Here is a 288,358-nt window from a genome sequence, read left to right as displayed (position 1 = left end):
TATAAATGATGAATAATAAGGGACCCAGCACAGATCCTTGTGGTATGCCACTGGACACTGGCTTCCAGTCACTAAAGCAGCCTTCTGTCATCACCCTCTGTCTCCTACAACTAAGCCAATTTTGAATCCACCTTATCAAATTACCCTGTATGCCATGTGCATTTGCCTTCTTTATGAGTCTCCCTTATCAAAGGCTTTGCTGAAATCCATATTAACTACATCAACTACATTGCCCTCACCTACACAGCTGGTCACCTCCTCCAAAATTTCAATCAAATTTATTAGGCATGACCTCCCTCTGACAAAGCCATGCTGACTATCCCTGATCAAACCTTGCCTCTCCAAGTGGAGATAGATTCCCTCCTTCAGAATTTTCTCCAATAGTTTCCCTACTGACATGAAACTCACTGGCTTGTAGTTCCCTGGCTTATCTCTACAACACTCCTTAAATAGCAGAACCACATTAGTTGTTCTCCAGTCCTCTGGCACCTGCCCCTGCAATCTCCTCTCTTGCCTCCCTCAGCAGTCTGGGACACAAATCATCTGGACCTGGAGATTTGTCCACTTTTAAGCCTGCCAACACCTGCAATACCTTGTCACTCCCTATATCAATTTGCTCAAAAGCCTCGCAGTCTCTCTCCCCGAGTTCCACACCTTCATCCTCATTCTCTTGGGTGAAGATGGATGTGAAGTATTCGTTCAACACTCTATCGATGTCCTCTGGCTCCACCCATAGATTGCCCCCTTGGTCCCTAATGGGCCCTACTCCTTCCCTGGTTATCCTCTTCCCATTGATATACTTATAGAATATCTTGGGGTTTTCCCTACTTTTACCAGCCAGAGCTTTCTCATATCCCCTCTTTGCTCTCCTAATTGCTTTCTTAAGCTCCACCCTGCACTTTCTGTACTACACTAATGCCTCCACAGATTTGCTCCCCTTGTACCTTCTCAGCGGCAACTAGGGATGAATAATAACCGTTGGCCTAGCCAGCAATGCCCACACCCCATGAACAAATAAATAAAACAAATTAACAGGAATCCTGCAATAAACCATCAAAAAACAGGGAGATTTAAAAAATTGAGAACTGTATTGCAGAATTAAAATTGGAAATGAGAATAGGGCAGAAAATATAATCTGAAATGATAAGAGTTTAATTGTAGTAGATGAGTGTGATAGGTTTTGTTTCCTTCCTCCTTGTTATGACCCAACAGTTGGTAAAGCTGAGCTATTTAAAATCCTAGAGGGGAATTTTAGACACATGTCATAACCTATATTTTTAAGTGTTATGTTTGAGGTGCAACTCTAAATTCAGGAATCAGGCCAACAGTTCTTGACAGGTTTTATATTCAACTAAAGGAAACATTTTATTAATTTACACAAGTTAAGTATGTACACATGGCTACAAATTACAACTGTCATAACTTTTAACAAATTTCCAAACTAATCTCTGTTAAGACAACAGCATCTATAGACTTAACCAGGCACCTTACAAATTCAAAATGAGGTTCCTCTCACTTTGGTTCCTGTGGAGACAGTTGGAGGCTTACTGCTGCTTTGATCTTACATTGCCTGTGCTCTGCACAAACAAAACTGCTATCGGTTATATACAGCACATCTCACTGAATGTAATTTTCATTTTATCACCAGCCTCTTTGAACTCCACCTCTTCTAACAATAAAACCACTTTTATAGTACCAATTGTATTAGTTATATAAACATATTGCTCGGTCTCTGCTAGCTAGGTGCCAGATTTTACCCCACTTCTTGAATGCTCTATTCAAAAATGCAAATTCACCCTACCCCTCTTATATCTCAAAACTAGTACACATCAAAGTACCTGGACTAGCTGTCTTTAATCCGGTTAAGACACACCCACAGACTAAATCTTTATTTTAAAAGAAAAATATTTTCCAATAATATTATATACATTAATAGCTTCATGACAATCCTTACAGTTGTTCTTGGACCCTGGAATTACAAGAACAAAAGGCATGCAGCAAACAGGGTTCGGCTCAACCTTAGATTCGTTTATTTATTGTACAATCCCGTTTATACTTTGACTGAAAATTTATAATCACCCATGTGGCTGGTTGTTACCAGTGTTGATTGTAGGCCTGGATCTGGTGATGACCAGTCCCTGACCTTCTTATCCTGACTGCTGTAACCATGCTTTGACCTTGTCCCTTTTTTATAGTGTTCAAGTCACAATGTCATAGACCTGGGCCTCAGGTGTATATTCCATTAAAGTTCCACTGGATTGTCCAGCTCTTCAAACCCCTTTACCCTTTTCAGTGTCCTGAGCTATGCAGAATTGCAAGAGCATAGGCAATTTGCTGTTTACACAACAGAAGGATAATATGATTTCCCTCTCACAGTGAAGGGCACTTAGCTCATAGATTATTCAGGTGTAAATTTAAACGCTCCTGTCATTCTTAAACCAGCTCACAATTCATAATTACAGTTAGCCTGTGTTACTGCCCAGTTTTTAAATCAATCATGAGCCAGTTAGCTCATTCCCTCTATCTGTTGATGTTAACTGTTTCATGTCCTTTAGTTCAGGGGTTAACTGTTTCATGTCCTTCATGTGCAGGTACGCTCATCATTAAAGGTTGGTGGCATTAAGTAAATCTCGCTATAAAAATGGCGAGTGCAATCCTTGACTTTGTACCCAGAGATACAAAGCAAAATGATAATGATTAACTTCACAAGACTCTTTGGCAAAGCTGCAGTTTAAATATGTTGTTAGGTTTTGGACTTTCTAATGTAGGGAGGAAACAATGGAGAAAGGTCCAATAGCTTCTTACAAGGCATAGTGAAGAAGCAGGCGAATAGTATTGGATTGAAAGTTCATGTCATGAAAACGTTGGCATGGACTTGATGGGTTAAATGTCTGTGCTATGACATTCTATGATTTTATGGAATTGAAATGTACCAAATCATTCTAATCCAGATGTTGTCCTTGGGCTTTCTCATTCTCCTTTGGTGGAACCCACTTCTTTAGAACATTTCAGATTAAGGACAAATTTTCAGATAAAATTCTTCTTATGAATAAAACAATTTAAAAAAAACCAAGAAATTATTAGCAAAAATTGAAAGCACATGGTATTGAAATTATTTGGGAGTAAGAGAGCATTCTATGATTGCAAGGATGTTTCTCAGGGATCTAAAATGAGTCCACAGCTTTTCACCACAGCCAGTAGTGACTTGGATAAAGAAATCAAGAGATGTTTATCCAAGTTTTTCAGATGACACTAAGTTAGGAGCACAGTAAATTGTTCACTTGGGACTCAGATGTTACAAAAGGACAGAGGCCGACTAAGCGAGAGAGCAAAGCAATGGCAAATGGACTTCAATGTGGGGAAATGGCATCCAGTTTGGATCAAAAAAAGACAAATTGGAGTATTATTCAATAGTGGGAGACTCAGAGCTGTAGAGGAACCAAAGGGCTTAGGTGTTCATGTACACCAACAGTTAATTTGCAGGTACGAAAAGTATTCAAAATAAAAGGTAATCAATGGTATGTTGGCCTTTATCTCAAAGCATTGCAAAAATGAGGAAGTAATATATGGACAACTATATAGACCCCATCTATAGAAATATATTCTGATTTGGGCACTAAATCCCTGGAAGTGTTTGCCTTGGTGAGTACAGAGTATGAAGTATATTGGCCATGGAAGTGAGCATACCACAATGTCCCAAGAATAATACCATGGTTTAAAGGGTTAACTTAGAGGACAAGTTGAATAAGCTTGCTTTGTATTTCTTTGTGTCTAGATGTTTATAGAATGATCTAATCATGGACTTTAAGTGATTGAGTGGTTTGATAGGGTTGATATCAGAGGAAATACTTTCTCTGTAGTGTAATTCAGGACAAGGAGGAATAACCTTATTAGATCTAAGCCATTTAGAAATGAAATCAGGAAGTACTTTTTAACACATAGGATAATGGAAATTTGGCACTCTTCCCCACTTGAATGCTGAGACAATTGACATTTTCAAGACAATCCTGTTATGATCAGATTAGGGACCAGGAAAAGTAATTTTTTGTGTAAAGTAGATAAAGCTTGAAATCCCAGTTACCCATTAAGGAAATAAAGCCACAAGATTTCACAGATTTAAACAAACTAATCTTTACTAAACAGCGTCAGAAAAGTAAAACAATTTACAATATCTATCTTATACTCTAACATTCAAAATTAATAGGAGATAAATATGGATCAACAGGCAAACTGTGGTTGAACACACCACACTACATATTAAATAGCAGATGTGACTAAGCCAGATCCCACGGATTTCTCATCAACATCCCCAGATGTCAGTGACCACTATGAGTCACAAAATCTTGGTGCACTCTGTATATTCTGAGGTATTTCAATTCTTAACTTTAAAAGACCTAGCCTCTGAATTCCCTCAAAAGCCACTCTGACTTTGACTGCCTCAATGATTGCTCAATTGGTACGGTTTAATCTCTTCTCCTGAGATTGCATTCTAAGGGATTCACGAAGCTGCACTCCTGCCTCTAGTTACTCTTTCACAGGCCACTAGCTTCATAAAGCTGGCACAGCCCCTGGGTTGCTCCAGACTCCAGTATCTCAGCTGTACTGAGCTATAAATGGCCCCCTGGGCCTCCTCTGAGCTCTAACCCTCTCCAGCCATGGAACCAGTAACCTTCTGCCACCTGCTCAGCTCCCCAGGATTTCTCCTGAGCCCTAACTGTACCAAACAGCTCCCAGGGCTTTTTTTGAGCTGCAAACCACACAAAGTCCAAACTGCAACCCTGAGGTGCACCAAATGGCTCCCAAAGATTTTCTGAGCTCTAACTGTCTGTAGCCAGCTAACAGCAGCACCTTTTCAGTATCAAGCCTCTTTCCCTGCTGCAGAACATGCAGTTCAATTGAAATCAGAGAGCCTTCTTAAGCTCTGTAATTCTCCATGGCAACATAGCCTTTCAGGGTTCAATGAATGCTTTTAAAATAAGTTAGCTCCAACTCATAAAACAAAACAGCTCTCTGGACTGCACTTCTTTGCAAGCAGTGTAGATGTCACATCTCCAGTTCTCCAGCTAAGTTCACCCACCTGCTGTTTTGTGGCTTCATCGCTTCTCTTCTGGCCCTATTAAACAAATATGGGTAAAGTGCCATTTTCCTTTAGGTATTCTGGCAATCTCTGAAGCCCAAAATTTTCAGTTACCTTACCTTCACAACAATAATCTTCCTAGAACTAAGCATTTCCCTCTAAAATATTAACGTGAACCATGAACTAAATATTCATAACAATCTCCAGATTTTTGTTAGCAAAAGACATCAAGGAGATCTATCAAAGGTGAGTAAATTAAGATGACGCACAGATTACCTTTTATCTAACTGAATGCCAGATGAAGCTCAAGAAATGGGATAGCCTACTCATGTTCCCATGGATGCTGTACACTCTTTTCAAGGTCTGCCTCTGAAATATGCAAATCAGGGACCTATCACATAAAAGCAGGCAGACAACATCTGTGAAGAGAAATAGAGATAACATTTCAGGTCGAGGTGACCTTTCATCAGAACCCTTTCATCAATCACATTACTCGATTGCAATTTTCAGAGATGTGTGGGTGGAGTGTGCACTGTGTGTCCTGGCATCAAGCAACTTAATGGTCATTTCAAAAGCTGCTTCAAACAGTTTTCCAAGTTTTTTTTTGTTGAACCACAAGGAGCTGAAGTACTTTTTCAACTCTGCAACCAAACCCCAGCACCACCACCACCATCACTCCCTTTCCTAACCTACCTGTGGGTCAACATATTGTCTGAGTCTCCCAGTTGCAGCTGCAGGGTGAGACTGCATAAGGTGCTCAATTCACTGGCAGTCTAGAAATGAGGCCCTGGCTTTTGAAATGGCTCAGCCCTCCCACTATTAGGAATGAACATGTGAATAGTATGTTCCACCAATCATGGAGTCAAAGAATCATTACAACCCAGTAGGAGACCATTCATCCCATTGAGTCCATGCTGGTCCTCTGTAGAGCAATTCAGTCAGTCCTATACCCCTTTTCTATCCCCATAGCTCTGCAAGTTTATTTTCCTCAGGTGCTCATCTAAGTTTTGTTTGAAGTCATTCATTGGCCCAAATCTTTTGACCAAGGTCAAACCCTGATCAGGCAAAAAAAATGCCAACTTAATTTCCACTGATTATTCTGGGCAATCTTCCAATGGAGGATCTTTCCAAGCTGATTCAGTGCAGGATGCTTTGGAGACATCAGCGAAGAGAACCCATGCAAAAGACACGCCCCTTTTTACTGCGCTAGCTGCCAAGCTCTGGTGAGTAAAGAGTTTACATGTCTCAAAGCTTCTTTGAAAAGCTACAGGCAGAAGGCTAGTGTGTGAGTGGGTTGGCAGCATGTGGTAAGGGGATAGGGTGAGTAAGTTGGGTAAGGGAGTAGGGTGGGTAAGTGGGTAGGATGAGTAAAGTAAGTAGCTAAGCGCATAGGGTGGCAGCTGAGTAGGTTGCAAGGTTGGGTCAGGTCGGGAGGGAGTCGGAGGGTCGAGGGGAGAGGTTAGTGAATGATTGAGGGGTCATTTGTGCAGTTATCGAAGTGTTAGACTATGTTTTATCTAATTTTTCCTGGGTAACTATTCAGGTGAGTAATTTGGAACTGATCAAAGTATCCAATGCTTAACTTAGAGTTGAAGACTTTATCAGAGGGTGCCAGGGAGAAGGGGACTTGCCCATCGGAAGTTCAAACTTCCTGGGCAATTCCCATAGCGTCAGCATATTGGGACTTCCGAGGCTTCTGTAGCCTATCTTGGGGGAAACGTACGGTCTCCAATTATCAAGGGGCCAGAAGATCTGGGCCATTTTCTCCAGCCCCCTTGTAGGGAGCGAGTTCCAGGTCATTATCACATGCTGCATAAAAAAGTTTTTCTTCACATTCCCCTCCACCTTTTTACACAAAACCTTAAATCTGCGTTCCCGAGTCCTTTTACCATCAGCTAATGGGAACAGGTTTTCTTTCTCTACCTTGCTTGCCTAAACCTATCGTAACATTGTCCCCCTCTACCAGATCTCCCGGCAACCTCCCCTGCTCGAAGGCGAACAACCCCAACTTCTTCAGCTTAACTTTGTAGCTAAAATCCCTCATCCCTGGAATTCTGGTAAAATCTTTCTTGCATTCTCTCAGGGAACAGGCTCTCCAGGGGCACAATGGATGTGGTTAGTATTGATTTATTTAAATGCAAATTAAATAGATATCTTTTGTAAAATAACATTTTGGGATACAGCATCTGAGTAATTTGAGGCATGACCTGCGCTAAGCATAACTTGGGAGGAACAGGTGACTTTGGATCTATGGTTTCCAAAACTGTCCAACGCTGGGATTTTCCTCAAGTCATGTCTGGGTCATTTACAGATTGATTACAATGATTAGTCAACAATTCCGCCATTGCTATATCATGCAATCGTCAGGGTGGTAGGTGGTGGAGATGCACTTTGGGCAGAATCATCTCAGATTTGTACAAAGTGGACTAATGGGTGGGAAAAAGGACATTTTACCTGCTGGCCACAATGGCAGGTTTTCATGCCATATCATTCCATTCCTGCCACACCCCATCTCATTAGTAATGCATTCTCAGGAAACACACTGGGTCACTGGTGGGGCAGCCTCTGATTCGCCCAACCCGCCATCACCTCAGGCCTTCAGTAATCTAGGCGCCATATTTAAAAGGGGCCCCTGTACAAAGCTAGATCTCTCTAAGACATTGGAAGCTGCTGCAAAGTCAATGCTGCCAAAGGGAGGAAATGTGCAAAGCTGCCCCCAATTTAGCACTGCCTCACTTGGCATTTAACGGATGCGGTGGAGGCCTGCCGTGAAGTCCTCTAACCCTGCTCGGGATGAAGACCAGCAAAAAAGGTCAACAGTCCAGCATGGGAGGCAGTGGCAGCGGTGGTCAGCGCCAACGCCCTGCAAAGGAGCACATCCACCAATTACCAACAGGGGATGAATGATCTCCTACATTCTGCCAGGCTAAGTCACTCTTCTCATCACTCTCAACTCACACACTCACAAACCCATCACACATCCACAGGGCCCTCACTCACTGTCAGTACAAGGCACCATCACCATTCACTCTCTCACACTCAACTTCAACTGCCCTGCAGATCATGTGCTCTTCTCGTCCATGGCACCACTCACCTCCCACATATGCCAATTATATCAATGTTGATATAAAAGTATTAGTAGAGAATTGCCATTAATTATAGCTTGATGTCCAATAGAAATTGTTAAACAGCGAAACCATTTTAATCAAGTGTGGTGAGCTTTGCATCCACACAATATAAGTAAATACTTCACGTGTATATTTACTGAACAAATATTTGCCACCATTCAGTAATAAAAGAAGTAAAGCTTTCACAATGATGAAAATACACACTCTACTTTTCATCTTAGTATTTTATAAACCAAATTACACAAAAATTAAAGTACATATATATATGCTGCATGAATATTGAGGTAATATAGACAATGATGGTGTATATTATTATTGTTTTTATTAGTCAAAAATTAAATTACCCACAACTGGATTGCCAATTAGTCATGTGGTTAGTGGCTAAATAAATCTTCAGGTCATAATTCAGGCCGAAATCTCAGCTAGGCCTCACTTCCCCCCTTTCTTTGGCCTCAGTCTTCTAGATGTGGCAGCCAGTATTACCTTAGGTTGGGATCAAGTAAACTCTAAGCCATGAAGTTCCCTCCTTCACCTACGTCCCTTCCCATCAACCAGCCCCCACCACTTTAACCCCCCTTCCCCTCCTCCCCATTGCCATTAACATTTAGAAAGCACAAAGTTGGCATGGGTGTTTTTCAAATTTGCATTTCACTTAAACATATTTCACATTCCATTGGTTTCACTTTATTAATGTGTGCACGATTGTTATTTGTTGAGACTAGCTTAGTCAGAGAACTAAATGTACTGGTATGCCTCATGGTTGGCACACATTGATGGTTATGGGGGGAATTAGGGACATTTCCTTTATTGTGGAAGAAACAATGTGGTTGTTGTTTTGTTCACTCTTTATTGAATATTCACGTTAGTGACCGGTGTTGTATTCACCACTCTGTGAGACATAGGTACGACTTGCAGGCTTAGCAGGCCTCCCTTCCTTGCACCGTAGATCAACGCGGATAATTGAAATGTTGCAGATGAGCTCAAAACTCCATCAGGACTCTGCCAGCCAATGCCCTGAGATGGACACACAAAGTACTGACACTGCCCTTTAGGTCCCTCATTTTCTTACCTTGACTGACTGTTCCCACTACACTCTCTCTCTCATCACTCCCAGGACACCAGGCCCTTCCTTCTTCCACTCCTCCATGCCCCCGATCCCACTCCACAACCCCCTCACCATTGACACATTCCTTGCCAGTCCTGAGTTACCGTGCAAGCTGCCATTCTCCTGCTCATCTTCCTTGTGCTGTTGAGTTAAGGAAAATCGCTGACCTTACACACAACTGACAAAAGGTGCATTCCACCTTAAAAGATTTTGAACTGGGTGTCATGAGATTCTTGTGCACTGCTGACTTTATCCCCAGGTTAAGACTTTATTAAAAACTGTTTTCCGCTAATGAGTATTCACGGCGTGTAAATATATTACAAGTGGCAACCCACCGCAGGCCGGCGTAATGCTGGACATGCCACAAACAGCTGCTGACCCTATCTCTGTGTCTCAACCTGCTGTGGGAAATCAAAATTTCGCATCCCTCCTAATTAAGTCACCTTGAATGACACGTTTCCCGCTCTTTTGGGCTCCCCCTCCCCAGTTTGTGTTTTTCTCCCTCTCTTGCTCTCTCTTTCTCTCTTCCCTCTCTCTCTCAGGACTCCTGGAATTTCCAGATTTTTCTTCACCCTGTGCAATTATCCTTACCATCAGCAATGAAACAGTGTTTCGAAAATACAATGGGGAGACTAGTAGGGTTCAGAGAACAAGGTTTGGTTGCAATCCAACAAAAGCAGTAGTTGTGCACATACAAAGGACCATTTCTCCCAAGTCACCAGCATTAATGCTCAGGAGGTTGGTCACCAGGAGGGTTGGGAACATCATTGGCTGCTGGTGTTGTGGAGTGTGCCTGGAAGCAGGACAAAAATAATTGTATTTCTTGCTAGTAATTAACTGGCAGGGCAGATGCTATATCTTCACCTGTCTACAAGCCATACTGCATATCTGAGACAATATCAAATTTAAAGGGTTTATGGATTCACCACCTGCTTTTAGAGAAGGCAGTGGCAGACACCATTTTCAGTTGCTTAAGCCCTAAGCTCTGGAATTCCCTCCCTAAACCTTTTCACATCCCTATCTCCTTCTCTATGAAAATCCTTTTGCTTTTGATCACCTATCATCCAGCTTCATTTGCCAGTAACCACCCTTCACATCTAGGATAGTTAAGGTCTTTGCCATGGCAAGTTGCACCAAAATTCCTTCCATGTGGCATGGGGTAGTGAGATCTCTTCAGTGCTTTATTTAGATCATTTGGGTCTAAGCACGTTTGCAGCTTTCCAGGTTTTTTAACTGCTGCCATGCTGCTAATCCAGCCTGTGGGAGTTGTCACCTTCTTTATTACTCTCCTGTTTTCCTGCTCTTCTATCTTGTCTTTTAGACTTGACTTGGGGGCAGCTGGAACTCTTCTTGGCAGATGCTGAATGGTCTTACACGCTCATCTAGTTCTAGATGATATTCTCCTGGTAGACATCCCAACCCTGAAAACACATTTTTGTATTCCTCTAGGATCTGTTCAGCCATCACAAAACAAAGAATTACCTGGAAAAACTCAGCAGGTCTGGCAGCATCGGCGGAGAAGAAAAGAGTTGACGTTTCAAGTCCTCATGACTCTTCAACAGAACTAGGTGAATCCAAGGAGAGGGGTGAAATATAAGCTGGTTTAAGGTGGGCCCCCCAGTTCACCTAGTTCTGTTGAAGGGTCATGAGGACTCAAAACGTCAACTCTTTTCTTCTCCGCCAATGCTGCCAGACCTGCTGAGTTTTTCCAGGTAATTCTATTTTTGTTTTGGATTTCCAGCATCCGCAGTTTTTGGTTTTTATCTCTGTTCAGCCGTCAACAGTTTTGCATGCTTCAACAAGTTGTAAACCTCTATTGGCGTGTTTAGGGTTACCAGCCCAAGCTTTAGACTTGTTCCAGCTAAGCTGAGTGGCTGTTGCATACCATCTATGTTCTGGAACTCTAGATCTTCATTCTTGCCATTGCATTGGGCTCTCAGACTAATTTGTAAGTATTGTTCCATCATATAGCCTCAACCTTACTTTTGAGGGTTCCATTTTTGGATTGCCATGTTGAGCCACTTCACACAGGTCTGTGAAGGTCATGATGTTGCATGATGCACAAGTGTCTATCTGACACTTTTTCCCTTGATACTCTCCTTCTGCAGTCATCATTGTGATAGTCACATGTCATTTATCACCTATAGGCTTGATGGAACCAGCCTGTTGTATTGTGTATAGTGCTTCACCAGACTCTTCTGCTGTTATCTCTCCAGTGGCCATCGGTAGAGGCTTGTTTTGCTTCTTTCTAGCCAAACACTTGTGTGCAAAATGATTCAGCTTCTTGTAGTTAAAGCACTTCTTTTCCTTTGTATGATGTCGTCCACAGTATTTTCATCCTGCCCTTTGTTCGCGATTGCCCTGCTCTTTTGGCCTGGAATATCTCTCAGCTTAATGTATCTCCTCTGCCATACATGTGCTCTAACCAATGTTTTACAACCTCTCCATTTCAACACACATCTATTGCTTCCTTGAGCATAAGTTTCTCCTCTTACAGTAAGCTTGCTCTCACTGACGGGTCTCATGTGTCTAAAAGTATTCTATATTTAATCAGATCATCATTCAGTTATCCGAATTCACATGATTCTGCAAACTGTGTTACTGCACTCATATACTGATCAATGGGCTCATTTTCACCTTGAGCTCTTATATTGAATACATAGCCAAGTTCCTAAACAATGTTCAGTCAGCATTCAAAGCATGTGTTCAGGCCTTTCAAAGTCTTTGTCATTTGTTTCCTTTGTTTGTCAGATAGATTTGGAGTGGAAAACAATTTGTAGAAGTCCTTCCCCAGTAGTGTTAGAAGTATGGGTACACTTATTAGTTTTGCCTGTTAATTAAATCTGTCGTAAGCTCGCAGTTTTGCCATTGTAATTGGAAAAACTGCCAGTTCTTCCACATATCGCTTTTCATTTCTACCAGAGCAGAGTGGGGGAAGTTTACATGTTAACTCACATGTTAACTCACACAGTATTTTATTGCAGCCTTCAGTTTATGTTTGCTTTTCTTGTTCCTTTTCAGCAGCTTTTAGCAGATTTGAACATTTCTGTATGCCTTTCTAAGCTGTAGCTTCTCTGCAGAATTTCCAGGATTTGAAAACTCTATTTTATCTCCACTTAAATTACCATGTTTCATGTTCAAAGATTGCAGTACTTTCTCAGTGTAAATCTTTATTGAACTAATGTAAAATGGCAGCTTACAGAGAGAGTCCCTCACGGTGCTACAGCAAGCCAGATAGGACATGTAGTAATGTTACATTTCAAAACCCAAACACTCGTAAAATCGTAAAACCTCAACTCAAATCATCCCTTATCCTATATGTTCCAGGGAACACAAGCCTAGTTCATGTAATCCCTCATCATAATCCAAACCTTGGAGCTCAGGTTATATCCTAGTGAACCTGTGTTTCACCCTTCCAAGGCCAATACACAAAGTGCTGAGCCCAGATCTGTACACAGGACTTCCTAGGTGGCCTAATTGGGGTTTTGTATAGTTGTAGCAAAACTTCTCCCCCTTTATATTCTAGCCCTCTAGTTATAAAGACTAACGTCCCCTTACTTATTTCTTTTTATATCCAATGATGTATTCACAATCTGTGTAATGGATCCTGAAATCCCTTTGGATCTCCATTGTTCCTACATTTCAAATAATGTGCTTAAATGAAATCTCTCTCATTAACTAAGTAAAAAATAAAGCTGCTGGAATGTTAGAAAGATATCTAGATTGCCTGTGTGAATAAGGAATGGATATTGTTAAAGGTGATGCATTGGCAAACAGAAATTTGGGGATTTCTCTGGATTTGTGAGCATTACTGGAGGAAATAACCTCTTTCATCACTGCTACATGTGCAAGTAAGAGCTGCAGGAAGAATCACATATTATAAGAGGGATTTATGTAACAGCCCAACAAGGAAGTTGGAAGGTCTGATGATACTTTCCAAAATGGAAGCAGAGAGAGAAAAGCAAGCCAATTATTATCTGCTCCTTAATTAAACAAAATAGCAATAACCTGAGTCCATCACAGCTGGTGCCGCCAGCAAGTTATTTATTTATTTATTTGTTCACAGGATGTGGGCATCGCTGGCTAGGCCAACATTTATTGCCATTCCCTAAGTTCCCTTGAGAGGTAAGAGAAGGCTGTGCCTGGGGTCCAGGGAGAAGCCGCTCCTGGCAAGGAGAGAGCTGTCATCCCTCCAAATGAAGACAGTCAGTGTACGGTACTGGTCTGATGCAACTCCCCTGAGGAACTCACTAGTTCCAGTTCACCCTCCCGCTGTGCTTGTGGGATTCTTTCTGTGAAGAGACAGCACCAGCAATATTGCTAACTGCATTCACTGCAGTCTTCAGCTGCAGTTCAAAATACTGTGAGCATTAGGAAGGATATTTTTCAGCCCAGCTTCCCTTCCAGTCTCTGACCTGCCTACATCAACCTCTAGTATTGGCAGCTGCAAGATAACATAGTAAAGAGAGAAGGCAAACAGCAGAAAAAGATATTGCACTTTAAAGTTCAGGCGAATACAAATTTTGTCTATTGGTCTGATTTAATCAGTAAATGTAATTAGTAAAAGAGAGCTGAGACAGCATGATATTGTAATAGTTAATCTGTTAGGTCAGAGGCAATTACGCCTCACTGCCTCACGAGACCACTTTGAGCGTTTTGTGTCGAAGTGGCAGTCCAGAACAATGCCTTTGCCATGAATGAAGAATGTTGTGCTATGCTGAAAGACACAACCATTTCCAGGAATTCATATTTATATGACAGGAACCTTCTCAATTAGCTGCCACTGGTGCGATTTAGTTTTAGGATAATTTACAGAACCATTCCCACTTGTAATAATTTTGTGATATTTTCCATAGGTGTGTGTAACTTATGCCCCCTACAAATGGGGGAACATATTGGAAATGCAGAAACCCCAATCATACCTTTTAGTCCCCTCTACTTTATATCTCTCCAACGCACTCCAGAAAATAGTATCAAGTAAAGAAAGATTTGAATTTGTATTGTGCCTTTCATGACATCCCAGTGTTTTACAGCTGATAAAGTACCTACAATGTAGGAAATGTGGCAGCAAATTTTGCACACACCAAGCTTCCACAAACAGCAATATGATAATGACCAGGTAATCTATTTTTTAGTGATATTGATTGAGACACCTATCTTCAAGATAGTGCTACAGCATCTTCTACATCTACTTGAGAGGACAGAAAGGGCCACAGATTATTATCTCATCCAGTACTGCACCAGACTGTCGGCCTTAATTTTGGAGTGGGACTTGAACCCAGAACCTTCTTACTTAGAGAGAAGAGTGTTACCCGATGAGCCATGGTTGATGCTGAATTAACTAACTCAGTTTATTTATGAATGAAATGAGTAAAATAGATATAAACAAGCACAAGATGATGTACAATGAAACCATAAAATTACAAGATCTTTTAAAACTACCGTCTGCAAAACATACAGGGTCAAAATATAAGATAAGAGCTTCCAATTAAGAGCTGAAGACACTAACTTCCCAGTTGCTTTTGGCAATTAAGAGGCCAAAATAAACTGACCCGAAAAGGAAGACTGATCTGTACCAAGAATTTCTTCGTCCTGTAAAATAGAATAGGTAGGCAGTGCATCCTTGACTTCATGATAAGTACTGCCAATGATGCCACATCTAATAAAGTTGGTTCTGCACCGCAATCTGCTTGAAGACCTTTTGCAGTCATAAAGAGGTTTATTACAATGCTGGGGAAAAAAAGACCTTACGCTGATTATTTATTTTGAATAAGATTAGCTGCAAAGCAAGTGGATAACTGAAAATCTGAAACAATAACAACCAGAAGAAAAAAGCATGTACACCTTGGAAATTAAGGCCTGAAGTTTCCACTCGAGCACAGGTTTCTTAGGAGAAATTCAGGCAAAATCTGCATAACCTCGGAAACAATTGAAGGATTTTAAACATAATTGGCATTTGCAGCTCAAGTGTCTGCAATTCTTAGCGCTGGCTTTAAAAACATTGTGTTGGAAATAAGCCCCACCTACAAAATTGGCGAAGGCTCCCATGGGGTGAATTAATCGGTGAAGGAAATTTTCACCAGTTGTGTTCATTTTCACGCCGATTGGAAGGTTTTCAAAACTAATTTTAATTTACCAGGAAACTGATTAATGAACCCCAATAAAACTAGAAAATAGCTTTATATATTTTTATCATGAATTTTAATAACTTAAAGCTGGTTTACTCAGTGAAGATGGATTGGCATTGCAAGTAAAAATGCTTTTTTGAGATAAACCTATTTTCAGCTGTTTAGATCAAAGTTCACCATGTTTCCACTTTTAACAATATGAAGGAAGATTTTTAAAATGTTACCCATTTGCATTGGTTCTTGGCAAATTGTGCATTCAACAATAAGCAAATGAGTTTGAGCAGAAACTCAAGGAAGAGAAGCTCTTCTCAAAATGGGCTCAGTTTTGGGCACAATTTGCATGCGGCAATTGAACCTAAAGTGGAACCTTTATCCCTAAATATATAAGGGAAAGGATCAAAGGGTTTTGGTGGTAACGTACAGATCACTTGAAGTGGTGATCCAGGTTAATCAGGCCATAAAAATTGCAAACAAAGCCCTGTGATTCTTGTTAGTGAGATAGAATTGAAAAGCAGAAAAGCAATGTTAAACTTGCACAGAACATTGGTAAGTCAACACTTGAAACTGGATTTTTTGCGGGAGTGGGCTGAGCGATGGTGGTGGTGGTGATGGGAGTGGACTGCTCTCATCTCCAAAATGAAAGTCAGCCGGCAGCCAATGCATCAGAAAGAAGCCTGCCCTACAGCCATAAAGCACTGTCGGCTGGCTAAGCTAGGTGAGTGGGGCTTCCGCCACTCAGTGGGAGAAATTCCCACCCTAGAGAGCTGTTGGTCAATATGATTGGCGGGCAGCTCTTGCAGTCCTGGCAATACCAGAGCTAGTTAGGGGGTGCTGCCAGGACTGTGAGGACGAGCAAAGAGAAGAGGAATGGCTGCCGGAAACAGGCAAGTCCTGGGCTTTTAGGCCGGGGGGGGTGGGGAGAGTCTGTGAGCCCAGGGAGCCAGAGAGGAGAGTGGTTTTAGAGGACAGATTATACAGAATGAAGTGTGGGGTGGGGGGTAGGGGGGAGGGACGTAGTGGGGAGGGGTAGTGACATCTTGGGAGGTGCCCCCAATGCGCACAGGGCACCTCCCCCCCCACCCCAAATGATGTCTTGCCCCTACGCCCCCTTCCACCCTGCCCCTTTTCAACCTGGCTTCAAATAATGTACTACTCACTCCCACCCGCTTGCCCATGCAACCATATTATGGCATGGGCAGTGTAATATCCTGGTTAATTGGCTTGGTAACAAGCTCACTTGACCTTTAATTCTTTATTTATCAATGGCGGGCAGGCTGCTGATTTTGTTGCCTGCATAGCTAGCATATTATGGGGCACAACTCATGGTAGGCTAGAAAGTGGTGTGCTGGACACCCATCGCATTTTATGTACTTTCCCCCGAAATTAGACCCGGTGGTGGTGGGGGGGGGGTGCGGATTGTAATATCCAGGAGTACAGTGAACTGTTTTCAATATTATGAAAAGGGATTATAGAAGCATTGGGAAGATGCAAAAAAAATTACCAGAATGTTATCGTAAGTGAGAGGTTATACCTATCAGGAAAGATTGAATAAGCTGGGGCTCTTTATTCTAGAGAAGAGAAGACCAAGTGGTGACCAGGTGGAAGTCTTAGTATCATGAAAGGCTTTGATAGGAAATATATAGAGAAGATGTTTTCACTTGTGGTGAGATGAAAGTATAAATATAAGGCTCCCACTCATAACCTTAACAGGAATTCAGGAGAAAGTTACTTACCCAGAGAGTGATTAAAACGTGAAACTCTACCTCATGGAGCAGCTGAATTGAATGACATAGATGCACTTAAAGGGAAGCTAGATAAAAAATAAACTTGCTTTTATATTGCACTTTTCCGACCTCAAAGCATTTTACATTCAGTGAAGTGCTTTTGAAGCGTAATCACTTTTGTAATGTAGGAAACCCAGCAGCCAACTTGCCCACAGCAAAGTTCCACAGAGAGCAATGATTGATGATGACCAGAATATCTGTTTTGTGATGTTGGTTGAGGGGTAAACATTGGCCAGGAGACCGGGGATAACTCCCAGGGTCTTCTTCGAAATAGTGCCATGGAGTCTTTTACATTCATCCAGGATGGCAAATGTGGCCTTGGTTTAACATCTCATCTGGAAGACAGCTCCAGCGTCCATCTCGGTAATGTACTGGTAATGTACTGGAATGTTAAATTTGATTTTTGCGCTCAAGCCCTGGAATAGGACGTGCACCTGGGACCTTATAATTCAGAGGTGAGAGTGCTACCAGCTGAACCACAGCTGACTTAAGAGAGAAAAGAATAGATAGATATACTGATTAGGTGAGATGAAAGGGGATGGGAGGAAGCTCATCTGGAGTGTAAACACCAGCGTAGACCAGTTGAACAAAATAGACTGCTTTTGTGCTGTACTTGGTAAAATGCTATCATTGTACAGTCAGTCAGTATCCAGATGAGAAAGATAGGCTATAGATGAACCCCTACTTTCTTATGCTGATGGCCCTGTGAATTTCCAGCATTTTCTGTTTTCATTTAACATTTATTGCAAATTACACATGACAGATTCACAATTAGAATTGTCTTCAGTCAATTTAGTTACCAAAGCTGGTGGAGTCTGTCCAAAACAGATGTTTGTAGGTGCTGCACTCTTCTCTTGACCTGTTGTTTTCAAAAGAAAAACACAGTAATGTGCACATAGATTGTCAAAGGAAATGGAATCTCAAAGACAGCCTGTCCTTCTTACAGAGAAATTGCACTGAGTTACAAGAGGCTGCTGAATGCTATTACTGCACTTATTAACAAGTAAAATGGAGCACTGGGCAGAGAGAGGACACCAGGTTCATGGATGTGGTGTTGGAGGCCTTAATGGTGGAAGTGGACAAGTGAAGAGATGCCATTTTTCCATGTGGAGCCATGAGACCCTGAAGCACCAATCTCAGAAGCAATTGGGAGCGGATACCAAGGGAGGCCAATTTCTGGGTTCTGGACCCAAGGACCCAGCAGCTGTGCCACAATAAGTTTAATGTCCTCACATAGATAGTCAAGGTCAGTGATTACATCTTCAAAAAACATCTCATAACTACTTCACCACCAACCTCTCATGCTAATTAATATGCCACAATCTCATTACTCACCATCATCAGTCCCTGGCATTCAGAGCTCATGCCTAATACCCAAATACTCCAGCTCCCACTGCATCCATATGCCACAACTATTCAGCTGTGTCAGGCACATCCAAACATATTGCAATACAATCACTAACATTCTTCCCTCTTTCTTGCAAGACATGGTCACATAAAAGGAGAAGAGCAGGAGATAAGGATCCCTTGAAACGTTTGGAGGAGATAGTTCTCCGTAATGTGGGGCCAGCAGTAATGGCATTTGTGGCATTAGATGTCACTGACAGCATTGAGGATAATGAAATGTTCCTGCCTCATGCCCCTTCTCAACTCCCAACGCATCCTATTTCTGCAACCTGGCATGTTGGGCTAGTTGCAGATTCTGTGACCATGGAATCGTGCTTTTCACCCCACTTCCCTCACACCAACATTCTCCCTCTAAGTTCCTGCAATCAGACACCTGCCTAACCACAGCAACATAAGGGGGAAGAGAGAGAGTAACTGCACAGCTATGATGAAGAGGCCCTGTCACTTGATCTGACACTTACAGCCACCAGTTCAGATACTGGTATTGCATATATCTCAAAAGCTAGTGTAGAGTTGGTATCAACATGTGGTGAGTCACTGGGCACGATTGGGCTGCAGACATGCTGGGGGTAAGGATGATTTGTGTGACAGCTCATCGGAGGATGAGGTCACAAATAAGTTCTGCTTCAGTTGTCTCATGTGGAGACCCCGATGGGTAGAAAACAGACAGATGCTGATGAGCATCACACTGGATGCAATGACTGTACTGCCAGACCGCCTCCTGTCACTGTCAAGGAGTCCGGCTGCAACATGGCAGAGGGCATCATGCAGAGCTTCCTTTCTCTGCATCCTCTGCTTCATTTGTCTGTTGTCTTGCAGGCTGAGGCACGACAGTTGATGCCCCCATACCTGGTAGAGCCATAGAGTCATAGAGCTAAACAGGCTCTTCAGCCCATCGTGTCTGTGCCGGCCATCAAGCACCTATCTATTCTAATCCTATTTTCCAGCACTTGGCCAGCAGCCTTGTATGTTATCGCATTTTGAGTGTTCATCTAAATATTTCTTAAATGTTGTGAGGGTTCCTGCCTCTATCACCCCCTCAGGCAGTGTGTTCCAGATTCCAACCACCCACTGGCTGAAAAAATTTTTCTTCAAATCCCCTCTAAAACTCCTGCCCCTTACCTTAAATCTATGCCCCCTGGTTATTAACACCTTCACTAAGGGGAAAAGTTTCTTCCTATCTACCCTATCTATGCCCCTCATAATTTTGTATATTTCTATCAGGTCTCCCCTCAGCCTTCTCTGCTCTAAGAAAAACCACCCTATTCTATCCAGTCTCTCATTATAGCTGAAACGCTCCAGACCAGGCAGCATCCTGGTAAATCTTCTCTGCATTCTCTCCAGTGCAATCACATCCTTCCTACAGTGTGGCGACCAGAACTGCACACAGTGCTCCAGCTGTGGCCTAACTAGCATTTTATACAGCTCCAACATAACCTCCCTGTTCTTATTTTCTATGCCTCAGCTAATAAAGGCAAGTATCCCATATGCCTTCTTAATCACCTTATCTACCTGTGCTACTGCCTTCAAGGATTTATGGACATGTACACCAAGGTCCCGCTGATCTTCTGTACTTCCTAGGGTCCTACCATCCATTGTATATTCCCTTGCTGTGTTAGTCCTCCAAAAATACATCACCTCACACTTCTCAGGATTAAATTCCTGCTCTAGCCATCTTACCAGCCCATCTATATCATCCTGTAATCTAAGGCTTTCCTCCTCATTATTTATGACACCACCAATTTTCATGTCATCTGCAAATTTACTGATCATACCTCCTATATTCACGTCTAAATCATTAATGTACAGTACAAACAGCAAGGGTCCCAGCACCGATCCCTGTGGTACACCACTCATCACAGGCTTCTAATCGCAAAAACAGCCTTTGACCATCACCCCCTGCCTCCTGCCACTAAGCCAATTTTGGATCCAATTTGCCAAATTTCCCTGGATCCCATGGGCCCTTACCTTCTTGACCATTCTCCCATGCAGGACCTTGTCAAAAGCCTTACTGAAGTCCATGTAGGCTACATCAACTGCACTACCCTCATCTACACAACTAGTCACCTCCTTGAAAAATTCAATAAAATTTGTTAGACATGATCTGCCCCTGACAAAGCCATGCTGACAATCCCTGATTAATCCCTGCTTCTCCAAGTGGAGATTAACCCTGTCTCTCAGAACTTTTTCCAATAGTTTTCCAACCACTGATGTTAGACTCACTGGCCTGTAATTACCTGGTTTATCCCTACTACCTTTCTCGAACAATTGTATCACATTAACTGCCCTCCAGTCCTCTGGCACCTCGCCTGTGGCCAGAGAGGATTTGAAAATTTGTATCAGAGCAGAGCCCCTGCAATCTCCTCCTTTGCCTCACATGGCAGCCTGGGATACATCTCATCTGGGCCCACTAAAACCGCTAATATCTCCTCTCTTTCAATGTTAATTTGTTGAAGTATATCACAGTCCCACTCCTTGATTTCTACAACTACATCGTCCTTCTCCATAGTGAACACAGATGACAAGTGATCATTTAAAACCTCACCTATGTCCTCCGGCTCCATGCTCAGATTTCCACTTTGGTCCCTACTGTGCCTTACTCTTTCCCTGGTTATCTTCTTGCCCTTACTGTATTTATAAAATACCTTGTGATTTTCCTATATCTTGCTCGCCAGTGTTTCTTCATGCCCCCTCTTTGCTCTCCTAATTACTTTTTTAAGTACTCCCCTAAACATTCTATATTCCCCGAGGGCTTCCGCCATTTTCAGCTCTCTGTATCTGCCATAAGCCTCCTTTTCTTTCCTTATCCAATCCTCTATATCCCTTGACATCCAGGATTCCCTGGACTTGTTGGTCCTACCCTTCGCCTTTACGGGAACATGTTGGCCCTGAACTTCACTATTTCACTATTCGTTGTAGCTTTTGTTTGGATAGGTCACCAAGTCTTCTGCCCTTCTATGAGGAAGCAGCAAATCTCACTCCAAATCCAGGAAATTACACCCAAAACCACTCCAGAGACTTTGCAATTGCAAAGTTGGGTGCGTGGCCCTTTAAATAATGCTAAGGCTGTGTCCGTCTTGCAGGTGAACTTTTCATTTTTGATGAAGGACAGGCATACCTGAATGACCTAAAGTTGGAAGGCCTGAGTAGCAGCTTCTGGCCCATGCAGATGATGGATGCCTGAGCACCAGAAATGGCTGGACATGCAGTACACACCACGAGGAGGGCATTCAGCTTACAGACTTACTGTCTCCAGCAGAGCTACAGATCTAAGCATTGTGCCCAACTTGTCAAGAATCTAGTTAGACCTGGTCCATCTGCTCTGAATATACTGAGCTGAAACCAAAGCATATGTTCAGGGAAGCTCTCAAAAGCTTATTTACCATGACAAGAGCTTCACTGATGCACACAAAGCAACAACTTAAACCAGTAATCAGAATCTCATCGAATCACTGTGCTGCTGTACACTATAATGTACTTTAAGGGAATAGCTTGTTGCAGATTCAGAGTTCACTAAATATTGCATTATTTAAATGTGAGAAGTACATCCTCAGTGCATTTAAAATTTGTTCAATTGTAAAGCCATTTAACCAATGGAAAAAATTAAGTGTAACTTAAAACCTTACCTTCTTTTTTTCTTGGTCTAAGTTCATCCTCCTTCTGCTGCTTGTATTTGAAGATGAAGCATGTGTATTATAAAATGAGCTTCAATAACTCTTGCTGCAATCTCAGTGTGAACATCGACTTCGCACTGACTTTTAGTTATAAACATAGACAAGGGAAGATAGGATTCAAAATGCAGCATAAAAAACATCTGTGGTTGACATACATGTGGATAGTAAGGTGCTGAAATACTGAGTCTATGATCAGTCACTGTAAATATAGCGGCACAGTAGTTTTCCCAACACAACTAGTCAGACACTGAAACTATCAGAAATCCCAGGATTAACTTTTTATAACATTGCTGAGTAGGACACATACCCTGACAATTATAGGATCACAATCTGATGTTCGATTGACTTTAATGGGAAGGGAAGTTAAGCAGATTATATAATGGATCGCTGATCCAATGTTGCCAGTATTGCATTCCCACTGAAGTTGAGAGTTGCTCCCGTTTTTGTCATTCTGGCCTAAGCTCTAGCTTTATTTTTTTATTCAGTCCATTTCTGTCCATTAAGATTCTATGTATAACTTATCCTCCTGTGGAAGCAGTTCTGCAATATAAATGGAGCAAGTTTTGGAGGACTTGCTGGGTAATGATGATAGCCCTGGTTGGACGCCCAACCAGTTGAAGGGTTGTGGACGCCTGGCTGCAGGCTGCAGGCCAGGACTATATCAGGCAGGCTGAGACTGACCTGGCTGGCAGCAAATTACTTATAAAGGGGAGTACAGGCAATCACAGAAGGTGGGAGCCCAGGGTTGCCATAGCCAAGCTTATTCTTATGGAACTCCTCCGCCTCCTGATCCCACAAAAATAAATGTAACCTTGGACTTGCAGTTGTTTCATAAAATTAAAAATGGGCATTGGCAGCACACACTCCACCCAGTTGCTTCCTCAATTGGTAGTTAGTCTCTTTTGTCTGTTATAAGACTTCTATTTGCATATTAAACAAGCAGGCACTCTGGCTGCCCAGCAATAGGCCCTTTCAGAATGGCATCAGTCAGATTGAGAATACAAATTGGGCAATAATGTTTTCCTTGCAACTTTTGACAACTGTCATTTCCAGATGGCAGAGTCAATGACGAACTCCCTCACTGATCTGACAGCATGACTGAGAAGAAGCAAAATGCAAGATTCATCACTATAAGGTCAATTTAAAGTTGACACAATCAGCAGAGTCTGCTGTGGAGTTGGTGGTCCACCCTGACCAGACCTGCACTGTAGCTCATAGGAAGATCTCTGAAAGCCTTGTGATGTTCAGGGATACGATCACCTCTGTGCAGGACAGGAGGTGGATAACTTCCTCATCAGCTTGGACAAGGAGAAGGCCTTTGAAAGAATATCGCACAAACATGATGGATGTGCTCTCCAAAATGGGGTTTGGGGACGAAATCCACAATTGGATACAACATTAGTAGTGCAGTTTCAATCTATGGGTGGGAATTGAAAAGCAGGAGTTAGGCAGGCCTGTCCTCTCTCCCCTGTCTTGTTCATATGTTGTGTCAAATATTTTGCAGAGTCCATCAGGAAGGATGTGGGCATAAGATGTATGATAATCTCAGGTAGTGGAGACACTCAGGTCAAAGTCTCCCTGAACATGGACAATGTCACCATCTTATACTTGTACCTACTGTCAGTGCAGAACTGAAGGGCATCTGCGACCAAATTGCATTGGATCCAATGGGCTCTTACCTTCGTTATCAGTCTCCCATGCGGGACCTTATCAAAAGCCTTGACTGATCAGTGTGAAGTGCATTAATTAGGTCCAGTTACAGGTCGACAGTTTGCACCAAATAATTACCCTTTCAATATTTTTGATAGCAGTGTAGAATTTAGCTGGTTGTGTTTTTGTGTTATCTAATCACAATCGCCCTGTATAGCATTCAGTGTTCAACAAAGAAGCAGTTGTCACTGCTTTACCTCCCCTCCACATTCATCATCCACTTCCTTTTCTCTCCCTTCCTAAATTCTCTCCCCTCCTGTTTTCCCTCTATCCTTCAACCCTTCAGCCTCTCCCTGTATCTGCTCCTCTATCCCTTTCCCTTCCTTTTCTCTGCTTCACCTGCCCCTCCCTTCCTGATCAGATCTTTGACAATTAGCCTGTCCTTTCTCTTGTCTTCCCTCCTTTCCCATTTCCTATCCTTTTTTCTTTTTCTACTCCTTCCTTCCCTGTTTCCTTTCCTTTCTTATGTCCCTTCTGGTTATGGGTGGCAGGTAGCACAGCAGATTTACATTGGTAGGTTGCATTTCAAGTGTGGGTGTTGGAATTTGTATTAAAACCATAGAAAAATGAGAAAACATCTGACTTTAAGATGAGGGCTTAATTTTATCCTATGTTTCCTATTCCAATTAACACCTGCCCCTTAAACCTGCTTTACCGGATAACTACACTTCACTCCTTTTGTGTGTACTGACATGAGAGATTGATTTGTAGATATTAATAACATATAAGGACTTATTTTGATGTATCAGAATTCCCCATTCATCATAAATACCTTATGCTCAAATTCAAAAGAAAAGTTCCAACAAATCATAGTTCACTTCCTACACCAGCGATCTTTATGATCTTTCTAAATGATCTGATAAATTCAGTGCCTATCTGTGTAGATTTTTGATAAGCTGGAAGGAACCACCATGAACTGAAAATGCTTTAAATGTCTTTAATGTAAGGTTTTCTATCAAAAAGAGAAAATTCACATCTTCAGAACTAATTAATTGAAATCCAGGACCAATGATTAGCAGTGCCCAACTGTTGCCAAGTGCAACTAACAATCCTCAGTGAACTGTGATAAATAAACTTGGTAGTATAAATTATTTCTAATCAACAGTTTAATAAATGTTTTAATAACATCTGCCTTTAGAAACTACCATCAGAGTTGTGTGCTTCCAACAATTTTGTACTTACACTTTATGCAATAAATAGCTTACAAATTAAAATATGTTTACATTGTCTTCTCAACTCCATCTTCTGCATGATAAGTAAGCAGGATCTGAGATGCTTTCAACGCATAGAACATATCAGGCAGTAACATTTTCAAAGACTTTATAAATCATACTGGAACAAGGCAAGATGTAGTACACTGATCAATTCCATTGTTTCTTTGGACTGTCTCCTATACTCATGAAAGGGCAATGTGATGATTTGCACACCAGTGTTTTTGATGTAATTTAAATATTATAATTGCCATGTAAAGCTAAAATTAGCACAATCTGAGAAATCAATGATTCTGAATCTTATTTTAACATATTTGTGCAATAATAGTTTTGTTATCTTTTTCATGACAGTCATAACAATGATCATTTCCATGTTTACTAATAATGTACAGTTTTAACAATCTTTACAGTTTCTACAAATAATTTTGATGTTACAGATGACATTTTGCTAACACTAAATGGAAGAGTTCTAAATGTCCCTGTTAAATGGAGGACATTAGTCTATTTTATGTTTCTAAAGCAATTTAATTTAGTATTTTTCTCTTGAAAGTTAATGATTGTTGTCATCTACATATTGTTGGCACCATTTCTAAACCAGCTACAGAGATTTATTCGTTGGTTGCTGAAGAGTTTGTGAAATGGACAACGAACTCACATGTGCAGTATTTAGAGAGCATACAAGTGTTTGATAAATAACATCAAATATAAATACATACTCAGGGATTAGCCCAGTTTTCAGAAATATTTAATCTCTCTACTTCAGTTCAAATAACCATTTTTTAATTAATTATTTCAAAATCTGCTTTTATTGGTGAAACTGCTATGGGTTTTGTTCTCCTAATTCCATACAGAGTGTAATAATGACAAGAAGTGGAAAATAACAGCTTACTGTGATTTGTAGGCTCTTGTATCTCCTGACAAATACAATGCTCTCCAACCTTGATCGGTGCAGGGTGAGTGCATTTCATTTGCAGATATTGTATTACAATTGAGTTGTAAAGCCTCAATGACTTTTTAATAGTCAATAAAACATTTACATATAATAGAAAGTCTTAAAAACAGTCAAGGTGATATTTGTTCATTAACAAAGTAAAATGGTATTGGAAATGTTCTTACCTCGGACTGAGGAGTAATATTCCTCACTCAAAGATATATGAAGAGTGGTACACTGCACACAAAAGATAATACTTCTCTATATATGCAGTCCTGGCAGATTTTCTTTTCTCTAGCTTTAAGCTAGCTTTTTGAATTGCTTTTTTTCTAGCTCTATTTGCTAGATTGATTGCCAGATTATTGAAGTAAAGCTGATGGTACTGAAACGCTGCAGTATTCAGTGTGCAGTTCCCACAATGCAGTTTAATTCCAGTTCCATTGTATCAATATTTGGTACAATTGGATTTAATTTATTGTTAACTAATCTCAATTGAATGTTGGTTTCTTCCATTGGAGAAGAATGCATTGTTTTATGTTAGCCCTGTTTAACCAATTAGTTAAAAGCAGATGTCACCGGGGCAAAAACACATGGATTAAAGTCAATTACAATTAATAGCAGTTTCTGATGACTAAAGAAATGCATACTCTGATTTTATGATCCCACATTCTCAGTGGGGACTCACAATACAGAGAGCATCAGTTGGATAGGGTTACAACAATGTTCAATGACAGGGACTCCACCTATAAAACATCACTCAGTGAGGAGGAGGTCCAAGGTTGAATTCCCAGTTTTTGCTGATTATCCCATCACAACCAAAATGGCATTATGAACTAGCCAATTGGCTCTTCGATCCTTCACGTAGGGAAAGTCAGTTAGGCTTCCTGCTAATAATTATCCATTATCCCTGTTCTAAGATAACTTGTGTAGACATTCAATGACAACAGATTTGGATTCTCGTGTGATGATATCAATGATAAACAGCCTGTGAGCGCTAACTATTGAGCCTCATACCACCCAAAATTGGTACCCTACAGCACAGAGGAATGGTAGGATCCACGGGGTCCCCAATACCTTAGGTGAAAGGTGACATATGAGCTCTAGACTAGTAGAAGCTCTGTCTACTCAGGCTACCAGTGGAGCATATCCTGATAGACCACAAATGTTTGGGTCTGTGATCACAACTTGTCTCTCATTCCTGACCTCTCATGTTTACTTATTAACATCTCCTGCCTCCAATTGTCCTCCTGATCCTGATTTAGCTTTTGGCGTTAGCCTGATTTCAATGTAACTCTTAGCATTATCATATCCCTGTTTTCATGATCTTGCTGTTTGCAAATGGTTGCTGTATTTCCTGCATTACAACAATGACTACATTGTATTGACTGTAAAACACTTTGGGATGTTCTGAGGTCATAACAGATGGTACAGAAATTGAACTTCTTCCTTTATTTCTTTCTCTTTCTTTCCTCTTGTCTTCCTTTTCCCTTTTATTTTTCGTTTTCTTTTTCAATCCCTCCCAGGCACTGACTCAGTCACTCTGGGTGAGTTAGATAGTCAGGCAGATGTGTCAGCATGAGCAGAGATACCAACACAAATGTACAGTAGCATGTACAGGAGGAAGGGACCATCCAAGGAGAGAGCTCACTGAAGGGCAAAGTGCTCTTCCAGTTTACTGAATAGGACAGAGATGTAGCATTCAGGGGCCCAACCATGCAAAGAAAGCAATTAGAATAGCACAGCGTATTGGGTAGCCTACCAAAGAGTTTCAGTGCCACAGCTGAGAGTATGGAGGTATCTGCCTCCAGCCTAAGTGGTGTCAACGTGCATGGCACCAATATTCTTCAGTCTACCAACAAGCAAGGGGATGCTGCAGGCAGACCATCATGGCAGGACACTACATTCCAGTTTTGATGGATGTTAGTGTCACTTATCGTGCATGACTTGTGATCAAGTATTATATGGAAATTGAAATGTTCATGACTTTTTAATCTAAATACAGTTAAGCAGGTTCAATTTATTTAAATCGAAAATCGGTTTTTCAAGTTTTTCATACTGTCTGAACAAATGGCAGCACACAAACATCCACTTACTAAATCCTAAAGGAGCAAAACCCTGGAACTTCAAAAAATAGCAGAACTCACACTACGCATATAAGCTTCCTACTAATGACTAGAGATATTATTAAAGACTACACTTGGCAGCAGTGCATTACATTTTACTTGATTGATATTCAATGTTATTCAGGTTCAGGCATTCTGGCTGTAAAATTTGGATGCAAAGTGTTGTGTTATTATAATGATATAATACCTTGGGCTTATTTACTGTCCAAGACATAAGGTATCAATCACTTGTAAGGGATTGGGTAAACATGCTCATTTATTAAAACTAGGCACATGAGAACAGTTATACATAGGTATAAAGCTTGACGGCATCAGAGTTGTATGTGTATGCTCTGCTCAAAGCAAGAGTAAAACTGAGACTGGATTACATGCCACATTTTCCTCCTAGTGATATCATGCTGATATGTCTTAAAAGCATTTTAGAACATCTCCCTTTCTTTTTAAAGATACATTCCAAAAGAGTATAACTATTTACAAAAGGTGTTCATGTTTAGTTACCATTACACACGTACATAAAACTGATGAATCAATGAATTCCTAAAGTGTAAAGGTAACTTGCTGGTACGACAATATCTTGTAATGGTAACCCTGTCTGGAAGTTTCTTTAATTGCTTACAGTGATCTGTGAGATTGTTATTCTTGGATGTTGTTCTTGGCTCCATTTGGGATCTTATCCCAGATGCAATAGGACTGTACAGTGGTTGAGGAGTTGGAATGGATCTGATTTGTCCTAGGTTATACCTCACTGTTGCGCCTTAGTGTGTAATGACTTAATTGGACCTTGGTTCTGAACAAATCCTTGTCACCATGGCTGTGGGATCCTGGATGTGAACTTGTCCCAACTGTAAACTTAGCAATTCTGTACCTCCATTTTTATTGTACACGTTGGTCATCTTCTCTTGTAGTATTAAAAGTTGCTCTGTAGTTTCTGGGAGAGTAGAATGAATAAGAGTAGGTAAATTGGTATGCACTGCTTTGCCAAACATGAGCTCTGCTGGTGATGGAATAGTTGCACTTAAATGTGTTGCTTTCAGGTATAACATTGCAATGTGTGTTCTTGCTTAGTCTGACTACATTTGAGAATTAAGGATTTCACCATGTGAATCATTCATTCAGCTAGGCTGTTAGATCTAGGGTAATGAGGAGAATCAGTAGTGTGATCGATATTTCACTTCTCACACATATCCTGAAATGGCTTACCAATAAATTGCTGACCATTATCCGTAATGATCTCTCCAAGCACACTAAATAAACTAAAAGTAGCACTTAGAGTGTACGTGACATTTGTGCTTGACATATTGTGCAATTACCGAATAATGGGGTGCTTGGTAAAGTAGTCTATGATGACAAGAGGTCAGTGTCATGGACATGAGAAAGGTCGAATGTGATTTTGGAGCAAGGATGGGTAGGAACTTCATGTGGGATCAGTGGTGTTTGTGCTGACTTAGCATATTGGGATATGCTCTTGTCATGCCTCACACATTTTGACAACGACTTCAATGTCAGCCAATAGACTGTCGCTCTTGCAAGTCTTCTTGTCCAATCTATGCCCATGTGTGAGTGATGAAGTTGTTAATGAATATGAGGTCGCAAAGATTCCGATATGATGACCTGCCTGCCTCTGTGCCTGTGGGATGCCTAGCTCATCCTGATAAGTCAAAATGGTCTTACCTGTTTGTGGACATGCTGAACTGAATCAGGCCATCCTTTGATGATGGTCTTTCACGGTTTCTGCAGTCGGGAATCTTTTGCTGTTTTTTCTTGTACCTGCTGGCATTAGCATTGCACAAAATGTAGCAAATCAATTTGGAGAACATCCTAAAGTTTGATGTCAGTAAAGTCAACTTATAGATCTAAAGATATATCTTCCGTTTTCGCTAGGTTAGGCATTCTGCTAACTGTGTCTTTTTTTTTTTAATTTATTCATGGGATGTAGGCTTCGTTGGCTGGGCCAGCATTTATTGTCCGTCGCTAGTTGCCCTTGAGAAGGTGGTGGTGAGCTGTCTCTTTGAACCACTGCAGTCCATGCAGTGTAGGTACACCCACAATTCTGTTAGGAAGGGAGTTCCAGTATTTTGACCCAGCGACAGTGAAGGAACGGCGATATATTTCCAAGTCAAGATGGTGTATGACTTGGAGGGGAACTTCCAGGTGGTGGTGTTCCCATTTGTCTGCTGCCTTTGTCCTTCTAGATGTAGTGGTCATGGGTTTGGAAGGTGCTGTCTAAGGAGCCTTGGTGAATTCCTGCAGTGCATCTTATAGATGGTACACACTACTGCTACTATGCGTCAATGGTGGAGGGAATGATTGTTTGTGGATGTGATGCCAATCAAGTAGGCTGCTTTGTCCTGAATGGTGTCAAGCTTCTTGAGTATTGCAGGAGCTGCACTCATCCATTACATTAAGTTACCTGGTTTAAACCTAATCTCACAGTCATAACCTTGAATCTTTATGAAAAGATATTGTAATCTTGGTGTTCCCCTGGTCAATGGTTTTTGCCAAATCATTTCCAGTGGCTTGTGGTCATACTCTACCACATTTGCCAAATAGGTATGGAAATGCATGATTGCAAACACTAAAATAAATGTTTCCTGCATGATGTTGGAGTAGTTAGATTGTGTTACAGACAGACAATTTGAAGCAAATGCAATCAATTTGCCTCTTTGTAGTATGCATGCTCCCAGACCTTTCCATGATGCATCTGTCTCCAGGTTTGTTGGCCCCCTAGGATTGTAAAATTGCAATGTTTATGCTTCTGATAATGACTGTTTCAGGGCTTCGAAGAGGTATTGGCGGTCTTCATGCCACAGGAAAGGCACATCCTTTCTCAATAGTTCCCTTAGTGAAGAAGATTTTTAAGCAAAATTGGGAATGTATGAAGACAAGAATTTAAAGAGACTTTGACATCTTTGGAGATCGTTGTTATCTTAAGGAGTTGGCATGGCTTTAATATCGTCTAGTTTACTTGGACTGGGACATACGGCAGCATGGGAGTAAATGGAACTGAAGAAATTAATCTGCTGCACGTTGACGTCACATTTCAGACTGTTGAACACCAATTGTTCATAATGTGCTGTTGCATCAATAAGTGCAGATTATGGTCATGTTTTTGCTTTGTTCTTTCCACAACAGCTATATCACCTGCGTTCCAGATGCATCCTGGTACAATGCATGTAATGCGGTCCATGTAAACTTGGTAAAAGATCCTAGCTAACAGATAGCCTGAAAGGAAGCCATTGAAAAAGTGACACCCAAATTGGGTATGAAATGTAGTAAGCTCGTGGGACGTCGCCACGAGATGCATTGACCAGTAACCATGTTTGGCATCAAGCCTCAAGAAGTATTTTCACCTGCAAATCTTGGTCTAAACTCTTCTAATGTGGGTATTTTGAAGGACAATGTTTCAAAGCTGCATTTAAACACCATGGATCAAAGCTTACTCTTAATGATCCATCCGTCTTTATGGCACATGTGATTGAGCTGCACCATTCTGTGTGCGCTCTTGTACTCTTCTAATCATGTTGTCTTTCTTCGTTTTGTTTATTTCAACCTTCAATTTGTCGTGTATGTGGATGCTGCACTTATGTGGTAGATCAATTGATGGACTTGCACTCCCCTGCAAATGTAAAGAAGCAGCTCCCTTGAAACTGTCAATTTTGTCAAAACATTCTGGATGTTTTGATTTAGATCATGAACTGAGGTGATAGTAGTTTCTGAGGTTGATCTGCCATGTAATATCTGACTGATTCCACGGATTGTTAATAGTGTAAGCTCATAACATGAGGTAGACCTACAATCACTGGGCCTTTAGTCTTCATGATGTAGAACATCTGTGACACCCAGGAGGATAGATTGTACTTGCGCTTCAGGGCTATGGATCCTGCACATGGAATTAGTGAACCATTGTACCTGAATGTTTTACATTAGTTAGTTTCACCATGGCCTGGTTTGTGGATACATGTCTTTTCAAATTCACAGGGTAGTATGTTGGCACTTGCCCCTCGTCAATCTTAGGCAATAACAAATAGTTACCAACTTTCTTAGGACACAGGATTTGAATTTTGGCAAAAACTTCAGACGGTGTGATGGCATCTATATTTTACACAAGATTGATGGTACGAAACATGTGTTTGCTGCCCTTCATCATCATCACTTTCTGGTTTGTTAATCACCTCATGTCTATGTTTCTGGATACTGGATGGCCATTATTATTGTCTCAAGGTACCCATTATGTCCAATCTGTTTGCACAGCTCTTTGTAGCCACATTAGCCTTTGCTCTAGTGCAATGCCACTGCCAGTGACCCTTTCTGCCACATGCCTTGCAGAATTTGTGAAAGTCTGGGCATTCCCTTGGTGCATAAGGAGTCCACATCTTCCACATGTCTTGCTGAGTTTTGGTGTTTTCGTCAATATGTCAACAATTGGGTTGTACTTAGGACCTGTAAGCTTCATTGATTGGCAAGGGTCACTTCACACTTACATCCATCCTTGAGTAGCTCTTCAATGCTATACATTTTAGGCTTGTTTAGCAGATCTTTCCGGAATGCTTTCATGGGAGTATATGCGATCACCAACTCAACAATTCTGTCTACAAGCTCTGTGTTTGAAAATCGTATGTACCCTTTTCTCCACACCTGCTGACGAAGTGGCCTGTGGATTCTGTAATGAACTCTAGTCGATGAAAATGGAAGTTTAACCTGATTCTGAACTGGTCTTCCAATATAGTCCATATCTTTTGGGGATCCTTTAGCTCTTCTTCTGCTAATCCTGACATGTTCAGCCTCTGTAGACCTTCATTCCCAATTGCTAAGTGATTTTTCATGGCTTGCTTCTCTGGTTTGGATACACCTGAATCAAGAAGCCATATCTCTGTACGTTGTTTAAACATTTTGAATTTGAATAGCATAGCAGCTGCATTCCAATTCAAACTGGGAAGTTTTGTGCACATTCTGACAATATCCTTTTGATCAGCCTTTTCCTATAGCACCTAGGATGAGTGCCACTGTAGCCATTTTTGTGTGCTTTTCTGAAGCTCCACCCACAAAGGTAAGTTGTGACGGAAACGCAACATGGAGTAATGGCATCTTTCTTTACTAGTTATTCAATTTATTGTTCAGCAATTCCCAAAGCCGCCGGTTAAAACTGCAAACTTCCCTGGCACGATTTTTCTGATTTTTTTTTTTGTTTGATTCTCCCTTACTCATTATTGACCGGCCCCATACCCTTGCCACTCGCCTTTTCCAGCTGAACTAACCTGGTTGCTGGTCCACTTGACGTACTGTCCCACTTATCGAACTGACAGGCTATGCACTGCAATCTCACCATGAGGGATATATCTGCTAACCAGATCTTTATTTGAGCATTAGCTCGGTGCTGTGTCTCCAAAGGTTTTCTATGCAGTAAACACACTGTGTTTTCAGCACTCTCTGACACTGCGGCTTTGTTGCAGTCTGACCAAAATGTCAAGGGTCATCGGTCATATCTTGCCATGTAGCATGATCTAAGTCTGTTCACCATACCGTAACTGTACTTAACCTTGCTGCCTCCTGTCTTACCCCTGCTGATCACCATGTCATGTTATTATAATGATATAATACCTTGGACTTATTTATGGTACAAGGCACAGGGCACCAATCGCTCATAAGGGATTAAGTAAACACATTGTGGGATCATTTATTAAGGCTCGGCACATGAGAACAGTTATACATAGGTGTAAAGGTTGGAGACATCAGAACTATGGGCAGAATTTTCCCAGATTTGCACTAAGTGCGGTAGCGGGCGGGTAAAATGACATATTATTCGCCAAACATGATGACGGGTTTTCTCGCAGTATCATCCCAAACCTGCCTCATTATTTATGCATTGCCAGGAAACACACTGTTTCTATGGTGGGCAGGCTCTCATTCGCCCTTCCGTCATCACGCCCTGTCGTTACATCACGCTGGCTGCCATGTTTAAAAGGCAGCCGCCAGCACACCACTTACTGCTACCAGCTCACCACCACTGCCTGGGAGGCATGGCCAGCAAAGGTAAAAAGAATACAGCCCCCTGCTTCAATGACAGGTCCCTCGAGTGACTGCTAGATGCCATGGAGGACTGCCGGGATATCCTGTGCCCCCGCCCTGGCCGTAGGATGGGCAGCAACATGACGAATCTGGGTTGGGAGGCAGTGACAGCAATGATCAGCACCAGCGCCCTTTAGAAGAGGAAAGCCACCCAGTGCCGCAAGAGGATGAATGATCTCCTCCATTCTGCCAGGGTAAGTCACTCTTTTCATCACTGTCAACTCAGACACTCACAAACCCATCGCACATTCACAGGGCCCTCACTCACTGCCAGTACAAGGGACATTACCATTCACTCTCTCACACACACCTTCATTGTCCTCATCCTGCCCATGGGACCACTCACCACCCACACAGGCCAGGCACATTTATCACTTCGTCCTGCAGGCGTCCTGTTTACACTTTCTCCATCTCTATCCATGCAGGACAAGCTGGCACACAACAAGAGAGAGAGGCCACAGGCCGGTGGCGGAATGCCCGAAATCAAGTTCCTCACGGCCTTTGAAAACAGAGCCACCCAGCTGGCCGGCCACGATCTGGACCGGTCCTGTGCTGACGATGAGGTCAGCGCTGCTCTACCAAGTGAGGATCCAACAATGCAACATCCATCAAACAGCCATGAGTGATGTGTCTCTTTCACAGGCCAGGCACTAATTATCTCTCCTTGCTTTTTCAGGCACATCTGGGAAACAGACAACGGGGTCTATGGCCCAGGGTCTTCAATCAAGCCCCGAAGAAACCTCCGAAGGGTAATCTGAAGGCACCCTCCTCAAAGTTCCATCACAGCGCTCACCCACACCCTCCACTAGCGCAGAGACACACACCTCAGTGGGACCTAGCTCTATAATAGACAAGGGATCACATGGTGGTGAGCACAGTGCACAGTCTGATCCACAGCAGGCAGAGGCAGGGACTTCCCAGGTTCCTGGCACTCAGAGGCCTGCTGGAGGCCAGAACGTTGCTGAGTCCGAATCAGATAATGATCCTCTGGACTCAGTCATGTTACAGATGCTGGAGCTACAAAGGAGGAACTGCTTGGGGACATCAGGAAGGTGCTGCACTCCTCAGATTGCAAGGCACGATGGAGGAATCTGTCCGTCTTCAGGCTGAGGTGATTGCGCCAGCATTGCAACGCACTGAGATCAGCACTGGCAGGATGACGGCCGCCATGGAGACCTTGGTCCAGGACGTCACTCCTGGACTGCTGCGCGGGCTTAACCCCATCCCTGATGCCATAGTTGGCCTCCAACAGTGTGTATGCAAGAGGGGTGCTGGGCAGCTCGATCTCACTCCAGCTTCCCCTTCTGCTCACGGATTCAGCCAGGGGCCCTTGGGCACCCATAGGAAGGAGGATCAGCAGGTGCACCCTCCGGGGTCATCCGCCCAGGTGACTCTGGGAGTGACCAGCCCATCCGAATCCCATCTTCCTGTGACCTCCAGATCCAGCTTCACAGGCCGAGGAGGGCGCCACTGCCACACAGCATGACCCCAAAAGCAGGCCAGAGCCCTCCAGAAGACGCCCGCCAAAGTCATCACAGACAGGGCTTCACAGTCAGCAGGCTGCCTCTACCTCTGCTATGGATGTCCAGGGAGCACAAGATGTAGCGGTAGGGTTAGGAAAGTTAAGGAAAAGTAGTTGCACAGTTTGGCACGGGTGTTGGTCACTTGTACATATTGTTCACTATTGCCAATCAACTACTAAGAGTGTCTCCCTGCCTATGACTCCTTGGTTTGATGAGCAGTGTTCTTGTCATTTGGATGTGAAACCTTTCTGCACAAGATAAAGGCAAGCGTCTCAGTCCAGGGCCTCTTCCCTGTGCTCGGTGCAGCCTTCAGACCAAAGTGATGGTCCAGCCTCAAACTCCCTGGAAAAATTACTGATGCCTGCACCTCAGTGGTGCTGGTCATTACTGCCAGAATGTAGTAGGTAGGTGCCAGAGAGTCCTCGCATTCTCCCTGTATGCTCTCAGGGCATTTAAGGTGGGGCTGGCCCCCATCACACCAGCGTCTATGACCATTGATGCTGTGCACCAGCTCCTGAAAGGCTCAAGTGGTTAAGGAGGACACAGCATTGGATGCATCAAAGGTTTCATGGCTGTGTCTCTATGAAATGACCCTGATCTTGGAGCACAAACGAGCTGCCCTCGAACAGACAGGATTCAGATGTTCTCAGAGACTATGTGAAGATTCATGGAGTGTCCTCACTGCATGTTGTCATCATCCTCCTGCACTCGAGTGACTATTAGGGCCTCCACTGCATCTCCATGACAGGAGCATTCTCACAGAGGATATCGGCGCTGCCATAAGCCAGACTGGAGTCAAACGTTCACAACTGCGATGTGAGGATCTATGGGGACACTTCACTGCACATTATCATCATCCTCCACAAATCTGGCAGCTTTGAGGCCCTCCCGAGTGCGCCTGCCTCATCTAGCCAGTGCGGGTGCCTCATCCCCGTAATCGTCGCCACGGAGGTCCTCCTCACCCTCATCCCCGTTGCTGTCCTCCTCATCTGAGAAGGCCTCCAGCTCCCTCATCTCCTCCTCAGCCAGCCCATTGGAACGCCAGGTTGTAAAGGGCGCAGCAGACGATGATGATGCGAGACACCATCTGTGGACTATATTGCAGGGCACTGCCAGGCCAATCCAGGCACTGGAATCAGATCTTCAGCATCCTGATAGTCTGCTCCACCAAGTTGTGAGCTGCAGCATGAGCCTCATTGTAGTGTCGCTCTACTGCAGTCTGAGGCCGCCACATGGATGTCATCAGCCACGGCCTCTGCGGGTAGTCCTTGTCCCCGAGGAGCCAACTCTGCAGCTTCTGTGGGCCCTGGAAAACTGAAGGGATCTGTGAGTGACTCAGGATGTAGGCTTCGTGCATAGTCCCTGGAAATGGAAATGACAGGCGGCGTCGCTAGGTGCTGACCAGCCATGGCTCGCTGTCGCTCCTGGGCAGTGTGTGCAGAAGCCCCTGCTGCCCCTTCTTCCTGAGGCTGCTGCTCCTGCCTTTGCATGGCCAGGAGCCTCAGTCCCTCTCTTCTCCATCTTCTTCGCTCTCTGTAGGCCATCAGGTATACAGCTAGGTCACCAGGATCCATGATCCTGATGTGGTCCTCCTGAAGCATGAAAGACAGAGAGATGTGGTTAGCATGGCTGTACTTAACATCCTTTCCTGGCCCTGTGTGACCACCCCTTAATGCTTCCTGGACAGTGCTGGTCACCCCTCGGATGACCACAGTTGAGTGCGCTACAAGGCTGCCCTGTCAACCTGCGACATTGGGGAGACAGTTCATAACCAGGATGCTGAGATTGCAAGGGGCTATGAGCGCCTCCAGCAGTGACTGCTACATGGCCAGCGTTGGCGAGGAGATGTACAACTTGTGCAGTTCAACTGCTGCGCGGTCCAGTAAAGAGGTCGCAGACTCACAGTCTATGCCGGTATGGTGGGGAGTAAGGTCTGGAGGGCTTGGTGGCACATTGCTTGCATGGGCAGGCTAGGAGCCCGACCCCAATCATATCACTGTGACTGCGCCTGATCTATCTCAGTTGCAGAGGCATGGTCAGTTTATACAGGTGTCCCTATTGCGTGGCCACTTCCCTTACTTACCCTGCCCCCCACCTTGATTACTTGTGCGCGGGATCCAGCACCAGGGCAGCAGTTGCCCCCGGACACCCCCACCCCGAGTACAGTCACCTCTGGGGTCAGGCAGCAAACCTCGATGCACCAAACCACCCCCCACTCCCGAAAACAGTCACCTCCATGGCAGGGCAGCAGTTGCCTCCAGAGGCCGGTGGGATGGCTTTTTAATGAGATACTGATGTTGGCAGGAAACGCGGCCTGCGTGGTGGGCTGAGTGGACAATTGTGACCTGCCTTCCTGCCGTCGTGACCCAAATCACGCCATGTTTTCTGGGCCCACCACCTATCATGCCCACTACAACTGGACACAGAAAACTTTACCCTATGTGTGTGCTCTGCTCAAAGTAAAAATGAAACTATCGCATGACACACTTCCCTTTTAGTGATGTCATGCTGATACCCCTTAGAGGCATATTACAACACATAGCACCCATTTTCTGTGCACTAAATGTGGCCTTATAGGTCCTTGGTGGGCATACACACTCCTGGAGTGAGTTGCAGCTGGCATCATTTTGCTGAGGCTGTTAGAATGTACGCAGAGTGTCCGCTAAAAGTGGATGGATCATTGTCTTCAATCAGCATTTAGTGGTGCTTTAATGCCAGCATTGCCACTTTGGAACTCAACGCTTCAGCTAGTGCCTTCTCTTAGTCACTCATAGCTGAACGCACATTCAGAAGCAAAAAGGGTCCCCAAGGGATTGTCAGCCACTTTCAGGTTAATTGCTAACTGATTTTTATTGGGTATTGTTCTGATTGTTTAATTCTTTATAGAGCTCTTTTAAAGTTGCTGGAGTCTATAGGGATTGGTATGGCAGACGCTGAAGGACCTAGTCCTGGTTTGAACCATTTGCTCCCGAACATGCAATAGTCAGCGCTTTATTTGAAATGCATCGTAACTGGTAGAATGAACAGAGGTGATGCAGAGCAGGGAAAATCTCTGGAAGAGGGAAAAGGAAAAGGTGGAGAATTATCCTATCTGCAGCAAGATCTGGACAGGATTCTGGCTTGGTCTGAAAAGTGGCAAATAACATTAAGCATGCACAAGTCCCAAGCAATGATCACCTTCAACAAGACAGAACCTAACCATCTCCCCTTGTCATTCAATGGTGTTACCATCGAGAACTCCCCCAAAATCCTGGGGGTTACTTAATTGAACCAGCTAGAATGAATACTGTGGCGACAAGAGCCATTCAGAGGAGAGTAACTCACCCCCTGACTCTCCAAAGCTTGTCCATTATCTATAAGTCACAAGTCAGGAGTGTGATGGAATACTCTTCACTTGCCTGGATGACTGCAGCTTCAACAACACATAGGATGGAATTTTCTGTGCCCGATGGTGTCGGGAGTGCTCAGCACCGTGAGTGGACAATATGGCAAGAAGGCCAAAAATCAGTTTTGCAACATTGTGAAACCAGTTTGTGATCGTCCACTAAACCTGTCAATGGCAGGTCACATTTCCCACCATCGGACATCGGGAACCTCATTGTAATACATCTGCATATCATTATAAGGCCAGTCTGCCGGACTGATCCTCCCATGCTGGATCGTCATTTTAATCTGGTTTTCCCTTTATTGTTTCATGCAATCACGCCAACGTGTTTCACAACTGCACATAAGCGACGTGCACCTGGCAAGCTGCACTTCACTCGGGACTTTGAGGTTTGTTTGCTACCTTGCTTCAGGCAGCGCTCATAGTCATCTGCACCAGGCTTCGCAGATAGCACCACATCACTTTTAGTGGGGCTCACGGGCAGGTCTCTACCTACCAGACCAGCCATAAGGCGTGGGTAGTATTTTATTGCTGCAGGGCTGGGACTTGCTTGAGGGAGGGGAGAAGTGGCCTCAGGCAAGGGAAGAGGCTGCATGGCAAGGGCTGCACTGGGGAAGGAGTGTATCCCAGGGTTTGTGTGGTGGTCCAAGTTGATCTGTGAAAGTGGACTCAAGATGGTGAGGACTGAGGAGGTAGCCTCCAGTGCAGGTGAGGCCAGATGGACATGTTAGGGTATGTGTGTGAGAATGGGTGGTGATGTCCCTTGAGCTGACAGTGAGTGAGATGCCAGTGAATGTGTGATGGACTTGAGCATGTGAGTTTAGAGCAATGAGATGGTTGCACAGATGAGATCATTCATCCTCTATCTGCATTGGATGGCCAACCTCTTCTGTGCAGCATTGGCACTGATCACACTGCCATTGCCTACCAAGTCAGAGTGGTAATGCAAATCTGGAACAATTGCGCCTTTAAGCTCATCACCATCCAAGACAAGACACCCCATCCACCATCTTAAAAATTCACTCCCTCGACCACCGATGCACAGTTGCAGTAGTTTGTACCAGATACAGATACATTGCAGCAACTCGTCAAGCCTCCTTTAATGACTCCTTCCAAACCAGTAACCTCTACCTCCCAGAATAGCAAGGAGAACAGACGTATGGGAACACCACCATATTAAATGACCCCCTTCCAAGAAATACGCCCCCCTGACTTGGAAATATATCACCATACCTTCACTGTTGCTGCATCAAAATCCTGGAACTCCCTTCCTACCAGCACAGTAGGTGTACCTACACCAGATGGACTGAAGCAGTTCTAGAATACGGCTCACCACCACTATCTCAAGAGCAATTAGGGATGGGCAATCGATGGCCTAGCCAGCATTGCTTACATCCCATGAAGGAATAAAATAAAAAAATTGAACCTCAGCAAGGAACCATGTATTGAATGCCCGTGGTTCAGTAGAGATATTCTCACTGAAATCTGGCATCTGCTGTAGCCACAATTGCAACCTCAGAGCAGGGTGAGGATGACAATACCAATGGCAATGAAGATGAGAATTGCCACAAATCAGGTTTCTTCCATACTAGAGCTGAGATATTTGCAACATCCCGGTTTGTTGCCATTGTGTAAGGAAAGTCACCGTTCAAGGAGAGCTGACGACATTTCATTCTATCTTGCTGGAGAGCAGGTGCATCAAGCAAGTGGCTTCAGGAGGATGACAGGTTTGTCCATGCTGCAGGATGCCACTGACTGTACACACATAGATTTGCAAGCACTGCATGTCAAGTCTAAGATGTGCAATAACTGAAAAGGGCTGCTCCTTCCTCAATATCCAGCTGGTGAAAAACCAAACACAGTAAATCATGCAGGTCAATGTCTGGTGTTCTGGCAGCAGTCCTAATACTTTCATTCTGCAGCAATCAACTCTGTCATCATCATTTGAACCACCACAACAAACTAGAAGGTGGCTATCATCAAGAGCTTTGACCATATGATTTGGGTACACAAACAGCACCCACATGGGCAGCATGCATATATCAAAAGCCAAGCTGCCACATAAAACATGATAGAGTATACAGTGGCACGCTGAAACAGTGTTTCCAATGTCTGCATCTCTGGGGGAGCCCTGCAGGAATCAACAGAGTAGGTGACAAGTTTCACGTTGATCTGTGTGTTGCACAAACACAGCATCCAGAGGGCAAAGCCCTTGCTGCCAGTTACACAGCAAGGAGCTGAGGAGTAGGAGGAGGAGGTAGAAGAGGAGGTGATGCAGGAAGAGGAAGGCAGAAGGCAACCTGGACCACCCTTTTCTAGCCACACTGTCTCTGAACAAATCATCTGACCTCAATGCCCAATGCAACGCCAATTCCCCATTCATCAACTGTCTGACAGCTTACCTTTCCTCTGTCACTGACTATCACAGCATCATGCATGGTCACAATGCAAAAATTAAGCCAACAACACAAAATAAACATTCCAAACCACATTTATCGATGAAACATTACCATATTACATATAAACATCAACTGATCACCCTTGTGCTTTCCCTTGATGGTGGTCCTCCATGCGCCTTTGCCTATCCTTGTGCTATCCATGGCTGCAGCATGGCACATGGAAGGTTGCTGACTTTCAGTGAGGCAAACTGTAGATGACCATGAGGGATGACCTTAAGCAGCTCTGGGCCTGGAAGACCCAACTTTAAACTACACTATCTCGCCATGGATGGCAGCAGCCTGGGCAGACTGGCTGACAGGCAACAACATTGGTAGAGTGGCAGTTGGGGGAGACAGCAGGTTTGTGCTCCAAGGGGCCTGCCCCTTAGTAATCCTAGTAACCTGCTTGAGGACAGATTGCAATGCTGCTGTGACACCTGAAAGCCACTTTGAACACTGGCCACAGCCACAATGGCAGCAGTAAGCTGGGCTGGTATGAGTGTTGGGAGGTCATTGAATTTTTTGTTGTACTGCATCCAGGTCCTTGGGGCTCGCTTTGGGAATTGATCACCATGGCTCTCTGGTCCCACAGCTTTCTGAGACTTTATCTTGATTGTGTCCTGCAGCACCCAACACCATACCTCTCCCCACCCCACCAACCCCTCCCCCACTGCACCACCCAGAAGGTAAAAAAACAGTTCGGACCATTACTCTTGTTTCCCAGCTTTACAGCTATTTCACTTTAAGGTATACAAGACTAGTTAGGACCAGTATTCTTATTTCCCAATTTTTACTGTTTTTTCCTTCTGGCTGCCGCAACCCCCATCCCGCCAAGTCTTCCACCCCCATGGAGAGTCTACATCTCTCCTCTTCCACCAAGGCCTCCAATGCAGTGTCAACAATCTTGGAGCCCGCTCTCGCCCACGTTGGGTTTTATTGAGTGATTCCCAGTTCGGAATTCGTTGCAGAATGACCTCCAGCACCAGATCCTGCCACAATGGCACCTTCCCTTGGTGCGTGGCTTTACTGCAGGCTAGCTTCAACTGAAGCTAGTCTCCCATGATTTGTTGAGACATCCAGCCACTCAACTGTGCAGTTAATGCTGGCTGCAGGCTGCAATCATTTTAATTGGCACAAAGTTGGCATGCTGCCTGCATCTGAAGCAATGGGTGCAGGTTAATCCTGCATCGGATCCCAGTGCCCATTTCAGGGGCAATCCCATTTGTCCTCCTTGTTCCTGATTACAGCTGAGGCCTAATTTGAGACTATTCCTGTTTTAGTCAGTTTATGTTTTTCTTAACAATTATTATAGTGGAAATGCTGTGCTTTGCACACAGTAACGTTGAGTTTGTCAAGGTATTTACTGCATTTCCAATTAAATAGACAATTGGAAAGTGGAAATGTGTGTAATTGGAACGAAACAGTTGTCATTTTTCCTCATGTGCTTTCTGGAAGGCTGGTGTTTTACAACCTACTGTGAGCCAAAAGGTTGATCCTACAAGAAAGGTTTAGTATCTTTGCCAACAGATGGCTACTCGAAGATTGCTACAATGATGGAGTTATGCATCACTTTAATCTTGGTGTTCTCTGCATTGTTTCATGCATAGTAAAATAGGTAATCCGGAAACTACGATCAGACACACATAGTTACATAAATAAAAACAGAAAATGCTGGAAAAACTCAGCAGGTCTGACAACATCTGTGGAGAGAGAAACAGAGTTAATGTCTCGAGACAGTGTGACTCTTCTTCAGAGCTAAAGATAAGTAGAAATGTGATGAAATTTATACATTTTGTACACTATTAGCATCTTTTTTAGCCCTTACCATTACCATTAACACTCCCTTTGTCTTGTGTCCATGATTTCTTTGTCAATCTCTCCTTAGCCTCCAGCTATCGCTGACCTTCTATCCAGTTTCACTTGCTCTTTGCAAGTGGGTCAATATCCAGAGATTATAAACTGAATATCATAAATAAACTGAATATAAGTCTCCTTTTGTGCTATAAGTTTCAATGATTTTATGAATTGCTATGTGATATTCTAGAAACTTGAAAGGATTATTCTATTGTTTGATCATCACCTTCATGGAAAATGTTTTGCAAAACATTTTTCATTTATTTAGAAAGCCATCACTTAGGACCAGATTTTCATCCCTGATTTGGGAATGCAGAATGCAAACTTTAGTGATTTCCCAGCTCGGTAAACCCAACCTTTAAAAATAGCCCAATGCAGAAGGGATTTTTGATTATGGGGCAGAGTGGTGGAGTGGGGGGTGGGGGAAGGGGGGTGGTGGTTGTGGCAGGCTGAAACAGGAGTCGAAGCAAGTGATCTCAGAACAAATCCGCAGGCTGCTGGGCACAGAGAGGGGCTGGGTGCAAGGCCTGTATCTGTACCTTGGCACTATGTTTAAATAAATGAATAATAATAATCAAATAAAAAGCACCCCCCAGACCTCTCCCACCACACGCCCACTCTCCCAACACACCCTCTATGCCCAAGACATTCCAACCTATGCCAGTCTATTCCCCATCCATGACCCTGTGTCCCCACAGCCCTATGCCAAATTTGTTACCCTCTACCCGCCCTCTCATGACCTCTCACATCCCTATGCCAACTTAATACACCTCTGCCCAATCCCTTTGCCCTTAGCCCCTCCATGCCAACTGATCTAATATCCTTGGACAGTTCCTTGACAGGGCTGACACTTTCCGAATAGCACTAACAGATTTGACAGCTGGATGGCTCTTTAAAATGTTGTTCACAGCTGGACATTTCCTTGACAACGGGACAATTCCTGGACAACTGGACAGTTCCTGGACAGCTGAACATCACCTGGAAAGCTGGACACTGCTATTACAGATTGATGGTTCCACTGAATCTGTGCATAAAAAGTACATAATCATGTTTACTTTTAACAATCGCAAAGGTTGCCTTACCTTTCCCAAAGGGTTCCTTACCTCTCTCAAAGGTGTCCCAGAACCCTCAGCCAAAGGGGCACCTTCCATTTCCAAAGGACTATCCATAAGAATCCATTAAGTTCAGACCTCCTCTCACCTGTGCTGTTCTGCACAGTCTGCATTCCACACACCTGTTCTTCCAAAATCCCACTTCAGTACGGGTAGCTGGTGATTTAAATGGCCAGTTGCCTCCACGAGTCATGCACACGCGAATCCCGGCCTGACTCCAGTCCCAGCTCTGCGAAGATGGGGAATATCAGGTTCGGGGCCGGGACTTAGAAATTTCAGCCATTTCGGAGATTTTCGCCATGACAGAGGGGCTTTCCATTGTGGCGAAACTCCAGGGCTTTGTGTGTAAACCACATCGAAATGCATCAATATTTCACTTACTCATAACAAAGATGAAATTCAATGGAAGTAATGCTTCCCAATGTATGTGCCAAATGAGGCAATGGAGCCTCCAAGGCTGACCCATCAAAATTCATGGTCCCCTGCTCTGCCAAAGGACAGCAATTGGCCACTCTCTTTCCTGCCCTTCTGATGCTAGGTACTTTTGACTTTTGTGTTTTACTATTCACTGATTGGTAAGTGTTTACAGCCTCAAATGAAGCAGAAATGTATTGAGCCAAAGAGAAAGATTTTAAAATAGGTTGCATTCAGCAATTGAGAATAAAATGTATTCCTTTTTCTTCAAGGCTCCATTCCACAATATGGCTTTGACCCCTACATGGAGTCATCTATTGTTATTCAATGGGTTGCGCATTCCCTAGACTCACCAGCAATCCTATGCCAGGTCCTTCCAAGGGCAGGTGTATGTGTCTTTTGTTGTTGGAAGTTTCTGTACCCAGAGCACCTCCCTTACTCTGCTACCTTTTAACAGGACAGATGGCAGCTCTGCCCCTTACAACCCCGTTGGAAATTCTGGTATGTTCTGGCCCTCGCCTAATTTTCAGCCCTTCTGAAAGTTAACGTGAGAAAAGTTGGGCATTTTCAGCTCCGATGTTATTGTGACAAAATGAAGTGTACATTTCTTTTGTGTTTTCTGGCTCTAAACAAAGAAAAAAAAGTGTGTTTAACAGAGAAAAAAAAATCTGTGTAACACATAAGTACACATAAAATCCTTAGCTTGAAGCGTGTCCCAGTATAGCAGGTTTCAGAGCCAGAACCGGTGCTAATATTGGCCATACATTGAAGGGGCTTTTTGTACCATTTTGTCCCAAGGCTTTTAATACAACATGTCCTGATGACATTAGCAAAGAAATCCCCAAGATGCATAACTTCTTACCACCATCCAGTCCTATACCATACAGTCTGACCTATTGTAAAACTAGGTCTATGATTTGTCGAAGTATTTCTATGCTTGTAAAAATACATGTATAAGTTACAAAAACAGGTCTCTATGACTTGTAAAAGCAGGTCTGTTTATGATTTGTCTAATTGTTTTTTCTCAGTATTCCAAACTAAATTACATTTCAATGGGCAGCATCTTCTGGTTGGCGAAAGGGGGCAGGGCCTGCTCGCCGACTCGTAAAATGATGCGGGGGTACGTCAGGTGTGCATCCCGATGTCACCCTGAGTCATTTAGATTTGCAGTTTGGTGTGTGTGCAGCCGATTCGAATGCGTATCCGCCAAACTGTCAACGCCTATTAAGGCCTGTAAAAAGCTATTTAAGATAATTAATGGGCCTGCCCGTCCAACCTTAAGGTTGGCAGGCAGGCCGGGAGCCTGGACAAGCTTCGGAAATAACATGAAATCTCATCCATAGGCGGGATGAGGTTTCATGAGGGTATTAAAATTTTTATGAAATGTTTCAATAAAAGTTATGAACATGTCCTAACTCATGTGACAGTGTCACATGAGGGGACATGGCAGGGACTTTTTTAATCACCTTTCTTTGAAGTTTTCAATCGGTGTCGATCTCCCTGAGGCAGCACTTTGCCTCAGGGAGATCTGTGCACTTTTTCATGCGCATGCGTGAAAGAGCGCACTCCCGGCTGAAGGTAACCCCTCCGCCCGCACAGGGAGCGCGCAGCGCTTCCTGGTGGATGTCACGCTGGGTGGGCCTTAATTGGCTCGCCCACGTAAAATGGTGGTGCGCCCCCAATTGGGGGCGCCAATCTGAAGGCTGCCCGCCCATACCTGGAATGCACGGCCTGAGAGTGTGATGGAGGCAGATCCAGTCGAGGCATTCAAGAGGGAATTGGACTGTTATTTGAAAAAGAAGAATTCGTAGGGCTGCAGGAAGAAGGCGGGGGAATGACAATAGGTAAATTGTTCCTATGGACAGCCTGTGCAGATATGATGGACCAAATGGATCCCTTCTGTGCTGTAACAGTCCTGTAATTGTGTAATATGACCATTCCTAATTCTTGTTAGTGTTGTGTAAAGTGTACAGTACACTTCAGTCTTTTGCTGCTAGGATAATCAGTGGTTTGTTTTGCTTTGTCATGTTAGTCTGGGAATGGTTGAATTGAACCTGACCTTTGTGTTCGCTTTGGAGTTTTGGAGCCATGCCAATTTGAGGTAGAAATGTCACTTTTGGGTATTTTATTATTATTATTTTTGGTATTTGGTTTATTTTTGAAATGTTGGTAATATTTGCACAAACTTGCCAGTGACAGCAAATGTGTTATTAATGATAGTCCTGCCAGGTTTAGCGCCAAGATCCATTATTCATTAATGGTTTAGGTCATTGTGAGATGGCTATTAGTAGTAGACTAAAATGTGATCTGATCAGAGCTTTGTAAAATATCAGTATCTCTTCTTGGTAAGGAGAAACTATTTCCACTCATGAAAAGATCAAGAATGAGAGGGCACAGATTTAAAATAAATGGCAAAAGAAGCAAAAGCGATATGAGTAAAAACTTTTTCATGTGGCGAGTTATTAAGGTCTGGAAACATTGCCTGAGAATGTGGTGGAGGCAGGTTCAATCAAAGCATTCAAAAGAGAATTAGACTGTTATCGGAAAAGGAAGAATGTGCAGGGTTACGGGGAGAAGGTGGGACAATGACAGTAGGTAAATTGCTCATTCAGAGAGCCAGTGCAGACACAATGGGCTGAATGGCCTCCTTCTGCGCTGTAACAATTCCGTGATTCTGTGTTCTGTGGATATTTTTCTATAATTTGATATTGCAGCTGCATTTCAAACTTTCTATTAAATCTGTTTTTTGTAGCTTATTATATGTAATGGGATATTCTTTATGCTTTTGAGGTCTTATGAAAGTTTTCATCCATTAAGTTACCATCATCTACCAGCTTATTATGTCCTCAGGGAAGTCCAGTAGGTTTTCTATGCCTTTCATATGGCCATATTGACTTGTGATTATTGTTTTCATTCTTGCTAAGCATGCTATTGTTGCTTCCTTTTAAAAGACCACAAAGTGTTACCAACCACTTGTAACATTCTAGAAGGTGAAGATTTCTGTTTCTAATTTTTAAAACAAATGGAGCTTTGGATACTTTCCAGTCTTGAGGTTATAATTCTGTGAGCTGCTAAATAAATTTATCCACACTTGCCATTCCTTTTAACTTAATTTTCTTAAGTATTTTTAAGTACGCTTCATTTTGTTCCATTTCCTTTGAAGGAACCTTCAGGCTTTTTAGCTTTCAATGCCCATTATAATTCAAACCTCTCTTGAATTCAGATGAATCTCTTATCAGGTACAAAGACACTAAACAGCAGTATGAAAACATTTTTTTCAGTGAAAACTGTTGCCCTAAAGAAATAATTTGCGTTGTCTGTAATTTTACAACCCGCCTTATCTTTAATGATGCCACTTGTTTTTGTCTTAATGTTTCAGTCTAGGCCCCAACTTTGATTGTCCCTCTTATATACGTTACAAAGAAACATAGAAAAAATAGGAGCAGGAGTAGCCCTTCAAACCTGCTCCCCCATTCAATATGATTATGACTGATCCTCTATCTCAAAACCGTAATCCCGCTCTCTCCCCATACCCCTTGATGTCTTTAGAGTCCAGAAATCTATCAATTTCCTTCTTAAATATATTCAGTGACTTGGCCTCCACAGCCTTCTGTGGTAGAGAAATACATAGGCTCACCATCCTCGGAGTGAAGAAGTTTTTCCTCATCTCTGTCCTAAATGGTTTACCCAGTATTTGGATACTGTGACCCCTTGTTCTAGACCCCCCAGCCAGAGGAAATATCATCTCTGCATCCAGTCTGTCCATCCCTGTCAGAATCATATGTTTCAATGAGATCTCCTCTCATTCTTCTAAACTCCAGTGAATACAGGCCTAGCGGGCCCAATCTCTTTCCATATGACAATCCTGCCATCCCAAGAATCAGTCTGGTGAACTTTTGCTGTGCTTCCTCTATGGCAAGTATATCCTTTCTTAGGTAAGGAAACCAAAACTGCACACAATACTCCAGGTGTGGTCTCACCAGGCCCTGTACAGCTTCAGTAAGATATCCTTGCTCCTGTATGCAAGTCTTCTCACAAAGAAGGCCAACATAATATTTGCCTTCTTAACTGCTTGCTGCACCTGCATGCTTGCTTTCAGTGGTTGGTGTATAAGGACACCTATGTCCCTTTGCACATCAACATTTTTCACTCTAAAACTATTTAAATTTTGTTTTTCCTACCAAAGTGGATAACTTCACACTTATCCATGTTATACTGCATCCTTTTATAGTCAATCTTTTTATTCATGTAACTTTAAAAAAAAATTATCTTGTTTTATAATCTTCCTTCTTTCTTATAGTTTGAAATCTTTCAAAATATTTTGAGTTTTATTTTATGCTACATTTAGCTTCCCGATGTTATCATTCAGGTCTGCAATATCTGTAGGAACATGTAATAAATATGGACTGTGAAATTCAACCCGACTAGAGGTGGTATTTGATCTCCAAAATGAATATGTGACATGCTCATGCTCATTTCTGGTGGTGACCACTGTTGATGCCATTTCATGACACATGAGCAAGGATTGTCCATTGGAAGTATGCAGAGTAGGCAGACCGTGACATCAATCAACTTGTAACTCAGATTTGGGACTAGTGCTGCCATTTTTGAGTTTGATGCTCCAGCTTACACCATGGCTGAAATAAGCACATCTGAGTGCACATTCAGCAGCAGGAAGGAATCCTTACCTGCACTATTTAAAGACATAATCAACTATTTTCAAGTTAGTTGCTAATTGATGTTTTGCTGGCTTTTGTTGCCAATGTGGAAGTATTTGGTGTTTTCTGTAGCAGTTTAAATTGTTGAAGTCTGCAGGGAGTAGTGTGGCATACGCTGAAGGACTTTACCCTGATTAAAGGATTTTGCATAAATCACTTGCTCCCAAGAACGGGTGCAGAAGTTTGGGGGGAAGGGATCAAAATGGGCTAAAAGGTAGAGATAAAACAATGGATGGGGATACATTTAAAAATAGGTGGGAAAAGAAAAATATATTTGTAAAAAAATTATAAATTATTGGGAAAAGGGGATCAGAAAGGGGGTGGGGATGGAGGAGAGAGTTCATGATCTGAAATTGTTGAACTCAACATTAAGTCCGGAAGGCTGTAATGTGCCTAGTCGGAAGATGAGGTGATGTTCCTCCAGTTTGCGTTGAGCTTCACTGGAATACTGCAGCAGGCCAAGGACAGACTTGTGGGCATGAGAGCAGGGTGGTGTGTTGAAATGGCAAGCGACAGAGAGGTCTGGGTCATGCTCGCGGGCAGACTGAAGGTGTTCTGCAAAGCGATCACCCAGTCTGCGTTTGGTCTCTCCAATGTAGAGGAGACCGCATTGGGAGCAGCGAATGCTGGAGACTAAATTGAGGGAAGTACAACTGAAGTGCTGCTTTACTTGAAAGGAGTGTTTGGGCCCTTGGACGGAGAGGAGGGGGAAAGTAAAAGGGCAGGTGTTGCACCTTCTGCAGTTGCATGGGAAAGTGCCGTGGGAGGGGGTTGAGGTGTAGGGGGTGATGGAGAAGTGGACCAGGGTGTCCTGGAGGGAACAGTCCCTGTGGAAAGCCGCCAGGGGGGTGAAGTGAAGATGTGTTTTGTGGTGGCATCATGCTGCAGTTGGCGGAAATGGCGGAGGATGATCCTTTGAATGCGGAGGCTGATGGGGTGATAAGTGAGGATAAGGGGGACCCTATCATGTTTCTGGGAGGGAGAAAAGGCGTGAGGACGGATGCACAGGAGATGGGCCGGACACAGTTGAGAGCCCTGTCAGCCACCATGGGTGGAAAACCTTGGTTAAGGAAGAAGGAAGACATGTCAGAGGAACTGTTTTGGAAACTGGCATCATGCACGGAGGCGAAGGAACTGAGAGAATGGGATGGAGTCCTTACAGGAAGCGGGGTGTGAGGAGCTGTAGTCGAGGTAGCTGTGGGAGTCAGTAGGTTTGTAATGAATATTGGTGGACAGCCTGTCACCAAAAATTGAGACAGGGACGTCAAAGAAGGGAAGAGAAGTGTCAGTAATGGACCATGTGAAAATGATGGAGGGGTGGAAATTGGAAAGCAAAATTAATAAATTTTTCCAGATCTAGACGAGAGCATGAAGCGGCACTGAAGCAGTCATCGATGTACTGGAGAAAGAGTTGTGGGAGGGAGTCTGAGTAGGACTGGGACAAGGAATGTTCCACATACCGCATAAAGAGACAGGCATAACATGCGGGTACCCATAGCCACACCTTTTATTTGGAGGAAGTGAGACGAGTTTAAGGAGAAATTGTTCTGTGAGAGAACAAGTTTAGCCAGACGGAGGAGAATAGTGGTGGATGGGGAATGTTTGGGCATCTGTTCGAGGAAGAAGCTAAGGGCCCTCAGACCATCTCAGTGGGGGATGGATGTGTAGAGGGATTGGACATCCATGGTGAAGAGGAGGTGGTTGGGGCCGGGGAACTGGAAATTGTTGATATGATGTAGGGCGTAAGAGGAATCGTGGATGTAGGTGGGAAGAGACTGGACAAAGGGAGAGAGAATGGAGTCAAGATAGCAAGGAATGAGTTCCGTGGGGCAGGAACAGGCTTGAAACGATTAGTCTGTCGGGACAGTCCTGTTTGTGGATTTTGGGTAGGAGGTAGAAGCGGGCTGTCCGAGGTTGGGAGACTATGCGGTTGGAAGCTGTAGAGGGAAGATCTCCAGAGGAGATGAGGTCAATTACAGTCCTGGAAACAATGGCTTGATGTTCAGTGGTGGGGTCATGGTCCAGGGAGAGGTAGAAGGAAGTGTCTGTGAGTTGATGCTCAGCCTCTGCGAGGTAGAGGTCAGTGTGCCAGACAACAACAGTACCACCCTTGTCAGCAGGTTTGATGACAAAGTCAGGGTTGGATCCAAGAGAACGGAGTGCGGCAAGTTCAGAGAGAGACAGGTTAGAGTGGGTGAGAGGAGCAGAGCAGTTGAGATGACTGATGCCCCCTATCGAGCTCTATCTGTCCCATCCCCCTCTACCAGCTTATATTTCATCTCATTTCTATATTTTTTAGTTCTGATGAAGGGTCAAACGGACTCGAAACGTCAACTGTATCCCTCTCCCTAGATGCTGTCAGACCTGCTGAGTTTTTCCAGATATTTTTGTTTTTGTTCTAGATTTCCAGCATCCGTAGTATTTTGCTTTTATCTTAGGTGAGATATTAATGTTTACAAGGCTGCCCAGGAAAACTCCTTTGCTCTTCTTTGACTAGTACTGTGCGTTATTTTACATACAACTAAGAGAAGAAACTGGACACAGTTCAATATCTTATCCATATCACGTTCACATCGGCAAAATTTGCATTCTAAATGTAGACATATGAATTGATAATAGGAAGAAATGAGACAGGAAGTGCATGTAGACACAAGTTTTTCAATACATTATAGATTATTATCTATTATTCCTCTTTATACTTCAGGAAATTATGCTAACATTAATTTATTACATTAATCCCAGTAAAACAAAGAAAATACATCCTCTGCAACAAGGATGTTGCTCAGCTGTAGTTATTAGTGTATTATGTAAATGCATTATTAAAAATAATCTGGTGTACATTATTTATGGATATTAAATATGAATTTAATCCTTAAGGAAAACCAACCGGGTCATGAGAATTACTGTCATAGTTACCTTTTGTAAGCAGGAAAGCTCAATGCATATCCATAGACCTCTGAGCGTAGCAAGGCAGGTGAATAAGGTGGTTATGAAGGTATATGGGATACTTGCCTTTATTAGCTGGGGCATAGGATACAAGAACACGGCAGTTATGTTGGAACTGTATAAAATGCTAGTTAGGACACAACCGATGCACTGCCTTCAGTTCTGGTCACCACATTATGGGAAGGATGTGATTGCACTGGAGAGGGTGCAGAGGAGATTTACCAGGGTGCTGCCTGGGCTGGAGGATCTGAGCTATGAGGAAAGATTGGATAGGCTGGGGTTGTTTTCCTTGGAGCAGTGAAGGTTGAAAGGAGACCTGAAAGAGGTGTATCAGATTATGAGGGGCATGGATGGGGTGGATAGGAAGACACTTTTTACATTAGTAGAGGGTTCAATAACCAGGAGGCATAGATTTAAGGTAAGAGGTAGAAAGCTAAGAGGGGAGTTGAGAAACTTTTCACCCAGAGGGTGGTGGGAGCCTGGAACTCAGTGCCTGAAAGGGTGGTTGAGTCCAAACTTCTTATAACATTCAAGAAGTATTTAGATATTCACTTGCATTGCCATAGCCTCCAGGGCTATGGACCAAGCGCTGGAAAATGGGATTAGTGTAATCAGATCTTTGTTGACCGGCGCAACCACGATGGGCCGATTGACCTCCTTCTGTGCTGTAAACATCTATGAGCCTCTTAGTAGTTAAATATAACTAACATAAATTGTATTAATATTTTTTGAATACAGTATGGACATTTCCAGATGTAGGTAGAGGTTGATATGTTTAGAAGATTTTCTTCAGTAATGTTTAGCATTTGGTATACCATTACAGTGAAATCTGATTCTAGAAATACAGCAAAAAAATGTAAAGCTCATGAAATATAAAAAGCCTGCAAATTTTCACAGAACAAATATACATTCCTGTCATTTTGTGCTAATATTATTGTACATATTTTTAAAATACTGCATTTTATTAGCTTGACATTACTGGCTTTACTGCACCTCACTCCAGTTCTTACCAATGAATTGACCCATTCATAATTACATATACTGTAAGCATACAGTATATATTTATAATCAGAACAATGTGGAGATGAAAACATCGAGTTTTAACCATTAAAGCCTTAAATATGTTTTACAGCTTTCATTCTGATCTTGACCAATGGCAAACTATTAAATTGTGTTGATTTTAAAACAGTGTGTGTTGTAATTGCAGTGTTTCAATAGCAGGAAAGTGATTGCAATCCTAACAATTCAATAAAGCATGAAAATGTAAACTAATGAGTAAAAAATATATTCAATCATAGACTAACATTTTAGATCCAATTATTTTATATTTTGAAGTATTCTTTTGTCGAAGAAGTGAATATTTGAATAAGTTAATAGCAACAAATTCAATGATGTCAACAAGCCTAATCACACATCACTTACAAAACCAATAATATATTTATTTTATTCATTGGATGTGGGCTTTTCTGCTAGGCCAGCATTTATTGCACATCCCTAATTGCCTTTGTTCAGAGGGCATTTATAAGAGTCAACCACATTGCTCTGGGTCTGGAGTCACATATAGGCCAGATCAGGTAAGGACAGCAGATTTCCTTCCCTAAAGGACATTTGTGAACCAATTGGGTTTCTACAACAGTCAACAATGGTTTCATGGTCATCATTAGACTTTAATTCTAGATTTTGTTTATTGAATTCAAATTCCACCATCTGCCATAGTGGGATTCAAACCTGGGCATTACCCTGGGTCCCTGGATTACTAGTCCAGTGACAATACCACTACTTCACCACCTGCTCATATATGGTGCTATTTAAGTTAAAACTTCATCCACATCAACCAGTACTTAATTTAGGTCTCTATTAGAAGTTTAACTGGTTAGCCAAATCTAAAATCTGTGGTGCAAGATACTGTTGCTATTTTCTCTGATTGTCTTACCAGTGTTTTACATATAAATACGTAACACGTCACCAGATTTTAATTTACCTTGAATTATCATCCAATCTATTGTCTTGAATGTGTTACTGCTGCACATCATTGAACAGTTAATGTTGCCTTCTGTTTCTAAAATGAAAATGAAAGGTTTGCTTACAAGAATTTATTATGATAATTAGAATAAATTACAAACATATCTCTTTGGAACAGATGCGGTTAACATTAATGTCAAGGTTGCCATTGCATTTGAGAACACTGAATGCTACAAAGTCAAAGGAAGACATCTTCTAACATGCTAAGCATCAGGAACAAACAGCTGCTTAATGTCGTAAACAAATCCTCACAAAAATCTCTACAAAATTAGACACTGATTGGATTGAGAACATTTGCTCCACACAGACCATTTTAGTTCAGTGCATTGTCCCCTAGCATCACTACTGGCATTAAATCTCATTGCAGTAACCAATAGCTTTTCAATTAATTTAGTTGGTGCTAAACACAATGTCTGGAAAATATACCTTACAATGCTGGAGCTTTAATATACTACAATCCAGGTGTTGTGCAGTTTAGTGACAGTGAAGGAGTGTCCCTATGTAATTGTAACATTTCAAAACCAGCCTGAAAACCTTGCTGGTGCAGTTTCAATTTAATTATTGATAACCAGAGTTACATTTCTAAAAGCTAAGACAATGAAGAATGTGCCAAAAGAATGGCAGCATCTTGTTGTGCATTGGAATGTGTAAGTAATGATGATTAGTGAATAGTGAATCCCAGAATGGAATTGTGATACATGTCTCTTAGCTGAACAATGTCAATTGAGGCAGATCCTCAAAATATGATCACTAAAGGCTATTAGCACTATGACAATGAACTCCTTCAAATAATAACTACATTAATATCCAATTATAAATGTGTTTTTATATTACATCAATAGATAACGACATAGATGATTAAATAATGCATTTCTTTCCTATGCTTCTGGGAATAGTGGAATACCATCTGTAAAAAGCTCCTGTTGGACTGGAATAGTCCATCTATTTGGGTGGAAATGCTCTTGAATTTTGTTTGATTACTTGTTATGAATTAGGAAATATTTGAACAACACTTCCTCCTGGAACACTAAATAAACGTGTTGAATTCCATGACAATCCAAATTTTCACAGGACTGGGATTAAGGTGTTAATAACTTTCTCATTCTATGACTTTTAAATTTGATCTTCTCAATAGTAAAATTACTCAGTGCCTGATATTCTCCAATTATACACTTGTCCACATGAGGCATGATTTAAACTTTCATTACCTGTAATGCCAGTGACATGTATAAATAGTAATTTCTTGAAGGATTTAGAGATTTGAATAAGACATAGTTAATCTTTTAAGAACATAAGAAAGTAAGTTGGTTTGTTTTGTTCATAGTCCAGTTTACTTCAGGGCACTGACCCCCCAGCATCTCCATCAAATCCATTGCTGAAATGAATGGCTTTTCAATGAGTTACCTTTGTGCTACCCACAGTTCCACAAAATATAAGCCCAGGTTTTGCATTTGTAATAACTGTAGAACTGTCAGATTTCAGCATCATTACAACTGTGAAGCTGACAATTCTTCTGGTACCCCATATAAAGGAATTGAATGTAGAAATAAAGAAGTTGTAGTCAGCGATCCCCTGCTTCTCTAGAGAGTGGGCTGTTGAAGTCCACATAGATCAAAATCTTCTCGAAATCACTAAACTATTGAGAGTTTTCACTTTTATTCTGTAATATAGCTGTATAGTGCTGCATCATTGTGATGTTAGCCATGGATCAGTTAGTAACACACTACCTCTGAGTCAGAACATTGTGGATTCAAGCCGCTCTTTGAGAATTGAGCACTGAGCTCTAAGCTTATTCTCTGGTGCTGCACTGAGGGAGTGCTGCTCTGTCAGAGGTGCCATCTTTTGGATGAGATGTTAACCCAAGGACCCGTCTTCCCTTTCAGGTGGACATAAAATATTTCATGACACTATTTTAAAGAAGAGCAGAAGAGTGACCTGGCCAATGCACATCCCTCAATCAACATCACAAAAATAGAGTATCTGGCCATTGCTGTTTATGTGAGTTTGTCGTGCACAAATTGTCTGCCAAGTTTCCCACGTTGCAACAGTAACATCACTTCAAAAACAGAGTATTTTAATGCCTGTAAAGTGCTTTGGATGTCTGGTGGTCATGAAAGGCACTATATAATGCAAGTCTTTCTTTCCTTTTTGTTAAAACCTCCTGAAATAGTTACTTTTTGAATGGGGTGTAACTGGGCTTTTTAACAGTGTACTACGTCATAACCACTGCTGAAGAACCTCCCTTGTGTTGGTGAACTAATTTTATATTTGTGTAATGCCAAGTTTTTCCATAGTTATTAATATAACAAAATGATTATCTTTTAAAGTCTGATTATTATCTTTCAGCATCTAATGAGTATGTCCCAATCTTTATTCCACTCTCTGTAAAATGGCTAAAAGGTGAAGGATAATTAGTGCATTTTACTACATGTTTACTGCCTATGAAAATTCTTCAATATGACTGGCTGTTTAGTTGTTGGATGCCTAGAGATCCCATTGACTTGGTACTAGATTCAAATTAATAAAGGGAAAGGTGAAAACTACCCTCCAGAAATCATTAGATCTTTTGGACAATTTTCTTTGAGTTTAGCTGTGATCGCGTTGCTTTGCTGCTGATTGCAAAATCTGAGCCATTGTATATTCCAGTGTTGGATCATGTACACATTTTGTCCATCAAGTTACGATTGTTAGATGTACTGATCAGCCATGCTGCAATAGAAAAAGGAAGTTCTAATACTTAAGACACTTGCTCATGCTCTTCTAGATCAATGCATGACCTAATTTAAAGTCAGTTCTTTTTCTGCTAATTGGAAATAAATTTCAATCTTCATTTTTATTTTGTAAAGCTGAATGTCAATGCATTGAGGGATAGAATATGCAAACAACTTTACATAATTTGCAGCATTCATCCATAATGCAAGCCTTCTCGTTCACTATCGTTTAGTTAAATGTGCTCTGATTAGGCTGATGCCTTTCTGTCCCTGTGTTTTACAGGCAGCATTTTTCTTTGTGCTGTAGCACATGGATTTCAGGACTGGGACTGAGGAGGTAGGTGCAGTTCTGGCTATCACCTTGCATGTTGGAATAAGACGAATCATGAAAACTGCTTTGCATGCTCTTTGAGAATAGATGTTTGCATGGCAAAATTTATCTTGCAATATATTCCAAATGCTGCTTCCAGTGAATGCATTGGGAATGCAACAATGCTGCAAATTGGTTCAATGTCTTAAGCTTTTGGATGCTTAATAAAAGTTCCATTAATTCAACAGGTGAAAAAATGTGAACTATTTCTCTGTAATGACTTCACATCAAGGGCAATGCAAATGATGAAGAAAACTATTGGAACTGTTGTAAATAAGACAGTTTTTCTAGACTTTGAGTGGATTCCAGGAAAAACTGCTTAAATGGCCCAAAAATCACAAAGAAGGTCATGGAAGGTTTGCAATTTGTATTATAATTACAGTACTCTTTTAGGGATGCTTTATTGAGAGTAGTGCACACAAATGCTCTTTTTCAAAAGAATGTAATGGCATCTTCAAGTCACTTGAAGGGGCAAATAGGGCCTTAGTTTAATGTCTCATCCAAAAAAAAAACACTTCCCATAGTATAGCTTTACCTCAGTACTGTACTGGAGTGTCAGCATAGATTTTGTGCTCAAGTCCCTGGAGTGGGCTTGAACCCACAACTCTCTGACACGGGTAAGAATTCTATCAAATTAAGTCATCTTACAGGGTCGAAGGTGTAAGCAGTGAAAGCAAATAAGGGCACGTTGAACATTAGCAATGGTAGAGCTTCATTCTTGAAGGCAAGGAATATGAAATGTAGCTGCAGTTTGTTGTCTTGGAGACTTGTGACAATGTGGTATTAGTCTGCAAGAGAAAGATTGCCAGTCTGAAATAGGTTTAGAACACTAAATTAGTATTGTTCTTCTAATATCCTGACGAACATTCCTTCCTTAATCGACACCACTATAAACAGATTGACAGATTATTCATCCCATGTATAGTTTCTTGAACCTTGCTGTGCACAAATGCTATTGCATTTTCCTACATAATAGTGTGCATCAAAAATAATGAATTTGTTGTAACATTTGTAGTGACATTCTGAGAATATGAGAAAGTGATAGACAATGCAAGTTTGTTTTTCCCTTGTAAAGCAGCAATGTAGGTTAATGTTAAGATGACAGGAGGAAACTACTTAATCAGAATCCATTTTAGATGAAATGGGACAGTGTGAATCAACTCTCAAAATTAAGATACTGATGGGTTGAATTTAAGTTTTGACATGAAATCAGAACAAACCCTATGGAAATTCCAGACACCAAATTGCTTAAAGGGAGTAACTGATGCCAGTGAACTAGAAGAAGTATCTACAGCAGGCTCAAATTTTGACACTTTTGTTGTATCTGGATTTGAATATTCAAATGCCCTCCTTGCTAACCTCCCATGCTGCATCTAATCTAAAACTCCTTCATCCGCATCATATCCAGCACTATCTCACTCATCTATCCTGTTCTTGTAGGCTTTGGTCCTGTAGGGATTTGGACTCTGTAATAAATCCCAAAGTAAGAAAATTCTTGTTGAGGAATGACCATATTGGGAAAAGGGACAATCACTGATTTAGAATGCAAACAAACAGGGTTTATTGAACAATAAAAAGTGATACTTAACATTTCACTAGTCGAGGCATGGTACAATACACAAGTTCAATGCATGTCAGTTTGTTCTCCCGTGGATCCCGAGTTCTTGGTTCATTGAACCTAGTCTCTTAACTCAAGATGTCCTTTGAGATTTTAGCTTACAAATTCCTTTGCAGCTTTAAGACTTCAACTCTAGTGGATCTTTTCCAACTCTCAGCTTCCAGCGCACCTTACCTGCTGAAGCTACACACTTCACAGCTGCCTGTTAAGTGTTCTCTCTCTCTCATTCTCCCTCTCCCTCTGGTGGAAATAGCTTTCTAACAAAGACTATGGCTTTCCCAAAATGATTAAGACTGTACTTTACTACTAATTCTCTCAAGCTAGACTTTAACTGACTGAATGATTCTTTAGCAGTTAAGTGGTTATACATTTTCTATTCGTGCTCTTAAGGCAATTACTTGAATGTTGACAATCCTGCCAATATTGGATCCACTGATCTCTAATACTTGATTCTTTACAACAATCCTCAGCCCTGTGACAGTTACTTTTGCCACTAATTAAGCCTAATACTGGAGCCAGCACCTCGAAGTGATGGGCCTAGAAAAGTTAAGAAATTCTGATCACAAGTGGTTACAAGGGTGAACAAATTTTGTCACTTTATAATCTGAAAATATATTCACTTTCACTGAATAATGTGTAAGGTTGTCTTTCAGTTTCATTGACAGGCTTCGTAAGTCCTCCCACTGCATTGCCCACCCCACCAGCACTTCAGCGCATGTGGCCAGACCACGAGTGATTCTGGAAGGAGAAGTGCATGGGTGGCAAGGCCTTTCGGAGTCTCATGCAAGCACTCTCCCACACATGGGGGGAGGTGGTGGTATAGTGGCATTGCCACTGGACTGGTAATACCAAGACCCAACATAATGCTCTGGAACCTGCATTCAAACCCCACAAAGGCAGTTGGTCAAGTTTGAATTCAATAAAATCTGGAATTAAAAGTCCAATGATGACTGTGAAACCATTGTTAATTGTCGTAAAGGAAACCCATCTGGTTCACTAATGTCCTTTAGGGAAGAAAATCTGCTGTCCTTACCTGGTCTGGCCTGTGGTTGACTCTTAAAATATTCTCTGAACTAGGGATGGGTAATAAATGCTGGCCCAGTCAGTGATGTCCACATCCCATGAATTAATAAATAAAATTCTAAAGTATGTAGAGCCTTCATCTATCACCCTTATCTTAATGTCCCAAGCATTTTTAATGCTGCCTGGTGGGGTTCTTTTTCAGTTGTCCATCTGAGCTGACCTGCATCTCTTCTCACTCATTCATTGCCCTCCAATGTAGCACTTGTACCCGTCCAACACGAGGCTCTGCTCACTTTTGAATTTGACAACCATGAAGTATATTGTTAACTCCCCTGACCTTTCCCCTCCCCCAGTCGCCCATGTCCTTTCCCCATCAATGTCGGCCCCCCAACATCCCCTTTCATTGCCCCACTGTCACCTCCCAACCCGAACCCTTGACATTCCAGGATGTCCAGATGCATGTTTCCTATCTTCCTGAGAATCCCACCTCCAAGCACATTGACCTACCTGACGCCCTCCTTCCCAACTTGAGGGTCTGTGTCTGCCTCCAAGCCATCACCAACCACCGCTGCTGTCCCTTCTAACGTTACTGATGTACCCTTACCCTCCCACCTTCCCAGCTCTCTTTGCCTTCTCTCATACTCACCATTCCCTCCTACCATGCCCACCCTCAATTCCCTCCCCAGGAGGCAGTCACTGACTCGACAGGCCCCTCCCTTGCATGTTCACTGGGACAACAGCCCCTTACTCCCTGCTCCACCCTTACTCCCTCCTCTGCCCATACTCCCTGCTTCCCCCGGACACCTTCCGCTCCCTGGACACCTTCCATCTCCGAACTCCCTCGTTACCCAGACACGTTCCCTCTCTGAATTCCCTCCTCCCCTAGACACCTTCCCCGCTCCAAACTCCCTCCCTTAAACCTTCCCCCCACTTAAACTTACATCCCCACTTGCTGCATATTGCCCCTTTACATCCTCTTCCTCCAAACTCCCTCCTCCCTCTTCCCAACCTCACATCCCCCCAACACCTTTGTCCCCCACTCCGGATTTTCATCTTCGAGGCGGGAATCGTGAATCGATTCCATGATCCCGTATCTGTCCTGGTAGTTCCTGCCCGTTGTATTTTCATTCTGTGGAGGTGGGGGCACACTAGAGGTGGGCCCATGACTGCACAAAGCACACACAAGCTGACAGTGGAGGTGAGCAAATGCTGAGGAGTGCAGGTTAGAAGGCTGCCTCTGCCCACTAGGAGTTCTGTCCAGTTTCCAACATGGTTGTTAGGCTGCCTAATCCTCAACGTCATTTCTCCTCCCCTCCCATGCCCCATCCTTGCTCCCATACATCTTCCATACACCCCATGTACCTTCCAAGCCCCCATGCATTCTCCATACCCGCTCTTCCAGTGTTCACTAGGTACAGAACCAATGAAACCTATAACAAAATGATAAGTCTTTGTGAAATATTTATGAAATCATCAAAATAATCAAACACATATCCAAAGTCCCTTGAAAAAAATTGCTCCTCTCACAAGTTCATAAAACTGTTAATCAAACAGCCATTCATACACCCTTTGAAAAAAGAATTAGTCCTCTTAACACCACTTAAACCTGGTCAAATAAACAAACAGGTATCGGAAAATTAATTCAAGGAAAGATAAAGTAATTACAGACTCATAAAACTGTCAATCAAACCAAGATTAAAGTTCCCTTCATAGCCTTTTTCTTTTTATTCATTCATGGGAAGTGGGCATGCTGGCTAGGCCAGGTTTTATTGTCCATCCCTAATTGCCCTTATTCAGAGGGCATTTAAGAGTCAACCACATTGCTGTGGGTTTGGGGCCACATGTAGGCCAGATTAGGTAAGGCAGCAGATTTCTTTCCCTAAAGGACATTAGTGTATGTACCAACCACTACAGAATTGAATCCATTAGTGGGTTTGGAATTCAGTCAAGCATTTGTAATGGGATTTCATTGCACAGCTGCTGAGTGTCTTGGGCTACTGGAAGATATAGACGGGATGGTGAAATGGTCAGATAAGTGGCAAATGGAATTTAACCGTGAAAAGTGTGAGGTGATACACTTTGAAAGGAGTAATTTGACAAGGAAATATTCAATGAACGGCATGACACTAGGAAGTTCTGAGGAACAAAGGGACTTTGGAGTGTATGTCCTTAGATCTCTGAAGGCGGAGGGGCATGTTAGTGCGGTGGTGAAAAAGGCATATGGGACACTTGTCTTTATCAATCAAGGCATAGATTACAAAAGTAGGGAGGTCATGTTGGAGTTGTATAGAACCTTGGTGAGGCCACACTGAAGTACTGTGTGCATTTCTGGTTGCCACATTATAGGAAGGATGTGATAGATTGATGTTAGATTGTTAGATTGATGAATTTTTATTAACCAAAAGCACTAACAGACATGTTTTCGGTCACAGATCAATCATGATCTTTTTGAAATGTGGCAAAACAGGCTCAAGAAGCTAATTTGCCTACTCCTGTTCCAATACTCCTATCATTAACATTTCTAGCTTGTCAAATCATACACTTATTTCTGTTCAGCTTGGGGACGATTTTTCGCTTGTTGGGTGGGCTCAGCGGGGCCAGGCAGGGGTCAGACTGCGATGTCATGCTGGTGGGCCAATTAAGACTCTGTCACATGAGCAAGGACCTGTTATTAATTAAATTTAAAAATTTTGATTTCATTTTTATTTGCTGTCTATAGATGAGGCTTTCTAAAAAATGCAAAGACCGTAAGATTGGATGGGCAACGAAAAATTTCTCTCAGTTAACTTTTTCATGGCCTTAATAGGCCTTTTAATTGTCGGCAGGCATGCTGCTGATTCCGGCGCGCGCCCGCTGACAGGAATATCGCGCGAGTGTGCGATGACGTCGGGATGCTCACCCGACATCATCACGTGTTATTTTACGCTTGGTCAGGTCGGGTGCGCGCCTGCCCACCAAGCTAAAAATGCTCCCCCATTTGTGCAGTTGTGTGTGTGCAATAGCTTTGGTGGACAATTGCAGAGATGTGCTTGGCTCTGGTGCTACAGTTATGATGAAGTGGCTGAGCTATAATTGGCTTGGCATGTCATGGCAAGGCATTGTTAATGCAGGCAAAATTGTGGACAGACTCCCAACAGATATTCTACAATCAGTGCTTGACAAGGAGGAATGCAGATCAGTCTCCACGGACCAGATTTCTATCTTTGTTGTGGGAATCAGGAGTTGGGAGATTTCCTGATGTTCCAATGCTACCTCCTACCCGGTAGTGCCCAAGGCAGAGATGAAGGCAGGGTGATGCTGAAGTGGCCAGGCTAAAAAGCCCACTTCTGTTTGCCAAGATATTGGCCTAGTTCTGAGATTAATGTGAGGCCCCCTTAATCCTCACCCCCTACCCCCTTACCCTCTCACCCACCTTTAACCTCCATATCCCTTCATCCTTCCACCCTACCATCAGCCCCGCGCCCCCATATTCCCCTCAATCCATAGCCTCCTCACCAACCCGCCATATCCTACATGCCTTTCCTCAACCCCCTTAGCCCCCAAAATCCTTTCATCCATTATCCACTCTGAACAGACAAAACAAGCCTTATAATAACATTTGGGTGTCTTGGAAAAGCTCTGTCAAGATAAAGATGCACACATTCCCCTTGACAGCGATGTCAACAAACCATGCTGAGCAGAATCCGTCCATGAACTGGGTTGTTCCCAAGCATTCATAATGACATGCCACTGAACAACTTTATAAATAACTATATGAACAACCGTATAAACAAACCTACAACACAGAATTCATTATAACCTTTAAACAGAAGCGCAGCTATCTGTCAAAGCGTTTAAACAGCCAAAAAGATGGCTGAGCTGAACTTCAAGGGAAAAAATATGCAATGGGGAAATTTCACACAACCAGGTCTGGATTTCAATAGTATACAATGCAGAATGGAACTTTATCCAGAGGATAACGTACTCTGATGCATCTGAAGACTTTTCCACTTTCGCAGTGCTGTCCCTTTTCTTTAAAGCTTGCCAGTTGTCAGAACTAACAACCTTGCAACCACATTATTAATGGTTTCTCTTTCTAAAACAAAGCACTATGATCAATCACTATAGTAAGAACAGACATGACTAATGCAACAACATTTGATTATGAGTGATGTAGGCAACACCTATTGTACTTATCTTTCATACAGTTCCAACCACCAAACTATGGATTATCCAGGGTTCACAGTACCTCAGTGCTGGTGTGATTCATGTTGCCTCCAAAGTGCACAATTCCCCATCAAAATTGCAGAAGTTCAGAAATGCCCACTTCTCCAATGATACGACAACATGGGGAAAGTTTTGTACAGGCTCCTGATCTTCCCCCTTATCCTGCACTGATGAAAATCACCAATGCTGGGAATAGGGGTGGGAATCACGGATTTCAGTCCCACCCGCCATTTTTAAAGCCTATCCAACACACTTCTGCCCTGCATCAGGACGAGAACATTTAAGCCCAAGATCTACCAGATAACCTGTTTTATCCAAGATTTTAAAATCCCTGCTCTATTCACAATGCTATGTATTGTAGACAGACCTGTGCCATATATTTGGATTCACCCCTGTCAGTGAATTCAAAATTTATATTCTGTTCAGCATCTGTGATATAAGATTGCAAAATGTTATTGATGTTATACTGAACCTGCATTTAATACATTCTGATGATATTTTTCTATCTGTTATTAATTCCTTTATTTTAAACTTTTCATTTTTGTTGCTATTACCTGTCTGTCCCTGCAGTGCAATCTCTCAATGATACCCTTTCTTAATGCTTTGCTTCACCTTTTTGGAGTAGGGGGCCAAATCATCATATATTTTCTACGATTTAGATAAAATTGTTGCCAGTGCTGAAAATCTGAAATAAAAATGAAAAAACAGGAAATGGGGTTTTGACAAAGACTCTCTCTCCATTTTGCTTATGAATTTGCCTTATATTAATGTACTCCTAATTGTTTCCTTTTTGATATTCTATCATTTACCCTGATGACTATTATTTTGAGAATTCTTTGTTTTAGGGTTGGGGGTGAGGTGGTGTCTCTTTTCAATTCTGCGCATACAAATAATCACTTATTTCTGAGATCTTTCCATTTTCACCCCGCAGTTCAGAGTGGTGTGCGATGATTTTAGGGGAAGCTTACTGGCATGACTAGGCTCAGGCAAAGACTAGACAAGTGAATGGGAATGGTAATTTTTTTCATTAATATTGGAGGTATTACCAAAAAATGTCAGCTGGAGCTCATAAGAATGAGGTGAACTTAATGTGTTGCCAGTTTAACAATTACAAAGATTAATATTGCAAAATAATGAACATTGCTTTTGGAAAAAAAAAGCTTTAAAGTAAGATTTTGGTGTATGTATTTAGTTGAGAAATACATTTAAGCCCTTGTGTTGGAGAGTTGTTTGTTATGTATCATAACCTGCTTAAAGCTGTACATTTAGCTCAGAAGTTGTTCATAAAAGAAAAGGTCTGCCCTATGCGTCACAGTCCAATGTTTAGAAACTTCCTGACTACACAGTATGTTGAAGTAACTGAACTCAGGGAAGCCTGGTCTGATCAGTGAATGCCAGATCATTATTAAGCACAGCCAAAATCTTACATTCTGAGTGGTAAAAAAAATTGTTGGCGCAAAATACTTTGGATTACATGCAGTCTGTGAAACACATTTATTCACAATAGCTTATTTTTGTTAAAATTACTTCCACATTTTAAACTCCAATGGGCGTGGTGGATGCACATATTCATGTTACTCACCTTCCATATTAGTTTGGCTCAGTTAGCAGCACTCTTACCTTGGTAGTTAGGGGTTCCAGACCCACTATGAGCTTTAATTGCTGCAATTGTACAGGGCCTTGGTGAGACCACACCTGGAATATTGTGTGCAGTTTTGGTCTCCTTATCTGAGGAAGCATGTACTTGCTATGGAGGAACTGCAGCGAAGGTTTACCCGACTGATTTCTGGGATGGCGGGACTAACATATGAGGAGAGATTGAGTCGATTAGGAATATATTCACTAGAGTTCAGAAGAATGAGGGTGATCTCATAGAAACCTATAACATTCTAACAGGACTAGACAGGGTAGATGCAGGAAGGATGTTCCCGATGGTGGGGGAGTCCAGAACCAGGGGTCCCAGTCTGAGGATATGGGGTAGACCATTTAGGAGAAATTTCTTTACCCAGAGACTGGTAAGCCTGTGGAATTCGTTACCACAGAAAAGTAGTTGAGACCAAAACATTGTATTTTTTCAAGAAGGAGTTAGATATAGCTCTTGGGGTGAAAGGGATCAAAGGGTATGGGGAAAAAGCGAGAGCAGGCTATTGAGTTGGAGGATTAGCCATGATCATAATGAATGGTGGAGCAGGCTCGAAGGGCCTACTGCTGCTCCTAGTTTCTATGTTTCTATGTTTAACATGTAATCAAGGCTGAAACTTCAGTGTAGCACCAAAGAGAGTATTATTGGTGAGGCCATGTTTTGATTAAGATGGGGGAGGTGATGCTGTAGTGGTATTGTTACTGGGCTAGTAATCCAGAAATCCAGGGTAATGGGTTCAAATCCCGCCACAGCAGGTGGTGGAATTTGAATTCAATAAAAATCTGGAATTAAAAGTCTAATGATGACAATGAAACCATTGTCAATTATTGTAAAAACCCATCTGGTTCACTAACGTCTTTTAGGGAAGGAAATCTGCTGACCTTACATGGTCTGGCCGACATGTGACTCCAGTCCCACAGCAATATGGCTGCCTCTTAGATACCCTCTGAACAAGAGCAATTAGGGATGGGAAACAAATGCTGGCCTAGCCAGCGATGCCCACATCCCATGAATGAATAAAGAAAAAATGGCTCTGATTTGGTAGTCAGTGGTGAAGTGATACATTCACTGCTAAATTTGAAGAAAGCTGCCCATAAGGATCTAACAATATTCGTGGAGTAGGTTTCATCTTTCTTGAAATTAATTTGAATCAAAGGAATCTCTGGGCAGCTAGCAGCTATGATAACCATCAAGCAGGGTAAGAAGCCAATAAGATTTAAGAATTCACACAGACAACAAACACAAAAGTTAAAAGCACTAATTACCCTTCACTTTTGAATATAATTTTATGGAGATAAAAATAAATATTGGGACATACACCTGGGATTAATGTAGAATCGTCAATGCCATAAATTAAAAAATAATTTTAAAAATTTAGCACCATGGAGAAAATTGACAATCCGGAATATTAGATTAGTTTTATTCAGGGCTAGAGATTTTGCTCTGGAGTAATTATCTGTTAAAACCACTTATCCCTCTCAACAAATTGCAACTTTTTCAATTTTTTTTAGTGAGACTATTGGAAAAAAGTGGGGGTTCTCATCAGTTCATTGATTTCTACGAAGAATAGAATCACTGGCGTCAGCTTCTAGATTTCCAAGCTCAACTGCTCATATGTGGATTCCAGAAGTTGCTGTAAGTTTCGGAGGTGTAATGATAGCACATGCCAACAGTTTCGCTATCATTGCTACTGCAAAATCCGGGTCATTAAGCTACGGTTTGCCAGCCTGCTCAAATGGAGGGAAGAGAATGTATGGTAGTAGGCTGATGACCAGCATTCCTCCCTCCACCAACACCAACAAAAGCAGATTCTATCGTGATTAATTCTTTAGCTGTTTATGGGATATCTTTGTGCACAGAATTGCTGCTATTTTCACTCACATGCAACAGTGACTGCACATCAGAAGTGATCCATTGATTTTAAGGTACTTTTCGATGCCCTGAGGATCTTAAGATAACATGTAAATAAAAATTATTTATTTCTTTGTCTATTGCTCTAGATATTTCCATCTATCTGCTTTCATTTTATAGCTCAATGATTGAACTTTAATTTCCCTCTCACCACTTTCCCATATTGCCTGTTTTATCCAACTGCTTGTGGCTTGCATCTAAGTTCCTTGATATAAGCTGCTTACATATGAGTTCCTTGGTGTTTCATTTCCATCTTGCCAACTGCATCTGCACTTGATCAAGCTATGTTTTTTAATTCTTTCACAGGATGTGAGCGTTGCTGACTAGGCCAGCTTATATTGCCCATTCCTAATTGTCCTTGAGAAGGTGGTGGTGAGCCACCTTCTTGAACCGCTGCAGTCCATGTAGTGTAGGTACATCCATAGTGCTGTTAGGGAGTGAGTTCCAGAATTTTGTCCCAGTGACAGTGAAGGAACGGAGATATATTTCCAAGTCAGGATGGTGAGTGGCTTGGAGGGGAACTTGCAGGTGGTGGTGTTCCCATGCCTTTCCATTTCACCAGCTTCCTTTGTAGTTTATTTCTCTAGCTTGTTGATTTAACTTCTTGCTCATGCTTCTACAGCTCATCACTTCCTTTGCTAAACCCCTTCAATATCTTGCTCTCTTGAACACATCCTTTTCATTCTATTGGTTTCTGTTTCATTTCATTTTCTATTTTTCCTTAATATTCCCGTCCTCTCCTTTTCCAACTTTTATCATTGTTTGTCAAACTCATCAATGGTTATCACAAGAAAAATATCTGAAGTTTAATTTTGTGGAACTTACCTTTATTGCCCAACAGTCAGAGTGAATTAGACCTGCACATGACTCCTCCAGCACAATGATTTTTTTTCATGAAACATGGATAAAAATTCCCTGGAAGGAATGGAATTTTGAATCTAGAAGTGAAAAATCATCATAGGTCCCAAGTAAAATAAAGAAATTAATGTGTTATAGGAATGTAGGGTGGAATTTTCTATGCCCACTGGCGTCAGGTGTGATTGATGGCGTGAGCAATATGGCGCAATCGGTTTTACAACGCCGGAAAACCAGTTTGCGATTGTCCACTCAGCCTGCCAATGGTGGGCTGCATTTCCCATCATTGGACATCGGGAGCCTTATTGTAATACATCAGCATATCGTTATCAGGCCAGCCCACTGGAATCATCCCCCCCAGCTGGATCGTCCTTCCACATCAGCGGGAAATCACATGAAGTGTCTCACAACAGCACATAAACGGCATGCACTTGGTGGCCTGCATTTTGAGGGGAACTCGGAGGTGAGTGCACAGCAACGTTGTGCAGCGCTCACCAGGGTCACCTGTTGGACCTCAAGTTTCAGGGGTGTTGGAGGGTTGGGGCTAAGGTTAGCCCTGGCGTTTAGGTGAAGGGGACGAGTGGGGGCAAGGGCAGCCCTGCCGTTGAGGCGACTGGTTGCGATTGCGGGGAGCGGGATGGGGGGGAAGGTCAGCCCTGCCACTGAATATGGCGCATAAGCATTCGGAGTTGGGGGGTTGGGTGGGCAAGGGAAGTGGCTAAGCATTAGGGAAACTTGTGTAAATTGACTATTCCTCTGCAGCTGAGACAGTTCAGGCGCAGCAACATTGATATGATTGGAGTCGGGCTCCGAGCTTATCTGCCCACTCAAGCAATGCAGAGACACCAACGTGCCACCAAGTGCTCCAGAGCATTCCCCCCACCCCCTCACCATCAACCCCCTAGGCACAGATGGCAAATTCATGAGCATTTTAGTGGACTGCAGAGCAGTTGGATGACTGCACATGTCGTACAATCTCCTTGCTAAAGCTGGTCATGTAGCAGTCACTGCTGGAGGCGCTCACAGCTCCTTGCAACATCAGCATCCCAGCTTGGACCAGCCTCCCTCATGGTTCAAGCTAACAGGGCAGCCACGCAATGCGCTAATCCAATTAGTGGCCAGCATTCTCTGAGATGTGTTAAGGGGCCGCCACACTTAACCAGGAGAGGTTCTTAGTACCCATGCTAACCACATCTCTCTCTCTCTCTCTTTCATCAGCAGGAGTACAACATCAGGACCATGGAGCCTGGTGAACTAGCTGTATGCCTGATGGCCTACAGAGTGCAAAGATGACGGAGGAGAGAGCGACTGAGGCTCCTGGCTGTGCAGAGGCAGGAGCAGCAACCTCACGAAGAAGGGGTGTCTGGAGATCCCGCACATGCCACCCAAGAGCCACGACGAGCCGTCACAGGCCGACGCCTAGTGACACTCATCTATAGATGCCACCTTTCATTCCTGCAAAAGACCAAGAACCTGTGTCACTGAACATTGTGCATGTCTAGGGATCTGGGCAGTCACATCTGCCAGCTACTGCAGGGTTTGGTGCCACAGGGATATGGAGGGCATCCACTACCAGAGGCCGTGAAAGTGACCGTGGCACTCAATTTCTACACCAATGGCTCCTTTCAGGCACAGGTGACCTCTGTGGGATATCACAAGCCTCCATCCACAAATGCATCCATGAGGTCATGGATGCCATCTTTGCGAGGGCACACAACTTTGTGCATTTCACCAGGATGCAAGAGCAATTAGATTCTCTCAGATCTTGGGTTTCTCACATGTTCAGGGTGTGATTGACTGCACTCATGTAGTGCTCAGATCTCCATCACAACACATGATGAACTACATCAACTATAAGGGGTTCCACTTGCTGAATGTGCAGCTGGCGTGCGACAACCAGAAATGCGTCTTGCAGATGTGCGCAGGATTTCCAGGGAGTGTGCACGACGCCTACGTCCTGAATCGGTCACAGATCCTTGGGGTCTTCCAGATTTAGGGATGGCTCCTCAGGGATAAGAGCTACCCACAGAGGCCATGGCTGATGACACCCGTGCGGCGGCCTCAGACTGCAGCAGAGCGAAGGTATAACACGCTGCAGCTCGCAACTTGGTGGAGCAAACCATCGGGATGCTGAAGATGAGGTTATGGTGCCTGGATCAGTCTGGTGGAGCCTTGCAATACAGTCCACAGAGGGTGTCACGCATCGTTGTCATCTGCTGCGTCCTTTACAAGCTGGCGCTCCAACGGGAGACAAGCCGGCTGAGGAGGAGATGGAAGAGCTGCATATCTCCTCCGATGAGGAGGACATTGATAGGGATGAGGGTGAGGAGGTCCTCAGAGGTAATGATGATGGGGATGAGTCCCTCGCATGGCCAGATGAGGCAGGCCAGCTCAGGAGGCCTTCATAGCTGCTAGATTTGTGGAGGATTATGACGACCTGCAGTGAGGTGATCCCATAGATCCTCACATTGCATCTATGATGGTTTGACTCCAGTCTGGCTTATGGTAACACGAATACGCTCTGTGAGAATGGTCCTGTCATGGAGACGCAGCCTTTGCCCGAATAGTTGCTCGATTGCAGAGGATGATGATGATATTCAGTGAAGACACTCCATAGACCTTCACAAACCCTCTGAGAATGTCTGGCCAAGGGCAGCTCACCAGCGCTCTGTGATCCGGGTCATATCATGGAGATGCAGCCATGAAACTTTAGAAGCATCTGATCCTTTGTCTGCCTTCATCACCTGAGCCCTTCAGGAGCTCAGCATCACTGGTCACTGGTGATGCTGAAGAGATAGGGGCCAGCCCCACCTTAAAGGTGCTGAGAGCACACAGGGAGAATGAGAGAACTCTGTGATGCCTGCCCACTACATTCTGGCAGCAATGACAAGCACCATCGAGGTGCAGGCATCAGTAATGTGTCCAGGGAGTGTGAAGCTGGACCATCACTGTGGTCTGAAGGCTGCACAAAGCACAGGAAAGAGGCCCTGGGCTGAGACACCTGTTTTATCTTGTGCAGAAAGGTTTCACATCTGAGTGACAAGTAAACTACTCAGCAGAACAAGGAGCCATAGGCAGGGAGACATTCTTGTGAGTTTATTGACAATAGTGGACAGTATTTACAAGTGATCAACACCCATTCCCATGTTGTGCAACTAATTCTCCTTAACGTTCCTAACCCTGCCACTATGTCTTGATGCTCTCTGGCCATCCACAGCAGAGATGGAGGCAGCCTGCTGACTGTGATGCCCTGTCTGTGATGACCTTGGTGGTCATCCTCTGGAGGGTTAAGACTTGGAGGGCCCCGGCCTGCTTTTGGGGTCCTGCTGTGTGACTGTGGCGCCCTCCTTGGCCTGTGGAGCTGGAGCTGCTGAGGTCACAGGAAGAACAGAGTTGGATGGGCCGGACACTTGCAGAGTCACCTGGATGTATGGGCCCGGAATATGCAAATGCTGATCCTCCTCCCTGTGATGCCCAGAGGCCCCAGGCTGACTCCTTGAGGAGAAGGGTTAGCTGGAGCGAGATCGAGCTGCCCGGCACCCCTGTCATGTAGACACTGTTGGAGGCCAGTATGGTATCAGTGATAGAATTGAGCCTGCACAGCAGTGCAGGAGCAAAATCCTGGACCAAGATCTCCATGGCTGCTGCCATCCTACTAGTGTTGACCTTGGTGCATTGGCATGCCGCTGCTATCACTTCAGAGTGAAGCCGTCAGACTCCTCCATCGTGCCTTGCAACCTGAGGAGTGCAGCAGACATCCCTTCCTGATGTTCCCAAGTTTGCCTTTGCAGCTCCAGCAACTGAGACTTGACCGAGTCCAGAGGCTTGTCATCTGACTCAGACTCAGCAAATTTCCAGCCTCCAGCAGTCCTCCGAGTGCCAGAAACCTGGGAAGTCCCTGTCACCACCTGCTGTGAATCAGACAGTGCGATGTGCTCACAAGATTGTGATCACAGGTCTGTTCTAAAGCTAGGTCCCACCAAGGTCTCTGCGCTGGTGGTGGGTGAGCACTGTGATGGGACTTCAAAGAGGGTGCCTCCAGATTCCTCTCCAAAGGTTTCTTTGGGCTTGATTGGAAGCTCTGGGTTGTGGACATTGTCGGCTGTTTGGCATATGTGCCTGTGAAAGCAAGGGGAGATAATTAGTGCATAGCAGTGGCCTGTGAAACAGGACACATCACTCACAGCATTGTTGTTTGATGGATGTTGCACTGCTGGGTCCTCACTTAGTGGAGCACCGCCAACCTCACCATCAGCACAGGAATGGTCCAGATCATAGCCGGCCAGCTGGATTGCTCTGTTTTCAAAGCCTTTGAGGACATTGATTTTGGGCATTTTGCCTCCAGTCAGTGACACCTCTCTTTGTTGTGTGCCAGCTTGTTCCGCATGGATAGAGGTGGAGAGAGTGTAAGCAGGATGTTTGCCGAGCTAGATGATAAATGTGCCTGGTCTGTGTGGGTGGTGAGTGGTCCCTTGGATGGGATGAGTACAATGACAATGAGTGTGAGAGGGTGAATGGTGATGTCCCTTTAATCGGCAGTGAGTGAGGGCCCTGTGGATATGTGATGGGTTTGTGATTATGTGAATTGAGAGTGATGAGAAGAGTGACTTACCCTGGCGGAACGGATGAGGTAATTCATCCTCTTGCGGCACTGGTTGGCTGTCCTCTTTTGAAGTACGTTGGCACTGACTGCCATCACTTCCCAAGCTGGGTTAGTGATATTGCTGCCCATCTTGTGGCCAGATCGGGGGTACAGGACATCCCGGCAGGCCTCCACGGTATCCAAAAGGTGCTTGAGGGACAGGTCACTGAACCTGGGGGCTGTTTCAGGGCAATATCTTCCATGCAGCAGTGGTGGGCTGGAAGCACTGAGATGTGTGCTTGCGGCTGGATTTTAAATGTGGCACCCGTCGTGATGTAGTGGCAGAGTAATGGCGGATGGGCAAATGAGAGCCTGCGCGCCATCAAAATGGCTTGTTTCCTGGGAGTGCATAAATAATATGGTGGCTTTGGGATGATATGGCATCGCGGCTGGCAGGTAAAATGTCATTTTACCCGCCCGCTACCACACTTCGTGCAAATCTGGGATGATTCTGCCCATAAACGTAGGAAAATAGTGGGCCATTCAGCCAATTAAGTATGTTCCACTATTCAATTAGATTATGGTTGATCTGTATCTTAACTCCATTTATCCATTTTGGTTTTGAACTCCCTAATACCCTTGCCTAAGAAAGATATATCAATTTCAGTTTTAAATTTATCAGTTGTTTTAGGGTCAGAACTTCACTACTGAGGCAGTAGCTTGAGTCGATAAGCTAAACTTGTTTTAACAGGACAAAAACAAAAATTGATGGAAAAACTCAGCAGGTCTGACAGCATCTGTGGAGAAGAGTGCCTTCCTCTTCACAGATGCTGTCAGACCTGCTGAGTTTTTCCATCAATTTTTGTAATTGTTTCAGATTTCCAGCATCTGTAGTATTTTGCTTTTATCTTGGTTTAACGGGCCCTGTTAAATCCAATTTCCCCCCCTGGGATGGTGTTCATCTTCTTGAGTGTTGATGGAGCTACACTCACCCAGGCAAGTGGGGAGTATTCCATCACATTCCTGGCTCATATCTTGTAGATGGTGGACAGGCTTTGGGGAGTCAGGAGGTGAGTTATTCGCTGCAGAATTCCCAGCCTCTGACCTGCTCTTGTAGCCACAGTATTTATATGGCTAGTCCAGTTCGGTTTCTGGTCAATGGTAACCCCCTAAGATGTTGATGATGATGGATTCAATGATAATATTGCCATTGAATGTCAAGGAGAGATGGTTAGATTCTCTCTTGTTGGTCATTGCCTGGACCTTGTGTGGTGCGAACCACATACCACATATCAACCCAAGCCTGAATGGTATCCAGGTCTTGCTGCTTATCGACATGGACTGCTTCAGGATCTGAGAAGTTTCAAAGATACTGAGCATTGTGTAATCATCAGCGAGCAATCCCATCTCTGACCTTCTGAAGGAGGAAAGGTCATTGTTGAAGCAGCTATAGATGGTGGGGTCCAGGAAACTACCCTTAAGGATTCCTACAGTGATGTTGTGAGGCTGAGATGATTGACCTCCAGCAACTACAACCATCTTCCTTTGTACTAATTATGACTCCAATCAGTGGAGCATTTACCCCCCAACTCCCCTCCACCCTTTCGATTCCCCTTGACTTCAATTTTATTAGGAGTTCTTGATCCTTGGTCAAATGAGGCCTTAATTTCAAGGGCTGTCACTTTCACCTTGTATCTTGGGTTCAGATCTTTTGTCCATGTTTGGACCAAGGCTATAATGAGTTCAGGGGCCAAGTGGCACTGGCAAAACCTAAACTGAAGATTGATGAGCAGGTTATTTTTCTGTAAATGCTGCTGAATAGGCCTGTCAATGACACCCTCTATCATTTTGCTGATGTTTTTTTGAGAAGGCCTTGTTTGTTACGGCCTGGTTAGTGAGCTTCTAAAGAAAAATTGAGCAGGTTTCTAATGGATAAATTTAAAGAATCAGATAGAAGTTATCCCACCCATTGAAGTGGAACTAATTCAAAAATTGAACAGCTTTGGGAGAGTATCATTTCAATACAATTATTTTGATGGGGCGGTAATTGGCCAGGTTGGATTTGTCATACACTTTGTGGGCAGGACATAACTGGGCAATTTTCCACCTTGTTGGGTAGATGCCAGTGTTGTAGCTGCACTGGAACAGCTTGGCTGGGGACGCACTAAGTTCTGGAGCATAGGTCTTCAATTATTTGGTTCGCTGACGTGTGGATTATGAAATCCATTTTCATGCAGAAGTTCATTTTTATCAAAACATATTTAATAATTGTTTCCAAATTCAATGATATCTTGGTGGTCATAGAAGTGTCACCAGGGCTCGTGGAAATGATCAATCCAAAAATGTAAGTTGTCATGCGTCTAGTCAAGCAATGCCACGTTTTAACAGAATGTATCATATTCAGTAACATTCCTTCAAAATAATAATTCTTCAACAGGAAGAAATTTAAACAGGAAGAAAGCCAAACTGCAATAGAATATTAAAATGCATCATCTCTGATTGTGCTTGATACAGAATGTTAGCACATTTATTGTTCTATAAAAAGCAAATAAAAAATAGAATCACTTTTTCCAGAAATGATTACATTTTAGTAAGCTGCCTGGGGATTGTCTCAGTTTTTAGCATTATTGGAAGATTTTTTCTTCCTCTGTTTTCCTTTGCAAAAAATCCTTAATACTCCTTAGAAGGAATATTGCCTTTGCCTGCATTTTCTATTATTAACGCAAAGCTAAACATCAGCATAAAGCATTTAATGCCACTTTATGCATGGGGCATGTTTTCCAATTCTTTTTAATGCGAATAATGTCAATTCCAATGACGAACTGCTGGAAAAAGGGAAATAAACTTTTTTTTTCTTTTCTCAGCTACTCCCTGATATCTGCACCAAGACAGAAGTGAAATTGGTAACAACTTTATTTCAGAAGTCTGCTTATTTTTTGTTAAAGCTTTATTAGTGAGTTTTTAAGGAATAATTGAGCAGGTGGACAATTTATTCTAATGGACAAATTTATATGATCAGATAGAAATTATTCCACCCATTGAAATGGAGTTAATTTAAAAACTGTGAACAGCTTTGGCAGAGTATCAATTCAATGTGATATTTTCCCCATACAATTATTACTTTAACTAGTTCTGTGTTGCCAATGGATTGAGAAGACTGGAGGCTAATAACCACCCCACCAACCACCATTTGAACTTTAAACACTCTATTTCAGTGGGCTCATTGGTACTTAATCAATGGAGTAGTGCTGATTAAAGGATGCTTTAAACAGAATTAACTTTTTAAAAGCTCCAGTGTGCCACTCAGATATTTCATTTTCCTTCATGCAAAATGAAAATAATGTCCCAAGCTTTGGACCTTAAATGAATCATTGGAAGAGCAGAAGAGGCCAGACATAATCAAATACTTAATTAAATATAGCCTGAATTACATAAGGCTGTACTCCCAGTGCTGTTCCCATTGCAGAGTCTTGTCGGCTGTGAATGCAGGTCACAGAATGAGCCTTATAGTTTTAAGTAACCTTTTTTCGATGCCTATGCTGACCAGCGATACGGTGCAGGGGTAGATTTTCACAAGATGTATGCTTTAAAATTCAATATGAATTACAGAAATGTATGCTATATTCTTTAAAAGATTAATTGTAATTTTCCCTTTGGTTCTGATTTCAATATTCAAAAGATTGATTTCACATATTAAAGTAAATACTTTTATTCTTATATCATGGATCTAAAAAATAGCCCTTCAAAATCCAGAAATGTCCTTACACTGAATCGAGATTTACAATTCATTGCCCTACTTAATTTCCTACAGCCCATGGCTGCCATTTGACTGGTTAGTGGCAGCTATACATCTTCAGGGTTGCAAATGAACATTATTGTCCTGATTGGTCAGGTTTCTTTCGCTTTGGCTAATGGAGTCTTACTGGATGAACTCACATGATAAATGTAATATTTGACATTTACTTTATATGCCCCTAAAGTTGAGGGATGTTAGTCCTTGAGAATGGAACATATTTCAGTTCAAGCTCTAAAGTCAGTGTCAAGCCCTACCAGGTGACATATATGGCACAGTTAAATGCCAATTAAAGTTCCTTTGAGTCTGTCCCGACAATGTCCTTGAGCCCCAACTACAGAAGAATATTCTTACAACACGCGTTTCTCACTTTTTCACACCGACCATCCTTAATCCTGACTGAGTGAATTTACCAATCAATACCTATATTAGAAACAGTATTGTGATGTAACTCTTTTGAGTACAAACCCGTTTCCATCTGTTTCAGATGAAGTTACATTGTTTCATAGTTTACCAGTGTGAGATTTGAACTCTTGATCTTGGGGTTACAAACCCAGTACTATAACCACTTGGCTATTTAGGCCAAGCCCAGTATTGTGATGTAGTCCCTTGTTGTCCACTAGGAGCTAGATTAAGACTTCCCAACATCATTTTACACAGGACCCATACACCAGACAAAGAAAACTTGCATTTTTGAATCTGAATTGAACTTAAGCCCAGGTTGCAGAGGTAAAAGGCCAATGTCTTACCCACTACACAGCTGTTCAATATTACCAAAATCAAAGGTAAGATTAACACTCTAGTTTCTAAAAATAGAAAACAACATCCATAGATTTTGTGCAAAAGACATCGACATGAAAAGGTAAGTCTGGGCTGGAATTTCCAGCCCCAGCCACTGTCAGGATCATCCAGTTGCACCAAAAATCAATGGACTTTTGGCTGGCATGGGCAACTGAACTCATATCACTCCCTTTACACAACATTTGCCCAACATCAAAATTACCCCTTGCAAATCGAAACTAAGTGCAATCTTCAAACGAATCATAGTTAGAGGGAAGTGGATAATGAGGCCGAGACATGCAGATGTAATTCAATCCCCATTTTAAACTCTGTCCTTTTCCCCATATAATAATTTGATTTTATATTATTATTTAACACGAAATAGAAATACTTGCATGTTGAGAAATAGAAAAGAAGAGTTGTTGGAGAATAGGTGTTTCTTTATAATATAGGCTAGGGAGCTGGAAAATGAAAGCCATCATTTGCAAGAGGATTTAATTACAGGGTTACAGGGTTGCATAGGTAATTTCCATTATAAATGCAGTATAAGAATTTATAATGGCAAAATCTTGAAAGATGGTTTATGCATTAGAGGTTAGAGGAAAATATTGCATTATAAAACATGAATTTAATACTATAAAGGATTATGTCATCAATGGCCACTGCAATATGTGATGGGAAATTTAATTTGGTTGCAGGAACATAATTAATTAGTCATTGCTTTATTCCTTTTTTAAACAATCGATTGAAAGTTAATGTTCATTGTCACAACACAAACCATTAAAAGAGGTTATTCATTAGGGAAGGCAGATTCTCCCAGATTATGCTGTTTAACAATGTTTAGTCAGCAAGCATTGTTTATTTCTAATTGCCTCAGCTATTGTGTCTCAGGAGTAATTCTCATGTCTATTTTAAATCGATTGGATCTATTAATCCATTAAAACAAAACAAGAAGAAGACTGGAAGACTTGGGTATTTCCTGTTCATTTAACTTTTCTAAAGCAAAATATCAATCCATATTCTGAAACTTATACTTCACTGCCTTAGTTGAATAAGAAACTGAACTGCTAATTTTCCACATTTGTGGAACTTGACAATGGAGAGTTTTTTTTTATTATTGTGTTTCTTTTTGGTATGGAAATGATTGGTTAGTGGTGTTTTTGTTTTGTTCTAATCAACATCTTCCTTCAGGTTGTCATAGCTTTCTTGTGTCTCCTCCCCACCATCTTGCAGTGGGAGATATTTTTTTCTGCTCGGAATCACAAATATTGAGTCAAATCATTGGTTGTCCAAATCCCATTAATTATTTTGGCCAGCAAATTGCGACTGATGACAAGATAGAATGTATAACAAGTACAGGCAGATTAGGCTGTGGCCATGCAGATAACAGACTTAGAAAGCACACAATTCAACAAGCAGCAATTTTAACATTGCTTGTTGTGCACATAGAATATGAATGAACTGAAAAGTGATCATTACCTTTACAAGAACCAAGAGGATTTTCAACCTCCTCCCAAAATAAGCCTGCTAACTGTATGGGGAGGAGCAAACCATTTTTGGGTTTGGGCCTGAATTGAATGTAGCTAATGAGCTGCGGGCATCAAGCAGGCACTGTGCTGCAGCTCACTGGTGGGAGGGCACAAAATCTTTCATCTCCTATACCTAGCTGTGTGTCAGGTAAGGCCAAGGGGTGAGCGGGAACCAAATTCAAGGGGAATGTTGGCAGTGGGCAGCATTACTGTTGTGGAACCAGTGTTGCCCCAAAATATTCCAGGGCTTTTTGTGGAGTAGTTATCAGTGGTCCCTTTAAGAACATGCTGTTCATTTATTTACAATTGCACCTCAAAGTTGTATCAGGCGGGCTTTGGGTGGCAATGGAGCAACAGAGGTGATAACACTACTTCCCCACCCCTGATTTCCAATGACCAGTTGCTCATTTTACAGGTGAGAAGCAGGCAGCTGGCATTTGAAAATCAGCCCTCCTTTCTTGGTCTTTATTCTTTGTTCTGTCAGATCTGATCCAAATGTTCAGCCATATAAGTTACAATATTGCTTCCATGATTAATACTCTATGCTACCTACATATACAATTATAGAATACAAGGGTTTGATTTTACAAGGGACATGCTGCTCACGCCCATCCCTTCCTCCCACCCCCGGAAGGAAAGTTGGTTCCAAACTGACTGGCTTTAAAAAAGGCTACCCTGCAGCAATAACACAACCTGATTGGCTGGCAGCTCCAGCAGTTCCAGCAGTGCCAGAACTCAATAGTAGGTGCTGCTGGGCCTGCAGAGAGGACCACAGCGGTTGAAGCTGGAGCCTAGATCTGCAAGGTGCCGGGCTTTAAGGGTGGAGAGGGATTGGGCATCCTAGGGAAGGGAGCAAGGTGGCGGTAGGGCAGGTTTTGGAGGGCAGGCTGGGAGGCACAAAATGGGTAATATTTTGGGGGTGCCCCTGTTGTACACCGGGCACCACCTAAATGATGTCGCCCTTTCCTGCCTGCTTTTTCACCAACTTGGTAAAAAAATAACATTTCCACTCTTTCCCAGGGCCACTGCCAAGCGTAATTTGGCAGTGGAGGCAGATTTACAGCCTTCAGTGGGCAACAGTTGGCCACTTAAAGCCCTCAATAGGTCTAAGGATGGGAGCAGGCAAGTGGGTTTACCCACCCCCCCGCTTTATGGGGACCAGGTTGGGAGTGGGCGGGAATGTGGTGGTCTGTCAACCCGACATTTTGTGCAACTGAACCATTTCTTCTTATCCCACTCTTCTGCTAACTCTCTGGGGTGAATTTATCAGGTGGCAAATGTACCTTCGCCATTTCTGGAAGCCCAGAATGAATTGCCTGTCAGGCAGTTAACTGTTTGCCATCAGAGTTCCCGGCCTTTGGGGGTAAAGATCCCACCTCCAATGACTGCCGGCCAATCAGAGGGCCAGTAGCTTTTCAGTCCCAGCAACACAAAGGGAGCAGTGGCCACCACTGGTACTGTAGTAGGCCGGAGACCAGGAGAAGCATTGGAAGTCCAAAGAAAAGGTAAATGTGGTGGGCTCCCCAAGGCCAGTTAGGCATGGCCCAGCAAGGGGGAAGGGATGGTTAGTGGGGAGGAAGGGCAAGTGGTCAGTGGGGGAGGGAGGAGGGGTGGCTTTCAGTGGGGTTGACCCTTGCCAATGGCAGGTTCCTCCATGGAGCACAGGAAGCCCCCCACCCCCACCCCACCCTCGGCCTGTATGCCACCTCCCCCTTCCTTTGCTGGGAGAATACCAGCACTGGCGGGCTGAGGCCCTCAAGTGGCCCTTAACTAGCCATTTAAGGGCCTCAGCTGGCCTAAGGACAGGAAGGCTGACCTCAAAGTTCCCCACAGCGACTTACATGGGGGAGTTGGGAAGGCGATGGGATCTCTATTACGCGCTTTCCAATTAAATGCCCTCTACAGTCCTCCACCCCCAGCCTCCCAACCCACTCCTGGGAGATATTAAATTATGCCTTCTCTGTCATTTCCCCCATAACTAGCTGAATATCTTTTAAAATAATTGATTTCTTTACAAAAGATTTTGCTTTAATGGCATGGAAAATGATTGTCAGAGCCTCCAGCATTTCTTCCTGAGCTTCTTCACTCGGAGTCCTTAGATACAACCTGGTAGTTCCCAATGATTTATCTACCTTAGGTTTTATTTAATAAGTTACTTAATATGCTTTTTGTCTCCACTAATTGTTCTACTTCTGGTATTGTACAATCTCAATATCTGTGAAAGCAAAGCAAGAAATGTATTTACTATCTCTGTTATTCCCTTACTCTCCAATACAAGCTTGCTTTTTCATCTCTAATAGGGCCTATCCTTACTTTGACTACCCTTTTATTAATGATTTGGCAAAAAATACATCATTCTTATTTACTTCTTTGATTTTACTAATTTTCCATTATATTCTCTCACATTCCTTCTAATTTCCCTTTATTACTTTCCTCAATATTCTTCACAATTGCGTTGGCCTTCTTTATTTTCTGGTATGCCAATGTAAAACATCTCATTTTTTTACTTTGAAATTTGAGTTAGTGTTGTGGAACTCAGTACCGGCACAATCTGTTTTTTTCTCACTGGACAAATCTCGATTTGTACTCTTTCCATATCCCGTTTACATATATCTATGGTTCTATTTGTCAGTTTCCTCTTACATTTAATCTGGACAAAATTCCTTTTGCATTTCATTATAATTTCCTTTTTTCAAGTCACAGAATCACACAGTGCAGAAGAGGCCCTTTGGCCCGTCGAGTCTGCACCGACGCATGAGAAACACCTGACCTACCTGCCTAATCCCATTTACCAGCACTTGGCCCATAGCCTTGAATGCTATGATGTGCCAAGTGCTCATCCAGGTACTTTTTAAAGGATGTGAGGCAAGCCGCCTCTACCACCCTCCCAGGCAGCGCATTCCAGACCATCACCACCCTCTGGGTAAAAAAGTTTTCCTCAGATCCCCCCTAAACCTCTTGTCCTTCACCTTGACTTGTGTCCCCTCATGACTGACCCTTCAACTGAGGGGAATAGCTGCTCCCTTTCTACCCTGTCCATGCCCCTCATAATCTTGTACACCTCAGTCAGGTCACCCCTCAGTCTTCTCTGCTCCAACAAAAACAACCCGAGTCTATCAACCTCTCTTCATAACTTAAATGTTTCATCCCAGGCAACATCCTGGTGAATCTCCTCTGCAACCCCTCCAGTGCAATCACATCCTTCCTATAAGGTGCACACAGTACTCCAGCTGTGGCCTCGCCAAGGTTCTACACAACTCCAACATGACCTCCCTAATTTTTTATTCTATGCTTCAATTGATAAAGACAAGTGTCCCATAAGCCTTTTTCACCACCCGACTAACATGCCCCTCCGCCTTCAGAGATCAATGGACACACACGCAAGCTCCCTTTGTTCCTCAGAACTTCCTAGTGTCATGCCGTTCATTGAATACTTCCTTGTCAAATTACTCCTTCCAAAGTGTATCATCTCACACTTTTCAGGGTTAAATTCCATCTGCCACTTATCTGCCCTTTTGACCATCCCATCTATATCTTCACGTAGCCCAAGACACAACCTTACTGTTAACCACCCGGCCAATCTTTGTGTCATCCGCAACTTACTAATTCTACCCCTCACATCGTCATCTATGTCATTTATATAAATGACGAATAATAGGGGACCCAGCACAGATCTCTGTGGTATGCCCCTGGACACTGGCTTCCAGTCACTAAAGCAGCCTTGTGTCATTACCCACTGTCTCCTACAATTAAGCCAATTTTGAATCCACCTTATCAAATTACCCTGTATCCCATGTGCCTTCATTATAAGTCTCCCATGTGGGACCTTGTCAAAGGCTTTGCTGAAATCCATATAAACTACATCAACTACACTACCCTTATCTACACACCTGGTCACCTCCTCAAAAAATTCAATCAAATTTGTTAGGCATGACCTCCCTCTGACAAAACCATGCTGACTATCCCTGATCAAATCTTGCCTCTACAAGTGGAGATAGATTCTCTCCTTCTCAAGTGCCTTTGACCTGCTGCTATGCCACCCAACACATATACAACCCAGGTACAATGACCTGGCAATGAGTGGAGAACATCCTCTCTAGAGCAAGCGTACTTCTCGAGCTTAACAAACTAAAATGTCATCATCAATCAGCAGAGATCATTAGCTTTCAGTTGTTTATCCAGATAGGACGATCCTACCCTTTGGAGCACTGACTGATAGAGCTATCTGAACCTGAATTCCAGTTTACCCAACAGGATTACCCCTCCAACTTCTATTAGCAAGGTGCTGTGGATGTGCCTGACTAAAATTTTACACTGACGAGTCTGCCGCAGGGGTTGACGTAGTTCCAAACCTCCATTATCAGGCATGTTAGCTCAAAGCTGTGTGATCCTAAACAAACCTTGCTTATTTCCCCTCCCCAGGAGGAGCATCATTGGTTGGTAATTATAGGCAATGAACAAGCATTGGTCTGAGCTAGCACTGGGCAAACAGCAAGTATCAGGAGCTACCAATAAATGGTAATGAGTAATGCAACTCATCACAAAATGTGAAAGACTATTGTCATCATCCCTCTGACATTATAGAATGATGGTTTCACCAATTGGTAGTATAGATCTTAAGCAGCAGCTGCTTGACTTTCTTCAATCCAATCGTGGTAGGCACTGAGCCCTGGAGATATGAGCACATGTTTTCATAACTAGCCTCCAGGAAATGCCTGCCAGCAGCTGTCATCCCAAGTTTCAAAGTTTACTAATCAGATGTACAACAAACATCTGCCTTCAGTATGATGGAAGGGCCCTGTACTAATTTGCAAGTGGCAGTCATCTCTGAAAAGATGGGTATTTGAGCCATTTTCTTTATATCAGAAGCTCCATTTTCTACTTGAACCCAGCTCCAACAGAAAAAACCCTGCCTCTCTGTTGCCAATACATTTGACCGTATTAAAACCTGTGCTTAATGTTTTATTGGGAGAGGTATAATATTTTTCATTCATAGCACACATAACATGTTTTTGAAGCTGTTATAATCTATATTATTTTATATACCCTATGCATTAAACAATCATGTCAGGATGAAAAATTCTATCTGTAGTATTTTGAAACATGAAGTCAGATAGAAAGGTGGTTGATATCTCTTACAACTAAAACAATGTCAACTTTGCTTAAATCTTCTTTTTCAAGACAAAGACAGGAATTTGTTTGCTCCAAGATGGAACTCAAGAGCCTTTTGAAGTGCGATTGCACTTAGCAAAGGACATTTTAACAATTCAGGAGCAAGATGTTATCTGTGTGTCTAGTGAAGCCTTCTATTCTAGCGTAAGTAACCTCCTTTCCTTTCAAAAATGTTAATACTTGAAGCCCGTTACCTTTGTTGTTTAAGATGAATGCTATTCATTTTCAAGGCCTACCAATGCATTGTGTTTTTGTGTTAGTATATTCACATTACCAGATTTATTGTGAAATGCTTGTCATTTTTTTATGATCCAGTGCCCAGTATATCATATGGTAAACAATCTGCTACATTGTGTGCTGTCTCAATCTGCAGGAGAGAAAATGTAAGATATGCTTTTAGGATGCATACAATGCTTTGTGCCTCTGAAAATTTGAAGAATAAAACACAGCATATGTGAAAATGACAGCAAGCCTCCATGAGCACAAGGCAACAGACACACAGCTTATTCAAATGACATTGATAAATGTCAATGTAAGCTTTACATTTGTAAAACGTATTTGCTTGTTGAAAGAGGTTTTTGGTTCATTAAAGATTAACCATAAATTGGCTTTCTGCCGTCTGCCAGTCTTCAGCTCTGTATGGAATTCTTCCCCAATGCTTCACTATGTCTTAAATAGGTTTATTTAAAGCTCCTATTGAAGTGTATTAAAATCTGAACATGATTTGAAAGACAGAATCTAGACATAGCACTAAGGAAAGAATTAGGCACCAATCCATTCCATCATTTATATTAGGGGAGATTTTAAAATTGGGCTGTGTTGCGCCTGTTTTTATGCGTGACATAAACACGTGGAACTCAAATTGGGGTCTGTGATGCAGGCGCACGCTTTCAATAGGAAGTGAGAAGGATGCTGTTTTGATACAGTTTTTGCACACATACTGATCAGCAGCAGCATGCAAGCAGGCAGATCATGACACCAATCAGAATTAAATACCGATTTGACACCCGTGCTTCCATTTCCTAACTGCATAATCCAGCCAATATGTTGAATGCCATACTTAACAGCATAAAAACCCTCCTGCCAAAGCAATTTAAAAGAATCAGGAACTACTTGTAGGTTCGTTGTTGGATTCTTTCCTTTGACTGTTGGTGCACTTGTACACAGTTTTAAAGCTTTCCTATACTTGGCTGAAATTTGAATAGTCTACAGGAAGTGAGCTGGCTAGTATCAAAGTAGTTCTTTTTCATTTAAAAGCCTGTGCTGAAACAAATTACTTCCAGAAATGGGTTGCTTTGTAGGCATTCCACCTATACAAACATAACTGGGAGAATGACGAGGCTGCATGCAGAGCAGGACAATCTGCTAAAAGGGGGAGCAGGAGGAAGAAGAGAAAGCCTCTCAGCAACAAACCATATCCACCAAGGATGTTAGGGAACAATTTGCTTAACTCAGCTTCAGCAAGGACAAATGTTTGAGACGTCTTTATTTCATAAACAAGGTCATGACTGAAATCTGCCAACTGCTGCAGCTACAACTGCAATCTCAAAGCAGGGCAAGGAAAGTATTGTCAGTAATAAAAACTGAAAGTTCTGGAAAACTCAGCAGGTCTGGTGGGATCTGTGGAGAGAGAGACAGAGTTAACATTTTGAATCCAATATGAATTATTTGGACTGAAGAGAGGCAGAAATGTGATGAGTTTTATGCTGTTGAAAAAGTGGGGAGGGTCAGGTGGAGCAAAAGGAAAGGTCAGGGATGGGTTAGAGGGCAGGGGACATTGAATTATAAAGATGTCATGGAATGAAAGGCAAGAGAGTAGGAATGGTAGTAATAAAGGAACAAAGTATTGGTCCAGGGTAGGTGGTAATAGCAGGATAAAGGTCAGTGCTGTCTGAAAGCAAAATAGCAGAATGTGTCAATAGCAGAATAATGGTCAGTGCTGCCTGGAAGCAAAACATGGAAACAAGATACAGGCTGGCACTAGGGGAAAAAAATAAGGAATGACGGACAGAGTCTAAAGTCGTTGAACTCAAAGTTGAGCCCAGAAGGCTGTGAAGTGCCTAATTGGAAGACTAGGTTGTCACGGCAACCACAGTTCATAGCTTTTATGCATATGAATCCATCGAAGCTGCCATTGGACATATATGCAACATATTGCAGTTTGCAATGCACTGTTGCATAAGGGAAGCCATTGAGGCACTGTATGCCAAGAGAAACAGTACACCTCAATCCTTCACACCAGAAAAAAACAGGTGGAGTGAGCTCAAGGCTTTGCATGGATTGCAAGACTCCCCACGGTGCAGGATGCCATTGATTGCATGCACAGTGCCTTGTGTGCATTTTATCTAAGTTTGTCTATTTTCATTAACCAAATGGGTTTCCATTCCCTCAATGTGCAGCTCAATTGTGATTACAGGCAGTTCATCACAAATGCACATTAACCTGGCAACAATTTCTTCACCTGTGACAGTTCTGTCATCCATTTGTATTTGACCTACCACGGTAAGTAAAATCTTGGCTTCTGGGCAGCAGCGGTTAGCTACCATGACATGGTTCATGACTCAAATCAAAAACTCATGTACAAATGCACAATTTTACAATGAGAAGCATGTTACCACAAGGAACATTATAGAGCACACCATCAGTCTTTTCAAGCAATGCTTCTGCTGCCTAGACCATCCTGGAGTATCCTGCAGTATACAGGTGATGGATATCGAGATTTGTGGTAGTATATTGCATGCTGTACAACTTGCCCTTTATGACTGGGCAGCTCTTGCCAACATCTATCAGGCGAGAAACTGAGAAGGAAGAAGAGAAAATGGTGGAAGAGGAAGCAGAATGGAGGCTACAATGTAAGCAGCCTCCTCTGGCCCGGGTTCCAATGTGCTTTAATAATCCATGAGTGATACCGTAACCTCAGCAACTCCTCCACATAGCACCACAATCATTACCTTTCCTTACCACTCATCCTCTTTCTGACAAAACAGAAATTAAAACCACCAGAAAATATACATTCCAGACCAATTATATAAATTAAATCATGACATAATGCATACAAAATTAAACTAATTTCACAATTGTGCACTTCCTTAGTGCCTGTTTTCTGTGTGTCTATCCTAGTGCCCCCAGGACTTGCTTCCACAATGGCTGCAGCATGGGTGGAGGAAGGCTGCTGACCTCCGATTGAGGAGACTGCAAATGGACTTGAAGGGGTCCCCCGCAGCTCTGGGGCAAGAAGGCCTGATATCAGACTGCACCATCTCGGCCTGGGCTGGTTGGTTGACGGGCAACTGCAATGGCACTGGTGGTATGGGAAAAATAAGGACAAGGATACTGGGAGTGGGCAGCCATTTCATATTCCATGAAGCTACTGCCACTTTCCCAGGGTGTGCATCAGCAGTCCTACTGATCTGTTGGAGAATAGATTAATAGACTGCTGCGTTGCCCCTTAAGGCCCTTTGAACAATGTTATGCAGAGCCATGATGGCAGCTATCTAAGCTTATATAGGATGTGATAGAATATACAGCGCAGGCAGGCCATTTGATCCAACCAGTCCATGCCAGCATTTTGCTCCACTCCAGCCTCCTCCTCCTGACATTCTCACTGTTCTCTGACTGAAGATGTTTCTTCTGACTTATCTATTTGATTTCTTGGTAACTATCTTACCTTGGCGTGTCTAGCTTGCTCTTTCGCACAAGTGGAAATGATTCCTCCAGGCCCGGTAGCTGTCCCATTTTTTTCTACTGCCATTATGTCATTTGTAATAGTGCAGCTATATCACCTCCCTCTTTTTCCTTCTATCTCATCGAAATATGTTATACCCTACAATGTTTAATTCCCAGTTCAGATTTTTCCCTAACCGTGTCTCATCAAACCCTGTTGTATCTGCTTCCTTGCAATATATTATTGCCAGCAGTTCCACTGTATTATGGACATTAGCCCAGATCATCTGGTCAGGGTCAGAGCAGGTGTGTCCAACACTGAGCGTAATTTTATCTGCCCAGTTGCCATTAAGAGTCTTTGCACCTTCCGATGTCTGGTCCAGCAGGGATGCAGGTGTGAATAGTGTCAGCAGGTCAATTGTCCAGTGTAATTCCAGCACAGCCACACCACCTTTCCTGTCATGAACTGAAGACACACCCTTTAAGGTCTGTCTTCAGTGCATTGACTAACATTGTTTTAAATGGAGCTGTCAACCAAAACACTGCTCAACCTACCCTCACTGACAATTTTCATCCCTCTCCCTCATCCTTGACAGCATTCTCCCACCTCATACCCCAGCAGTGTTCACCTCCCTCCCTCACCCCTTAACGGTGTTCAATCCTCTCTCACCACCACCAATGTTCACTGTCATGTTTTTATATGATGTAAAGGCACCAATCACTTGTAAGGTATTGGGTAAACAGGTTGTGGGTTCATTTGTTGAGACTAAGCACTTGAGAACAGTTACACGTGGATAGAAAGCTTGATGAAATCAGAGTTGTGCTGTATCTGCTGTTTTCTGCTCACAGGCCAAAGTAAAACTGAAACTGGGTCACATGACACACACATCTCTTCTAGTAATGGTAGGCTGCTATCCCTTAAAGGCATATTACAACACCACCCTATCTTTTTAAAAATACTTTCCAACATTCTAAAGAAGTATAACTACTTACAATACGTGTGCATGTTTAGTTACCATTACATGAGAGCACCTTTACATTGATGCTACTGTCCGTTGTGTTGTGTGGCACCACCACTGTGCTAAATGGGATAGATTTTGAACAGATCTAACAATTCAAGACTGGGCAATCATGAAGGCACTGTGGGCCTTCAGCAATAGCAGAATTGTACTCAAGCACAATCTGTAACCTCTTGGCCCACATATCCCCCACTCTACCATTACTACCAGCCAGGGGATCAACCCTTGTTCAAAGAAGAGTGCAGGAGGATATGCCAGGAGCAGCACCAGGCATATCTAAAAATGAGGTCTCAACCTGCTGAATCTACAACAGAGGACTACCTGCGTGTCAAACAGTGTAAGCAGCAAGTGATGGACAGAGATTTGTGATTCCACAACCAATGGATGAGATCTAAGCTCGTCAGTCCTGCCACATCTAGTCATGAATGGTGGTGGACAATTAACAGCCCACTGGAGAAGGAGGCTCCACAAATATACCCATCCTCAATGATGCAAGAGCCCAGACACATCAGTGCAAAAGATAAGGCCGCAACAATCTTCATCCGGAAGTGCCAAATGGAGAACCCATCTTTACCTCCTCTGGAGATCCCCAGCATCACAGATACCAGTTTTCAGCCAATTTGTTTCACTTCACATGATATGAAGAAATAGCTGAAGGCACGGGATACTGCAAAGGCTATTGAACAACATTCCAGCAATAGTACTGAAGCCTTGTGCTCCAGAACTTACCGCAGTCCTAGCTAAGCTGTTCCAGTACAGCTACAACACTGGCATCTACCCGGCTAGGTGGAACATTGCCCAGGTATGTCCTGTACACAAAAAGCAGGACAAATCCAACCCCGCCAATTACCGCCTCATCAGTCTACTCTCAATCGTCAATGAAGTGATTGAAGGGGTCATCAACAGTGCTATGAAGCAGCAGTTGCTTAGCAATAACCTGCTCACTGACACTCAATTTGGATTCTGCCAGGGCCATTCAGCTCGTGACTTCATTACAGCTTTGTTTTAAACATGGACAATACCTAGCACAAAGGAAGATGGTTTTTGTTGTTGTTGGAGGTCAATCATCTCAGCTCCAGGACATCACTGCAGGAGTTCCTCAGGCTAGTGTCCTAGACCCAGCCATCTTCAGCTGCTTCATCAATGACCTTCCTTCCATCATAAGGTCAGAAGTGAGATGTTTGCTGATGATTGCACAATGTTCAGCATCATTCGCAACTCCTCAAATATTAAAGCAGTGCATATCCAAATGCAGCAAGACCTGGACCATATCCTGGCTTGGACTGACAAGTGGCAAATAACATTTGCGCCACACAAGTGCATGGCAATGACCATCTCTGAAGCAGTCCGTGTCCAAAAGCTGCAAGACCTGGGCAATGTTCAGGTTTGGGTTGATATGTGATTCCTGCCACATAAGTGTCAGGCAATGGCCATCTTCAACAAGAGAGAATCTAATCATCGCCCCTTGACATTCAATGACATTACCATCAACATCCTGGAGGTTACCATTGACCAGAAACTGAACTGGGCTAGCCATATAAATACTGGTTACAAGAGCAGGTCAGAGGCGAGGAATCCTATGGCAAGTAACTCATTTCCTGACTCCCCAAAGCTTGACCACCATCTACAACACACAAGTCAGGAATGTGATTGAATACTCCCCACTTGCCTGAATGAGTTGATCTCCAGCAACACTCAAGAAGCTTGACACCATCCAAGACAAAGCAGCCTGCTTAATTGACACCCCATCCACAAACATCCATTCACCTTACCACTGACGCACAGTGGCAGCAGTGCGTACCATCTATAAGATGCACTGCAGGAACTCACCAAGCCCCCTTAGACAACACCTTCCAAACCCATGACCACTACCATCTAGAAGGACAAGGGCAGCAGACATATGGGAATGCCACTACTTGGGATTTCCCCTCCAACAACTCAACGTTCTTACTTGGAAATATATCGCCATTCCTTTACTGTCACTGAGTCAAAATCCTGGAGCTCCCTCCCTAACAGCACTGTGTGGTCCAAGAAAGTAGCTCACCATCAACTTCTCAAGGGCAGTTAGTGATGGGTAATAAATGCTGGCTTAGTCAGCGATGCCCACATCCCATGAATGAATAAAAAAATAAAATGCTGAATCTATGAATCTCTAACATGTAAAGGTAATCTTCTGGTATATCCAGATCTTGTAGTGTTAACCTTGACTGGAGGTTTATTTAATTGCTCACAGAGACCTGTGGGATTGTCAGACTTGGATGTTGTTCCTGGTTGCATTTGGGATCTTGCCCTTTCTATAATTGGACTGCACGATGGTTGAGGAGCTGGAATGAACCTGATTTGTCCTCAGTTACACCCCACTGTTGTGCCTCCGTGTGAAATAACTTCCTCAGATCTTGGTTCTGAACAAATCGTTGTTACCTCAGCTGGTTCCCATGTACCTTCTGTGGGATCCTGGATGCAAACTTGTTGTCCCAACTTTAATGTTGACAATTTTGTAGCTGAATTTTTATCATGCATGTTGTTCATTTTCCTTGCAGTTTTAAAAGTTGCTCTCTAGTTTCTGAGAGTGTAGGATGAGTACAAGTAGGTAAATTGATACGCACTGGTCCGCCAAGCATAAGCTCTGCCAGTGACTGAATAGTTGCCATTAAAGGTGTTACTTTCAGATGTAACATTGCTATATGTAGTCCTTGCTTAGTCTGACTTCATTCAAGAATTCGGGATTTCACCATGTGAATCATTCATTCAGCTAGGCCATTAAATCTGGGGTAATGAGGAGAAGAAGTAGTATAATCAATATTCCACTTCTGACACATATCCTGAAATGGCTTACCAATAAGTTGCAGACCGGTATCTATAATGATCTCTTTAGGCATCCTGAATAAATTGAAAATAGCACTTAGAGTGTGTGCAACAGATACATTTGACATATTGTTCAATTGCCGAATAATGAGATACTTGGTAAAGTTGTCGACAATGATGATGAAGTCAATGCAATGGACATGGCAGAGGCTAGATGCAATTTTGGACCAAGGTTGGGTAGGAACTTCATGTGGGATCAGTGGCTCTTTGTCCTGGCTTGGCATATGCTGTTGACACGTCTCGCACTTATTGACGATAATTTCAAATTCATTGTTCATACCTTGGCAATAGACTGTCTCTCTTGTGAGTCCTCTCATCTGATCTATGCCCATGTATAAGTGATTAAGTTGTTGAAGAATATCAGATTACAAATATTCCAGTATGATGACGTGTCTACCTTTAAAAATGACTCCCTGGGAGATGTGTAGCTCATTGTGGTAAGATCACATGGTAAGCTGCCTGGGCTGAAGGATCTGAGTATGAGGAAAGATTGGATAGGCTGGGTTGTTTTCCTTGGAGCAGCAAAAATTGAGACGGGTCCTGATAGAGGCATAAAAGGTTATGAGGGACATAGATAGAATGGGTAGGAATGCACTTTTTCCCTTAGTAAAGGGGTCAATAAACAGGGGGCATAGATTTAAGGTAAGAGGGCTAAGAGGGGAGTTGAGGAGAATTTTTTTCACCTAGAGGATGGTGGGAGTCTGGAACTCACTGCCTGAAAGGGTGGTGGAAACTCTCATAATATTTAAGAAGTATTTAGATATTCACTTGCATTGCCATCGCCCCCAGGGCTTCTTCAGGATTAGTGTAGTTGATCTTTGTTGACCGGCATGGACATGATGGGCTGAATGGCCTCCTCTGCTATGAATGTCTATGAAAATGGTTTCATGTGTTCGTGGATATGCTGAATTGAATCAGGCCATTCTTCAATGATGTTTTTCCACAGATTTTGTAGTGTGGAATCTTTCACTGTTTCTTTTTGTAGCTGCTGGCATTTGCGTTACACAAAATGCACCAGATCAATTGACCGACTTGCATTCTCCTGCAAGTGTAATGTTGCAGCTCCCTTGAAACTGCCAATTTTTTCATAACATTCTGGATATTTTAATATTGGGTTGTGAACTGAGGTGACAGGCGTCATTTCTGATGCTGATCTACCTTGTGATCTTTGACCAATTTCATGGATTATCAGTAGTGCAAGGTCACAACATTCCAGTAAACCTACAGTCACTGAATCTTTACTTTCCACGATGTAGAACATCTGTGATACGCAGGAGGATTGATTGTATTTTCTCTCCGTGGATCCTGAACATGGAATAAGTGAACCAGTGTACACTGAAAGTTGTGCACTAGTAAGTTTCGCCATGGCCCTCTATGTATGTGGATGCATGACTTTTAGAATTCACAGAGGTAGGATGTTGGCACTTGCCCATGTGTCAATCTTTGCCAATAACAAAGAGTTGCCAAATGTCTTACAACAGATCATTTGAATCTTGGCTAACACTTCAGATCATGAGATGGCATTTGTTTCCCACGAGATTAATAGTGTGAAGCATGTGTTCACTGCTCTTCTTCTCGTTGTGCACAGCATATCATTTTCTGTTTTTTAAAATTCATTGACGGGGTGTGGGCTTCGCTGGCTGGGCCAGCATTTATTGCCCATCGTAGTTGCCCTTGAGAAGGTGGTGGTGAGGTGCCTTCTTGAAGCCCTGCAGTCCATGTGGTGTGGATACACCCACAGTACTGTTAGGAAGGGAGATCCAGGATTTTGACCCAGTGACAATGAAGGAACGGCGATATATTTCCAAATCAGGATGGTGAGTGACTTGGAAGGCACTTCCAGGTGGTGGTGTTCCCGTCTGTCTACTGCCCTTGCCCTTCTAGATGGTTGTGGTCATAAGTTTGGAAGATGCTGTCTCAGGAGGTTTGGTGCATCTTGTAAATGGCACACACTGCTGCCAATGTGCATCGATGGTGAAGAGAGTGAATGTTTGTGGATGTTGTGCCAATCAAGCGGGCTGCTTTGTCCTGGACGGTGTCAAGCGATTGTTGTGGGAGCTGCACTCATCCAGGCAAGTGGGGAGTGTTCCATCACACTCCTGACCTGTGCCTTGTATATAGTGGATAGGCTTTGGGGAGTTAGGAGGTGAGTTGCTCGTCACATGATTCCTAGCCTCTGACCTGCTCTTATAGCCACAGTATTTATATGCCTAGTCCAGTTCAGTTTCTGGTCAATGGTAACCCCCAGGATGTTGATAGTGAGGGATTCAGTGATGATAATGCCATTGAGAGTCAAGGGATGATGGCTAGATTTTCTCTTGTTGGAGATGGCCATTGCCTAGCACTTGTGTGATGTGAATGTTACTTGCCGCTTGTCAGCTCAAGCCTGGATATTGTCCAGGTCTTGCTGTATTTACACATGGGCTGCTTCAGCATCTGAAGAGTTGTGAATGGTGCTGAATATTGTGCAATCATCAGCGAACATTCCCACTTCTGACCTTATGATGGAAGGAAGGTCATTGATGAAGCAGCTGAAGACGGTTGGGCCGAAGACACTACCCTGAGGAACTCCTGCAATGATGTCCTGGAGCTGAGATGACTGACCTCCAGCAACCACAACCATCTTCCTTGTGCTAGGTATCTGTCAATCGCCTCATGTTTGAAGGTACCCATTGTGCATGGTCTGTTTGGATTACTGTACGGCTCTTTGTAGCTGCATCAGTCTTTGCTTGAGTGCACTGCTGCTGTATTTGGCCCTTTCTGCCACATCGCTTGCAGAATTGATGAAAAGCTGGGCATTTCCTTGGTGCATGCAAAAGGCTATACCTTCCACTTGGCTTGCTAGGTTCGGGTCTGCTAACGAGTGAGTCAATAATTGAGCTTGTGCTTAAGACCTGTAAGCTTCTTCAGCCTGCAAGGATCATTTTGTACTTACGTCCATCTTTGCATGGCTCTTCAATGCTATATGTTTTGGCTTCTCATGCAGATCTTTCTGGAAAGCTTCTGTGGGAGAGGATATGATCATCAACTCCACAATTATGTTTGATAGTTCTGTGTTTGAAAAACCATAGTATATACCCTTTTCCCTGCATCTGCTGATAAAGTGGTCTATGGATTCTGTGGGCAGTTGTGGAAAAGACAAGAACTCTAGTCGATGAAAACGGAAGTTTAACCTGATTCTGAACCAGTCTTCCAATGTAGTCCATAACTTTTGGGGAACCTTTAGCTCTTCTTCTGCTAATCCTGACATGTTCAGCCTCGTAGACCTTCATTCCCAGTTGCTCGGCGAATTTAATGGCTTTCTTGTCTGGTTCAGACACACCTGAATCAAGGAACCATAGCTCTGTACACTGTTTAAACATTTTGCATTCAGATAGTAGGTCAGCGGCATCCCAATTCAAACTGGGGAATTTTGACAATATCCTTTTTGACCTTATATAATTTTGACTTTGCTCCTTGTTTTATTCAATTTATCATTCAGCAACTTCCAAAGCCATCCATTATAACCACGACCTTCCCTGGCCCAATTTTTATGATGGCTTTGCTTTTTTTGTTTGACTCTCCCTCATTTGTTCTCGATCTGGCCTACACCCCAATCACTTACCTTTCCCGTCTAAGTTAACCCAGTGCTGGTTCTCTTGACACACCATTCCACTCAGCACAAGGGATCCGTCTGCTTACCAGCCCTTTATTTGAGCACTAACTCACTGCGTCTTGCAGGCTTTTCTAAATAGTCACCATGCTGCAACTTCAATACTGACCAATGCTGCAAACTCGTTGTGGTCTGACCAGAACTCTGAGTGTCGTCTCATGCCATAAAGCATGATCTAAGGCATGTTCACTATCTCATGCCTATACTTAATCTTGCTGCCATGCTGTTTTACCACCACTAAACACCAAGTCATGTTTTAACAATAATATAAAGGCACCAATCACTCATAAAGGATTTGGTAAACTGGTTGTGGGTTCATTTATTGAGACTAGGCACATGAGAACAGATATACATGGATAAAAAGCTTGAAGACATCAGAGATATGGTGTGAGTGCTGTGTTCTGCTCACAGGCCAAAGTGAAACTGAGACTGAATCACATTACATACTTCCCTTTTTATGATGACATGCTGCTATCCCTTAAAGGTATATTACAACATTCACACCCTTTCCTTCACACCTGGCAGTGTTCACCCCACCCCCCTCACTCCCAACAGTATTCACTCCTCCCTCACCCTTGTCAATGTTCACCACCACCTCCCACCACACCTGATAATGTTCATCCCCCTCCCTCACCCCACAAAAACGTTCAACTCCAACTTCCCCACCTCCCAACAATGCTGACAGGAGCTTGGGATTCCAGAAGGTGAGCTGGGGGAGGGCATGAAAGGGGGTGAGTGCTGTCCTGGAGTGAGGGAGGGACATTGCCTGGAGGGATGGCTGAACATTGCTTGGAATTGGGGTGAACATTGCTGAAGGTGGGGGATTGAACATTGCTCGGGGTGGGGTAAACTTTTTGTGGAGGGAGGTTAACATTGCTGGGATGGGGAGTGAACTTTGCTGTGGTGTCATTGTGCTTTGACACCCCAACTCATTTACGTGGAGTTTTGTTCGCTTCATATCTGCAATGAAAAGCTCCAAGTAAATCCTTATAAAAAACAGGGTAAGTATAGGGCAAACAGCTCAAGTCTCCATGATGCTGGCCATCTGATGCCACTGTTGTTGGAATCATGGGTCAGTCCAGGCAGGGTAAAACTGGCAATTAGAATTTTAAACTGCCTGCTTACGTACCATGGATATGTGTACATTGGGATCAGCGACGTCAGTTGAATCCATGGTCTCTCCCCATGTCAGAATATTTTGGCCATTGTGTGCTTTTTTATACAGACAGTTTAATGTTTCTTCATGGCCCCCTGACACTATAAGATAGGGAAGTCTAAGGCAATGAGACACTGACCTATAAAGCACTAAGAAACTCATCTCTGAAAGGCATTTACTCATCAATCCACTCAACCTATGGCACTGATGTGCTTGTGCCCTGACCCTGACTTATTGCTTTCGATGACTTTCCGCCTCCAGTTTCCCTGCTTTTAACTATTGTCCCCTCGCACTGTTTCCCCTCAGCTTCACTCTCTCTGCTCTCACTACAACACTCGGGCTTTTGAATGGAAACTGCCTGTTCTGCAACAGAAGCTGTGCCATCAGTCACTAGGCATGGCATCATGGTGGGCTCCATTGGTGTGATGATGGAGGTGACATCCATTTCATGTTGCAAATGATGGCCTGTGAGGTTGGTACAAAATCCTCTGCCAAATTGATGCCGCATCCCTCCATGCTCCTTATCATTGGTGGAGGCTTCCTGGTGGGCTTTTCAAGTGCACCAAGCATTTGCTTGTGTATATCCATCAGGCTTCTTCTGTAGCCTAGCCTATCAAAGTTCTCGTCTGAGTACTCTTTACCAGAGCTAGCATGGAACCTCGATCAGCGAGTTGGGACCCACATAGCCTTTCCTCAGCCTTGGTTGCTGCGCACTTGTGTCTCATGTCTCCGCACATGTGGATCCTCCCTCCATCCTAGCTTCTAAAATGCACTCCGTGTCAGTGCCTGAGCTGGCAACTTTGAATAAGATTGAGTAACAATGTCTCTTCATCATCACTGTCTTATTCCTCTTCACCCACTGATTGGAAAGGCTCCAGCTCTTGGGTATCTGAAATGAAAAAGGGGCAAGGGCTGAGTTGTGATGACGGGAGAAGAGCAATTATAAGGTGTATGCTTATGAAATCTATTGCTTGTGAGTCAGAAGAGATTGTGGGATCAGGGAGAAGTACATGAGAGAAGGAGGATTAGGTAAGTAAATGTCCTCATCATCAATCCCTCCAACCCAGCCGGTGGCCATAGCTTCAGAGATGCCCCTTTCCCTTGAAGACTAACACAGTGTCCTCCATGGTAGTTAAAATCTACAGGTGTACCGTGCTCCAGGCTGCCTTTTCTATGTGGCATCTTTTCCCGCAAGAAAGAGTAAATGTGTCAGCAAGTGTCCTGCAATATATTTAGGTGATCTGGGTGTCATGATGAAAAGCTGCCCGTGTGCGTGAACAACTATGTGTGTTAGAGTGAGGGAAAGAATATGAATTTTAGGGTTGATTACTAATTGATAGATATTGTTGGTCGATGAGTGTTTAGAGACGTAGAGAACCATGCAGTGGATGGGGGAGCAGTTTATATGCCTGACACCAGACTCCCAAAGCAATTGCTCTTGTTAGCAGGAGACTCCCAGGAGGACAGCATAAATACTTTAGGGATGTCCTCAAAACATCGCTGAAGAGATCAAACATCCCCACTGACTCATGGGAGTCTCTGGCTTGTGACCGACTAAAATGAAGAAGGTTTATTCGGGACTGCACCGAACACATCAAGAGACTTCTTGGGAACACACAGACGGGAACACACAGACGTGAAGTCAAGTTATCGGAGAGTGTACACAAACTTCCAAACGCCTCATGTGCCTGACCCTTCAAGCACCACCTGCCCTGTATGTTGCAGTGTCTGCAGCCATCTCAGAACTTACCAGTCATCTCAGAACCTATCGAACTGGAGTGGAAGCAAGTCACTCTTCATCCTGAGGAACTGCCTAAGAAGGAAGGAGTGGATGAGGTGCAGCGGATAGGTTATGCGATTTGAAGATGAGCTCACTCAGCTTGACAACTCATGTCGGATCATTAAACTCCTCCCTGCACTCCATCCATGTTCTTGGAGCTACATTCTTGGCAATGACTGCCACCTCTATTTGTCCTTTCAATATATATATATATATATATATATATAGAGTGCCTCCTGCTCCCTGCAGAAGTAAGATGTCTCTCCTTCTTTCCACCTCTTCCACCATTCCACCAAGACCTCCAAGGCATTACTTAAAACTTTTGGTGCTCACAGTCTCACACATTCAACTATTGCTCAAAGTATCAAAACTTGGATTCAATTTTCAAAAAGCCTCAGATATTTCTTGCAACCATGATGCACCTTCTCTTTATAAATGCAGGCTGCCCCCGCCCCACTGATACAGGCAGTGCTGGTAGCATGATTGCATACAGCGACCGTTCAAAATAAGGGACAGCATGAATTTAACATGCTGCTGGCAGCAGAGTGAATGGGACAGCAATGCCCACATCTGTTTTCAGAGGTTAACCAATTTAACTCCTCCCGTTATGTTGTGTGCTGTGTGCTCAATAGGTGGTGATCACAAAATTACAGATGGTCTGCCCAAGACATTCCTTTCCAGAAAGCCTGTAAATTTGCAATCTCTATCTTTAGCATGCAAAGCCCTGACAGAGCTGCATCCTCTGCATATTCACCGTCAGTGAGTTTGCTACCCATGTAATGGTATTTGAGTAGCTAAGAGACTCTTGTAGTTTTTCTTCTGCACACTTTCTAAAAATCTTTCTCCTTTGTACCAATGAACTTGTTCACATGGCTATGCCAGTTAGGTATCTGATTGGATCTCCAATTCACGGCACTGAGTAATCTACACCTAATTTCAAGGTTTAAGGATCACTGGTTAGACTGCTGGGGAACCTGAGAAGTGATCATAGGTTGTGCACTGCAAAATCCAAATTCTTTTAGACAATTTCACAAATGGGTCTGGAAATAGATGCAGGTGCTCACTTCAACATTTCAGGTGTCTAACATGGCCATCTGATGTTTGCAGCGGCCTGCATGCCAGTGAAATTCAGGTGTGGATTTATGCACCCATTTTATACTCAGTGAATGGGCACAATGATATTCAATTTAGAACTCAATGGACAAGATTTTCCCAGCCCGTTGGAGGCCAGTTCATGGGTGAGCAGGGTGGAAAAGCCCTAGAAATTGATGCTGGATCAAATCTTAAAGTGTTTGTATCCTCCTCAAGTTTTCCCTGTGGTGGCATTGAAGGTGAGTGAGGAACCCCTTGGATTTGTTGGGTAAATGATTAAGAAGTTGTGGCTGTTAGGAAGCCGACACAGAGTTGCATTAGCTGTTAATCCTGGATTTCCCAGCTGTGGAAGTTGTTTCCTGACCTGTCAGCAACCTCGCAGGGTCACCAAGGCGAGTGCACAACAGCAACAGCTTCTTGAGTAAAACTGACAGGCTGGGAAGGGTTTGATCAGTTACCCTGAAGGGCTGCAGCCATGGCCAACGTGGGACTGCTGTTCACAGCATTTCTTCTCTCAGAAAGTGCTTTCACTGCTTGACAGGGGATTACCAATTTATTGGAAGACATCTCACCTTCACCTGCCAGCCTTTAATATGGCATGGGAGTAGCTTATGCAGCTCCACCTTCCACCTCTACTGAGGGTCAATAGCAGAGACCACACCACTGCCAACTGAGATGAAACCCCCAAAATAGGGTCAGCTCCCCTAGAGCCATATCTGAACACCAGTGTCTCAAGAGGATCAGGCTGTCACAGCAGCTTGTTGCTGATATCTGAAACTTCCTGCAACAAGGCCTCCTTCCCAGCAGAGCAGGCGGGCAGGTATTGGAAGTGACTGATAAGGTGCACATCTCCCCAGGCCTCTGCCTCTTGCCAAGTTGTGTGCTCTCTTCTGCTGCAAGGAGAGGGAGCAGAGAATTGTGAGTGCTGGTTTTTGTGGAGAGGGGGAAAGACACTTTTTGTGGATGGTAACTGTGAGACGTGGGTGCGACAGGGCAACAGCCTGAGGCTGAGGGGAAGTGTTGGTGTTGGCAGTGCTGTGAGGTGCTTAGAGAAAAGGGCATTGAGTGGAGTTGCCGTGGTGTGTTGACTTGAGGAGTGCTATGCAGGAGAATATTGGAAAAGCCAGTGTTGCATCTAGCATCTGAAAGTGTTATGCTATTCACCTTTTCCACCCCACTGAGGGCCTAAAGCCTCTTGGTGCATTGTCTCCAGTTGGAGGGATCAGACTCCAACTGCTGACTTGCTCAGCCACTTGCATCCATGCCTGCTTGGTTGGAGAGATTGCCTTCTTCCTTCCATCCTTGGGAGAGCTCACCAATGCACTCCTTCAGATTCCTCAGCTAGACATCCAGTGGGAGATCCGGTGCCTTGGGGGGTGCGGGGGAAAGGGAGTGATGTGGGGGAAGGAGAGTGATGGGTGGGCAGCTTTCCCAGGTCTCCTCTCTTTCCTGTGGTTGCTGCAGCCTGAAAAAAACAGGTATTGGTGAGCTTTTCTGACTAATGCCATGGTCTCTTTAATTAGAAATCCCTCTTTTAACAGAATAGACACATCATCTGCCTGACCTCTCAAACTGATTGAAGTCTCAGAGCAAAAACGACAATTCATTTTCTCTGGTAATGAGCAAATGCTGGATGTGCCATTCAGTGAGCTAGGTTCCAAACCTGCAAATGGTGCTGCCATTCTGACAGGGACTAAGGTGAGAAGATCCCGCCCAATGTTTCTGTCGCCATCATGAAGAATATTAGTACCACTTGCCAGTCCAAACAGAAATCCATTCAATAATCTTATAAATGTCCCTTGGTTGAGATGAATATTGTTGCAGGTTGGTTGTGACTGGCTAAGGAATGGCTGCAGAGACACAGATCTGTCTGAACAATAACTGTTTATTGTATGAACATTTACAGATATACAAGACTACAGGTATTACTCAGTGTAAGTCATGAGCTTTCTCCTTCTAGGCTCTTAGTCATGTGACTCTCTCTCTCATCATGTGGGTGGTACTGTTTCTCCAGTCCCACACATCAATCCTTTCAGCCCTGAAACCCTAATACTTCATACTCCCCCGATCCTTTGTCAAAATATATTATACATTTATTTTTACATACTACCCCTTCTCCCCCCAAGTCTCTGACTTCATAGGTTTAACAGTTCTGGAGGTTTCATGACTCTCCCTGATCATGTTCTTGTCAGACATGGCAATTGGTAGTCTCCCTTTGGACTTCTTTGGTTTGGCTTGATTGGTCTTCGGTAAGAGTTGCAGTGTCTGGTGCATTGTCAATTTAACTCTCAACATTTAAACTTCCCAAATGTATAATGGAAAGTTCTCTGACCTGGATCTAGACTTGATCCACTCTTTCCTCTCCTTGCTGTCATACCTGTCTCGCTCCATTGTTTCTCTCTCTGGTTTGGAATTTGTTGGTTTATCTCTTTCTTTACATTTGACATGTTCCCTATCCTTGTCTGTTTAATCCACCCTGGTTCCTTTTGATGGTTTAGTTTGCCTTTCTTTACTTCTGGAATGATGACTCCTTGCAGCCTCTGGTTCATAAGTCTTGGATAATTCCAGGAGCCCTGCTGTTGCAATAAGGTCAGTGCCTTCTAATGTAGAAGGGAGGGGCATTGTCTGGTTCAGTTCTGCCTCTAGAGTCACAGAGGTTTGCAGCACAGAAAAAGGCCCATCGGCCTATCGACTCTGTGCCAGTCAAACAAATATCTAACTATTCTAATCCAATTTTCCAGCACTAGGCCCATGGCATTGTAAGTGCATATCCAAATACTTCTTAAATGTTATGAGGGTTTCTGCCTCTACCACCATTGCAGGCAGTGAGTTCCAGATTCCACCACCCTCTGGGTGAAAAAACTCTTCCTCACAGCCCCTCTAAGTCTCGTGCCCCTTACCTTAAATCTATGCCCCCTAGTTATTGATCCCTCCACCAAGGGGAAAAGTTCCTTCCTGTTTACCCTATCTATGCCCCTCATAATTATTTACATCTCAATCATGTCACCCTTCAATCTCCTCTGCTCCAGGGAAAATAACCCCAGTCTATCCAATCTCTCCCCATAACTAAAACTCTGCAGCCCAGGCAACATCCTGGCAAATCTCCTCTGCACTCTCTCTAGTGCAATCACATCCTTCCGAAAATGCGGATTCCAGAACTGCATGCAATACTCTAGCTGTGGCCTAACCAGTGTTTTATACAGTTCCAGTATAACCTCCCTGCTCTTATATTCTATGCCTTGGCTATTAAAAACAAGTATCCCATATGCCTTCTTAAATACCTTATCTACCTGTCCCGCTACCTTAGGGGACCGGTGGACATGCACACGAATGTCCCTCTGACCCTCGGTACTTCCCAGGGTCCTACCATTCATCGTGTATTCCCGTGCCTTGTTTGTCCTGCCCAAGTGCATCACCTCACACTTATCTGGATTAAATTCCATTTGCCCATCTGACCAGCCTGTCTATATCCTCCTGTAATCTAAGGCCATTCTCCTCACTATTTACCACCTCACCAATTTTCATGTCATTAGCCAACTTACTGATCAACCCTCCTTCATTCAGTCTAAATCATTTATATATATGCCACAATCAGCAAGGGACCCAACACCAATCTCTGTGGAACCCCACTGGGCACAGGCATCCAGTCACAAAAACACCTCTCAACCATCACCTTCTGCTTCCTGCCACTCAGGCAATTCTGGGTCCAATTTGCCAAATTGCCTTGGATCCCAAGGGCTCTTACCTTCATTAACAGTCTCCCATGTGGGACCTTATCAAAAGCCTTGCTGAAGTCCAAGTAGACTATGTGAAATGCATTGACGTATTCTACATACCTAGTCACCTCTTCAAAAAATTCAGTCAAATTGGTCAGACATGACCTCCCCTTAACAAAACCATGCTGACTGTCCTTGATTAATCCCCGCCTCTCCAAGTGTAGATTAATGCTGTCCTTCAGAATTGCTCCCAATAGTTTCCCCACCACTGAGGTTGGACTGACTGGCCTGTAGTTCACCAATTTATCCCTTCCTCCCTTCTTGAAAAACAGTATCACATTGGCTGTCTTCCAGTCCTCTGGCACCTCTCCTGTGGCCAGAGAGGTATTGAAAATTATTGCCAGCACCCCTGCTCTATCCTCCCTTGCCTCGCTCAACAGCCTGGGATGCATGTCATCCGGGCCTGGAGATTTATCTACTTTAAGCCTGCCAGGTCTCTTAAAACCTCCTCCCTTTCTGTGCTAATTTCTTTAATTATATCACAGTCCTTCTGCCTGATTTTCATACCCACGTCATCCCTCTCACTTGTGAACACCGACACAAAGTATTTATTTAGAACCCTGGGAAGAGTCTGGGAAGAGTGTCCTCAGCAGTCACTATTGCTGAGTGAAAAAAAACAAGGAGTGACATCACAGGAAAACTGTAAGTTCATTGGTTGGTAAGTAACTGCTAGTTTGAACTACCCATTCAAAATTGATTTCAGATTAAAGGTAGGGCCCAGGATCGGAGGCCTAACTGTTCAGCTTCAACTCAACAGAGAGAGTGAGTTCCAGTTGATTTTAGAAAGTATATTTTGGATCTCTATTCTAACTTGCTTTCAGATTAAAGATAAATAGGATAAATATTTTACAGATTGGTAAATTAAAGACCCCAGTAGGAAATTTAAAAACAAATTGAAAAACTAATTAAATAAAATAGAGATGCAGGGCCAGCGATGTGCTGTAGCTGCATGATGTGGGAGCTGGTGGACCCCTTGTGGTTCCTAGTTACCACATCTGTAGCAAATGTCGGTTGCTCAACGAACTCCGGCTCATTTGATGAGCTGGAGTCTGAGTTTTGGACACTGCGACACATCAGGGAGGGGGAGAGCTACCTGGACCCTGTATTTCAGGAGACAGTCACACCCCTTAGATTAACTACCTTAAATTCGGCCAGTGGTCAGGGACAGGAGGGTGTGACTATGAGTGAGACAAGTAGCGGGATCCAGGAAGTAGCACTCCAGGAGCCTCAGCCCTTACCCTTATCCAACAGGTTCAAGATTCTTGCTCCTGTGTGGACGAGAGTGGGGACTGTAGGGAGATTGAGCAAACTGACCATAGCACCTTGGTACAGGGAGCCATTCAAGTGGGGGGAGAAAAGAGAAATATAGTAGTAATCAGGGATAGTATGGTTAGGGGAATAGATACTGTTCTCTGTGGCCAGGATACAGAGTCCTGAAGGCTGTGTTGTCTACCTGGTGCCAGGGTTAAGGATATTTCATCTGGGCTGCAAAGGAACTTGGAGTTGGAGGGGAAAGATCCAGTTGTTGTGGTCCATGTAGGTACCAACAATATAGGTAGAATGAGGAAAAAGGTTCTGCTGAGGGTATATGAGCAGCTAGGGGCTAAATTAAAAAGCAGAACCTAAAAGGTAATAATCTTTGGATTACTATCTGAGCCACGAGCTAATTGGCACAGCGTCAATAATATTAAGGAGGTAAATGCGTGTCTCATAGATTGGTGTGGAGAAATGGGTTCGAGTTCTTGGGACATTGGCAGCAGTACTGGGGATAGAGGGAGCTATTCCGTTCGGATGGCTCCACTTGAATCATGCTGGGACCAGTGTCCTGGCAAATCGTATAACTAGGGTTGTAGATAGGGCTTTAAACTAAATAGTGGGGTGGGGGGGAGGGTTCAGTTGCATGGAAATATAAAAAATCAAAGTTTAAGGAGAGGGTAAGAATGCAGGTTAATGGCGGGACTGATTGTTACCAAAAAGTGAAAGGAAGGGACAGAGTCTGTGAATGCCTTATTGCACCAAAGAATCATATAAGAGTAGGGAAAATTGACAATAGGGCAAACTTAAAGGTTTTGTACCTGAATGCACGTAGCATTTGGAATCAAACTAATGAATTAACAGCACAAATAGAGATAAATAGGTATGATTTGGTGGTGATTACTGAGACGTGATTAGAGAGAGAACAGATTTGGGAGTTGAATATCCAAGGGTACTCAGTATTTCGGAAGGATAGGCAGGGAGGGATAAGGAGGCAATGTGGCTTTGTTAGGAAAGGAAGAGATCAGTGCTATAGTGAGGAATGATAGGCACTGGAGAGCATGATGTAGCATCAGTCTGGGTATAAATAAGAAATAGCAAGGGAAAGAAGTCACTGATGGGAGTAATCTATAGGTCCCCAAACAGGAGTTCAGCAGTAGGGCACAGTATAAACCAGGAAATACTGGAACATGTAAGAAAGGCACGGCAATAATCATGGATGATTTTAATATACATATAAACTGGACTAATGAAATTGGCAAGGGTAGCCTCGAGGGAGAGTTCATAGAGTGTATTAGAGATTGTTTCTTGGAGCAATATGTTGTGGAACCAACCAGGGAGCAGGTATTCTGGATTTGGTTTTGTGTAATGAGATGGGATTAATTGATCCCATAGTAAAGATCTAGGAAAGAATGACCATAGCATGCTAGAATTTCAAGTTCAGTTTGAGGGCGAGAAACTTGAGTCCCACACGATTGGCATGAGGGCAGATTTGGCCCTGGTGGACTGGGCAGGAAGGCTACAAGGTAGGAAAGTTGATGAATTGTGGCAGATATTTAAGGAGATATTCAATTCCTCCCAAGTTAAATATATTCCAAAGAGGAAGAAAGATGGTAAGAGGGGATTAAAGCATCCGTGGCTAAGCGAGGAAGTTAAATATAACATAAAGGCAAAAACTAAGGCATACGAAATTGCAAAAGTCATTGGCAGGCTGGAAGATTGGGAAACTTTTAAAGATCAACAAAGGATTACTAAAAAAAAAACAGAAAGATCAAAGGTAAATTATGAAAGAAAACTAACGCAAAATGTAAAAACTGATAGCAAAAGCTTCTACAAGTATATAAAAGGATAGAGAGTAGCTAAAGTGAATGTTGGTCTCTTGGAGGATGAGACTGAGGAGTTAATATTGGGGAATACAGAAATGGCAGAGGCATTTAATCAATATTTTGCCTCAGTTTTCACGGTGGAGGACATCCCAATAGTAACAGGTAATGCAGAGGGTATAGAGAAGGAGAAACTTAGAATAATCGCCATCACTGGAGAAAAAGTACTGAGCAAACTATTGGGATTAAAGGGTGACATGTCCCCAGGACTTGATGGCCTACATCCCAGGGTCATAAAGGAAGTGGCAGCAGAGATAGTGGTTGCATTGGCTATAATATTCCAAAATTCCATGGATTCAAAAGGGTTGGGGGGGGGGGGGGGGGGGGTGGGGGGGGGGTGGGGGGGGGTGGGGGGACAGAAAGTAGGAAACTATAGACCAGTTAGTTTAACATCTGTTGTTGAGAAATTGTTGGAATTCATTATTAAGGAAGTAGTAATGGGGCATTTGGAAAATCAAAATGCAATCCATCATGGTTTTATTAAGAGTATATCATGTCTGACTAATTTGCTGGAGTACTTTGAAGATGTGACAAGCAAGGTGGATAATGGGGATCCTGTAGATGTAGTATACCTGGACTTCCAGAAGGCCATTGATAAGGTGCCGCACAAAAGATTAATACACAAGATAAGATCACATGGAGTTAGGGGTAATATGTTAGCATGGATAGAAGATTGGCTAACCAACAGAATGCAGAGTCAGGATAAATGGGTCTTTTTCTGGATGACAAGCTGTAACTAGTGGGGTGCCACAGGGTTACAATCTATATTATTGACTTGGATTCAGGGATAGAAGGTACTATAGCTAAATTTGCAGATGACACTAAAATAGGTGGGAAAGTAAGTTGCAATGAAGAAATAAGAAATTTACAAATGGATATGGACAGGTTACATGAATAGGCCAAAACTTGGCAGAGTTTAACATGGATAAGTGTGAGGTTATCCATTTTGGTTGGAAGAATAAAAAGATGACATATTATTTAAATGGAGAGAAACTTCAGAATGCTTCATTGCAGACAAATCTGGGTGACCTTGTGCATGAATCGCTGAAAGCTAGTATGCAGGTACAGCAGGTATTAAGGAAGGCAAATGGAATTTTGGCATTTATTGCTAAAGGAATAGAGTATAAAAATAGGGAAGTGTTGTTGCAAACGTACAAGGCATTGGTGAGACCGCACCTGGAGTACTGTGCACAGTTTTGGTCCACTTACTTGAGGAAGGATGTAGTTCCACTGGAGGTGGTTCAGAGGAGGTTTACTAGAATTATTCCAGGGATGCAGGGCTTGTCTTTTGAGGAGAGATTGAGCCGTTTTGGCCTATACTCGCTAGAGTTTAGAAGGATGAGAGGAGATCTAATTGAGGTATATGAGATGCTAAAGGGGATAGACAAAGTAGATGTGGAGCGGATGTTTCCCCTTGTAGGGCATTCTAGAATGAGAGGCCAGAGTTTTAGTCTAAGGGGTGGGAGATTTAAAAACGAGATGAGGAGGAATTACTTTTTTCAAAGGGTTGTGAATCTGTGGAATTCACTACCTCAGAGTGCAGTGAATGCTGGGACGCTGAATGAATTTTAAGGAGGAGATAGACATATTTGTAATTAGTAACAGGTTGAAAGGTTATGGAGAGAGGGCGGGAAATTTGAGTTGAGGCCAAAATAAGATCAGCCATGATCGTATAAAATGGCGGGGCAGGCTCGAGGGGGCTGAATTACCTACTCCTGCTCCTAGTTCTTATGTTTTTATGTTCTTATGTATGTCTTCTGGCTCCCCACACAAATTACCACTCTGGTCCTTAATGGGCCCACTCTTTCCCTCGTTATCATCATACTCTTAAAGCACTTGTAAAATAACTTTGGATTTTCCTTTATTTTACCTGCTATTGTTTTTGCATGCCCCCTTTTTACTCTCTTAATTTCTTTTTTAAGTTCCCCCCTACACATTCTATACTCCTCTAGGGCTTCTGCTGTTTTGAGCCCTCCATATCTGCCATAAGCCTCCCTTTTTCTCTTTATCCAACCCTGTATATCCCTCAACATCCAGGGTTCCTTGGATTTGTTGGTTCCACCCTTTATCTTTACTGGGATAGGTTGGCTCTGTACTCTCCCTATTTCCTTCTTGAATGAGTCCCATTGCTCTGACGCAGATTTACCTAAAATTCATTGCTCCTAGTCCACTCTGGCCAAATCATATCTGATCTTATTAAAATCGGCCTTCCCCCAATTTAGGACTCTGGCCCATCCTTGTCCTTCTCCATAACAACCTTGAGTCTAATGGAGTTATGATCACTATCTGCAAAATGTTCCCCCACTGATACCTCTACCACTTGCCTGGTTTCATTCCCTAAAATTAAGTCCAGGACCGCCCCCTCTCTTGTAGGACCTTCTACGTACTGGCTTAAAAAGCCCTCCTAGATGCATTTTAAGAATTTTGCTCCCTCTAAACCTATCACACTATGATTAACCCAGTTAATGTTGGGGAAGTTGAAACCCCCCTCAACTACTACTTTATTATTTTTACACTTCTCTGAAATTTGCCTACATATCTGCTCTTCTATTTCTCTCTGACTGTTTAGGAGTCTATAGTACACTCCCAGCAATGTGATTGCTCCTTTTATGTTTTTAAGTTCTACCCAAATGGCTTCATTTGAGGAGCCTTCTAAGATGTCATCCCTCCTTACTGCTGTAATTGATTTCTTGATCAATATTGCGCTAGCCCCTTCTCTTTTACCTCCTTCCCTGCCTAGCCGGAAGACCCTATAACTTGGTATATTGAGCTGCCAATCCTGCCCCTTTCTCAACCATGTCTCTGTGACAGCGATGACATCATACTTGCGCATGTTAATTTGTGCCCTCAACTCATCTGCCTTATTCGTCAAACTCCTTGCATTAAAATAAATACCATTCAACCTTGCCAAACTCCTTTGTGCCTTAACTGGCCTATAACTTCTTTGCCTTCCAGACTCACTTGCTCTCTCTTCTAATTTTGGCTGTGCATCTCCCCCTGCTGAGCCTCCTCTCAGGATCCCACCCCCCCTGCCAAATTAGTTTAAACTCTTTCCCCCCTCACCACCCCAACAGCACTAGCAAACCTTCCCGCTAGGATGTTGGTCCCATTCCAGTTCAGGTGCAAACCTTGTACAGGTCCCACTGCCCCCAGAAATCTAAAGCCCTCCCTCTTGCACCATCTGTCCAGCCACACATTCATTGGACTAACCTCCTAATTTCTATACTCACTAGCGTGTGGCACCGGAAATAATCCAGAGATTACCACCTTTGAGGTTCCGTTTTTTAATCTGCTTCCTAGCTCCCTAAATTCTGCTTGCAGGACCTCATCTCTCTTTCTACCTATGTCGAAAGTACCAATATGTAGCAGGATCTCTGTCTGCTTGCCCTCCTCCTTTAGAATGCACTGCAGCCGTTCAGTGTTATCCTTGACCCTGGTACCAGGAAGGAAACATACCATCCTGGAGTCACGTCTCCGGCTGCAGAAACGACTGTCTGTTCCCCTTACTATTGAGTCTCCTACCACTATTACTCTTCCCTCTTTTTCCTCTCCACCCTGTGCAGCTGAGCCACTCACAGGGTCATGAGCGTGGCTGCAATCCCCAGAGGAACCACCACTCTCAAAGTTTTCCAACACAGAAAAATGGTTCTTGAGCGAGATGCACCCTGGGGATTTCCTGACTACCTGCCTGACACCTTTCTTCTGACTGATGGTCACCCATAGAACCATCGAACCAGAGAAAGGTTACAGCACAGAAGGAGGCCATTCAGCCCATCTTGTCCATGCCAGCCCGAGGACATCCAGGTGTCCTTTCTAGTCCCTTGTTCCTGCACCCGGCCCATAGCCCTGCAGCTTACAGCACTTTAGGTGCAGGTCCAGGTACTTTTTAAAAGAGTTTAATGTTTCTGCGTCTACCACCAACTTGGGCAGTGAATTCCAGACATCCACTACCCTCGGCATAAAAAAGTTCTTCCTCATGTCCCCCCTACACCTTCTGCCACTTATCTTGAATCTATGACCCTGGTTCTAGAATCCTCCATCAAGTGAAACAATTTTATCCTGTCCACTCTATCTATTCCCCTCATAATTTTACACCTCATTCAAGTCACCTCTCAGCCTTCTTTGTTCTAAGGAAATTAACTCCAACCTATCCAATCTCTCCTCGTAGCTACATTCCCTCATTCCCTCTCTGTCTGCACATCCGTAAGCTGTGGGGTGACCACGTCTAAAAACGTGCTATTCGCGAAACTCTCAGCCTCGCGGATGCACCTCTGTGCTTCCAGCTGCAGCTCAAGCTCCAAAGCCCGGAGCTCAAGTAGCTGTGCCTGGTGGCACGTCCTGCTCACCTGGTCAGTCACAGCGCAAGGAGCATCTAGGACTTCCCACATGTTGCAGGCTGTACATAACATGGGACTGAACTTCCCTGCCATGCCTCAGGTTGAAAAAACACCTTACTTTAAGTTAAATACAGTAAAAAATCATTAAATTATTTATGTGCTTTAAATAAAGACTAGAACCTTTACCTTTCCTTAGCTTAATCTATTTTAAACTGCAGAAAAATCAGAGAAAAAATTGGAGAAAAACACTTACCCAAGTCTCACCAATCAGGTCTCACCTTTGTGCTGACGTCACTTTTTGTAGCTTCCCCGCACTCATGCTGGTTCTGATTTCTCCGCTGCTCCCTCGCACTGTCTTATGATGTCATTCTAGTTCTGGACTTGATTGACTGCTTGAATCCTTGACCGCCACTTGAATGGATAGATATGGATGTGCTTATAAAGGGGCCACTGCAATTGGATGAATGTGGTATTGGACTTGAGTTTCATCTTTCCCCTTCTCTGTCCACTCACGAAGTGCTGAAGGATCATTGTCGCACTCTGGTACTCGTTGATCCAACTGGTTCATCACCTATTTGGTGAGAACAAGTTTATTTGCTGTCTCCTGAACAGCTTCCTGGGTAAGGGTCATACTATCATTCTCTCTGAAGACTGTCAAAAAAATCATCACTGAAGTCCCAGTCTAGATTGTCAGTGCATTTTGGGCGATTTAATATCATAGGTGACTGTCTGTTGATTGACATCCTCTGCTGTTTCGATGAGGTTGATGTCGACACAGGGTTTTTGGCTCGGAGGAGAAAATTCTTGATTGCGAGAAACATTAAATGTTTCCAGTATCTGTTTGTTCTTGTATTAGAGCGTTGCTCGCATCATGCCTATGGCTGGTAGTTTTATCCCTCCAGGACCATATAACTGGGTTTTAACTGTCCTCAGTGATTGGTTTACCAGCCACTTTTCTTTTGTCGGACAAGACGGTTAAGCTTGCCCCTGTATCCAATTTGAAATTAGTGATGTGTCTATTGACACAAAAGTCTGCATTCCAGAATAGGTATCTTGGATCTTTGATCTCACCTAGGAAACATTGTTGTTCCTCTTCTTGTTGAGATTCCTCACTTTTGTTAATGGCTTTGCGTGCAAAGATCCTCTCATTATCCTGTGTGTATATAGAAGTTTTATTTCTGCACATCTTTCCAAAGTGTCCAAACCTTTTACAATGAAGGCATTCTGCAGTGCTTGCGGGGCACTGTTCCTGCCTGTGCGGTTTTTTGGTGCCACAGCACTGGCATGGTTTAGTGGTGTATTGAACTTTTGTTCCATAAGGGGTCTTTTACCCTGGAGTTTTGTACCATCATTGGGGGGGTTTCTGAATCATGGTTTGTCTTCTCCTCTTAGTATGGCTCTATTTTGTTTATGGAGCTCTGATTGGCTTTTCCGAAATTAAGTCTTTTTTGGATTGCAGCAGGTCAGATTGGGTGCTGTCGGTAATCCCGATTGAAACGCAGTCTTGTATCAGCTCAGTTTTAAGATCGCCATTTTTGCAACCTTCAGCCAATTGACACAGGTAATTGATAAATGTATCTACTGGTTCACCTGGTTTCTGGACCCTTTTGTTAAACTTGGCTCTTCCTAATATCTTGTTACTCCATAAATTAAAATAATTATTAAGGGCTTTTAAGACTTCTTCAACTTTGTCTGATGTTTTATTAATGCCTTGTATTGATTTCACATCTTCAGCAATTGTTCCAATAGAGTAAAATAGTGTATTGACTTGTTCAGCCTCTGACGTATTGTTCAATCCGGATGTAATTCTGAATCTTAAGAATCTCTCCCTCCATAGTGTTCAATTCTGTGTCTTATCTGTCCCTTCCAGAGGCCTGCATCAGTCTGGCAAGGTGAATTTGGAATCTATAGCTGTTCTCAACTCTTAGGGGACATGCATTGATTTTTAAAACTTGTTGCAGTAATGGAGCTTTCCTACACTGATCAGGCTTTTACTGATACCTTCTGTGGTCAGTGACCTTTTTGAATAGTCATTCCTAAGCTTTACAGAATTTTGAAATGACTCGCTGGAAGTTATCATTAAGCCCTGTTCACTGCTTTCCTCCCATTGGGAAATCATGTCCATGCAGCCAAATTTTTTTTTTAACTGCTAATACTTGATACCCTCATGCTCACAATGTGTAATGGTGCCTCAGACCCAGGCTGTGGGGTATGGAAACCCACTCTCGCTAAAATGGAATTTTCCCCAGTGCTGCTTGCTTACTGCACCATTAATTTTAAAATTTTGAGCATTTTTTCAAGGTTTGCTTATCCTTCCTTGATCGTCACTAGGTTCTTTGACTCTGCTGCTGGATCGGGATTTTACGCAGACCATCACATGTTGTGGTGTAGCTCTTGGAAAGATGGACAGTTTTTTTCCTCTGCCTTTCAGCCTCCAAGTATTCCATGGAGCTCTTTTGGAAATTTTCAACTGTCTTACTGAAGTTTTCAGTTTTGAGGCCTTTTTTTCAGATCAGACTTTTTAAAGTTGATTTTTGGGGATTTTGCGGTCCTTCACTGCTGCCACCATGTTGTATGTTGGCTGTGACTGGCTAAGGAACAATTGCAGAGACATAGATCTGTCTGTATGAACATAACTATTTACAGATATACAACAATCCAGGTATTACTCAGGCTAAGCCATGAGCTTTCTTCTTCTCGGCTCCTAGTCATGTGACTCTCTCATCCATTATCATGTGGGCAGCCTTGTTTATCCAGTGCCACATATTAACCTCATTCAGCCCTGAACACTCTAATACTACAAATATAATTAACAAAACTAATAGACTCACTGATTAAGCACACAAGAAAAAAGAAAACGACAATAGAGATGGATCACCAATTGACCCATGGAGGTATTGTCCACTCAACCAGGCATTAAATATAATTGAACAGCTGGTACATAGACAAAAATGAGATAGTTATTGAAAATGAGCTATGAATTGGAACTGATACCCTTCTTGTAACACAAAGCCATTTCAAGATTAAGTGATTCTGTAATACTCTAGATTCCATTCAACCAGAACAATAGACCAAGAACCCTTTTGGCAAAATTGTTTGAGATTTCTGGTTTGAGTTTATTTATTGCCACTGGCCCTTCCAAAGGATGGTCCTCCCTTTGCCAGCAGAATTCATATTAACCAAGCTGGAGAGGTGTCGTGAAACCTATACCAAGTTCACTTAAATTATAGCACACTTACCAATGGCATACTGCTTTCAGATGCAACATTGCATCCCTGGAATGATGACATTATACCTGGTTGCTTATGCTTGCTAAATATTTGTTGATTGAGCAATAACATCTTTAAAATTATTGGAAACATACTGGAAGTGATTTTCTGATTTGTGCAAACAAATCTGTTTTCTAATTTGTGTCTCTATACTTGATAGCTTCATCATTTCTGAATGTTTGGAACAGATACTATTTTGAATGTAGTGGATAGATTTTGGTTAGTTTTCTTCTGATGTTAACTATTTGCGGCCTTGTAGTTTCTCCATTGTGATATTTTCTATTTCCCACACCACACCAGTCATTAGGTATGTGCAAAAGCTGCTCTACCCAAATGGTTAAAAACAAAAAAACTGCAAATGGTGTCTGACAACTTGGACCTCATTTTCCACCATTCGGAAGCTGTGTAGTGCTAACAATGCATGCTATTCAGATTGTTTTCTCCCCCTGTATCTTTTGCACATGCCTTCACATGAAGTTCTTCAATCTTTCCAAAGGTGAACTGGAACACTTTACTGAGAAATTGTTAAGTTGCATTAGTGTTAAGTAAACATACATACATAGCGAAAGTCAAATCTTACCTCAATTCAATTAAGTGCACACACTGCTCAAGAAGAATTAAAAAACAAAATCTTCCTCTTCGTGGTCCCACTTAACTTGTCAGTTACATATTTCCTGACTGACTCTGGCTTGAGATGAGTTTCTTTTCACTGGGCCAGGATTTCTCTTTGGGTCTAACTGATCGGCTGACAATGTGCCTCTTTGTCCAAGTTTTCTGCGCACCCAGCCAGTGGGAGGGCTGTTAGTTTGACTCCCTCCATGATTAGTGAGGCTCCCCGTGCCAACAGCTGAGACTGTCCCTGTAGGCAGGTGAGACACCCTACAATCAACAAGAGAGGCTGGTAGTTGAGACTCCTATTGCTGATGGGAGAGATTTTCACTGCTAGAGTGTGAGATCCCCTATTACCAGCATGGACTCGTAAAATACCTCTACAAATTCTTGTGAACCCTCCATTTAAGGAAGACACTGGTTATGCCTGTTAAAATTTGACATTTTAAATGATGTGAGAATTGTTTAATATTTGAATGTTTGTATTTACAGTGAATTACATAATCTAAAATTCAAACTATTCTGTTCCTTCTGTAGGAAAGAACAGTTACAATTAGAAGACAAACAATTGGTGGATTTGGGCTAAGTATAAAGGTATCTTTTTTCAATTGTTGTTAATTATTTGAAAAAGATTTTTATTTAATGTCTTGTCGATTCACTGAAATCCGGGCGAGCTGGGCAGGAGCAGGTGGGCACGGGTGTGGAGCCAATCGCCACCTGCAATCGGCTACATGCCACCATTTAAGGCCCGCCCAGTGAGACACATGGCTGGTAGCACTCAGTGATCCTGTGCGGGCAGTGGGGTGGGGGGTGGAGAGAGAGTCGGGGCCTGTGCTCTTTCACACATGCATGTGAAAGAGTGCAACAATCTCCTTGAGGTACAGAGCTGCCTCAGGGAGATTAAGTTGAGAGTGAAACTTTTCAATAAAGGAAGAAAAAAAATTAAACATGTCCCATCATGTGACATGAGCTGGGACATGTTTGTGAATTGTGCAAAAATTAATTAATAATTTTATAAAACCTTCAGGCAACTTCATCTCACCATTGACAGCTCGGCGAGCACGCAGCTGCCTCCAGCACGCGCCCACCAAATGTGCATTGGCTTTTCAGGCCCGCCCCCACACGCCAATGGCAATATTCTGGCCTTAGTGTTGTCAAGAAACTTGGAAACTATTGATCCAGTTGGAATTTATTTCCTTTGCATAATCTCTCAGCTAAGGCCCCATCTTTTCCTTTCTGCTTCTCAATCAAGTAACAATCACGGGTGTAGCAACAAATACTCCACACAGCCTCCTCATACAGCTTGCTCAACCTGAAAGCCAGAAGCTAAAAGTGATCTGGGAAGCGTCTCCTGCCCAATAAGTTTCACAACCCTTCCCCCAGAAGAAATAAAAACAGAAAATGCTGGAAAAACCCAGCCGGTCTGGCAGTATTTGTGGAGAGAGAAACAGAGTTAATGTTTCAAGTCCGTATGACTTCTTCAGAAGACCCAGCTGAAACTTTCAACAATTCTTTTCAAGAGCAAGGTTGACTGTGAATATCAGTTGTGAATGTGTTTGTGGCAGTAAATGTTTATCTAAGGTGCATATCCAAAAACCTGGCAGAGTGCATTACCCACCCGCTTTAGAACCCATCTGATTTTCATCCCATTGACTTCAGTGGACTGATGGATTCCATAACTGGTGGGCAATCAGATTTCCACCCATTTGGTGGAGATGAGAATTTATCTAAAGATCTTCCAGTTGGGATTTCCCTGCATTATGCCTGTAATTGACAGGCAAAACAATTTGAGTCTTTTGCCTGAAGCATTTGTGAGGAGAAAATTGAGCCAATGTTAACTGGCTGAAATTGGCATAAACAGGTGGTAATGCCCACAGAATGGGTCAGTAGACTTAATACCTTTTAACACTGATGGTCTGGCTATTGTCAATTTAAAAGGGTTCCCCTTGAATGGCTGGAACTCGTGCCAGCTTCATGTGATAGGCCTCCAAGTGATGGCCACAGTTAGTACCCTGATTGTAATTTTAAGAGACATGTATGTGCTGCCATTGAGAAATCAAAGCAGTGGTCCTTCACGGGACCGTTGCTGGCTATTCCATGAATGGCCCCAAGAAGTTTTCTACTTACATTTTTGTGGAGCTGGCATGTTCCTCTTGGTTCTACAAGGATACTGCGAGTTGCTGCTGATCTGGAATTGTTTCCTATTCTTTGACTGCTCCCTCCCCACGTCCTGATTAAGTGTACGTGTTAACCAAAATTGTTCAGGCCAAGTGAGCTCCTTCTGGACATCCATTTAGCGCTCACAGCTCACTGAATCCACTTCAAGTAGACCCAAACATCAACATGATTCCAGCTTCTTTGCTCCCTGGAATGGACTGATGGCTGGGGTGCTCCATTTGTCAGCTACCCATCAGTTAAAATCTACCTGAAATGTCTTTGGTACACAATTTTTAAAATCCATAACACTTGTACCTGTTGCTCTACATTTAAAAAAAATGCAATCTTTGTTTTCACCTTATACCTATGGTAATTCCAAGCAAAATAGATATATTGGCGCAAGTTCAGGACTTCAGAGAGTTTTAAGACCTTAAGGGAGCTGTAGCTACTTCTGATGTTTAATGTAGCTTGAAACAGATATAGGGAACAGCATATGACTCAGTCAACCTTCATCTTCTGTTAAAATCAGACAGAACTATCTGTCATTCATCATCTTTATTTCACTGTATCCAGTGGCTATTCCTGGGTCACAAAAATGACTTTAAAAATAATGATCTTGTGCGCCATTTGCAGTCTGTAGCTTTCACAGTTTGGCATTCTATCAGTAAAAGACCCGGGGGAACATTGAGCAACGATGAGGCACGTGCACCTATGGCAAGCAACACAAGGGCATTGAAGATACATTTCTATAGGAAAAGTGTGGGAGACGCGTAAATACAGTATAACCAATCAATAAATATCATTCTGGACATGGGAAATTTGTCTTGAATGATAGCACAAAACAGGCAGTGGCGAAATTGATAGCGATTTTAGAAATTATTGGAAAAGAAAATTGCGGAGCGGAAGAGAATATCACTTGTGTTGCACAATTATCCAAGCTGAATTTAAGCCCACTGATTTCAAGATAATTGAGCACTTATATATTTTTCCAGTTGTCAGTGTTGATTTTAAAAAGTCAGAGCCTGTATAATATGGGAAAATACATACAAACATACAAATTAGGAGCAGGAGTGGGCCACTTGGGCCTGCTCTGCCATTCATAAAGATCATGGCTGATCTGAATGTAACCTCAACTCACATTCCTGCCAACCCCCAATAACCTTACGCCCCCTTGTTAATCAAGAATCTATCTAGCTCTGTCTTAAAAATATTCAAAGACTCTGCTTCCACCATTATTTGAGGAAGAGAGTTCCAAAGACTCTCAACCCTCTGAGAGAAAAACATTCTGCTCATCCCTATCTTAAATGAGCAACCCCTTATTTTTAAACAATGATCCCTAGTTCTAGATTCTCCCACAAGAGGAAACATCCTCTCCATATCCACTCTGTCAAGACCCCTCAGGATCTTAAAGGTTTCAATTAAGTTGCCTCTTACTCTTCTAAATTCCAGTGGATACAAGCCTAACCTGTCCAGCCTTTCCTCATAAGACAACGCGCCTGTTCCTGGTATTAGCCTAGTAAACCTTCTCTGAACTGCTTCTAACACATTCACATCTTTCTTTAAATAAGGAGAACAGTATTGTATGCACTACTCCAGCTGCGGCATTACTGATTCCCTGTACACCTGAAGCATAACCTCCCTATGTTTGTAATCAAGACCCCTCACAATAAATGATAACATTCTACTAGCTTTCCTAATTACTTGCCGTACCTTTACCATACTAACCTTTTGCGATTCATGCATTCTGTAAACACCCAGATCCCTCTGAATCTCAGAGCTCTCCAACCTCTTACCATTAAGATAGTAAATTTATTTTTTATTCTTCCTGCCAAAATGAACAATTTCATATTTGCACACATTATACTCCATTTGCCAGATTTTTGCCCACTCACTTAACCATCTGTGTTAAACTGTAGCCTCGTTACATCCTCTTCACAATTTACTTTCCTTCCTATCTTTGTGTCATTAGCAAATTTAGCAACCATTGCCTTGGTCCCTTCATCCAAGTCATTTACATATACTGTAAGAAGTCGAGTCCCCAGCACTGGTCCCTATGGCACACCATTCGTCACATCCTGACAACCAGAAAACTACCCATTTATGCCAACTCTCTGCTTCCTGTTAGCCAGCCAATCTTGTATCCATGCCAATATGTTACCCCCTACACCATGAGCTTTTATTTTCTGCAATAACCTTTGGTGTGGCACTTTATCAACTGTCTTCCAGAAACCTAAGTACAGTACATCCACTGGTTCCCCTTTATCCATAGCACATGTGACTCCTTTAAAGAACTCCAATAAATTGGTTAAACATGATTTCCCTTTTACAAAGCCATGTTGAATTTGCCTGGTTGCCTTGAATTTTTCTAAGTGCCCTGCTATACATCTTCAATAATAGCTTCGAACATCTTCCCTATGACAGAAGTTAGGCTAACTGGTCTGCAGTTTCCTGCTTTCTGTCTCCCACTCTTTTTGAATAAAGGAGTTATATTTTCTATTTTCCAAGCTAATGGAACCTTCCCCGAATCTAGGGAATTTTGGAAAATTAAAACCAGCACATAAACTATCTCACTAGCCACTTCTTTCAAGACCTTAGGGTGAAATCCATCCGGACCTGGGGATTTGTCAGCCCGCAGCCCCAGCAATTTGCTCAATACCGCTTCCCTGGTGATTGTACTTTTCCTGAGTTCCTCCCTCCCTTCCATTTCCTGAATTATTTCTGGGATGTTACTTGTGTCCACTAGTAAAGACCGAAGCAAAATATCTATTAAATTCAAGCGTCATCTCCCTACTTTCCATTATCAATTCCCCAGATGCACTTTCTATAGGACCATCATTCACTTTGTTAACTCCTTTCTTATTTAAATATCTATAGAAACTCTTACAATCCGTCTTTATATTACTAGCTAGCTTTCTGTCATACTGTAATTTTCCCCTCATTAATCTTTTTGTCAGTCTTTGCTGTTCTTTATATTCTTTCCAGTGTTCTGATCTGCCAACTTTCTTTGCACAATTATATGCTTTTTCTTTAAGTTTGATACTGTCTTTAATCTTTTTTAGTTAACCACGGATGGTGGGCCCACGCCCTGGAATTTTTCTTTCTCATTGGAATGTATATATCCTGTGTTTTCTGAAATGTCCCTTTAAATGTCTGCTACTGAACTTCTATTGACCTATTCCTTAACCGCATTTGCCAGTTCACTTTACCAAGCTCTGCTTCCATGCCCTCATAATTACCCTCATTTAAGTTTAAAATACTAATCTCGGACGCACTTGTTTCTCCCTCAAAACAAATGTAAAATTCAACCATATTATGATCACTGCTACCTAGGGGTGCCTTTGCTAGGGGGGATGTTGTTTCTTTAAGAGTTCAGAAAATACATAAAATCTTAAACATGAACCATCAATTATTAAATTTTAATAGGATAGCTTTACTTACTGTCAAATGAGCAGTACACTGTAACTGGTGTTTGCAAACAATTGAATCAGTAATTGTCTGTTTGAACAGAGAGCAAATTTGAAAAATTCGAACCCACCCTAAAGAAATAAGAAGAAAACTGAAAACAACCCCCAAAATGGTGGAAATGGCAGATCACGCTGCCAGGACCAATCACAAACTATAGGGGCAGAATTTTCTGCCTGGCAGGTGGTGCGGGAGCGCGGGTGGGTGGGAACCAATTAAGGCTCACCCAGCGTTAATCGTAGCTCCCGAGGAGGTGGCAACACGGCAGGAGGTGTTGGTACCCCAGGACAGGAGGAGGAGGCCCCCCCGACATGACCAAACATGCCTGGGAGGAGGTGGCGGAGATGGTGAGCTCCCACGACGTGGTGCAGTGCTCCTGGGTCCAATGTCGCAAACGCTTCAACGACCTGTTGCGCTCGGGAAGGGTGAGTACCATATTGGCATTGGTCAATTAACCCAGCAAGTAGGCATTCCCCCCCGGCGTCTCCCACCCCAAGTCTGAGCGTAGTGCCTGCATTGAATCATTGACGACATGTGTCCTTCGCTGGGTGAACCAGCAGATATTGCCCATGCCGTCACCCTGAGAGGGTGGTGAAGAGATGGGTTCTGCACCCGCAGCATGTGGTACACCGAGACCCACATTACTGTTTTGGGGCAAAAACAGAATTACCTGGAAAAACTCAGCAGGTCTGGCAGCATCGGCGGAGAAGAAAAGAGTTGACGTTTCGAGTCCTCATGACCCTTCGACAGAACTTGAGTTCGAGTCCAAGAAAGAGTTGAAATATAAGCTGGTTTAAGGTGTGTGTGTGGGGGGCGGAGAGATAGAGAGACAGAGAGGTGGAGGGGGGGTGGTGTGGTTGTAGGGACAAACAAGCAGTGATAGAAGCAGATCATCAAAAGATGTCAACGACAATAGTACAATAGAAGTTCTATTGTACTATTGTCGTTGACATCTTTTGATGATCTGCTTCTATCACTGCTTGTTTGTCCCTACAACCACACCCCCCCCCCCCAACCTCTCTGTCTCTCTATCTCTCCGCCCCCCACACACACACCTTAAACCAGCTTATATTTCAACTCTTTCTTGGACTCGAACTCAAGTTCTGTCGAAGGGTCATGAGGACTCGAAACGTCAACTCTTTTCTTCTCCGCCGATGCTGCCAGACCTGCTGAGTTTTTCCAGGTAATTCTGTTTTTGTTTTGGATTTCCAGCATCCGCAGTTTTTTTGTTTTTATTACTGTTTTGGGGGCAACCTGGAGGAGCTGCACCGAGGCGCAGTGCTGGAATTCTAGGACACATCAAAGTCAGGGTAATGACATGCTGGGAGGGGAGCTTCAAGGTGGTATTGGCACCGATCAGTCTGCTGTCCCCTGCACTCCACGTGCTTGCGCCTCCTTGCTGTGGAAAGTTAGACCGTGTGGTGCCAAATGTAGTGTAGTCAGCATTTGGCAAGGGAGGTGGTGACAGGCCTAACATCTTTGCGTGAGTGTTCGGCAGCACTGGGGTGAGGCAATTGAGCCCTGCAATGCCCCACTCTGGTTGGGATGGGCTGTCCGTGAAGAGAATCCAAGTACAAGTAGCACTAATCAATGCTCTTCTCTCCTTTTCAGGAGAAGAATGCACACAATGCCACCGAGTGGGTGAGGACTGGCAGAGGGCCAGCCCAGTTGACCAGCCTCCACTGCTTCAAACAGGAGGCCCCAGATCAGAAGAGGCGCCATGTGCCCAGGTCTACCAGTGTCGATGAGGCTGGGGTGCCACGGGCAGGTATGTGTGCCCAGCAGTGAGGTCACCATTGGTCTCCCAACAGAAATGGCAGTGCTGAATGTTCAGTGATTGAAGTTTGTAACATGGCTTAACCATTGCTAATGGAAGGATGAACGCATAATGATCCAGGGTACAGGGGCGCAGATTTACATTGTCTCCACGTTAACTGATCCAATATCCTCGTTCTTTTTTTTCAGCATCAGTGGAGCAGGGCTGGAAGAAGGAGCAGCAGGAGCCCCCTCTCACACCTGAGGGCCCTGACGTCACCAGCGTCACAACATCTCTGCCAGGGAGGCACCAGCGTAGATACTAGCACCTCGATGGGAATTAGAACATTGGCTAGTGCCCCGGGGCACAGCGGTGAGGGCACTTCACAGACACTAGAGGAGCTGGCAGAGACAGAGAGTGCCCGTGGCACCAGCAGCCGCAGGACTGCAGGGGACCAGGAACATGCTCAGTCGGTGCCTGATGATGTGTCTCTGGAGTTGTCCACGATGCAGCAAACGCAGGAAATGTGGCTGGGTGTGCAGGAGCATCTGGTGGAGATACATGAGGCTACGCTTGGCTTGGTGTCCATGGTAGAGGAGTCTATGTAGCCTATCGCCGACGCAGTGAGTCTCATGGTCAAGTGCCATGTGTCCTCCATGGAGAGAGTGGCAACTCTCGTTGAGAGGCTCCCACTGGAGACCAATTAGCACTTCCTGGGGATGCACTCAGACCAGAAAGCCCTCACATCGGCATTGACCCAGCTGTTCTGTGCCAGTGTGGGAGGTGATCTGGGCACCAAGTTTCCCAGCTCGGTGCCCATCCATCCAAGGTGAGCAGGGAGGTCTGAAGATACCTCATGTTGGTGCAGCAGCTGCCTGTTTTCCCTATGGGCTCCTCTCAGGGCGCTCCCGATGAAGGCGGCAGCTCCTCCACCCCTTTGCCAGTGACCGTTGCATCCGATGAGGCTGCAACGACTGGAGAGATGCCGCTGTGGAACTGGCTTCTCCCTCCCAGGCGGGGCCAGCACAGGCTCCACGGGCGAGAGGACAGCCGCAAGGGTCATCGAGGGCAGCAGAGTCAGCAGGCTGTCTCAGTGAGGGAGCAGCACCAAGACGTGGCACCTGAAAATGGAAACATAAGGCACCTTGGGCACACTACGGGTTTATCAGTGGTGCTTTTGTGTTGGCCAGCAATGGAGTCTTTGAATTGGTGGGATTTTTAACACCTTTGTCATTTTATTTTCTTAAGTTCCTTTGGTTGTACTATTAAATTCAAACATGTCACTGTGGCTGAGGGTGCCTCTTTTTTCCGCAGATGGATGGTTACCAATAATGTTATGAGTGATTTGTGGGACATTCAACTTTATTAACAAGGCCCATGGTTAATGTTCCTATCCAGGCAGATTTTGCACTTGGGTCTCGAGTATGGAGCCTGCAGCACAGGCTTGTCCTAGAGGTCCACATGTGGTGTGCTAGCTGAGGTTCATTAGATAAAAGCCTCCCAGGTGTCCCTGCCACCCTGGGGTATGCCCGGGTCAGCGTCTACATCCTCAGCATTTTCCTGTGCGTGCTCATCCTTGCTGCTGGACTCATCATGTGCAGCTGCAGACACCGCGTCTCCATCTTCGTCATCCACTGCGTCCCCCCTTTCCATCGCAAGATTGTGGAGAGTGCAGCATGCAGCCACTATCAGCGACACACGACCTGGGGGGTACGGGAGTGCACCCCCTGAGCGATCCAGGCATCGGAAGCACATCTTGGGAAGACCAATGGCTCTCTCCACCACAGCCCTTGTGGAGGCGTGGCTCCTATTGTACCGCTACTCAGTTTCTGCTCTTGGATGGCGGAGAGGCATCATGAGCCACCTTCTGAGGGGATAGTCCTTGTCACCCAGCAGCCAACTATCCAGCCAGGCTGGAGCACTGAAGAGCCCCGGCACCTGGGAGTGTCTGAGGATGTAGGCATCATGGGAGCTGCCTGGGTACCTTGCACAGACTTGTAGAATCAGCATCCAGTGATCACACAGTATCTGCATGTTCATGGAGTTGAAGCCCCTCCTGTTGACGAAGGCACCGGGCTCACCTGCTGGTGCCTTGATGACCACATGTGTGCAGTCTATAGCACCCTGGACACGGGGGAAGCCAGCAATGGCTGCAAAGCCTCTGACTCGCCCTGTCTGGCTTGCTTGGTCCCAACGGTAGTGGATGAAGGTCAATGCACGGTTGAACAGAGCGTCTGTAACAAGTGTGGGCAGCTGATTGGGAGACAATGCAAAGATCTCCCACTGACCCCTGGAAGGAGCCAGAGGCATAGAAGTTGAGGGCGGCTGTGACCTTTAGAGCCACTGGCATGAGGTATCCACCCACACAGCTAGCGGACATCTCAGGCCCAATCATCTGACAGATATAGTTGACTGTCCCCCTTGAGAGATGGACCCTCCTTTGGCACTGCACCCCAGACATATTGAGGTTGTTGCTTTGCTGCCTGTATACCCTGGCAGCAGAATAGTGGCATCTTCTGCGGCCCTTTCCGCCTTGGACTACCTCTTGGCCCTTCATCCCTTGTACCTGCGCCTGTGGTCCCAAAGATGGCTCCCCTGGAGGCTGAATGTGCACTCTTGGCCTCCTTCCCCTTCTCGCTCTCCCTTCCTCCTCAGAGGAGGTGCCTTCAGTGGAGAATTCAACTCCCATTCCCAGGCTAAGGGAAGGCTTCTTGAAACATGCAGGCCCAAATAAGATTTCTCACTCCAGCTTACCTCTGTTTTGAATACCTTATACAGAGATAAGGCATAACATGCTCCCTATTGCTCCTGAATGTATACCTTATAATGGAATAGTATGGAGAATAGTGGCACTGCCAGGACTGATGGTGGAAAATCCTAACAGTTAGCATGTTTTATTCAGGAAATACAGTTAAAAAAACCTGCTTCATGTCTGACAGTATTGAAAGTATATATGTTACCAAACAAACATTAGAGGCAAATTGCTTTTTGAACTACTTACATTACATCCTGTTGCCTTAATATTCGCAGAACATTTTGAGAGCCAACATTATCTCTCTTGTGTTTCAATCTGTTATTTAGTTAATTAGATTATCTGCATGTATAACTTATATTGTCACTGTAATTGAGCCAATAATAGCACTAGATGCTCTCTTTGCAAGAATCAAAGAGGATATAGTTACTTGATTTGCTCCATATGGAAATGCAGTAGGAATTCAGAAGCAGCTACTCTCCCCTGGTCCATTTGGTCCATTAACCCTGTCTGGGGATTATTTTTTTTCCTTCTCTGATGCTTGTTATTATTTGAAAAACATTTTAATCTAAGAACTGAATGTAGTTTATATGTAAACATCAGCTATCAATGTACATGCCAAATACCAGTGTACTACAACATTCATGCAACATTGAATCAGGGACAGGCATTCACCAAAACTAATGTAAGCAAAATTACAGTACTGAAGAAAATAATGTCACTAGAGTGACAAATCCTCAGGACCAAAGTGCTTTCCATCATCAGGTTTAAAGAAAATAGATGAGAACATTATAGATGCCCTAACTATAATCTTCCGAAGTTCTTTCAATTCAGGAATTGCTCCTTTAGATTGGAAAATTGTACATGTCACTCTGCTATTTAAGAAAAGTGACATGAGTTAGTTGGCCTAACATCGATTGCCAGGAAATTTCTAGAGACTATAATTAAGGATAATTTGACCAAGCACTTGGAAATTTTCAACTGATCAGAGAGAATCTGACAAATCTGATTCAATTTTTTGAAGAGATGACTAAATTAGTGAACTGGGAAATGTCTATGTTTATTATTTATATGGACTTCCAGAAGGCATTTGATAAAGTGACTCTGAAGAGACTGTTAACTAAAGTTGAAGTTCTTGGAATTATAGGCAAATTATTTACCTGTTTAGGAAATTGATTGAGTAGCAGCAGATGCAGAGTAGCGTAATGGACAGGTACTCTAAGTGACAGATGTGCTGTCTCACAAGGATCCGTGTCAGGGCCTAACTATTCACTATTTATTAACAACTTACATGATGGAATAAAAACATTAGATGCTCAAGTTTGCTGATGACACAAAGATAGATGGCATTGCAAGCAGTGTAAAAGGAAGCGTAATGTTTTATAAAATAATAGATTTAATGAATGGGAAAACTGTGGCAAATGAAATGCAAAGCAAGCAAATGTATGATCTTGTACTTGGACCCAAAATAGAGAGAAGAGGATACTTTCTAAATGGTGGAAAGCTAGAAACAGTAGAAGTTCAAATATACCGGAGGGTCCAGGTACCTAGATCATTAAAATGTCATGAACATGAAGAGAAAATAACCAAAAAGACATTGGAATGTTGACGTTTATATCGAGAAAGGAGAATACAAGAGAATAAAAATCATGTTTCAGCTATACAAAACCCTGGCTGGATCACACCTGGAGTACTGTGAATAGTTCTGGACATCACACCTTAGAAAGGATATATTGGCTGGGAGGGGATGCATGGTAACTAGAATGAAACCTGGATTCCAAGGGTTAAATTACATAGATAAATTACAGAAACTTGAATTTAGAAGGTTAAAGGGTGGTTACAGCACAAAAGGACACTGTTCAGCCCATTGTGTCCATGCTGGCTCTTTGCAACAGCAACTCAACTAGTCCCGCTCCAACCCTGTCCCCTGTAACCCAACAATCTTTTTTTCTCTACTGATAATTATCCAATTCCCTTTTGAAAGCCAGAATTGAATCTGCCTCCACTACACTCTCAAGTAGTGCATTCCTGATCTTAACCACCTCATGTCAGCTTTGGTTCTTCTGCCAAGCATCTTAAATTAATGCCCTTTGATTCTCAATTCATCCAACTTCTTACTATTTACTCTGTACAGACCTCTCTTGATTTTAAATACCTCTATGAAATCTCATTCTCATTTGTAAGGAGAGCAGCCCCAGCTTCCCCAATCTATCCTTGTAACTGAAGTCCTACATCCGTGAACAATTCTTGCAAATAATTTCTTCACCATCTCTAATACCTTCATACTCTTCCTAAAGTGCAGTGCCCAGAGTTGGCCACAATATTCCCACTAAGGCTGAACCACTGTTTTATTAAGTTTCATTATAACCTCCTTGCTTTTGTAATTTATGCTTTTATTTATTAGGCCCAGGATCCTATGGCCAGAATCTTCTGCTCAGCGTCATTCTGATCTTCCGTTTGGCGGGCGTGCACCGGAGTCGGCTGCGCACCCGCCGAACTGTCAAAGGCCTGTTAAGGCCATTAATAATCTAATTAAAGTAGTTGTCAGGGCTGCCTGTCCAACAAGGCGGCCTTTGCATTTCTCATGGAACCTCATCCGTGGGTGGGATGACGTTTCATGAAGGGTTTATGACTTAAATAAAAATTTTTATTAAAATTTATAAACATGTCCCAGCTCATGTGACAGTGTCACATGAGGGGACATGCCTGAATAATTTTTTAAATTCTTTTATTCAATTTTTCGGGATGAAATTAATCTCCCTGAAGCAGCTCCATGCTTCAGGACGATTTCTGTGCCCTTTTGTGTGCATGTGTGAAAGAGCGCAGGCCCTGACTCTCCTTTCTCCCCAGCTTGCACAGGTTGCGCTGAGCTCTTCTGGGTGTCATGCTGGGCAGGCCTTAATTGGCCCACCCATGTAAAATGGCGGCGCGCAGCCGATCGCGGCTGGCGATCGGCTCCGCACCCACTCGCTCCCAACTCGCCCACCCGATGGGGAGAAAATTCTCCCCTCACTATCTTATTAAGCACATTCTCAACCTGCCCTGCCACCATTTTGCACATATATTCCAAGGCCCTCTGCTCTTGCACCCACTTTAGAATGGTATCCTTTATTTTATATTGCCTCTCTCTATCCTTCTCCCAAAAACGGGTTCCTCACTGTTCCTAAAAATATGAACGATTGTAGCAGCATTACTGAAGATTTACTAAGGAATCATTTGCTATTGATTATATGAAATCATGGAGTCAGTACGCATTAGAAAGAATTAATGGGTTCTAAATGTTAATTTAAATAATCTACCTTAACATGACAATGTGAAGCAGAGACAAAACATATCTCTTCCCTGCACGCAGAATGATTCTAGCTTTACTTGAATAATTTCATTTGTACTTAAATACCAGAATGTCTACATATGGATTTTTTTTTCCCTCAATCTTTCAACCATTTCCCTCCTTCCTCTCTGATCCTTTTGTGAAGACTTTGATTTCTTGCTGAGGCAGGGATGTCCAGGTGGCCAGGACTGTTGGATAGTGAGAAGTAGAAAACCTCTCCGGTTTTCTTCTCCCCAACTGAGAGGTGCTGAGATCAATTGTAGAACTGATACTGTCATCTCAGATGAGATCAGAAAATATAGCATGAACAAGACATATAGCCTGGAACCTTCCTAGCTTTTATGGCTTAGTTGGATAAATCTGCTAAGCAAGTTACCATTTTTGTTCATCTGATAATACGTCAATTGAAGTAGACATTCAGGATAACCCCTTTGTAATAATTGCCTGAATTTTACAGTTAGTTGCAAAGTGACTTTATTTGACATGGACCTCGGAGAAAGCTGCCCACAGAGATCACTGTGGGATCACAAGTGATCTCTGTGGCATGGATTTCCCCTTTCCCAATGTTATTTTGAATCTGGTGCCAAGACTCAGGGATCTCAGACAACCAGCAACCAAATTTTTCACAGACAGCAAGCAGGAAGTTAAAAAGCACTTCACTTTTCATTCTATGCAGAGCTGAGAAAAGATTGAGACATATACATGTGATTGAGGTAGAAGCTGAAATATTATAAATAAGTTCTTTAAAATAGTTTTTACTATTTTTAAAAAATCTATGGAACTTTTTTTTTCTCACCATATAGAGATTTGGCATTCAACAATTATAACATTATCTTTTTCAGGGGCAGAGAGGGTGTTCAGCATAAATAACTTAGTATACTATTAAAAACCCAGGCCTGAATTTTGACATTGGCGTGCGGAGGCAGGCCCGACATGCCAACTCGTAAAATGACGCTTGGTGATGTTGGGTGTGCGTCCCGACGTCATTCAGGTATTACATCCAGCAGGCGCGTGCCAGAGGCAGCTACGTACCCACCGAATTGTCAAAGGCCTATTCAGGTCATTAGAAAACCAATTAAAGTACTTATCAATGCTGCCCGTCCAACCTTAAGGTTGGTGGGCAGGTGAAGAGCCCAAGCGGCTTTTGCATTTTTCAGGAAACCTCATCTATGTCAGGATGAGGTTTCCTGAAGGTTTTATTAAATAAATAAATATTTTTTGCACAATTCATAAACTTGTCCCAGCTCATGTGACACTGTCACATGAGGAGATATGCAAATCATTTTTATCTTTCTTTAAAAAAATCTCAATATGCACTTAATCTCCCTGAGGCAGCTCTGTACCTCGGAGATTTCTGTGCTCTTTCGCACACATGTGCGAAAGAGCACTGGCTCCGACTTTCCCTCTTTCCTCCTCCACTCCCCCCGCCAGCACAGGTAGCACTGAGGGCTACCGGCTGTGTGTCACACTGGGCGGGCCTTAATTAGCGCGCCCACCTAAAATGGTGGCGCAGAGCCAATCGCGGGCGGTGATCGGCCCTGCGCCCACTCCTGACCTGCCCACCCAACATTCAGAAAATTCTCCTCCCAGTTACAGCTCTTCTATCAAGTCTAACTTGTCCAGGGGCTTTTTATAGTGACCATAATAAAGTAAAAAGTGGAAGTTCATATCAAATCAAGTGATTTCTAAGATTTCAATCTGCAGGGACTTCAACAGCACAACCTGTGGAGGAGCAGGGAATCACTGACAGCGGTTCTGGATTTCCATGTTTAACTGCACTTGTGTGAACACCAGAAGTTGCTATTGGTTTTACAGTTATAATGACCAGTGAACGCTAAAAAGTCTCATTATCATTACAGCCATGGAATCCTGGCTAATAAGTGGCTTGAGTTCCATGCTAACTGCACTTTTCTGAACTGGATTTTTTGTCATTAAAAAGGAAAATATTATGATGACAGCTTTGGCCTTGTTAAGTCATTGTGGCAATAAGCCTCATAAACAAACCAAGAATGTGAAATGAATAATATGTACATCAGCAGCTAATTCCTTGAAATTCAGAGAATATTAGTGTTAACCTTTAAGCCTTTCCCAAAATAAATCTCTAATTTGAACTCAAAACACTTGATACAAATGTTATACTTAGATAGCTTGCTCCAGTTTGCTTTAACTAAGCTTTTCCATGCCTTTTGACAATCAAGGCCTGTGAAGTTAATAATATTAGGTAGATGTTGTTAATTATTGAGAAAAATGTCTGGCAAGGTGTTGGAGAACACTGTACAAACAGTGCTGCTCTGTAATTATTAAATGTGATAATTTTATTGACTGCATTTCAAAGGCCCAGAAATTCCTCAGAGTTTCTCCTGATAGGCCCCATAATTTCACTGAAAGTGGGGTAAAACCCTGTTTAAATGCATAAGCAAGGGGTGAGACTTTAATGCCAGTGAATTTATGACAAGAGACCATTCATTTCAGTTAGTAGATGCAGATGTACGAAGTCATGGGGCAGCATTTCCCCCCCACCATTGGGGGTGAAGTGCAGCAGCAGGTGCAGGTGGGCGGCATTCTGATCAGTGCCCCCGGTCGGAGGGGGGAGTCGCCATTTTACGTGTGCGGGCCAATTAAGGCCCGGCCAGTGTGATGCCCGCCAAGAAGTGCTATACGCTCCTTGTGCATGCAGGGGGGCGGGGGGGGGGGGTGGCGGGGTGGGGAATTCCCTCAGCTGGGAGTGCGCTCTGTTGCACATGCACACAAAAGACTGCACAGATCTCCCTGAGGCAAAGTGCAGCCTCAGGGAGATCGGGTCCGATTGAAAACTTCAAATAAAGGCAATAAAAAAAAATTCCCTGCCATGTCCCCTCATGTGACACTGTCACATGCGTTAGGACATGTCCATAACTTTTATTGAAACATTTCATAAAAATTTAAATACCCTCATGAAACCTCATCCCGCCCGTGGATGAGGTTTCATGTTTTTTCCGAAGCCCATCCGGGCTGCCGGCCTGCCTGCCACCTTAAGGTTGGACGGGCAGGTCCATTAGTCATCTTAGTTCATTTTTAATAGCGCTAATAGGCCGCTCGCCAAACTGCAAATCTAAATGTAGCAGCGTGACATTGGGACGCATGCCCGACGTACCCCCGCATCATTTTATGCATTGGTGAGTGGGCCCTGCTCCCACTCGCTGACCAGAAGACGCTACCCATGGTGCACTTAAATGCTGGGCCACATTAGCTCCGAACAAATGACAAGTGACATCCAGCCTCTGAAAAATTGGGCAGTTCCACAGAAACGCAGTTGTAAGTAGAAGGGTTCTGAAAGTATCTCATGGTAGGATAGGAGTGGTCGAAGGTAAGGAATGCCTAAATTTGATTTGTTGTGTCATTAATCATGCCACTCCATATTTTCCTGGGACTTCTGATTTGCTCTGTTGTTATTTTTACCAAAAACAATTAGAAGATAATTAACAGAACTCTGTTCTCATTAAAATCAATGGGAATTGTGCTTTTCCAGCATCTGAGTCAGTTTTCACTCTGTTGTCACTTGCACTTGACTAAGTGGATCAGCAATTATGTGATTATTTGATCCAAGATAGAATTTAAGCATTCAACTGTTAAAAATTATTAATGATGCAAATATTAAATAACTAGGATCTTTGAGTATCCACTTCTTGCACCTGGGATTTAAAATTTTAATATTACTATACTATAACCCAAATTTTGCAATAGCAATGGTGGTGAAACTATCAACATTTACAATCATTGTTCCTCTGAAGCTGACAGCCACACACGAGCTATTAAATGCAGAAATCTACAAGTTGCTGTTAATGATGCTGTGCTTCTCCATTTGGTGTGCTGTCGAATTACCATGACATTTCAACTCATTCACTTCCCACTTTCATTTAATGCCATTGGTTTTATTTAAACTGTCAATAGTAATTCTAAACAATCACCCATATAAATGCACCTGCACTACCACTCATTATTGAAAAAGGCCACTGATATTTCATATTTGTAATGTTTTCCTCCACTTCTGTTTCTTCAGGGTGGAGCTGAACACAATATTCCAGTCATTATATCAAAAATCTCAAAGGAACAGAGAGGTATGGCATTATTTTTTGCATTAAATCTCCAATGTTTTATTTAGATTTCTAACTGAAGTAATTTGACACTAGATGTTTTTTCTCCTGTCTTATTTACAAAGCTGACCTATCGGGCTTGCTGTTTATTGGAGATGCTATCCTTCAGGTATGTACACTGTAATGTTTTCTTATTTAAGTAATTACTGCTGACCACAGATAATTGCAATGAATTTAGGTTTGTCAGCAATATCTTTTCTTCCTTTCCTGCTTTCCTTGCACCATTAGATAAATGGAATAAATGTTAGGAACTGCAAACATGAAGAAGTGGTGAGTACACAATGAATTTTTGATTTTTGTCCCTTTTATCTACCATTAAAAAAACCCCTTAGAATCTAGCTCGTTCGAAATGTACGTACATTTTGATAGCTGTGTTAAACTGTCATTCTTTCATAAACTAAGCAGTCAGATTTAAAACCTCTACATGCCAGGAGCATTGTTTATACCATGAGGCAAAAATATCAATGTGATCGTAACATGCAACCAACTTCCATTTACCACAGTAAAAATAGTACCAAGTATAAGGGGAAATGTTTCATTTCATTTTAATGAATGAAACAGGACAGGAAAATTTCTGAAATGTATTTTCAGTATGCACCACAAGTGTTGAAATGGAAAATCACCCTCACATTTTCTTTAGAATAACTATTGTGTTTGTCTCAGACACGCGCCTCAGGTATTATGTCGAGTAAACCATAGAAAATGTCATGCATCCCAACTCTTATTGGAAGATGTGCATTTTAGTTTTTAGGGCCACATGACCCACATAACAGATGAAGAAGAGGATCTCAGTGACACTGAAATTTGGTGAATATTAGTTAGAAATTCCAATCAAAGCAAAAATGTACAGAACAGTCTTGGGCATAGTGAAGGGAAGGTGAGTTTGTTGAGGATCTATTTTGCTAGGTCCCAACTCAAAATATAGATCAGAATCATCAGTGTTTGCTGCGCCGGGTGTGTTTGGTGTCGTGAGCAGACAATATGGTGAAAAGGCCAAAAATCGGGTAAATGACGCTGTGAAACTAGTTTTCAATCGTCCGCTCAGCCCATCGATGGCAGGCTGTGTTTTCCACCGGCGGACATCAGGAACCTCATTGTAATACATCAGCATCTCATTATAAGGCCAGCCCGCCGGATTCATCCGCACCCCCCCCCACCCCCTCCTCTATCTATTGGATTGTCCGCCCACATCGGCAGGAAAACGTGCAGAATACATCTTGACAACTGTGACATGCAAAAGCTGGAACATACTTACAGAGTCTTGCTCACATCTTGGACATCCGAGGAGCAGAAGATGCTGGAGCCCGACACCAATGGGATCCTGGAGGAACAACCATGGCAGGCTGTGTGGATTCTCATGGACATGGCTCTGCTGTGAAGCAGCTCTTGAAAGTTGGAAACTCACCATTGATTCTCACAACGGCTGATGGTCGAGACGGTGGGAAAGAAAGGTCTAGGATTAACTGGGAGAGGAAGAGGTTGGGAGAGGGATTGAAGGTGTCGGGCAGGTGAGGTTGGGAGAGGGAGAATGAAGGTGTCAGGAGGAGATTAGGTCCGGAGGGGGGAATGAAGGTGTTGGGGTGAGGTTGAAAAGGGGGGAATGGAGATGTCGGAGGGGCGCAGTTGGGAGGGGGGAATGAATGTCTCAGGAAGGTGAGACTGGGAGGGGGTAAGGAGCACAGAGGAGGAGGGGATAACAGGGGAAAAGATGGCAACTGGGGAGGTAGGTGTAAAGGGGGCAGAAGATGCAAGGGAAGAAGTTTGGAGCAGGGAAGGAGTGCAGAGAGGGTAAGGAGTCCAGGGGCTGGAAGGAGTGCAGAGAGGGGAGGGAGTCCAAGGGGAAGAAGGAGTGCACAGAGGGGAGAGAGTACAGAGAGAGGAAGGAGTGCGGAGAGGGGAGGGAGTAATGGTAGAGGAAGAAGAAAGGGTGGAGGAAGGAGTCAGGAAGGGGGAAGAAATTAGGCTGGAGGAAGAAATGAGGCTGGAGGAAGGTGTCGGGAGGGGGGAAGGACTAAGTGTGGCGGAAGAAGTAAAGGTGTTTGAGAGAGTCAGGGAGGGGAGGGACTAAGAGGGGGGAGGTCTGGGGGTGGGAGGACTAAGTGGAGGAGGCAAATTGGGAAGGATTTCCAGGAAGGGAAGGGGTCTGGAGGAGGGAAGGGGTCCAAGACGGAGAAGCGGTCCAGAGGAGTTAAGGAGTTCCTGGGGTCAAGGGGTCTGGAGGGGGAAAGGGATTCTGGGGGGTAGAGGGGTCCAGAGGGGGGAAGGGGTTCCAATGGAGGAAAGGGTCTGGAGGGAGGGGATGACCAGGTGAATGTGCAAGGTAGGGGTCTGATGGGTCCATGATTGTTTCCTGCGGAGCGAAGTGAAGGTGGACATGATATGGGGGAATGGCCGAGGGCAGAGTGAGGTGGGAGGGTGAAAGTTCGACAGTAACTGTAGAACGGATAGCGAGGGTGGTTGGTGGGGACTTGGAGGCAGACCCGGACCCTGGGAGTAGGAAGGAGGAGGTCGGGGAAGTGAACATGGATGGGAGTGGGGTTTTTGGGAAGGAAGGGAACGTGCATGTTCAGCTGGACATCCCCAAAGGTAAAGGGTTGTGGCAGGTAGATCACGGAGCGGAGGCAGAAAGTAATGCTGGGGGTCAACCTTGATAGGGGAAAGGAAGCAGGTGACTGGGGAGGAGAAAGATGACTCCAAAGCGAATTCAGACCAGGCTGTCCAAATCAAAAGTGAAACGACAGTTGTGGTGGGTGAGATCAGGTGCTGCATGGCAGTGTGATCAATGGGTGGACATAGATGCAGGTCAGCTCAGATGGACAACTGAAAGCGAACGCCAGCAGGCGGCATTCAAAATACTCAGGACATTGAGGCGAGTGTGATACGAGAAGGATCTGCATGCGTGAGAGAGTGCTTGCACAAGGCTCCGAAAGACCCTGCATACTTCTCTCACCAGAATCACTCATTGGCCAGCTGCTCCCTCTGCGGTGACAGAGGACGGGGTTGAGGGGTCATAGGAAAGGGGGCTTGGGGGGAGTGGACAGTCTCTGAGATTCCTGTGTGGGTGACCCAGGGGTGTACAGCAGAAGCTCCTCCCTTTGGGTGCTCGGGGGCCTCGGCTTAACTCCTTGAGGGGAAGGAACACCTGGAGGGACATCGAGGTGCCCCATTTCCCTCTCGCATTGCCACTGCAGGAACTCACTCATGTCTCCCGCAATAGAGTGCAGGACTACATATATCTCTTCATTCTGCTCGACTAGGGTCTCCATGACATCTGCCATTTTCCCCGGATACCTCCATACACATACATGTGGGCACCACTTTATCAGAGAGCAGGTGGACGTACTCCTCTGAATCTCGTGTCACTCTGCAGGATGAGTTGGAAGGCCAAATCTGGAGGATCGTCATCTGACTCGGACCTCACAGATGCCTGATCCCCAGCGATCCTCTGAGTGCCAGGGAGCTTGCATGAACTTGCCTCCCACTTCTGCAGACATATGTCCATGCGGTGACCACCAGATTGTGAACCTGAGGCTGCTCGAGATCTGGCTCCCACCGAGGTGTGCGTTTCTGTGCTGGTGAGGGTGTAAGTAAACACTGTGATGGGTCTTCCAGGCTGCTTATTTCCAGCCGTTCAATGGAGGAGGTGTCCTCTTGACTGGTGGTGAGGACATGGGTGGAGCTGAGGAACTGGCTCGCTGAGGATGTTGGTCGTTTGGCAGAGTTCCCTGTGAACCAAAATAGAGATAAGTAGCGCATGACAGCACAGTCAAAAGCAGGAGAGAGAGCACTCACATTTGCATTGAGTGAGGGATGATGTGGTGCAGGATCCTCACAAGGGTGTTCGCCGCTGATCTCACCGTCAGTGACGGCATGGTCCACGCCCTCACCAGCCAGCGTGATGGTACATTCCTCAAAGTGAGTCGGGGCCTAATGTGGGACACTCCACCCCCGGCCTGGGACCTCTCCCTGCTGATGTGAGCAAGCTTTTCCTGCATGAAAACAGATGGAGAGATTGTGATCAGGACACATGGCACAGCGCAGAATGTTTGTGTGGTGAGCGGAACCATGGACAGGATGCGGATGCGAGCACCAGAAGGTATGAGCCTGATGGAGATGTGAGGGTTTCTGTGAGAGTTAGTGGTGTTGTCTTTGGCGTGAGATTCCTGTGGATGTGTGATGGGTTTGCGAGTGTGTGAGTTGAAAGTGATGAGAAGAGTGAATTACCTTGGCGGAACAGATGAGACAATTCATCCTGTAGTGGCACTGGGTGGCTGTCCTCTTTTGCAGGGCATTGGCAATGAACACCGCTGCCATCGCCACCCATGCTGGATTGGTGATGCTGTTGCCCCTCCTACGGCCAGAGCAGGGGTAGGGGACATCATGACGAGCCTCCACAGCATCCAAAAGGTGCTTGAGGGAATCGTCACAAAACCTGGGAGCTGCAGTCTTTTTGCCTTTTAGGGCCATGTCTTCTTTGCAGCAGTCATGGGCTGGAAGCAGTGAGTGGTGTGCCTGCAGCTGGACTTTAAATATGGTGCCTGGTAATGAAGCACCGTGGTGAGGGCGTGTCAGGCGAATGTGAGCCCGCCTGCCATTGAAATGGTGTGTTTCCCAGGAATGCATAATTAATACAGTGGGTTTGGGATGAAAGGCGTGAAAAGCTGCTATTGCAGCCGGCTGGTAAAATGTCCTTTAACCCGCCCGCTACCGCATTTAGTATAAACAATGGTGTAACAATTTCTTGTTGGTGCTACTGGTCAGGTTCTCTTGCATGTTGCGATTTGGCAGATTGTATGCAGGTCAGATGTAAAAAACACATTTTTTTAATGGAATCTCACAGTGCAAATAACCAGCCCATTAAATAGTAGCTGTTAAGTTCATACACATTCAAGTCCAATCCAGAAAGTGAGCATTTTGGTTGTATGAACTAAAATTGCTTAATTTCATATCCCCTCTCCATTCCTTTTCTGGAGGTGGAAGAAGAGTGTGAGTGAATGATGTGAAGCAAGTGCTTCCACATCAGAAGCAGACTCACTATTACCAAAACAGCCATGTTCATAGACTTAGGAATACCTACCTGGAAATTTCTGAATAGAATTGCCATTACACGTTGAGATTCACAAATGAACTAGTAATATGCTATCTTCTGCAATTTGATATGCAGACAAGCACAAGCCCCACAACAGGTTCCATCACATCCACTGCTGTAGTGACTCGCTGGTTTGCCTGTTTTCTCACACATAAATGGGGAAAGGATTGTTTGAATGTGGCATCATCTCTGCTTCATCTATACCCACTCCAGCCACACTTGCTCTGGGGACTCTCCCAACATAACCACTGACTTACATGGAAGCAGAGACTTGAGAAATCCTATGCAATGGCTCTCTCTGTCTAGTAGCCCCTCCAACCCCGCACTCCACCCACCACATGTTGATACAAGACATGGTAACATGCTCTATATTTGTGAATTTCATCTCTATCAACGTGCAGTGGTGCTACAAGTGCCTGCCACATTCTTTTTTGGGCATTCTCAGTGTGGAGCAACAGTAATGTCATCAGGCTGTTCAAGCAGCCAATCACATTAAAAGATTAGCACAGACATTCAAGGCAGGATCATTGCCATTTCCTGACTTTGCAATCCCAACCCTGCCACATTCTCCAACTCTCACATTATTTTTGTCTTCCTGAAATGTGGGCAGGCAAGGTTTAGGTCTGTCTCGATAGACAGGCCTGAGGCAGCATTGGAGGCTGGCAGGTTAGAAGGCCTGCCTTGGTTTATTCGGACATCATCACAGTCTTGTACATGGTTGTTATGTCCCCTCGCTCTCACCTTTCTTCCTTCTATGCCCCTTCTATTACCCCCATTCTATTAATCCCATGCATCCTCCATACCCACTCTTCCAGTATCCACTATGTACAGAACCAATAAGCCATTGACATGTCTGGCAAACCTTTGAAATGTTCCTGAAACTGACACAATGAGCAAAGAGGCTTTGAAAGAACTACTCATCTTAGAACATAATCAAAGTGTCAATCATCTATAGACATTCATAGTATCAATGAAGAAAGCTTTCACCCTCTTAACACCTCTTAATCTTGTCCAACTAAACAAAGAGGTATTGAAAACCCACATAAAAGGAAGAATAACCTAGCCAATATCATAAAACTGTCAATCAAATGAAGCTAACTCTCCACTTCATGCTCTGCAATCATATCCCTGCTGAGCTGATACCATTAGCCATTCATGAAGCTCAGCCAAGCATTCACAATGAGGATACATGGAAAAATAGATGAATAGCAATTTGTTCAAAGTGCTTCTCTTGATACAGTTACCTTTGATCCCTTCATATAAATCATTTATATAAATTGTAATTACTTGAGATCCAGCACTGATCCCTGTGGCACACCACTCGTCATATCCTGCCAACCAAACAATGACCCATTAATGCCTACTCTCTATTTCCTGTAGTTAGCCAATCGTATATCCATGGCAATATGTTAGCCTGTACACCATACGTTTATATTTTCTGCATTAACCTGTGATGAGGCACCTTATCAAATGCCTTCTGAAAATCTAAGTACAATACATTCACAACCGTGAGTCATCCACAGATGATTGACACCTTGATGATGTTCTAAGATGAATAGTTTTTTCCAAGCCTCTTTGCTCATTGCTCAGCTTCAGGAGCATTTCAAAGATTTGCCAGACTTGCCAATGCTTTATCCACAGCACCTGTTACTTCTTTGAAGAACTCCAATAAAATGATTAAACATGATATTGCTTTTACAAAATCACATTGACTCTGCCTGATTACCTTGAAATGATCTAAGTGCCTTGTTATAACGTCTTCAATGATAGCTTCTAACCATTTCCCAATGACAGATGTTAAGTTAGCTGGCTGCTTTTTGTCTCTTTCCATTTATGTACAAAAGCGTTATAGCTATATTCCAAACAAATGAAACCTTTCCCAAATTTAGTGAATTTTAGAAAATTAAAATCCATTCATCAACTATCTCGCTAGCCACTGCTTTTAAGGCCCTAGGATGAAATCCATCAGGACCCAAGGACTTGACAATCCAGAGTTTCAACAATTTGCTCAGTACCCCTTCCCTGGTGATAGTAATTTTGTTGAGTTCCTCCCTCCATTCCAATTCCTGATTTACAGCCATTTCTGGGATGTTACTTGTATCCTTGATAGTGAAGACCGATGCAAAGTATCTGTTCAATTCATCTGCCATCTCCTTATTTTCTATTATTAACTCCCCAGATTCACTTTCTGTCGGACCAATGCTCACTTGGTTAACTTTTCTTTTTTAAGTATCTATAGAAACTCTTACTATCTGACTTTATATTCCTAGCTAGCTTTCTCTCGTACTTTAATTTTCCCTCTTTATTAATCTTTTACTCCTTCTTTGCTGTTTTTTATATCATGTCCAATCTTCTGACCTGCCACCCATCTTTGCACAATTATATGCTTTTTCTTTAAGTCTGATAATATCTTTAACTTTTTTAGTTAACCTTGGGGGCGTTGCAGCGGTTAGCCCTGCTGCTTCACAGCTCCAGGAACCTGGGTTCAATTTTGACCTCAGGTGTCTGTCTGTGTGGAGTATGTATGTTTGCTTGGATTTCAGCCTGGTGCTCTGCTTCCGCCCACTGTCCAAAGATATGCTGGTTAGGTGGATTGACTATGGTTAAATTGCCCCTTTGTCTGTGTGTGTGCCCTGCAATGGACTAGCATCCTGTCCTGGGTGTAACCACCCCCCCAGTACCCATTGCCTGCCAGGATAGGCTCTGACTCCCCACGACCCTGAATTGGATAAAGTGGTCTGGAAAAGTGAGTAAGTTAATCACAGATGGTTGGTCTTCCCCTTGGAATTGTGTTTTCTTGTTGGAACGCATCTATTCTGTGTATTCTGAAATATCCCCTTAAATGTATGCCATTGCATCTCTCTTGACCCATCCCTCAACCCAACTTGCCAGTTCACTTTGGTGAAAGCTTTGCTTTCATGCCCTCATAATTGTCCTTATTAAGTTCAAAATACTAGTCTTATATCCAGTCTTCTCTCCCTCAAACTGAATGTAAATTTCAATTGTATTATGATCACAATTACCTAGGGGTGCCTTCACAATCAGGTCATTAATTAACCCTATCTCATTGCACAATGCCAGGTCTAGTACAGCCTGCTCCCTGGTTGGCTGCAGAAAGTGCTGATTTAAGAAATTATCCTGAAAACTTTCTATGAATTCACCATCTACACTTTCTTTGCTCACCTGATTATTCCAGTGTAAAAGTAGATTAAAATCCCCCATGATAATCACCATACCTTTCTGACAAGCTCCTGCTATTTCTTCTTTGACACCCTGTCCTACTAAATGGGTACTGTTAGGGGGCCTGTACACCACTCCCACAAGTGATTCTTGCCTTTATTATTCCTCATCTCTACCCAAGCCACTTCTATTTCTTGGTTTCCTGAACTTAGGTCATCCCTCACTATTGTGCTAATGTTGTCTTTATTTAACAAAACCACCCTCCACCTTTTTCTATAATCGTATCCTTCCTAAAACTCACATACACTTCAATATTCTGGTCCCAATCTATGCTGTCCTACAGCTATGCCCCTGTAATAGCTATTAGATCGTACTTATTAATCTGTTGAATGGCTTCCTGTACCAAGGTGTCATGGTCAGTTTGCTCAGCCACCTTGCAATCCTCACTCTCATCCAAACAAGCTGAGAGAACCTCAAACCTTTTGGACAATTGCGGAGGCTGACAGTCCTGCACTCCTGCCCTCTGGGTCCCCTTACCTGCCTCGCTTGTAGTCGTACCCCCCTGCCCCTAACCGCTGACCAAATCAGAAGATCCTATGTAAACTGGTGTGACTGCCTCCTGGTACAAAGCATCCAGGTAACTTTCCTCCCCCTTGATGTGCCAGTGTTTGCAGCTCAGCCTCCAACTCAATGGTGCTGAGCTGGAGCTTCTCGAGCTGCAAACATCTACTGCAGACTTACAGTAGAGATTTATCTGAGAATTAAATGTTTTTGGAATTGGCCATCTCCCAGCTTGTTTCCGATGGGAAATTGTTCAAAGCCCACTCAAAAATCAAAAATGGTGGAAGTTCAGCAACAACTGTACACATGTTTATGGTCCCCTATCATTCAATTTTCAGGTAAAATTGGCATGGTAGAAACACAAAAATCACCCTGTAAGTGATATTGGCTAATCACTGACGTTAAAGTTTGTGATAAATGTAGCCAACCGGTTAGGATTAATATCACGCATAGGCTTGTAATAAGTGAGGTAGAGTGGGTTATTTGTTTTGTACAATTTAATTTTTTGGTTTTGATCATTAGTAATTGTTACTGCCATAGTAATCTGTGAAACAGTTTTGACTCTAACCTTCCTGATCCTCAAGCTCCCCAATTATTTGTTAAAAATTTTGTGTCCAGGTACAGTATTGACTTGTGTGAGGTCTTCCCAGGCCTGAAGCCCATTAAGAAATAGTGTGCAGCCATTTGTTACTAAAATTCCTCCAACAGCACACTTCAAAAATATAAGGAGAAATTTAGAAATGTGATTTTTTTTCAAGAGGAACTTCTATGACAAGGACACATGAAATTAATTGTTCTTGAGTAATATGTGTTCACACAGTGTTCTTTAGTAATATGTGTTGACATAAACATAAACAAACATTACAGTGCACAGATAATTGAGGTTGATACCAAGTGAGCACTCAAAAAATTCAGGTACACTAATTCTGTATAAATAACCTTGAGGTATAATTAACATATTTTTTCCAGTTAGGAGACAAGGGCATAGCGTTATGGTATGCATGCCCAGCAAATTACAGATGGTAACATCAAATAAGCAGTGTATGGGATTCAAATGGAAACTGATCCTCTAATAAAATAGATATACTGTATTTGGAGTCAGTTGGGAAAAATAAGACATACAGTAATGTATCATTGTACACCTGCCTATCTTTATATTAATAGTAATGCATCTCATTGTAACACTACTGGGTTGAAGTCATGCTGTGTGATATCACTAACAAATGTGCTAATGTGTTCTGATGAAATTCCTATAATTGCTTTATTATAAATTGGCTAACAATTTCAGTAAAATACTGGAGAGAGGTCTTTGGTATGAACATGTTATCACATACATTAATGACAGCCCAGGGCAGACTTTTCCATGCCCGATGGCGTCGGGCATGTTTGGTGGCATGAGCAGACAATATGGTAAGAAGGCCAAAAATTGGTTTGCGATTGTCTGCTCAGCCTGTTGATGGCAGGCTGCCTTTCCCACTGTAAGATGTCAGGAACCTCATTATAATACACCTGCATATCATTATAATGCCAGCCCGCCAGAATCATCCCCGCACCACTGGATCGTCTGCTCATGTCGGTGAGAAAACAGGTGGTGCAGAACACGTCTTGACAAGTGTGACATGCAGAAGTCAGAACTTACCGCCAAGGCCTTGTTCACATCGCGGATATCCGAGGAGCAGAAGATGCTGGAGCCGACACCAACGGGAACCTGGTGGAATGTCCATGGCATGCCAGGTGGATTCTCACAGACATGGCTCCACCATGAAGCAGCTCATGGAAGTTGGAAGGTCACCATTGAGGGTCTGCTCACAATGGGTGATGGTCGAGGGGGTGGAGAGAAAGTTCCAGCTGTGTTTGGGTGAGGAAGTTGTACCGGTGGTGTGGGAAAGGAAGGTTTAGGATGGACAGGGAGAGAAAGAGGTGTCAGGTGGTTGAGGTTGGGAGAGAGGAACGAAGCTGTCGGGGGCAGGTTGTGGGGGAGGGACTACAGGGAGAGGAGGGGCTAATGGGGTAGAAGACACCAACTGGGGAGGTAGGTGTAAGGGGGGTGTAAGATGTAAGGGTAGAAGTTGGGAGGGCGTAAGGAGTGCGGAGAAGGGAGGGAGTCCAGGGGCAGGGAGGAATCCAGGAGGAGGAAGGAGTACAAAGAGTTGGGGGGGGGTGTGGATACAGGGGGAGGAAGGAATGCAGAGATGGGAGGAAGTAAGGGTGGAGGAAGGAATAAGTCCGGGGGCAAGGAGTTCTGGGGGGGCGGGGAAGGGGGTCCCAAGGGGGGACTAGGGTCCCAAGGGGGGAATGAATTCCAAGGGGGGAAGGGGTTCTGTGGGGGAAGGAGTCAAAAGCTGGAGGGAAAGAATGTCCAGATGAACGTGAAAGGGAGGGCTCTGATGAGTCCATGAGTCTCAGTTTAATGAGGGTGGGTGTGGTGAGGGGAGAGAATGGTGAGAATGACCAAGACCAGAGAGAGTCGGTAGGGTGGAAGGGTGATGGTTCGATGGTATCAGTGGAAGCAATGGCAAGGGTGGTTTCTGGGATCTTGGAGGCAGACACAAACCCTGGGGGTGGGAAAGAGGAGGTTGTGGAGGTTATTGTGGATGGGGGTGGAATTTTTGGGAAGGGAATGTGCACAATTGCCTGGATATCCCCGAAAGAAAAGGATTGTGGCTGGTAGGTCAGAGAGGGGAGGTGGAAGGCGATGCCAGGGGTATCAACAGTGATGAAGGAAAGTAAATGGGTGACTGGGGGGAAGGGAAAGGGTGGGGAAGCAAAAGAAAACCTGTATTATCAACACACTGGCTAAATCGAAAGTGAAATGACAGTCGTGGTGGGTGGGATCAGGTGCTGCACGGGAGTGTGATCAGTGGGTGGGCGGAAATGCAGGACAGCTCAGATGGTCAACTGAAAGTGAACCCCAGCAGGCAGCATTGAAAGTGCTCAGGATACTGAGATGAGTGTGATGGGGAAAGATCCATGTGCGTGGGAGAGTGCTTACACGAGGCTCCAAAAGGCTCTGCCACACACGCACGCACGTATGGACACACACACACACACACACACACACACACACACACACACACTTCTCCCTCCAGAATCACTCGTGGTCCATGCAACCAACTGCGATCTGAATTTCTTAACTATTGAATGCTTTGGACTTCTAGTTGCTGCCCTGACATCTGCAACAGGGGCTGAGTCAGCCCATGCAGTGGTTGGCCTTGTTGCCTTTGGTGACTTCAGCGTGTGTCCTCTGGACAGCTGAGGCCTTGGGTGCTCTGGCTTGCTTTGGCTTTCCACCTGTGGGCCAGCCACTCCCTCTGCGGTGACAGAGGGTGAGGGTGAGAGGCTCATAGGCAAAGGGGATTTGGAAAGAGAGAGCAGCCTCTAAGATTCCTGAGTGGATGACCCAGGGGTGTCCAGTTACTGCTCCTCCTCCCTGGAGCCCCAGCCTGACTCCTTGAGGGGAAGGAACACCTAGATGGATGTTGCGGTGCCCCGTTTCCCTCTCCTGTTGCCACTGCAGGAACCCATCCATGTCTCCCGCGATAGGGTGCAGATCTGCATATATCTCTGCGTTCTGCTGAACCAGGGTCTCCATGGCATCCGCCATGCTCCCCAAGGAGACCACTATATACTCACATGTGGGCACCGATTTATCAGAAAGCAGGCGGATGCACTCCTCCGACTCATGTGCCACTCTGCTCAGGGCTTCCAACAGCTCTGTTTGATGTTCCCCTGCCTTCTGTTGATTCCCCAGAATGAATTGAAAGGCCTAATCCAGAGGTTCATCATCTGATTCAGACCTCACAGACTCCTCTTCCTGAGCAGCCCTCCAAGTGCCAGGGAGCTCGGCCGAACCTGCCTCTTCCTACTGTGGACACGTGTTCATGTGGTGACCACCAGATTGTGAAACTCAGCCTGCTCTAGATCTAGGTCCCATCGAGGTGCCTGTCTCTGCACTAGTGGAGGGTGTGGGTAAGTGCTGTGATGGGTCTTCCAGGCTGCTTATTTCCAGCCCTTCAATGGAGAAGTCCTCTTGGCTGAAAGTGAGGATGTGGATGGAGTTGCAGGAGTGGCTGGCTGAAGGTTTTGGTAGCTTCACAGAGCTCCCTGTTGAACAAATGTAGAGATAATTAGTGCATGGCAGCAGAGTCAAAAATAGGAGAGAAAGCACTCATTTGTGTTGAGAGAGGGATGATGTGGTGCAGGATCCTTTTGAGGATGTTCGCCACCAACCTCATCGACACAGCTGGCATGGTTCACACCCTCACCAGTCAGCATGATGGCACACTCCTCAAAGTGAGTGAGGGGCCTAATGTGGGCCACTCACCCCCTGGTCTGAGACCTCTCCCTGCTTATGTGAGCAGGCTTCTCCTGTATGAAAACAGATGGAAACAGTGTGAGCAGGACACGTGGCACTGCGTGGAATGGTTTATGTGGTGCATGGAGACATGGACCAGATATGGACATGAGTTTCAGACATTTTGTCATGTACCTTCAATATTTGGGTCCCAACCTAGGTCATCCTGCAGCTATGTCTCTGTAATGGCTATGTAATTTTTGGGGTTCGGGGTCACAAATAACCAAATAGGCAGTTGACTAGTCATAAGTAATTTTAAGATGGTTGGAGTAATTATGGTTTTATTTCATGTGTAATGTACCTTTAAGAATAATACATGACCTGTAGTAACCAACAGGAGAGTAGCTGGGGGTACCTCAGCAGTCAGTGTAGGGATAGAGTTGGAGTTGAAAGCACATATATAGTTGCTGCTGAGTATACTGTAAATAAACTTAAAGTTTCCACCCAAGAAGTGTCTGCAGATCAACTCTATCATTAATTGTACAACTCAGCCATCCTACAATGGTTTATTAAGCTTATGAGAAGGCAATTTAGATATGATACATTAACTAATTAGCCAGAAACAGAAAAAACCTGTTACAGTTGGGAGCAGTTTACTGTTCCCAGAGGGTGGGCAAATGGTTGGGACAGAGTGTGTTGATGTTGTCACCCTCCTCCTCATCATCCATTCTGAGGAAGGCAGCTACCAACGATGCAACCTCACCAGCACCTCTGCAGTACTTGACAAGGACGTCCCCTATACACCCTTTTTGGGGGCTGGTAGCCTACTTAGTGTCAATCAACTATTCAAGCTATTCTGACCAATGGACACAGGACAGGCACTCAAATGTCAGGGTGGTTACCACCCGCCTTGTGTGTCACCTGGCTCAAGGTCAGCTTTTAAGTTTACATCATATTGAGAGCCATATTCTGATCCTTTCTAAATACTTGAATAGATAAGGGGCACACAAGACTCCATCTTCACAGCTTGGGAATGTCAACATGGCAGCCTGAACTAAGACTATTAATAGTTCCCCCCTTTGAGGAGGAAATATCCTTATTGACTTCTCACAACTAATTTTTAGCTAACATAGTTATTTTTAAAATATAAGCCGATTACATATCTTAATTACATATTGTAGATAACTAAAGCTACTAGAATTTTGATTACTTGGCTTAGCCCTCCCCACCTGCAGATCTTTCATTTCCTCCCTTTGAGAGGGAAATATCCTTAGGGCAGGATTTTCCAGGCCTACCTGCTGAATGGATCTCCGGTCCCACTGAGAGTCAATGGACTTTTGGCTGGCCCACCAGATCCTCCACAGCAGGTTCCTCCAATGGCAAGGCTGGAAAGTCCCGGCCTTATTCTTTTGCAGGAGTGTGACTAATTTCTGGGCTTTTAACATGTAAATATATATAATTAAAACAATAGACTATGCTTGGATTTAAAAGCTTCTCCAGCTCTCCCTTCACCTGTATCTATCTTGTGGCAAATTCTTACTAAGTATTTTTTCTCCCAGGCCTTCATCTATCCCAGTCCAAAATTCCTTTTGCATTTACTTTAATTTGATTCTATGAGGTTCGTGGTCGGAGGGAGTAAAATTAATTGTCTTAAAGGCCGTTTCTCTATGAAGTATGTGTCAGTGCCTTGATCATTTAAAAATGTTTTCTTCCTCTTCAGGCCATATTAACCATTTCATGTCATGTTGTTTGTCAAATAGCTGAGCAAGTTTGGAACCCGTTCTTCAGTGCAGTTGCACCATGTACTCTTGCATGTCAGTTACTTCACAAGTTACAATTCATTTCTGCACACTCACTCAGTGTCCCAATTTCTCCTTCAATCCCCTTTTGGAAATTTCACGTTCGTAAGTCAGCTTCGCACATTTCCCTATCTGTTGAATGTGGCCTCTAGTGAGTCTCTTTTTACCAAATTTTCTATTCAGACAGTATGCTTGGCAGTAACCTCTCTGCCCTTTCCCACAAACCCTTGTTTTGCATTTGTGGAAGATTTATCAGAGCTATAGAGATTGTGCTGTGTATTTTACCAATCAACTTCATCATCTGGGATTTCACTGTCTTTAAAAGGATGCACCATTCGATAGTTCTTCGTGACTTTCTGGTAATCTTTTCAAAAGATCAAAGAGGGTCTCCTCTCTCAAGATCTTTGCTTATCTCTCCCTGTATGGTCCCAATATCACAGGTGATGGTCAGATTATCAAATTTAGTTCTCTTAAAAAGTTCATAGGCAAAGACACAAATATCGCTTAGAGAAAGCTGTCACCATATTCATCTCATCTACACCTTCCTTTTGCTAGAATACCAAATTTCTATATCCCATTGAACTACACCCAAAGTGAGTTATTCCAATTCCAACTTGGTGTTCTGTCCTTTTTCCCCAACTCTATCTCTAATTCTAAGTGGGGCATCTCATTAATTACCATTGTAGCTCTGTCAGGAGTTCTGGAGAAACTTTTCAATATCTTTAAAACAGAAATTAAACACTCCCACTCGATTCCAGGCATTAATTTTTCAATTTTGCATGTTTGTTCTTTTCTTTAAACATGTTATTTTCCCAAAATTAACCCACTAGTTCAGGCTTGTCCAAGGGCTGGCCCGCGAGGCAAGTGTAGCAGGACCCCAATACAGTATGTGGGAGCCTGGGGAGGAGGGCTCTTCATGGGCTGACAGACAAGCATTAGATCTGGGATGCACTACAGTGTTACAGTGAGTACATGGGCAGGCATTGACTTTTTGTGGCAGGCAAAAACAAGGGCAGATGTCTCACTGAATCAGTGTTCAATCAGACTGTAAAGGTAAGGTGATAAATTTAGCTTCTCATCTGCAGCTTGTTCACAATGGTGCAGATGTGTGTTTGGAGTAACAGTGAGATAAATTTCCATTCCTCTCAGCCTGCTTCCTTTTCTTCCCAAAATGCACATTGGTGTTCAATTTATTTCTTCCAAAAACATTTTATTTATTAATTTTTTTTTGATACTGAGAAACCACCTAAACCATCTTTTCATTAGCTTTTTTTTTGGAAAAGTTAGTATTTGTTTATCCCCTTAAACATCAGGTAAATTTCCCTTTGAATGCTTGAAATAGCAACTCATGTCAAGTTATTTATCAATTCCATTTCAGAAGCAAGATTGGGGGTTTTAAGTGGTGGTTTTGCATGAGGGACAAAAGTATTTGCCATCCGTTTAGAGGTGATTGTACTGTGGATCCCGGTTCTGCCACCAATTGTAAGATTTCGGGGTTTGGGGCCACAGATACCTAATTAGGCAGTCAACGAGTCATAAGCAATTTTAAGATGGTTTATTAAGAAATGAAAATTTAGACATGATACATTAACTAATTAGACAGAAAGAAGCATAGGACCCATTATAATTGAGAGCAGTTTACTGATCCTAGAGGGTGGCCAAACTATTGGCACTGAGTGTGTTAATCCCATCTTCCTCCTCCTCCTTATCCATTCCAATGAAGGCAACTACCAATGAGTATTGTAACCTCACCAGAATTTCCTCAGTACCTCACAATGACCTCCTCATATATACCCTTTTTGAGGGGCTGGTAGCTTACCTGGTGTCAATCACCTATTCAAACTATTTTGACCAATGGACAAGGACAAGTACTCAAAATGTCAGGGTGGTTACCACCCGCCACGCGTGTTCTCCCCCCCCCCCCCCCCCCCCCCCCCCCCCCACACTGTGCGTCATCCTGCTTGAAGCCAGATTTTTCATTTATATCATGTTGATGGTCATATTCTGGTCCTTTCTAAACACTTACATAGGTAAGGGGGCATACAAGATGCCATCCAAACAGCATAAGAATGTCAGTATGGCAGCCTGAACTAATACTGTATAGAGGTCAAAGTGTTTAGAAATCCTCTTTCCAGAGACAAAATCAATGCTGTTTAGAAAATCCTATAAAGGTTCTATATTATGCAGAAAATACCTTTTTTTTCAAGACTGCAATTTCTTATAGCTATCAGATCATACTTATTTATTTCTATATGTGCTATCAGTTCATCTGTTTTGTTATGAATACTATGTATGTACAGATATGGAGCCTATAGTTTTGTCCTTTTATTATTTTTGTAACCTTTAGCCTTATCTGCTGACTTACTCTTAGATTTGTACTTTCTATCCCTTCCTGTCATGTCCTGTTTATCATTTCCCATGTTAGTACATTTCTCTCTTGTCTTGTCTCTACTCTTTGATTTACCACATCTTCCCAAATTTTATCTCTTGTCCGCACTATTTAGTTTAAACCCTCTCTATTTCCCTAGTTATGTGGCTTGCTAGATTACCAGCCCCAGCATGGTTCAAATGCAGACCATCCCAATGGTACATCCCCTACTTTCCCCAATATGGTGCCAGTGCAACACGAACTGGAACCCACTTCTCCCATACCATTCTTTGAGCCATGCATTCATTTCTCTAATCTTATTTGCTCTATGCCAATTTGCATGTGAGAGCTCCTGCTTGTCATTGTGGAATAATCCAGAGATTATTCCCTTTGAGTTTCTGCTTCTTAATTTGGTGCCTCACTGCCCATACTGACAATGCAGAGCCTCCTTCCTCATCCTGCCTATGTTGTTGGGGCCTACATGGATCATGGCCACTGGATCCTCCATCTCCCACTGCAAGTTCTTCTCCAACTCTGAGCAGGTGTCCCGAACCCTGGCAAAGGGCAGTCAATACAGCCTTCTGGACTCTCGCTCTTTGCTGCAGAGAACAATGTCAATCCTCCTCATTATACCCATCCCCTACTACCACTACACTCTTTCCGCCCCCCCCCCCCCAACTTGAATGGCTTCCTGTACCACAGTGCCATAATCAGTTAACTCATCCACCCTGCAGTCCCAACTCTTAGCCAAATAATCTGATTGAACCTCAAACCTGTTGGATAATCGTAGAGGTTGAGGCTCCCCCACTCCTGACCTCTGGGTCCCCTTACCTTCCTCAGTTGCAGTCGTGCCCTTCTGTCCCTGACCACATTCCAAATCAGAAGACCCGATTCTAAGGGGTGTGATTGCCTTCTGCTACAAAGCATCCAAGTAACCTGACCCCGCCCTGATGTGTCACAATGTCTGTGGCTCAACCTCTAGCTCAATGACTCTGAGACGAAGGTCCTTGAGCCACAAACACTTACTGCAGGCACATCTGCTCTGGACCACAATGACAAGCAGGAACTCCCACATGCTGCAGCCAAGATGCATCACCCGTCCTGCCATCCTTAATGTGTTTTAATTACATACTTAATTATTTTCCTTTTATGTATTTTATTAACCTTACCGCAGGTTCCTGCACTAACTTAAAATTTAAGAATAGACTAGGCCTTAACCACTTACCAGATACCAAAAAATTAGCCTTTTTCCACAGTAGAGTAAGAACCAATTCCTACTTGGTGAAAAAGTTAGAAAATGCAAAGGAGCACCTCTTTCCCCTCCTCACTGAACTCCCAACACTCCTTTGAGGTTGCATTTCAGTGGCTCCCTATTATTCAGCCCTATTTAGTCGGTTGGTCACAAATAAGGATGTAGTTTCTTTTTAACAAGAATATGTATTTTCCAAATCAGAATGTATTTAACTATTTAAGCTGTAAACAATAAGGAGCCAATCAAACAAGGTTTTATTGAGTCAAAGAAAGAGAAAATTTATTAACCACTAAACTCGAGGGAAAAATAATAAAAACACAATGTCACATGCACATAGGTATCATAAATAAGTTAGGGTCTAATGATAAAGAACTTAAAAATATATATGTTTAAGTTAATTGCCCTTGAGGTGTTGATTTTTAAACATTGCAGCCAACTTAGGTTAGCTGAAACAAAAACAGAATTACCTGGAAAAACTCAGCAGGTCTGGCAGCATCGGCGGAGAAGAAAAGAGTTGACGTTTCGAGTCCTCATGACCCTTCGACAGAACTTGAGTTCGAGTCCAGGAAAGAGCTGAAATATAAGCTGGTTTAAGGTGTGTGTGTGGGGGGCGGAGAGATAGAGAGACAGAGAGGTGGAGGGGGTTGGTGTGGTTGTAGCGACAAACAAGCAGTGATAGAAGCAGATCATCAAAAGATGTCAACAACAATAGTACAATAGGTTAGCTGCTTTCATGGATACTGTCAGATACAAAAGATGTCACAATTATTACGAGATCTCGGTTCACTGCTAGACTTCTAGTAAAGTTGACTTCAGAACTGGATGATACATTTGTTCCAAAAGAGAGAGAGAGAGAGAGCTTTCAGTGTACCCCTTCTGCTGAAGTCTTTCTCACAATCTCTCCATAGTGGCTGCAGCCTGGCCTGTTACATTTCACCCATTGTGTATTTCCAAGTGGTTTTGGTGGGGGTCTCTATGTGGCAGCCATTGTTTCAATATCCAGTACTTTGCATTTTAATGTCTCTTCCTTAGACTATGACCATTTTCAATGGGTCTTGGGTTATTAGAAATGTCTCCCTCTTTGCACTCCCATGAGGGTGTTTTGTTTGTTTTTCACCTTCACTTTGGAAAGTGGCCTTGTATTTTTAAATAGTTTGTTCTGTCTCATTTCAATTCACAAAATCTCCAGTCAGTTGAAAGTTTGAAAATAAAATTCTAAAAATTAAAAGGAGGGGCATAGCCAAGTAACAATTGTGGAATTGAGTATTTCATTACCATCAGTTTCCTACTCTTCTTGGCCTTCAGTCTGCTGCATGTATGCCTGAACAGGCAGCAGTTCTTGGGTACTTGAAAACATGACAGGACAAAGATAGGGCTGCAGGGTGGGAAGTGGGGGAAAGCAACAGGGTCATGCTTACACCATCTGCACCTTGTATATCACAAGATTAAGTAGGAACATATTGTCATACGGCAATAGTCATGGGCAATATTAATCTTCATACAAATTGCACAAATCAATTTGGCAAAGATAGCCTTGAGGATGAGTTCATATAATGCATTCAGGGCAGGTTCTTGGAACAAAATATTCTGGAACCAGCCATGGAATAGGCTATTTTAAACTTGACAATGTGCGATGAGACAGGATTAATTAATGATCTCATAGTAAATGATCCTCTAAGGAAGTGTGATCATAACGTAAAAGAATTTCACATTTAGTTTAAGGGTGAGAAAGGTGGGTCTGAAACTAGTGGCTTGAACTTAAATAAAGGCAACTATAAACTTAAGAAGACAGAGTTGGCAACAATGGACTGAGGAAATAGGTTAAGAGGTAAACTGGTAGATAAGCAGTGGCAGACATTTGTGGGGATACTTCATGCAACATACTACAACAGGAAAAGTGGCTTAAACTTGGCTAACAAAATAATTTAAGGATAATATTAGATCCAAAGAAGGGTCATATAAAGTTGCTAGAAAAAATATCAAGCCTGAGGATTGGGAGCAGTTTAGAATTGAGAAAAGGGAGACCAAGGGATTGATTAAGAGGGGGAAAATAGGGTATGAGAGTAAACTTGCAAAGAACATAAAAGCAGACTGTAAAGATTTTATAGATACTGAAAAGAAAAAGATTAGTGAGGTCAAATTACAGTCTGAAATGGGAGAATTTATAATAAAGGGCAAAGAAATAGCAGTGCAGTTAAACAACTTCTTTAGTTCTGTCTTCACGGAGGAAGACACAAATAATTTCCCAAAAATGCTAGGGAACCAAGTGTCTAATGAGTAGGAGGAATTGAACGAAGTTAGCATTACTAAAAGAATAGCGCTGAAGAAATTAAAGTGACTGAAATCCAATATATCTCCAAGGCCTGATAACCTACACCCCAGGGTACTAAAGGAGGTGGCCATAGAAATAATGGATGTATTGGTTGTCAACTTCCAAAATTTTATAGATTCTGGAACAGCCCCAGCAGATTGGAGGGTGGCAAATGTAATCCCACTATTTAAAAAAGGTGAGAGGGAGAAAACAAGGGATTACAGACCAGTTAGCCTAACATCAGTAGGAAGGGAAATACTAGAGTCTATTATAAAGGATGTGATAACAGGACACTTAGAAAATATTAACGGGATTTGACAAAGTAAACATGAACAAAGTAAATATGAAAGGGAAATCATGTTTGACAAACCTACTGGAGTTTTTTGAGGACATAACTAGCAGAATAGATAAGGGAGAGCCAATGGATGTCATGCATTTGGATTTTCAAAAAACTTTTGATGAAGTTCCACATAAGAGGTTAGTATGCAAAATTAAAGCACATGTGATTGGGGTAATATATTGGCATGGATTGAGAATTGGTTAACAGACAGGAAACAGAGTAGGAATAAATGGATTTTTTTGGAGTGGTAGGCAGTGACTAATGGGGTACCACAGAGGTCAGTACTTGGGCCCCAGCTATTCACAATATATATCAATGATTTGGATGAGGGAACCAAATGTAATATTTCCAAGTTTGCTGATGACATAAAACTAGGTGGAAATGTGAGTGGTGAGGAGGATGTTAAAAGGCTTCAATGTGATTAAAACAAGTCGAGTGAATGGGAAAATACATGGCAGATGCAGGATAGCATGGATAAGTGTGAAGTTATCTACTTCAGGAGAAACAGAATAGCAGAGTATTATTCAAATGGTGATAGATTGGGAAATGTTGATGTATAAAGGACCTGGATGTCCTTGTACATCAGTCAATGAAATGAAGCACGTAGGTGCAGCAAGCATTTAGGAAGACAAATTGTATGTTGGCCTTCATTACAAGAGGATTTCAGTACAGGAGCAAAGATGTCTTACTGCAGGTGTACAGGACCTTGAGGATTAGCCGTGATCATTTGGATGATCCACAAAGTCACAGACCGTGTTGCAGAATTGCAACCCATCATTTGGAAGTTTATGTCGGCCCTTATGGGGAAATTCAAATTTCCGGTCTCACTGCCTCTGTTTTGCTGATTCCTACATCCATAAACAACGTTTTTAGAACATGAGATGAGGAGGAATTTCTTCTGTCAGAGGGTTGTTAGTCTTTGGAATTATCTTCACCAGACAACCATGGAGGTTGGGTCATTGAATATATTCAAGGCTGAGTTAAACCGATTTTTAATTTACAAGGGAGTCAAAGGTTATGGGGGCAGGTGGGACAGTGCAGATAAGGTCACAATCCGATCAGCTATGATCTTACTGAATGACAGAGTAGGCTTGAGGGGCCAAGTGGGCCTACTCCTGCATCTACTTCTTATGTTCTTATCTTCTCTGGTCCAACCCCCACTGCTGGCCATGACCTCAGCAACAACTGCTCCAATTACGATGATTGCAGTCTTCTTCATGAGTGTGAGGACATACAGCCAGGTCTGTCTCCTGCTGGTTAGCTGCTGCTGCCTTCAGTTGCGTGCAATCTTTTCCTGAAAGAGATGGAGGTGTGCCAGTGAGTTTGGTGCAATGTACTCAGGTGATGTGACTGTCATGGTTAAAAAGCTAACTGTGTGTGCAATGTAATAGATGTGGGTGTGAGGCTTGCAATAGTGTTATTTGTGTCAGGGTGAGGTTAAGCTGTGAATGTGAGATAGCAATCATGGTTGACAATATTGATAGGTTACCAAAGATGATGTGGTGAATGGAGCAGTCTCTGAGGTTAGTGGTTCAGTTGTAAGGATACAACAGCTGTAAGGATATAACGTGAAGATGCTTCACTGACCTTGACCACTTGTGTGAGGTCATTAAGCTTTTTCAGCTCTGCATTCAGATTCTCAGGATGACAATGTTCACAGTTATCTCTATGGATATGTGCTCCCATTCCCTTCTAAACACTTGTTTGGAGGGCCTTCTGGCCACCTGTGGATAACTGGACCTCTTTCATCCTGTCCATCTCCTGCAGCACGTCCTCGAATATTGCATCAAAAAATCTGGGAGCCTGCTCTCTGCAATGCTGCACCATCTTCACTTTTCTGTAGATCAGACACTCGTCTGCATTAGCTTCCAGCACGTGTTGCAGCTGGTATGCACCTCCCTTTAAAGAGGTTCAGGCTGGATTTAAATAATACAGGCTGGCTTGCAATGGTGTTAGCCACATGCAAAATTGGGTCTGCTGCTGAGGTGTGCAGTTACTCAACAGCAAGTTCAGCACTGGGCTTCATGTTACCACCATTTAAGTTAGCAGGCAGCATGAAGTGTGCCTGCATCACTTTGAACAGACATGGGCTAATCTTGCATCACAATGTCGGTGCACGTTTTCAGTGGTTAATGAATTTTTAATCCTTGATCGTTCTCCATTTCTGTTTAGCATGTGCTTTTGAAAGTGAAATGTAATGCACTGATTAACACTGTAGTCTTTGTCTCTAATCCCACCAACATGTATACCACCTGCAAAATGTAAGTGATGAGAAACAGAAATTATTCATTTTAGTTTGACATTAGTTTCTGATGTCTGTCATTCTTAACAATGATCACTGGTGTTTATATATTGATGTGTTTCAGTGTGTATCACTTCTGATGATCAAAAAGGTCACTCCTAATATTTACATAGCATTGACAGCTCTGCACATATTTGTATTTTGCAAACCATTCCATTCTCTCTACCACTCCCCGTTTTCTCCTTGCAGTCAATAGAAGTAGAAGGGTTGCTCATTCATATATTCACTGTGCTGGGGAAAACTCACCTGATTTTTTAATAGAAAAGTAAAATACTGTGGATGCTGGAGATCTGAAATAAAAACAGAAAGTGCTGAAAAACTCAGCAGGTCTGGCAGCACCTGCCACATACGCTACTAGACTTGCTGAGTTTCTCTAGCATTTTCTGTTTTTATACATAACTTATTAACATTGATACTTACTATTTTCATTTGTTTTCACTAACAGCTTCTATGATTTGAATGTTTATGCTGATAGTATTGCAACTACTTTAAATAGAAACATTCCATTCTGGCTACTGGTTAAGCTAATTGCATTTTCTTACCTTTACCTATGCCTTGTAATGAACCACAGGTTCAAGTTCTGCGTAATGCGGGGGAAGAAGTAACTCTCACAGTTTCATTTTTAAAGAGAGCACCTGCCTTCCTGAAGCTCCCTCTGTATGAAGACTGCACATGTAAGCTCCCTTCATCTTTTTATACAATGAATTATGCTGGCTAACACTGCTATTATTATTCACATATTGTTTCTCTATCATTTCATTGCACAGGTCTTCTAACTGTTTAGTTATTCAGTTTGTGCGGAGGGTCAACTTGAGTTAATCAGTATATGATTTTAAAAAAAGACTGCATGAATCTTTTGCTTGAACACTGGGCTTAGGTCAAAATTTATTTGATTTAATAAGTAATGGTTGATTGAACCAGTGGTACATTTCTCATATTTGAGGTGAGTGAAACCAAAATTGAATTAAACAGACTTCTACAGAATAAAAATGTACATGGCCCATGAAAAGCAGACCAGATTTTAAATCAATTGAGTTTGTCCTGATGAGAGTCAGATAAATTCAACCATCAGTCTCTCAAAGGCAAATGAAAGAGAAGTGAATAACAGTACTTTCTGCCAGTTCAAAACAAGGCTCAGAACTTCCAATCTCCACATGGTCGTACCTTGGAGGTGCCCCCAAAAATGTGCTGGGGGACTCCTTGGAAGTCCCCATGCAGTGACTACACGGAATTGTTTGGGCTTCCAATGGGCAGTTCCCCTGCACCTGGAACCCTCTGAAACTCTGAGTTAGAGTGGGAGACTTCAGATGGTTCCAACTTAATTACCAGAATAGTAACCCAAGAAAAGCTGGAAAGATTAAAACCAATTCTAACCCTTGGTTAACTATACTACTGACCCCTCCACTCTCAACTGGACACTCCCACCCTGCCAAAGACCCTTCTGACCCTCTGAACTATCCCCTGACTCAGCCCCAGTCCCAATCACCCGACCCCCCCCCGAGTTGCCCCCAGCCCGACTAAGCTCCTGACACCCCCCTACTACCCTAAGCCCCCAACTTCTCACTGACCCAATTATTCCTCCAACCACTCCCCCCCCACCCCACCACCACCACCACCACAACTTTGGTTTGGCTTCCCCTGACAATCTTGCACTATGAAGAAAGGACTCCCAGAACACGTACACACCACATTTCTGAAGAGGCCTGGTTCGGAGGTCCGGGCGAGAAATGCAGAGCTCCAGTGCAAGTTGTGTAAATAAGAGCGAAATGGCAATCTGACGATGATTGCCACTCCTCAGAAGAGTTGGGCCCAACTATTTCTAAATCCTTCATTATCAGAGAAATGGGCCTTGATATTTAGTGGGGCATGGTTTCAAAGTGGGGTTGGGGGGTGGCGGGGTGGGGGGGTGGGGGGGGGGTGCGGGATCTGCCATCTGGAAATCCTGAAATGTGGGTTTCACTGAATAGTGTGGCATTTTAACTCCAGCGCGGAATTTGTGGGATTTTCCCTAGACTCTCCACCTAACACCCAGACTGAATGGCAAGCCTGGTTGCCCCTTGGATACAGAAGGCTGTGTCTGAAGGCCTCAACCCAGGAGCAGATAGGTTTAATGGTTGTGTGTGTGTGTGTGTGGGGTGGGGGGGAATCATGGGGAAGTGGCTAGAGCATGGTTCAGGGTGTTGGTAATTGCAATGGGGAAAGATGGCAGATAAGGGAGAGAAATCAGAAGGGGTTGGGGGAAGTTCATAGAGTGAGGTATGTAGGTGTGTTTGCAGGGTTTGCTCGTTGGGCCTGGAGGGAACCCCTCCCTACTTCTTACGACCCACAAACAGTGCTATATTGACACTTAGCTGCTGAATTCATATGCCTCCTTAAAAGCTTTCAATGACTGATCAGCTTATAAAAAGTGGAATTGACACCCGCCCTCTCGATCTGCTTCTGTTAAAACCTGAAATGGGCAGATTCAAGGCGTGTTTGAAGTGTTTAACTTTCTTACTTCCCAGTTGACCTAAATCCATTTAGTGTTGGGAGTTAAAATGACTCTAATGAGCACTGGGTTCAATTTACAAATTAGTAAATGCTTCTGCATGGGCAATACGGCTACAAAGGAAGGGGCTCACATCCCCCTTAACAAGTCAGGAACATCAATGTAATTTCATATGAGGGTCAGCAGCTGCTGGCTGCCCGTTGTACTTTGAGCATTTTCCTAGTGCAGACAGGGCTTTGGACACTGGAAACTTGCCAGTGTGGGAGGCAGGAGGTGAGTTTGTAGGGGTAAATCAAGGGATAGGGAACACAGGAAGAATGAGCATATTTGCCCTTGGGCACAGATCCTGGGATGACAGTGGTAGATAAAAGGTGAACAGTCTTGCAGGGGAGATGGTGGGGATTGGTAATGTCACTAGGCTAGTAATCAAGAGGCCCAGGCTAATGCTCTGGGGACATGGGTTCAAATCCCCCTATGACAGTTGGTGGAATTTGACTTCAATTAAATCTGGAATATAAAAGCGAGTATCAATTATGATGACCGTGAAACTATCAACAATTATTGTAAAAATCCATCTGGTTCACTAATGTCCCTTAGAGGAGGAGACCTGCCATCCGATACTGTCATGGACAGGCGCATCTGCGACAGGTGGATTTGCGAGTGCAAGGTCAAGCGAGTTTTTTCTCTCTAGTTGTTTCCCTCACCAACTACTGCAGGCCCAGTCTAGCAACTGGGTCCTTTGGAGCTCAGCCAGCTCAATCAGTACTGAGCTACTCTTGGTGATGGTCATTTAAGTTCCCCACCCAGAGTACATCCTGTGCCCCTACTACCACCAGTTCTTCTTCCAAGTCCTGTTCAACATGGAGGAGCGCTGATTCATCAGTTGAGGGGGAGAGGTATGTGGTAATCAGCAGGAGGTTTCTTTGTCCATGTTTGTACTGATACCATGAGACTTCATGGGATTCTGAATCAATGTGAGGACTCCCAGGATAACTCCTCCCTGGTTGTATACCCCACTGTGTCGCCACCTCTGGTGGATCTGTCCTGTTGGTGGGACAGCACTTACCCAGGGACGGTGATAGCGGTGTCTGGAACATTAGGCAGAATTTTACGTCCCACGGGGCTGGTGCACGCCCGCCCTGATCGGGCATGGAATCGTGCGAGAGGACGTGGGGCAAGCACCCTGAGTCATCACACACTCACGAAATATTTTGCTCGGCGGGCAAGCGCAGAAGTCAGAAGCCCACCTGCCAACTAAAAGGGCAATTTAAGACCATTACCAGTGCAATTTTCTCCACTCTTTTGTGGCCCGTCCAACCTTACAGTTGGCAGATGGGCGAGTCGGCCAGGTGGCCTTTGCGTTTTTCACCAAATCTCATCCAAGGGTAGGATGAAATTTCCGTTATGGAATAAAATAAAAATAAATATCTGTGGACAGCATTCTCATCAGCTATATTTTCAGGTGCTTGATTGTGATGTATGGACATTTTTTTGTAGCTTTTTAAACCTTTATTTGATGATTTTCAGGTCTGCAGCTCCCTGAGGCAGCTGTCTGCCTTCAGGGAGATTTCTTGCAGCGCTCAGTTTCACCCGCAGTGATGTCGCCACCTGCCCTCTTCCCGCCCCTCCCACCCCACCCCTCTCCCCAATAGTGCTGAACTTTTCAGCGCGCGTCTCACACTGGCTGGCTATTAATTGGCCAACCAACGTGAAATCGCAGTCAGAGGCCAATCGCAGTCGGGGTCCTGTTTCCCGACTGTTGCCGGGCCCGCCAATCGCACACACCCACCAGAGGTAAAATTCAGGCTATTGTCTGTAAGGTATGATTTGATGAGGATGACTATGTGAGGCTGTTGTTTGCCTAGTCTGTTAGGCAGCTCTCCCAATTTCAGCACAAGCCCTCAGATGTCCGTAAGGAGGATTTTGGAGGGTCAGCTGGTCTAGGTCTGCTGTTGTCATTTCCGGTTCCTGGAGTTAATGTTAGGTGGCACATCTGGTTTCATTCCTTTTTGACTTTTCTGTCATGGTTTGGTGCAACTGAGTGACGTGCTTGGCCATTTCAGAGGGTAATTAAGAGAGAGGCATATTGTGTGGTTCTGGGGTCACATATGTAGGCTAGCCCAGATAAGGATGGCAGAATGGCTTCCCTAAAAGGGTATTGGTGATGGGTTTTTACAACAATCCGATACTCACCATTACTGAGACTAACTTCTTTTTAAATTCCAGCTTTATTAATTAATCAAATTTAAATCCCAGCAGCTGCTGCAGTAAAATTTGAACCCTTGCCTCCAGAGCATTAGCCTGGGTTTCTGTATAATTAATCCAATAAGCTTACCACTGGTCCCAAAGGGTACGGATGAAAACAGAACCTGCAAATGCCGGAAATCTGAGGAATAAAAAAAATGCTACAATCACTCAAAGAGCTGTGAGCATTTGAACAAAGTAGGCCATTGGACCCCTTGACCCTGTTCACCTGTGACCGGAATCCATTGCTTCATATCCCTGGAAACCTTTGGATAACAAAAATCTATCAATCCCAGATTTTAAATTAACTATTGATCTTTCATCAATTGCCATTTACAGAAGAGAGTTCTATCACCCTTTGTGGACGTGTTTTCTAACTTCAGTTCTGAAAGGGCAGGCTCTAATTTTAGGGCTATGTCACCTCTATCAATCCATCAATTCCCTTTAATACCTTGAAAACATGGATCAAATGACCCCTTAACTTTCTAAATCCCAGAGAATATAACCTTGGTTTGTGTAATCTCCCTTTGTAGCTTGACCTTTGGAGGTATAATTCTACTAAGTCTGCACTGCACTCCCTCCAAAGCCAAAACATCTTTCCTAAGGCGTGGTGTCCAAAACTTAACATAGCATTTCAAGACCCCTATAATTTTGCTGGTTTCCTGATGTGTGCTGATATTAAATTGCTGTTTTTAGTAGGCAAGCAGGATACTGGCAGGTAGACTTTGGAGTTCTGCATCAAATATTCAGTAGCTTGAGTGAGGGAGCAGGGATGGGTTCCCTGTCAGACAAAACCTGCCAGCAGCTGCAACATGGACAAGGAAGTCACAAGCAGGGGAGTTTAACATTTTTTTTAGATTCCCTTGAGGACCAAGAACAACAGGAATGCTCTTTTGGAAGCCACAAGAAAACCTCGGATCTCTCTTGCCTCAGGCATTTTATTTCCCATCCTCAATTATGATTGCTCCTCCCCCCCATCCTAATCCTCTCCGTATACCTGATTGTGATTGACTGTTCCCATTGGTCCCCGATGGCAGCGGCCACCTACCAACTGCACTCCAACACACTGGCTGGATAGTGGATCTGACCGGATTTGGGCAGAATTTCAGTGAAATGTAGTGAAATGAGGGCCAGCTTTTAAAATCATCCAGGTTTGATGTCACTGTCAACTTCAGGGTTCACGCGCTGCTCCATTAAAGTTGCAGCTTTTATTTCTGGAACTCAGGGGGAATACAAATCACAGTTAAGCACAAGGTTCACCACAACCAATATGTGCTGTTCCTGATTTTTCTGGTGATTTCATCATTAATGTTTGATTCACTGTAAATGTGTTGAACTTTATGCTTTTCTTAAGGTTTTGAAAATGCTCAAGATCTAGGCCCTTGAGACATAAATATCTTACAGAAGATTGTATTGCCATTGTTTGATAAGAGACATTGTTGATTGTGCAGCTGCAAAAGATTATTCCTTTTCTGCATTGGTTAAGCGGCATACTTTTCCATAACCATGAATCAGGCTATAAAAGTTCTGTACTCTTCACAACCTCCTACGAGTTATCGCTTTTCACAGCTGGAATAACAGCTGTGGCTGTTTCATTACTTGAGAGCACAAACTGAGCTTTGTTACAGATGAACTGATACTGGTGTGTTCCTGGTGCTGAGGCTAACAAAGCTCTATTGAATTAACTCGCCAACTGAAAACAATTTGCTGCTGAGATAATGGTAAGATCAGCGCACTAAAACTGCGAAATAACATATCTAATTCTTACAGAAATATCCAAAATGTTTGCTAATTCAACAAATTATCTTTTGATCATGACTAAAGCATTTCTGTCTAGATTGTATACATTTCCCACTTTACGCTTGGTTTGCTTTTGTGTTCTCATTATTGAACTGTTCGATGCAATAAACCTTTGAAGAAAGTGGATTTGCCAGCCTCAGGGAGAAGAGTTGTTCCCAAATGATTCTCTTCCTGCCACTAGTTGATGTTTTTATTGTCTTTTTGACATTCTCTCGCAGGTCAAGAAGTTCAGGTGCTCTCAGTATGTTCCCGGGAAGGCATCAGAAGACAGACTTGCATTTAGCCCTTTTCATAGTCACTGAACATCTTAAAGTGTTCCCTCAGTGGTGAGCTGAGCCATGATTTTTGTGTTAAAGCCCTGGAGTGGGACTTGAACTCAGATCCTTATGATTCAGAGGGAAGAGTGCTACTCACTTAGAAACCGTTTGATGCTGTAACTAATTATTCACTAAGCTTCCCTACCTAGAACCATCTCAATATTTTTTGGCAACTTGCATTAAATGAATTCATATTATTTCAGGTGTTGTGTTCTTAAAGCAGGCTTTTTGAGCATTATTAGTAATTTGTAAAAACCACAGTAATCCACATGGTAGCATCATTAGCACTCTTGGGGACTGTATTAACTGTGGGTATAGCCTCTCCTGCTGTCTGCCAGGGGTCACATGATGTTCTGGGAAGCTCCGACCAATGGGCCTGAAGCGTGGACAATATGGGGGTAGGGCTTCCTGACGAGTGTCCTGATCGAGCATGTAGCACCTGAAAAGCTCTCTGTAATAAGGTTTATCTGTTTCTTGTTGAAACATGTCCGCCCTGTAAAGTCATTACATTTGGTGACGAGGGTAAAATAGCTCTGACGCTGCACCCTGCCTTGTTACGATGAGCATTTTAAATCTTAAGATAAAGAAAAGACTATTCACCAGTCATAACACTATTCAGATATCGATCCACATGATACGACTAGGGAAGACTGGAGCCAGTATGTAGAGCACCTCAGATTTTATTTCATAGTGAATGAAATTACCACAGAGGAAAAGCAGAAGGCCATCCTTTTGAGTCAATGTGGCAGTAAGACGTACAATCTCATTCACAACTTCATGGCCCCCAGCGCGCCCAATTCTAAGTCCTATAATAAATTGATGAACCTCGTGACAATGCACTTCCATCTGAAACCATCCACAATAATGCGATGATTTAAGTTTGATTCCAGAGTTAGGGCCCCTGGAGAGTCCATCGCAACCTATGTAGCAAACCTAAAGCAGTTGAAGAATGCTGTGTCCCCAAAGTCACCGATTAGTTTGTCGAGTTAAGGACAACGCCACACAGCGCTGTTTAGTCACCAAGGTTGACATCGACTTTAAGTGTGCCCTAGAAATCTCTCTCGCCATGAAAAGTGCTGTGAGAGATTCACAGGTTTTACAACACATATAACATAGTGTTGTTCTTCACGTGGGGCGGGAAACTACTGCCAAGCGTGATGTGAAAACCAGACCCAGAGCATCAAAGTGAGATGCAATGTCCACTGTTAGAAACATGAAAAGGCCTAGTAGAAACACCTCAGCAGCGACTCCAAAAGTGAGTTGTTATAGATATCGAGGTGACCACGGACCGGACACCTGCAAATTCAAGGAGGCAGAATGCAATGAATGCCATAAGAAAGGTCACGTAGTAAGGCAATGCAGGGCAAAGTCGAAATAGCCCTTAAAGCAACAAACCAACATGATTGAATAAAAAAAACAGCAGAACCTGAACCTGTCGACACCAACCTTTACTCCTTGTATATTGAAACCGCTGTAAAAACTGAACCTATCACTGTTTCAATCCAAGTTAATGAGAAACCACTAATAATGGACTTGGATCTGGGTGCCTCAACAACAGTGGTTAGAGACCACACTTTCAAATACCTTAATGAACTTGGGAAGCCAGTAAACTTGGAGCAGACAACTGCTAAATGAAAGACACGCACTGGAGAATCTATTCAAGTAAAGGGCATCACCAGTACTAGTGTCATTTCAAGGATAGACAACTTTAATGCAAAGCTGGCTGGAGGCAAATCCTATACAAAATTGGATATAAACCACACCTACCAATGGATAGCACATCAAAAGATTAGTTGACTAATATCACACACAAGGGTCTTTATCAGTACACTTGCCTATCCTTTGGAGTATCATTTGCACACAATATTTTTCCAGAGAACAATGGAGAGTCTTTTACAAGGACTTCCCCGAGTGGTAGTATACCTAGGTGATGTTCTGACCACAGGGTCAACTGAGACCGAACGCTTGGCCAACCTGGACGAGGTGCTAAGAAGGTCCATGGAAGCCGGTGTATGGTTAAAGAAGGAAAAATGCACATTTCAAGTGCCATAAATTACTTCAGCACACAGACCTGCTGAGTTTTTCTAGCATTTTTTGTTTTTGTTTTTGCTTCAGATTTCTGGCATCAGCAGTACTTTGCCTTTATGTCGGAAATTAATTACCTGAGTCACAGGGTAGACACCGTGGGATTGCATCCAGTAGAAGAGAATCTTCGGGCAATAAAAGATGCACCCTCACCATCCAATGTAACCGAACTCAAGCCCTTCCTGGGTATAATAAAATACTATAGCTGCTTCTTGCCTAACTTATCAACTGTGTTAGCACCATTACACTTGTCGTTAAAAAAGAATCACTGTTGGTCAAGGAATTGACAACAAGAAGAAACCTTTGTGAAAGTAAAGAAATTATTGCATTTGTCATATTTATTGGTACACTATGACCCATCAAGAGAATTGGTATTAATATGTGCTGCCCCTCCTTATGGTGTAAGAGCAGCCTTATCACATAGAATGGAAAATGAATCAGAAAGGACCATTGGCTGTGTCTCGAGAACCCTCTCCACAGACAAGAAAGGATATTCCCAACTAGATAAGGAAGTTTTATCAGTGATATTCAGAGTGAAGAAATTCCACCAGTACCTACATGGATGAGATTTCACCATTGTATTGGACCATAAACTATAAGTGGGTTTATTCAGTGAGGATAAGACCATTCCACCAATAGCCTCAGCAAGAATAAAACATTAGGCTCTGATATTATCTGTGTATGAGTATACTTTTATGTACCGTCCTGACTTGCATATTGCAAATGCGGACGCACTCAGTTGTCTCCCGTTACCAGATAGCATTGTACATGCTCCAGTGCCACAAGAGGTTGTATTATTACTGAATTTCCTGGATTCTTCACCAGTGTGTGCAAAGCAAATTAGAAATTGGATGAACAGAGATCCATTTTTCAAAAGTCAGAGAATTTGTTTTGCAAGGATGGTCAAATTCACCTGTATCTGAAGATTTGAGACCATTCCATGCCAGAAATACAGAGTTAAGCTGTCAAGATGGAATTCTGTTGTGAGAATCAAGGGTTGTTGCCCCATCACAAGGTAGAGAACCACTCTTGACAGAGCTTCACAGTGCACATCCAGGCATATCAAAGATAAAAATGCTTGCACGAAGCTATGTCTGGTGGCCAGGCATTGACAGTAACATTGAAAGCATAGTTAAGCACTGTCTCCATTGTCATCAAAAACAGAAGTTGCCTCTTTAAGCTCCCCTACATCCGTGAGAGAGGCCTGATTGACCCTGGGTTAGACTACATATTCATTATGTAGGACCATTCTTAGGTACCATGTTTTTGTTGATCGTAGATGCGCATTCTAAATGGATGGATAGATATGAAGTCAAATCGTCAACATCAAGCGCAACTATCGAGAAGCTGCAACACTGCTTTAGCATACATGGCCTACCAGAAATCATCATTTTTGATAATGGTACAGCCTTTACCAGCACAGAGTTCCAGAAATTCATGAAACTGAATGGACTCAGACATATTAAAACAGCCCCTTACAATCCCTCATTGAATGGCGTAGCCAAGAGAGCTGTACAAACTTTCAAGTCTGGTATGAAAATGTTATCAGAAGGTACTATAGAATCTCGAATTTCTCACTTTCATCTCAGTTATAATACAACGCCACATTTGACTACCATCTGAATTATTGATGAAACGCCACCTATGTATACAATTGAGCCTGGTGTTTCCAAACTTAGAGGGGCAGGTAGATCGGAATCAGAGTAATCAAAAATTGAATCATGATATGCACAGCAAAGCTTGCCCATTCAGTGTAGGTGACACGGTAGTTGTGCAAAATTTCAGAAGTGAACCTTGTTGGGTTCCTGGAACCATTGTCTCCGAGACTTGTCCATTATCTTTCCGAGTGCGAATGCAAGGTAGAATCATTTGTAAGCATGTAAATCATATTCATGTTAGAGAGACATTTCAGCAACCAACTATTTTATTTGTGATTAACATCAAAACATCAATTCCTGAGATGACAGATCAACCTGGAATAGACATGCCCGATGTCACTGTAGAGTTGCCAAATCCAGAACTGCAACTTTCTAATGATGTTTCTCATGCTGCAGTGCCAGATCTTGTTGAGGAACCTCAAGTGGTAGAGCTACGCCACTCTAGCCATATAAGGAGAGTACCTCAGAGACTTGATCTTTAATTACCTGAAGTTGTATATATGTATTTGTTGTAGGATATTCAATGTTTCCCTGTAAATAGAAATTGTAGAAAAAAACTAAAGGGGGAGGAAATGTAGCAACTATGGGTATAGCCTCTCCTGCTATCTATCAGGTGTCATGTGATGTTTTAGGAGGCTTTGACAAATGAGCCCTAAGCATGGGCAATCCGGGGGTGGGGCTTCCTGATGAGAGCCCTGGTTGAGCATTTAGCACCTGAAAAATTCTCTGTAATAAAGTTTATCTGTTTCTTCTTGAAACCTGCCCTCTTTGCCATGTCATTACTGGGACATGTTATACAAATATCTACCTTTTTGCTAAAATAGGGAACAGATAAAATGCATAAGGGGTGAAGCTCCTGATTATTTTTATACATGGTAAACTCATTAATTGACTACATTTTCCTCTGTTCACCAAAAATAAGAATAAAAATGGATATAAACGAGTATTCCAGATGAGTGTGAGGGAGGATTGTTTTATGCAATCATTATTTGATATGGCTATGAAGATAATTGAATACTTCTTGGAAATTGGACCTTGGAAATGTCACCTGTGGAAAATAACCAACCAGGTGTTCTGCCTAATTAACTTAAAATGTCAATGAGTATGCGTATAAACTTTTCTTCATCAGGAGTTTAAATAAATGGTGCATAGTACATGATGGGGAGGATTGTACATGACCACGGGAGCTATTGAATAGATGTACCAAATTTTCTTTTCTTATCCTGTGCTTTTTTGTTGTGCTTTCTGGGGGAATGCTGTAGTTTTGAATACTTCTATAACATTGCTGAGCATAAGTGAAACCAGAAGTAAACAGCTTCAGTATATCAATCTATTTTATATTTGCTTACAGGTGTCCCCAGTGACCAAAGCAGTGGTACATCTTCTCCACTTTGCGACAGTGGATTGCATCTTAACTACCATCCAAACAATACAGTAAGATTCAATTCTACCTTTAAACCTCAGGTTTTTACCTTTAAACTAGTTTATATGCGGTAGCTTCAAGAGTGAAGAATATTTTTCTTCTTTTGCTATTTTAACAAAGGTGGTGGACATGTGCACAATGTATTGTTTCCCCCTTTGTACGCATGTTTATTATTTCACAAAAGTAGTTCAGTCACAAACTTACTTCCAATATTCTTAACAACACAATAGGCAATTATATGCACTCATTACAAATTTGTCCAAACCTTGGAGCAGTAGCTGGGATTTCTGTAGAATTATTTGATATGGGATTGACAGAATCCCAGAAGAAAATGTGCAAACATGTAAAATAACCTTTTAAGCCACTTAACCTGGGGTACCATCAATCAACCTCCAAAGTTATAGATGCAGTTCAGGAGAAATCGGTGGAAATTCAGGTCTGTGTTTGTTGTTGTGCCCTGAAATGGTACTGACCCTGAATTCCTGTAGTACTCCTCCAAATCACCTTTGGTGGGAAACCAGCAGGACCTCTTGAAAAATTATGTAAATGGCTGACAGTGCTTTGATTGGGGAGTTACATTAACTTACATGTACATAAAAATGTATTATAAAAAAGTGACAATATGTTGAGCTAACAGTCAAAGAAACCAGACAATAAGCGATGACACTAAGTTGAATTTGAATCACTCAGTAGTGCCATGTGTGAATTATAACGTAGACTTTCTGACTAACTTCTCAACTGCTCCTAGCGTGTATCAGTAAATTATTTAAGTGCCTCAATTTTCAAAAATGCACTGGTGATGGGAAAATACCTCATCATGGGCAAGGATTTGGAAAATCTACTTTTTATTCTTTTTTATTGAATCCTCAAGAGCTTTGTCACAGATGTATTTAATGAAACCATTTGACTGTTCGTTGAATGTGAAGTTCATCAATGCATTCAGATTCCTTAGCTTGGATGTGCTTGTGCTCGGCACAATACTGGTTTAAAGATTGAGGTAATTAATTTGTCCTTGATCTTTGAAATTTAGTTGGTCCTGAGAATGGGAGTCCCGAATACTAATCGGGGTCATTATTCTTCAGTGGAATACAGTGCTAGGAATTGGCATTGCACAGAATAAAATTGCATATATCGCAGAGACTAGATTTCTGCTGAAGTATCACTGCACAGATAGGGTATGCAATTTGCAAATCAGGAGAGTGTCGTTAATGAGTAACCCTTTCAAACCCTACAAAATAGTTCTATTTACCCTCATATTAGCTGTAACCTACAGATTTTTATCTGTAAATGATGATGTGCCCTGTTTGCACATCTGTAAATACTAATGTCCCCATTCACGCAGTTGCTCCATTTTCCTGGAAATTGCATACGTTCACGGCTGCTTAGGCCCACAGGGTGCTATTTATATCAATTCAGTGTTTGTGCAGCTTGTTAAGTAGAATTCTTGCAAGTGTACCTGAGCTTTCAGAAAATACATAGTATAGAGTTATGTGTTTTTCTAAGTGCAAAGAAAGGGGAAAAAAATCCTATTTAAGCAACTGTCTGTGTGCTAAGAGGAAATACATCTCCATGGTGCTTACATAAGAGCTAACAGGTTTTCGATATATTTGCCACAATGCTGCTGAAGTGTATTGAGGATTTTTGTATTGATTTTGAGAAGTCTTTTAGTATGTTACAGTATAATACACTTTAAACCCAACAAACCTGGCCCGTCCGTCAAAGTGCTTGGCAAAATATTAAAAGGGCATATCTAAGTATGAGGAAATTACTGATTTTCTCCCCAGGATTATCAAACCTCAGTGTGATTGATTTGATTTTCATGCCATAACACTGCTTCAGTATAAACTTAAATAAAATAAATGTCAGATTCTGATTATAATAACTTATATTTGATTGCAAAAGCTTTACAAAAAAATTGATTAAGAATGTTTTAGAGTTAGAAAGTGCAGTATGCATAATATTTTTCAGGATTCATTATCGTGTTCTTCATGGCCCACATCCTCAGGCCTAAAGTGGGAGAAGCGATGGTGCGATCTTCGGTTAATCCCCCTTCTTCATTCTCGTTTGTCACACTATATTCCAGGAACTGATATTTCCAGGTAATGGTTCAAATTATTATTTATTTACAGCGAGTTAACGTCCCCATTTGGAATTGGGAACTGAGGAGTTGCAACTATACTTAAAGTTTAACCTTTTTTATTCATTCATGGAATGTTGGCATCACAGACGAGGCCAGCGTTTATTGCTCATCCCTAGCTGCCCTTGAGAAGGTGGTGGTGAGCTGCCTTCTTGAACTACTGCAGTCGATGTGGTATAGGTACATCCACAGTGCTGTTAGGGAGGAAGTCCTAGAATTTTGACCCAGCTGTAGTGAAGGGAAGGTGATATATTTCCAAGTCAGGATGGTGAGTGGCTTGGAGGAGAACTTGCAGGTGGTGGTTTGCCATGTGTCTGCTGCCCTTGTGCTTCTAAATGGTAGTGGTCGTGGGTTTGAAAGATGCGATCTAAGGAGGTTTAGTGAGTTCCTGCACTGTATCTTATAGATGGCACATACTGTTGCCACTGTGCGTCATGGTGGAAGGAGTGGGAGTTTGTAGATGGGGTACCAATAAAGTGGGCTACTTTGTCCCAGATGGTGTCAAGCTTCTTGAATGTTGTTGGAGCTGTACTCATCCAGGCAAGTGGAAAGTATTCCACCACACTCCTGACTCCTACCTTGTGGATGGTGGACAGGCTTTGGGGAGTTAGGAGGTGAGTTACTCGCCACAGGATTCCTAACCCCTGACCTGCTCTTGTAGCCATAGTATTTATATGGCTAGTGCAGTTCATTTTCTGGTCAATGGCAACCCCCAGGATGTTGATAGTGGGGATTCAGTGATGGTGATGTCATTGAATGTCAAGGGGCGATGGTTAGATTCTGTTGAGGATGGTCATTTCCTGGCATTTGTATGGTGCAAATGTTACTTGCCATTTAACAGCCCAAGTCTGGATATTGTTCAGGTCTTGCTGTATTTGGACATGGACTGCTTCAGTATCTGAGGAACCGGGAATGGTGCTGAACATTGTGCAATCATCAGCAGTCTGACCCTATGATGGAAGGAAGGTCTTTGATGAAGCAGCTGAAGATGGTTAGGCCTACGACTGTACCCTGAGGAACTCCTGCAGTGATGTCCTGGATATTAGCTGATTGACTTTCAACAACCAGAGCCATCTTCCTTTGTGCTAGGTATGGCTCCAACAAGTGGAGAGTTTTCCCCCCAAGCCCCATTGACACCAGTTTTGCTAGGTCTCCTTTACGCCACACTTGATAAAATTGATATCAAGGGCAGTCAGTCTCACCTCACCTCTGCATTTCAACTATTTTGTCCATGTCTGAACCAAGGCTATAGTGAGGTCAGGAGCTGAGTGGCCCTGGCAGAATCCGAACTGTGTGTCAGTGAGCAGGTTATTGCTAAGCAAGTGCCACTTGATAACATTGTTGATGACCCCTTCCATCACTTTACTGCTGATTGAGAGTAGTTTAATGGGGCAGTAATTGGCCGGGTTGGATTTGTCCTGCTTTTTGTGTACAGGGCATACTTGGGCAATTTTCCACAAAGCTGGGAAGATGCCAGTGTTGAGGCTGTACTGGAACAGCTTGGCTAGGGGAGCAGCAAGTTCTGGAGCGCAAGTGCTCAATACTATTGCTGGAATATTGTCCGAGCCCATTGTCTATGCAGTATCCAGTGTCTTCAGCCATTTCTTGAAATCACATGGAGTGAATTGAATTGACTGAAGACCGGCATTGATGATGCGCTGGAACTCCAGAGGAGGCTGAGATGGATCATCCAATCGGCACTTCTTGCTGAAGATTGTTCAAATGCTTCAGCCTTATCTTTTGCACTGATGTGTGGGGCTCCTCCATCATTGAGGATGGGGATGTTTGTGGAGCCGCCTCCTCCAGTGAGTTGTTTAATTGTCCACCATCATTCAAGACTGGATGTGGCTGGACTGCAAAACTTAGATCTGATCCATTGGTTTGGGTATTGCTTAGCTCTATCTATTGTTTGCTGCTTACGCTGTTTGGCATGCAAGTAGTCCTGTGTTGTAGTTTCACCAGGTCGACACCTCATTTTTAGGTATGCCTGGTGCTGCTCCTGGCATTTCCTCCTGCACTCTTCATTGAACCAAGGTTGATCCCCTTGGCTTGGTGGTAATGGTAGAGTGGGGGATATGCCAGGCCATGAGGGTACAGATTGTGTTCGAGTACAATTCTGCAGCTGCTGATGGCCCACAGCGCCTAATGGATGTCCAGTGTTGAGTTGTTAGATTTGTTCAAAATCTGTCTGTTAGCAGGGCGGTAGTGTCACAAAACATGATGGACAGTGTCCTCAATGTGAAGTCAGGACTTTATTTCCATAAAGACTGTGCGGTGGTCACTCCTATTGATACTGTCATGGACAGATGCATCTGCAGCAGGCAGGTTGTTGAGGATGAGGTCAAGTATGTTTTTCCCTCTTGTTGGTTCCCTCACCACCTGCCACAGACCCAGTCTAGCAGCAATGTCCTTTTGGACTCAGCCGACTCAGTCTATAGCAGTGCTACCGAGCCACTCTTGGCGATGGACGTTGAAGTACCCCACCCAAAATGCATTTTGTGCCCTTGCCACCCTCAGTGCTTCCTCCAAGTGGTGTTCAATATGGAAGAGCACTGATTCATCATAGTAATCAGAAGAGGCTTCCGTGCACATGTTTGGCCTGAAGCCATGAGACTTCATGGGGTCTAGAGTCGATACTGAGGACTCCCAGGGCAATTTTCCCTATTCTGTATCCCATTGTGCTGCCATCTCTGTTGGGTCTGGCCTGCTGGTGGGATAGGACATACCCAGGGATGGTGATTATGGTGTCTGGGACATGATCTGTAAGGTATGATTCCGTGAGTATGATTATGTCAGGCGGTGGCTTGACTAGTCTGTGAGACAGCTCTCCCAATTTTGGCACTTGCTGCCAGATGTTAGTAAGGAGGATTTTGCAGAGTTAACAGGGCTGTGTTTGCCATTGTTGTTTCCTGTGCCTAGGTTGATGCCGGGTGGTCTGTCTGGTTTCATTCCTTTTAGTCTTTTTAGTGGTTTTTTTTAGCAACTAAGTGGCTTGCTCCGCCATTTCAGAGGGCATCAACCACATTGCTGTGGGTCTGGAGTCACATGTAGGCCAGACCAGAAAAGGATGGCAGATTTCCTTCCCTAAAGGGCATTAGTGAACCAGATGGGTTTTTACAACAATTGACAATGGTTTCATGGTCATCATTAGACTTTTAGTTCCAGATTTTTATTCAATTCAAATTTCAACAATCTGCCATGGTGGGATTTGAACCCGGGTCCCCAGAGCATTACCTGGGTCTCTGGATTACTAGACCAGTGACAATATCCTAAATAAAAAAGGGACGATTGAACAAATATTCTCTTCCAAGATTGCACAATGGCTAAAATTTTTCTCTTGATGTCGTGACCACAACTAGTATTCCTGGATCAGTGGTCCTTAGTTGTGTACTGTGGGCCATATCTCTGCATGCATGAATAAATCTTACTGCTGGCCAGACAGATGTAATAGTCCCACTGCAACATGAAAAGAGGCATGAGGAACTTTAATGGGACAGTAAAACCCTGACAGTGAACAAATTTACATGCATTTGTGGACCTAGGCATTAGCAGAGCCTAAAGTGCATGAGTGAGCACCTCTAGGCCCGCTCACGCCATTGCTTTTGACCTATTACTGCACTTCCTCAACCTATTGCGACTTTTCTGCAGGTGGTCCTGGAAACAGCAGGAAAAGGGGTATATGGACGGGAAGTCTGGAAACTTGAGCCCCACCTCCGCATCATGAACAGAAATTAGCTGCAGATCCAGTGGAGATGAGAAGCCCGGGCCAGGGTGTGGAGTCAGTTGTCATTCTCAGTGTTACATCATCACACCATTTCTGTTGCAGTCCCTTTGATTTTGGGTGGGATCACAGAAGAATGTCCAGTCCACTGTGTCAGCAGACTGAGCAAACAGCAGTATATCTGTGATGAATTCTGTCAAAATTACCTTTCACACCATTGATAGTTAGTTTCAGACTAACATCGAAAAAGCACTGATGTTTTTCAATGTCCTATGTTGGAGTTAAATCAGACCTAATAGAAGGGGTTGGGGTAGAGAGGGTTAGAGTGGTGGACAAGAGTCCTGTCCTGTGGGAACTTCAACCCAAAGACAAAGTTTGGGGGCCAGTGACTCTAAACCTTTGGTTGCAGTTTAATATTGGATAACGTTTCTATTCACATATTTTCTGGCATATTTTTAGGCAAAATGCATTTCAAGTAATTGCTGTGGATGGAGTGTGCAGTGGTGTTATTCAATGTCTCACTGCTGAAGATTGTATAGATTGGCTACAAGCACTGGCAATTAATATATCCAACCTTACCAAGCACAATGTAAGTATGGATGTCTGCACTTAAGAAAAAAATCAAAGTTTTAGCCTTCCATCTCAGCAAGCCAGTGGTTTACTCTATGTCACTTATGTTGTTTGTCAATTAAGACATAAAAGGTTAACCATTGAAAAAAAATCTGTCCACATTTAGCAATGACAAAAGGATGATGAATGAACCATTGGCACATATGTTTCTAAGATATTCATGAGTTTTGACAAGCTTTAGTTATAATTACTGCAAGTGAGAGTACTGCACTAAAGAGCATTTGCATGGTAATTTCACATTTAAATTATAATGTTCAATTAATATAATAGCGTATTTAATTACATCCTTAAAATCACCTTGTTTAATATTTGATTGCGGTGCTGATCTGATTCTGATATTGTTCCCAATAATAGCTGTGGATTTAAAGAACGGGAGAGCACAAATTTTATGCAGGCATCTTACAACCATGAGCTGAGTTGTTTCCCCACAATATTACTTCAGAAGAATGAACCTTTCACTCCTCACCACCGACCCCCCTGAACCCCCATGCCTCCCACCCCGCCACCCCCCCCCACCATCCCTTTCCCTTTCCCTCACCTCTCCATCCACATAGAATGGGCGGAATGTATTTGCCCTGGTATGGATCCAGCAGGTGGATCCGGGGAGATGAATTCCTATGATCCCCGTGCACCCATCCTAAGTCTAAAGGTATAATTTATTTTTTTTTTTGTATTCATGGGATGTGGGCTTCACTGGCTAGGCCAGCATTTATTGCCGATCCTTAACTGTCCTTGAGAAGGTGGTGGTGAGCTACCTTCTTGAACCGCTGCAGACCATGTGTTGTAGGTACACCCACAGTGCTGTTAGAGAGGGAGTTTGAGGATTTTGACCCAGTGACAGTGAAGGAACGGCGATATGTTTCCAAGTCAGGATGGTGAGTGGCTTGCAGGGGAACTTCCAGGTAGTGGTGTTATATGTTGATGAGCTAAAACGATAAACAAGAAATATTATCTTCCCACCACTTTGGGTTGGTATTGCCATCTCACATCCTCCCTGCTGGCGGAATAATTTGGGTCTTTGATCCTGAAGTTGGAGATCTGGCATGTGGTACCTCTTGCACAATTCAATGCACCCATTCCTCTCACTCTCCATTCCCCTGGTCAGCTTTAAATTCCACTCAATGCAACTCTTTGATTTTACACAAGCTATCTGTATTACCTGTAGAGATCACTGCGTGATGTCTCAATTCTGTTTGATAAAGCTAACTCTTAAAGATCATCAAGAATATCAATTTGAACAATCTTAATCCAGTTCATGTCTAATCCACAACATTTAACTGCCTAAACAGAGCTTTAATTGAAATATATTTGACAACATTGGTCTGAGATGTCACATTGCACACGCTAATGCAATAGAAAATGTTCTTTAAGATTGCCATTTGGTCAATTGCATTCTAAATGCCTCCATGTCATATCTGATTTGTGGATTGGGAATACTTAATATTTCCACTGAGCAGAAGTTTAAAAAAAAAAATCAATTTCCAGAACTGTAAACCTGCAGCGAGGAGATTGAAAACAAATGTTTTATTACAAAATTGATATTATACAAATTATTTTACCAGGTACTCCCTGAAGCATCAGTTATACAACACATTTTTCATCAGCTTATTGTATTTACAGATGGCAGCAATGCAAAATCTGTAGTACATCTGTAGTTTGAGCAAACCTGAGAGTGATTAATTTATTAAAAAAGTGTGAGACTATCTTTCATGATGTTCCCACCTAATTTATCCATTTGGACCAGCATTAATGTCACTCAAAATGTCCCAGAGCATAAATTGAACATTAAAATGAAACACAGTATAAAATTTCCTGTCTGGAATGTATATCTGGATGTTCCATATTTAGTGGAGCACTTAAGAAGCCATATTATTCTTTTTCTAACTTATAAGTCTTTTGGTACAGTTTTATTGCAGTCTTTTTGCCTTTCATACTAATAAACCTATTTTTGAAGTTATTTTTAGGATCTTTTTTGCAACAGGAGAGTAAAGAATGTAAACATAGGGCAGAATGTTACATTCAGCGTGCAGGCAGAACGCCGGAACGTAAAATGCCGCGCGATGACGTTGGGGCATCCGTCCCAACGTCACCGCACACCCTCCTGATATTTTGCTAGGTGGGTGCACTATGAGGACGGAAGCATGCCTCCCCCGTTGCCCCCAGTTCCTTCATTTCGCTTCAGAGCTGCTTTGACAGAAGTAACAGGCTTCAGTTCAGGACGCGGGAGGAATCATAACACTTGGGGCCTTCCAGGTATCAGACAGCCTTCCCTTACCCTGGGAATTGTGATTGTAATCTCTGCTGGAGGCACCTCCTCTGAGGAGGAAGAGAGAGCCAGAAGGGGGAGGAGGCCAGGTGTCCCTATTCAGCCTCCAGGGGAGCGACCTGTGGGAGGACAGGCGCAGGCACAAGGGGCACGGGGCCAACAGGAAGTTCAAGGTGGAAGAGGCCGCAGAAGACGCCACTATACTGCTGCCAGAGTTTACAAGCAGCGATGTAGTTACCTCAATATGTTTAAGATGCAGTGCCAAAGGAGGCTTCGCCTCTCAAGGGAGACCGTGACCTCCATCTGTCAGATGACCAGCCCTGAGATCAGCTCCAACAGTGTGGGTGGACACCCTATGCCAGCGGTGCTGGTCACAGTGGCCCTCAACTTCTATGCCTCTGGCTCTTTCCAGGTGTCAGTGGGTGATCTTTGTGGAGTCTCCCAATCAGCTCTCCACTGTTGTGTCAAGCTGGTGACAGACGTTCTGTTCAGGCGTGCATTGACTTTCATTCATTACCGCATGGACGAGGCCAACCAGGCAGAGCGAGCCAGAGGCTTTGCAGTGATTGCTGGCTTCCCCCGTGTCCAGGGTGCTATAGACTGCACACATGTGGCTATCAAGGCACCAGCGGGTGAGCCCGGAGCCTTCGTCAACAGGAAGGGCTTCCACTCCATGAATGTGCAGATAGTGTGTGATCACAGGATGCAGATTCTACAAGTCTGTGCAAGGGACCCAGGCAGCTTCCATGACACTTACATCCTCAGACACTCCCAGGTGCCAAGGCTCTTCAGTGCTCCAGCCTGGCTGGATGGATGGCTGCTGGGCGACAAGGGCTATCTCCTCAAAAGGTGGCTGATGACGCCTCTCTGCCACCCAAGAATAGAGGCCAAGCAGCAGTACAATAGGAGCCATGCCTCCACAAGGGTTGTGATAAAGAGAACCATTGGTCTTCTCAAGATGTGCTTCCGATGCCTGGACCATTCGGGGTGCACTGCAATACTCCCCTGATTGTGTGTCACTGATAGTGGTTGCATGCTGCACTCTCCACAATCTGGCACTGGAAAGGGGGGACGCATTAGAGGAGGAAGATGTTGACGCAGCTGCTCTTGCAGCAGACGATGAGTCCAGTATTGAGTCCGAGGATGAAGACGGTCAGGAAAACGCTAAGGGGATAGACGCTGACCCGGGCAACCTCCAGGGAGGCAGAGATGCCTGGGAGGCTTTGATCCAGTGCTCCTTCAGCTAGCCTACCAAAGATGAGCAACCACCTCATGCCAGGGCTGCAGGCTCCATACTCGATACCTGACAGGAACATTTGCTTGGTGAACAACATGCACTGTGTGCCTTTTCAATAAAGTTCAATGACAAACAAGTCACTCATAAAATCATGGGTTACCCTGCGCCTGCAGAACTAATGAGCACCCAGACGCTTGTTGAACACAAACACATTTAATGCTGTGGTACCTGGCATAAATAACACAAATCAAATGGAATGGTGTTCTCCATCACACCTACTAATAATTAACATAAAAGTGGGAGAAAAACTATCACCAGTGATAAGCCCGTGTTGTGTATAAGGTGCTTTAACTTTTCGATCATGGGTGCTACGTCTAGGTGCTCCCCCCTTGCTGGCACTGGCATTGGAGACAGTCTGCTCACTCTGCTGTCCTGTTGACCTTGATGACCTTGGTGGGCATCCTCTGGCACATGGAGCCTGTGCTGGCCCCGCCTGGGAGGGAGAGGCCAGTGCCAAGGTTGGCAACCCCTCCAGTCGCTGCTGCATCATTGGATGCCATGGTCACTGGCAGAGGGGCAGAGGAGCTGCTGCCGTCACCCAGAGTGCCCTGAGAGGAGCCCACAGGGACAACAAGCAGTTTGTGCACCAGTGAGGTCGCTTTGGACCTCCCTGCTCACCACTGATGGATGGGCACCTAGCTGGTATATGGGTTCCAATCCATCTCCCACACTGACAGTGACCACCTGAGGTCATTGCTGGTGTGAGGGCTTGCAGGTCTGAGCACATCCATAGGCACCCCGATTCTGCTCCCGGAGGAGCCTCTCCACGCGAGTCACCACTCTCTCCATGGAGGAGGCATTGTGCTCGGCCCTGAGGGTCATTGCATTGCTCATGCTCTGCATGGACTCCTCCACAATGGAAACCATGGCACGCATTCCCTCATGTATTTCTACCAGATCCTCCCGCATACCTAGCTGGACATCCAGCATCTGCTGCTTCAGAGACAATTCCAGAGGCACATCACCAGACACCGACTGAGCATGTTCCTGGTCCCCAGCAGCCCTCTGACTGCCGGCGCCCTGGGCACTCTCTGCCTCCGCCTGCACCTCGCGCAAGTATGAAATGCCCTCACCGCTGTGCACCAAGGTACTATCTGCTGATATAATGCCCACCCCAAGGGCACCCCAACCTCACCACGGCTGGTATCTGCGCTGGTGCCTGCCTGGCTGAGGGTGTGACACTGGTGTGTTTCTGTGGTCGGTGCCCTCTGGGGTGAGCGGCGGGCCTTCAGGCTCCTGACCTCAATGGACTCCTGGAAGAACAAGGACATGTGATTAGTTGAAGTCATTCCACTGTTACTGTGCATGCCTGGCACCCAGATCAGCGTGCCCTTGTCTTTCCATTATCAATGGGGATTCCATGTTCGAGGCTTACATCAATATAGAGACAACAGGGAATGGTTGCTATTACAGACATTCTGACCTCAGTGCACTGCACTCTTACCTCCCTGTGGCACCCCAACCTCACCACGGCTGGTTGACCTAGGCACATGGCACCTCTACAGCTCCAAGGCCTCCTGCTCATATGTATTCAGGGTTAGAATGTGGGGCGATCCTCTGCCAGTCCGCAACCTTTCTGCATTGTTACAGGATGTCTTTTCCTGAAAGGACAGAGGAGCATTGATTAGTCCACCCTGTACCTGCAGCGCCATTGCAGCCTAGCCAACCCCACCTGAGGAACACCTCACAGGGCTCAGCCGATTCGTGACCCTGAAGCCGCTAGACATTCATTCCAAGCAGCCAGGGCTCACCTGCTTGCCCAGACGCTGCTTCATTGACATTTGCCACTCACACTCTAAGAACTCTGAGGTCCAGGTGGGTGGGTGGGTAGGTGTCCTGCTCCTAACTGCTATGCTAAGTGACCCATGCTAACACGGCACTCATCCTTCCCGATCACAGGAAATCATTGAACCACTTACAGCACTGCGCCCATGTGCACCTCACCACATCATGGGAGCTCATCCTGAATGCCACCTCCTCCCGGGCATATTTAGTGAAGTGAGGGGGCCTCCTCCCATCCCTGGGGACAAGTATATTTCTGCTGCTGCCACCTCCTCCAGGAGGGCAGCGAGACACTCGTCAGAAAAACGCGGGGCCGACTGCCCCGGCCACCTGCCCTCCCGCCTGCCGTGTTCAGCACTGAGGTGCTCCATTCCGAGGGTCCTCTGATTCACTCGCAGCCTTCGCATGGCTGCCGCGGCTGCTTTTAAATTGGCGACCCGGCGGACATTGAGCTCCTGCCCCCGCCCACCCCCTCTCGTTGATGCCACTGTCATGTATTATGCTGGGCGGGCCTTAATTGGCCCACCCACGTAAAATGGCGGTGCAGAGCCAATTGCGGGCAGCAGTCAGGTTCCCGTCCGCTCCCGCCAAGCCCGCCCAACAAATGCAAAATCTTGGCCATAAAGAAATAAATGCCTGCAAAATTACTGAAAAGCTGACTGTAATTGAGGTTTCAGCATAGGAGTTTGTAAAAAAAAGGAGGGGCCATATAAAGTTCCATGAGTGCTGTGGGAGCAACAAAACGTCTAACTATAATCTGCAAAGCCCCTTGACGATTGCTGAGTCAAGTTGAAATAAATGATGGGAGTTAGTTTTAAAGTACCCCAAGTACGTATTCCACAATTGTACAGGCATTGGATGAAAGGAGGCATGCTAGGGAGGTCAGTAGGCATCAGAGTCAAACTACTTTTAGACATCAGATGCCAATAGTCACACCTAACACGCTTTCTGGAAGTTTCAGATCATCATTCAGCCAATTGTACATCACTTCAACTGGTCCCATACATACAGCAATGCCATCTCACCAATGCCTTTTGCCGTTCTGACTCTGTCACCTTCCATATTGTCATAGGAATCATCTTCAGTATCATCAAATTGATGCATTGTTCAGCATGGCCTGTACTTCAAACCTGCTTACCTACTGAAAAGAACCAAGTGCCCACATTAGCATTTCCTAAAGAAGAATGAATTTTTGATGGCAACCATGCAGCCATATCAGCATCACATTTCTCTTCCTCTTCTGGCATGGTCATACTCTCCTCTCCACCTGAGCACTCAGTGCTACCTCCTCACTCTCACATCGGGATATGTGCAGCTGTGCTCAGGTTTGCAAATGAAAAATATGAGTGCTGTGAGGTGCAGTCTTTTTTGGGCCGCTGCTGGGCAATGCTGACAGGCTTCTTTCCGAGGCCTACAATGACACAAATTGAATAAAAATTAGAAAGCTGGGTCCAGGACACATATTCTATTGGTGTATTTTGTAAGATACTGTGCTTGATGTTTGGGTGCTTGTGCATAGCTTGTGTAAGAATAGGTGAGAAGGCAGACAAAACGTAAGATCTGCATTTTTTTATTCTTTCAAGGGATGTGGGTGGTGCCCACAGAGCCAGCATTTTGTAGACAGGACATACCTGAGCAATTTTCAACAGTGTTGGGTAAATCTCAGGGCTGCAGCTGTACTGGAACAGCTTGGTAAGTGGCACAGCTAATTCTGGAGCAAAAGTCTTCAGTATTGTTGCCAGAATGTCGTTAGGGCCAATATCCAGTGGCTTCACCCATTTCTTGATATCAAGTAGAATTAATCGAATTGGCTGAAGACTGGCAGCTGTGATGCTGGCGACCTCTGGAGGAGGCCGAGATGGATCATCTACTCGGCACTTCTGGCTGAAGATGGTTGCAAATGTTTCTGCCTTATCTTTTGCATTGATATGTTGGGATCCTACATTATTGAGGATGGAGGTGTTTGTGGAGCCTCTTCCCCCTGTTAGTTGTGTCAAGAACATATCCTTTTAATTTTTCTCTATTTCTGGCTGCAGTTTGAAAGACATGTTTATTGGAACAGGTTGAGAGATATATACAATGTTGCAGTCCTGGAACAGAGATTGCCAAAAAAGACAGGATGGTGCTGGAAAGGAGCCCTGGACCAAGGGAGCTGCCTGACAACAGCATTTTAATTGGCTCCTGCCCAGGTGACCAGGGTTTGTGTGAGAACTGTGCAGCAGAATAACTCCTAGCCTGCAAAGAGAAAACACCTCATTTCTCTGTAACCTGCCCTCTTTCTGAGAAAACTCTGTATAAAGGAAAAGGGGAAAACCATTGTTAGAGGCATTGAAAAGTAAGCTCTCAACCAGTGAACTAAAGACTGAAAGTGCTGGAAGACTACCTTGTGTCATCAACAAAGAACTGCAAGGAATTTGGAAGACATCAATCAAAATCAACCCATCAAATCCTGTAATGCAGATTGGTATTTTATCCCACCCTTAAAGTAAGAGTGTGTGTGTGTGTGTGTGTGTGTGTTGTTAATAAACAGTTATTTACTTGTTAAGTTTACAAACCTGGTGCTTGTATTCTGCTAATCCAAATTAAACTGGTGGTTTGGTCAAACTTTTCACATTTGTCACGACTTGGGGAACAGTGGGACTTGACATTACAGTGCATTATCCCCAGTGAATCATGACAGTTGCTTAGCTGTTTTCCACCATTCACTGCTGGTGTGACAGGACTACAGAGCTTTGATCTGCTCCGTTGATTCTGGGATTTCTTAGTTCAGTCTATCGAGCTTTGGAATTGGGAGAAGCCTGTTTATTCCCATAAAGTAATTTGACTTCTGTCAAGAGAGTCAATTGTTAATAAGCTCTGAACTATCTTTCAATTTGGGTCTGTTGTATCTCTTGTATCATTTACTTTTCTTGTTCAGCAGTCTTAAGATATTGTAAACTGATGGGAGTTACAGTAATAGACACGTGACCATTTACAACTCATCTTGTGTGTTAGTAAGTGATCTTGCATCAAGCAGGTAGGTTATATTGCAATAGTTTTATGCATCAAGCACTTTGAAGATGTTCCAATCCTTTCAGTTATAAATTAGAATTTGAACATGTCCCTACCTTAGATCTAGGCATTAATGATATGCATAGATGAATAGATTTTAAATGGTGTTACAATGTTACAAACCAGAACAATAATGTAAATATTATATTTGTACAAGCTTCAATTCATAAGTTTCTCTTTTCTTCACTTTGCTACCTTGTTCACAAATTAATAACTCTAATTCAATATTTTCCCTCAGATTAAAAAGATAAACAGGAATTTTCCTGTAAACCAACAGGTAAGTTGGAACTTCTAATAAAATCACATTGCCATATTTTTCCGCCAGATTCACTACATTTTGAATGTGTTTTTATCTTTGGAATAAAATATCCTTGAAATAAAGGCTAATGAATGATCCCTTAGGTAGATTAATTACTAATGAAATTATTATCATTATTATTAATGAGGTTGTTCAGGAGTTCATCAACTTGTACTCTGCCGCCAAGTAAACCTTTGGGTGCTGAATATTTTCTGCTGCTTTAAGTACATTACATTTATATCCTTTGGTGAGTATAAACCCACATGGAACAAAAATTGGGCAGAATTTGTTCTTTTGATTCAGATTCAGTGAATCCTCCATTCAAGTTCTCTCAATAAAAAGTTCAAATTTAACAAGGGAGTGTACAATTCTATTCAAAGAGAACTCAATTTTGAGTGAAACGGCTAAGAAATTAAAGATAAGGTCTAATGGAGATTAAATGTGACCAAATATATAGATGCATAGTATTTGTAAATGTGTATAGAGAGAGTGTTTCATTAACAAAGGCAGAAAAGGTAAAAGGTAGTAATGTGGGATTATTGGCTAAGAGGATGCTGCCAACAAGTCTTATTGAATGTGTAAGTACAAGGCTGCATTTTGAGGCTGTTTGACTATAGAGCGAACTAAGTTATTCAAACCTTGTATAGATAATTGAGGATGGAGCATCAGCCAATCTTGAGCAGCTTACCTTCTAAAGAACATTGATGTTTTAGTGAAGGTTTAAGGAAGAGATAAAAGGAGGACTCCAGTGCAGGCTCACTGTTACAAAGACTTTCACAGGGATGAATTTCCTTCAGACGAAAAAGAAGATGAGGATCAAACATGTGAATTAGGAGCAGGAGTAGGCCACTCAGCTCCTTGAGCCTGCTCCACCATGCAATAAGACCATTGCTGATCTGATTGTAACTTCCGGCCTACTCTGATAACATTTCACCCCCTAGTTTATCAAGAATCTATCTAGCTCTGCTTTAAAAATATTCAAAGATTCTGCTTCCACCACCTTTTGAGGAAGAGAGTTCCAAACAATCATCACCATCGGAGAGAAAACGTTTCTCTTCATCTCATTCTTAAATGGGCGACCCCATATTTTTAAAGAGTGGTCCCTAGTTCTAGATTCTCCCAGAAGAGAGAACATCCTCTCCACATACACCTTGTCAAGCCCCCTCAGGAACTTATATGTTTCAATCAAGTCACCTCTTACTCTTCTAAACTCTAGCACATACAAACCTATCCTGTCCACTCTTTCTTCGTAAGACAACCCGTCCATTTTTGATATTAGTTTAATAAACCTTCGCTGAAATGCTTTCCTTAAATAAGGTGACCAGTACTGTGCACAGTACTCCAGCTGTGGTCTCACCAGTGTTTTGTACAACTGAAGCATAACCTCCCTAGTTTTATATTCAATTCCCCTCACAATAAACAATAACATTCTATTAGCTTTCCTAATTACTTGCTGTGTCTACAAGGCATAAGTCAGGAGTGTGATGGAATACTTTCCTATTGCCTGGATGAGTACAGCTCCAACAATACTCAAGAAGCTTGACATCATCCAGGACAAAACAGTCCACCTGATCAGCACCGCATCCACAAACATTCACTCCCTCCACCACTGAAAAACAGTAGCAGCAGTGTGTACCATCTACAAGATGCACTGCAGGAACTCATCAAGCCTTCCCAGACAGCACTTTCCAAAACCACAACCTCTACCGTCTAGAAGGACAAGGGCAGCAGGTACATGGGAACACCACCAACTGCAAGTTCCCCTCCAAAGCATTCACCATCCTGACTTGGAAATATATCGCCGTTCCTTCACTGTCACTTGGTCAAAATCCTGGAACACCCCTCTCTAATGGCATTGTCGGTGTGACAACACCACATGGACTGCAGTGGTTCAAGTAGGCAGCTCACCACCATCTTCTGAAAGGCAATTAGGGATGGGCAATAAATGCTGGCCTAGCTAGCGATGCCCACATCCCATGAATGAATTTTTTTTAAAAATCTGCCCATTAGCCTTTTTTGATTCATGACAATACCCAGATCCCTCTGCATCTCAGAGCTCTACAATCGCTTGCCATTTAGATAATATGCTTCTTTTTAATTCCTCCTGCCAAAATGGACAATTTCACATTTCCCCAGATTATACTCCACTTGCCAGATCATTGCCCACTCACTTGACCTATCTATATCCCTTTGTAGTCTCTTCGTGTCCTCTTCACAGCTTACTTTCCTACCTGGCGTAGTGTCATCAGCAAATTTAGCAACCATACCTTCGGTCCCTTCGCCCAAGTCATTTATATAAGTTGTAAAAAGTTGAGGCCCCAGTGCTAATCCCTGCAGCAAACCACTTGTGACATCCTGCTAACCAAAAAAAGACCCATTTATGCCTATTCTGTTTCCTGTTAGCTAGCCAATATTCTATTCATGCTGATATGTTACCACCTGCAACAGGAGCTTTTGTATTCAGCAATAACCTTTGATGGGGCACCTTATCAAATGCCTTCTGGTAATCCAAGTACAGTATATCCACTGGTTTCCCTTTACCCACAGCACATGTGGCTCCTTTAAAGAACACCAGTAAACTGGTTAAACATGATTTCCCTTGCACAAAACCATGTTGACTCTGCCTGATTGCCTTGAATTTTTTCAAGTGCCCTGCCATAGCTTCTTTAATAATATCTTCTAACATTTTTTCTATGACAGATGTTAAGTTAACTGGCCTGTAGTTTCCTGCTTTAAATCTCCCTCCCTTTTTGAATAAAGAAGTTACATTTGCTATTTTCCAATCTAATGGAACCTTCTGGGAATCTAGGAAATTTTGTAAAATTAAAACCAACGCATCAACTATCTCAATAGCCACTTCTTTTAAGACCTTAGAATGAAATCCATTAGGATCTGGAGATTTGTCAGCCTGCAGCTCCAACAATTCGCTAAGTACCACTTAAAACTTCCCTGGTGACTATCATTTTCCTGAGTTCTTTCCAATCCCTGAGTTACAGCTATTTCTGGGATATTACTTGTATCCTCTATAGTGAAGACCGATGTAAAATATCTGTTCAATTCATCTGTCATATCCTCATTTTCCATTATTAATTCCACAGACTCATTTTCTATAGGGTCAATGCTCACTTTGTTAATTCTTTTCTTATTTAAATATCTAATGAACATCGGACTATCCATCTTTATATTTACAGCCAGCTTTCTCTTGTACTGTAATGTTTCCCTCTTTATTAATGTTTTTATCATACTTTACTGTCCTTTATATTATGTCCAATCTTCCGACCTCCCACCTGTCTTTGCACAATTATATGCTTTGACTTTAGGTTTGATACTGTCTTTAACTTTTTTAGTTAACCTCCCCTTGGAATTTTTCTTTCTTGTTGGAATGTATCTATTCTGTGTTTTTTGAAATACCCCTTTAAACATCTACCACTGCATCTGTATTGAACTATCCCTTAACCTCATTTGCCAGTTCACTTCAGCTAGCTGTTTTCATGCTCTCATGATATACAAAAAAGCCTGCTGGGACATAAAGATAGAAGGCATAGTCTAAAAAAAAACAAAGTTGCAACAGAGGCAAGAGATTAGAATTATTTTCTCCCTCCAGGTAGTGAGTCTGATGGACAGAAACCCAGTAAAGGTCCAAACGGTTTGTTGGTGAACTCCTTCACACCAAAACTGGATCTGACCAGAAATATGATCAAAGGTTCAAGGTCAAACTGCAGAGCTCTATTAGACGAGATAATAAAAGACGTTGTGGAATGCAATCGTTACTGCTACAACCAAGAAAAAGTCATTTGTGGAAAACTACTGTCCAGTGTTGAATAGAGGAGAAATTTGAATGCTTAAGTACTTTGGAGCTTTACTTCGTTCACCGCAGGGATCAATGTGAAATTATGCAGACTTTTCCCTCAGTTAACGAAATAAGTGGGTTGAAATTCATGAAAGACTAAAATGTATACGGTCATTGAAAGGACTATGATTAATAGGGAGCAACTCATCTTTCCTGTTTTCTTCCATTATTAAGGTATTTTGACTTCCAATTGCTCAATGCAACTCATTGATCTGTTTGTTATAGTATTTTTATTCATTTAATTATAATATTGATATACTGTCAGCATTTGTGCAAAAGCCATCAGTTTTATCTAGTGTAAATGGCCTGTGATTTTACAGAATGACACATTTAGAATAGTGTTTTATGTTCTTCTTGGGAGAACACTATTACAATTCTAAATCAAAATATGGTTTTAAACAAAGGTATTGATCAAATCCTCTAGTTATACCTATTATGTAAGATTTACGTTCCAGAACCTTTATTAAGATGAGTTGTAAGCAGTTTCAGTACTTAGCTGTGGAAGTTTAAGGAGAAGAACATTCTTGGAGGAATACTTTTTTAGTAAAGTACTCCCCTGATATGTTTTAAAAATACAGTTATGAAAATATTTTTTGTCTTTGAAAAAAAAGCAGATTATTCTGCCCTGATGGAGGTGTGTATTTCAAGGAGAAACAGCATCCTCGAGTAAATTTACAATATGTCTGAGCAGCTCTGGATCTATAAAATCCTGGAAAGATATGCTACAAAAGAAGTAGCATCAGGATCAAGGTTCACTCTTAAAATAGTTTTAAAATTGTGTATTTTTTGGATCGGATTATAAGGGACTTTTTAAAAAAATTATCCTTTCCTGGGATATGAGTGTCACTGGTAAGGACAACATTTGTTGCCCATCTCTAATTGCCTTTAAATTGAGTGAGTTGCTAGGCCATATCAGGGGTCAGTTATGGGTCAACCACATTGTTATGGACCTGCAGTCACATTAAGGCCAGACCAGGTAAGGATGGCAGATTTCCTTCCCTAAAGGGTATTAGTGATCTAGATGGGGTTTTTACAACAATCAATGATAGTTTCATGGTCAAAATTGGCTTTCAATTCTAGATTTTATGAATTGAACACAAATTCCGCCAGCTGCTGAGGTGGGCTTTGAATCCTTGTGCCCGGAGCATTACCCTGGGCCACTGGATTACTTGTCCAGTGACATTACCACTTGACCACTTTCTCCCCAGAATGCTTCACATTCTCAAAACTGACTCCTTTATCCCAACAGCAGAATTGTACTACAGCCAGAAAAAAGGTGGATCTATAATTCTGTCATTGTGATAAGGGTGTTAAGGTCCCAGCTGATGTTACTACCAGACATGTCAGATCCCAGACGGAACCTGGCTTGATAGATCCTAGCCTTTATTTTTTGTTTAGATACATGGAGAGTGGCTACTGAACAGAGTCACAGGAGTCAGCTGATGAACTTTTAACAAAAGAATAAAACATCATTTTTTAAGGAAGAAAAGATTAACTATACTGTCCTTCACCCACAACTATACCTTTATAGAAATATAAAGATTTGTAAAGATAACACAAGCTGCCAAAAGCTAACTTATGCTCTAATGTTCCCAGTAAGTACACAGTCCACGTAAGCCAATAGGCGACTTGTGGTCAGGCACAACACATTCTGTGACAGATGCCACCTCAAACAGATTCTACGGATCTCTTCTCAACTCCCTCCAGACGCTTGTCACACTGTGAGCCAACTGGTCTCATTGAACTCCATTTTTCACAGCAGGGTTTCCAATCTCCACTCTCAAAGAACTTGCTCTGGAATCTTCTCACAAATAACGCTTTATCGCAGATCCCTTCCACAAGGGTCCACCTCCAGTTTTGAACTCTCCTAGTGTCTCTCTCCCCCGGATTGCCACATGCATTCAAGCTTCCTCCCACACACTCTCGCTCACTGACTCAGCCATGCCAATAGAACACCACTGCTTCACACACTCAAAGTAAAGAGTTACAGACCTTCAGCTGTCTCCTTGGACCTTCTGGCTTTTGATACCTGTATTGCTTTAAATCTGTATCTTGCAGCTTTCTCCCTTTAAGCTTGAAGCTTGGAGCCTTCCTCTATGCTCCTTATTTTCACTTCCACAGACCAGAACTTTTTCCAGATTCCTGTCCTTGTCCTTTGACTAGACTGTTCTCTTGGGCCTTTCCTGTTCCATTCCCCTGGATTTGGGGACGTTCTTCTTTAGTTTCTGGAACCCATTTCGGAGGTTTCCTCACCTGCCCAGTGAATGAGAGCCCGCCCATCATCAAAACAGCATGTTTCCCGGCAGTGCATAAATAATGTGGTGGGTTTGGGACGATACGGCATAAAAACCTGCCATCACGGCAACGGGTAAAACGTCATTTTACTGCCCACTACAGCACTTAGTACAAATTTGGGATGATTCTGTCCTCAGTTTTATTGATACAGATATGGAAAGTCAACATGTTTCCTGTGATCAATACTAAATAATCACAAATGAATGTTGAGTACCTTTAATACGATCTCCACTTAATTTGTTCTTATATTTTTGCATCTCCAATCTCCCATATACCCATTACCTGCAGTGTTTTATGTCTGGGGCTATCCTCCTCCATTTGATTTATCAATAGTATTGCAGGCAGGGTCAGGACAGAATTGAAATCCTTGTACCTTTCCTTTACTGTCCGTAATCCATGTGGCTTGTGGAGAGGAAGATGTGTGTGTTTTATAGACCCTAGTGGTCAATTTGAATAGCCAACAGCAAGCTTTCATGGGTTTAAATAAAGAGGATTATTTATTCTAACATTCATCCCAACAGTCTAAATGCTATATTAATCACTCAGCACTCTCTCTCTTTCTCTCTCACACACACAGACACACACACACATACACACACTCCTGAGAAAATGTACAGTTAAAGAGAATAGGACACTTTTACAAGTTGTAAACAAAAGAATAGTGCATAGTTCACATGTCTGATTCATTGTAGGAACATGGGAATATATGAACAGGAGTAAGTTATTTGGCCTGTCATGTTTCCTCCATAATTCAAACAGATATGGCTGATCGTCTAGATCTATGCCATTTTCCCCCACTATCCCCTTATCCCTTGATGTTATTAATATCCAGAAATCTGTTGATTTCTGTCTTGAAAATGCTCAGTCATTAAGCTTCCCAGCCCTCTGAGGTAGTCGATTCCAAAGATTCACTACCCTCTGAATGAAGAAATTGCTCCTCATCTCCGTCTTAAATGGCCTGCCCCTTATTCTGAGAATATTCATAGGAGAACAATCATTGTGACCACAGTAAAGAAACAAGTCTTTTCCACTCTTGAATTGTGGTTGAGTTCAAAAATCTGGAGTCAGATATCAAGATTATTGTAGGATTCACTCGAAGAGACAAATGTTCAACAGGTTACCAGGTTAGGCACTTACAGTTTCCATATCAGGAGGTCCAATTTCTTTACAGGTGGGCTTGAATTTAGGTATCAGGCTGGGAGGCTTTTTTAAAAAAAGATGTAGCTGTCTCCAAGATTAAAAGGGCTTCGGTGTAACTGCCTTGGTCTACAGCTGATAGTCTTCAGTGCTGTCTTTTACAGACTGGTTGTTTCTCTCTCGTTCATGGGATAATAAAGGATTTTGGTTTCAAAAAGACTGCAACTCCTAGGTTTAATGATGCATTACTGGAACACTTTTTGGCCGCCATGAAAGCCCGCCACGATGTCCTGTACCCCTGCTCTGGTTGCAGAATGGGGAGCGGTGTGACCAATCAGGCTTGGGAGGAATTGGCAGTGGTGGCCAGGGCCAACACTCTTCAAAAGAGTGCGCAAGAGAATGAATGATCTTCTCTGTTCCACCAGGGTAAGTCACTCTTCTCATCACTCTCAACTCACACATTCACAGACCCATCACACATCCACAGGACCCTCACTCTCTGCCAGTACAAGGGACATCACCATTCACTCCCTCACACACACCTTCATTGTCCTCATCCCATCCATGGAGCCACTCACCACCCACACATGCCAGGGATGCTTATCATCTGGCCTGGTAGGGGTCCCACTTACTCTCTCTCCATCTGTATTCATGCAGGACAAGCTGGCACACAACAAGAGGGAGAGGTTGCAGACCGGTGGAGGAATGCCTGAAGTCAAAGTCCTCATGGACTTTGGAAACAGAGCCATCCAACTGGCCGGCGACAATCTGGACCATTCCTGTGCTGACAGTGAGGTCGGCAGTGTTCTGCCAAGTGAGGATCCAGCAGCGCAACATCCATCAGATAGCCATGCTATGAGTGAAGTGTCCTGTTTCACACACCACTGCCATGCCCTAATTATCTCTCCTTGTTTTCACAGGCACATTTGGGAAACAGCCAACTGAGTCCATGGCCCAGGGCTTCCAATCAAGCCCTGAAGAAACCTCTGAAGAGGAATCTGGAGGCACCCTCCTTGATGACAGTCACACCACTCATCCACACCCTCCACCAGCACAGAGACACACACCTCGGTTAGACCTATCTTTACAGTAGCCTCAGGATCACAGTCTGGTGAGCACATCGCATTGTTTGATCCACAGCAGGTGGCGGCAAGAACTTCCCAGGTGTCGAGCACCCGGAGGACTGCTGAAGGCCAGAAATTTTTTGACGAGCATCTGGACTCGGCCATGTCATAGTGGCTGGAGCTGCAAAGGCAAGCTTGGTAACATCAGGAAGGAATGTCTGCGGCACTCCTCAAATTGCAAGGCACGATGGAGGAGTCTGTCCACTTTCACTCTTAGGTGATAGCGCCAGCATGCCAATGCACTGAGGTGAACACTAGTAGGATGATGGTCGTCATGGAGACCTTGGTCCAGGACATTGCGCCTGCACTGCTGCGCGGGCTCAACTCCATCGCTGATGTCATAGTTAGCCTCCAACAATGTGTATGTGAGAGGGGAGCCAAGCAGCCCGATCTCATTCCAGCTACCCTCATCCTTAAAAAGTCCGCCAGGGACACTTGGGCACCCATAGGGAGAAGGATCAGCAGCTTTACCATATGGGGCCATCCGTCAGGGGACTCCAGCAGTGTCCAGCCCATCCGAATCCGGTGTTCATGTGACCTCAGCAGCTCCAGCTCCACAGGCCGAGGAGGATGCCACTGCCACACAGCAGGACCCTGAAAGCAGGCCGGAGCCCTCCAGAGGACGCCCACCAAGCTCATCACAGACAGGGCGTAGCAGTCAGCAGGTTGCCTCCACCCCTGCTGTGGATGGCCAGGGAGCACCAAGATGTAGTGGCAGGGTTAGAAAAGTTAAGAAGGTATAACTCTTTTGAGCCAAAACAAATAACCTAAATTAACAAATCAAAGGACAAATTAAAAGGCAGACTCTTAAAGGGAAACTGCAAAAACAAAAGACATTATTTAAAGGAAACTTACCAACATTAAATCAAAATGTGATTAAGGGAGTCGATAACACACTGCAGTCCCCACGGTGCCCACTGAGCGTGGAAGGCCTCGGTGGACAATGCACGCTCCCTCTCCGGGAACACCCAGACACAAACATAGCTGCAGAAGAGGGGCAGACAGTGGGGTTGGATGACCCCCTCGATTGCCCACTGCCTGGACCTGTTAATGGCCAATTTGGCCATCTCAGGTTCATGAGGAGGTCCTGCTCCCTCCCGGCTCCCCTCCGCACTGTGTGCCCGTAGATCAGGAGTGTGGGACTGAAGTGCAAACATCCTGGGCATGGGTGTTAATCACTTGCAAATACTGTTCACTATTGTCAATAAACTCCCAAGAATGTCTCCCTGCCAATGGGAGTGAGTAATGTTCTTGTCACTCAGATGAGATTAAAGGCAGTTGTCTTAGTCCAGGGCCTCTTCCCTGTGCATTGTGCAGCCTTCAGACCAAAGTGATGGTCCAGCCTCACTCCCTGGACACGTTACTGATGCCTGCACCTTGACTGTGCTTGTCATTGCTGCCAGAATGTTGTGGACAGGAGTCACAGAGTTCCATCGTTCTCTCTGTGTGCTCTCAGCTTTAAGGTGGGGCTGGCCGACATCTCTTCACCATCTCTGACCAGTCTCACTGCGCTCCTGAAGGGCTCAGGTGCTGAAGGCTGACAAAGGATCAGATGCTTTTAAAGTTTCATGGCTGTGTCTCTATGATATGACCCAGATCACAGAGCGCAAATGAGCTGCCCTCGGCCAGACAGGAGTCGGACATCCTCAGAGGCTATGTGAAGATCTATGGAATGTCCTCACTGCAAGTCATCATCATCTTCCTGCAATTGAGCAAACATTGGGGCCTCCACTGCGTCTCCATGACAGAAACATTCTCACAGAGGGTATGTGCGCTGCCCTAAGCCAGACTGGAGTCAAACATTCACAGATGCAATGTGAAGATTTATGTTGTCTCCTCACTGCATGCCATCTTCATCCTCCACAAATCTAGCAGCTATGAGGGCCTCTCGAACATGCCTGCATTGTCTAGCCAGTATGAAGGCCTCATTCCCATCATCATCACCTGTGAGGACCTCCTCAGCCTCATCCCTATCAGTCTCCTCCTCATCGGAGGAGACCTCTGGCTTCTGCATCTCTTCCTCATCAGCCCCTCTCCCCGTTGCAGCGCCAGGTTATAAAGGGTGCAGCAGATGACGATAATGCATGACACCCTCTGCGGACTGTATTGCAGGGCTCCACCAGACCAGTCCAGGCACTGGAATCTTATTTTCAGCATCCCAGTGCTCTGCTCTGCCAAGTTGCGGCATGCGTCTGAGGCTCCTGCATGGATGTTATCAGCCATGTCATCTGAAGGTAGCCCTTGTCCCCAAGCAGCCATCCCTGCAGCTTCTGTGGACCCTGGAAGACTTCAGGGATCCTTGACCAACTGAGAATGTAGGTATCGTGCACACTCCCTGGGAACCGTGCGCAGATCTGAAGGATGCATTTGTGGTGGTTGCACACCAGCTGCACATTCAGCAAGTGGAAGCCCTTGTAGTTGATGTAGTTGACTGCTGGTTGTGGCGGATGTCTGAGCTACGTGAGTGCAGTCGATGGCACCCTGCATCTGTGAGAAAGCTGAGATCTGGGCAAATCCAATCACTGTTGCATCCTGTCTGTCCTGGTCCTGGGCAAAATGCATAAAGTTGTGTGCCCTTGTGAAGATGGCATCCTTGACCTCATGGATTCATTTCTGGATGGAGGCTTATGATACCCCATAGAGCTTAGCTGTGGAGCCCTGAAAGGAGCCACTGGAGTAGAAATTGAGTGCCAATGTTAATTTCATGGCCACTGGCAGTGGATGCCCTCCATGACCTCTTGGCACCAAGTCCTGCAGTCGCTGGCAGATGTGACCGACTAGTTCCCTAGACATGTGCAGTCTTCGGCGACATTGGTTCTCGGTCATCTGCAGGAATGAAAGATGGCATCTATGGACCCTGGGTCTAGTTAGGCGCTGTCCAGCAATGACTCTCAGTGGCTCTTTGGCAGTGTGTGCGGGAGCCCCAGCTGCCCCTTCTTCCAGAGGATGCTGCTCCTCCCTTTGTGCAGCCAGGCATCTCTGTCAGTATCTTCTCCATCATCATCACTCTGTGCAAGCCACGAGGCATATAGCTAGTTCACCAGGCTGCATGATCCTGATGTACTCCTCCTGCAGAGTGAAAGAGAAAGACACGTGGGTTAGTATGGGTGTTCTAAGAACCTGTCTTGGTTAAGTCTGAAGGGCCCTTAATGTATCCCAGAGAGTGCTGACCACCACTTAGATGGCCAGAGTTTAGTGCGCTGCATGGCTGCCCGAAACCCCATGTAACTCTGCCCCACTCCACCTATTATCCGGTTGGCAGCAGCTTTGCCCATTGGACTGCATGCTGTGCTCCCAGCTCAGGTGCAGGCATCCTCCTAACCCACACTGCAAGGCTGCACTGTTAACTTGAACCATGGGGGAGACTGGTCCAAACTGGGATGATGACATTGCAAGGGACTGTGAGCACCTCCACCAGTAACTGCTCCATGGCCAGCTTTAGGAAGGAGATTGTACAATGTGTGCAGTCATCCAGCTGCTCTGCAGCCCACTAAAACACTCATTAGTTTGCAACTCTGGAGCACTTTGTGGCACTTTGAAGACTTTGCATTGCTTGAGTGGGCAGAGAGGCCACACTCAATCATATCAATGTGGCTGTGCCTGAATTGCCTCAGCTGCAGATCACTTTATACAAGGTTTCCCTAATGCGTGGCCGCTTCCCTCTCCCACTCCCCAACCTGCAAGCGCTCATGCGCTATCTTCAACCACAGGGCAGCCCTTGCCACGCCACCTCTCCCCCACCCCCCCAACGCGCCTCAACCTTGAGGTCCAACAGACAACCTGAGCAAGCACGCCGCGACATTACTGTGTGCTCACCTCTGAGTTGCCCTCAAATTGCAGCCCATCAAGTGCATGCCTTTTATATGCTGTTGTGAAACATGCCAGTGTGCAATTACACCATTGTGCACAGATAATCTGGTGGGGCGGGGGTGGGGGGGATGATTCCAGCGGGCTGGCCTTATAATGATATACTGATGTATTACAATGAGGTTCCCGACATCTGAGGGCAGGAAATAGGGCCCACCATTGGCAGGCAGAACAGACGATTGCAAACTAGCTTCACGATGTTGTGAAACCAATTTTTGGCCTTCTCGCCATATTGTCCACTCACGCCACCAAACATGCCTGACTGCTTGAAGTTATGAATAGGACATGTCTTCACTGGGCACGACAATAATGCAACAAACAGCGATCCCCAGAAAGATTCCTGTAGAACTTACTTTGCCACCATCCTCAAAACATCTATGGGCACCCTCCATCAAGCTATAGTTTTAATGCAGGTGAATATTCCTTCAGCCAGAAAAATCAAATTTTTCTTTGAAAATCACAGTTAAAGAGCTTTATCAAATGTGTTTGTAAATTCTCATAAATTGTGTTCATTGGAAAACTCTTCTAATTTAAATATCTCAACAAAAAAATATTGGGGCCTGCTTTCCTCGCCAGACCATCCCCTTTCATCTGTCTGAAGGGCACTCCCTCAATATGATATGAACCTGCTTATATTTCCAGGTTCAGACATCAGTATAGCTCCAAAACACAACAAGCACCAGCACAACACTTCTCAGGAGCTTGCACCAGAATTAGGGATAGAAATTACTGTGGGCCACAGGGCCATCTGGCTGCTGTCCAAAAAGACAAACTGAATGCACTTGACAGTTCCCACCCTTCCCTTTGTTGTAAGCTCTTCATGTTCAGCTACTCTCATAATTGGTGAACTGCCGACATAGAGCACGTTTTGCACTGACCGTTCATCAAATTAATTTTAAATTGGGCGCAAACACAAAATTGGCACAGGCCCTAGACCATTTCCTTTGAAGAGATATAGCACATGCACTGCCCGCTGCCTTCCTAATACTGACTTCACATACAAATTGCTTCCATTTTCTTGCCAGAACCTGTATCTTCAAAAATATATTTCCTTTCCCTTAAAAGCTGCAGTAGTCGTTCTCATAAGCAGTATTCAAATTTCTTCACTGCTTTTAATGTTAGATTTACTTGTCTAGAATTGCCTGCTTCATGTCTTGTTCGTGTGACCTTTCCTATGTCCTTGCTCATTTACAAGTATAGGTTAGATGTTAGCTAAAATTGAAGCCCATGGAAATGAAGGTAAATTATTGACCTAGTTAAGGATTTGGCTAGGGTGTAGAACACAAAGTGTAAGGATAATGGATATATACTTAAATTGGAAGGAAGCAACTAGTGCTGTCCCACAAGAATCTGTGCTGAGGCCAAAGCTAATATTTATTAATAACTTAGATAACAAAACAGAGAGTTATATATTCAAGTTTGCAAATTACACAAAAATAGGTGGCATATTAAGTAATGTGAATGGGAGCATAATATTATAAAGAGCCATTGACAGATTCAGTGAGTGGGCAAAACTATGGCAGGTGGATTTCAATGCAGCTAAGTGTGAGGTCATCGATTTTGGAACAAAGAAAGATAAATCTGTTTAATTTTGAGAAGCTAGGAACAGCAGAGAACCAAAGAGATTTAGAGCTCCGTGTATCTAGATCATTAAAACACAGGTACAAGTAGAAGTCAAAAAGACTGATGGAATATTAGCTGTTCTACTCAGCAGGTTAGAAAATAAAGGGGGAGGATGTTTTGCTACAGTTATACAAAGCCCTAGTCAGAACACTTCTGAAGGATTGTGTTTGTTTCTGAGCACCACATCTATGAAAAGATGGGCTGGATTTTATGGGCTGCTGCGGTCCTCAGCACTCACACCCCACCACCTCCATCCCATCAACCCCTGGCTAAAAAGTCAGGTGGGAGTCCGCCCACAATCCTGATGGCAGCCCCTGAGGGGAGTAGGATTAATTGCTTTAAGGCAACACTTCCGCCCATTTCTCAATAGGAAGTCCCGTATTAGAGTGCTGCTTCCGGTAGCAGTAGCTACTCCGGGGCAACGTGCAGTCACCACTGCTGAGGAGCTCAGGGTCTGGGGTCTTGCATTGGCCTGCCAACCTGTCCCAGGAGTGTGGGGGACTGCTTTCAAGAGGCAAGTGGGGAAGCCTGAAGGGTGAGGGGTGGGGGAATGACCTTGGAGGAGGGATGCCTCCGATGGGCCCAGGAGCACCAAAGGAGGTTTCCACCCCTCTTTTGCCTGACACCAGCCCACACAACTAACTTTACTGGGCTTCCTGCATGGTGTAAAATACCAGTGGCAGTGGGATCAGACCCAAAGCGGGCCAGCATCCCCCTCTCCCCCGTAAAATTTCAGACATGTCCAGTAGCAGGAAGGCAGCAAGAAGGCCACCTGCTGGATTTTACATTCCTGCCATTGGTGGGCAATGTGAAATCCAGCCTGATATTTTGGCCTTGGAAGGATCAGTGTAGATCCATCAGAATATTTCCAGGGCTCCAAGAGTTAAATCATGTGGAGAGAGTGCATAACCTAGGCTTGTATTTTCTGGTATGTAGAAGGTGAAGGGTGATTCAATTGATGTATTTTGCGATTTTGAAAGGAATTGATAGATGGTGTGGGAGTCTGGAACAAGAGGACATGCACTTAAATTAGAGCTAGACCATTTAAGATACAAGTTAGGAAATATGTATTCACACAACAGGTGGAAGAAGTGTAGAACTCACTGCCAAAAAAAGTAGTAGATTCTAGCTCAATTAATAATCTTAAATTTGATTTGATATCTCTTTGCTCATCTTGGATATTAAAGGAAGTGGAACCATGACAGGAAGATTGAATTAGGATTCAGATCAGCCCTGATCTCATTGAATGGTGCAACAAACACAAGAGAATAATGAACCACTTCCTGTTCCTAAGTCTTTTACATTTGGAGTAGGGGAATGTTATTAAATTGCAAAATGAAGGCATTCAAGGCTTTCAGGTTATGATGGGTGAAATAGTTTTAATGCAGAGGTAAATTTTGCAATGGTGGACTAAAGCATCAGTTTAGCCAATGATTGGGTGAAATCTAGAATAATGTTGTCTTGTGGAATTGCTGACTAACTGGAAGTGTCACTTACCCAAGCCTTATTCTTTGCAAATGACATTAAAATGATGACTTAAGTTGTATTTTTAATACCCTTTCAGGGCAGGCCAGTTCAAATGACTGTACAGGTCATTCAGATCTATGTGGAGCAATTAAATACCAACATCAATGGGTTGCATTTTTGCACTTTTCCTTTACTGCATTTGGATTAATTAATTTGATAATTATTCATAATTGATGGATTGGACACCTATAAGTCCAACGTTTAGGGAAGTGTAATTCTTCTGTGGGATGAAAAATTTCTGAGCTGCCATTGGCACAACACAATTCTCACAGGTTAGACACCAGTCGTGATATTGTAATATCTTGGTGGGACAAAAGAGACTGTATGCCACATGTAAGTTAAGTACCCTGTTGAAACTGTTTAATCCAGTTTGATTTATATATACATACTCAAATGGTCTCAAACGGGTGCTATTACACTCCTCCCTCATCAATGAAAAAGATACACAATGTTTGAGTTCCATATAACTTAGATAAAGTTCTTTTTTGTTTATTTACAAATGTAACTTAACCACTGCTTTCCTATTCCTCAGAGGACACCTCCTTTCTTGACCCAAACTTTCAGAATTTGGGGAAGAACCTGAGTCTGAGGAGAAGTTTTCCCTGATAGACTGATTTGAAATTTCCACTTCATCAGAAATTTCTGCCTGACTCTGATTCAGTCTGAGCTAGTTTCATGTGTAACTTGTTTTGGAGCAACTATTGGCATGCTACTCATATTCCAACTATCCAATTCATCAGACTCATTCGATTCTTCCAATTTCCTCCTTCTTCATGAACCTCTGAAGGTAAAACATGATCTATATCTATACCTAACTTTCCACCACCAAACATCTTGACCAAATATGTGCAAGGGCCACATATTTTCACAACTGATAGTCACTTCAGCCACTTATGATGATGTTCTTTCACCTTAACCTTCTGGTTCAATTTCAGACTTCTTTCTATCACTCTACCCTTATCATAACCCTCTTTCTGCCTGGATTGTTTGTCTTCTACAGACTGTGCTAAACGTGGCTTCAGCAATGGATACCTTGTTCTAGGCTGTCTTCTAAGAAGTAATTCAGCTGGCATTCTGCCAATACTAGTGTGAGGTGTGTTACGGTAAATAAACAAAAAAATCACCAGTTTGTGATTCAATGAAAACTGACGTTTCTTCCAATTTGTATCCAGCATTTTCTTAACAAGAGCACACTTAATGGTTCTCACTGGCGTTTTGCTGCTCCATTTGAAGCAGAATGATGCCCTGTGTATTCTCATGAAATTTGCAAACTCTTCTGAACAAAACTGAGGTCTATTGTCAGACACAATTTTCTCTGGGAACCCATAAACAGCAAACAAACTACACAACATATCTGCAGTTTTGGTAGTTGTTTGATTCATTGAGAACATCCCAATCCAATTCAAATGGCTATCTATCATAATGAATAGCTGTCGTCATTCAAATTCTGCAAAATCTATGCACACACTCTAGCTGGCCATTTCCATGGTTGCAAAGGTACCGATAGCAGCTTCTTTTTTACTGTTTGCCATGCTCTACACTGCTTCACCGTGTCTTCTATTTAACCTTGGCTGCCAAAGCTTCTCGCTGGACTCTTGGTTAAATACAATCCTAAATGTTTATCATGAAGATCACATTGCAACTGTGATCTGTACCTTTCAGGAATTACATCTTTGGTTCCCCACATAACACGACTTTTATCAACTGACAACTCATTCTTACACATAAAAATGGCCTGATTTCTAAATCCAGTATCTAAATCGGCTACCCATTTGCAATATAGTCTTATGCCCTTGTCAGTACAGTGTCCCCACGAGTTGTTCTACCAATTTCATTTGCTGTGACTGGCAACTCATCTACAGGTAAAAAGAAAAAGACATCTTCCCTGTTTGGTTCTACCTTATGTGGGATGGTAATCTAGACATCGCATCAGCATTACAGTGATCTTCTGATCACCTGTACTTAATGTACTTGTAAGCAGACAAAGTCAAAGCCCATCTCTGCATTCGGGCTGCAGCAATGTATTTGAATTGGCACCTCCAGTATCTTTCTGCGCCCTTTTTCCAGACCTCCCCACCCCCCCACCTCCCCCACCCCATCGCCAATGCACCTGGAAATCCACGGCATGTGATTCAGAGCACAGCATTGGTTAATATTATATCTTTTCACAGCTCCAAAGCATCCTTGCTGCCAAAGTGGAGACTGGAGTGAAAGTTGTTTTAAGAACTGTCTAAAGGATTGATTTTTTTTGGAAAATAGAAGCTGAAAATGTGAATTAAGCACAAATTATGGTTTTACAAAACCTTTGTATAACCTTGAGGCCAAAAAAGTGATTTCGTTTGAAGGACAAGATAATTATACACCTAAAAGGCTTTAGAAAAATGATAAAGCAGAAGTAAACATGTTGATATGGAATGCTTTTCAAGTGAATGCTCCATACATCATTTTAACAGCAACCTTGAGTTATTAAAATGTAACGCTAGTCAATATTGTTGATTTCTTTTTGTCAGATTATCTACATGGGCTGGGTAGAAGACCGGGAACCAGATTCATTGCAAGATAAACTATATACACCAAAGTACTTAGCCGTGAGAGGCTCTTGCCTATACAAATTTACGGCACCTCCGGTATGTGATACTGTTCAGTTTTGGCTTATTCAGCATTTTTAATTTACTGTGCAATTGAAAATCTGCAGTGAATATATTTTATTGATTATGATGAGATATCACTCTGATGCATGTCATGTAATGTGAATTGTATATTATAGATTCCATTTTTATGTTTTATCCTCTCCAGTCTTGACGAAGGAACAACTTATTTACCTTTTGGCAAGTCCGGACTAAATTTAATTCTTATGCACATGTTAATTGAAGCTTGTCTTTTATTTATTTTAAATAAAGAACAATAGGAACAATTCAAAATGCACAGCAGAAATTTCAATTCAAAGCAAATTTAACTCTTAGATAAATGTATTTAATAAGTTAAGATGAAATTGTGCTAATAATTTTTAGCCGATTATTATTGGCCCTATTCATGCTGCTATGGTCACAACTATTGAAAAACTAAGTTCAATTATATTGTCATTTGTAGACCCATCCATTGAACTCCTTTGATTTACTAACACAGGTACTTCATAGCCATTGTTCATAAAAGCTTGCTGTCATGCTTCAATGCTTATTTAGCCCTTAGTGTATAACAGCCTCTTGGACAGAATTTCACCCTTGTCAGGTGGGCTTAGAGGGGGTGAGTGGGGTGGGGGAGGGGGAGGGAGGCCGATTGCTATGCATGATCGGAGCCGGAAGGCAATTTCACCCTGGTGGACCAGTTAAGGCCCACCCAGCGTGAAATGCAAGCGGCAGCGCTCAGTGCATGCATGCGAGTGCGCACTTCATAATCTCCTTGAGGCACTGAGCTGCCTCCAGGGAGATGAAGAGTTATAGAGGAAAATCAAAGAAAATAAAAATGTAATGAAACATGTCTCCTCATGTGACTCTGTCACATGAGCAGGGACATGTTATTAATTAAGTTTTAAAATTTTTATTTTATTTTTATTTGCTTTAGGAAACCTCATCCCGCCTGTGGATGAAGTTTCCTAAAAAGTGCAAAGGTCGCTTGGCCTTTTCGCCCACCTGCCAACCGTAAGGTTGTGTTTTTTATAATCTTTAGAATGATCGACCTAAACGGAGTTAGTGTATTTGGTGACCACGTGGTGCCTTCGGAGGTGGCGTGTTTGACCAACTCCCTGGCAGCAGGAGGCGGATGGCACTTTCGATCTCCCTGGCCGAGATGGTATGGCGCTTGTTGTAGTGAATGAGATGCAAAGCCTCGGAGGCGACGCACGCGAAAATGTCGGCGGGCAGCAAAAAAAATTCAACTTAACTGATAATCTAATGGCCTTACCAGGCCTTTTAATTGTCAGCGGGTGCGCTGCTGACTCAGGCCCATGCCCACCGAACGAAATATCGCGTGACTGCGCGTTGATGTTGGGATGCTCACCCAACATCAACACATCATTTTACATTCGAGCGGGCTGGGCTCGCGTCTGCCTGCCGAGCTAAAAAATTTACCCCTTGTTTAATTTTTCCCAAATGCTAAAGCATTCATTGTTATGTAGCCAACATTCATTGTTATATACACAATCCATAATTTTTTTTATGAACATACATATGAATTAGGAGCAGGAGTTGACCTTCAGACCCGGGAGCCTACTCCATCATTCAATAAGATTATGGCTGATTTGATTATGGCTTCAACCCTATGTTTCACCTACGCCCGATAACCTTTGACTCCCTTGTTAGTCAAGAATCTGTCTACCTCAGCCTTAAAAATATTCATTGATCCTGCCTCCATTGCTCTCTGGGGAAGAGAGTTCCAAAGATTCATGACCCTCTGAGAAAAAAACATTTCTTCTCATCTCCATATTAAATGAGAAACCCCTTATTTTTAAACTGTGTCCCCTAGTTCTAATCTCTCCTACAAGGGGAAACATCCTTTCAGCATCCACCCTGTCAAGTCCCCTCAGTTTCAATAAGATCACTTATCAATCTTCTAAACTCTAATGGATACAGGCCCAGGCCCCTTTCCTCGAAAGATAACCCATCTCCGCCCTCACATCCAGCAACTGCCCCAAACCCCCGCCACCACCCTGCCATCCCAGGTATCGGTCGAGTGTTGAACTGCTTCTAATGTATTTATATCTTTTTTTTTATATAAGGAGACCAAAACTATACTCAGTGCTCCACATGTGGTCTCACCAATGCCCTGTACAACTGGAACAAAGCATCCCTACTTCTACATTCCATTTTCCCTTGAAATAAACAGCAATATTCCATTTTCCTACCTAATCACTTGCTGTACCTGCATACTAACTTTTCTTGATTTATTTACCAGGACACCCAGATCCCTCTGTACCTCAGAGTTCTGCAATCTCTCTCCATTTAAATAATATGTTGTTTTTCTATTCTTCTTGCCAAAGTGGACACATTAATATTTTCCTACATTCATCTGCCAAGTTTTTGCCCACTCACTTGACCAATCTATATCCATTTGCAGACTCCTTGTGTCCTCTTCACAACTTACTTTCCAACTATTTTTCTGTTAGCAGCAAATTGAGCAACCATACATTTGGCATCCAAGTCATTGATATGAACTATAAATATTTGAGGCCCAAGCATTGATCTCTGTGACACTCCATTCATCTCATCTTGCCAAGCTGAAAAAGACCCATTTATCCCTTCATTTCCTGCTAGCTAATCAATCCTTTATCCATGCTAATATGTTACCCTCTACACCATGAACTCTTATTTTGCATAGTAACCTTTGATATAGCACCTTGTCAATTACTTTCTGGAAATCTAAGTACAGCACATTCAGATTTCCCTTTTATCCACATTGCTTGTTACTTCCTCAAAGAACTCTAATTAGTCAAACATTATTTCCCCTTCACAAAACTATGTTGACCCTGCTTGATTGCATTGAGATTTTCTAAGTGCCTTACTATAACCTCCTTAATGATAGATTCTAGATATTTCCCTTTGACAGATGTTAAGTTAATGAGCCTGTAGTTTCCCACTTTCTGTCTCCTCCCTTTCTTGAATAGAGGGCCCACATTTACTATTTTCCAATCTGATGGAACCTTTCCAGAGTCTAGGGAAGTTTGAAAAATCAAGGCCAATGCATCTACAATCTCAGCAGCCACCTCTTTTAAGACCCTAGGATGAAGTCAGGATCTGGGGACTTTTCAGCTTTTAGTTCTAATAAGTTTCTTACTGACTGTAATGTTTAAAGTTCCTCCCTCCCTTTTAGCTCCTGATTCACAATTATTTCTGGGATGTTATTTGTATCCTCTACAATGAAGGCAGATGCTAAATATTTGTTCAGTTCATCCACCATTTCCTTACTTTCCATTATTAACTCCCCATTCTCACTGTCTAGAGGATCAACACTCTTTTTACTTACTATTTTCCTTTTTAAGTACCTGTAGAAACTCTTACTATATGCTTTTATGTGTCTAGCTAGCTTTCTCTTGTACACTAATTTCTCCCTCTTTATTAATCTTTCACCATTCTTTGCTGTTCTTTATATTACGTCCAATCATCTGACCTGCCACTCATCTTTATGAAATTATATACTTTTTCTTTCAATTTTATATTATCATTTACTTCTTTAGTTCACCATGGATAGTATGTGTCCTTCACTTACAGTCTTTCTTTCTCAATGGAATGTATCTTTTCTGAGTATTCTGAAATATTTCCTTAAATGTCTGCTTTCTTTACTGACCTATCCCTTAACCTAATTTTACAGTTCACGTTAGCTAACTCTGCCTTCATGCCTCATAATTCAATGAAGAATGCAATAGAGCATGCCAGGAGCAGCACCAGGCATACCTAAAAATGAGTCATCAATCTGGTGAAGCTACAACAGAGGACCACTTGTGTGACAAACAGCATAAGCAGCAAGTGATAGACAGAGCTAAGTGATTTCACAACCTACAGAGCAGATCTAAGCTCTGCAGTTCTGCCACATCCTGTCATGAATGGTGGTGGACAATTAAACAACTCACTGGAGGAGGAGGCTCCACAAATATCCCCATCTTCAATGATGGAGGAACCCAGCACATCAGTGCAAAAGATAAGGCTGAAACATTCACAACAGTCTTCAAGCAGAAGTGCTGAGTGGATGATTCATCTCGGCCTCCTCCGGAGGTCCCCAGCATCACAAATGCCAGTCTTCAGCCAATTTGTTTCACCCCACGTGATATCAAGAAATGGCTAAAGTCACGGGATACTGAAAAGGCTAAGGCCCCTGACAATATTCCAGCAATAGCACTGAAGACGTGCTCCAGAACTTGAGGCGCCCCTAGTCAAGCTGTTCCAGAATAGCTACAGCACTGAGATCTACCAAGCAATGTGCCCAGGTATGTCCTGTCCACAAAAAGCAGGACAAATCCAACCTGGCCCATCAGTCTACTCTCAATCATCAGTAAAGTAATGGAAGGGGTCAACAATAGTGCTATAAAGTGGCACTTACTTAGCAATAACCTGTTCATTGATGCCCAGTTTGGGTTCCGTCAGGCCACTCAGCTCCTGACCTCATTACAGCCTTGGTTCAAACATGGACAAAAGAGCTGAACTGCAGAGCTGAGGTGAAGGTGACTGCCCTTGACATCAAGGTAGCACTTGACCAAGTGTGGCATCAAGGAGCTCTAGTAAAACTGGAATCAATGAGAATCAGGAGGAAAACTCTCTGCTTGTTGGAGTCATACTTCGGACAAAGGAAGATGGCTGTGGGTGTTGGAGGTCAACACTGTCCCAGGACATCAACTGCAGGAGTGCCTCAGGGTAGTGTCCAAGGCCCAACTATCTTCAGCTACTTCATCAATGACCTTCCTTCCATCATAAGGTCAGAAGTGGGGATGTTGGCTGATGATTGCACAATGTTCAGCACCATTTGCTACTCATCTGATACTGAAGCAGTCCATATTCAAATGCAGCAAGTCCTGGACAATATCCAGGCTTGGGCTGACAAGTAGCAAGTAATATTCACGCCACACAAGTGCCAGGCAATGACCATCTCCAGCAAGAGAGTATCTATCCATCGGTTCTTGACGTTCAATGGCATTATGATCGCTGAAAACCCCACTACAAACATTCTGGGGGTTACCATTGTCCAGAACCTGAACTGGACTAGACATATAAGTACTTTGGCTATAAGAGCAGGTCAGAGGCTAGGAATCCTGCGGTGAGTAACTGACCTCCTGTCTCCCCAAAGCCTGTCCACCATTTACAAGACACAAGTCAGGAGTGTGAAGAAAAACTCTCCACTTGCCTGGATGAGTGCAGCTCTAACAACACACAAGAAGCTTGACACCATTCAGGACAAAGCATCTTCCTTGATTGACACCCCATCCACAAACATTCATTCCCTCCACCACCAACGCACAGTAGCAGCAGTGTGTACCATCTACAAGATGCATTGCAGAAACTCACCAAGGCATCTTAGATAGTACCTTCCAATGCCATGAGCACTACCATCTAGAAGGACAAGGGCAGCAGATACATGGGACACCACCACCTGTAAGTTCCCCTGTAAACCACATACCATCCTGACTTGGAAATATATCACCGTTCCTTCACTGCCGCTGGGTCAAAATCCTGGAACTGCATCCCTAACAGCAATGTGGGTGTACCTACACCACAGAGACTGCAGTATTTCAAGAAGGCAACCTACTACCTATGCTGAAGGACAGTTAGGGATGGGCAATAAATGCTGGTCTAGCCAGTGACACCCACATCCTATAAATGAATTTTTAAAAATTGCCTTCACCTAAGTTTAGAACACTGGTCTTAGGTCCAATCCTCCCTCCCCCAAACTGAATGTGAAATTCAATCATATTTTGATCACTGCAGCCTAGGGTTTCCTTCACTATGAGGTCAGTAATTAATCCTGTCTTATTTCAAATTGCCAGATTTAGCATAGCCTGCTCACTGGTTGGTGCTCTAAGAAACTATCCCAAAAACACACTATGAACTCATCTTCCAAGCTACCTTTGCCAATTTGATTTGTCCAATCTGTATGTAATTTAAAATTACCCATGATTATCACCATCCCTTTCTCACAAACTCTCATTATTTCTACCTATGTACCCCATCGTACAGTGTGGTTACTGTTTGTATTCTTACCTTTATTATTTCTCATCTCTACTCAAACTGGCTCTAAAGCTTGATCTCCAGCAATTAGGTCATCTCTCTTTATTGTACCAAATGTCATCCTTAATTAACAGAGCTACCCCCTCCACCTTTTCCTAGTTTCCTGTCCTTCCTAAATGTAATGTACCCTTGAATATTCAAGTCATCCTTGAAGCCATGTCTCTGTAATGGCTATCAGATTGTTCATATTTATTTCTATTTATGCTGTCAATGAATTTGTTTTGTTACGAATGCTACATGCATTCAGATGCAGAGCCTTTAGTTCTGTCTTTTCACTTTTTTTGTAACCTCCATCCTTATCTGCTGGTACACCCTTAGGTTTGTACACTCTGTCCCTTTCTCCCATGCTCTGAATATCATTTCCCTTTCCCTTTTGCCTTGTCTTCTCGACTTATTTTATCACATCTCCGCAAACTTGATCCCTTGCCCCCACTATTTACTTTAAAGCCCTCTTTATTGCACTCATCACACGACTGGCCAGAACACTCGTCCCAGCGTCATTCTGGTGAAGACCATCCCAATGATACAGTTCCCACTTTCCCCAGTACTGGTGCCAGTGCCCCATGAATCTCAACTCATTTCTCCTACACCAATTTTTGAGCCATGTATTTAACTCTCTAATCTGATTTACCCTACGCCAATTTGCTTGTGGCTGAGTTAGTAATCCAGAGATTATTATCTTTGGGGTTCTGCTTTTTAATTTACCCCAAGTAGCTCATATTCCTTCAGCAGAACCTCTTTCCTATGTCTACCTATGTTGTTAGTACATATGTGGACCACAACAACTGGATCCTCCCCCTCCCAATGTAAGTTCCTGTCCAGTCCAGAACAGATGTCCTGAACCCTGGCACTGGGCATGTAACACAGCCATCTGGGCTCCTGCTCTTGCCCACAGAGGACTGTAAGTATCCCCCTGATTATACTGTCGTCCCCAACTACTACTACATTCCTATTAACTCCCCCTGCTTGAATGGCTTCCTGTACTATGTTCAGTTTGCCCATCCACCCTGCAGCCATCACTTTCATCCATGAAGGCTGCAAGAACATCAAACCTATTGGACAATTGTAAAGGCTGAGGCTCCTCCATTTCTACTTTATGTCCCTCCATACCGGCCTCACTCGCAGTGACACTCTGCTCCCCCTGACCACATCAGAAGGCTCTAACCTAAGTGGTGTGACTGCATCCTGGTACAAAGTAGCCAGGTAACATTCCCCCTCCCTGATGCATTGCAGTATCCGCAGCTTGGCTCCCAGTTCAATGACTCTGAGCTGAAGCTCCTCAGGCTGCAGGCACTTAACTGTAGACATGTTTGCCCTGGATCATTTCAGTTCCCAGGAAATCCCAAATCCTGCAGTTGTAACACATCACCTGCCCTGCCATCCTTATAATGTGTTAATTTATGATATTTTAATGATAACCTTTACTACTGTTAGTAAACCTTACTTAATAAAACCTTATAATTAGTAGTAAATTACAATGGTTTTGAAGATAAATTAGCAAAATATTCACTAAATATTCATGTATCTGTTTTCCTGTGATGTTACGCATATATTTCTCTCATAGCTCTTCTAGATGGTGGTTACTGCCTCTGGATCCTCTTTCCACATCGTCCCCCCCCTTAACTATAGATCTCTGTCCACAGATCTCTGAAGGCAGAGGGGCATGTTAGTGGGGTGGTGAAAAAGGCATATGGGACACTTGCCTTTATCAATCGAGCATAGATTACAAAAGTAGGGAGATCATGTTGGAGTTGTATAGAACCTTGGTGAGGCCACAGCTAGAGTACTGTGCGCAGTTCTGGTCGCCACATTATAGGAAGGATGTGATTGTACTGGAGGGGGTGCAGAGGAGATTCACCAGGATGTTGCCTGGGATGAAACATTTAAGTTATGATGAGAGGTTGGATAGACTTGGGTTGTTTTAGTTGGAGCAGAGAAGACTGAGGGGCGACCTGATCGAGGTATACAAGATTATGAGGGGCATGGACAGGGTGGATAGGGAGCAGCTGTACTCCTTAGTTGAAGGGTCAGTCACGAGGGGACATAAGCTCAAGATGAGGGGCAGGAGGTTTAGGGGGGATGTGAGGAAAAACGTTTTTACCCTAAGGGTAGTGACAGTCTGGAATGCACTCCCTGGGAGGGTGGTGGAAGCGGGTGGCCCCACATCCTTTAAAAAGTACCTGGATGAGCACTTGGCACATCATAACATTCAAGACTTTGGGCCAAGTGCTGGTAAGTGGGATTATGTAGATAGGTCGGGTGTTTCTCACGTGTCGATGCAGACTCGATGGGCCAAAGGGCCTCTTCCGCACTGTAAGATTCTGTAATCCTGTGAACTCCTCTAGATAGTGGTTACTGCCTCTGGGTCCTCTTTCCTCGCCCTCGCCCCCACTCATCTAAATGGTGTTTACTGCCTCTGAGTCCTCTTTTCCCCTGCTGTGGTGGTTACTGCCTATGAATCCTCCTTTTGCCTGCTCTTTGTAAAAAAATAGAGGGCCATACTTTGGTTATAGAGGTGGGGATAGCAAGAATCAGGAAATTTCCAGACTCGCTGGACCCACCTTGGTAAAAAGTACCCTGAATCACAAGATGTGGGGGTGGGGTCGGGGGGTCAGATAAGGGATAGAGTCAGGCCCGCCAATCCTGGAAGCAGAGCATTGGTCTCCATAGGACTGAGCACGTGTTAAAGCAGGCTGGTTAGAAGGCCTGTCTTTGTTCTCTGCGACATTGCCCAGTTGTTTTTGAAGATTTTGGGCTCTCTAGCCCTCAATCCTCACACCCCCTCACCCCACCCTGTCATAATTTCCATGAAAACTCAATGCCATTTCATGTCCCCTGCTCACCCCTATGGACCCTCATAACCTCAACGCCAACTCATGTCCTCACCCACCCTCATGACTCTTCATACCCTCTATGGCGACTTCATAGATATTCACCCCTATCCATCATGGGCAAACCTCAACAGCCATGTGGAGATGACATAAAATAAAATCCTTGGAACTCTAACACAGCTCTCACTATACAAACTTGATAGTGAAAAAGATCATTCATGAAAGCACCAAATCTTTAAAATCTCCTCAAGTGGTTAATCTCTTATAAAAACAAACTTCTGTTCTTACCCCTAATTCTTTAATAACCTCTTTAAGCTGTCAGTCAAACTGTGAACTCCATGCCCACTGCTGAGATATTGTAGCTTTTTGAAACTCAGCCAAACATTCATAATGATAGCACATAGGGAAATGTTAACAAAGAACTCTATTGAAACTGGTCGAACTGATGGTACAACAACTGGCCTTTTAATTAATGCAATCCAGCAAATGTCTTTCTTTTACAATCGTTGGCAACTGCAGCCAGTTTTTGTTTTACAGTTTAAAGAGAGAAGGATTTTTAAAATTTCAGGTGAGTTAAACAGACCTTATCCACCCTTTAAGAGCAATTACATTTATTCCATAAATTTGTGACTCCCTCGCTGTGGATTAAGGCCTTTGCAACAGCCAAAATTGGGTCTGTTTGAACTTAGCACCCCTTCCCTTCCTCAGAAAAATTTGAAATGAGTGCAGGAATTCCACCTCTGAGTCTCTCGTGCCATTTTTCAAAGTCCACAGAGTCTTCCTGCCTCCATGAATACCTGGCCCATAATGTCATAGAGTTATTTATGGCACAGAAAGAGGCCATTCAGCCCATCAAGTCCATGTCAGATCTCTGCAGGTCAATCCAGTTGTTCCCACTCCCCCACTCAATCCCTATAGTCCTGCAGGCTTATTTCCTTCAAGTGCGCATCCAATTTCCTTTTGAAATCATTGATCATTTCTGCTTCCATCGCTTTCTTGGCTGCACACTTCAAGTCATTCCCACTCAAACAGTCCCCCTGCATCTCTTGCCTGAAACCTTAAATCCCTGTCCCTGAGTCCATGTGCTACCAGATAATGAGAACAGTTTTTCCTTGGCTACCTTATCCAAATCCGTCATTTTTAACCATATTGAAAACATGATTTAGTTTGTGCACAGATTTCATTCTGTTCAAATTCCTCGCACAGTCTGTAATTAAACAATGGGTCATCGAGATATGTAATCATCGATTTATCGCTTAGCGAAGACTACCTGTAATCAACACATAATTAATTAGAAATAATATTCTCTGAATGAGCTATAGCTAGTAGTAATTATTACATAACGCCAATGGGTAAAATATGAATCTGGCATGATACTAGTGTCAGTTTTTGACTGATAGGTCATTATATATTGATATTTCCATAGCTAGGCTCTAGGCATTACTGGCTAAGTAAACTTGATAGATTGAATGCTGTTATTCGAGTTAGCATGCTTACTTAATTGTTCCTATAAGTAGTCATCCAGAAGGATCCCCACCTAATCCTCCTGTTGGAGCACTGTCACTGCAAGCAGATCAAGGATAAGGCTGTCTTCTCTGAGCAAGTAGGGATGCTTACATTCCAAGAATGCTTTTTGTTAAATGGATTCAGTTGTTTATAATTACCATTATTTCTTGTTTAACCTGTTACTCCCTGCTGCATTGAGGATAGCCTCTTCTTTATTAGAAATGAAATAGAATGTCATATATTCACATTTCTCATGCTTTTACTCCTTAATACCACTGTACTGATCATTAAGTATCTTCAGAAATAACACCATATAGACAAACGTTGCCTTACTAAATGAAAAACAATATTGATCCACTCCATCATGAAGAACTCAAATTAAAATTGGAATAATTTGAGTGATGAACGAGAAATTATCTGGATTTGATCGAAAGTTCATAATCGAAAATGTATATTGGGTAACTACGCCATGATATGGCTTCCAATGCTATGGTTTATTGGTTGCGCTTTGGAAAAACTAAAATAGTACTCAATCAGTACCTTTCCCTCCCACAAAACATTTCTTTTGAGCTAACTATTTCTAAATATACTTTTATTTGTTTTTATCTTTGGTGAACTTAAAGTTATGGTAAGGGACACCAATGCTGGGAAAGGAAGTACTTCAGTTGTTGTACCTCTTGTCAGTATCAAAAATCCTACGTCAAATAATATACAAGCTTTATGTAGACCAGACTTCCTTTTTTCTCCTGAATAATATGCCATTCCACTTGTGGAGCAAGTGGTCACTTCCTCCCTGACCTGTCCTCAAGGGGGTGAGGGTTGCCCAGAGATTTCACAAAAAGTTGAAACCCGGACTTCACCATTCAGGTCAGTTACCAGGTTTGCGGTTATGTTAGTAATGGTAGCAAATTGCAAAATCTGAACATTTTGTTATACTGCCCTCTTTGTTGGGGAGGTGTAAATAAAGTAAATTCAATAATACTTGCCTGCTGTATGTCCACATCTTAGTCTTACTTAGTGCACTCCACAACAAAAAGATGGTGACAAGGTTGGGATGGAATTTTCTTCTATTTTTTGTTTGAGAAATTAAGGGATGAAGAACACATTTTTGGAACTCCAAAAGTTGATTTTGAGGAAGTTTGAGAAATTTGAAAGATTACTGTGTATGCACATCATGTCCAGGTGCACATTGAGTCAGCATGGTATGTAGTTCTCCTTACCATACTGGGGCCAGATGCTTCTGATGTAGTTTTTAACTAATGTTGACCAACAGACCTCAGTTCGATGGAATATTCTGAAATTAATGAGATCCTGGATTCTTAATATGGCATGACTAAAAATGAGATTGGCTGAGAATTGTGTTCCATCAAAGGAAGCATTTGCCAAGTGAGACCATTACAGATTACATTCTCAACACTGCATTCTCAAGGACAATTGTTGTAAAGAGACTAGGTGCATTCACTTATCTAGTGAAGATTGTAGAGGGACTGTCAGTTTCAGGTAAATTATTTGCTTGAAAGAGGAAGTCTGACCAAGGGAGAGCATGATAAACCTCCTATAGCCCAAATTTCTCTTATCGTCCAAAGTGAAGGTTGGAAAGAAAATGAAAGTCACTAAGAAACTGAAAGTTTGCTGGTATTACAGAATCCACCAGCACAACAAAGTGAGTCAAGGATTTTAATAAGACAATCAATCAATGTCACACATCAACCATTAAGTCGAGTAGGTGGTCAAAGTTTAGGTGACAATGTCAGAGATGTTGAGAGAGTAGAGTCAAGCAAGTGGAAATAGACAGAGTACCCAGACAAAAGAAAAAGAAGCCAGTTAGGTTAATTGAAATTATGTAGGAAGGAAGAAGAAATAAGTTGTTCTTTGCAGCACTTCTTATCAAATTATAATATTATTGTTAAACACATACCAGTGTTAAGAAAATAAAGCTTTTTTTAGACGTAAATTACTCTATAATTGTTGGTCAATGTGTATTAGTTGTGATTACAGTAACGACAAATTTCCAACCCAACCTGTCAAACTTTCAGGTATTGTTGATGTTGGTTTAGTCATATTGTTTTCTGGGAAATCATGTACATGTATCATTTTACACTTTAACGTATAGATTGTTTTTTTAAGTGCAAAGGGAATGTTGCATATTGTAAGATCTGAGCATTTTGTTATATTGCCATCTCCACTGCCGTCTCTGAAAGGGAGGTGTAAATAAAGTTAGTTCAATAATGGCTGCCTGCTGTGAATCCACATTCTTAGTCTTAGTGCAATGCACAACATTGATGTTTGCAGCTAACCTGGAAGTGGGGCTACCCAACAGTTGAGTACTATCTAGAGGTGGGGCTGTCATCAGTTTGTTAGCTATGGAAGGTGTTCCAGTACAGGATTTTAGATGAGTGCTTTGGGTTTTTTAATGTCCTGTATCAGCTGTCAGCTGGTGGTGTTCTTTGAGGAGGATGTTTTCCCTGCAGACAACAGGAGGTCCACAGGAAGCCACTTGAGCTGTCTTGGTCTCAATGTCCCAGAAATAGTCCTCATGGTTTCCCCGAGGTGTGTATCTACTACATTTGTGTAGCAGCTCCTGAGCCAGTTTGAGCATCAGTACTCTACTGTTGGGTAGACCAGAGTGAGTGAAGCAGTGTGTAGCATGTTGGCTCTGCTGCCCCAGATGGTACCCACTAGTTTCCGAAGGAAATTCACTATCATTGATCTTGGCTCCAATGTTCAAGAGTTATTGCTGGGCGGCCAGTGTACAGTCAAGAATGATGCCAAGATATTTTGGCAATGAGTAATGGGTGAGTGGACAGCTGCAGAACTGGACATGAAGTCATTCCCAGGCCTTCAAGTTGTTCAGGTGGAAGGCTGAAATGATAGTATTGGCAACATTTGATTAAAGTCCTCACTTTCTGAAGTAGGTTTCCAGTGAACATAAATCTTCAATGACTGTTTTCTCAATGTCCTGAAGTTACTGAAGAAACAATGCTAGAAATACATAGCAGGTTGGTCAGCATCTGTAAAGGGAAAAACAGATTATGACATTTCGGATATTTACCCTTCATCTTAACCTTCATCTGAAGAAGGGTTTATGGCCGAAACATCATAACCTGTTTCTTTTTTTTTACAGATGCTGATCAGCCTACTGTATGTTTCAAGCATTTTCTATTTTAATTTCAACCTCAGAAAAGAAGAATACCAGCTATGATATAAGTATGATTTTTTCCATGTCTTTTGAGTTACCCTTGAGTGAGCCTGACAAGTTGATGGTAATTGCAGATGAATTATGGACAATTTAGCATTTTATATGCATTCATTGGAAGCTGCATTAAGATCATTCAAACTGATTTCATGATGAACCTTTAAATATGCCTTAGGAGACTTGCATCTGAATAGCCTGGTTCTTATTTGAAATCCAGTTATAGGTGAAAGTTCAGTTCTCGGTACTGCATGATCCTGGGTTGAGACAGAGTTCAATTGTTCTTCAATACAGATCAAGCGTGCAACTGCTTTGGACTCTACTCCTATTTATAATGCTGGGGTAATGGAGAGACAGGGGAAGAAATCCTATAGCACCAAAACAAAGGCAAAACAACTGTGCACATTGTTCACAAGTTTTGGAGGATATTCTCCTTTGTACCATTGAAAGAATGGTACTTTTCTCCTTTAACTTTAAATAGAGGGGATGGCAACGAATGCCAGTTTTGTTTTCTGCCTCCCCGGGGCAGACTATTATAGTCCAGTCAGTAGCAAACTGCTTCAGTGCCTTATGTGATCAGGCTGACCAGTCAACCTGCTCGCAGCCAGAACCCTTGACAGCTTAACCCTCCAGTACTGCATCTATGATTGCTATGGTGGTTCAATGCTACCTTAAGATCAAAAGCCTTCTTTAGACAGATCTTCATCTCACTGAAGGCAGCTACACTGTTCAAAGTGATTTACTGTGCTGTCATTAAAGATAGAAAGCTACCAATGGCTCCATGGGGGTGGGAGTTGGGGGGTAGGGGAGTGGGGTGCAGTCAGCAGGGGACTTAACTTTACTTTGGGAACCTTTATTGGTGAAAATGAACAATGATTGGTAGGTGCTTTATTTCCAAATGTGCAAAAACTGCATAACAACTGAATGAAAATAATCAGCTTTTTACTAATATTCAGTACTTAAGTATGAAGCCTATTAAAAGCTAACCAGGCAAGTTAGAAATGTGATTCCTTTAAAAGAAAGAAGAATGAATTATTGCCAGTAAGTTGTGTATGACCAATTCTTCATCTTGTCAAGAAAAAATACTGTACAGAAAAATGTTGGCTTTTCACAGAAGAGGGAAGTCAAATGATGAAATAATTTGATCAGGCTGCTGGGGTTCCTAGCAGAGAACAGCAGAGACAGGGTTTCCACACACACAATTGGCCAGAATGAGGAAAGGATGTTGGGGGAAATAAAGTGGGAAATATTTTATAAATAAGAGGGATGGGAGATTTTATTTGTAATTACAAAACCACTCAGTATGGTTTATAAACCAATTGATTTTTAGTCCCGTCTAAAGGTTCCTTTTTTTAAAAAAAGCTAAATTAACATTATTTCTCATGATTATCACAAACATGAATTTTGTTCCAGTTATGTTGTCTACATCCTGCGATAATGCTAAATGACCCAAATGATTAAATAGGTCATTTCTTTCCTCAGGTGACTACATTGGATTGGACAAAAGCAGTGAGGAGTTACACAGTCTATGAAATTATGTGCAAAATTCTTAAGGTACGAGCAAGCAGGTTTTGTTAGCACTTGCTGGACTGCACTGATGTTGTCTTTTAACAACAAGCAAACACTGGCCTAACCCATCCATAATTCCATGAAATTTCAAGGCATTGAACTGTCTTAGTCTTAGAAGATTCCCACATCTAGTGACACATGAGGCAGACAAAGCTCATGCTTATGCTTGTTTCTGTGCTTATTTTTCCCTGGAATAAGTCATCAGCCTGTCACCAGAGGCTATAGCCAGAAGGGCATCACTTCGCATCAAGTGTGGCTGACCAGGAGACTCTCCCACTCTTAACTCCTGCCATAATCATATTGGAAGGATTCACTGGTTGATAATCAACCTGTATAGCAATGTTATGAATGCACTTTCTGTGGCCATCAGGTCCTGGAATGGGTCTCAGACTGAGAACTTCTGGCGTGGAGGCAGGGAGGCTATCCATTACGCTATAAGACCTCCTATTTAGCTATCACTAGTGCTTCAAATGTTACGTTATTCATTGCATTTAATGGGCTGAAAAAGATGTGTGAGTTCTGAAATGTATTCATTACTGTATATTGCTTTGAATTTATTTTTACAATATTCTAGTCGATTTTGTTATACTTAAACCAGTATAGCTACTAACATTGGGTATTGTAAAAATGAAGCAACTTCAAAGTGTTCGGTAAATTTTATAAGGCCAAGCCCTGAGCGCAGACCCTTGCTGAGTGAAATTGTGGATTAGAAAATTTGTCTCAGTGGACAGCACATCAAATTTAAGAGTGTCTCATTTTTTCGGGCCAATGATTTAAGTGAGCTAGTGCCTCTGTTAAGGTAGCAGATTAAAGAATATCGTGCTAATATGTTGAGTGTTTGTGCCTTTATATTCATAAAGCCTCATTTTATGTTCTTGTTGCTAAAATTTTGTTTTGTAAAAGATGAAGCATGAGCAGCAATTGAAAGGCAATCATTTTTGTGCTGCATTGGAATGCTCTGAAAGAACGTGCTCTATAGCTTTAAAACAGTTTTGTAACTTGAACTGGCTGAATATATTAATCATCTATTAATGGAATTCCTTTGTGCAGTGTACTTTTATTTCATTTCATATTTAGAAATTGGTCCAAACGCAAACTCGGGTTACCATGTTGTTATTAAAGGAGTGAAAACATGTAACTCATAACTCTAAGGGCTGAATTTTATGCTGTCCCGAATGTGTGTGGATCACTGATTCCCAGCCCATGCCTTTTAAAGATGCCTGATAATGCACCTTGTGGCCAATTAACGGCCGTCTGTCGGGAAGCCAGCCAGATGCTGAGGAGAATGGTGGGCAGCGCGCCCAATCGGGCAGGAAAGGCATGGTGTCCAGGGAGAAAGGGGGCAGATCATGATCTGAAAGTCGGTCAGGGCCAATCATTTAAAGGACCCCTGGCACAGGAATGTGGCGGCTGCAGCAGAAGTTTCTTCAACACTGTTAGGTCCATTGAACTATTGCAGCACCAGCAGGTAAGATCTTGTTTTTAATTTTTTTTTAATACTTTCACAGGATGCGGGCATCGCTGGCTGGGCCAGCATTAATTGCCCATTCCTAATTGCTCTTGAGAGGGTGGTGGTGAGCTGCCTTCTTGAACCGCTGCACCCACGGTGCTATGTACAGTTTGGTCTCCTTACTCACTTACACAGTGCCAAAAAAAGGCTCAATGAGCTCTTGAGGTCTGCCAGGGTGAGTGTATAACCCTCTCAGAGATGGACCCTTATGGAAGGGTGTGATGTGGCTTGATTATGTGATTGCCTAGTGTCTTGCCCAAGGGTAGAAGGTGACATGACACAGACATGCCACTCTGCATGGCAAGGGGGGGGTTTGGGCAAGAGAGGAGCCTTTGAAGTGCAACAACTGTTAGTTGACGAGGAGCATTGAGAAATGTTTACAGCTAACAAAGTACACACCACACATTTGAAGGTATGATTGTAGCACAACTTATTCATTCCAATGTCCTGTTATATTTACAGGAGAAGAGAGCACATAATGCCCACAAAAGGGCCAGGACTGAGGTAGACCTGCAAGCCTGGCCATTCTCACACCTTTTGAGGAGGAGGTCCGGATGGAGTTAAGCCATTGGGTGAGACAAGGTTGGAGGATGGCCTTGGGGTGGTGAGATTTCAAGGGCGCATATCTCTCTCCAGCTGCTGAAGTGGGTAGGGTGGCAGAGGGTTGGAAACTGGGAAAGCTGGCAGCAAAGTAACATTTAGAGGCTTGTAGAATTCAGGGAAGAAGGTGTGTCTCAATGTTGAAGAGCCTAAAGTTCAAACCCTGGTTACCATCTCCCAGTTGTCTCTCCAAACTCACCTCAAATAATGATGATGCCCCTCATTCTCTTTGTATTGTTTCCCCACAGGACAAATATTGGCAACTGCAGCCACTTGTTCTGAGGGACCATTGATAACCTCTGAGGAGAAGCAGGACACCTCAGAGGGCACAGCATCACATCCTTACTCCACACCCAGCACCAGTGCAGCTACACGCCCTCAGTGTGTATGTATGACTTGGATGTAAGGGATATACACTGTATGGTGAGAGCACATCATAGTCACAAGACCAGCTTTCAGACACTTGAAAGAGTGCTTGAGGCGAACTAGAGGCTGAGCCCCAGGCTGATGATGAAATCATCCATCAGGCAGCAGATGCAATGCCAGGTACTTGAAGATGTGGAAGCGATCCAGAGGGGTTGTGCATCTGACATGGACATAGGATGTGTCCATCGAGGCCATAAGCACTGCAATGACCCACTCTTCAGAACTCACGGCTTCCTCCATTGAGAGACTGGTAAATGTAATGGAGGGCCAACTGATGAGTATGTCTGCTGACCTGCACTCCATTGCCTTGTCTCTAAGCTTCAGTGCCCACCGTCAGGGCGAGAGGGGGATGAGGAACCTGGAGTCACAAGGATGGCAGCAGTTGAGCAGCTGCTGATGCCATCAGGAGGTACCTCCCCGGATGCTCCTGATGGGGACAGCTTCTTCTCCATTGCCTCTGCCATTGACATAGATTCTTCAAGTGCCGTGGTTTCAGATGGGTGTACTGCCATTGTGCAGGAGACTCCCCACACGCCGGGGTCCTCACAGCCTCAGGTGACCAGTCATCACAGACAAGGATGCATAATCGTCAGCAACCAGTCTCCAGCAGACCTGGCAACGAGAGGGGAGCACCATGCTGTAGGACCTGTAAGAGAATTAAAAAGACATAATCGTCAAATATGGGTTCACATGGGTTGTAAATAAATGACTGTTCTTTTTACATGACGCTCTGGCTGCATTTGTGCATTATTTGTGTGTGATGTGATGGTTTTGAATTAGATAGACTAGATGCTGTTAAGGGAGTTGGTGTTCATGTGGGTCCCACTGCTCAGCATTATTAGGTGATTCTACATTGCCCTAAGACGAGGTCCTGGTGTTCATGAGAGCGAATTAACAGGAGAACATACGTGACAAGGGTCATAGAAACATAGAAGCATAGAAACTAGGAGCAGGAGTAGGCCATTCGGCCCTTCGAGCCTGCTTCGCCATTCATAAGATCATAGCTGATCATCCAACTCAATAGCCTGCTCCCGCTTTCTTCCCATACCCTTTTGATTCCTTTCGCCCCAAGAGCTATATCTAACTCCTTCTTGAAAACATACAATGTTTTGGTCTCAACTACTTTTCTGTGGTAACGAATTCCACAGGCTTACCACTCTCTGGGTAAAGAAATTTCTCCTCATCTCAGTCCTAAATGGTCTACCCCGTATCCTCAGACTATGACCCTGGGTTCTGGACTCCCCCACCATCAGGAACATCTTTCCTGCATCTACCCTGTCTAGTCCTGTTAGAATTTTGTAGGTTTCTATGAGATCCCCCCTCATTCTTCTGAACTCCAGCGAATATAACCCTAATTGACTCAATCTCTCCTCATATGTCAGTCCTGCCATCCCAGGAATCAGTTGGGCAATCCTTTGCTGCACTCCCTCTATAGCAAGTACATCCCTCCTCAGATAAGGAGACCAAAACTGCACACAATATCCCAGGTGTGGTCTCACCAAGACCCTGTATAATTGTAGCAAGATATCCCTGTTCCTGTACTCGAATCCTCTGGCTATGAAGGCCAACATACCATTTGCCTTCTTTACCGCCTGCTGCACCTGTATGCTTACCTTCAGCAACTGGTGTACAAGGACACCCAGGTCTCGTTGCACATTCCGCTCTCTCAATTTATAGCCATTCAGATAATAATCTGCCTTCCTGTTTTTGCTACCAAAATGGATAACCTCACATTTTTCCACATTATACTGCATCTACCATGCATTTACCCACTCACTCAGCTTATCCAAATCACACTGAAGCATCTCTGCATCCTCTTCACAGCTCACCCTCCTACCAAGGGTAAAGGAGCTGTTGTTAGAATCTTCTCAGCATAAGAGAATCTTGTGTCTCCTGGGCATCCAGACCTTCCTGTGGACTGGCTTGGACAGCTGGCTGGCATGGTTCGCCCTCCTCATCATCAGACTCAATGTCAGAGGATGGGGTTGTCTCCATCAAACCCTCCTCTGCCAGGGCTTCCCCAATCTGAAGGGCCAGGTGTAACACACAGCAAACAATGATCATAAGTGAGAGTCTAGCAGGAGCATATTGCAGAGTGCCACCTTATGTATCTAAACATCTGGAGTGCATTTTGAACAGACCAATAGAATGGGCGATTCCCATAGGGTACGATAGTGTACAGCACAAATGCTGTAGTGCACAATTTTCTTTCCTGCACTTCCTGTTTACCTCTCTCCCTGAGGAAATGCCCTAATGCAGTTTAAATTACAATGCAAAAGAAAATTAACAGCACCAGCAAAGTTTCCCAGCCCTGTTCTGCTGGAGTCAGCCATAGTTCCGCTTACAGCCTTTATATACATCTTTGCAACACTTCCTAATTAAAAAATGTAACTCCCACTGACTGCTTTAATAGCTTGTTAATGGTTTTTTTAAAAATGGTGAGCAGGCTGCTGATTATGGCACCCGCCCAACTTCCATATTATGGGAGAGCGGCTTGTTGGTGTTGGGATCACAACCTGATGTCATCACGCAGGATTTATCACATGCCTGGAACAGCTAGCAAGTCTCGATTTTCAAATGTAAAATCTAGCCCTCAGAGTCTTTGAGAGACAAAGTCAAGTTTCAGGCACATGATCATCAAGAAACTACAACCCAAAAGGATCCTTTGTATATATATATATATATATATATATATGTTTATATTAAGAAGAAACCAAAATAATTATTTGGGAAAAAATAGCTATCATCAGAGTGCCATTGTTCCATCTGGATACTCGTAAATTTCTGAGAATCAGCTCAGCAGCCTGCTGTTGCTCATTTAGTGAACATTATTAATGACCATTATCATGGAGGTAGCTTTGAGATAAAGAGCTCTTGGAATTTAGTGGCTACTATATCACATGGAAATGTTGTTTTCAACTATAAGGATAGTTACATCAGTGATGAATGAGTTTCTAAATTAAGACAGAGAGGATTTGTGCCCTGCATATTAAGCATTCACTGAAAGTTCTTACATTTGTTGCAAGTAATGACAATAAAAGAAAACTACTCCACTGATAACCCATGCATGGTTCAACATAAGGGAAAATCTGGTCAGCACAATCAGAGAAAACATTTGGATACTGATGATTCAAATTACCATCCAAAACTAAAACAGAAATTGCTGGAAAAACTCAGCAGTTCCAACAGCACTGGTGGAGAGAGAAACATAGTTAATGTTTTGTGTCTATATGACTGAGGAACCCAGCACATCAGTGCAAAATATAAGGCTGAAGAATTTTCTACAATCTTCAGCCAAAAGTGCCGAGTGGATGATCCATCTCAGCACTCCGGAAGGCCCCAGCATCACAGATGCCAGTCTTCAGCCAATTCGTTTCACTCCACATGATATCAAGAAATGGGTGAAAGCATTGGATACTGAAAAGGCTGTGGGCCGTTGACAATATTCTGGCAATATTATTGAAGACTTGTGCTCCAGAACTTGCCGTACCCCTAGTCAAGCTGTTCCAGTACAGCTACCACACTTGGCATCTACCTGGCTATGTGGAAAATTGCCCAGGAATGTCCTGTACACAAAAAGCAGGACAAACCCAACCCAACCAGTTACCACCCCACCAGCCTACCCTCAATCACCAGTAAAGTAATGGAAGGGGTCATCAACAGTGCTACCAATAGGCACTTGTTTAGCAATAACCTGCTCACTGATACCCAGTTTGGGTTCCACCAGGGCCACTCAGCTTCTGACCTCTTTACAGGCTTGGTTCAAACAGGCTTGGACAAAAAAGCTGAACTCCTGAGGTGAGGTGAGAGTGACTGCCCTTGACATCAAGACAGCGTTTAAGCAAGTGTGGCATCAAAGAGCCCTAGCAAACTGGAGCCAATGGGAATTGGCGGGGGGAAACTCTTCGCTTGTTGGAGTCATACCTAGCACAAAGGAAGGCAGTTGTGGTTATTGGAGGTCAGTCATCTCAGCTCCAGGACATCACTGCAGGAGTTCCTCAGGGCAGTGTCCAAGGCCCAACTATCTTCAGCAGCTTCATCAATGACCTTCCTTCCATCATAAGGTCAGAGGTGGGGATGTTTGCTGATGATTGTTCAATGTTCAGCACCATTTGCGACTCCTCAGATACTGAAGCAATCCATGTCCAAATGCAACAAGACCTGGGCTGACACGTGGCAAGTAACATTCACGCCACCCAAATGTCAGGCAATGACCATCTCCAACAAGAGAGAATAAAACCATCAACCCTTCATGTTCAATGGCATTACCATCACTGAATCTCCCTATCAACATCCTGGGGGGTTACCATTGACCAGAGACTGAACTGGACTAACCATATAAATACTGTGGCTACAAGAGTAGGTCAGAGGCTAGGAATCCTGCAGTGAGTAACTCACCTCCTGACTCCCCAAAGCCTGTCCATCATCTATAAGGCACAAGTCAGGAGTGTGATGGAATACTTTCCACTTGCCTAGATGAGGGCAGCTGTCACAACACTCAAGAAGCTTGACACTATCCAGGACAAAGCAGCCCGCTTGATTGGCACCATGTCCACAAACATTCACTCCCTCTACTACCAACGCATAGTAGCAACAGTGTATACCATCTATAAGATGCACTGCAGGAATTCAACAAGGATCCTTCCAAACCTACAATCACCACCATCTAGAAGGATAAGGGCAGCAGATGGATGGGAACACCACCACCTGCAAGTTCCTCTCCAAGCCACTCATCATCCTGACTTGGAAATATATCGCTGTTCCTTCACTGTCACTGGTTCAAAATCCTAGAACTCCCTTCCTAACAGCACTGTGGGTGTACCTACACCACATGGACTGCAGTAGTTCAAGAATTCAGCTCACCACCACCTTCTCATGGGCAACTAGGAACGGGCAATAAATGCTGGCACAGCCAGCGAAGCCCCCACATCCCGTGAATTTAAAAAATTCTTCTTCAAATTACCAAATTTTTTGAATATTTGGAGCTTGACTTCAACTGACAAACAGATTCGCCCAGCATCTCCCCCTCCGCACCAGTGCAAATGCTGTGGCAATTTTGACCCAGGATTAACCATTAGTTCTACTTTCTGGCCAGAATATTTACATCAGCAGGCCCGACATGCTGACGGGTAAAATGACCCGCGGTGACGGGCATGCATCTCAGCGTCACTGCGCACCATCGTGATATTTTGGCGGGCGGATGCGTTACGATCACCGATGCACACCTGCCATTAATTAACATGCCAGTTAAGGCCCTTGAGCCATTAATAGATGGTGATCTTATGGAGCCCATGTGATCTTCAGATCATCGCATGGGCGCAACGGGTAGGCGGGTAGGCCACATTTTTAAAACCTCATCCACTGGCAGGATAAGACGGGTCGCAAGTGGTCTTTGATAGCCATTTCATGTTTAAACTTACTCCTATTTGCCTGTTTGAACAGGACAACTTCAAATCTCTTCACAGCTGCTTGGACAGGAGTAACAAGCTTCAGGTCAGGACTCTGGAGTAAATATCATTCTTGGGGCCTTGCTGGTGTCAGGAAGCCTTCCCTTACCCTTGAAATGGGAGTTATGCTCTCCACTGGAGGCATCTCCTCTGAGGATGAAGGGAGGGCCAGAAGGGGAGGAGGCCAGGAGTCCATATTCAGCCTCCAGGGAAGCCACCTTTGGAAGGAGAGATGCAGGGCCAACAGGAAATGCAAGGCAGAATGGGCCGCAGAAGATGCCACTACCGTGCTGCCAGGGTTTACAGGCGGCGAAGCAGCTACTTCAATATGTCTGAGGTGCAGTGTCAAAGGAGGCTCTATCTCTCAAGGGAGACAGTGATTTCCATCTGTCAGATGATAGGCCAACATGTGGGTGAGCAACCCATGCCAGTGGTGTTGAAGGTCACGGCTGCCCTCAACTTATATACCTCTGGGGTCAGTGGGTGATCTTTGCGGAGTCTCCCAGTCAACTGTCCACACTTGTGTCAAGCAGGTGACAGGCGCTCTGTTTGGGCATGCATTGATTTTCATTCCCTACCGCTGGAACGAGGCCAGCCAGACAGAGTGAGGCAGAGGCTTTGCAGCAATTGCTGGCTTCCCCCGCGTCCAGGGTGCAATGGACTGCACACATGTGGCCATCAAGGCACCGGCGGGTGAGTTGGGTGCTTTTGTCAACAGGAAGAGATTCAACTCCATGAACGTGCAGATAGTGTGTCATGAGAGGAGGAAGATTCTGCAAGTCTTTGCAAGGCACCCTGGCAGCTCCCATCATGCTTACATCATCAGACACTCCCAGGTGCCGAGGCTCTTCAGCATTCCAGCCCGGCTGGATGGATGGCTGCTGGGCGACAAGGGCTATCCCCTCAGAAAGTGGCTCATGATGCCTCTCCACCATCCAAGAACAGAGGCTGAGCAGTGGTACTATAGGAGCCACGGCACCACAAGGGCTGCGGTAGAGAGAACCATCGGTCTTCTCAAGATGTGCTTCCAATGCCTGGACCATTTGGGGGAGCAGTCCAATACCCCACAGATCCGGTATCACTGAAAGTGGTTGCTTGCTGCACTGTCCACAACCTGGCACTGGAAAGGTGGAACGCAGTAGAGGAATAAGATGTAGACACAGACGCTGTGGCTGCAGATAATGAGTCCAGCAGTGAGTCCGAGGATGAGCACGCACAGGAGAACACTGAGGGGATAGATGCCAACCTGGGCAACCTCCAGGGAGGCAGGGACACCTGGGAGGCTTTAATCTAACGAGCCTTCAGCTAGCACACCATAGATGGGCCTTCAAGACACGCCAGGGCTGCAGGCTCCACACTCAATACCTGAGAGCTACATCTGACTGGTTTGTCAGTGAAGCTCAATGACAAACAAGTCACTCATAACATCATGGTTTCCCGTACACCTACAGAACTGAGGAATCACCCTTGAGCCTTGTTCACAAATAAAGCATTTAATGAATGTAAAAAATAAAACAAAAACAGAAAAGAAACTTAATTCAAAGGTGTTGAGCTGCACATCAAATTATAATCAGCTAATACCAGGACAACATAAAATCACCAGCTCTCAGTGTGCTAAGGTGCTACGTCTAGGTGCTCCCCTCTCGCTGGCACTGGCATCTGAAACAGCCTGCTCACTGTGCTGTCCTGTTGGTCTTGATGACCTTGGCGGGCGTCCTCTGGGGCGTGGAACCTGGGATGGCCCCGCCTCAGAGCGAGTGGCCAGTTCCACAGCTGGCATCTCCCCAGTCACTGCAGCCTCACAGGCAGGGCTGGAGCGGAGGATCTGCTGCCCTCATCCGCAGTGCCATGACAGGCAGCTCATGCACCTACATGAAGTCACTTCGGACTTCCCTGCTCACCATTGATGGATGGGCACCTAATTGGAATACTGGGTACCCAATCCATCTCCCACACTGACACTGACCAGCTGTGGTCATTGCCTACTGTGCGGGTATGCAGGTCCAAATGCATCCCCAGGAAGCTCTGATTGTTCTCCTGGAGCAGCCTCGCCATGAGAGTCACTGCTCTCTCAATGGAGGAGGCAGTACGCTCGGCCATGAGGGTCATTGCATTGTTGATGCTCCGCATGGGCTCCTTCATCACAGGGTCCATGCCATCCATTGACTCATGTATCTGTGCCAGATCCTCCCACACACCCTTCTGGACTTCCAGCATTGTCTGCCTCAAGGACAACTCCAGAGGCCCATCAGCAACCAACTGAGCATGTGCCTGGTCCCCTGCAGTCCTCCGACTGCCGGCGCCATGGGCACTCTCTGTCTCTGCCTGCACCTTAAGCGAGTAGAAGTGCCCTCACTATTGTGCCCCGGGAAGTTGAAGTCGAGATAATGTCAATGTGCATGCCTGATCCCTGGATCAGGATGTGCTCCTCCTCCCATAATCAATGGGAAACCCATGTTGGATGCTGAATTCAATAAACAGTCAACAGTGGAATGGTTGCAAGGACACACATGGTGACCTCAGTGCACGGCGCTCTTATCTCCCCCTGACCCTCCAGCCTCACCACTATCAGTGGACCTGGACCAGCGCCTCTCCAGCTCCAGAGCCTCCTGCTCGTATCTGGTCATAATCGCCAACTGTGCCTGGCCTCCGCCAGTCTGCATCTGCTCGGAGTTATTTTGTGCAGTCTTCTCCTGAAAAGGAGAGAGGAGCATTGATTAGTCCATCCTGTACCTGGATTGCCATTGCATCCCTGCCACCCCCACCTGAGTGGGACATTGTAGGGCTCCAGGGAATCGTAACCCTGGAGTAGCCGCACACTCACACCAAGAAGCCAGGCCTGACCCTCTTGCCCAGATGCTGCCTCCAACACATTTGCCACCCACACTGTATGACCTTCCAAAGAAAGGAAACACTACCACATAGGGCACCAAGGGCAGCAGATGGATGGGTGCCCTGCCACCTGGAAGTCCCCCTCCCAGTCAGTCGGCAGCCTGACTGACACGTTTCGGAGTTCCAGCACTGCACCTAAGTACAGATCTGTGAGGTTGTCCCCAAAACATGACTGTGGGTGTCAGTCTACCACATGCAGTGGATACAGAAGCCAGCTCAGCACCACCCTCTCAGGGTGAACTAGACATAGGCAATAAATGCTGACTCACCAAAGACCACATGCCATGAATGATTCAATGCAGTAACTACATTCAGAGTTGTAGGAGGGTGGGCAGCAGTGCCAGGGGGGTAAGCCTACCTGCTGTGTTAAGTGAACCATGCCAACACAGCAGTCACCCTTCCCGATTGCAAGAGGTTGTTGAAGCACTTGCGACCCTGAACCCAGGTGCGTCGCACCACATTGTGTGCGCTGACCCTTTCTGACCTCCTCCCAGGCACTTTTCATCAAATGGGAGGGGGCACCTCTTCCCATCCCTCAGCACAAGGATTTCACAGTGTGCTGTCACTTCCTTGAGAAGGACAGCAAGGCATCCTTTTGAGAAGCAGGGGCACAATGCCCCGCCGACCTGCTCTCCTGTCTGGCCTGCTCTCAGGAGCCCTTCTGCTGGCCATGGTTGCCAGCCTTTGGAAGGCTGCTTGCACTCTCTTTAAACAGACTGCTGGGTCGCCATTGGACCCGGCAGTCACAGAATCACAGTGCAGAAGAGGCCCTTCGGCCCATCGAGTCTGCACCGACACGGGAGAAACTTCTGACTTTCCTACCTAATCCCATTTACCAGCACTTGGACCATAGCCTTGAATGTTATGACGTGCCAAGTGCTCATCCAGGTACTTTTTAAAGGATGTGAAGCAACCCGCATCCACCACCCTCCCAAGCAATGCATTCCAGACTGTCACCACCCTCTGGGTAAAAAGGTTTTTCCTCACATCCCCCCTAAACCTCCTGCCCCTCACCTTGAATTTGTGTCCCCTCATGACTGACACTTCAACTAAGGGGAACAGCTGCTCCCTATCCACCCTGTCCATGCCCCTTATAATCTTGTACACCTCGATCAGGTCGCCCCTCAGTCTTCACTGCTCCAATGAAAACAACCCAAGTCTATCCGACCTCTCTTCATAACTTAAATGTTTCATCCCAGGCAACATCCTGGTGAATCTCCTCTGCACCCCCTCCAGTGCAGTCCTGTCACCGCCCGCTCACTTCCGCTGTCCTCGCCCTGCCTGGGTAAAATGGTGGCGTGGAGCCGATTGCGACTGGCTATAGGCTCCACACCCGCCCGCATCCTCTCCCGAACAGCCTGCCCAACAGGCAGAAAACTCTGCCCTCTGCTTTTTGCAAAAGTTTCAGAACTTCCAGAGAAGCCTACGAAGCTTAACTAAGTGAATTTTCCAAATTGTACAGATACCTGAGATCAGTAGCTGTGTAAATCGCATAAGAAGAAATTTGCATTGCAATCTGCAAATGTATTGTACACATGAGCAAGTGGTGCATTCTAATCCTCGTGGACAGCGCAAACTTACACAGCATTACTTAGAAATGGGAAAGATGGGAAAAAACGCTCCCCCCAACCAGACCATATTGCTGTTTATCCTCCGCATGAGCAGTAGACTCAATGCCATGTGCCCACCCTGTATCTGTATGTCTTTATCCTTGTTTCTTTCAAGATCTATCTACCTATTCTTAAATTTTCAACTGCCTGAAAAATGGGGAACCAGTGGTTGAAAATCGGGTGAGGGAACCAAGGCCCACCTGAAGCTATTTTCAGGTAGGCCTGTAAATGCATGCCCACCTATTTTGGATGTCAGCTTAAATATACAAATTGATTATTGCATAAGCTTTAGGAGCCCTTTTGAAATTTTCATGTACAAATAGTGGATTGTGTTCAGTGAGTAGCCTAACCAGCAGTTCTTAAAGGCCCAGATTTTTGGGAGGATGATTTGTGTGGGCAAGGAGGAGTGGAAGTGCCAGCTGGCCAACTCAGTTGGCAGAATTTTATGGCTGACGCGCAGGTGGTGGAGCCCACACATCATCACTTAATATGTCATGCACTGATTTCGCGTGAGCGCCCTGCCGTCAGCGCACGGCATTGCGATATTTAGCTGGGTGGGCACTGTGAAGCGTGATGTGCGCCTGCCATTAATTAAAGGCCTTTTTGAAGCCAATTTTGAGGACCCTGTGCGATCTTCGCCTCGGTGCATAGGCCCAACGGGCAGGCGGGCAACTGATTTTTTAACAAACCTCATCCACGGGCGGGATATGTGGGCTCAGAGGGGTTGTTAATGTTTTTCTGAAGTATTTAATGCAGAAAGTGTTTTAAATTTGCCTGTATGATTGATAGCAGTTGAGATCGATTCCTCTGTACTTTGCAGACTGCTGAGCTGAAGCTTCAGACAGTAATCTTAATCGGGCCTGCAGCTTTCCGGAGGCCTCCATTTAGCCTGGGTATGGGTTCTGACATCTCCACTGGAGGCAGCTCCTCTGAGGAGGAAGAGAGGGATAGAATAAGGAGGAGGCCAGGACTGGACAATCAGCTTCCAGGGGAACCACCTTTGGGAGGCCAGGTGCAGGCACAAGGGGCGCAGGGCCAAGAGGTTGTCCAAGATGGAAGGGGTCGCAGAAGACACCACTATCCTGCTGCCAGGGTATACAGGCGGTGAAGCAGCTACCTCAATATGACTGAGGTGCAGTGCCGAAGGAGGCTCCGTCTGTCAAGGGAAACAGTCAACTATATCTGTCAGATGATTGGCCCTGAGATCTCCCCTAACTGTGTGGGTGGACACCCCATGCCAGTGGCTCTGAAGGTCACAGTTGCCCTCCACTTCTATGCATCTGGCTCCTTCCAGAGCTCAGTGGGTGATCTTTGCGGTGTCTCCCAATCAGCTGTGCACACTTGTGTCAAGCAGGTTACAGCTGCTCTATTGAGATGTGCATTGACCTTCATCCACTTCTGCTGTGACCAGGCAAGTCAGGCACAGTGAGCCAGAGGCTTCGCAGCGATTGCTGGCTTCCCCTGTGTCCAGGGTGCTATAGACTGCACACATGTGGCCATCAAGGCACCAGCAGGTGAGCCCGGTGCCTTTGTCAACAGGAAGGGCTTGCACTCCATGAACGTGCAGATAGTGTGTGATCACAGGATGCAGATTCTGCAAATTTGTGCAAGGTACCCAGGCAGCTCCCACAATGCCTACATCCTCAGACACTCCCAGGTGCCGAGGCTCTTCAGTGCTCCAGCTCGGCTGGATGGGTGGCTGTTGGGTGACAAGGGCTATCCCCTCAGAAGGTGGCTCATGACACCTCTCCGCCATCCAAGAACAGAAGCTGAGCAGCGCTACAGTAGGAGCCAGGGCACCACATGGGCTGTGGTGGAGAGAGCCATCAGTCTTTTCAAGATGTGCTTCCGTTGCCTGGACCACTCAGGGGCTGCACTCCGGTACCCTCCAGATTGCGTCTCTCTGATAGTGGTAGCATGCTGCGCTCTGCACAGTCTTGCGCTGGAAAGGGGGGATGCGGTTGACGATGAAGACCTTGACGCAGTGGATGAGGCTGCACATGATGAATCCAGCAGTGGCTCAGAGGATGAGTAAGCACAGGGCGATGATGCCAGGCTGCACGCTGACCCGCTACTACACCAAGGAGGCAGGGACACCCGGGAAACTTTAATCCAACGAACCATCAGCTAGCTCCACACACATGGATCAGCAGGACCAGCATTGCCTGGCACTTTCACACGTGACACTTAGGTGCTACATCTTCCACCACATCAGCTGCAACTAAGGGCTTAGTACAGAAATATCAATGTCCACTCAAACACTCATGAGATGTCTGTGAAACATACAAATGCAGCACAAAGGAAATACCCTCAGCCATGGTCAGAAAATTGGACTTTATTCCCACCAATATAAAGCACAAAAGTCCCTCTGACGTACATAATGATATATTCCCAAATCTAGGGCCAACACAAAATCACCAGTGACAAACCCGTGGAGTGCCTAAGGTGCCTTATGCTTACGTTTGCAGGTGCTATGTCTCGGTGCCGCCCCATCGCTCGGAGTGGCTATGAGACAGCCTGCTGTCTCTGCTGTCCTGTTGGCTTCGATGATCTTGGCGGGCGTCCTCTGGCCCGTGGAGCCTGTGCTGGCCCCGCCTGGGAGGGAGTGGCCAGTTCCAGAACTGGCACCTCCCCAGTTGTCACAGCCTCAACGGTTGCAACAGTCACTGGCAGAGGGGCGGAGGAGCTGCTGCCCTCATCCGGAGCACCCTGAGAGGAGCTCGCAGCAATGACAGGCAGCTGCTGCACCGATGTGAGGTCACATTGAACCTCCCTGCTCACCGCAGATGGATGGGCACTGAATGGTGACATCTGGTGCCCAGAACATCTCCCACATTGCAAATGACCACCTGTGGCCATTAGCGCTGTGAGGGCTTGCAGGTCAGAGCGTAACCCAATCAGAAGAGTATCAATCCGATTGAAGTCCCTCTCCATGAGAGTCGCCAATCTCTCAATGGAGAAAGCCTGAAGCTCTCTCCTGAGGGTCATGCCATCACTGACACTCTGCCTGGATTCCTCCATCACAGAGACCAACTGAAGCACACCCTCATGTAACCCTGCCAGATGCTCCCGCACACCCAATCTCCCCTTGTCCTGCAGCTGCTGCATGGCTGACATCTCCAGAGGCACGACATCAGTGCCGGACTCAGCATTTTCCTGGTCCTATGCACTCCTCTGGCTGCTGGCGCCATCGGCACTCTCTGTCCCTGCCATCTCTTCCAATGATTGTGAAGTGTCCTCTCCACAGTGCCCCGGGACACTAGCTGACGTCATGATCCCCACCAAAGTGTTTCCCACTGTGCTGGTACCTGGCTCGCTGAAATTATGTGATGCAAGTTGCAAGTCTTGCCCCTCAGGTGTGGAGGGGGGGCTCCGGATGTGTTGGTGGTGGTGGTGATGCTGAAATTAACAACAAGGACAATGCATCAGTTAGCATTCAGTCAGTAACACCTTTCATCTCTTTCCCCCTCAACCTCATAAGTCGGTCACCCTTCAGGAACCTAAGGAGACGAACATTGGTGGGGTGGTAAATAGTCAAGAGGAGGCCCAAACATTACACGCACATACAGATAGGCTAGTCAGATGGCCTCAGGAATGCCACATGGAATGTTAGGTGGATAAGTGTTCAGTTAAGTACTTGGGCAAGACAAGCAGGGTACGGGAATACATGAGTAATGGTAGGACCGTGGGAAGTCACGACGATTACAGGGACCTTGCTGGGTAGACCCGATAAGGTAGCAGAACAGAAACATAAGGTGTTTAACATGGTCGAAGCCAGACTTGTCTTTATTAGCTGAGGAATAGAATGTAGGAAAAGGGAGGTCATGTTGCAAGTGCAGAACACGCTGTCGAGGCAACATCTACACTTCTGCATTCAGTTGTGACCTGCACTTCATGGGAGATATGGCATTGGAGTGGGGAGAGTGCAGAGGTTCCTGACCCTGATGCATGCTGGCCTGGAGAGTTGGAGTGATGAGGAAACATTGCATACACTTGTAACATTTGCCGTGGAGCACAGGAGATTGACAGGTCACATTATTGTCCTTTATACCGTTATAAGGGGCATAGACCGGGTGGACAGAAGGCACCATTTCTCCTTGGCGCAGGGATGACTAACATGTTGGCATTTATTTAAGTTGAGTGCCATGAGGATGACAGGTGAGGTGCTGAGGACCTTTTGGACAGAGTAATGTGGGACGCACTGGCTGAAAGGATGGTGGAGGTACAAACCCTCCTAAGATGCAATAAGTATTTGGATGTGCAGCAGCGATGCCATGGCATGTTAGGCCATGGGAATAGTGGTCACAAACGGGATAAGGCGACTTTGGAAGGTGCTAGAGTTGCACATCCTCAAGGGGCCGAGGGACCTTTGTGTATGACCCACACGTCTGACTGTATCAGTCTGTGAATGAGCAGTGTTGCTGCATTAACGATTGCAGCAACCATCAGTGCTTTGGATGGTGGGAAGACAGAGTGGATGGGACTGTGGCCCTCAAACACCTGGCCACTGCACCCCAGCCTCGTCAACATCTGCTGACCTGGCCACCTGCCTCCTCCCCAGCTCCATGGCCTGCTCCTGATACGTGGTGAGGTGCTGCAGCACGGCGTGCCCACCACCAGTCCACTGACGCTCCCAGATATTGCTCTCAGTTTTTGCCTGCAGAACAGAAAAGAGGATTTATTGGGGCTGATTACTCATGTACTCTGCATGCGCACGCTGCATCCCAACCACAGTGGTCCACCTGAGGCCTCCAGCGGATCCTGTCCATACTACTGGTGATCAGTCCCCCGAAGATAGTACGTCTGGTCCCAACCCCTTCCCCCAACGGACATCTTGGACACATTCAGCGTCCATCACTTTCAATAACACATGGGTCTTAGCGCCCATGGCAAGTAGGCACAACTTGGTGCAGCGCCAAGGCCAGCAGATGGCTCTTGGCCACGACACCTTGAGGCTCCCCTTCCACCATTTCATCACCATCAACAAGACATGTGTTGGAGCTTTGAGTGTGTGCCTAGCTGCCTCTCCTGCAGGTTGCCCCCAGACTACTCAAATTCAATAAACACCAACATATGCTGCAGGAAGGCTGATGTAAGCATGGTCACTAACTGTTTGCCCATCCAGCTTGCGCCAATTGCCCACTGCAGTAACAACACTAGGACGTTTTTGGGGGGGAGGGGTTGGGCTCAAAGTCTGAGGCTACCTGCTGGGTCAAATGGCCAAGGCTGACATGGTAATCACCCTTCCAAAGCACAGCAGATCATTGAATCGCTTGCGGCACTGTGTTCTGGTGCACCGCACAGCATCATGAGAGCTAACAGCCTCCGCCACCTCCTGCCACGCCTGCCTGGTGATCTGGGGGGCCCTCCTCTTCCCATCCTCTGGAAACAAGACCTCCCGATGGTTGGACACCTCTTCCAGGAGGACATCAAGACAGACATCTGAGAAGCGAGGGGCACAGTGGCCCCCGCTGGCCTACCCTGCACCTTGCCCCCCTCCTCCTCCTCTGCCTTCACCTTTTGTGCTGCCCTATGAGTGGGCATGGTGAACAGCCTTAAGGAGGCTGCCTGGCCGCTCTTTATACAGACTGTCAGTTCCCCACTGGAACCAGCAGTCTGAACACGCCTGCCGCCGATTTGATTTTCCCGAGGAACACGGGAGTCGGAACCCCGCTGGGCAGGCCTTAATTGGCCCGCGTGCGCAAAATGGCGGCGCAGCCCGTTTCAGCAGTGGGGATTGGCTGCCTGCCCACCGCCGAGTTGGTCGAGCCCACCCGCCTGTCAAACGCAAAATTCTGCCCGATGTTTGAGTCAGTTGAGTTCTCAACTCCCACAACCCCTGACCTGCAGTTGTGCACTCACTTGATGCCTGAAGGGCTGTTGATGACATTTAAATAAATCCAAAAATTATGTTTGGGTGGTGCGGCTACTCCATTGAATTCACACCTGTTGGGCATCACTCACATTTTCCACATCTGGTCTCTACTTCTGTCACTAATTCTGCAGCATTCCACAGCCTCAAAACCCTCTGTTAAAAATGTTTCTTCTACCCTCTGTCCTAAATCTTTTACAGTTAATCTTATAATTATACCCCATTGTTCCAGATCCTTTAATTATTGCAGACTGTTTCTTTCTACACCATTATATCTCTTCAAAATTTTAAACACCTTTCCATCAAATCACCATGTAATCTCTTCTCTTCTAATAAAAACAGCCCTAATTGTTCAAGTCATTTTTTTGTTTTTGTATTTCCATGTACCAGTTGTTTGGGTTTTGAAATGTAACCAGTCTGATTGTCACATCTGGCTTTCCATTGTCATGTGACTATGCCATGAGGCTGCCCCTGGATGCAGACATCTTACAAGTAGTAAAGCCTCTGACAGAGACAGACAATGAAGAAGACTGCTGTCCTTATACCTGAAAATGGGGTAAAATTTTTAGTTTGGTGGGCGGGCACAGGCCCACCTGACTGAGCGTAAAATGACACGTGACGACGTTGGGCTTGTTTCCCGACCTCATTGCGTACTCTCGCGATATTTTGGTCGGTGGGCACGCGCCGGAGTCGGCAGCACATCTGCCAACAATTAAAAGGCCTATTAAAGCCATTTAAAAAGTAATTGAAATAGAATTTTCACTGCCTGTCCAACCTTACGGTTGGTGGGCAGGCGAAAAGGCCACGAGCTGGATGGGGTTTCCAAAAGCAAATAAAAATTAAATAAAAAGTTTAATTTTTCATAAATAACGTGTCTGCTGATGTGACAGAGTCACATGAGGGGACATGTTTCATAATATTTATCAAATCTTTAATTTTTTTCAAATCAGTTCACCTCCCACACAGGCAGCACTCAGCACTGCCGCTTGCATTTCACGCTGGGTGGGCCTTAATTGCGCCCCCCCCCAGCATGAAATTGCCTTCTGGGCCTGATCGTGTGCGGCAGGCAGCTTCCCATCTGCCCACGCCTGCCCCTGCCAATCCTGCATGCCAAGGGCAAAATTCACCCATGGTGTCAGCAAGTGAAGAAAATATAACTTTTTGAATCCTAAAATGATCCAGAGAAGACACTGAGAACCCTGGAACACAGAAATGTTCAAATCTGCAGAAAGCTATTAAAAATAGGGCAAAGGAAAAACTCAAAGCTGCAGAAAAAGGACAAACAAAGGCTGCAAATAAATTACTACGTGAGTAAAATGGCTACAGTAAATTTCCACTCCCAGCTCCAGTCGAATTGAAAAGTGATGCATGGCAAAACTGACAGTTTTCCCACTTACAATGGCAAAACTATGAGATTGGAACAGACTTAATTAATAAACCTGAACTGATAAGAGTAGTCAAACTTTTAACACTGCCAGGGAAGGAGTGCTCTAAATTTACCAGATGAGCAAAGAAAAAAGACGAGAGACATTTGAAAGCCTTGAAAGTACGTTTTGAACCCTGGATTAATATTACATATGAATGTTATGTATTCAACACTAGAGTTCAGAATGAAAACTAAACCATTGAATGGTAAATGAGGGCAGTAACGTAACTGGAAAATCATGTCAATTCAGACAGCAAAAAGATGATCTGATCAAAGATAGATTGGCTGAAGCGTGAGAGACTCCTCAGTGAGAGCAAGTCTACTAAAAGATGAAAAACTGACACTAAAGAAAGCAAAAGACTTGTCAAAATGCAGAAGTTGTGAAACCTAAGCTAGAGTATATGTATGGCAGAGCAGCCCAGGAGATACATTATGCTGAAAGGCAGTCCAAGCCGAAAGAGGAGAGCAATTGCAGACACAGGGCAGGGTGCAAATACTGCAGAGGACAGCATGCACAGGGAAAGAAGGATTGTCCAGCGTGGGGAAAGCAGTGTTTTAATTGCAAGAAGCAGAATCATTGCACAAGTGTTTGACTAGACAGGAGCAAAACAAGTCTACGCATATGGCCAAGGGAGAGATATCAGCAAAAACGTCTGATGAAGAACTACATACCAAACAACAGGTTGGTTCTGTCAAATCTACAGGCAACAAATGGGTTGTGACTGTCACCATGATGACCGCAGAGGGAGAGTATCAGGCAAACAAAAAATGCCAAATAGACACTGGTGCATCATGCAACATAATGACCTTCACAGATCTGCGTGAAGTGGCTCAACATGGCGATCCAAAAATGGAGACCTCAAAAGTAAGGTTGAGGCTATATAATAGCACAATACTTATACCAAGAGACAACTTAGTCTGAGAGACCAATGCAATGGCAACAAGGAAGATCTGGAGTTCCAGATTATAGATGGAATGCAATGTCCACTCATTTCAGCTGAAGCAAGTCTAAAACTTGAACTGATAACTCTAAATACTCCAACAGAGAAAAGGAAACAACAGATTCTAGAGTGAGAGGGACAATATGTAAATAAACCACAAGAAGGTTGCCAACCACATCAGTGCAATGAAATGCACAAGCAGAAGATAAATGAAGCTGTTCTACAGGAAAATTTACATATCAGAGCTGAACTGGAAATTTGTAGGGCAAGATTCCAGCTGAGTATATACTATTGAAAATGAATGATAAACTGAAGTCTTCAATGAACCAAGCTGTGCAAGATCAGAACAAAAAAAATTCAGAGACAACACTAAGGTACCAGGAGGAAAGAATGACCCACAATTCCACAGTTGGCCAGTCAAAGTAGGAGTTGAAAAAACTCAACCAGATGTACAGCCAGGCAAAACGGCAGGCAGAAAAAGTACACAAAGAAGTTGCAACCTTGAAAGAACCCTTGAAGAATCAATATATAGCCATGGAAAAACATGAGGAGCCAGTCAGGGCACAAATCCTCGATGCTCTCAACAGGAGTCAGCCCACGTGTAAGGTTGGGACTGAAGCTGTTCCTTCACCGTAGTTGGGAGCAGCAATCTCACCAGCTGCACAGAGTACAAAGCTATCATCAATACCGAGGTTCACGTGCCCCCAAAAATCCCAATGAAACAACAACAGTCACCAAGGCAACAAGGGCCATTGGAAAGTCCTTCTCTGGACAAAGAACTTCACCCAGACAAACAGCCAATACCAATGTGCATGCTGACCATTAAGACACCTGGACGATTTAAAGACTGTGTGCAATGCATGTGCAGTGACTGACTCATAGTACAAACAGCGGTTAATGCCTGAGAACAGTAGGTGTTTAGTGGGTAACTTGGGTAACTCACAGGCACACAGGATTGTGCATGCAAAGGTGTCTTATGTTTGCTAGGAACATGGGAATATTTATATCTTTCATTCAATATGGAAAGGGGTATGTTTGGGTTTTGAAATGTAACCAGTCTGATTGTCACATCTGGCTTTCCATAGTCTTATGACTATGCCATGAGGCTGCCTCTGGAGGCAGACATCTTACAGGAGTTCAGTAAAGTCCCTCATAGAGACCGACACTGAAGTAGACTGCTGTCCTTATAAACGAAACACCAGTTATCCTAGTGAATTTGTGCTGCACCCGTTTTGTTGTCTCAATATATTTCCTGTCACATGGAGACCAAAACTGCAAACAATACTCCAACTGTGGCCTAAATAAGATTTTACAGAGATCCACCACGATGTCTCAAATTTTATACCGGATACCTTTTGTTTTAAAATGAGATATCCAAAAGCAACCCATTCAAACAGTAAATTTGAAATATTAGCCTTTCCATTAAAAAGGTAGCTTTCCATGACACAGTGCTGAGCTAAAAAAAAGCTTCAGCTAATATTTGACGTGTGGGAAAAAGGAGAGGCACACATCAGCCCAGATCTTCCATTTGCTGGGCTGAGGAGTTGGGGATGGTGGGTGGGGGTGCCAGGGGATGGCGGGATGTCGTACACTGGAGAGATGCACGGGGGGGTGGACCCCTGGAAGCCTCCATGAAAGGACTGCATGGGAATTGCCCAGGAAGTTTAAACTTCTGATGGGCAATTACAATGTGCCTGGAACCATCCGAAACTTAATTAAATCACAATCTTTGGATGTTTCTTACTCTCTTCGCAGAATATTTGCTTAGGAAAAGTTAGAAGGATTAAAACTACTTCTAACTCCTGAGTAACTATGGCACTGGCACCCACCCACTGCCCAACAACCCCCAACTCCCGACTACCTTCCTGACCCTCCCCACCGTCTATCCTCCCCAACGCCCTACCACCTCCCATCCCCCCGGCTACCATCCTACCCCCCCAACCCTGACTAACCCCTGAACCCCCAAATACCTCCCACTCTCCAACTACTCTCCCACCCCCTAACCACCCCCAATCCTCCCGACAGTCCCCTGGCCATCTGACCCCCCCTCCCCATCCCACCACCCCCGACCACACCTTTGAATACCCCCTCAACCCTACCATCCTCCTGACTACCTCCCCACATCAACTACCCCCTGACCTCCTATCAACCCCCCTGAATCACACTCCCAAGTTCCTGACTACCCACCCCCTTCCCCCACCACCTAACATCTCCCCCCGCCATGGGCCCATCCTACCCATCCTACTCTCCGATCAAAGTGGTTGGTACCTTTAAACCTACCTGGTTTACAGCAGCTAGTGCTGTAAAAAAGGGCTGTGGCTTCACTTCCCCCTCACCCCTGCCCTGCACAGAAAGGACTCCAGGAGCAGCCACGCTGCACATTTCTCACCAGGTCCAGATGAGAAATGTGCAGCTCCAGACTTGGGTAAGTAAAGATGAGCGGAGTTGCAACCTGACAGTGATTACCGCTCCATGGAAGTTCTGGGTCATCATTCTTTGACCACAATGATGCTGTGTGCAAGCAACATGGCAGTGTTTTTTTGATGCGTGGACACCTTTTCAGACCAAATGATCATTATTTGGAAGTGAACTTAGAAGAAAGACTTGTCAACACATTTTGTTAAGAATTCACTTCCTGCGATATTACATTTGCAACTGAAACAAATAAACAACTTGCTTGCATCAAGTGTTACATTTGCAGTTTATATCCTTAATGTGTGTGTTAGGTGGAAATATTAATTGATGTATGCCAGATTATATAACTTCAGGTTTTCATCAGGACAGTGACCTGTGGGACCGGCGGAAGCACTGTTTTAGTGTTCAGACAGAAAATGGAGAGGACCTTATCTTCAGTGTGGAATTAGAATATGAACTTATTCTCTGGGAAAAGGCCTTTCAGACGGCAACCTTCTTAGAGGTGGAACGGATGCAGGTACTACCAAAGCTAAGCTATCAGAGATAAATATACATAAGCTTCGGGCTCTGTTTAGTTTGTGCTCATTGCTCAGTATCAATTTGGCGCTGTTCATTGCCATAATTTCACCGACATTCAAAATAATAATTTCAACAATTCCCACTTACTGAGAGCAGACCAGCACTCTTTTGAACACATAATTGTAGCTGTGTTGCCAACATTGATGATTTCAATCATAATTTATTGATTTTGCATTATCTCTTTATTGCGAACAATTCTAGGTGATAAAAACGAGAGAAAAATTATCTCACCTATTCCCTTTTGTCCTGGTGAATCACAACATTAAAAACTCTAATTAATAAATCATTAACAAGTATAAGAGTTGCCAATGTTACTGTGGTGAAGTTACCAGATGATGATGTCACAACTTGTTACTGTTGGTTTATATGTGCTAGGCAACATGGAGCAGGGACGGGTTAATAACCTTTAGGAACAAAAGAAGGGCTTTTGCTCCAATAATAGTGTCTTTTCATTTTTATATCATATTTTACTTTAAGAAGTTTGCTTCGATGAATAAATTGAATTGCTTTTAGTGATATAAAATAAACATTGAATCACTGAAATTTTGTATAAATCCAGCCAGCTGCAAGAGGTGCAACATCATCATATCCAGCTGACAAACTGCTTTCAGACTCTCCACAGATACCATTGGCTGCTCAGCAAGTGGAAATCACTCAGCTGTGATCTTTTCTGTTTTGATGCAATGCTAAAAATGGCAACAAAAGGAACACAAGACTGGAACAAAGAGGGATCTTTATTTTTGTGTGACAGTGTAAAATGGATGATATTTTCCTCGATTTTTATTTCCCATGCCCTGGCATGATGCCAAATTTTATGACGTGTCCCCCTCCGCACCTTCCCACCTTTGCATATGCCAACCAGCCCCTGGTGAGCAGTAAAATCCAGCCCATAAACAGGTTTACAGCACAGAAGGAGGCTATTCAGAATCCGAATGAAGGGTGGAGGAATGGGGTGATGGGGCAGGGGAAGAGAATCAACAGCTAAATTGAAATTCCAGCTGAGCTTAACCAAATAATAGTTGAAAACAAAGCAGCAACTTGAATGGAACTAATAATTAGAGGAATATTAAGCTTAACATATGGCTTTTATTTTAAAATAAATAAATTATTCAAATCTATAATTTTCCCTGAAATTAAATGGCCAAGATGATAAAAAATCAACTCTTTTCCCTTCGGTATCTTGAAGAAATGCAATTGAGAACTCGATATAAAATAAAAGTTTATTCCCACATTTCTGCCATACGCTCCCCATCCTTGCCCTACCCTGGTGGTAACAATACAAGTAGCAGCTTTAGAAGACAGGCAGAGGGGTGTTGGTATATTCCCATTGTAATTCTATTCCCCACATCAAGACCTGTTGGCGGGTTGGCTTGGGATTGGAGGATGCCAATGGGCATAGGAGCCCATAAAGGAGGCACACCCCTACCCCTCCTACCTTGACCAGCCCCAGTCTGATCAGTGACGGCTGTGGGCTGGACACTTGGCCTGGGCAGTGGAAGCAGAGACCTTGAATATTTTTAAGGCAGAGCGAGATAGATTCTTGATAAGCAAGGGGGTGAAAGGTTATCAGGGTTAGACGGGAGTGAAAGGTTATCAGGGTTAGGTGGGAATGTGGAGTTGAGGTTACAGTCAGATCAGCCATGATCTTATTGAATGGCGGAACAAGCTCGAGGGGCAGAGTGGCCTACTCCTGCTCCTAATTCATATGTTTGTATGTTCATATGGGTTAAATCACAACAGTGGAGGAAGGAGACCCTTAAGCAGCCATTAATTGGCCATTTAAGTGCTTCATCTGGCCCATGGGCAGGCAGACCTACTGATGCATCCTCCACCACTGATAAAATTGCAGCAGGTGGTGGGGCTGGGTGTGTAGGTGATGGGAATGATGCCCATGCCTTGATGCCAAATTTTAAGGTGTGTCCTCCCCCCACCCTTGCACATGCCAACCTGCCCCTGGGGAGCAGTAAAATGCAGCCCTTAAAAACATTACAGCACTGAAGGAGACTATTCGGCCTATTGTGTCTGTGCCAACTCTCTGCAAGAGCAACTCACCTAGAGTCACTCCCACCCCTTTTTCCTGGAGCTCAGTAATTTTTTCCCTTCAGAGAATTATACAATTAATTTCTGAAGGCTTTGTTTGAATCTACGTTCACCACACTCTCAGGCAGTGTATTCTAGATCCTAACCACTCGCTGCACAAAAATGTGATTTCGCCATTGCTTCTTTTGCCAACCACCTGAAATTGGTATAATCTGGTTCTCCTTCCTCCTGCCAACATGAACAGTTTGTCCTTATCTACTCTATCCAGCCAGTTCCTGATTTTGAACACCTCTATCAAATCTCATATTGCTCTTCACTTTGCCAAGGAGAACAGCCCCAGCTTCTCTGATCTATCTGAAGTCTCTCATCCTTGGAAATATTCTCATGATTTTTTTCTGTACCCTTTCTAATGTTTGCACATTCATTCCTAAAGTGTTGTGCCTAGAACTGGGCACAATATTCCAGTTGAGACCCAACAAGTGTTTTATACAGGTATCATATATTTCTTGCATTTATATTCCTTGCTGCTATTTTTAAACATCAGGATCCTATATGCTTTATTAACCACTTTCTCAACTTGTCCTGCCACCTCTAATGGTGTATGTACATTTACAGCCAGGTCCCTCTGCTCCTGCACTGCCTTCGGAATTGTACCATTCATTTTATATTGCCTCTCCTTACTCCTGCCAAAATGAATCAATTCACATCTTGATGCATTAAATTTCACGCTCATTTCACCAGTCTGTCTATGTCCTCTTGAAATTTATCACTACCCCCTTACAGTTCACAATAATTCCAAGCTTTGTGTTATCCACAGGTTTTGAAATGTTGCCCTGCACACCCAAGTTTGGTTATTAATATAGATCTAGGAAAGCAATGATCCTTACACTGACCATTGGGGAACCACATTATTGCCAGAAACTTACCTGTGTTGGGCAGGCTGGGTGGGAGCGGGCGGGGGTGGGTGAGGAGCCAATCGCCGCCCGTGATCAGCTCCATGCCGCCATTTAACGTGGATGGGCAAATTAAGGCCTGCCCAGCATGACGTACAGCCAGTAGCACTCAGATTTACCTGTGCAGGTAGCAGGAGGAGAGATAGTTGAAGCCTGCACTCTTTCACGCTTGCGCGCAAAAGAGAGCAGGAATCTCCCTGAGGCACAAAGCTGCCTCAGGGAAATTAAGTTACTTAAAAAATTTAGTTATGCATAAAGTACAAAATTATTTAAACATGTCCCCTCATGTGACAGTGTCACATGAGCTGGGACATGTTTTTATATTTAGGAAATTTTTATCATTTAATTAATAAAAGCTTTAGGAAACCTCATCCCGCTCGTGGATGAGGTTTCCTAAAAAATGCAAAGGCTGCTTAGGCTCTTCACCTGCCTACCAACCTTAAGGTTGGATGGGCAGCATTGCAAACAACTTTAATTGGTTTTTTGATGGCCTTAATAGGCCATTGACAGTCCAGCGGGCGCACAGCCACCTCTGAACGAAAGATCTAAATGACGTGCGATGACGTAGGGATGCATGCCCGATGTCATCTCGCATCATTTTGCGTGTCGGCATGTCAGGCCCACCCCCTCATGCTGACGGCAATATTCAGGCCTATATTTCTTCCTCTAGTCTGAAAAACAACTATTTACCACTACTGTCTGTTTCCTGTTGCTCAGCCAATTTTGTAGTCATGTTGCACTGTCCCTTTTATTCCAAGGGATCTAATTTTGCTGACAACTCTGCTCGCGCTGTATCAAATGCCTTTTGGATATACATGTACACCACAGCAAATGCATTACCCTTACCAGTCTTCTCTGTTGCTTCATCAAAAAACTCAATCAAGTTTGTTAAGCATGATTTGCCTTCAACAAATCAGTGTTGGCTTTCCTTACTGAACCCACATTTGCCCAAGTGACTTTTACTTTTGTCCTGAATTATCTTTTCTAAAAGCTTCCCTATCAGCAAGATTAAACAGTCTGGCTTAGTTACTTAGCTTATCCTGACATCATTTTTTGAACAAGGCTATAACATTTGCAGTTCTCCAGCCCTAAGAAGGATTCTAAGAATATGGCCTATGCCTCTGCAATTTTCACTTCCCTCAGATATCCTTCTTATCTAGCCCTGGTAATTTATCAACTTCAAGTACGCCCAGCCTATCTAATACCTGCTCTTTCTCAATTTTTAGCACATCCAATGTCTCAACCATTTCTTCTTTCATGATAATTGGGTAGCTTCTTCTTTCTTGGCACAAAACAAATACAAAATACTAATTTAGTACTTTGGCCACACCCCTGCCTCTGTGCAAAACCCCATTTTAGGCCCCATTCCGACTTTCACCACTATTTTACTATTTATATGCTTTTGGATTCCCTTTTATGTTAGCCACCAGTCTCTTCTCATACGCTTCCTTTGCTTCTCTTAATTTTTTTTCACTTACCCTCTGAATCTTCTATATTCAGGCTGATTCTCAGTTGTATTATCTGACTGACATCTATCATATGCCCCCTTTTCTACTTCATTTCATTTTTATCTCTTTCTTCATCCAGGGAGCTCTGGATTTGTTTGCTGTATATTTCCCCTCTTGAGAATGTATCTCAACTGCATCTATTATATAGTTATACCTCTTTAAAAGCAGTCCATTGTTCCATAGTTTTGCCTTCAATTCCTTGATTTTATTCTACCTTGGCCAAATCCATGCTCATCCCATTGAATTTAGCCATCCCAAATTAACTATTTATCGTTCTGGATTGCTCCTTGTTCTTTTCAATAGCTAACCTAAACTTTATGATACAACGACCACTGTCCCCCACATGTGCCCCTACTGATATTTGATACATACTGATGTAGAAAGTTCTCCTGAACACACTGTCAAAATTTTTGCTTCTCTCTGCCATTTACACTATTACTATCCCATTCTATATATGGATAATTAAAGCCCCCCATTATAATTACTCTATAATTCTTTTACCTTTCTGTAATTTCCTTGCAAATTTGTTCATCTATATCTTTTCCATTAGTTGATGACCTATATATACTCAGAAGCGTAATGGTTGTTTCTTAGCTTTAGCTAAGTAGATACTGTCCTTAACTCTTCTTTGTCTTCAGCGCTGTAATGTTCTCCTCCTTCTTTCTTTATTTCCCTATTTTCCCTGAACATCTCGTATCCATAAATATTTAGCACCCATGCTTGTTCTATTTTGGGCCAGGTTTCATTTATCAACACAACATCATATCTCCACGCAGCTATCTGCAACTGTCGCTCACCAACCTTATTTACCACACACCCCACATTTACATACGTGCATAGTAAACCTAATTTAGAGCTTATTACATTCCCTCTTAATCTGACAACACCTAATACCTTACTATTTCCTACTCTAATGCTATTTGTTCCTCCAAATTCCCTTTGCACCTTTCTAATATTAATGTCCAAATTCCCACACTCCTACCAAGTTAGTTTAAACCTCCTTCAAAAGAAAAGATGAACAATATTACAAAACTCCTTCACCCACAAGTATACCTTTACAGATATATATATAGATTTGTAAGGATAAACAAGTCACAAAAGCTATCTTATACATTAAAGTTCACAGTAAGCACACAGTCCATGTGAACCAATAGCCACCCTGTGGTCAGACATACCACACTGCGAAACCAGGTGACAGATGCCGCCTCAACTAGATGCCATGGATCTCTCCTCAACTCTTTCCAGACACTTGTCACATCGTAAACCAACTGGTCTCACCACACTCTGTCTTTCACATGAGGGTTTCCAAACTCCGCTCTCCAAGATCTCACCTTGGAATCTTCTCCCAAACTGACGCTTTCTCTCAGTCACCTTCTGCAAGAGTTCACCTCCAGGGTTCCGAACTCTCCTTCTGATGTTCCGCTTCCCTGGGTTACCACATACATTCAAGCTGTCTTCCACATGCTCTCTCTCACCAACTCAGCCACCAACAGTACCACTGCTTCACAAGTCGATAGCAAAAGTCTTTGTAACTTCTTGCCTCTTGCAAGCTGTTTTCACTTTAAATATGCTTTCCGTAGCTTTTATCTCTTTAAACCTGAAGCTTGGAGCCTTACTCTCTGTCCCTCACTCTTAACTTCATAAGCAGGACCTTTCCTGGGTTTCTGTCCTTCCTTTTGACTAGAAGGTGGTCATGGGACTTTCCCCTGTTCCACTCCCCTGGATTTTTGGGTCTTTTCCTTTAGCCTGGGACTGGCTATCTGTCCCTCTTGCTCCAGTCTCTCTCAGGCAGCTACTTTCAACCAACTTTAGCTTGGAGCTAGCTATCTGCCCCTTCTAGGCTACTCCTCTTGCACCTATTTCAAAACCAGCTGAACTCCAACAGCTTCCAAAACATACTACCGTGTCTAGCTTTTCTGTGTGTGTCTGTGGGATGGACTGCCTCTCTGGATCTCTGTTGCTAGGCAACAGCCCAATTCTTCTACTTTTCTTTGTTTAGTAAGGTATTAGGTGTTGTCAGATTAAGAGGGAATGTAATAAGCTCTAAATTTTTGTCTGTTTACCTTAGCTGCTAATGTTTTTACCTCATTAAAAACCTTGTTAGAAATGCAGGCACCTTTTTAAAGTGAAACTAAAACTCAATTTGACCTTTCTTAACACACAGATACAGAAATACAAATCAAACTTAAACTTTAAAGCTGAAACTCATTCCTAACACCTACAAATACAAATATAACTTACTTAAACTGTCTCTATTTCCTGACAGTTTGTGACATTGTATTGGGAGTAATTGGAGATCGCAACCTTTGAGTTCCTGTTTGCTAGCTTCACTCCTAGCTTCCTACATGCAGCCTGCAGGACCTCATCCCTTTTTTTGACCCATGTCATTGACATTAATATGGACCACAACCATGGCTATTCACCCTCACCCCTCCAAGTACTCTGCAGCCGCTCAGTGGTATCATTGAAACTGGCACCAGGGAGGTAACTTACCACCCTGGATTCATTTCTGCAGCCACCTGCATGTCACACCGATAATCAAATCCTCCAATCCTTTTCAAACCTTCCTCCAGTTCCCTTGTGCAGTTCAGCCACCCGTGGTGCCATGGACTAGCCTCTGGCTATATTACCCAAAGAACCATCACTCTCACCAGTATTCAGAATGGAATAGTGGTTGGGGATTGAGATGTAGTCAGCGGACTCCTGCACTACTGATCTGGTCCTTCTTGCTGATAAACATCCATTAAATGAAACATGCACCAGAATTTCCAAGTTTGACAGCGGTATATAACAACTGCCTGACTATCTACACTTTTATCCTGTTTTCTTTTCCACATGTAAAATGAATAGACAATCCCACATTGTTCATTTTACGCCCCCGATGAATTTCAGTGCTCTGCCCATTGTTTCCTGAAAATGAAAATGATAATATCATGTCAGTGTCAGAGATTGTAACTACCTCAGCCCTAGTCAACTCAAACACAAGTCCACTATCACTTTATTTTAAGACACTCATTGGTCTTCTTTTGCTCCTTTAGCGTTGCACAATTGAATACATTTTTAGATATAGGATTCACCTAATTTCAACAAAAATTTACATTTATATGGCATGTTTAAAGTTGTCCCAAAGTGTTTCACAGAAATATAAGCATACAAAAAATGGACACCACGCCAAATCTTAAGAGGAGTGGTCAAACACTTGATCAAAGAGACGTTTTTAATGAGGTTCTTCAATGAGAGTGGAGGGACAATGAGGTAATTCAGGATGAGTGGCTGGATGGCTGAAGACATAAAGGTGAAGTAAAAGGAAGGACAGATACACAAGAGAGCAGAATTGGAGGAATGCAGAATTTTTGATGAAAAGGGCTGAAGAAGGTTACAGAGATAAGGAGTGGTGAAGTGAAAAGGGGCTTAATCAGAGGGATGTGAAGTTTAACTGAAGGCTTTAGGGCCTGAGATTTATTACAGGGCAGAAAGGACAGAGATAGCGGTGTGCGATTGGGTATGGACGGCAGAGTTTTGGATCAGCTGGCACTTCTGGAAAGTGGAGGATGGAAGGCCAACCAGGATCACATTGGAATAGTCAGAAGGTGGCAAAGACATAGAAGAGGATTTCAGGAGCTCATGGGCTGCAGTAAGAGTGGAGGCTGGGCATGTTACAGAAGTGAAAATAGAAAGTTTTAATGATCGATAATATACTGAGCTGAGGCTGCAGTCAGTTTGGTTTATCCTCCAACAGTAGATGGGGAAAAATGAAATTGCTGGAAGGGTTACAGAGTCTGGGGTGGGGGCCAAAACTTTAGTATTCCCAATGTTCGAGGTAAGCGCATTTGAATTTGGATGAAAATTTGGGAAATGCTAGCGGGTAGCTCGTTTTATACTCCACAGATTTTCTGTTCTATTGAAGTCAATGGAAATAAAAATTGAGTGAAGTGCACAACAGGCTGCTGATTCATTATCACCTCTTTTGCAATTTTGTCCCCATTGCATTTAGTTCCCTCTTAGTCCAACTGAGAAATAAAATGCATGCAAATAAATCCTTGGCAGTCAATAGTGATGCTCATCTTTCTAAAAGCATAAGAAAGCAATGAGCAAGAGAAGGTTATACTTGGCATATACAGTCTCTTTTTCACAAAATACATACAATCTAATGTAATATGAATTCAACCCAACCCAATCCATTTTATCTCTTTGGCAAAAGCTCTGCAACATCTTTCCTCAAGGACAAATTTAATACAGCTAACATTCCATCATGCCTTTTTGCCTTCAATATTATGTATTTTTAACCTGACTATTGTTAGTCTCACCCTTAAACTGTCAAACCAAAGTAGTGGTTCTCATTCTCCTTTTCGCTTCTTTATCTTCATACAGCCTTTCCCTGTTGAGATTGTCAAGATCAGAAACTTAAGGTGGTAAAGCTTATTTATTATAGTGAAGCAAGTGGCCTAGAATTTGATGCATTTGTCCCTGAACTGGGAGTCTTCAAACTGACAATCAATAAAATTGTTTTAGCATGACTGTGAAATGGTGCTGCTGGTATAATTGATGAATATTTGCAATACATCTTACTGTTGTTAGCATTATTTTCCAAAGAGGAAAGCTCACCTGTTTAATTTGGCTATAACTTTGACTTAAGTGTGCAATCGAAAGCTAACCCCTCAAAATACTGGTCAGATTGCAAAGATCAAATGATCTAAGAATCTAAATAAAAGCACTGTAATTTTCATTTAATTTCTGTAATGATTTTTTTGCAGTTATTTTTGCTATTACTGTATCAAGTATATCAAGAAACAGCTGAAGCAACTGGATACAGCAAAGGCTATGGGCTCTGACGACATCCCGGCAATAGTACTGAAGACTTGCACTCCAGAACTAGTTGCACACTTAGCCAAGCTGCGCCAGTACAGCTACAACACTGGCATCTACCCAACAATGTAAAAAATTGCTCAAGTATTGTCTTGTCCAAAAAAAGCAGGGCAAATCCAATCCAGCCAAATATTGTCATCGATACCATGCGGCACTTACACAGCAACAACATGCTCACTGACACTCAGTTTGGGCTCCTGACCTCATTACAGCCTTTGTCCAAACATGGACAAAAGAGCTAAACTCAAGAGGTGAGGTAAGAGCGACTGCCCTTGACATCAAAGCAGTATTTGACCGAGTGTGGTGTTAAGGAGACCTGGTAAAATTGAAAACAATGGGAATTAGGGGGAAAACTCTCCATTGGTTAGAGTCATACCTAACACAAAGGAAGATGGTTGTGGATGTTGGAGTTCAATCATCTCAGTCCTAGGACATTACCGCAGGAGTTCCTCAGGGTAGTATCTTAGGCCCAACCATTTTCAGCTGCTTCATCAATGACCTTCCCTCCATCATAAGGTCAGATGTGGAGATGTTCGCTGATGATTGCACAATGTTCACCATTCGCGACTCTCAGTTATTGAAATAGTCTGTGTCCATTAGCAGCAAGACCTGGATAACATTCAGGCTTGAGCTGATAAGTGGTATTGACATTCACACCACAAAAGTGCCAGGCAATGACCACCTCCAACAAGAGAGAATCCAACCATCTCCCCTTGACATTCATCGCTGAATTCCCCCATTATCAATATCCTAGGGATTTACCATGACCAGAACTGGACCATCCATATATACTATGGCTATTGCCATTCCTTCATTGTCACAGGATCAAGTTCCTGGAATTTCTTCCATCATAATAACCTGTACCAGATGGATTGCAATGGTTCAAGAAGGCAGCTCACCACCACCTTCTCAAGAGTAATTAGGGATGGGCAATAAATGCTGGCCTTGCCAGTGGCACTCATATCACATGAAAAATTAAATAAGTCTGTTGAAGTCAATTCATTTTAAAAAGCTTTTCTTTTAATTGCCTAGTTCTTGGAGAGTGACATTGATAAGACAGCTTTTATTGTCTATATTTTTTTACTTTGAAAGTCAAATATATAGGGCCAGATTTTCTCTTTTGAGTCAGGGAGCAGAAGGTAGGAGATTTTCTGACATTGTAATCCTGCCTCCGTGCACCTCTATGCCCCATAACCCCTATATCCCCCACCTCATACCCCTCCTATACCCTCATTCCCCATATCCCCCTCACTCTCCATGCCCACTTACCCTGTACCCACTATGTACATAACTCATTAGCCTTAAAATAACATTGAGAAGTATTTGAGATGATCATAAAACTGTCAAAATAAACAAATCGTCATTCAGAAACCATTCATAAAGTATCCTCTTAGGAGCTCATAATATTGGCATTTTAAGTAAACTCACAGTCCCCTTGACAGCTCTGTCAATAACTGAGCTGAGTTTATTAGTAGGTTTGAAGTTCAGCCACGAATTCATACTGAAATTCCATTGCACAACTGTGCCAACAAAATCCACAGACCGGAACATTTTAAAGCATTTGAAACTATTCAAAGAGATCAGCCATCTATTCAAGCTTTGAAGGAGGAGAACAGATGCCTGAGCTGTAATTGAATGAAAAGAATAAATTGCAGGGAACAAATGACATAGTCAAATCTGAATATCAATATTGTTCAATGCGGAAGATCAATTTATCCAGCAGGATAATGTACTCCAATGTGTCTGAAAACTTTTTCACTATAACAATGCTGGTCAATTTAATGGCCACTTACCTTTTAAGAACAAAATCCTATCATTAATCACTGCATTAAAAACATATTAAACTTGTTGTACAGCATCTCATTATGACATGTGAAGTTGGTAACACCTTTTGAACTTAACTGTCAAAAGATTCCCGAATCCAGAAGAGGACTCCCTCATGGATTACGACACCTCTGAGCTGGTGTGAATCACGTCACCTTCAGAAGCTGACCAGAATCTATAAAAATCGCGGTGGGTGGGGGAGGTAGGTTGGGGAACAGGTTGTGGGGTAGCCTCCAATATTTGGGCAGCCGGACGCATGCTTGTGATATGCACCCGTATCCCCCACCCTACAAATTGCCGGTGACAGGAATGGAGCAGGAATCTCTAAATCAGGTCCAGCCCACCATTTTTAAAGCCTGTCCAATGTAAGTTGACCCCATATCGAGACAGAAAAATTCGACCCACAGTGTTGAACTGGATTTATAGGCTACATCAGGTAGCAAAGGTAGGTTCCTTTTCAAAATGATGCTAATAATCCAGCCCTTATGGTCATTTTGTTCTAGTACCAGTCCACAATTACTATATATTTTAAATATACAATTAGCTATGGTGTGATTTGAACACCTGACAGGTAAGCTATACATCTGCTTCCATAACAACTAGAAAAGGAAAGATTTGCAGGGCTGTGGGACCCATTGAGTTGTTCTTCGAAGGAACTGGCTCAGGTACAATGGGCTGAATGGCCACCTCCTTTTCTGTAAGATTCTATGAGCTTTTACTTTGATATGTTTCTGATCAATTGTAAATCTTTCCAGAGCAGGTTACCAAATGAGACTCCTTTAAATTTAGCCTGAGGAGACAATGGCCAGGATTTCCCGGCCCCGTTGCGGATGGGACCTGCCGTGGGTGAGGCGGCACCCCATCCGGAAGGCCATTGACTTGTGGTGGGACCAGAAGATCGCAGCAGCGGGCGGGTTCAGAAAATCCCGCCCAATTTTTCTAATGGTTTAAATGTTGTTAGTGATTCCCAAGTATGAATAACAGCTACAATATCTGATTCAGTTCTTCTTGTTATAAACTTAGCAAGCACTCAATTTTGTTTCAAATTTACTTGTTTCATTGGTGAATGGGTGATTATCATTCAAATTCAGTATCCTTGATTTTACCTGCGTTTACAAAAATAAAAATCGTTCACGATAGCCAATCAGCACATATAAAGATAAAAGGTGGTTTGCGGTTTTGGGTTAAAAACAGAAAACGCTGGAAAAACTATGACTCTTCACACAGATTCAAAATGTTTGCCCATAACTTCCGAGCTGCCCAGCGTCAGATTTGGGAGGTACCCCAAAGATGAGCTGGGGAATCCCTCTGGGATGTCCCCAGGTGAAGGTTTGCAGGGCAATTGCCCAGGAGTGCTGACTTCCTCTGGATAATTGTGCTGCACTGGAACCATCTGAAAACACGATTTAAATCACAACCATCAGATGGTTCCATCAGGGTTATACCAATAGTTACTCAGAAACAGTTAGAAGAATTAAAACCTCTTTTAACTTCTGAGTAACTATTGTAAAGACCCAGGCCGACTCCATAAGTCCCGACCCCCACCCATGGGACTCTTCCCACACCCGACCCCCTCCAACCTCCAACATGCCCCACCCCTGACCTCCAACACCCCCCACCACCCCAACCTCCGACGCACCCCATGACCTCCAATCCCCCACCCACCCAGCCAATCCTCAATCCCGCAACTCCCCCGACCTCCGATACTCCGATACCTCCTATTGACCTCTGACACACCTCCATATCCCCATCCCCTAACTGCGACGCACCCCCTCACCCCCACCCCCACTGGACCTTGGAACCCCCCCCCGTCAGAACCTTAGACCCTGCCCGCCCCATGGACATCTGACTCACTGTCACCCACGCCCCCCCGAATCTTTGATTGCCCTCTGCCCCTGACCTCAGACCACCCCCCCCCCCTCCCCACTCCCCACGGATCTCCGACCTCTCCCCCCCTCCACGACCTTGGATCCCCTCCCCCACCATGAAGCCCCTGGACCTCCGACCCCACCAGACTTCCAACACCCACCCACCAACCACAGACCTTGGAACCGCCCCTGTGACTGCCCCTACATACGACCCCCCACCTGCCCCCCTAAACCTCTGACCAACCCCTCCATGCTCCTGAACCTCCGCACAGTCCCACCACCCAATCCTATCCACTTACCTTAGATGCTTACCTTCCCCCTGGCCTGTCAATTTCCCTGGCCTTTTAAACTTAATCACTTAATGGCAGTAAGTGCTGTGAAAAGGGGGGCATGGCCTCCTTGAATACGCTGGAGCTAGACTTTGCTGTGGCATGGGGAGGAGTCTTTCAATGCAGGCCCCAAGCAGCTCCGGCGAATGTAAGTGTCAGCGTAATTTTCAAGAGCAGGCAAGTAGGTATTTATTTCTTCTCATTCCTGCGGGCCAGCACTTTCCAGCACCAATCAGAAGTTATAGTTCGTTAACTCCGTTTCTCTCTCCACAGATGGTGCCAGACCTGCTGAGTTTTTCCAGCACTTTCTGTTTTTATTTCAGATTTCCAGCATCTGCAGCATTTTACTTTTGTTTTGGTGTTTTGGATGTTGCCCCCTTTTCAGTATGTCCTCAGTTTGGGTTTCCAGCATTTGCTTTTCTTCTTTAATACCTTTGTAATTCTTTACTTATTCTAAGTTTATGTATTGCCATCACTGGGATTTGGTTATGTAAATAAATTAGAGGCACAGAATGTGAAATTCCGTTGCATAGCGCCACTGGAGGGGAACAAAAGAATATGTGACCTGTTTACTCAAAGGTTGTAACTAGCATGGGAACAGCAGTGGCATTGCCTCTAGATCTGTAGCATGATAGGAGCAGAGGCTGCGGAGAGGACAGGTTCTGTGCCATCCCCTCTGCAAACTTGGGTACAGACTTCTCCATGCCGCTTGACAGAAATCTGGCTGGCAGGTCAGTCAATGCACCCAGTATCTCAATATACATGCCAATCATCGCTGTCATTAATGTGCCCTATTGAAATCCTCATCTGAGTTCTCTGCAACAGAATACATCTGCAATTTCACCCTGGAGTGAGCTGGCAAAGTAAATATTCTCTAGCTGTTTCTTGGCTGCAGCCTACTTATTCCTGCATGGCTCACCGCATATTGATCCTAACCCTATACTAGCCTTCAAGGTACCAGTGCCAGTAGCTGGACTAGGGTTGCGAGTATCAAATCAAGTGACAGGGCCCCTTCATTCAAGCTGTGCTGTTGCTCTCTCCCTCAACCTTGGGCTGTTGTGACTGGGCAGGCAGCAGCTTTTGAATGTCTGAAAGCAGGAGCCTGTCTTTAAGGAGAGTAGGTTGACTGTGTCATTTGGTTTCCAAACAATGCTACGGGCTTCCCTGCTGAGAACAGAGGCAAACTGCAGTGTTAAGAACAAGACATCAGTGTAAGAGTTGCTCAGCAAGATACTACATGGACCATATCTGCATGCTACTCGATCTGAATGAATGCGGACAGGTAACAAATTGTGACCCCTCACCTGAAAAATTGGGTAATCCAATTCCTAGCCCATAATGTCAAGTTATCTTAATAGCATTTCTGAATTGTCAGAAACACTTTTCTTTCAGTTTATGTGAGAACAATAGCTATAAACTGAAATGACAAGAAACTCAGATTAATTGTCTCAATTAAACTCTGTTTAATTAGCCACATATTTTGTCTAGTGTCTCACCCAGTCTCACTGAGATCTGAGACAGATTTGCAAGATTGATGTTGACCACTTTGCAATACCCTTAACCATATCACACTTGCCTCTGCTCCATTGGTGTGGGGGATGATAGATATTGAAAGGTTGGCTAACCCTTAACTTGGATTTTCAGAAGTTAAATACAATGTATCTAGAATGTTAAAAACTGCTTTCATAAGCAGCAAATACATGTAAAGATGGTGGGCATATGGTGGTTTTTATAATACACACAAAAAATTCTGGTCCATAATCTTATGATGAAATAGTATTTCAGATTTGCCTATCTATGCCATTTAATATTTCTTGTAGTGTAATGGAACATCTAACCTTCCTTATTCTAGACTGGAGCATTTCTGTTAAAACTTTAATAGTTTAAAAAAAATAAACTCCTATGATTTTCAGATGTTTGGACATTTGTAATGCACTGCAGCATTGCAATCTGCAAAAATCTACAATGTAGATTTTACTTAAGTGAAGTGCTTAGAATGTAATTCACAGAAGGCTGATTGGATTCTCCTGGTTTAAGCATTCTATATCATTTAGATACAGTTTCCTTTTCTCAATATGTGTCAAATATTCAGGACAGAATTTTATGCTCCTTGGGTGCGGGTTGGCAGGCTGGCAAATGGCATAAAATTGAGCAGCCCCAATGCAATTTTAGGCAGGTCAGTTGAGTTGTCAGGCAATCCGCCTGCCCTCAGGCCAACTGAGGTACCCGGCCTGGCCAATTAAAGGTTTTTATTTAAGGGCCTTTTCCCACCCCACCACAACGTTTGCTTCCATGGGCACAGGCCTGAGCCAAGTTTGAAGCCTTCCAGGTCCATTCTTCGGGCAATTGACAGGAAAATGGGTGAGAAAGGTTCCTTCTTTACAGACTGCTCCTCATCCCATTGGAGGATCACCCCCCCTCCACTGCCCCACCCCCCCAGGTCTTCCCCACCTCCAACAACCCCCTTCCCCCTCCAGGTTTCCCCTATGGCCCATGCACCACATCTCCCACCCCACGAACCCCCCTTCAGGGGACCTCTTAGCTGACCCCACAGAGAACCCCACCAACTTACTTCTATATCTGGCTCCAGTGACAATCTCTGTTGGGGCCTGCTGCAGTGGCAGTAGTGGTTAACACTCTAGGTGGTGCTGCTGGGACTAGAGAGCTGCCAGGCATTTGATTGGCCAGCAGCTCTCAGAGGTGAGACTTCCTCCCAAGATGGTGGGCTGGAGGGGGAAGTTTCACCTTGAGCCAAGTAACACCCCTCCAAACATTAAAAGGCTGCTGAGCGACCCGCCAGTGGGGCTTTCCACTGACTTATTCACCAGGGTCAAGGGTGTAGAGAGGTGCGGAAAGCCTGGTTAAATTCTGACCTCAATTAAAGTTTAAATGGGAAGAATGAGTATCTGAAGTTTATTAGCTTGTATTAAAATGCAAAATAGTAACAAATGTGTTTACTTTATGTAATGAGTTATGATCTGGCATGCCCTGCTTCATATTTATTCAATTTAAATAAATAAGTCAATGGAAGTAGACTCAATTGTGACTTTCAAAAAGGAATTGGTTAAATACTTAAAGGAGAAAATGTTGCAAAGCTATGGGGAAAGTGTAGTGGAGAAGGACTAATCTGATAGCACTTTCAAAGAGCACACACGCTATTAGAAAAGTGGTATTTAATCCTCAATGCTTCACTCAAATATAACCATTATGATATAATTATATATATATATATATATATATATATAACAAACTAGAGAGGCTGAGGACCAGTACAAACATTCCTAGCCTGATTGTAGAAATGAAGATGGGGTTTGATGCAATTATCTATCTTTAGAAGTAGGAATCTTTAACAGAATGAATTAACAGGGAAATTATACTTTGGGCTGGATCTTCATGTCTGTGCCCATGTCAGAACAGAAGCAAGTGAGCCTTAAAACTGGCAGGCTAGACCTGATTCTGGGATCCCTCCCCCAATCCTGTCACCGGCATGTTAAGGATGCGGGTAGCGAAACTATATGGTGCTCCCTTGACCTTGCCAGCTGCATTGCTGGGGTGGACATTTCATACAGCACCCCCCCACCCCTTCAATTTTGATGGGGTCAGGCCAGCTTCTGAAGGTGATGTGTTTCACGGCAGCTCAGGAGTGTTGTGAAGCATGGGAGAGCCCTTATTCTTAGTCTGGAGTCAGGAACTTTTTGATAGATAGTTCAAAAGGTAGTGCCAATTCACATGTCATAATATAATGTGTATGGTAAGTTAAAAATGCTTTTAATGCAGAGGTTAATGGTAGGACTTTTTCCTTAAAAGGCAAATGACCATTAACTTGATTGTCATTGTGAAAATGGAAGTATTGAGATACATCCCAAGTACATTATCCACTGAATAATGTACTTTTCGACATTGAATAATTGTGATGTTCAGATTTGATTGTGCCAAGTGATCCCTTGCGATTTAATCTTTTCATTGATTAATATCTCACACATTTGTTCCCCTGCTTTTAAGTTTGAACAGACGACTTAAAAGTTTTAATGTATTCAGCTCTGGAGGTTTTGTTTCTACAGCTGTGCAATTCAATCTCATTATGAATGCTCAACTGAGCTCCAAACCCCACTAATAGATTTTGCTTGGCAGGAGTTATTGACGCAGCTGTCAAGGGTACTGTGAGTTTATTTATTTTGACATATTATAATCACTTAATGAAATAATGTCTTTTGATATGGTTTTAAAATGGCTATTTGTTTATCTAGACAGTTTTATGATCACATAAATAATTTTTTGAAGTGTCTTTGAATGACACACAGAGCAGGGTGGGGGAGTGTTGATGGCTCATTGAGAGTGGGTGGGTGGGTGACATGGAGGTGAGAGAATATAGGGGGCGAGAGTTAGGGAGCCTCAAAATCATCTACCGAACTGGGCTGATGTCCCAGGTGACTTAGGTGGACCTTTTATCCTGGCCTTTTCAACATGAGCCTGCCTCTGTTTCTGACTCGGTCCGCTTCCAGAAACTTTGGCCTCAACTCCAACTTTCTTCTGCCACCCTTCAATGAAAATAGGATGGGGAGGCACCGTCATGTGGGAGGCACTGCCATGTGGAAGGCACTGCCATGGCTAGGCACTGCCATGAGTAGACACTGCCATATAGGAGGCACTGCCATGAGTAGCCACTGCCATGTGGGAGGCACTGCCATGGGTAGGCATTGCCATGTGGGAGGCACAGCAATGGGTAGGCACTGCCATGGGGGAGGCACTGCCATGCGTAGGTACTGCCATGTGGGAGGCACTGCCATGGGTAGGCACTGCCATGAGTAGACACTGCCATATAGGAGGCACTGCCATGAGTAGCCACTGCCATGTGGGAGGCACTGCCATGGGTAGGCATTGCCATGTGGGAGGCACAGCAATGGGTAGGCACTGCCATGTGGGAGGCACTGTCATGCAGGAGGCACTGCCATGTGGGAGGCACTGCCATGAGTAGGCACTGCCATGAAGGAGGCACTGCCATGGGTAGGCACTGCCATGCAGGAGGCACTGCCATGTGGGAGGCACTGCCATAAATAGGCACTGCCATGCGGGAGGCACTGCCATGGGTAGCACTGCCATGTGGGAGGCACATCTATGGCTAGGCACTGCTATGTTGGAGGCACTGCCATGTGGGAGGCATTGCCATGAGGGAGACACTGCCATGGGTAGGCACTGCCATGAGGGAGGCACTGCCATGGGTAGGCACTGCCATGAATAGGCACTGCCATATGGGAGGCACTGCCATGGGTAGGAATTGCCATGTGGGAAGCATGGCCATGGGTAGGCACTGCCATGAGTAGGCACTACTATGGATAGGCACTGCCATGCGGGAGGTACTGCCATGTGGGGAGGCACTGCCATGTGGGAGGCACTGCCATGGGTAGGCACTGCCATGTGGGAGGCACTGCCATGGGTAGGCACTGCCATGTGGGGAGGCACTGCCATGTGGGAGGCATTGCCATGTGGGAGGCACTGCCATGGGTAGGCACTGCCATGCGGGGAGGCACTGCCATGGGTAGGCACTGCCATGTGGGAGGCACTGCCATGGGTAGGCACTGCCATGCGGGGAGGCAGGATTGCGCATCGGAAAATAGCCTGATGAATATCCAGTCTTATATTTGAGCTAGTATGTGATTATAAACAATAACCACTAACTATCCCTTGAGGGTACCTTATAACATGTTGCTAAGATATTTCAAGTTAATGTACAGGATTTATAATGGCTGAAAAAACTTTCAATTAATGTCCAGACCTGTAGAACCTCCCACATGGCAGTGCCTCCAACATGGCAGTGCCTAGCCATAGATGTGCCTCCCGCATGGCAGTGCCTACCCATGGCAGTGTCTCCCGCCCTCACGCCTTCTCCTCCCTCCCAGAAACATGATAGGATCCCCCTTGTCCTCACTTATCACCCCACCAGCCTCCGCATTCAAAATATCATCTCCCCCAGTTCCGCCAATTCCAGCATGATGCCACCACCAAACACATCTTCCCTTCACCCCTCCTGGTGGCATTCCATAGGGATCATTCCCTCCGGGACACCCTGGTCCACTCCTCCATCACCCCCTACTCCTCAACCCCCACCAATGGCACCTCCCAATGTCCACGCAAAAGACGCAACAGCTGCCCCTTCACTTCCTCTCTCCTCACCGTCCAAGGGCCCAAACACTCCTTTCAAGTGAAGCAGCATTTCACTTGCATTTCCCCCAACTTAGTCTACTGCATTCGTTGCTCCCAATGCGGTCTCCTCCACATTGAAGAGACCAAACGTAAACTGGGCGACGCTTTGCAGAACACCTGCGGTCTGTCCACAAGAATGACCCAAACCTCCCTGTCGCTTGCCATTTTAACACTCCACCCTGCTCTCTTGCCCACGTGTCTGTCCTTGGCTTGCTGCATTGTTCCAGTGAAGCCCAATGCAAACTGGAGGAACAGCACCTCATCTTCCGACTAGGCAGTTTACAGCCTTCTGGACTGAATATTGAATTCAACAACTTTGGATCTTGAACTCCCTCCTCCATCCCCACCCTCTTTCTATTTCTTCCCCCTTTTGTTTTTTTCCAATAATTTATATAGATTTTTCTTTTCTCACCTATTTCCATTATTTTTAAATCTTTTATGCCCTGCTGGCCTTTCCACCCCACCCCCACTAGAGCTGTACCTTGAGTGCCCTTCCATCCATTCTTAATTAGCACATTCATTTAGATAATATCACCACCTTCAATGCCTCTTTGTTCTTTTGTCTGTGACATCTTTTGATTATCTGCTCCTATCACTGCTTGCTTGTCCCTACAACCACACCGCCCCCCCACTTCACTCCCCCCACCCAACACCCCCCGACAACCCACGCCCCCCCCCACCCCCCCTCCCCACACCTTAAACCAGCTCAAATTTCACCCCTCTCCTTAGATTCACTCAGTTCTGTTGAAGGGTCATGAGGACTCGAAATGTCAACTCTTTTCTTCTCCGCTGATGCTGCCAGACCTGCTGAGTTTTCCCAGGTAATTCTGTTTTTGTTTTGGATTTCCAGCATCCGCAGTTTTTTGTTTTTACCTGTAGAACCTGTGTTTTTTTAAAGAATTTTTTTCTCTGTATAGCTTTCACATCCACTCCAGACCAGTCTTATTCTATCTTTATGTCAGGAGGCATTGGGCAGGTGATCTTGTGTTAGTTAGGGGAATGGAAAAGATATTACTTTAAATTGCAAGATTGGCACAAGGAGATACAGGTAAAAACTCATAAAAGGTAAATTTAGGATTCATGTCAAGAAATTATTCTTCACACAAAGGGTAATCAATATATAATAGACTTTCAGATAGAGTATTGGAAGTGACTGGCCTGGAACCATTTAAGAAACAGTTGGATGCTGCAGTGGATAGACTTTAGGATCTTACTGAATGGATGAATTTAAATGTAACATATGACATCCATTTTATCTTCTGATCATTCAAATATTATGTGGTAAGATGACCTTACCTATTTATGAAACTACCTGTGTCCTATAGGAGAATTGATCACCATGAGATTCTTCTCTGATGTGCTTCAGTACAACCTCTCTGTGACTAGTAACTGTACTGTACCTGCAACATTTTGTTTCCTATTGTTTCAGTGTAAGACCTATGCATGTGTGCTGGAAAGCCACCTCATGGGACTAACAATAGACTTCAATATGGGATTTGTATGCTTTGATGCTGCATCAAAGGTAAGATAATAATTTGAAGTTTGCCTTTTCATTAACATTAATTTAGTTGGAAATTGGCACAATGTTCTTTCTGCTCAATATTTTAGCACAAGAGTATCTATCAATTGATTTGTAAAGCTTTAGCACAACGTTGCCAAATAAGTTAAAGCGAGGCATACTTTAATTAAATTTCTTCAAAGAAAATCCTGCATGTCAGATACTTTCCACCACATGGATAACTAAATTTGCATTAATGCCCTGTAGTGACATAATAAGTCTGTATTTTAAGTGTGTTCCTTGTTCAAGCTCTTTTATGGTAGATAGTCATTTTCTTTATATTTAATTAAGGTTTGTAAAGTCATTTGAAATTCACTGCCATGTCAGATGATATGATAAATTAATCAACATTAATAGTGAAAGTGTCTTAACATTTTCAAATTATTGATAATTCAAATCCATTCATATCATTTAGTTTTCTAATCTGAACATAAGCCAATCAATTCTTTTTCATAAAGCAGGTTGAAATACTTATATTGTTTGCAAACCTTTTCAACTTACTCAGTATAAAGAGCTTCGTCCATTGTGTTAATTAAAGTCATATATCACTGCTGCTAGACAGACAACTCATAAGAAAGGTTTTCCTCTTTCCTACTCCTAAGCACAAAGCTTTCCCTAGCACAAAGAAGAGAGAAATGGGCCAGAGATCCATCATACGGATGTCTGCTCCCCTTTTTTGAGACTGTCACAGGCAATGCAAGTGGGGCTGCCTCTGTTCGGGTCACAGGACTAATGTTCTGATTTAATTAAGATAGGATTGGGTCTTCAAGGCCCCCTGCCTAAACACTCTCTCCCTACACTTGTTGGGCTCCTCAGAATGATGAATCCTAGAGGCTCAACAGGGATCCTGGGAATAGGCTGACAATATTTCAGGAAAGCTGTTACTGACCAGTGCAATCAAAAGGGTTCAAAAGGCCTCCAGCAGTAGCCAGAGGCCCAAGTGGTGGCACACTGGAGGTACACTGCTGGACAATGCAGCAACCCCTTCACATTTCACCAAAGGACTCAATTAAATGCAATATGGATCAGTGACGTAGTAAGAGAGGGATATGTGGCTGTGAATGATAATATTTCCTTGTGCTTAACTACTGACTCATTCATTCTTTTTTTACATACTGTATGGACATGGGTGGTATAGAACTGTCACACTTCCAACGTGCATCTGTAAGGGTGCTTATGCCTTCGCTTAATTTGGCTAACATAATGAGGTTGTTAAAATGGTTTCAACAATGAATAATTATTGAGGGAACTGGTAAAGTGGTGGCATCATCCTCCAAACATTCTGAACCTCTTTTTGCTGGAATTTTCTTCTCCTGGGTGACAATGAATCTTCCTCTTCTTGTCCTTAATCCTGAGAATGGGACCTCTAACACAGCTTCAAAATATGCTGGAGCTTTGTTCATTGCAACTACTCTGATATTGCACCTCCATCTGTCACTGGAATTGCAATTTGAGCCCTAGCTCCAGCTCAATCTGTGTGTATCTCTGTTGATCTTTCTGCCTCTGCCTCTTTCTGACAGACACTGGAAGATCCAGGGCAGTGGGCCAGCAGCTTGCAAACAACAGCAGGACTTAGTCTCTGTGGCTGCTTTTATCTGTTTACGTCATTTCTCCGGAGTCCCAGAGCTGGAGGACCCACACAGAAATTTTGGCATTTATATTTAAGTATTCAGTTCAGTTTTGAATGTAGCTCAGCAGTGATTCACTCAAGTGACCATTCCTCTGTGTGAAACTGAAGTGAGAATCAGTTACCTTGTATGTTACATTCAAGTTCAATTCTATCTTTCTATGTAGCGCACCGCTTGCACTGTGGGTCACTGGATAACAGTTGAAATCACAAGTCCTGGGTGATCTTTATTTGCCTCTCATAATTGGGAAAGTTAAGAATTAATGAGGGGTACAATCCCAACAAAGATTAACTAATTTAGATGGGCTAGTTCAAGGCAAAGTTGACCCAACAACCCACAAACAACAAATTTACAAGCCTGCCTGAGGTATGTAATAAGAATCATATCCCATGGTTCTGTGCTGAGTATATCGTTAGGAAAAGAGAAAGAACTTGCATTCTTTCACTTTCATATCCTTGGAGAATCCCACATAGCTTCAAAGCCAATGAATTACTTTTGGAGCCTGCATTCATTGTTGTTATGTATCAGCCAATTTTCAAATAGCAAAGTCCCACCAACAAAACATGACTGTTTGTTTGATTTTGAATTGGTGGTGCAGTCAAGGCAATAAGAGAACCTTTTGCCCTTCAAATAGCATCATGGAATATTTCACATCCTCTGCACAGATAGCTACAGCCTCAGTTGAACATCTCCTATGAAGGACATCTCCCAACTACAGCACTGCCTCAGCACTACAAAGTTTCAATCTAGGCTGTGTAGTCAAGTGGCAGGACTGGGGTTTGCTCACACAATTTATTGAGTCAGAAGTAAGAGTGCTAACACTGACCTAAACAGACATTCTAAAGGTTGCAAGTTCTCTGCATGTTAATTCACACACCATCCTGACTTAGAACTATATTGCCACTCCTTCACTGTTGCTGGATCAAAATCCTAGAAATCCCTCTAACTGCACTGTGGGTGCACCTACACCACTCTGATTGCAGTGGTTCAAGAAGGTGGCTCACCTTCATCTTTTCAGGGGAAATTAGGATTGGGCAATAAATACTGGCTGTTCCAATGATGCTCACACCCCAAGAAGGTTGCACAAACTGGATTTAACAGTGAGAACAATGGCTCATCTTTGTGCTTGCTGACCTGCACTGACTCTGGCCTGATAGTGCCTCAAATTTAAAATTCTCATCATTGTTTTCAGTCCTTCCATGGCCTTGCCCCTCCCTAACTTGTGTATTCTCCTCCAGCCCTGCAACCCTCCAGGATATCTCTGCTCCATTATGGCCTCAATCACTTCACCATTGGTGACCAAGCCTTCACTTGCTGAGGTTCTAAGCTCTGGAATTCCCTCCCCATTAGTCTCTGCCTGTCTCTCTTGCTTAGCTCCTTTGAGGCACCATTTAAAATCCAAGTCTTTGATCAAGCTTTTGATCATCTGCACTAACATCTCATTGTGGCTCAGTGTCAAATTTTGCTTGATAATGCTCCTAAGGACTTGTGGCAATGTTCAAGGTTCTAAATAAATACAAGTTGCTACTGGTAAATGGCTGGCATTTTAAATCATTAAACACATTTATAATTACTTGAGAAAGATGCAAATAAATAGCTATTTAGTACCGTGCAAACAAGTACTTGAGTGCATTTGTCTTTTGCTAGTAATAGATTTATTGCTAAAAAAGATTATGGGAATTAGAAGAAAAGCCTAGAAGCATTTTGCCATGAATTTGTTAAAATCGCACTCCAAAATACCTTAAAGTATTTTTCCTATGCAATCAATCATCTCAGTTCCAGGACATCACTTCAGCTGCTTCATCAATGATCTTCCTTCTGTCATAAGGTCAGAAGTGAGAATGTTTACTGATGATTGCACAATGTCCAGCACCGTTCGCGACTCCTTAGATACTGAAGCAATCCACATGCAAATGCAGCAAGACCTGGACAATATCCAGGCTTGAGCTGAAAATGGCAAGTAATATTTGACCCACACAGGTGCCAGGCAATGACCATCTCCAACAAGAGAGGATTTAACAATTGCCCCTTAACAACTAATAACATTGCCATCACTGAATCCCCCACTATCAACATCCTGGGGGTTATCATTGACCGGAAACTGAACTGGACTAGCCACATTATCACTGTGGCTACAAGAGCAGATCAGAGGCTAGGAATCCTGTGGTGAACTCACCTCTTGACTCCCTAAAGCCTGTCCACCATCTACAAGGCACAAGCCAGGAGTGTGATGGAATATTCCCCACTTGGCTAGATGAGGGCAGCTCCAACGACACTCAAGAAGTTTGACACCATCCAGTGCAAAGCAGCCCGCTTGATTGGCACCTTTTCCACAAACATTCACTCCTACAACCACTGACAAACAGTCGCAGCAGTGTGTACTATCTACAAGATGCATTGCAGGAAATCATCAAGGTTCCTTAGACAGTACCTTCCAAACCCACAACCGCTGCCATTTAGAAGGACAAGGGCATACTCATGGGAACACCATAACCTGGAAGCTCCCCTCTAAGCTACTTACCATCCTGACTTGGAACCATATCATTCCTTCACTGTTGTTGAGTCAAAATCCTGGAACTCCCTTCTTAAAAGCATTGTGGGTATTCCTACACCACAGGGACTGCAGCAGTTCAAGAAGGTAGCTCACCACCACCTTCTCAAGGGCACTTAGGGATGGGCAATAAATGTTGGCCTAGACAGCGATGCACACATCCCATTAATGAATTAAAAAAAAACCTTTACCACTAAGCTGCTGACATTTTATAATCAGTGGCTGTCCAAGGTTGAAACGCTCCTGTACCATGGCTTTGTGTAAAACTGAGAAAGCTAAATCAATGAAATACAATGAATGGATGTGGAGGTAGAGACAGAACTCAATAAATGAAAGATTTAACTTTCCAATTATTAGCATTATTTAGAAAATTTATGAAGCCGTGCGATAGCTGCCTCATTTGTTGAGGTTAAGGTGATTAATCCACCACTTAGCTTATAGAGGGGACACTCCTTGGTAATGTGCAGCATTGTAAGAGTCTTTTCACAAGTGCATAAGGAGTTTGTACTGAAGCCCCAGCAGTGGAGGTTGGCTGTACAGGGCCCTTGGCTTGTCCCGGACCTATCCAGCAAGGACCACTCTCGCCATGGTATTTCAAAGCCTGCCATTTGCAAGATGGGGTTTGTCACAAGGAACTTGCTAGTGATTTCCCTTTGGAACATGGAATGGGAAACAGGGATGTCTGCTGGTAGGTCTTACTCAGGAAGGCTGCTCCATATGGGGTGCCACGATGGAAGGTGGGCAGTGGCTGAGTTGAACAAGTCACCACAGAGTGGTAATTGAGCTGCAGCATGGATAGTTTCAATCAGGTTGTGGACTTCTGGCTGTCAGCGGTGGATGTGTCAGAGAGTGATGTTTGCGAGAACTGGAAGCTGGGGGAATGGTATTGAGTGGAGAGTTCAAGTTGTGCATTGTTGCATTTAATTGAGTGTTAACAAGATGTCTGTATGATGACTTTTACGAGACAGGTGCACAAATCTCTGCTGCGGAGTACGATAAGGCAAGTGCTGAGGTACAGAATGTTGTGGCAGCAATGCCCCATGTAGATCCAACAAGTTTGGTTAGCAGGTTGTTTCTGGTTTTGACCTTTGCTGCTGCTTCCTTCAAAGTCCTATCTAGAGTCACTCCCAAGTATGTTGGGCTTGGATCATGCTTTAGTCTTTGGCATCCATATAGGTACGCTAGTCTTTTTTGGCACTGATATTGTGGAGGTGGAGTACACCGGATAATATTTTAGAGGCATTTAGAGGTGAGGTGCCAAGTGCTGTAGTAGCCTGTGAACTTTGTAATATCTTCATTCAGGACCTGGTCCAGAGTGCAGAAGGATGGAGCTTGGGTGGCACAACACATGTCATTTTCCAGCATTGAATAGAGATCAGTAAACCCGGAGCTCAACCAGTTTACTCAAGAGTTTGAGTAAGGAATGAATGAATAAAGAGTGAGGAAGTTAGTCACAGTGATTTCTCATGACCTCCTGCCAGTTAAACTAAGTTAATTGTAACATATTGCATGTTTGATTGAAGATTATCTCTTCTGCTAAGTAAATAATACAGTCAGAAAATTGAAAAATGCTACAAAATAAAATGCCAGCATTGTATCACCCAGCAACCTCTTTGCCATTGACTTTTTCTTCAAATGTTTTTGCAGGTTGTTCTCTGGAGATATAAATTTTCACAGCTGAAAGGCTCTTCAGATGATGGGAAAAGCAAGATTAAGTTTTTATTCCAGAACCTCGACACTAAACAAATTGAAGCAAAGGTAATGTGGTGTGAAACTGGTGTCAGACCAGACAAACCTGTGTTGATGGTGTTTTTTTTTTAAAAAGTGGTGCATTTATGTTTTTTGCGGCACTGGGACATTTTCATCAAATTGAAAATAAGGCAGACTAACTGTCCACTTCACTCAACAGATTGAAAACATGAGGTGAATGAGTGAACTTTCCCAAGAGCACATTCACCTGAAAAGAACATGTGTTATTTAATTAGATACTTTGGCATTCTCCAGAGAAGTGATTACAATGCCTGTGTTTTCAACTGGAGAATGGGCAATTCCCCAGTCCCCAGAGAGCATGTCACATGGATGCCCATATGTACTGTTAATCTAAAATCTATTCAGGTTGGCTTCTGGAAATCAGATCACTGACATGTGACACAAATTGAAGAAATTATGTGCAGTAGTACTGTCGAGTTTCTATGGAAATAGTATATTTCAAAAAATAATAACTCTATAAAACAGATTTTGCCTTATGTGTATTGGGAAAGCAGCTTTTTTACAATAGGACTTTGACCAACAAAAGTGCTGTGCATGTGCAATTCCATTAAGAACTATCTGAGATAGATGTTCACCCTAGGGGCTGAATTTGACCTCCTCTCCAGAAATGAGCTGAGAGATGGAGGGAAACACGACACCTTCCTCCCACCATGAGATATTCCCAGAAGCAGGAATGATAGTAGCTCGGCCTCCCACAGCCCAGAGGTGGGCGGCCAATTATTTCAATTAACTGGCCAATTGACAGCCATTTTACAACGTCACTGTGATTTTACCAGGACTGACACAGCCCCCCACTGCATGGGGAGACTGGCAGGTAAACCCTGACAGCCTCCCAGTGGGTTACTGGGGACGCTGATGCTTCCCATCTGGCCCAAGGAGGAGTACTCTGGCAGCGGAAACTACCCCTGCTGGCTCCAGTGCTGCCACTGGAGAGTTCACCTTTCTGATCGCTGGGCCTGCCTGACTGGCCACAGTGCATGAAAAAAAATTCAGACCCATCCATTGAGGACCTTTCAACATGGAGATACCTTCCTCTTCTCCCTCAGCAGCGTTCACCTCTTTGGCCTTCTGGTTTGTTCTAAATTGGATACCAGTCCTGGTGATAGCTTGTTAATTGGCCCCCACTGTTAAAATTGCCCCTGTCTTCCCATTGGTGGACTTCCTGGCCTGAAGTAAAGTTCTGGTCTGCATTCAGATCCAGGGCGGGCCCCAAGAGTGACTATATTGTTATGAATGCAAGGTCTTATAAGCGGGTTATATTTTAAACAGTCTCTATTTCAAGGTAAAATGGGGTAATGAAGAGGTTCATGTGACCTGCTCCTAGTTTTGCCCAATAACAAACCTGGTGGCCTGGTTACCATTGGGATCAGGCGCTCAGGACAGGTGCAATAGAAATCCACATGCCAGGTTTAACATCTAAGTACAAGTATGGCCATTGTTCTTGCTATTGCAAACTTCCTGACTCAGAACAGAGGGAGAGGGAGAGGGAGAGATAGATTCCCGGAAAGAGAGTGAGAGAGAAGTTGTTGCTATCAGCTGAGGGAAAAATATTGATTGCCTGTTAACTACTATTATGATATTGCTTTAAGAAAGAATATGCTAATGAGTATGTAGCCAGGATGTATGCCATGTGACCAGCAGACGTTGTTCAAAGGAGCGTTCAGTTTAGCTAGCAGCATGTGATTTGAAAGAATTGCAGCTGTACTTTTCTGTTAACAATAGCTGTTGGATCTTTCTATTAAATTAGTCTGCTAAGTAATCTTATACTATATCCTCAAATATACCGAACGTATTTTTAGTTTACCAGTCCTCTGTGAGATTGGTAAGTTTATATTAAGCAAACATAGAAATACAGCGTGACAATGGCTCCTCTTAGACAAAATGGTGAAGGTTTGAAGATCATAGGAAAAACAACAGACAAGATTTCCTGCTGTACAATGGAGCAGTGAATATCTGATTTCTGGGGTAGCCAGACCAGTGGTGAATTGGGCAGTCATTTTGAGTTGGGCAATTTCTAGTCAGACAGTACAAGTTGCATGGCTATCATGATGTCCTGGGGTGCCATCCCTATGCAAAAACCAGAATGCATGCGAAACAGAAAATAATCCAAGCTCCAGCCAAAAAAAGAGGGGTGAGAACAAGAAGAACATGCAGCTGCTGCATTGCTGAATATCCCCATGGAGTAGAGAAGCTACAAATCCACTACACGCTGACAGCAATCGTAAAAGACAGGATACATTAAGAAGATGACCACCAAATTCCCCACAATGAATTGGAAAGCCACAGATGTTCTATCTAAATTTAGGCTTTTTTAAACAAAGGATAGAGCCATGCTTTTTAGATTTATCCATCACAGAATTGGACAAAAAAGCAGTGAAAATAAAGATAGCCATTGGAAACAAGTGGTTGCACAGATACAGAGGGATCTGGGTGTCCTGGTACTAGAATCAGGAAACGTTACGATGCAGGTATAACAAGTGATTAAGAAGGCAAATGGAGTGTTGTTGTTTATTGCAAGGGGAATATATAAGTAGGGATGTATTGCCACAGTTGTATAGGGTAGTGCATCTACCCTATTGTGTACAATTTTAGTATCATTATTTAAGAAAGGATATAAATGCATTAGCAGCAGTTTAGACTAATTCCTGGTGGAGGGAGTTATCTTACGAGGAAGATCTTATGTTGGACAGGCTGGATCTGTATCCATTGAAGTTTAGAAGAATGAGAGGTGATTTTATTGAAACACCTAAGATTCTGAGGGGACTTGACTGGGTAAATACTGAGAGAATGTTTCCCCTTGTGGGACAGACTAGAATTAGGGGACACAGTTTAAAAATAAGGGGTCTCCCAATTAAGACAGAGATGAGGAGAAATTTTTTTCTCAGACAGTCATGAGTCTGTGGGGCTCTCTTCCCCAGAGAGCAGTGGAGGGAGGATCATTGAATATTTTTAAGGCTGAGATGGATAGATTCTTGATTGACAAGTGAGTCAAAGGGTATTGAAGGGGTAGGAGGGAAAGTGGAGCTGAGACCATAACCAGATCGGCTATGATCTTATTGAATGGCAGAACAGGCTCAAAGGGCTGAATGGCATACTACTGTTCCTAATGCATAGTTCATATACATGAGATTGACAGTAAGAGAGACCAGGTTGCAGATGCAGAGTGGAAGTTTCTTTAACTGGAAAATTAACTTGCTTTCCACATTGTGAATGTGGCATAATGCTAGATGAAGTCAAATGATTAGAAGCTTTTGTTACCATAAACATGTGCCCAAAGAAAAGCGGCAAGCACATGCTCACAGCCAAAGTCAACACAGGAGTGAATGCGGATGTCTTACTAGTCAGAACCCTGAAGGATATGTATCTGGAATGTTGGGAGTCAATGATACAATCTATGTCAGACAAACTGACTGCATACAATGGGTCACCCATTCATTGCATAGATACATTGGTAGTGAAATGCAGCTATGGCAAGCCTGCATGGAAACCATAGGTATTCTACCTGGTGGATATGAGCAGACCAGCAGTAGCAGTTTCCAGTGTGTCTGGAACTCAACATTGTGACCTTACACAGGATCATCAAGATATCAACTACAGCAGAAGAGACCAAGAATAATCACATTGAGTTAGCCTATAACCTACGACAGATGTCTCCAGATAGATTCAGCACCATAGGGAACTTCAGATGTGATGCTGCACTATACCTCAGAGAAGATGTAATTCCATCGATTGACCCTCCTAGAAATTGCAGTGTGCACATACAGGAGTAGCCAAGTGGTTATGGTACTGGGTTTGTAACCCCAAGATCGAGATTTCAAATCTCACAATGGCAAACAATGTAACTTCATCTGAACCCTTTGAGCTTGGTCTAAAAAGCCAAGTGGTTATGGTACTGGGCTTGCAACCCCAAGATCAAGAGTTCAAATCTCACAATGGCAAACTATGAAACAATGTAACTTCATCTGAATAGGAACAGATGGAAATGTTTTTGTACTCGAAAGAGTTAACACTACTTTGCTTGGCCTAAATAGCCAAGTGGTTATGGTACTGGGTTTGTAATCCCAAGATCAAGAGTTCAAATCTCACAATGGCAAATTATGAAACAATGTAACTTCATCTGAAACAGATAGAAACATGTTTGTACTCAAAAGAGTTACAAAGGAACTGACTGAAACCTCAAAGGAGTTACCTTGCAACCAAACAAGTTCAGAAACAACAGGCCCACTGTTCATTTCCAAGAGTCCCAACTCATAATGCGATACTACAGAATGAATGAAATCAGCAGGCAGTTGACCCACATTACCATTGTGGTCCCTTCTTCATAACCCCCAAACACCTGCAAGCACCGGCTCGGGGGAAAAGACAACATCCGGCCCCGGCGTCGTGTCCGCGTGTGCTCCCGGGCCCGTGGGTGCTAAGGCGCCGAGTGCTGGGCCCGGCGTCGTCCCTGCGCGTGCTCCCGGGGCCGGCGGGGAAGGGACGCGGGACCCCGAGCCGGGGTATCTAACACCCAAAACCCAGAGGGTGGAGTGTCCGGGAGGGCTGGACAAGGAGGAGGGGGCCTCGGAAATGGAGGTCTCCCTAGCCCCCAGCCTGACCCGGAAGAGACGTCACGCTTCGGAGGAGGAGGTGGGTGATGCCCAAACTGAAGAAGTTGGGTGTGTCCCTTCCCCCGATGAAGAGGTGGTGGCGTCTCCACCAAGTAAAATCTCGCCCTGTCCTCTGGGGGAACTCAAAACCCCTGCACCGACTCCCACCACTATTACCCCTGTCAACCTGCTGCAGTCCCCTGAACAGGGCCCCTCGGGGGTCACTGAAGGCACCTCCCTTGAGGTGGTGCCCGACTCAGAGACCCTCGATACCCCCGAGGTACCTTCTGGCTCATCGGGGGACTGCAACTTTCAAAATTTAAAAAATGTCAACGGGTCATTGGGTGGCGGCGAAAAGGAAGGCCTTCCCGCTCCCTCCCAAACCTTAGCACCGGGCGTCCTAGTTTTAGGTCAGGAGCTTGTCCTGAGCTCCCCGGACGACCCGGTGCCGGGAGGAGAGCGGGCATCAGAACTGCCGCTGCCCTCTGACCCAAAACGTTTAGAGGAGACCAGAGAGGACCCCTCTGGCCTTGATCCTGGGGGTGGGATCGAGGTACAGGTGGGGCCAGCTGGCAGCTCCGAATCAGCCCCCGTACTCAATGCGGGGGAGGGGTCGGAAGCTGGAGGCGACGACCTGGAGGAGGACGGGGTGTCCGTGGTGAGCGCTGGAGATTACGCTGAGTCGCTCTCAAGCGAGGCGGTGGATCCCCTGGTGCCCTCCACTGACTCCCCCCTCATCCCCCCAAGGGAACTCCGGGACTTTTTGGCGAGTCATCGCGGTCGCCGAGACAGGGTTCAGTTGGCCTTGGACCGGTGGCATTCTTTTCCGCTGGTGTTCTGGTCCACTCGCGAGGCTCTCAAGTCTCCTGAGTTGGATAGGAACGCGCGGCGGAGGGTCCAAACGTTTCTCGCTGGGCTCCTGAAGGAGAGGAAGGACTAAAAAGTCCTCTTCTTCTTTTTAATGACTTAAGGTGAAGATTTGATGTACCTTTGACAATGAAGACGACTATAGCCAGCCTCAACATCCGCGGCAGCAGGGCCGCACAGCGCAGGTTCCAGAACTTCTCGGTCCTCAGGGACGGGAAGTATGCGTTGTGCTTCCTGCAAGAAACCCATACCGTTCCGGGAGACGAAGCCACGTGGCTCCTGGAGTGGCGAGGGGGGGTCTACATGAGTCACCTAGCCTCCAATTCTGGCGGGGTGGCTATCTTGTTGGCCCCGCATTTTCAGCCGGAGATCTTGGGGGTCAAGGAGCCAGTGCCAGGCCGGTTGCTGCACCTGACTGTGCGTCTGGGGGGGGCGGTGCTTCACTTTGTGAATGTGTACGCTCCCCTGGGCACGCAGCAGCAAGCGAGCTTCTTTGAAGAAGTGTCCACTCATCTCGGCTCCATCGACGCTGGCGAGTGCATCGTCCTCGGGGGGGATTTCAATTGCACCCTCGGGGTCCGGGACCGTCACGGTACCCCGCACTGCACGCGAGGTGTGAGTAAGTTGCGGGACCTGGTCAGGTCCTTCGACTTAGTGGACGTCTGGCGAAATCTCCATCCTGACTCCAGCGTGTTCACCTTTGTGTCACCTGGAGTCGGAGCGTCCAGACTCGACCGCCTTTACGTTTCGAAGGCGTACGTGTCCTGCGTTCCGGCTGCTTCTATACAGCAGGTTCCGTGCACGGACCACCGTCTGGTGTGGGCGGAGCTCACTTCGTTCTGCGCTCGGACGGGGTCCGCGTACTGGCATTTTAATAACCTGTTGCTGGAAGACCAGCGGTTCCTGGACTCGTTCCGTCGCTTCTGGGCCGGCTGGAGAAGGAAGCGGGGAGGCTTCCCCTCCTTGAGGCTATGGTGGGACGTGGGCAAGACTCACGTCCGGGTTTTCTGTCAAGAGTACGCGAAGGGGTCGACAAAGAGACGCAAATCCAGGGTCAAGGAGTTGGAGAAGGAGGTGCTCGACCTGGAGGCACGTCTCCGTCAGCCCGACGCGGACCCGGCCCTGCGGTCGGTGTACGATGAGAAGAAGGGCGCGCTGCGGGACCTGCAACTGGTCGGGTCTCGGGGCGCGTTCGTGAGGTCGCGGATCTGTTTCCTTAAGGAGATGGACCGTGGCTCTCCCTTCTTCTACTCACTGGAAAAAAGGCACGGGGTCCGTAAGCAGCTCTTTACGCTGCTGGCCGACGACGGATCACTTGTCTCGGATCCGGAGGGCATCAGGGCCATTGCCCGAGATTACTACACTGCCCTTTTCTCTCCGGATCCGTCCAGTGAGGAAGCTTGCAGAGTTTTGTGGGAGGACCTGCCGCAGGTCGGCCCGGAGTGCGCCGGAAAGCTCGACTCCCCTATAAGTCTGGGGGAGCTGACCGGCGCACTCGACGGTCTTTCTAGGGGCAAAACCCCGGGACTAGACGGGCTGACCGTGGAGTTCTTCAGGGCGTTCTGGGACGTCTTGGGGAGCGACTTCGCGGGGGTCCTGGGGGAGAGCATTGCTACCGGGGAGATGCCCCTTTCGTGGCGCAGGGCCGTGATTGCCCTGCTACTGAAGAAGGGGGATCTCCGCCTTCTTCAAAACTGGCGCCCGGTCTCCCTCCTCAGCACGGACTACAAAATCTTCGCCCGAGCCATGTCTTCTCGGCTCGGCACCGTGCTGGACCACATGATCCACCCTGACCAGTCCTACACCGTCCCGGACCGAACCATTTATGATAACATCCATCTGGTCCGGGACATCATCCACCATTCCCAGAGGGCTGGTCTGTCGAGCGCCTTCCTGTCTCTCGATCAGGAGAAGGCGTTCGACAGGGTGGATCACGAATACTTACTCGGAACTCTGCGAGCTTTCGGGTTCGGGACGCATTTTGTCGCCCGGATCCGACTTCTGTACACTGCCGCGGAGTGTCTAGTGAAGGTTAACGGGTCCCTGACGGCGCCCCTTCGCTTTGGGAGAGGGGTACGTCAGGGCTGCCCCCTGTCTGGCCAGTTGTATTCTATTTGCGTGGAGCCTTTCCTGCGCCTCTTGCGGAGGAGGTTGTCGGGATTGGTTCTGCGCGGGCCGGGCATCGGGGTGGTCCTTTCGGCTACGCCGATGACATGCTCCTTATGTTTAGTGACCCGGCTGACCTGCGGAGGATGCGCGAGTGCCAGGAGGTCTACTGTGCCGCTTCTTCTGCCAGGATCAACTGGGGTAAGTGTTCTGGACTCCTGGTCGGTCAGTGGCAGATGGATCCCCTACCCGAGGAGCTCAGGCCTTTCACCTGGAGCAGGACCAGCCTCCTCTACCTGGGGGTCCATCTCTGCCCCGCTGAGGAATCCTGGCCGGCAAACTGGCAGGAACTGGAGACGAAAGTCACCGCTCGCCTGCGGCGCTGGACAGGACTGCTCCGAGTGCTATCTTACCGGGGTCGAGTTCTGGTCATAAACCAGCTGATCGCCGCCATGTTGTGGTATCGGCTGGTCACTTTGACCCCTCCCCCGGACTTTGTCACAAGAATCCAGAGATTGTTAGTCGACTTCTTCTGGGACAAAAGATTGCACTGGGTCGCTGCCGAGGTTCTGAGTCTCCCGCTTAGGGAGGGTGGTCAGGCGCTAGTGTGCCTACGCACACAGGTGGCGACTTTCCGCCTTCAGACCCTGCAGCGATACCTCTACTTTGAGCCTCCTCCTAGATGGTGTGCCCTGATGACGTATTTCTTCCGTCAGGTGCACGGCCTGAATTATGACGTGCAGCTCCTGTTTATAGAACAGCTGGGCCTCGGTGGCTCCTTGCAGGCGTTGCCCGTCTTTTACCAGGACCTGATCAAAGTCTGGAAAGTGGTCGCCTCGCGACGCAGCTCTCCCCCGTCAGGAGTAGCGGCTATCGTCAGAGAGCCGCTGCTCAGGAATCCGCCCCTCCGTCCTTTTCAGTGGTTGGCGGAGAGGAGGGCTGTGGCCGCAGGGGTGACCAGGATCGGGGAAGTGCTGGGTGGCGGAGGACTGGGCTGGATGCTCCCGCAGGAGTTGGCGCGACGCGCGTCTGTGAGTGTCCAGGTCGCAGCCGATGCCATCCAAGACCTGAGAACGGTCGTGCTCGGACCCGACGTTATTTTGGGTCTTGAGGTGGCCCAGGTGCGCGGTGGTCTTCCGTCTGAGCGTTCCCCTGTTCGGACGGAATTCCACATTGGCCCCAAGCCCCGAACCCTCCCTCGGGTGCTGGTGCCCCGCAATATGAGCCGCCTCGGGGACATGCCCTCTGTGCCTTTTGGCACAGCAAAGAGGGGCTTTTTGTATGGACTGCTGCTGCACACCTTCCATTTTCTCGCCCTTGTCCGTTGACCGGACACGCCCTGGCGTGCCTTGTTGCCGTCCGGCGGCGGAGGCCCTCGATGGGAGGCCCTCTACGGAGGTGTCCTCCCCCTTTCTATCGGGGACCTGGGTTGGAGGGTGTTGCATGCAGCAGTCCCTTATAATAAGAGGATGCATAGGTTCACGGACTCTCAGGACACATGCCCTTTTTGCGGTCTTGTGGAGTCCGTGGACCATGTATACATAGGGTGTTGTAGGCTGCACTCCCTTTTTAGTTATTTGAAAAACCTTTTATTGATGTTTTGTTTGCACTTCAGCCCCACGCTCCTGATCTATGGGCACCCGGTGCGGAAGGGGGTCGGGAAGGAGGAGGACCTCCTCGTGAACCTGCTCCTGGGCCTGGCCAAGTTGGCCATTAACAGGTCCAGGCAGCGGGCGATCGACGGGGGAGTCCCGCCCGATTGTTTGTCCCTCTTCCGCGGCTACGTTCGCTGCCGGATGTCCCTGGAGAAGGAGCACGCGGTGTCTGCTGGCACTCTCGAGGCCTTCCGTGCTCGGTGGGCACCGCGGGGACTGGGGTGTTTTGTTGACCCCTTTAATCACATTTTGATTTAAAGTTTGTAAGTTTCCTTTAAACTTTGTTCTTGGTTTTACAGCTGACCTGAATTAGGGGCTGTGCCTGATTTATCCCAATTTTGTTGATTTGGTTTTCATTTAAAAGATTATCAAGAGTTCAAATCTCACAATGGCAAACTATGAAATGATGTAACTTCATCTGAAACAGATGGAAACGGGTTTGTACTCGAAAGAGTTACAGGAGAATCTAAAGAGTGAGTTCTCAGAATAAGAGGTAGGACGTTTATGACCAAGGTGAGGATGAATGTCTTCAGTCAGAAAGTGGTGAATCTTTGGAATTCCCTACCCCAGAGGTTCTTTGGAGGCTCAATCATTGAGTATGTTCAAAGCAGAGATTGACAGATTTCTGGATACCAGTAACATCAAGAGTTATGGCAATAGTGCAGAAAGATGGTGTTGAGGTAGAAGATCAGCCATGGTCTAATTGAATGGTAGAGCAAGCTCGAGAGGCCAAATTGCCTGCTCCTGCTCCTATGTTCCTATAAGCTGGATGACATGGAAATTAACAGCATTATCTATCATGTGCATCAGCACACTGACTGGTGCAGTTACAATGCATGTGTACAGAAGAAAGATGGTACAATCCAGGTATGCTTAGACCCAAGGCATCTAAATCTCATTCTAAAGAAGTGACCACACAAGGTTCCAACATTCAAGGAAGTTAACCCCAAATATGCAGGAGCAAAGTTTTTCTCCAAGTTGGAGGCCAAACATAGATGACGGCCGGTTCACTTGGCAGAGGGATCTCATGAAATCACTACTTTCAGGACACCATTCAGCAGGTACAGCTTCCAGAAATTAGCCTTTGGTTTATCAATCAGTCAGGATCTGTTCCAGCAGCATATGGAGAGAATTTACAGAAAATATTCCTGGATGCTTATGCATTGCCGATAATATTGCAGTGATGAGCAAAATCTACACTCACTGATAGCAGCAACTCATCATGAAGGACTTGCCCCCAACAACAAGAAATGCCAGGTGAATGTGGGTCCGATTAATTTTATTGGTTCTATCTATCCATGTTCAGGGATTCGTCCTGAACCAGGCAACTTGAAGATGTACAAGACATGCCTACTCCCCAAGACAAAGAGGACTTGTAGAGATGCCTCGGATTTTTCAACTTCTTAGCAACATACATATTCAACTTTGCCAATAGAGCATCATCACATTGAGAGCTGCTAAGGAGGGATGTTCTTTATATAAGACAGAAAACCATCAACACATGTTCGCGTTGCTTAAACGTAAGGCATTGTCAGGAGAGACATGGGTTCTACAATACTACCACCCAAGAAAAGAGACAATCTTAGAGGTCACGCATCTCAAAAAGGGTTCAGAGCATGCATTATGCAAAACGGCAAATCAATTGCATTTGGTTCCAACAGTCACAATCCAATTATTCGAACATAGTGTGCTTTGATATTCAGCGTCACAAGGTTCCACATGAGCAATTCAGTGTGGAAACTGATCACAAACCATTAGAAATGATCTGGCACATGCCATTGACAAGTGTGCCATCCAGGCTACAAAGAATTCTGATAAAAATATAGGGCTATGACTTGAAGCCATTTTTAAACCTGGTAGCAAAATGGTTACTTCAGACACACTGAGCAGGTTACCCAATCCAAAAATAAACCACGGATGTCTCACTAGACCTACAGGTAGATGGCGTAGACATCCAAGTTGAAGATGTTCTCAAGGTCGATCTGATGAATTTTGGTAAACTTTAATGTAACCAATTTCAAAAGGAAGCAGCAAATGTTCCACGACTGAATGCATTATGGAGGGTCCTTGTACAAGGCTGGCCTGATACAATACACAAAGTTCCAGACACCCTGAGATATTTTTGGTCATACAGAGATGAATTAGGAGCAGAATTTTCCCCCCATCAGGGGGGATTGTGCGTGAGTGGGCACGAATGGGCGGGTTCCCGATCGGCACCCCCAGTCGGGGCACGCCGCAATTTTACGTAGGCGGGCCAATTAAGGCCCGCCCAGCGTGATGTCCACCCAGAAACGCTGTACACTCCCTATGCAGGCAGGGGGGTGGGGGGGGAATTCCCCGAGCAGGTCTGTGCGCTTGTTCGCGCAAGCACATGGAAGAGCACACGGATCCCCTTGAGGCAAAGTGCTGCCTCAGGGAGATCAGCTCAAATGTGAAAACCAGTTTAAAGAATAAAAAAAATTTTACTGACATGTCCCCTGGAGTTGGGACTTGTCCATAACTTTTATTTTAAAATATTCTGAAATTTTTAAATCCCTCATGAAACCTCATCCCGCCCGTGGATGAGGTTTCATGTTTTTTCTGAAGCCCGCCAGGGCTCCCAGCCTGCCCACCAACCTTAAGGCAGGTCCATTGATTAGTTCAATTACTTTATTAATGGCCTTAAGTGGCCGTTGACAGGTCGGCGGGTGCGCAGCCAACTCGGCTCCTTGCCCGCCAACCTGAAAATGTAAATGATGTGGGGTGATGTCACCTCCCCCCCCCCCACCCCAGCTCGCTGACCGGAAGATGCAGCCCCCAGGTATTTCCAGAGATAGGATTTTCAAAGGAAAACGTATTTGAACCCAAAGCTCCTCACCAGAACATATTGTCACAGTTACACTAGGGGCATATGGGCATAAAGCAAACAAGGCAAGGTATACTATGTACTGACCAGGGAGCATCAATAACATCAGGAACGCAGTGTGGATGTGCGAAGCATGCCAGAGACACAGGCCACATCAACACAAAGAACCTTTATACCCTCATGAAGTTTCGTTGTACCCTTGATCTAAAATCGCAACAGATTTATTCACTATCCATGGCGATGACTTTCTCCTAGCCACCAATTACTTATCCAAGTTTCCGATTATCAGACAATTGAAGGATATCTCAAGTGCGTCCAAGGCAGACATAATGAATTCAAGGAACAAAATCAAAAATACCTGGAAAAACCCAGCAGGTCTGACAGCATTGGCGGAGAGAGACACATTTGACGTTTTGAGTTCATATGACCCTTCATCAGAACTAAGACATATAGAAATGAGATGAAATGTAAGCTGGTAGAAGGGGATGGGACAGGAGAGCTCGATAGGGGGCCAGTGATAGATGGAGGCTAAGAGGAGACTGCCAAAGATGTCATAGACAATAGGACAAAGGGGTGTTGATGGTGGTTATATTATCTAAAGGATATGCATGGTTCCCAGTGCAGGGGAATTGTCCAGGGGAAGTTTGCACTTCTGGGTAATTGTCATGCAAACCTTACCTGTGAACCTCCGAAGGGGCTTCCCCAGTGAGATACCCCTGCTCCCAACCCTGACACAGGGGAGGTCTGAAGTTAAGGCCCCATACCATTACAAGGTCTAAGCGGATTCTTAAACCATCTCTACGTTATACAGACACTTAACCTCTCAAGTTCTTAAATCCTTAAACTCTTGAACAGAGATTTATTTTTTGTGTAGTTTTCAAAACTACCCTAACATTTATATATTTTCACTCTTAATATATGTAATGTTATCTTGGGAAAAAAGCGAATGTTGTTATATCACTTTATGAGAGAATCTGCTAATGAGTAATTAACCAGAATGTAAACCATTCTGTGACCAGCAGATATTGTTCAGATGAACCAGTTTAACTAGCAGCATGTGGTGTGAAGGAATTGCAGCTGTACTTTCCTGTTAACCATGGCTGTTCAATCTTTAAAGCAAATCTGTCTGCTGAACAATTTTGTACTACAACTTCAAATAAACCCAGCTTATGTTTAGTTTATCAGTCCTGTGCGAGATTGGTAAATTTGTATTAAGCAAACATAGAAATGCAACGCTATTAGACAGAATGTGGGTGGAAGGACATTCTATGGCCGAAGAGACATAACCCATGGATTGTAAGATTCAAACTGGTGTGGAAGAAAAACAATCACCTGAGTGAGCCTTACTATTGGAAGCCTGTTTGGGATTTCTCAGGAGCCTGGGGGAAAGGACCTTCAATGGTCGCTAGATGTAAAAACTGCAATTCTGCGGAGAATGTGCTGTAAGGTAGAAGTGTGGGGTGGGATTTTTGAGAGTGTTAAAATGCTAATAAGGAATGCTTTTTCTGTAATTTAAAGTATTAGTTGCCTACTGAGTAATGTTTAGTTGAAGTTGGTTTTAGTTTTTCAGTTGCAATAAAAGTCTTATAACTTAAAGTCTTGTGCGATTCCTTTACGTTGGTCACTGGAAATTCAAATGTCTTTTTAAAGGTTATTGGTCTCTACAGAGATTGTAACAATATTCTAACGGGGGAAGAGGTAGGCTGAACTCCAAAGTTAAAGTGACCTGAGCTGCACTTGCTGACATGCCTATTGTTATGCAATTCCTGAACTCTGGCACTGCTTGGATATTTTAGTTTCATTGGTATGGAAAAATCATAAATATTCAAAAACTGGGAAGCAATCCATATTGGAAAATGTTGGTGAAACTGCTCTGATTTTTTTTACAATGTGAAATATATCACCAATCAAAGTACCATCAGTCACTTTCAAGGCCAAACATTTCTTTGTAACGTTTCATGGACATTGCAATGCTGAAAAATTTCCCGGTGTTGCAGTATAGTACTGGAATGTTAGGAATAGTTTTATTTCTGTAATATCAACTTTTTTTCATTGAAATACATCCTCTGACATGCATAAACGAAAGCAAAATTGTTTTGAAAGTTTACTTCTGTCCTACTTGTCTTTGCAATTCCCAAGTTTTCCCTCTTTCCCTTTTATTAAACATTATTTTAATTTTAATATTCTAAATACTAATCTGTAGAACTGATTCTGTTTCCCCAACACTCCCATTCAAGATGACACTTCCAGAAAGCACATCAGTTAATCACCTCCCCAGAGAATTACAGTTTTATCTGGTTTCATGATAGGAGAGTTGCAGTTTTATCCGGTTTCATGATAGGAGCAATTAAATAAACCTATGTCAACTTTTACCAACTAGAATAAGAGCCCAACTATCCCATTGGTACCCTGAGACACTGCGCAAAATTAACAGTGTGTAGTGTGTTAGCTAAGGTAGTGCAGTTAATGCTGTGTACATGGACTTTCAAAAGATGTTTGTAATGTGTCACAAAATGAAAGGACTTCAAGCCATAGAAGAGATACTAAGAAATGCTTGATCAAAACAGTGGACTTTATGGTGTATCTTAAAGAAGAGAAGTGAAATGAAGAGGCAGAGCATTTTAGTAAAGGAAATCCACAATGTGGATCTTAGGTGACTGAAGGCACAGTTGCCATTGATGAGGCATGAATCAGGGGAACAGGGAATTCAAGGGTGGAAGGTAGTAGATGTACCGAGACAGGCAGAAACAGGTAATGTTACGGAGGTGGAATTGAACAGTGCTGGCGATGGAGACGCTACGGGGTCAGCTCTGGGACATAAAATGCCTATACCTTATCCTATACCAAATCCCACTCACTCATCTTCACTGTTTTTGCTGACCTGCTTTGGCTCCTGATCCCTCCCTTAAATTTCAAATACCATCCTTGTATTTAAATCCTGCCCTGACCTCACCCCTCCCTATCTCTGCAATCTGCTCCATCCAAGATCTCCGCATTTCGAAATCTATCCTTTTGTGCATCTCAAAATCTATTCAACCCATCCATTGGTCATGCCTACAACTTTCTAAACTCTATGTCCTGGAATTCCTTCCCTAACTCTCTCTCTCTTTAACTCATTTACCTCCTTACAACCCCCTCTATTCAAGCTTTTGGTCACATTTCCTAATGTCTTCTTTGAATAGCTTTGTGTTTAATTAGGATTCTATAAAATTACCTTGGAATGTTTTTGCACATTAAAGGTGCAATGTAAATGCAAACTGCTGTTGTTGTATTGTTAGTTTTCTATCAGTCTGCAATCACTGGGAAGGTTTGTGCTGGACATGGTTTAATGTACTTTTACTGTGATCTTTGAACTGGAAGAAGGAAATGGCAAACATACTTGCATTTAATAAGGAGCAGAATAGCTGATGCAACTGGCCCTGCAAGGAATTTTTTTTTTAAATGACCTCTCTATGCCACTCCTGGCCCCAACTCTTCTTCCCATTGGATTAGCCTGTGAGAAAGCTGTAACCACTATCTTATTCAGTCAGATGGTTGCAATAGCAATCTGGCCCCAATAATGTCATCCATTTCCAATTTGTATGTTTAATGAAAGAACCCATTGATTTGTTGAGCCCTTCTCAACTGTTCAGTTAGAGCAAGTTAAAATTGTAATATGTGGGGTCGTGAGAGGCGTTGGTGACTGAGTCCCGTGAGTAATTTTAACTACCTGCCTATCTGGTGTCTGGCAGGATTAGAATTAGCCCTTTTATTTTTTGCTTTAATCAGAAACCACAATGCTATGTTTGAATGTATACATATTTTCTCCCTCCTTTTTGATTGCAGGAGCTGGAATTTTCCAACCTTTTTGCAGTACTGCACTGTATACACTCCTTCTTTGCTGCCAAGGTTGCTTGCATGGATCCTCTCTATGTTGGAAGTCAGCCTATTGTTGGGAAGGCCAAGTACAGTAACTGACAGGCTTCTTTCTGTCCATTTTGAAAGAATCGTTGCTGCTCTGCTGAAGATAAATATTTAACATGTCACAGCCATGAGGGATTCTGATACCAGGCTTCCAGTTCAGGAGAAAAGTTTGTCAGTTTTCATTCTTCTCCTGTGCCATATAATGCACGACAGTCGCTGAATGAGTGGAACTGAAATCTAAAGAGTTTCCAAATATGGTAGCTTTGCTCATTTTAGTACAGTGCCGAAGTTTCCTCATGGACTGCAACCGAATATCGTCTTGAGATGCTCCCTGAATGAGGGGTGTCGCTGATGAACTTAATGTACATAAGATTTCTTATTGGTGAAAGCACCTCTACAATTCAATATACTTCTGCTTTCCAAAGATGGGAATTTTTATGGATTTACAAGACATTTAAGTGTTATGGACATGCGCTTTATCCAAGATATTAGAGATAAGGAATATGATGATTAGAAATTAAGGATTCAAATGGGCAAAGCAAATCATTTTTATGTGAAATAATTTTTGTAGTGGAAATGCCCTTATTTTTACAATACACTCTTGAGTGTTTACTGTTTCCATGTTAAGCCTCTGAACTACAAAAATATGAACTCGTGAGCAAGATAATACAAATGAATTCATTGTCATAGATAAAAATAACAATAATAATTTATTCTTCTGTGAATCATTTACACAAGCTGCTAAGATTGAGCTAACATGTCTCTATTATGACCATCATTAGCTAAAGTATAGCGTAATTTTAATTCCTTAAGAAATATATATGTAAATTCCATACTTATCTGTACATTTTGAAGTACGACCGTTCAGATAAAAACTCCTGGTGGAATTTTAACAATGTATAAGGTAGTTTTTTTTCAAATTCATGACAATAATCATAATAATTACTGAACATCCATCATGCCTTTAAATGTCCTCCAAGCAATTGTTTGAAATCATTCCATGTAAAATTTACATAAACTGATGCACTTTTGTTAAAAGTAAATATCCAAAAAGTATGCCACAGCGCTCCAGAATTTACTTTAATTCTCCCTACTATTCTAGCTATTCCTCAAGGTACCAATTACATGGGAATCCTCCCATTAGCTTGTGGCTAAGCAATTGTCCAATTTTCTTTAAACACTTCATGACTGTGGATTCTTCAGCTTCTTGTTCTGGCTTTGGACATACCAGTTGTTTTTCCCCACAGTCTGCCCCCTGAGAATCTGTATAGCTCTTTCTAAGCTAACTATTTAAGCTGACTGCTTTCTGCCAAAAGGTACCATGAGGACCACTGTAAATTTCTTCCACTAGCTGCAAGCTAAAGCAAATCTTCCAGCTACATTTCTCTCAAAATCCAAACTGAAATTGAACCCCACCCACCATCCATGTGCTTAATGATGAAGCTAGTATTTTCTCTGCTTGAAGTTCTGGCCAAAGTGACTAACATCTCCTGTGGTTCTCTCACTCCAATGATATACAACCTACCCCACAGCAAAGCTGCAACTGCATGTCTGTTCCCTAAACTTAACTGCCTGAATCTGCCAGCAAACACACACAGATAAATTAAACAAAAGAACCGTCCAATGAAGGTTCAATCCTGAATCACTATCTCTGTGCCAACCTAGTATGCTTTGGGCTGAACCAGAGGGAAATGCAAGGAAATTATTTTAACTTCGACACAATTCTTTGATTTGGGTGGTGGGGGGTGCAGTTTGGTGGAGTCAGGTGGGGGCTAGTCATGTCAGCCCGTGGGGAGTCAGGGTTTCGAGGGTGGTTGAAGGGTCATGGGGTTGGTCGGGCAGTCGAGGGGGGAGTCCGTGGTTAGGGCATCAGTTGTATAGTTACCCAGGAGTTAGTCTAGGATTTTCCTGTCTAACATTTCCTGGGTAACTATCCAGGTAAGTAATTCAGAACTGTCTGAAGTCTCTGAATCTAATTCAGAATTTGAGAACTTTTCAGAGGGTCCTAGGGAACAGCAGAAGTACCCATCAGCAGCTCAAACTTGCCAGGCAGTTCCCATGGAGTCAGTGAATTGGGACTTTATGTACATAATGTACATAGCACATCTTCCAGTGTATGTCCAGCCTCTGAAAATCCAGAGATCTGGGCCATTATACCTACCTCTAAAGATCTCTCTATAACCTTATTACACTATTGCAGATCAGCACACACGTGAGAGAAACATTTTATTTTCATTTCTTAAGATCATTGGAGGAATCGGTTGCTATTTATGAATCTGCAGGACTGTATTTGGCCCAAATAGCTTCCTTCAGACAGCAGCTGGATTCTCTTATATTTCCATAACAGTTTTTTATGTGCCACACAGCAACTCAAGTGTTTCCTCACTTGAGAATGGATTAAACTGAGCCTCTCATCATGTCTTTCCACCTTCATCTAATTACTGTGGTGTCATATATCCACTTACTCTGAAAGTATTTGCTGCTGTTTTTTTGAAATCTCAGCAACATTTGCACCATTTTCCTGGGCAGTTCATGTTGAATCTACTTTATCTATTATGCCTTCCCTGCCAATGGGCTAATCTTATGAACCACAAGAGACGTATGAGATCATTGTACTTGACATTTTATATCCAAAGGGATTAAACTATCATATCTATTAGGTTTACTGGTCCATCATTTTCATAACTTCACAGGGATGTTAATCTGAAATACCGTCTTTTACTCTTTTAGAAAATATGGTGTGACTTTCATTCCCATTTTTCTTTGCTTATTCACATTTGGCTATTTAACAGAAAAACACGCCTTTGTCAACAGTTATTTTTGTTCTGTTATTGAATTCACAGTGCTCAGATAGCATTGAACAAACCTAATATAACAGTTAAAATGTAAAGTTTATTGCAGTTAATGAGCACATGAGCTCTTCAATCAATAAGCTGAGTGAAGCATTAACTCTAATGTCTTTCAGAACACAAACTGACCTTGGTGCTGCACTGATTTTTGATCAGAAGAGTAAGGAACCTTTTTAAGCTATTTTCAGATGAATGCGTCTAAATTAATTTACAATGGAATAGGAATATGATATGTTGCCAGATATTTAAATCTCAGTATTTTTTCAATATTGTCATATGTCAGGTCCTAGTACCAGGCTCAGGATATCTGCACAAAGCCAGATTGAGGAGATGTGGACTATTGTAAACTGATCCTACGATGTTTATAGAGAATATATACTTGTATGTTTCTAGAGTGCAATATAAGCACTCAAAAAATGATTTTATACTAAACTAGATCAGCTTGGCCCATGCTTGCTTAGATACTCTGATTTGTAGTTTTTGAAAAAAGAGCTATGGGTTTGAATCACCAAAAAATACAAGTAGTCCCTTCAGAAAATGAACTGATCTCCTTATTGCAAATAGGGGTTAAAGCCAAGAGCACTTGTTGGGGTAAATAGAATTAGAAAATGGCAATTGGACCACAGTTGGGAGAGAAGGTAGAAGGGAGGGGAGAAAAGGAGAGGGAGGGAGATATTGGGAGAGGCAAGAAGGAGAAACAAGAAGGGAAAGGGTGAGGCCGGGGAAGGGCTCTGGAATTGGGGGAGTAGGAAAATGGAGGGGAGGTGAAAACCAGTAAAGAGAGGGGAGGTAGAAAATAGAGATGAAAAGAGGAGGTGGAAGGGAATGGGGAAAAATGATATGGCAGACAGAGAAAAAGGGAAGTAGGAGGTGATGAGGGACTAGGATGGGAAAGTGGAGGATATGGGAAGATGATATGGGATAGAGGGAATGGAGATGTGGGCAGAGGAAGTTGGGGGGAGGTGGTGGATAGAGGCATGTATGACATGGAGACCTTGGATGAGATTTTCATTCATAGGGACGGAGGTTGTGGGGGTAATCTTCTCATTCGCAGGGACCCTGACAAGCTACTTGTGGGGGAGGTGTGAGTGGGAAGGGAAGCTGGGGGTAGGAAGGGAAGGGAATCCTCTTCAGGGAACTGTGGGCCATTTTCTCACCAGCTTGGTTGAGGGAGTAGACATTTCTATTATCACTTTCTCTGCAACAGCTGGGGCAGGGGATATTTGTGGCTTCATTTCACATTGTCAATGGAGGACATAGGGGATAGGTAGGAGATGCAGACCACTTTCTCCTCAATGCAATGGGAGCACTGAGTAATGTTCTTCTCTTGGTGTGTAAGGAGGACACTTTCTCATTATTTGGAATTGAAGCGGCCTATGGGAACTTCTGACCTCAATGGATGTCATTGCATTTTCTCTTTGATTCTAAGAATAAGAGGTTATCCTAACCGGGGTGGGTTTCGTTCATGATTTTTGGATTTGCTGTCAACAATTAGTTTAAATAAAATCTGAAACAGGGTGGCTGTTTTGTTCAGGCCTGTACGTATATGTGTACTTCAAAATATTTTCACTTCTTCGGTGGGGGCCAAAAAAGCAACAAGAGCTCGGAGGAGCTGAGTAGGGCTATAAAAGTGATGAAAGTTCAGAGGAGCTAAATGGAGCTATAAAAGCGGTGAGTGTGGAGAGGAGCTGAATGGGGCTATAAAAGCAGTGACAGTTCAGAGGAGCTGAGTAGGGCTATAAAAGTGAAAGTTCAGAGGACCTAAGTGGAGCTATAAAAGGGGTGAGTGTGCAGAGGAGCTGAGTGGGGCTATAAAAGCAGTGAGAGTTCAGAGCAGCTGAGTAGGGCAATAAAAGTGGTGAGTGTTCAGAGGAGCTGAGTAGGGCTATAAAAGCAGTGAGAGCTCAGAGCAG

At 43.8% G+C, this 288,358-nt stretch overlaps 1 protein-coding gene across 1 annotated transcript; it reads left to right on the top strand.

The window, feature by feature from the left end:
- The first annotated feature begins 57,747 nt into the window (after window positions 1-57,747).
- Window positions 57,748-283,776, top strand: sntg1 (syntrophin, gamma 1). The gene is made up of 18 exons (XM_041190296.1): window positions 57,748-57,804; window positions 76,539-76,577; window positions 84,958-85,092; window positions 115,841-115,897; window positions 132,801-132,858; window positions 132,960-133,003; window positions 133,123-133,164; window positions 156,962-157,064; window positions 168,334-168,416; window positions 170,374-170,504; window positions 174,723-174,852; window positions 183,528-183,566; window positions 201,521-201,637; window positions 216,731-216,802; window positions 240,321-240,473; window positions 261,554-261,646; window positions 267,509-267,619; window positions 283,519-283,776. Exons 1-18 carry the CDS (start codon window positions 57,778-57,780, stop codon window positions 283,648-283,650), a joined length of 1,566 nt encoding a protein of 521 aa, XP_041046230.1. The 5' UTR covers window positions 57,748-57,777; the 3' UTR covers window positions 283,651-283,776.
- Window positions 283,777-288,358: the final 4,582 nt, after the last annotated feature.

This window comes from Carcharodon carcharias, chromosome 6 (assembly GCF_017639515.1).
Source record: "Carcharodon carcharias isolate sCarCar2 chromosome 6, sCarCar2.pri, whole genome shotgun sequence".
In the NCBI taxonomy this organism is placed as follows: Eukaryota; Metazoa; Chordata; class Chondrichthyes; order Lamniformes; family Lamnidae; genus Carcharodon; species Carcharodon carcharias.
This window is presented reverse-complemented; position numbering and strand designations above follow the sequence as displayed.

Excerpts from the sequence above, each read along its gene's own strand:
- sntg1 (XM_041190296.1), top strand. The coding sequence starts at position 57,778 with ATGGATTTCAGGACTGGGACTGAGGAG. Across the intron at positions 133,004-133,122 it reads TTGGAGATGCTATCCTTCAG|ATAAATGGAATAAATGTTAG; the intron begins GTATGTACACTG and ends TTGCACCATTAG. Across the intron at positions 168,417-170,373 it reads ACTACCATCCAAACAATACA|GATTCATTATCGTGTTCTTC; the intron begins GTAAGATTCAAT and ends AATATTTTTCAG.